The sequence below is a fragment of the Neolamprologus brichardi genome, chromosome 23 (assembly GCF_056152115.1).
Source record: "Neolamprologus brichardi isolate AB-2024 chromosome 23, ASM5615211v1, whole genome shotgun sequence".
In the NCBI taxonomy this organism is placed as follows: Eukaryota; Metazoa; Chordata; class Actinopteri; order Cichliformes; family Cichlidae; genus Neolamprologus; species Neolamprologus brichardi.
In genome coordinates, this window is record NC_142125.1 from 39,784,556 (window position 1) to 40,004,988 (window position 220,433).

Sequence of the window (220,433 nt, forward strand, 5' to 3'; positions counted from 1 at the left end):
CTAATCAACTGCACTTGATTCTTGGTTTACCAGCAAGTGTGAGCATTTCTATGAAAGCATAATTGGCAGTTAACACAGTGTCATAATTTTTCTAGAGATGGACGTCCTAGAAAATTCACCCCAGGGTCAAACTGTGCAATGTTCAGAAAAAGGTCAAAAATACAAGGTTACACCTCAGACTCTACAGGCCTGAGTTAGCATGTTAAGTCCATGACAGTACAATTTGAAAAAGTTTGAATAAGTGTGGCCCTTGAATAAGGGTTGCAAGGAGAAAGTCTCTTCTCTCTAAACAGAGCATGACGGCATGAATGCAAATTTGGTAGCAAAGTTGCAAAGCATACCAGCACGAACGCCTCATACAAGCTGTCAGCACAGTGGTGAAGGGGGGATGACTTGAGCTTGTTTTGCAGCTACAGAACCTGGGCCCCTTGCACCATCAAATTTTCACTGAACTCCCTTGTATACTAAGTACTCTAGAGTCAAAAGTGAGTTTGGGTCAAGCAGCAGGGCAAAGATCCCAAGCACATCAGCAAAGCTGCAACAAAATGGCTAAAAAAAAAAGACAAGAATCAAGGTTTTGCAATGGCCCGGTCACAGTCCAGACCTCAACCTAAAATTCAGTGCTGGGAACTTGAGAGAGCTGTACATAAACAAATACCACAAACCTCAATGATCTGACAAAGCCATGTAAAGAAGAGTGAGTCAAATATCCTGAGCAACCTTGTGACAGACTGATAGTCATACAGAAACAATTTGGTAACATTATTGCTGCTAAATGTAGCTCTATAAGTTACTAAATCAGTGTTCTTATTTTTTTACTAGTACTCTATAGATTCCTCAGAAAACACTCTTTTCCACATGACTGTATGTTTGTTTGTTTTCTTCTGACTGTGCTATTAGGATTAAGTTAAGATTTTCTTAACAGTGCAGCAGCAGCTGGAGAATGCTGCTTGGTTAACAGGAAGTTCTAAAAGACCTGATCAAATGTCTTACTGGAAATATTTGGTAAGTTAAACAGCAAACAATATAAATGAGAATATTGTTGAGACAGCAAAAGTTGAACTGAAAGGTGGTTTATTGTGTTTATTCTGGCGGTTTTACTGCTTTATTTTTATTTGACTCTCACAAAAAGCTCTGCTGTACATCTGTGAAGACAAATATTTACACAAGAGAATTTTATACCTTATAGCTCACAAGTAAAACAGACATGATGTGTGAATACAGAGCAGAGGAAAAATTGGGGGGACCTGTGCCAAACAGTTAATTCTGTTCACCTGGACGTAGCGTTTTCAGTGGGAGAAGCGCTCCGTCACTCATCCTGCACTGAGTCAAATTTTGCTACATGATTGCTAAATGATTCCTGCAAACGTTCTGTGATGATTCAGAAAATATTGGTAAATGGGGATGACAGGAAGAACAGATCTGGAGACAAACTAAAGTGATTCCATGTCTCTTTTGAGTAAGCTTTGATGTTTGAACATATCCAATTAGAAGTTTCAGGGCTCTAATTGTGCTATGTGCTAAATGCTCATGTTTATGCAGCATTAATCTCATTGTTTTAATAGTGCTACATTTGACCTTGTCTCTGATTGGAGCACTCACAGGGATCATGTTGTGTGGAAGAAGAGTTCAGCTGAACAACACATGACATATTACACCGAGTTAACAAAAACTAAGCCAAATGCAGTTTTAAACAAAAAAAAAAAAATCATTATTCTGGGTGTTTACCTAATTTTATTTTTAGACACATTTTATTTATTTATTTATTTAAAAGTAATATTTTACAGAAAAGTTTTACGGAAAAATGCCTCTTTATTCTCTTCTATTGTAAAACCAGGTATGCACGACAACCTGCAGCTGCATGCTGTTGTGGTCATTGGTGTCACATTAGGTTCTGAACCACAAACAGAGAAGTTTCTTAGAACTGCTGGGCTAGTGATGTAGGTATTGATGCAAATGGCTGCTTAAGGTGGTGCCACAACAGTGTATACAAACTGAAGCTCCCAGAGCCAAATGTTATTTGTTCTTCTGTGAGTGAGGTGAACTATAACCTGCTCAGGTAGAATTTAATAACAGCGAGTCTGAACTGCACTTGACTTGATCTCTGCTCATCTCCAGGTTTCACTTCTCATTCAGTAAGAACTTGGTTTTTATATATTACATTTTTAAAGACAACAGACTTTTGCATACTTCCAAGAAAGAGGGTGAACTCACTCTCCTGCCACACTTATACTCACATTCACATACTCATCTCCAGATATTGGCTTCAAAACATGCTGGCATCATCTGGGTTCTGTGAGGATGCATATCATACATAAGTAATGCAAGTACTGCATGTCAGGATGGAGGCCTGTCTTTACTGATTTATGTTCAAATAAAGTTTAACTTTAATTCCACCTTCAGGGCATTTCAGTCACTGAAGTCATCTTCACCACCTGCTCTTCCAGACGACGGACTCGTGCCTGAACACCTGCAGTTAACCAACCAACCACTGATCAGTAAAGCAAAAAATGGTATATGTTCTCATTTGGAAAAATTCAAATTACAAGTTTTATAAATTTCTAATATAATAATTACATTTAGCAAAAATGTTGTCTCTTTGTGATCACATCTATTATCAATATCAGTGCTTACACAGCTGTGACATGTATGAAGATAATATTTTTTGTGACAGCTGTTACCTAACTGCATTCAGCCACCTGTGTATGGTTCAACTCTTGAACTACCAAAAAACTCACCAAGGTTATTTAAAAGGCTTATTCTCAGGAGGATTAATTTCCACTTGTTTACATAAACTTGTTTTCTTTTTTGCAACCAATTAAATAACAAAATGCAAAAATCATAACAATAAAATAACTTCCAAACATCCTATATCAAAACAGACCAACTGAAGTAGATGCGCACATCGTTTTCAAGAGTAGGTAGCGGGATCAAAGTGCAGATGGCATAACGGTGTCAATATTAGACTGAAGGGGGGCTTCACATTTTCAGACACGCTCCAGTAACCTGCAGTCTTTACAGTGAGGACACACAAACATTAACCCGACTGGAACATCACTGTATGAAAATATATGATCTGTATTTGTCTTAGCTTCAAACACTGTTTAAAATCAAATATTAAACCGAACAGCGGTAATTACCTGTTCTGCAGAGCTGTGTGTAGCCATCAGTTAGAAAAATCAACAGGTCCTGTTCCCCTGTGAAAAGTCGCTCTGCTGACTCTTCAAGCTCAGGTTAACTCTGTCTGCTTCTGTTGTCTGTTAACATAATATCTTTGACAAATTTCAGTCTGGCTTTCGTAGAGCTCATTCTACTGAAACAGCCCTTCTTAGAGTTTCCAATGACATTCTGATGCAAAACGATGCAGGAAAGTGTTCTGTACTCCTAATGTTGGACCTCACGTCAGCCTTTGACACCGTTGACCATTACATTTTGCTTGAAAGGCTGAAATACTGGGTTGGTGTATCTGGGTCTGCCTTAGAGTGGTTCTCCTCGTATCTCTATGAACGATAGTTTTCTGTGGCGGTCTCTAAGTACAGGTCATCTTCCACGTCCCTGTCCTATGGTGTGCCACAAGGTTCTGTGCTGTTTTTAATATATCTACTTCCTCTCCAGCATATTTTGAGCCCCTTTGAGGACATTCGCTACCACTGCTACGCAGATGACATCCAGCTATATATATCTTTTAAACCTGAAGATGTTTCTAAGCTGCAGATTCTAAATGTGTGGACATGTCTGTGTGTGAGTTATTCAGGTTCAGTAAGAAGGTAATATGTCTGCAGAATTTGTAATTCTTATGAAGATATTGCTTGTACAATAAATAAAATCCCTTTAACTTCTTCTTCTGGAGAGTGTCTTTATATATTTAGTCATTTTGAGGCGATCCTTTATTTAGTAGTAACCCTAGTCGGGGATATATATCAGAGTTTACTTTCAGATATGAGCATTGTGTTTCCTGTGGATAAATGAATTATTTATTTATTTATTTATTTTTTGAAAGACTGGCTCATGTAAAATATCTGAAAGTACGACAAAGCTCTCCTGTTACTCTTTATGGACACCTGAGCTTCACCATGACGGCCTGTCTTTATTCAGTTTATTCACTGAAATCCAGTTTTATAATGAATTCACAGTAATCACTGACACCTTCAGAGCATTACATTAATTAAAGACATCTTCTACACCTACGCTTCCAGATGACCGACACATACTGCAACCACTGCAGGTTAACCAGCCACTTATCAGTAAAGCAAAAACTAAATGTAAATGTCCTCATGTGGAAAAGACTGAAACACAACTCCCATATATCACTAATGTAACAGATCCATTTAGGTAGAGTGAGAACACTAGGCTGGATGTGTTTTAATGCAGGAACATTCATCATGTCTTAAGTTCAACAAATCATTTACATTTACATTTAATATGTGAGCTGGATGGTTACACGATACAATATGATTGTCAACAATACCTGCAATGAACGCTGGTTTGAGGGCGGAGTCGAGGCCATTTACATGAAAAGGGAAAGACCATCTCTGAATCAAGGAGGGGGCCTAAGGGTACATCTTTCACCATCTTACAGTGCTGTGATTGCAGCCATTCTCCAATTCTCTGTGAATGGTACTCAAGACCATTGATCAGTGGTTGTTGATCAATGGTCATGAGAATTTGCATAATCATGATTAAGGAACTGACCTCCCAGCCCATTGTTCCTTCAGTCGGCTGGTTTCTCTGACTGAAAACGCTACGTCCAGAAGAACAGAATCAACTTTTGGAGATTTACTTCCCTGGATGATTGAGCACGCATCAAGACCTTTTAATCAGGCCAACAAATATCTTGTACTCAATTTTAGCAGCAGCCATTGTGACTGATGATGAAACTTGTGTAAAAGTGCGAAGCTGTAAAAAAGTAATTATAAAAAAAAACATTTTGTAGCTGAATGTTACTGGATAGCTGTTTCATCTGTAACACATCAAAATAACCTGCTAAGGTTTAATAGGCTATAAGGAACACACTCACTTCCTGAGCCCTGGGCAATAAGAGACGTTTTTTGTTTTATAATTTATTGATATGTTTGATTCTTTCTGACCTACGAAGCAGCCATTAGAGCACCATGTCCACTCTAATAGTTCTGTAGTTTGATGCTTGAGTCGTTGCAGACTTGTTGAAACTCCCTCACCTGTCAAAGCAGCGTCTTTGTTATTTGAGTCCAGCAGATGGCAGTGTTTCACTGTCATATGACAGCTGTCTGAAGCTTCAACTGGATTATTCGTTTAAATTAGATTGTTTTATAGAATAGTTTGTGTTTGCTAGGTTTGCTATGCAACAGTGGGGAGGAAAAACTCCTTTTTAACAGGACTATCTAGACATGAGTGATTATTGCAGTGGGGCACTATCTGTGCTATTTAAAAGAAATATTAGGAACAATAAAACTCTGAGGATCAGGGCTCCATTTAACTCCAGCGTCCAGTGGCATTTTAAGAGAGTGAATACCGAGGCTAAATGTGTTTGTAAAGCAAAAGCACTTTGTTAGCCTTTACAGAGCAAAGCTATGGATCAATGTGCAGTGAAGAAAAATCGAGGTGGCCAGTCTGTCCTTTCCTAACCAATCACAGAGCTCCTTACATTGTTGCGCTGGAGAATAACTAAATATAATATAAATATAATATAAAGATTATATTGAAAATAATCTTTTGTAGAGTCACTACTTAGTGGGCAGAGGACAGTTATCACTTTGCTGGATGCTTTAAAGTCACATGTTCTTTATTTGCTGTATGCAGATTAACAGGATATTAACAGATTAACAGCTTTCATTAGACTTCATATGATAATCAACAGTGAAGTGTTTCTCTTGTCAGTGTTTATTCTTGCTCATTGAATGATCTCTGTTCAGATAATATGCTGCACTCATCTCATGTTTCTTTAAATCACTTGTCCAGCTGTCAAACTCTGAAAGAGTTACAGTTTCACCACTGAGCACTTTAAATGGTTATTCTTTTATTTAAAAGCACTTATTCTAGCTGCATCATCAATACGACAAAAACAGTGACTTCAACATTAGTTTATCAAAATATATTTACACCCCTCATGTCAACATTACACCTCCAAAAGGGAGAAATAATCAGAATAAGGGGTAATCATTGTCTTGATAATAATGACCATGAAAATGAAACTAGGCCTACCTTTAGTTCAGCACACTCAGTGTTACATAAAGACATGCGAACATCCCATCATCCATTCTGGAGCCTACTTTTTAAAAGAGCGAGCTGTTTATTCTGGCTGAGTAGCAAACAGAACCAACCATGAAAACCTAAACTGGGAAAACACTCGGAAACCTTGAACACTGGGAACATGGAGACACAGGGGGTAGGTGAACAGACACTCTGACAAAGGACAGAGGAAAACAGAGACAATATATACACTGAGGGGTGATCAGGGAAGTGGACAAACATGGGAACACAGACTAGGATTATCAAAATAAGACAAGAAGTAACACAGACACCCTTTTCGGTGACAAAAAAGAGAAAATATCCAGTGAAAGGCAGTTCTCTCGGAAAAACTGCCTTATTGATGTCAACGGTCAGAGAAAAATGTCTGATAGGAAGGCAACCGTAGCTCATACAAGCATTTGTTGCAGCCAAAGAATGCAGAAGAGCATTTTGGTCAGCTAAGAACAGGAAATTGAAGCTACAGTTCTACACACTTGACGATTGGAAAAATGTTGCCTGGTCTGATGAGCCTTGATTTCTGCTCTGACATGCAAATGATCAAGTCAGAATTTGGCATAAATAGCATGAAAGGATGGATCCATGCTGCCTACAATGTAGCTGCCATCACCAGTGTGTGAATGTGTGTGTGAATGGGTGGATGACTGAATGTAGTGTAAAGCTCTTTGGGGTCCTTGGGGACTAAGTAAAGCGCTGTACAAATACAGGCCATTTACCGTGTGTGTGTTTATGCTCAAGTGTATGAATAAATTAGTCAGTTTTAAACAGTTGCAATTTAAACAGTAGAAGAGTGGCACTATATTTATATATTTATAAAGAATTTCAAACAACAATTAATTGATGCTCAAAGCAGGTTTATTTAATTAATATCCAGATTATTTCCAATTAGTTCCGAATTCATTCAGCAGCAAATCACATCACCAGTCACTTCAAGGCTGTATGTATTATTGTAAGGTAGACCCTACAATAATACATACAGAGAACCCAACAATCATATGACCCCCTATGAGCAAGCACTTTGGCGACAGTGGGAAGGAAAAACTCCCTTTTTACAGGAAGAAACCTCCAGCAGAACCAGGCTCAGGTGGGGGCGGCCATCTGCTGCGACCGGTTGGGGTGAGAGAAGGAAGACGTTTGTTGTAGGTCTGATTGAAGGACTGATGTGATGGTAAGTTGTCTGCTGCTCCGCTTTGAATATTGAGAGATTAGTTGATGGATTTCAAGCCAAATTGTGCCCAAGTTTAAGAACATATTCATTGGTTGTTTTTGTTGATGTTATTGTTTTGGGCTTTTTTTCCACAAGAATTTCTAGCTCCCCTAGAATTCTGGCCACCCAAACGATGATTGCTACTGAGAGAGCACAAGGTTTTGTCCCCCTGTGTTATTCATATCGGTGCAGGGGGCTCTCCCTGAGAGGCCAGGGTCGAAAAAGGGATGCTTCAGAACCTCCGAGGGTGTTATGCGCTGATTTGCATCCAAGGCCAACATTTGTTTGATTAGCCTTACAAATAATGGTTGGCCATTTTCAGGTCCTCGCCTAACCTTCAGTAGTCGTTCAAGGTCATCGAGACGCTTAAGTTTTATCAATCGAGTTTCCTTTGATTGATAATCTGTCTCGTATTGAAATTGTTCTTGGGTCTTAAATGTCCAGCGCTGTTCGTTGTAGTTATCCTCGATGAAATAGCAATCAGTGTACAAGCCAGACTTTAGAAGATGATCTGGTAGCTGACCCTGAGTTTCAATTATGAACTTCAAAACATCATAATCGTCTTCCCCAGGATAGAGAGGCACCCCTGTAGCAAGCTCCACGGCTACCAGCCCCAGAGACCACATGTCAATTGCTTCATCATATGGAGTGCCAAGCATAATCTCAGGTGCACAATAACCAACCGTCCCCACACGGTTACCAGGAATCAGTGCAGAAGCAGGAAATGCGAGTCCAAAGTCTATAAGTTTGACTTTGATGGGAGACTCATGGCACTTTACAACCATTATGTTTCCAGGTTTGAGGTCAGCATGCACTATTCCCACAGAACCCAGGTGGAACAGAGCATTTGCGAGCTGATGCAAAATTGGCCTGATTTCTCTCATTGGGAGACCCTGGTTATTCCGGTCCCCTATGTAATCTGACAGGCTTTGGTCGAGGAGTTCAAAATTTAAGCAAATGCGCTCTCTATCGAGGAAATAGCCGTTCCATTCGACAATGTTGCACCTGTCTGGATCCAAGCGTCGTAGCTGCTCCAGGATGAAAATTTCCAGTTTTGCCTGTAGCAGAATTTCAGGGTCACTTTTGTTGACTTTAATAGCCACAGTTTGGTTGTTTTTTGTATCACGACATCTGGTTACCAATCCAAAGCCTCCTTCTCCGAGGAAGGCCTCTACAACGTGGTGATCTCCCAAAATGGTCCCTTCCGTTATTTCAAGATCATCTTCAGAGGAAGATGGGTTGGCTGAGGTGTTGATGTGTCCTTTTTGAGGAAATTCAACTGAGTTTTGGAAACTGCAGTTGAATTTTTGCGATCCATGACTTTTCCAGCTTGAAGGCTGCTGAGAGAGCACAAGGTTTTCTCCCCATGTGCTATTCATGTCAGTGCAGGGGTCTCTCCCTGAGAGGCCAGGGTCAAAAAAGGGATGCTTCAGAACCTCCGAGGGTGTTATGCGCTGATTTGCATCCAAGGCCAACATTTGTTTGATTAGCCTGACAAATAATGGTTGGCCATTTTCAGGTCCTCGCCTAACCTTCAGTAGTTGTTCGAGGTCATCGAGACGCTTAAGTTTTATCAATCGAGTTTCCTTTGATTGATAATCTGTTTCGTATTGAAATTGTTCTTGGGTCTTAAATGTCCAGCGCTGTTCGTTGTAGTTATCCTCGATGAAATAGCAGTCAGTGTACAAGCCAGACTCTAGAAGATGATCTGGTAGCTGACCCTGAGTTTCAATTATGAACTTCAAAACATCATAATCGTCTTCCCCAGGATAGAGAGGCACCCCTGTAGCAAGCTCCACAGCTACCAGCCCCAGAGACCACATGTCAATTGCTTCATCATATGGAGTGCCAAGCATAATCTCAGGTGCACAATAACCAACCGTCCCCACACGGTTACCAGGAATCAGTGCAGAAGCAGGAAATGCGAGTCCAAAGTCTATAAGTTTGACTTTGACGGGAGACTCACTGCAGTTCACAACCATTATGTTTCCAGGTTTGAGGTCAGCATGCACTATTCCCACAGAACCCAGGTGGAACAGAGCATTTGCGAGCTGATGCAAAATTGGCCTGATTTCTCTCATTGGGAGACCCTGGTTATTCCGGTCCCCTATGTAGTCCCACAGGCTTTGGTCGAGGAGTTCAAAATTTAAGCAAATGCGCTCTCCATCGAGGAAATAGCCGTTCCATTCGACAATGTTGCACCTGTGTGGATCCAAGCGTCGTAGCTGCTCCAGGATGAAAATTTCCAGTTTTGCCTGTAGCAGAATTTCAGGGTCGCTCTTGTTGACTTTAATAGCCACAGTTTGGTTGTTTTTTGCATCACGACATCTGGTTACCAATCCAAAGCCTCCTTCTCCGAGGAAGGCCTCTACAACGTGGTGATCTCCCAAAATGGTCCCTTCCGTTATTTCAAGATCATCTTCAGAGGAAGATGGGGTGGCTGAGGTGTTGATGTGTCCTTTTTGAGGAAATTCAACTGAGTTTTGGAAACTGCAGTTGAATTTTTGCGATCCATGACTTTTCCAGCTTGAAGGCTGCTGAGAGAGCACAAGGTTTTGTCCCCGTGTGCTATTCATGTCAGTGCAGGGGTCTCTCCCTGAGAGGCCAGGGTCAAAAAAGGGATGCTTCAGAATCTCCGAGGGTGTTATGCGCTGATTTGCATCCAAGGCCAACATTTGTTTGATTAGCCTTACAAATAATGGTTGGCCATTTTCCGGTCCTCGCCTAACCTCCAGTAGTTGTTCGAGGTCATCGAGACGCTTAAGTTTTATCAATCGAGTTTCCTTTGATTGATAATCTGTCTCGTATTGAAATTGTTCTTGGGTCTTAAATGTCCAGCGCTGTTCGTTGTAGTTATCCTCGATGAAATAGCAATCAGTGTACAAGCCAGACTTTAGAAGATGATCTGGTAGCTGACCCTGAGTTTCAATTATGAACTTCAAAACATCATAATCGTCTTCCCCAGGATAGAGAGGCACCCCTGTAGCAAGCTCAACAGCTACCAGCCCCAGAGACCACATGTCAATTGCTTCATCATATGGAGTGCCAAGCATAATCTCAGGTGCACAATAACCAATTGTCCCCACAGCACCACCAGCAATCACTGCAGAAGCAGGACATGCGATGCCAAAGTCTATAAGTTTGACTTTGACGGGAGACTCACTGCGGTTCACAACCATGATATTGACAGGTTTGAGGTCAGCATGCACTATTCCCACAGAACCCAGGTGGAACAGAGCATTTGCGAGCTGATGCAAAATTGGCCTGATTTCTCTCATTGGGAGACCCTGGTTATTCCGGTCCCCTATGTAGTCTGACAGGCTTTGGTCGAGGAGTTCAAAATTCAAGCAAATGCGCTCTCCATCGAGGAAATAGCCGTTCCATTCGACAATGTTGCACCTGTCTGGATCCAAGCGTCTTAGCTGCTCCAGGATGAAAATTTCCAGTTTTGCCTGTAGCAGAATTTCAGGGTCGCTCTTGTTGACTTTAATAGCCACAGTTTGGTTGTTTTTTGTATCGCGACATTTGGTTACAACACCAAAGTTTCCTTCTCCAAGGAAAGCCTCCACCACGTGGTGATCTCCCAAAATGGTCCCTTTAGATATTTCAAGCTCATCTGAGCCGAAGGATGGGTTGGCTGACATGGTGTAATGTGTCTGTTTGTGCTGTGAATTGGTGAGAAACAAAACTGAACTTGTTTTGGTTTCTCCTGTAAATTGCTCTCAAAACTTCTCGAAAGGGTTTTAGTTGCTGCAGGTCAATGTCCGTTAAGCATAAAGTAACATAGGTGAGCGCTCCTATTTAAGGGGTTTGGGATCAAAGCAAAGTTACAACGTCAGAAAAGATCAAAGCAAAGTTATCACGTAACAAGGGATCGAAGCGTTCTAATATGTGCGCATGCGCACACACGTGTTTGTTTGTGTAATATTGTTCACTCTAAATTTGATCCTAATCAATTTAATATCACTCAATAAAAGAAAATGTTAGTTTTGGAAAATTTTAAAATGACAAAACTGACAGTTAAAACATTTTTTGTTCGTGTATTTGTATTTTTTTCGTTTTTTTTTTTTTTTTTTTTTTTGCATACCATGTCAAGCTTTTCTGTATATAGTCATGTCGTAGATTTCGGAGCAAACAAGAAATTCAATTGGATTTTAATATTGCAGTGCTTGGATTTCGGATTTGGTGCTTAAAACTTCTTGAAACTGTAACCGTATTTCATTCACCACAAATAACTATCTGATTGAATAGTTTTCTTATCAGATAGAGAAATAAAATGAGTCGAAAAGTCTAAAAGCAACATTTCTCTGCCTGTGCTGCCTTGTACCTCTGCACGTTAGTCTGTTTCAATGTGTGACCCCCCCACCCACTCCCTGATCAGTCGGGGGTGAGCGCACTAACGTGCCTGGAGGCCGTTTTAATGAGTGTTTGGTGGAAAACGAAAAATACAAGAAGGAGTCTGCAAGAAGGATTTGTACGTTTTCACAACAGGGGAGTTTGCGTAAGTCCTAGTAAATAATTTTCTCGAGTGTGTACGTTACACATGTTATTTTTTAAAATTGGTATTATTATTTTGCTAGCTAGCAAACTCGCGAGATAAAGGATTGAAGTGCACTCAGTGCGATACAATACGGTGCCGCTATTCTAACAGTTAGTTATTGCAGGGTAACTTCTAGAATATGCTGTGAATTTAACTAAGATTACACAGCAGTAGCAGTAATACGAGTTACTTCCCTCGAGTGAAAGCTTTAAACGTTAGCCCGGTGCTTAACTAGCCAACGTCAAGCTTTCTGATTGAAGGCTAAAAGCAGCGTTGTCACCAAGGAAACAGAATATTGATTCTATTTTTGTGTGTTGCTGCAGCTTTTTCAAGTATTAACCCGGTGTCTTTGGGAACACCTTAGGGGGAAATAACGGTAATATGACTGAACCATATGGGAACAAAGAATAGGCACTTTTTTGTGCTACCGAAGTTTCCTCGCTTTCATTCAAAATCTGTTTATCATTAAACAATTTAAACATAATGTCTTCAAGCTCACATTGAGGCCTGTGGGACACTATCAGCCACTGAGACAGTAGACAAGTGACTATTTCACACTTTAAGGCTGCCTGTTTATTTAAGTGAGATGAACAGTACATTATAACTGTACATAATAATATCAATGATGATAGATTAAATAAATAGGTTTTTGAAAGACGCTTGTGCATTTTTAAAGTGTTTAATTGATCTGAGTATTTCATCTGTTCAAAGCCTTTCCCAGTCAGTGCTGTTCTCTATGCCTGTCTTACTCTACATGATGTTATTAGCACAAACACTTTAAAGGTGATAATTAGGTCTACAACAATAACACAGACTGCAATGTAGTTAAGCGTCTTACAGTTAGTTTTGAATGAATAAACTTAAAAAAACAACACAAGCAAAGATCTGTCTCCTCCTATTTTTTGTGTCACATAAGAAAGAAGCATCAATATCTGATGAAAAACGTATTAATTTGGCCTTTCACATGGTCTTACTCAGGTGATGCGAAGTGAAATATGCATCCTTTTTATGGTAATGTGCTGGAAAAGTTTGAAAATGGACATTAAACGTGCTTACAAAGTGCTTGAATTTGACCCTGAAAGGTGTATGAACCCAGAAAAAGTCACACTTGGAGTAAAAACCTCTCATAGCAAGTTAATCATATTAAATTGATTTGATGCTTTCAGCACAAAATTTAGCCACACAGTCAGGACAGCGTCTGATTTACCTTCATCGGTAAACGTGTTTATGCAGTACATAGTAACAGTGTGGCTGAGTCCTCTGGTTCAAATCAGTTCCACTACATTTGGAGATGTAAGTCTTAACCTTTCACATGCATCGGGAAGGAAAATACAACCAACATTTAAATGTCTTTAATCCGATTTCTTTTAAGTGTCTTAATGAGCTGCTGCATGTGAAAGTTAGCAACTGTTGATTTTACTGGCAACAGTTACTCAGTGTTAGCTCATTACTCTTTACTTGTTGAAACAAATCTTGTCTGTTGTTGGTTAATCTGATTCCTGAGCGCTTGTGTTTGTGCCAAAGACGTTGTTTTTTTAAAATGATGAAGCAGCTCCGCTCTCTATAGTATTTATTTGTTGGAGGGAATGTGTTTTGATCATCCTCATGTTCGTTTCCAACATGATATTCTTATTCTTGGACTCTACTAGAGTAGCTTTGCATGCTTCTTCATCTTAAACAAAGCTCCTCTTTTTCTCCTCTGCCTGAAAAACAGGGGTTTTGGCTTTTTTGCCTTTAAGCTAACTTTACTCTTATTGGTTGATATTAAAAAGACTTGCTATTAATGATCAAGGCTTTTTTAATATCATGGATTGGGTGTTCTTTTTATTCACGCTTTTTTCTCGGGTCTATGATGGATATTTTTGCATAAATTAAGATCTGATTACAAATATTAGTCTCACATGTTGCATTAATTTAATTCAAAAGTGAGTCAGGTAGGTGTTAAGTAGAAATACAGCAGAATAGTGAAATTAATCTTGTATTTATCGATTTATCGTCTAATCTTGATCACATGTTCAGCGCTCATAAAAAATATATTTGGAAAACAAAAATATTTGTGCTTATTATTTAGTTTATTTATTACAGAGGAAAAAAACATGACACTCTTCCTCACCACTTCCATTCAACCTTTTTCCTCAGGACTCATTTTAAGCTGCGTACAGAAGGATTCAATCAGTCTGCAGAACACACACATGCATCTGCTTCAGTGGCAATGAATGAAAATATCTGGCTGTGTTATTATGCATACTGAAATAGGAAAATAAAGTAAGATGAATGAGTTGAGCGCTCTGAGCTGGATGTCTTTCTGAAGTACAACTCTCCTGCCTCTGAGCTGTGAAATGTCTTTACTTGCTCAAATTTAATCTCGTAAAAGTCGATCATAAAACTTATGAAAGCGTGTCTAACTTTCTGGGATCTAACTCATTTTAGATATTTGTTTCTATGTGCTGCGTGTGTTATTTGTTATTCAGATGTGAAGTTTAAAAAAGGTTTAACTGAGTCTTCATTTAATAAATGTTATTTCTGGGGTTTTGTTTTGCTTGCTAGTCGTCGATACTGTGACGGTGTGTCACTGCACAGATCCTCCAGGGAAAATGTTTTTGTTTTTTCACATTTTGACTGTTGTGATTCATTATTTCTACCTTTCAGTCTTTCCCATTTCATTATCCAACACACACATTATTCTCTCCCACTGCGCTCCGACTTTTTAATTCTTTGAAAAAAACATTTAATCTGCACAGTAATGCCAAAGTGCAGCGATACATTGTGAAGTGCACAGAAAGAGTCTGGATTTCCATTTCTCATGCAGTACCGAGCAAAAGTCTTATTTTTTTCATGTTTTGCCAGGTCAGTCTGTGTTAACGGTGTTATTAACTGCATTCTTTAACTAAAGAAGTCAGAACAAATGATGTGGGGTTTTGTTTTTTTGCAGTAGGCTGCAAGTAAATGTGTTACGATACAATTTAAAATTGGTTCTTTGTTAAGTTTTCTGGTCCTTTCTCTGACTTAGGTGTCTGTTTATGTTTGAATGTTTCAGAGATTAGTGTGAAAGGTCTTAACAGACAAAAACTGGTCAAATACAAGCCCTGGATTAAAAATCAGAAACCCTTTAAAAAGCCTGGAGAGCTATTCCTTAATACATACATGGAATTACAGGGAGGTCCGGATCCCTGGAAGCAAATGAGGGATGGCTCAAGACTTTTGCACAGTGCTGTACATGTCATGCTCCCTGTTTTATAGCTCAGCTCAAACTGACACGCACTCACTAACTGCTTCTCATTTTCTCCACAGTCAACTTTGACCACTTCCAGATACTGCGGGCCATCGGGAAAGGAAGCTTTGGAAAGGTAATGCGGCCTCCATTTTTCATGCGACTTGTTTATTGTTTGCCCTTAATTACCCACCACAGTCGTCATCTCTAAAGAATCAGTGCAAGCGAAGCGAAATGTGCTGGGATTACACTTTAGTTCTCGTGTGCTGCTGTTATTTAATAACAGTTATAAATGCAGCTTATGTAATTATTTCTATAAAGTCAGTTAGAGGAGAGCCGATTTATATTTCATCTCACTCAATCTAGGTGGGAATTTTGACTCCACGTCTCAATTTAATTACAGAGCAGCACAATTCTGCACTATTCTGCACTATTCACAATTCAATTAAATCAGGTTTGGTTATCCTAATTTATAGCTGTCTTTATATTAAGGATTAAAATAAAATTCACAAGAGAAAGGTGTTGCTGTGTGTGGTTGGGAAGAGAAGGGAGAAGCTAGAATGAAGCACAAACAGAGGGAGGTGTTTACCTCTTGCTGTAGCGCTGTGAAACATGATCTGTATATTGCAGCTTGTGTAGGTGCTCCAAGAAAATGCGTTAATCCGCATGCAGCACTGTAGATGTGCACGTATGCACTCGCGAAAGACAGAGGATGCTTGTGTTGCTGAGCTTGTTCTTGCACAGCGGGGAGATGTGAGGTAGGTTGGGGCTACCTCATAACTCCCCGCTGTGAGGCTGCCAGATGGGAAAAAGAGGAAACCGCCTCCTTCTCCTGAAACACTCATTTTCCTTTGCTCACTTTTCATCTTTACAATCTCAGCACTTGGATGTGTATCTTCTTGCAGTGGGCATCTCAGTTTCATTCTTATTTATAAGAGCTCCTCTTTGTGTTATCTAGTTTGTACCTGAAAAGTCTAATTTATGCCTGAGTACACGAGTACAAATAAAAGAAGTACCACGTACTTTAATGGGTCAGTTTGGATCCAGACCTGAATTAGAGATAATGTTGGGCTGTTTTAGGTCTGAGCCACTAACCTGACGAAAACGCAACACAACTGCTGCTAAGTGCGTGTTGTTTAAAACAGATAGTTGGAGAGATAGGTCAGTGCTTTTAAAGGTTTACCAGGTGCCAAATCAGATGTGAAATGTAGGACTGTGCAAAAGTTTGAGCCACACCTTAATTCTAACATATAACTTGCTGGGTAATGGGAAACGGGTGGAACAGTTTAAATTTGAAAAGTGTACATGAAAATACAGTATAAAAGGCAAAAACAGAGTTGATATAATGAGCTAATGAGCTTGAGCATCTTTATCTTCAGCACACCCTGAACTCTCTTAGGCACATTTCTTTGGAATTCCTTTAAGTAGTCTTCAGGAATACTTCTCCGGGCTTCTTTAAGGACATTCAGAGCTCTTCTTTCGATATTAGCTGCCTTTTTGTTCCATTCTCTGCCGAGATGATCCCACACGGCTCAGGTCAGTCCATGAATGATGGTGTTTCGATGTGTTTAGTAAGCTGCTGCCAATCAGACACTTTCCAGATGGTATTGCATGGTGCATCAAAGTCTGGTGGTACTTTTCATAATTCCATCAATTTTGATGAAATCCCCAACACCCTGGCTGAAATGCAGACCCAAACTATGACAGAGCTGTACAGTAGTGTATAGGTGGTTGTAGACATATTACCAGCAATTTGAACCAGAAATGTCAAATTTTGGTTCATCAATCCATAAGACCTGCTGCCACTGATTTTCAGTCCAGTTCTTGTGTAATTTGGCATCCCTCAGCCTTTTCTCCCTGTTCCCTTCCTTAATAATGGCTTCTTGACAGCCACCCTTCACTGACACCATGAGATGCAGTTTTGGTGAACACTAGATGGATCAACTGAAGGACCAAGTGCATCTTTCAGGTCCTGTGTCAGGTGTTTGCTGAATTTTTTTTTACATGACTTTCAGGTACTGTTCCTCCACTGTAGATAGATTTTTCAGCCTGTCCCCTTTTTTCTGTCTGTTACTTTTCCAATCCAAAGAAATCAGAGGAAATGGTGTGTTTCTGTGACAGGTTGCTAGTAACAAAGTACCTAAAGATAAAATTTAAAATTGGTTCTTTGCTAAGTTGTGTGTTTTGTATTGTATTTGAAAAAAAAAAAGTTCTCTCTTCCTCTTATGTTTAATATAACCACACTACAGACGGACAAGCGCTTGTTTTTATGCGTTGTCGTTAGCAACAACGACGGTAAAACCACCGGTGTCCGCTTGTTTATCTTCCACATAAACCTTTCATAATAAAGCTCAAGATCCTGTTGAGACTTTTCAAAATAAACGTAATCACGTAAAAGAGTATGCAGAGTGTTTACGGATGAAAAGCAAAAAAGAGCCGTCAGGTGCTAAAAAATAAAGCTTAGACTCAAACGTTAGAACAGGCTTTTCCCCGCAGCACGCCGTGTAATAAATACTCACAAAGAAAACGGCGGCCGTTACAACTTATGGCTAAAAATGTATCGTTTCATACACGCCCAGCTGGAAACACTTTACGCAAGTCGAGCTGCCCGAGATTCACAGAATTTACAGAAAATGTAAAATTTTTGTGATTTATATCGTTATCGGACGATAGATGTCTTATATCGGGATATGAGATTTTGGTCATATCGCACAGCCCTATGATCAGGTACAAGGACTGGACTGAAAATGGGTGAAAAAGCAGTCAATGCCCAAAGAAAAACTTTAAATGACCTTCAGAAAGTCTAAAGAAAGGAAGAAGAAGAACATCTGGCTCAGTACAGAACCGAGGAGAGGCTCAAGACTTATTCACAGATAATCAATCAAATTAATCAAGCTTCATCTCTAAGCAGCCTCCTGGCTGTAAGAGCGTCTCGTTTTTGTCTCATTAACTGTCTGGTGGCGCTCACAGTAGTTTGCTGTGACGGGGTCCTCGAGGACTAATGTTACAGGGAAATCATTAGGAAAGGGCTTTAGACTGAGCTTTACTGAAATCTCAGTTTTCCCCCTATCAGAGTGCCCGTTTTTATTATGTTATTACTGTGTTTTTCGGAAAATAAGGCACTCTAAAAATCAGTCCTTTGGTGTTTCTGGAAATCGACAGTACTCCTTATAATCCGGTTCACCTTATGTCTCTACCAGCTTTGCACATCTACAGACTGAAATCTTTGCCCATTCTTCTTTGCAAAACAGCTCCAGCTCAGTCAGATTAGATGGACAGCGTTTGTGAACAGCAGTTTTCAGATCTTGCCACAGATTCTCGATTGGATTTAGATCTGGACTTTGACTGGGCCATTCTAACACATGGATATGTTTTGTTTTAAACCATCCCATTGTTGCCCTGGCTTCATCTTTAGGGTCGTTGTCCTGCTGGAAGGTGAACCTCCGCCCCAGTCTCAAGTCTTTTGCAGACTCCAAGAGGTTTTCTTCCTGTATTTGGCTCCATCCATCTTCCCATCAACTCTGACCAGCTTCCCTGTCCCTGCTGAAGAGAAGCACCCCCAGAGCATGATGCTGCCACCACCATATTTGACAGTGGGGATGGTGTGTTCAGAGTGATGTGCAGTGTTAGTTTTCCGCCACACATAGCGTTTTGCATTTTGGCCAAAAAGTTCCATTTTGGTCTCATCTGACCAGAGCACCTTCTTCCACATGTTTGCTGTGTCCCCCACATGGCTACTATGAAGCAGAACGCTGTCTTATCCAGCTAACATCAAGGGTCAAGTTATCCTTTGAACCTAATCTGCTCCACAGCAAATCATGTTCCAAATGTGAGAAATGAGATCAACAGGTACAAAATCATCCAAATACAGATACCAAATACTTATTTTCCACCCTGATTTACGAATAAATTCTTTACAAATCCTACCATGTGAATTCATGGATTTTTTTTTTCACATTCTGTCTCTCACAGTTGAAGTGTACCTCTGGTGCAAATTACTGACCTCTGTCATCATTTTAAGTGGGGGAACTTGCACAATCGGTGGCTGACTAAATACTTTTTTGCCCCACTGTATATATATGTATTATATATATATATTTCCCACACCACCCTGAACACGCCCGATCTCGTCTGATCTCGGAAGCTAAGCAGGGTCGGGCCTGGTCAGTACTTGGATGGGAGACCGCCTGGGAATACCAGGTGCTGTAAGCTTTTGCACTTCCACACACAAACTGCAGAGGGCGCTGCTGCTCATGTTTATGCTCACAGGCATGAAAAGTTAGATAAAATCTTTTTTTTATCTTTTTAACATGAGAATATTATATTTCCATCTTGTCTTCCACAGTAATCAGATTAATGATGAGACAAAAGTAGAACAAGGAAAGAATAGGCCGTGTATCTCACGTTTAAACAAAATTGATGTTTTCTGAAAAATCTCACACAGATAAACATTTACAGGAAATTACTTTTCCTTCAAAACAAACATCAAAGAGTCTGTGGTTTTCTTTATTGATTGTACTTGAGTAGAAGCTGTAAAGGAAAATTTCTATTATTCTCATTTAAAGTGTTTAAGTTCTTAAGCACATGCTTAGTTCTGACACTATAATAGACTGTTCAGTGGAAGTTTCTAAACTAGATGAACTTATTTCAGCCCCAGTAGTTGGAGAAGACAACTCCCTATTGCATGAATAATATACCACTGAAATTTATAAAACAGCTTTCAAAAAGAAGTTTGAATTTATTTTGGATTTTCTCAAATGCACACAGTGCCAAAAGCATACACACAGTCAAATCTTTTCATATGAGGTGCTGAAGTTTCTGCACCTCATAACTCAACAAGCCCTATTAACTTCTCATTAGTGATCATGGCTGACTACAAGTGTTAGTTTCTCTTCGCAGCGTAAAAAGGATTAGCTTAAAAGCACTTGTTGGATTGACCAATATTTAGAACAGAAAGTCCAAGGAACTCACCGTAAACCATTTAAGCCATTTTTATTACAGATTCGTTTCAAACAATCGTTTGTAATTACAAGTTGTTTTAATATGTTACCACTTTGCCAAGGATTGGAAGAAGACCAAAGAGTCCCCCTTAGATCAGAGGGAATTTCTTATTACTGTGAACTGAGGATCCCAACCACTTCTGGAAAGACAGCTTTATGGGCAGACTTGACAATGACTGAGCTATATGGCCACAATGACAACAGTATGTTTGGTGTATCAAAGGTGATTCTTTGAAATCTGAGAACACTGTACCAGATGTTAAGCCTGGTGGTGGTAGGATCATGCTCCGGGGCTGATTTGCTGGATGGAATATTAAAGAAGGAGGACTAGTAAAGTGAGTTTACAATCAACCATTGAAACTGATCATCAGTGATAGAAAACTTCTATATTCAATGTTTCTCCAAATCCTCATCCTCGACTTATTAGTAAAAGAAAACAAATTTCATAATATAATATGTTCTGATGACATTCAGTTAGCTTGTGGGGATAGGTTAATTGGATAATCCAAATTGTCACTAGGTGTGAATGTGCGAATGAATGTGAGTGTGAATGGTTGTCTGTCCCTGTGTGTTAGCCCTGCGACAGACTGGCGACCTGTCAAGGGTGTACCCTGCCTCTCGCCCTATGACAGCTGGGATAGGCTCCAGCACCCCCCGCGACCCTGAAAAAGGATAAGCGGAAGCGAATGGATGGATGGACATTCAGTTGGATCTGATTTACACATCGGGTCGTGTTTTCGTAGCGTAAACGCTGGGCGTCCTCTCAGAGCCTACGCTCTATCTGCTATTCGCGAACAGAGATACGCAAGTTTCTCCGTGACTGCAGCTGTCAGTCAAAGCTGTTATGATGACGTTTCACCCCAATTTAACATCACCGCGGTAGGAATTAGAATCAAACTTATGGGAAAGGAGACCCCTTGGACATCAATCAGCGTGATGAGAACTATTGAAAACAAAAGAAAGAATCTTTGGAAAGAGAGAAGAGGCAGTCGTTCCATATATCGGTTGTTAAGCTTAACGTGGGAATGCTTTACAAATATTCAGAGATGAACTTACACACTTGCTTTACTTCTCTCTGGGATAACTTTCTCGGAGATGAAATGCCGGTTTGGTAGCGAGGCTCCAACTGCTCAACCAGACCGCCGACAGATCTCGCACGCCACAGCCACTCTATCACGTGACGCATACTGCTCCAACGTGCAAAGGTTATGAGCTGAGTTACGCCGTGTCGCAAGTTTTGAGAGATGCTTTCGTGATATTTAATGGATCGGATTACATTTTTTATTTCTCTCTGATATCTGATCCAGTAATTTACGTCAGTATCGGACCGATACGTAATATCAGATCGGTTCATCTCTAATTAATAAACTAATATAAGTAACCACTGGTTGCACTGATGTGATTAGACTCTTGTGAGTCATCAATCTCTCAAATGTCCTTCTCTCTCCTCCAGGGAAACATCTTACCGACCAGAGCTGCAAGCCACTTCCTCCAAATATGATGAAGATGTGAGATTTTCAGCAACAGGGACGCTTTCCTGAGTTTCAGGAAATGATTTGTGGTTAAAGTAGCAGGACTGTCGAGCACATTTTTATATTTCAAGGTGCTGTTTTTTTAAAAAGGAAAATATGACAGCCAAAAACAACAACAACCCCCCCAAAACTCCACAACATGCAAACTTCAGTATGAATACTAAGATGAGAGGACAGGGATGCGGTAAAGCTTGCTCATTGGTCCAGTATTGGCCGTATGCCACATACATGATCTGCTGAGACGGTCATTCAGGCTCCATGCAGATGAACTCAACACTTCCTTTGCTTTGTACCCTGTGCAAGTCTGTCAGATCGGTGCATTTATATGAATATGACGCAGTGTTTTATCTTTTTCTGTAAACTATAAACCAAAACTGTTTCTGTTTTTTATAATTATATTAAATTCTTGTTTTTATTTTTTTCTCTAACTTACTTCATGTCTCCATGTTATACTCTGCAATAGTAATGTGATTTGTTCATTTAATCTATTATTGACAGTGAGGTGCTGCTTTAGGTTTTATAGTAGTTACTGTCAAAAGGAAACATAACTTAAATATTCCTTGATTAGCATCTAGGAAATGATCAGCGAGGCGCTTTTGTGCTTCAAGGAAAGCAGGAGGAAACTAGAGACTACAGGAAGGAGTAGTGACAGTTTTAGCGCCGTCTGCAGTTTGTGTGTGGAAGTGCAAAAGCTTACAGCACCTGGTATTCCCAGGCGGTTTCCCATCGAAGTACTGACCAGGCCCGACCCTGCTTAGCTTCCGAGATCAGACGAGATCGGGCGTGTTCAGGGTGGTATGGCCGTAAGCGAAAGCAGAGCTCAGAAACAGCATTTTTATACATGCTGTAGCGACACACGCACACGTTTTCTCTTCTATATAGAAGTTAAAGTCTCCAAACGACAAAAACGTTTGAATTACAAAACACACGGTTCTATAATAATCTAACGTGTGTTATTATGGAGATGTTATTGTGGGAAAAGTATTTTTGCAGCTCAGTGTTGAAGCTACCGTTAACAACGAATAGCTGCATGCTTTCGCTGTAACATATGGAATTTAACACAATACTATATTTGAAACTGTGTGACATTTGCCAAGTATAAAAGGTGTTTTCTAGGGGGCTTCCCTCGCTTACGGCCATACCACCCTGAACACGCCCGATCTCGTCTGATCTCGGAAGCTAAGCAGGGTTGGGCCTGGTCAGTACTTGGATGGGAGACCGCCTGGGAATACCAGGTGCTGTAAGCTTTTGCACTTCCACACACAAACTGCAGAGGGCGCTGCTGCTCATGTTTATGCTCAAAGGCATGAAAAGTTAGATTTCTGGGTAATAAAATATTTTTTCTATCTTTTTAACATGAGAATATTATATTTCCATCTTGTCTTCCACAGTAATCAGATTAATAATGAGACAAAAGTAGAACAAGGAAAGAATAGGCCATGTATCTCACGTTTAAACAAAATTGATGTTTTCTGAAAAATCTCACACAGATAAACATTTACAGGAAATTACTTTTTCTTCAAAACAAACATCAAAGAGTCTGTGGTTTTCTTTATTGATTGTACTTGAGTAGAAGCTGTAAAGGAAAATTTCTATTATTCTCATTTAAGGTGTTTTTGTTCTTAAGCATATGCTTAGTTTCTCTTCGAAGCGTAAAAAGGATTAGCTTAAAAGCACTTGTTGGATTGACCAATATTTAGAACAACAGAAAGTCCAAGGAACTCACTGTAAACCATTTTAAGCCATTTTTATACACTTACAGATTCGGTTCAAACAATCGTTTGTAATTACAAGTTGTTTTAATGTGTTACCACTTGGCCAAGGACTGGAAGAAGACCAAAGAGTCCCCCTTAGATCAGAGGGCCAGAGGTTGCACATAACATTGACTTCTCCTCAGCAGCTGCCCCCAAAATTGCTCTAGATGAACGATTCACGATTGATGCCAGCTGTGCGTTGCCATGTAAATAGTTTGCATTTCATGTGTACTTGTACTTGCTCACTCACATGTACTTGCTAAGTACATGTGAACAGATCTTGAATAAAAAAACAAAACAAAACATACTTTTAATTTCTGTTTTATTGAAACCACTTTACAGAAAGTACAATTATTTACAATGAACTGTACATGCAACACAGCAGTTTTATGAATATTCAACAAGAGCAAGTTTCATTTGGCCCTGGTTTGACAACCACAGTGGGGCACATGTTCACCAAAACACAGCACACCTTAACATTCCTATCAAGCAGTGTTGTGTCTTCACCCTCACATGATATGAGTAACTCCTGTCCACAGCCTCCGTGACATGGTGATTTTGTTGTTGGTCTTCTGTCAGATCTTCATCTATCCGGTCGTTAAGTGATCACGTGACGAATCCTACTTCCGGGCCTAAAGTAGTCTGCGTTTAATATGGCTTTTGTGTTGTTAACATGTTTAATGTTTTGTATTTTCTTCTATTTAATCTCAAAAAGCTCCTAAAACAGTCAGTGATCACTGTTGACCTCCCTCAGCTTTTATTACCGCTAATTATTTATTTAAGCTCAGTTTTTAAAACCTTAGGATGTAACTACAGCCCAGCCCATGCAGCAGTATGTGAATAACTAACCTCGTATTGTGGATGGATTATCTCAGTTGTTCTCCTGGCTGAAGTTTGGTCCTTTTACAGTATCCTGCCATGCGATTACATTTGTTCCTGACCACCGAGAACACTCACATTAACTTTTATCGAGTGGGAAAAAAGTTAGCTTGTTTATATTATGCTAACATAGCTGTGTCGCTAGCGGTCACGTAGCACATCATATACCAGCTAGCCAAACTTCAGTAACCCTACAAACGTCACTGCTGTTTAGTTTTCTGTCTTCATTTATGTTGGAAGTGATAACAGAGCTGTACGTTTTAATTTGTTTCCAAAACCCCGCAGTCAGGACATGCTATATTGTATTTAGATAGAAGCTAGCGAGCTAACTTCCTGCTAACTTCTAACTCCGTTAAATAAATAAATTCCGTTTTCATGGATGCCTGGATGTTAAACTCAATTGTTACACCTGGTAGAGCAGAACGCTGATCATTTTATTAAAGATGAAAGAATTTAGACAGTTTTTCAACTCTCAGTAATGCCATAGTGATCGTTTGATATATGGACCTGCAGCGGAGTTTAGGCCCAGAACGGCTAGTGACGTCAGACTTAACGACGGGATTACTTCTGCACGGGGCACACCTTCAGACTCTGCAGCTGCATAACGAAAGCCTGTAAGATAAAATTAGTGTATACACATAAGGTAAATGTATACCAGTATTCCAGGTGCGTGATTCATCTGAAAGTTATGTGCAGATTAGCGTACAATGAGCGCAATTTTGTATGTTTTTGGGTGCTATTTTTCGCTTTCGTTGCACTCGCCTTGTCCGAGTCTCACCGTTGCAATCCAAGCCTGACGTCTTCGTTTAGTAATATCGGATACATGAGATCCCTCCCGTTGCCTCCAGGAGAGGAAACGATGAAATGAGAGCCCATTTTCCAGCTTCTTGCCTTCCCTATTGTGTGATCTAACGTTGCAACCGACAACACAGTACCTACAACCATAGCTGACGTTTCCGTGTGCTTTGTTTGGCCTACTGGCATGGTGGGAGGGGGCGTGGCTCCAAAGCCCTGATGTCTGGCTCCGCCTCTGCTCAGCTAGTGCCTGATAGTGATGTGTGATACCACTGATTTCCTTTACCAAGTAATACCAAGTAATATTCAGGGTGGTATCGACGATACTGATCCGATACCGATACTTTGTACAAAAACTTATTTTATTTATTGTATCTCAAATTATAGCATCATAATGATTACAGGACATCAGATTACTTGTTCTTATCACTTAATAATGCAGAGTTCATCTTATAGAAATAAAAAAACTGAAGTTGTGCGCTATTTGAACACCTTGCCTGCCTGCAGCACTAAAGGACTCCGTGAGAGAGTAAATTAAATTTAACTTTATTAATCCCTCGGGAGGGTTCCTCCGGGGTTTTCACACAGCTGAATAAACAGAAAATGATTAAACAAAGTGTGAGACGGTCGAGAGTTTACGTCAGCGCCCGGTTATATTTTAGATAGCAAGGAGCAGACGGCAGTTTCAATCCACCGAGGGAGCTCGTGACGTATACCCGGCTTTCTTTAGACCGCGAAGGCCGGGTCCTCAGGTGGAAGCAGCCTCTGAATTTGGACACTCCCGCTGTTTCCGGGCCGGCCAATAATAATGGTGACATTTAATGTATTTTATCCGATAAATAAACCCTGTAAAATGTATTTACCCCCCACAGCCCTTTTCAATGTGGCCACAACACCTCACTCTTGGAGCACTTTTTTGCCACATGTATCGCAAACCACATCTCAGCTGTTTGTGGAGGTAAAATACGTCCGCACATGACTCCAATTACGCTCAGCCATTGTTGTGAGTGCGCACGCCAGTGGCTGCGAGACATTTATACAGCCTTCCTTCCTTCCTAGTTCCTTTGAATGTAGACAATCCGAATGTTATAGTTTCTTTCCACTGCGTTCCTGTTAATGATAAACTACAAATTTACTCTAAATTACTAAAATATCGATATTTTAGTGTGAGAATCGATTCTAGAACATAAATGATTGGTATCAGAGGAATCGATATTTCAGGATCGATCCGCACATCACTAGTGCCTGAGCTCGGATCATAGCGAAATTAGGGGGAATTTAGGACTGTGCGCTATGTGCTTCGAATATTGTGTGTCGTTTTTGTTTTACACAGTTGTCAGTCAGGCATCTAACTATGAAACAAATTACACTCCAAAAGACCCCGGGCTTCTGAAACAACAACCCGGGCTTAAGCCCAGTAAGCCACCTCCCGCTCCGCTGATGTCGTGAACACAGCAGACCTGAGGCAAGTGAACTAAGAGGTTATTTATTATTAATGACTGAACAGGGACGGCCAGTTTTCTCCCTAATATTATAATGCTAATGTATATCAGAGAGCTGTTAATAGAATTTAAAGCACATTAAAAACAAAAATGTATCTTTGTGGGAGTCATTTCAAATTAAGAGACATGGCCATCATTAACATCACAGGGTGCTTGTGCATAGAAACACATCAACAATCAACAGAAAGGTAACCACGTCTTTGCGTGCTAGCTCCTTGGAGGGAGCCCAAGGGGGGTCTTCTTTAATAGTGGCTCAGATTTGGGATCTATTTGGCAAGGCGCAAATAGATCTTTTTGCTTCCAGGATAAATACTCACTGCCCCCTGTTCTTCTCCATAATCGACCACGATGCACCCTTGGGCTTGGACGCACTAGCGCACCAATGGCCAGACGTGCTCCTGTATGCATTTCCCCCAGTGGAAATGATATCTCCAGTTCTAGAGAGAGTGCGTTGGCAGTTCCTCTCTCTGATTCTAGTGGACCCTTGGTGGCCCACAAGGCCGTGGTATGCAGAGACAATCAGCCTGCTAGCAGCGGGTCCTTGGCAGCTTCCTCTCCGCAGGGACTTCCTCTCTCAGGCGGGAGGAGAAGTGGTTCACCTGGATCTGTGGCACCTTCATGATTACCTGCTGAGAGGTTAAACTTGATTGCTAAGGGTTTGCCACCTAGTGTGATAGCGACAATTCAGAGCGCTAGGGCCTCATCTACTAGAGGCTTGTACACTTACAAATGGCGAGCCTTCGAGCAATGGTGCCAGGACTGCCACACTCTCCCATTTCAGTGCTCTATTGTGGATATGTCTGTGAAGGTTCTCAGTCATCCAGGTCATCGTAGTCAAGAAGCTTCTTCAGTTCTGAAGAACCTCTCCGGATGAGAGGTGAAACATCTTCAAGCAATCTAAAGAAGTCCAGACGCTTTTCTTTCCAAGCTTCTTAGACCTCTATTGTGGATGTTTTGACAGGAGCTGTGGGAAAAGGGCCTTTCATCTACGACAATTAAGATTTATTTAGCAGCTATATCTGCTTGTCATATTAGCTTTGACGGGGTGACACCAGGTGCAAATTCCCTTGCCATACGTTTTCTGAAAGGGGTTCGCCGGCTGAGACCTGTGCTTAAGTCCAGTGTCCTTGCTTGGGACTTGTCTTTGGTGCTGGAGGCCCTTTGTAGCCCCCCGTTTGAACCCATTGAGTCTGTGGATATGAAATTTCTTTCATATAAGACTGCATTACTTCTCGCTTTGGCTTCGGTAAAGCGAGTGGGTGACCTTCATGCGCTGTCTGTGCATCCGTCCTGCACACAGTTCTCTCCTGATGGCCACAAGGTCGTATTACATCCAGATGCTGCCTATTTTCCCAAGATCATGCCGGTATCTTATAGCTCAATGGAGTTTGAGTTGCTGAGCTTTTTCTCCCCTCCTTTTGCATCTGAGGAGCAGAGAAGTGATGTGTTGGTCGCGAACAAAATGGCTCTTAGAGCCGGATCTTTGACGTGAACGACGCGAGCCGGCTCCTTATCGCAAGCTGTGTTTTTTTTTTTCTTTCTCTCACCCTCTCTCCCACTTTCTTCCCGCTTCACTCCGCACGCGAGCCTTGTGCTTTGCGCTGGGCAGAGGGGGGAGGGGCGGTAGTTACACTCTCAGTAGCACAGGAACAGAGCGGGAGGGAGAGAGAGAGAAAGAGAGCCAGAGACAACAACTTCACATTAGAAAGGTATAGTAATCATCCACAACTATTTTCAGTTGTGGATGATAAAGGATTCAGAAAGTTTATTCATGCAGGCCCATATGACAGAGAATATGCATGTTCTTTTTGTTTTCATATTTTAATTTATATTTAATTGTGTTGTGGTTTGCAGTGTTTTGTGTTGTTTCACTTTAAATTAGTTTAAAAGAAAAAAGCTGAAAATTTAAACAGTTAAAAATTGAAATGTGAATAGTTGATTTTTGTATAAATTATTTATTTATTATATTTTATGTGGAGTGAATAAATAAAAGTATATTTACGGTGACCCCTACAGACAAAGTACGTACAAAAGACAACAGAAGTGCTCCAGGATGCTAGGGGGCAGTGTTGAGCTTTTGTTACCTCGTGGCTACACAAGCCAGCAAGTACCAACGACCAGATTTGGTGTGTGGTAATAACAAGTAAATGAACTTTTTTTTTTAATTATTTGAATATATATGAGTGCTTGTGTATAAATACACAAACAATACACATATGCTTTCAATTGTGTAATTTAGGTGATTTAGGTAGCTCTGTTTTGGAAGTTCAGTTCATGCTAGCAATGTGTTTTGGAATTTGTAAGTAAAATAGTCGGTTTGTTTGTTTATTTCTGAAACGTTTTACCATTTGAACATGCTCACACATTAAAACACATTTAAAATACACATTTAATATGACAAACTGGATGATCCCAGTTGGATGAACCAAAACAACAACTGGTAAAGATGTATTACTTTTACCTCTTTCTTCAGTTAGCAGAGTGATTTGTTGTGCAGTGCAGTGTTTGGTGGGAGTCGGCTCTCTGACGCAGGGATCAATGAAGATCTTCAGGGAAGGAAATTCTCTGAAATGTCAGATTAATTGCTATAAGTTAATAAACTAAATGGGTGAATGAACAGCAGCTGCATGTAAGATCAGTTTGAATGAAGATGAATATTTGTTTAAACAGATATTATGTAAAGTTGACTGTATATGATACATGCAAGTAAAATATGAAAAATAGGCATGTTAGGAAAGTAAAAAGTCAACATGCATCTAAAAGCTGACATGTTTTTTTTTGGAACAAACGAAGTGAAGCAGCCAAATACTTGTGAGCAATTAGGAGGATCAGCCCACCTGCTGCACCTGAACCAGTTGACTAGCACTCTAATTTCTTAGCTCCAGGTTTTACTTCCACTGCATCATTCTATCTGATGTGTTTCTGCCATGTCTGCCACATCTATTGGAGCTCACAATAGAAACGTCAAACATTTAGGTGTTGAGGTCAGTTGGCCTGTTTACAATGTTGACAACAGCAAATAGAACTTTTTTAAAACTTTGTTTTTCTCTACTTGTGTTACAAAAGATAACATATTATATTCATTATAATTATAATTTAAGTTTAAATAAAGTTTTAATTTCTTTATATTTTTTATTATATTAGTAATGAGGTTTGTTTAGCTTTGCACCAAAATAGATTGTAGAAATAGGCTTTAAAATGCACTCAAGTACATTTTAGAGATTTTATTTTCCTCACTTTTGAGTAAAGAAGTTGAATCAGTTTAATCTCAAAGTTTACTACACTAATTTTAACCCAAGCACATGTACTTGTACTTAAATGATAAAAATATGGGTTTTTTTTTTTTTTTTTTACCATATCTGCACTCATGAGAAATTGGACAAACTAACATCTTTTTAAATATAAACATTGTTTTAAATACTCGGATGAAAAAGTTAATCGTGACCTGAAGTTTTATTACACTCAAGTAAAAGATTATGCAAAAGTAAAGAGACATAAAATCAAAGTTAAAATATAACAAGTCTAAAGACTGACCTGTGTCGAGCTGAGGATCACTCAAAAAGGACCATGAAAGAAAGCCAAGGGACAAGAGTAAAAAAGATCAGTGATTTCCATGTCAGCCCTTTTTATACTTCACAACTGCCTTAGCCATATATAGATTCAGCGCACATAGCAGCAGCTTAGCAACCACATTTCCTGTCAACTTCGTGTCTTTGAGCCCACATATGGCATATATACATCAACATGCAGCGCTACACAAACATGACTGCAAAACAACAATTTATAAGCAGTTTGTCTGCATGGCCAAATATGTAAAGATATGAGTCTCTGTCTGTGTACAGTTTTACACATGTTTGGTTTAATACTTAATAGCAAAAGCTCGTGAATTTTTAATTAATGCACGAAACATAATAAATATTACATAAAGTTGATTAATAAAAATGTTCCTTGTAATTATGTTACTTTAATTTTACAGGAAATGTGTATTACCCTTTTTTTGTGTGAATGTAGTGGCGTAAAGTTCACATCTGGTCAGCTGGTCAAAATAGAACATGTTTGCAAAAGTGCTCTGATGTTTTTGGAGATGTTGCAAGCTCAGCTAACAGTCAGCTGACAGAGTGTACCGAGCTCACAGCTCCAGTGTTCCAGCTAAAATGTTTTTTATGTTAACCAGTTAGATTTGTGTGTTCCACATGTTGCATTTAAGAGTTTTGTGACATTTAGCGTGTTTGGAGTCTATAGTTAGTGTGTAGTGTAGTTGTTGTTTTGTTTGTCAGTTATACTGATGAATGTCACAGTTGCTCAAAAAAGCCACCAAAGGCAGACTGCAGTGTAAATGTTAGGCGTGTGTTTGGCAATAATCTGGCGATACAATATGTATCACAATACAGGGGAGACGATACAATATATTGCGATACTAAAAGCCAGATGATATTTGTGTTTGTGTTAATTGTAGGAAAACTCGCAGTAAACAGTCTAAACTCTTAAATGTTTGACATGAGCTATCTCAACTAAAATAGAGGGATACAGTTGACTAGAGAAAAAAGTTATTTGGATGTGTTACCATTTGGCCACGGTCTGCAAGAAGACCCGAAGTGTCCCCCTTAAGCTGTGCATATACTGTGTGATTTTTTTTCAGTCGCGTTATTCAGCTCCTGCTCAACCCTGTATGATTGAATCGAAGGGGTTAGAACAGGGGTGGGCAACTCCAGGCCTCGAGGGCCGGTGTCCCTGCAGGTTTTAGATGTGTCCTTGAACCAACACAGCTGATTTAAATGGATAAATTAGCTCCTCAACATGTCCTGCAGTTCTCCAGAGGCCTGGTAACGAACTAATCATGTGATTCAGGTGTGTTGACCCAAGGTGAGATCTAAAACCTGCAGGACACCGGCCCTCGTGGACTGAGATTGCCCACCCCTGGGTTAGAAGGTCGTAGGTCACGATGCATGGTCTCACAATATGTGGCCCGATGCTCTGATGCGACCTGAGTGCTCACACTGTGCGTCCACAACGTGAAGCTTATAACACAAAATCTGTCTCTCCCTCTCTATCTTTAACACACACACACACACACACCACCATCAACTTTGCAAACTTGCTAATGAAAAACATTGACCAGACAGCTGCAATTGAGCAGCAGTGTCCATCCAACTCTTTTCACGATTGTTGCGGTCGTGATAATTTTGTGAGGCCACATTGAAAAGGCTCGGATGAGCTTCCCAACGTTCTACAAGTTGGGCTTCCATCGCTTGTGTCCAGATCACACACTGCACTGCCATGCTACTTCGTCTTTTTCATTTCCATTTCTGTGTTTGTGCGTGCAGTGTGACAGGTTGTGTTAAACCGGCTCGTGGCACCGCTTCAACGGTGCGATACCCTCACGAGGGGCGACCAGAATTTCTAACAGGTTTGAAGTTCTGGCTGCAACCATATGATTGCTGATCGGGAGCTGGTCATGAGGTGTTACTTGCATGTAATTTTGTTATTTGGTTCTTTTATCATCGATACTGATATATTAATAGCAATGACTGCAGAATACAGATGTACAGTTATGTATTAAAATAATGTGAAAGGTGATTTTGGTAACTCTGGGATCCAGCTTGCTTCTAATAAATGATTTCTTGTCTGATCACAGAGTAAATGTGTAAAAAAATGTTCTTTGAACACTTCAAACATCAAGACTCACAAGTTGACCTGTCTTTGCTCAGTGCCCTGTGTGTTTTTATATTTTATATGATTTTTTGTTGTATTGACAAATTGCAGTTTCAATGGTTCTTGTATAATTAGAATCCACTATGTACTTATTTTGTCCTCAATTACAATAAACAAACACAGCACAAAAAAAGCAAACACAATAAAAACTATTTGCTGCTTCTGAACCATTTGTTTTAGTATTTTGTTGCTGATGAATAAAACTCAGGCTCAGGAGGTAGAGCGGGTCGTTTACAAATCAGAAGGTTGCTGCTTCACTTCCTGGCTCCTCCACTCTGTATGTCAGAGTACTGTATGTTCTGCATTACACTCTAAAAATCCTTTAATTTTCTCAAAAATCAATAGTGCGCCTTATGTATGAATTCTGATTGTGGTTACTGACCTCAAACTGATTTTATGTGATACACAGTGCTCAAAAATCTGTCAAAAAATGTTGCACTACGACTTTGGTAAGCTACGACGTCTGGATTGGATGGATTGTCGGAGCATTAGGTTATCGTAGTCATGAGCCTCACAGAGTAATCTGGGTCCAAAACTCGGTCGCTGCAGGTCCCAAAGTCAAACAAACACTGCAGCATCACTGAGAGTTAAAAACTGTCTAAATTCTTTCATCTTTAATAAAATGATCAGCGTTGCTGCTCTACCAGGTGTTACAATTAAGTTTAACATCCAGACATCCATGAAAACGGAATTTATTAAATTTAATGGAGTTAGAAGTTAGCAGGAAGTTAGCTCGCTAGTTTCCACCTAAACATAAGCATTATGTGACTGAGAGATTTCTGAAAAAATTCAAACGTACAGCTCTGCTATCACTTCCAACATAAACGAAGACAGAAAACAAAACACCAGTGACTCTTGGTACTGAAGTTGGGCTAGCTAGTATCAGCACGTTCTCACTCCCAAAGCGTAACATTTTACGCTAGGTGACAAATCGTCAACATATTACGTTTTCGGCTACCCACCACGTTCCTATATGAGAACCGTATGGACTCTATCTACACATGTTCGCTCTTTTTCTTCAAATCGCTTAGAAACACGCTATTTAACGTCATTAAAGTCCTGGTTAAGCTCAGGAAAAAGGTTATGGTTAGGGCTAGGGATAAGGTTAGGTTTAGGGCTGGAATACAGGGCTGGAACGTCTATTACCGCGGGAGCGTCATTGCACTGGATTTCGGCCATAACCCGCCGCGTACCATAAGAACGCCGAAGGTCTCCTTTTGCGTTCCTCAGGAACGCCGCGGGACGTGACAAAACGTCGGCATGTTACGCCTCGGGAGTGAGAACGGGCTGCTGGTATATAATGATGTGCTACCTGATCGCTAGTGACACAACTATGTTAGCATAACATTAGCACAGTGAAGCTGGAGGCTAAATGCTAACTTTTTTCCACTTGATAAAAGTTAACGTGAGGGTTCCCGATGGTTAGGGACAAATGTAATCACATGGCCGGATGCTGTAAACAGACCAAACTTACAATACGAGGATAGTCATTAATATACTGCAACAACATGCGAATAGAGCAGCTGCGAGAGAATTAAACATTAATGAATCATTGGTACGGAAATGGAAGAAGCAAGAAGAATGAGTTAAGTAAAGTTTGACTTATCTGACTGTTTTGTTTCGCTTTATGCACCTTATGGTTCGAAAAATAGAGTATCCTTGAGCAAGAATCACAAATGAAGTGACACTAAATTATTATTTTTTGTTTAAAAACCAGGTGTGATGAATATGAGTACAAATCTGCAGCAAATCCTGTACATACAGCTCCTCATATTCTTAAGAACAGATGATCTGTTTAACTGAACCTTACTTTCAGTAAGTCACTCGGTGTTGCATGTAAATTAAATTCAGACTGCTGACTCATCATCCACGTGCCCTAATCAGGTAACAGTCCAAATGGCTGTTTTGTTGAGTCCCACATATTGGGCGTTTTTATATATGTGTCATATTCTTAATCTGTTGCAGCAGTCACGATGCTGCTTATAAGTTATATTCAGACTGATGAGTCTTCACTGATGTCCCCAAAAGAAGTAAAGCTCCAAATGTTTATGCTGTTGTTTCTTCAGTTATTACTTATAAATGTTTTGAAATGCAGGCATTTGATGTTCCAGTTATGTAGCCTAATGTAATGCAACCATTGCTCTCACTGCCACTGCTGCAGAGATCAGGTTCAAAAACAGTGTGGCCTCCACTCCTGAATGAATGAACCCTTCCTGTATAAACGCAGTCCCTCGAGACGTGACTGCCCCTCAGCGTCTGTTTATTGCACCAAAGCAAGTTTGAGAACAAAAAGTATAAATGGCTCTCTGTTGATTGTTGCTGTGTTTCTATGCACAAGCACCCTGTGACATTAATAATGACCATGCCTTTCAATTTGAAATGACTCCCACAAAGTTACATTTTTGTCCTTAATGTGCTTTTAATTCCATTAACAGACTGCTGTCTGTAGCTCTCTGATATACATTAGCGTTATAATATTAGTGAGAAAACTGGCCGTCTCTGTTCAGTCATTAATAATAAATAACCTCTTAGTTCACTTCCTTCAGTCCTGCTGTGTGAAAGTTGAAAAAATATGAGGTCTGAATTCAACAACAGGTCACGTGATATGTTTTCTGTTGATCACACCGAACACCGAGCTGCTACCCAATGATTTCTCTAATAGAGTAAAAAGATGTTTTAATGGATCAACACTGTGTTCACAATAATCACAACAGTAATGCAGACTTGGCTCTTAAAGAGCTCTGTTAGCTCTTTATACACAGGAAACATGTTTATGTGAGTACTAATGAGGCTGAGCTTCTATGAGCACTGCAGCATCACTATATGACTGAGTTCCTGGAGAACAGGGATGTCACTGACCACTTCTAGATCTCCCCTCTCTCACAATCAGCTGATGTCAGTTCATGTGGTGATAGCAGAGACTCTCTAATGCACAAATCTTTCTTTTTTTGATCTTTATTGGCACAAAGGACAGGAGTGAAATGGTAAAGTGCAAACTGCACCCAGGACAGAAAAATCTGCATTATCGAGCACAAAATGTAAATGCTGGTAATTGATATTTGATGATGATGATGATGAAGAAATCCACCATTCTGTCAAATATCCTTTATAACTGCTGACAGCTACTATTACATTTATACTCTTACATAACTCCAGTAGTTGGATGTTTATCATCATGTTTTCTAAATGTTGTTTTTGTTACACTCACTAATAAAGATGTCAGGCTTACATTTGCCTGCTGTCTTTGAGTAAATAGTAAATAGCCCTCTTCCTATTGAAAAAACAAAAGTTGTATCCAAGATGGCCGACTTCTAAATGGTCACCACCCATCTTGAGGAGTTTGCCCCCTCACATATACTAATGTGCCACAAACAGGACTTTAATATCACCAACCCTTCCCATGTTATTACGGTGTATCCATATAAATGGCCCACCCTGTATAATAGACCTCTCTGTATTGAGTCATAAGTGTTATTAATTTCTGGCTCTCTTCCAAAGCATGTCTTTTATCCCATCTTCCTCTTTTCACCCCACTGGTCAGCTAATAAAAGAAAACAGAGAAAACAACAAAAATCATATGACCCTGTGTGAGAAAGTGCTATGGCAACAGAAATCTTCTATTCACTTACCTTCTCACTGTGTAATCATTATTGCTGGGCAACCGCCCAGGTCGCCCATATCAAAAAGCGCTACTGACCGCAGGTTAACCAACCAACCACTCATCAGTAAGTTTCATAATTTGGAAATGTTTAAAATAGAAGTCACACTCATATAGATGATATTGTTACCAAGTGCAAGAGGGCTTTGCTGAAAGTTCACTGTGTCTGTGTAATAGTTTTGTGTTAGGACAAACCAAATCAAAGCAAACATCTTGTGCCCAGCATATCCACTATCCAAACCATCTCAGCCTTGTTTCTCCAACTCTGTTTTCAAAATGCTCTAAGGTGTCCCTCTGATGTATTCATTTCTAATCTTGTCCACTCACTCCTATGAAACTCTTAGTTGCTTCATCTCCAGCTCAGTTTCATGAACCTTGAATGCATACATATGTGGAATTTATACATATGTAGAAAATATGTAAATAAATGCAGAATTAACAGAAAACAAGACAGAAATTAATAATAAAAAGGTTAAATAAAGTTCAAATAAAATAATGAAACGATTTCTTAAGTTAGCTCAGAAAACAGCAACATTACAACGAAATATGGGAAAATTAAAGATGATAACACAATAATGCAGAAAAAAATGTTTATGGTCACAGATCAGTGATAATAGATCAGTCACTCCCTCAGACTCAAGATGTGATCGATCATACCTTTATCGTCTGAGAATGTGGTTTTCTTCACCACAGAAGCAAAAAGGTGAAGGAAAGAGATGGCAGCATCTGTACAAAACAAGTGAATATTAGCACAGTAGGCGCCTTCGAACGCTAATCTCCAAGGTCAGACGGCGGGTCTGGGCCCAGCGCTGGATGAATAGCTGCAGGACAGGATGGCTGATGGTGTGATGTGGAGATGTATGTGCTCTCTGTGTAGGGGAGTTGTTTTCGATTTCTGTTCTCATGCTGACCTCCCACAAGGAGCCCAGTATGAGTAGACGTTTGATGTTTGGTCGAGGGGAATCTGATTTCACTGCAGGTGTAAACTTTGCATGTGACAAATAAAGGCTTGATTGATTGATTGACTGATTGATCGAGAAGAATTTTAATAGTTGCCTGCATTCTACTCGACCTTAGCTAGGATTGTACTCCCTGATCTGGGAAGGGTAGGAAAAAAGAATTCAGTTAACAAGTGGAAGAGATTAATTAAACCTGCCTCCACTGAGTGAGCAGCGCCCTCTGCAGTTTGTGTGTTGAAGTGCAAAAGCTTACAGCACCTGGTATTCCCAGGCGGTCTCCCATCCAAGTACTGACCAGGCCCGACCCTGCTTAGCTTCCGAGATCAGACGAGATCGGGCGTGTTCAGGGTGGTATGGCCGTAAGCGAGGGACTGAGTGCATAAAAGGCCTGTTATAGATGATTACAGATTTAGATTTGCTGCATTACAGATAGATTACACCAGGGGTGTCGAACTCATTTTATATTGCGGACCATATACAGCCCACTTTGATCTTAAGCCGTCTGGACCAGTGAAAGTCTCCTTTCTGTCAGTGGCACTTATTTAACAGTTTTTCTACGTGTTAAAGAAAAGCTGTTCTGACAAAGAAAGAAATCTGTCAGTAAGATTTTTGGACTTAAATTGTAAGAAATAAATGTGTAAAATCCCAGACAACATTCTGGTAGCTTTTTGCCCAGATTGCCCATTTTCTGTTGTTGTGGTTCTTGTTGTTTTTTAATTGTAGTCATACAAAATGAGATTTCTGTGGTTGAAAGTAAAAAAAACAACAAACTTTTCTGTTTACACAAAGTTACAAAAGATTTACTGGAGACATAGCTAAGAATTTTCAGTGTGCAATAAATTGTGAAAGCCGAAGTTTCTTTGATACTGAAAAGCACAAATTAGGCTTTATTGTCAGATGTCATTTTTTGGGAAAAAAACAGTGTGGTATTACTTTGTAAAAAGTGTGTTGCTGCCTAATGTAGTTGTATAATCATAATGTTTTATCTATAACATATCAAATTAATGTTAAAAAGTGTAACTGATCATTTACTGCAGGGCAGTGTGACGGAGAACAGTCATCTAAGACCAATAGTTATAGATGATGAATGTTTCTACATGATCTATAAAAAGCCTTTTGAACATCTCCTCTCTCGCTTACGGCCATACCACCCTGAACACGCCCGATCTCGTCTGATCTCGGAAGCTAAGCAGGGTCGGGCCTGGTCAGTACTTGGATGGGAGACCGCCTGGGAATACCAGGTGCTGTAAGCTTTTGCACTTCCACACACAAACTGCAGAAGGCGCTGCTGCTCACTCACAGAAAACAGAATCAGAAAAAACAGTCATTAAAATGCTTATAAAAATAAGGCATTTCGCTTTTGTGCAAAACTTGATAATCATCTCACTGTATCTACTTTTCTGGTGTGTATTTTCCAGCAGAGGTTTGGCTCTGTGTCATGTGTCTGACATTTTGTGGATGTCAGAGAGCATCATTATTATTTACTAACTTTAGGTTTCAAAACAGGAGGAAGACTGATATTTACTCACAGTAAATATCAGTCTTCCTCCTGTTTTCTATTTTGCAGAGCCTTACTGATGAGCCACAGCTGTTATTTTATTTTCTCCCCCTGATATCTGTAACTTTATCATTTAAACTGTTGATATGGCTCCAAGCAGCCCCATTAACTTTATAATTGACTTTTGTTTCCTCCTTTCTCCTCTCTATTATTTACTGCCAATATATTGTGAGTTTATATCAGTAGCATTTGAGCAAAACCTGGTGAGGACTTAGAAGAGCCTCAACATCCCATTATAATGTTAGTATCGCACAGACAACATAAATTACAACCTAATCCAATCTGAAGACACAATTGAAGCTTCAGACATTCATCTATTGACAGTGAAACACTGCCCTCTGCTGGACTCCAATAAAACAGATCATACTTTAAAATGAGGCAGCATCAACAAGCTGTCTGCAAAAAAAGAAAAGAAAAAAAGAACAAATTTTGCATGAAATACAGAACTTATTGATTCTATGAATCAAAGAAAGCACTCTGTAGTATTCTACAGAAAGAGGAATTTCTCGGCACAGTACTGAGTAACTTGTCAACCATGGAGAAGGCACAGTGTCCACCTAAAGCCCATATTTACAAAAAACAGAGCAAACAATTTTCTCGCATTGCTCAAGGTGAAGGTAATGCTTCACCTTTTCATTTTCATATGACTTATTATGGGCTTCAATCTCATGGTGAAAAATTAAAAAGTATATACACACATTAAAATCTTTTAATATGAAGTTGTACAATGTCTTAAATTGATATGGCTAATGCCTGTTAACTTCTCATCAGTGATCATGGATGGAATAATGAAAGAGAACTACTAAAGTGAGTTTACAATCCAACATAGAAACTGACCCCCTGAGAGGGAAAACTTGTATATTCAATGATACTCCAAATCCTCATTCTCAACTTATTACCAAAAGAAAAAAAATGTTATTATATGTTCTGATAACATTCAGTTGGATCTGATTTACACATCAGAGGATTGTTCAAGTAAATGTATTCAAGTAGAGTGAAATAAAGAGCAGAAAACACTTCATGAGAAGCAATGCAAAACGTGACTTTCAGCAAAGCCGTGCTGTCACACTGTGGCTAGACTGAGGGTTTGTCAACAGTCTGATGACACTGCATCAGAGACTTGTCTTTAACCACTTTGTTCTTTTCATGACCACAACTCAACACCTTGTGAGTGTTTGCAGCTTGGTAATGCACCGTGTCCCGAAACTGTGAACAACTGAATCTGTTCTGAGAGCAGAAGAAACTTCTATAAATGCAATAACTCTAGATGTTAACACACTAACTACACATGTTATAATGTAACACTTTGTGTCATGTAAAACTCTGAAGTCAAGGTTATAAATGGTTATAAACTTTTAAGTTTACCTTCATATATTTCACTTTAAAAAAACTGCTCATCTTGCCCTGTTTGATGTCATTCTTTCCAGCACAACAGCACATATAAGAATTTACAGTTATTTCATTTTGACTGCATTAACACTTAAAATCTCACAAAACGAAAAAAAAAAAAAAAATCTAAGCAGGAGTGTTTTTTTATCTGTAAAAAAACAACTTTTAACCAATCAATTTTAATGTGAAACAAAAAATATAAATTGTATATTTCAAAACTATGTTTAAGTTGCTCCTGCTTTGTAACTGGACTTGGAGTATACACAGACAACAAACTAGACTGGGTTAAAAACACCACGGTCCTCTACAGGAAGGGCCAGAGTCGTCTCTATTTTCTGAGGCAGCCGAGTCTGTTGTGGCCAGTGCCATCCTCTATGCTGTTGCATGCTGGGGCAGCAGGTTGACGGTCAAAGGTGCCAACAGACTCAATAAACTGATCCGCAAGGCCAGTAATGAGTGGGGATGGACTCATTTAGGGTGTCTGAGAGGCAGATGTTGTCCAAAATAAGGAGCACATTCAGTGAGAGACTGAGATTACCAAAATGCACCACTGAACAACACAGGAAATCAATCCTGCCCTTGGCCATCTCCCTGTACAATCTAATACACAGTACACAGTGCAATAGTTATACCCTTTCAAGGTTATTGTTAAATGTCAATCATATATATTTCACCTCTGTAATATTCTTGATATTTATAATTGAGCAATTTATATTAGTGCTATGTCTTATATTTGTAAACACTGTAATATATTGTTTTATTTAATTAGTTTAATCTGTTACTGTTATTGTCTTGGAGAATCTGTAACCCACGTAATTTCCTTAGGGATGATTAAAGTAATCTGATCCTGATTATTCACTTTAAATATGAATATCACACCAGACAGCTCATATTATTCAGAAAGCACCTTTATTGCTTCAGTGCAAATTAGAAGGTAAGTAGCAGCCAGATGCTGCTAATCCACTGCATTTGAATAATTGCTCATCAGCATATGTGAGCAGCTCTATAAAAGCATGAGTTTTGTCAGTTTGCTGGTCTGGAGTATTTAGGTGTTTGTTAACACAATGTCATAATCTTCCCAGGAACGGATGTCCCAGAAAATTCACCCCAGGGTCAAACTGTGCAGTGGTCCAAGAGCTACATACCAGACTCTACAAACCTCTGTTAGCATGTTAAATGTTAAAGTACATGACAGTCAAGTTATAAAAGGGTTGAATAAGTGCGGCTTGTTTGGAAGGGTTGCAAGGAGAAAGTCTCTTCTCTCTAAAAACAGCATGACAGCATGGCTGCAAGTTTGGTAGCAAAGTTGCAAAGCATACCAGCACGAACGCCTCATACCATCTGTCAGCACAGTGGTTAAGGGGTGAAGACTTGAGCTTGTTTTGCAACTACAGAACCTGGGCCCCTTGCAGTCATTGAGTTTTCTATGAACTCCCCTGTATACCAAGTACTCTGGAGTCAAAAGTGAGTTTGGGTCATGATCCCAAGCACATCAGCAGAGCTACAACAGAATCAAGGTGTTGCAATGGCCCGGTCACAGTCCACACCTCAACCTGAAAAACAGTGCTGGGAACTTAAGAGAGCTGTACATAAACAAATACCACAAACCTCAATGAACTGATGAAACAATGTAAAGAAACGTCAGCCAAAAGTCCTGCACAACCGTGTGACAGACTAAGAGTCATACAGAAACAATTTGGTGACACTACTGCTGCTAAAAGGTGGCTCTACAAGCTACTCACTCATGGAGTGTGCCTAGTTTTTCAGAGTAGTCTATAGATTCCTATGAAAACACTCTTTTCCACATGACTGTATGTCAGATAAAACAGATCTGATCTGTGAAGAGGATTCTGAGAAGAGAAAACATCTGGAGACCTGTCCCAAGAAGTAATTCTGTTCATCAGGACGTAGCGTTTTCAGTGGGAGAAACACTTCATCACTCATCCGAGTGACTTCTTCAGTCTCAGCTCAGTGCAGGTTTCCCCAACCTGTGTTTGAATTCAGATTTTACATATTGTCCAGTTTCAGGCAAGGGAACTGAAAAATGTGCTGAGGATAAATGATCAATTAGGCAGATGTAAATGAACAACAGCTACAGGCTGGAGGCTCTGACATCACATCTGATGGAGACCCTGGACGGCTGCTCCTTGCTCATCTTCGGCCCCAGGTGAGCTCAGTCCAATTCACCTATCAGCCCAACATTGGGGGAGATGACACTGTCATCCAGCTCCTACATCAATCCCTTGCTCACCTGGAAAGTGTGTTGAGCACTGTGAGAATCACGTGCTTTGATTTCTCCAGTGCTTTCAACACGATTATACCCACAATCCTGAAGGACAGGCTGGATTACACAGGTGTGGACCATCACCACATGGATCCTGGTGAGTCTTACCAACCACCCTCATTACATAAGGAATTATGTGTCTGAATGGGTAGTCTGCAGTATAGGCACCCCACAGTCCTGACTCCATGTCTCTCTGTGTCACTAGTGGGTGGGTGAGAGTGAGTGAGCGAATAACTTGTGTTTGTGTATGCATGGCAGTCAGCATTCCTGGCTGGACGCTTCTCCCCATCTTCTGGATGCCGGGTGGTTCTTGGGCAGCTGGGACCCTGTTCTCGACTCGTACCAGGATTCCTGGCATCTAGTTAGGTCGACTGCCCGTTACCTCTGGTCCTCTGGGATTCTCACTCTTTAGCTGTAGGCACCTCATCTGGGGCCTCCCTCCTTCTCCTGCTGGGATGGGCATAGATCAGGCGTGTCGAACTCCAGGCCTCGAGGGCCGGTGTCCTGCAGGTTTTAGAACTCACCCTGTTTAAACTCACCTGAATCAAATGATTAGTTCATTACCAGGCTTCTGGAAAACTTCATGACATGTTGAGGAGGATATTTAGCCATTTATTCAGCTGTGTTGGAACAAGGACACATCTAAAATCGGCAGGACACCGGCCCTCGAGGCCTGGAGTTCGACACCTGTGCCTTAGATCTTTGATACTCCTGGATGCTGTGAATGGCGCTGTTGTCCTGTCTCTATCTCTGTCTCCAGGCTTCTGGGGGGCATTGCTGCAGCTTCCCATCCTCATCAATGCAGCAGCTGGTGATACATTGTGCATTTCTCTACCCCCCACCTCCACTTTATTCTTTTTTTTCTCTTGCCTGTCTTGCCTTAGATATCGTCATACAATGCCACATATAATGTAATAACTGAAATAACACAAATACAAATTAATAATAAATAGATAACACATTCACGTGATCAAGAGGAGCCTATAGAGATTCTATGTAACTGTTCCTGCAAAAGCAAAATGTGTCAGGCACCACAATGCATTCAGATCACAATTCTGAATTCAAAAGCTGTCAGACTAGACAGGATATCAAAAATAAAAACCTGCCACCACATGCAGGTCAACCTGAAGGCACAGAGCAGCTCTTACAATGACACACTGCTGCAACAACAGCATTCAGGGGACAAATTTCAGAGGTCTTATCTTCCAGCTGCTGTCAGACTCAACTAAGACAATAGAGTCTTAGTGCACACCTTAAAACTATGTATATACAACATCAGCTGAATAACAGCATATGACATATTACCTATAACACTGTGTCATTATTTCACAGTGTTATATGTAATTATCTCTGTAGTTTTTTGGGGTTTTTTTAGTTTTTTTTTTTTTTTTTTTTTACAAATGTCATTATTTTATTAATTTACTTATTTTTTGACACATTTGGTTTATTGAATTGAAAAAATAGCTGCAATTGTTGAAATGTGAGCTATGAAAGACGACCTCCTTCTGCATACTTTTGTGGTCACTGGTCCTCACATCATGTTTGCAGCATGTTCTGAACCACAAACAGAGCAGTGCTAAAGTTTCTCGGAACTGGTGAGCTAGTGGTGCAGATATTGATGCTAGTGATTATTAAAGGTGGTGCTACTGAAACGTTTAAGAACTGAAGCCTCCAGAACCAAGTGTTATTTGTCTGTGACACAAATGAGCTCCAACCAGCTCAGGTAGAATTTAATAACAGCTGAGCTGCACTAGACCTGGTCTCTGCTCTTCTTGACTCCTCGTTTGGTAGGATTGAACCTTTTATTTGTATATTTAAAATCTTTTATAGACAACAGGCTTATTTTGAATAACTCGATCTCCTGTTACTTACACTCACAATCCCTATCCAGATATGTGCTTCAAAACATGCAGACATCATCTGGGTTCTGTGACCATGCATATCTTGCATAGGAAATGTCCATACACAGGCACAGACCTATCTTTTTATTTATGTTCAAAGAAAGTTTATCTTAATTTCACCTTTAGAGCATTTCATTTACTGAGGACATCTTCACCACCTGCTGTTCCAGACGACTGACTCGTGCCTGAACTCGTGCAGATTAATCAACCAACCACTGATCAGTAAAGCAAAAAGTAAAAGTAAGTGTCCTCAGTTGAAAAGGTTTGCTTATAAGTTTCATAACTTTATAATATAACAATAACATTTAGCAAGAATGTTGTCATGACTGAGTGCAATGACCGTTTCCCTCTGTAAGGTTCAATGTGTGGATGCAAGTAGAGAAGTTGCTTTTAGATACACCTCATGAACTCTTCAACTGAGACTCAAAAATCAATGTCTTTTAATGTTAATGTTCAATCTTGTGAATGTAACTTTAAAAAAATATTTATTAGGTAAAGCAGCCCCTTCATAATATCTACATGCTACCAAATGTATGTAAATGATTACAATTTCCTGTTCTCAAAAAATACAGTAATACTTCAAATAAGTTGCATATATTATTGTTCAACATGTCCTCCAGTGCCTCTTTGATAACTTTCAAAATATTTACTGAAAAAAAATTAGACTGGTTCTGATATTGAATTTTTGGAAGCTGTTATATTGATATTGATTTATTTATTTTATCATTTAATGATTTAAAATTCTGCATTAAAGGAATAAGAAAGAAATGACAGATGTTTTTAGTTAAATGTAATTATTATTTTTAATGATGGTTGGCGTTTACTAGATGCACCTCAGAGCACCAGGAATTCCTTACTTTGAACAAACATTGCCAAACATTGAACCGTAAATGACGATGTAGATACGCAAATCATTTTCAAGAGCAGCGGGACCGGAATGCAGATGGTGGTTAATATTAGACTGAAGGGGTTCTTCACAGACATATTATCCTTTCAGGCACTCTCCAATAACCTGCTGTCTTTACAGTGAGGACACACAAACATCAACCTGGAACATAACTGTATGAAAATATATGATCCGTATTCGTCTTAGCTTCATAGTTACACTGTTTAAAATAGAATATTAAAGCATACAGGGGTAATTACCTGTCCAGCAGATATTCGCTAGTTCTTGTTTCATATCAAGTTCAGTTAAATTCTTTTTGTCTGCTTTTCCTCATCAGCGCTCTTCTGTCTTTTTCTTCTGTCTCTCCGCGCTTTCTGCTTAAGTCAGCCCCCTCCTCTGGTGCGCATGCTCTGCAGCGCATGCCCGACGCGGTCTCCGCAGCGCGTGCACTACAGGCGCTGAGAAGCATTAATTAGTGTTGCAATTTCAGAATAAAAGCTGCCAGAAAGCGAAACATGCTCCTTTTCATACTTTTTTCAGACTATTCCAGGGTTTTAAATTCACCATTTATGAGGTTTCAGCAAGAGTTAAAAGCTAGGGAATAAAAATAGGTTTTTAATCTGGACTTAAAAACTGGCACTGATGTAGCTTGTCTAATATGAGAGGAAGGTTATTCCAAAGCATCAGAGTGGCAACAAAGAACACTCTGTCTCCTCTAAGTTTCAGCTGTGACTTAGGGACTGGAAGCAACAGTTGCTCAGCTGACCGAAGCGAACGAATGGGGGCATGGGGCTTCAACAAATCATCAAATTTTCTAGAGTAGATAGCGGGCCAAAATTAATATTTGAACTGAGGGGGTGCTTCGCAGACATATTTTCAGGCACTCTCCAATAACCTGCAGTCTTTACGGTGAGGACACACAAACATTAACCCGACTGGAACATGAAAATATATGACCTGTATTTGTGTTCGCTTCGTAGTTACACTGTTTAAAACAAGATATTAAACCAAACTGCGGTAATTACCTGTCCAGCAGAGAGCTCAGGTAAATTCTTTCTGTCTGCTTTGCTTTACCAGAGATCGTCTGTCTTTTCCTTTCGACTTGTCTCTCCGCGCTTTCTGCTCAAGTCAGCCCCCTCCTCTGCCGCGCATGTCCGACAGGGTCTGCGCAGCGCGTGCACCACAGGTGTGGAGAAGTACTGATTAGTGTTGCAGTTTCAAAATAAAAGCTGCCAAAAAGCGAAACATGCTGCCTTCAATGTTTCAAACCATATTCCAGGGTTTTTAGTTCACCATGTATAATGTTAAAACAAGAAAATAAAAGATAGATCTGAACGTTTGAAAACGTTTTGGAAAAATTCCATAAAAAATAGATGAAAAACACTGAAATTATCCTTTTATTTATGTTGATCCATTAAGTTGGTTCATTTTTTGTTACATAAGTTGTTTTTAAAGTTAAACTTGTGTGGGTTTCTATATAAGTCAATAAAAAACAACAACAAGCCATTAAATGCCATTAATGAAAAGTAAACTCTGCCAAAGAAACTGAGAGATGGGACACGTGGAGTTCAGTTTGCAAATTTATCTGAAACAATAAACATCTATGAATAAAAGTTTTCTGGTCAGCAGCTTGTAAGAAAGACAAAAAAAGTAAAAAGATGGTCATGAAAAGAAGCTACCATCTGTCACATGGTTCTGTGTATTTACATTGCATACCATGGGGAAATAATCATTTGATCCCCTGTTGACAACACCTTTCTCACGATCATCATCACCCCATGAGGCAAGATCTTGCATGCAGCAAGATAAGAGGTCTTCGGTCTTGACTATGGTGGCACAAGACTGTAGATTTGTATTGTCCCTGTAGACCTCAGTAACAAATCCTTTGACACCTCTGCAGTCTTCCCCATGGTGGTGTAGAAGTTGGAATGGAAGAGACTGATACTGTAGAGGTGTGCTTTTTACACAGAATAAACTGAGATCAAGATTGTCTTTAAATGGCTAATTTATTAAGTGCAATCCAATCTGTGGGAGCCAGAATTCTGGCTTGGTCATAGGGGATCAAGTACTTAGTTCAATCAATGACATGCAAATCAGTTAGTATGTTTATGTGATGTGTTGTTTTCTGGATTTGGTTGATATTCTGTCTCTGCATTAAAATGAAACTACCATAAATATTAGAGACTGTTCATTCCTTTGTAATGGAGCAAAATTACAAATTCAGCAGAAGATTAAATAATTAATCCACTTCGACAATGACAAGATATTTTTTCTGCTCCAAATTCTTAATTTGGAAAATGTTCCTGTTTTTCTTTCTCCAGGAAACAATGAGGATCCTGTTTGCCTGTTTGCCGCTTATGGTGCTCTTTGCCACTGGACTCTCAAAACCAGCCAATCTTCAACCCAAACCAATTGAGAAGCGTCAGAATGAAACCCCTTATGAAAAGTTTAAACGACAGCATGTAGATGCCAAGATGACTGCGAAAAAATGTGATGCAGAAATAAAAAACAAGCAGATCTACAATGTTGACAACACTTGTAAGGACACAAACACGTTCATCCTTAGTGATTATGAAAAGGTCAAAGCCATTTGTAATGGTCATGGGTCACCTCATAAGAATACTTGCTTGACAGAGAGTAAAGCAAAGTTCAGTATTGTTAAATGTGAACTAAAGAATAATGGAGGCAGGAAACCCAACTGTCAGTATAAAGGCAAACTTCTCACTAACAGAATTGTTGTAGTGCAATGTGGAGGATTACCTGTGCACTATGAGAAGGACATAGTGACCTTTGAATCCAATAACGCAACTATAGGAAAAATCCCCATGGACTCTACCTCTGTACCCACAAATATACATGTCTGAGAAAACAAAAGAGCAACATTTATCATCAGCTCTAACCAAAAGTCGCTGGAAACATCTTGTTCGTTACAAGTTTTCACTCGAGCCTGTCTTATCAGTAACTGTTACATTTAACATGTGACCAGCTTCACACATTTCATTAAATAATATAAAACTGTTTTCAAACTATATTCAACCCACCAATACTGATATATTAACTGTACCGACTGTAGGATGCTGTGTAGAAATAATATCTTCAATCAAACTTGCTTCTAATAAAATATTTTTATTTGATTTGTTTATTGACATTTTTTTTTCTTCAATTTTTACCATCACCAGTCACAGGACTCCTAAGGTGAAATGTTCATATTCAGCACCCTGCCTCTCAGATGTTTTTTGTTTTTAATGTTATTACATTTTATTGCTTTTTTCTTTCATTTTATGCCAACATTTGATTTCTAAGATGAGCTTTAAAGCATCAGAATTATAGCAAAAGTCTAAATATCGTTGCTATCACTCCTGCTGCAAAGATCAGGGTCAAACATTGTTGGGCTTCCTTCTGTGTACACACCTGCATGAAGGAGTGTTAGGGCCACATTAAGAAAACCAATATTACTGATTACTTGGAGAATAAAGTCAAAATTATTATTATTATTCAAGAATAAAGTTGTAATTCAATTTAGAGAAACATGTTGAAATGTGGAGATTGCTATTGTTGTTTCAAGACAAACTACCACATTTGCTTTACTGCCTGCAAAATGCCTTGTTTACATGACTTAATGAAATAAACTGATCGCACGTCTTGTGATACACCAAAAATCCTGTGTGTTGAAATCGGATGTAACCATTGATAATCATGCAGCTGTTCATTTTCTGTCTCACCAGATGCAGTGAAGTATGATTTCACTAACTCAGAGGGTGTAGCAACTGTAGCAGTTTGTCTTGAAACAACAAATGTAATCTCAACATTTCATTTTTCCCCCAAAATAGATTTTCTACTTTAATGTTGAAATTTCTACTTTATTAAACACTGTCTCACAGACAGACTGTAGCTTGGAGACAAATGAGATGAGCGGAACATCTGCCGGAATATACAAAAGAAAAGTGAATTCACAAAGGGAACACACACACACACACACACACACACACACACACACACACACACATTGCAGAGAGAGCTGCAGTCTCCAACAAGATTTAAATTATGGCAACTTTTAGTGGAAATAGCTGACTGCAGCATCACGATGGCACTAATGTAAAGGGTTGATTGACATGGATTGACAGCAACATCTGCAATTAAAGTACTCAGTGCAGCACCAAAGTGCTGTACAGTAAATAAGTAAAAAAAAACAGTAGAATAAAACAAAACAGAATAAAATAAAACACATAGTAAAGATTAAAGCAGCCCTATATTTAAAAAAACAAGACAGAACAGCATATAATCAACTAAAACAACTAACATAAAAATAAACTAAAACTAACATCTTACAAGGTGTCAAAGGTCAGGGTGAAGAGATGGGTTTTCAGGAGTGATTTAAAAACAGGCTGAGAAGAGGCCTGTCTAATCTCTACAGGCAGATCGTTCCACAGTTTGGGAAATGCTGCAGCAAAAGCACGATGTCCTCTAAGTTTACGCTCAGTCCTGGGTACATTCAGGAACAGCTGACCAGCTGACCTGAGAGAGCGGCTGGACGTATAAGGCTGTAGCAGCTCAGAGAGATAAGATGGGGCTAGGCCATGGAGGGCTTTAAAAGCAAATAAAAGAATTTTAAAATGAATGTGATGTGGTTTTTTTCCTGTAATTCTCTGTTAACTATGAACCAAAACTGTTTGATTGTTTTTTATAATTAGATTAAATTCCACTTGGCACATGTTGTTTGTTTGTTTTTTCTCTAACTTACTATGTCTCCATCTTATTCTCTCCCTAGTAAATGTGTTTTGTCCGTTTAATCAGTTATTGACAGTAAGGTGCTGTTTTAGGTTTTATGGCTGTTACTGTCAAAAGGAAATATTCCCTATGAGAGGTCTGTAATTAGCGCCTGGGAAATGGTCAGCGAGGCGCTTTTGTGCTTAAAAGAAAGCAGGAAGAAACTAGAAAGAGCAGGAAGGAGTAGTGACAGTTTTAGCGCCCTCTGCAGTTTGTGTGTGGAAGTGCAAAAGCTTACAGCACCTGGTATTCCCAGGCGGTCTCCCATCCAAGTACTGACCAGGCCCGACCCTGCTTAGCTTCCAAGATCAGACGAGATCGGGCGTGTTCAGGGTGGTGTGGCCGTAAGCGAAAGATTACCTGTCAAAAAGACCTTTTATCGGTGGCAAATGTCACACAGTTTGATATATATTATTGTGCTAAACGTCATATGTTACAGCGACAACATGCAAACCTTGGTTATTAACTGCAGCTTCAACATTGAGCTGCAAAAATGATTTTCTCGCAGTAACATCTCCACAATAACACATGTTCGTTGATTACAGCACAGTGTAAAAGTGACAGAGAGCACACAGTGTGTTCGGACGATTTGGAAGTCCAACATTTTTGCGGTTTGGAGATTTTAACTTAAATATAGAAAACAAAAAACGTAAGCGTGTATGTGTCGTTACAGCATGTATAAAAAGGCTGTTTCTGAGGTGTCCTTTCGCTTAACAGCGAGTCTGAACTGCACTTGACTTGATCTCTGCTCATCTCCAGGCTTCTCATTCGGTAAGAACTCGTTGGCTTTTGCATACTTCCAAGAAAGAGGGCGAACTCACTCTCCTGCCACACTTATACTCACATGCACATATACTCATATCCAGACATTGGCTTAAAAAACATGCTGGCATCATCTGGGTTCTGTGAGAATGCATATCATACATAAGTAATGCAAGTACTGCATGTCAGGATGGAGGCCTGTCTTTACTGATTTATGTTCAAATAAAGTTTAACGTTAATTCCACCTTCAGGGCATTTCAGTCGCTGAAGTCATCTTCACCACCTGCTCTTCCAGACGACTGACTTGTGCCTGAACACCTGCAGTTAACCAACCAACCACTGATCAGTAAAGCAAAAATAGTATATGTTCTCATTTGGAAAAATTCGAATTAGAAGTTTTATAAATTTCTAATATAATAATTACATTTAGCAAAAATGTTTTCTCTTTGTGATCCCATCTATTATCAATATCAGTGCTTACACAGCTGTGACATGTATGAGATTACCTAACTGCATTCAGCCACCTATGATCCTGTGTATGGTTCAACTCTTGAACAACCAAAAAACCCACCAAGGTTATTTAAAAGGCTTATTCTCAGGAGGATTAATTTCCACTTGTTTACATAAACTTGTTTTCTTTTTTGCAACCAATTAAATAACAAAATGCAAAAATCATAACAATAAAATAACTTCCAAACATCCTATATCAAAAAAGACCAACTTTTATCCTGGGCTGCATAAATTTGAATAAAACCTTTGCTACATATATGTTTATATTAATAAATTAATAAAGTAAAATTGTTATTATTAGTGGTAAATGATTTGTGTGTTTGTTGGATGCACCTCAGAGCAACAGGAAACATGTTGAACCGTAAATAGTGAAGTAGATGCGCACATCGTTTTCAAGAGTAGGTAGCGGGATCAAAGTGCAGATGGCATAACGGTGTCAATATTAGACTGAAGGGTCACATTTTCAGACACGCTCCAGTAACCTGCAGTCTTTACAGTGAGGACACACAAACATTAACCCGACTGGAACATCACTGTATGAAAATATATGATCTGTATTTGTCTTAGCTTCAAACACTGTTTAAAATCAAATATTAAACCGAACAGCGGTAATTACCTGTTCTGCAGAGCTGTGTGTAGCCATCAGTTAGAAAAATCAACAGGTCCTGTTCCCCTGTGAAAAGTCGCTCTGCTGACTCTTCAAGCTCAGGTTAACTCTGTCTGCTTCTGTTGTCTGTTAACATAATATCTTTGACAAATTTCAGTCTGGCCTTCATAGAGCTCATTCTACTGAAACAGCCCTTCTTAGAGTTTCCAATGACATTCTGATGCAAAACGATGCAGGAAAGTGTTCTGTACTCCTAATGTTGGACCTCACGTCAGCCTTTGACACCGTTGACCATTACATTTTGCTTGAAAGGCTGAAATACTGGGTTGGTGTATCTGGGTCTGCCTTAGAGTGGTCCTCCTCGTATCTCTATGAACGATACTTTTCTGTGGCGGTCTCTAAGTACAGGTCATCTTCCACGTCCCTGTCCTATGGTGTGCCACAAGGTTCTGTGCTGTTTTTAATATATCTACTTCCTCTCCAGCATATTTTGAGCCCCTTTGAGGACATTCGCTACCACTGCTACGCAGACGACATCCAGCTATATATATCTTTTAAACCTGAAGATGTTTCTAAGCTGCAGATTCTAAATGTGTGGACACGTCTGTGTGTGAGTTATTCAGGTTCAGTAAGAAGGTAATATGTCTGCAGAATTTGTAATTCTTATGAAGATATTGCTTGTACAATAAATAAAATCCCTTTAACTTCTTCTTTTGGAGAGTGTCTTTATATATTTAGTCATCTTGGGGCAATCCTTTATTTAGTAGTAACCCTAGTCGGGGATATATATCAGAGTTTACTTTCAGATATGAGCATTGTGTTTCCTGTGGATAAATGAATTATTTATTTATTTATTTATTTTTTGAAAGACTGGCTCATGTAAAATATCTGAAAGTATGGCAAAGCTCTCCTGTTACACTTTATGGACACCTGAGCTTCACCATGAGGGCCTGTCTTTATTCACTTTATTCACTGAAATCCAGTTTTATAATGAATTCACAGTAATCACTGACACCTTCAGAGCATTACATTAAAGACATCTTCTACACCTACTCTTCCAGACGACCGACACATACTTCAACCACTGCAGGTTAACCAGCCACTCATCAGTAAAGCAAAAACTAAATGTAAATGTCCTCATGTGGAAAAGACTGAAACACAACTCCCATATGTCACTAATGTAACAGATCCATTTAGGTAGAGTGAGAACACTAGGCTGGATGTGTTTTAATGCAGGAACATTCATCATGTCTTAAGTTCAACAAATCATTTACATTTACATTTAATATGTGAGCTGGATGGTTACACGATACAATATGATTGTCAACAATACCTGCAATGAACGCTGGTTTGAGGGCGGAGTCAAGGAGGCCATTTACATGAAAAGGGAAAGACCATCTCTGAATCAAGGAGGGGGCCTAAGGGTACATCTTTCACCATCTTACAATGCTGTGATTGTAGCCATTCTCCAATTCTCTGTGAATGGTACTCAAGACCATTGATCAGTGGTTGTTGATTAGTGGTCATGAGAATTTGCATAATCATGATTAAGGAACTGACCTCCCAGCCCATTGTTCCTTCAGTCGGCTGGTTTCTCTGACTGAAAACGCTACGTCCAGAAGAACAGAATCAACTTTTGGAGATTTACTTCCCTGGATGATTGAGCACGCATCAAGACCTTTTAATCAGGCCAACAAATATCTTGTACTCAATTTTAGCAGCAGCCATTGTGACTGATGATGAAACTTGTGTAAAAGTGCGAAGCTGTAAAAAAGTAATTATAAAAAAACCATTTTGTAGCTGAATGTTACTGGATAGCTGTTTCATCTGTAACACATCAAAATAACCTGCTAAGGTTTAATAGGCTATAAGGAACACACTCACTTCCTGGGCCCTGGGCAATAAGAGACGTTTTGTGTTTTATAATTTATTGATATGTTTGATCCTTTCTGACCTACGAAGCAGCCATTAGAGCACCATGTCCACTCTAATAGTTCTGTAGTTTGATGCTTGAGTCGTTGCAGACTTGTTGAAACTCCCTCACCTGTCAAGGCAGCGTCTTTGTTATTTGAGTCCAGCAGATGGCAGTGTTTCACTGTCATATGACGGCTGTCTGAAGCTTCAACTGGATTATTCGTTTAAATTAGATCGTTTTATAGAATAGTTTGTGTTTGCTAGGTTTGCTATGCAACAGTGGGGAGGAAAAACTCCTTTTTAACAGGACTATCAAGACATGAGTGATTATTGCAGTGGGGCACTATCTGTGCTATTTAAAAGAAATATTAGGAACAATAAAACTCTGAGGATCAGGGCTCCATTTAACTCCAGTGTTCAGTGGCATTTTAAGAGAGTGAATACCGAGGCTAAATGTGTTTGTAAAGCAAAAGCACTTTGTTAGCCTTTACAGAGCAAAGCTATGGATCAATTTGCAGTGAAGAAAAATCGAGGTAGCCACTCTGTCCTTTCCTAACCAATCACAGAGCTCCTTACTGTGATTGGTTAACTAAATATAATATAAATATAATATAAAGATGATATTGAAAATAATCTTTTGTAGAGTCACTACTTAGTGGGCAGAGGACAGTTATCACTTTGCTGGATGCTTTAAAGTCACATGTTCTTTATTTGCTGTATGCAGATTAACAGGATATTAACAGATTAACAGCTTTCATTAGACTTCATATGATAATCAACAGTGAAGTGTTTCTCTTGTCAGTGTTTATTCTTGCTCATTGAATGATGTCTGTTCAGATAATATGCTGCACTCATCTCATGTTTCTTTAAATCACTTGTCCAGCTGTCAAACTCTGAAAGAGTTACAGTTTCACCACTGAGCACTTTGAATGGTTATTCTTTTATTTAAAAGCATTTATTTGAGCTGCATCATCAATACGACAAAAACAGTGACTTCAACATTAGTTTATCAAAATATATTTAGGGGGAAATGTTCCTACACCCCTCATGTAAACGTTACACCTCCAAAAGGGAGAAATAATCAGAATAAGGCGTAATCATTGTCTTGATAATAATGACCATGAAAATGAAACTAGGCCTACCTTTAGTTCAGCACACTCAGTGTTACATAAAGACATGCGAACATCCCATCATCCATTCTGGAGCCTACTTTTTAAAAGAGCGAGCTGTTTATTCTGGCTGAGTAGCAAACAGAACCAACCATGAAAACCTAAACTGGGAAAACACTCGGAAACCTTGAACACTGGGAACATGGAGACACAGGGGGTAGGTGAACAGACACTCTAACCCTAACCCAGAGACAATATATACACTGATCAGGGAAGTGGACAAACATGGGAACACAGACTAGGATTATCAAAATAAGACAAGAAGTAACACAGACACCCTTTTCGGTGACAAAAAAGAGAAAATATCCAGTGAAAGGCAGTTCTCTCGGAAAAACTGCCTTATTGATGTCAACGGTCAGAGAAAAATGTCTGATAGGAAGGCAACCGTAGCTCATACAACCATTTGTTGCAGCCAAAGAATGCAGAAGAGCATTTTGGTCAGCTAAGAACAGGAAATTGAAGCTACAGTTCTACACACTTGACGATTGGAAAAATGTTGCCTGGTCTGATGAGTCTTGATTTCTGCTCTGACATGCAAATGATCAAGTCAGAATTTGGCATAAATAGCATGAAAGGATGGATCCATGCTGCCTACACTGTAGCTGCCATCACCAGTGTGTGAATGTGTGTGTGAATGGGTGAATGACTGAATGTAGTGTACAGCTCTTTGGGGTCCTTGGGGACTAAGTAAAGCGCTGTACAAATACAGGCCATTTACCGTGTGTTTGTTTATGCTCAAGTGTATGAATAAATTAGTCAGTTTTAAACAGTTGCAATTTAAACAGTAGAAGAGTGGCACTATATTTATATATTTATAAAGAATTTCAAACAACAATTAATTGATGCTCAAAGCAGGTTTATTTAATTAATATCCATATTATTTCCAATTAGTTCCGAATTCATTCAGCAGCAAATCACATCACCAGTCACTTCAAGGCTGTATGTATTATTGTAAGGTAGACCCTACAATAATACATACAGAGAACCCAACAATCATATGACCCCCTATGAGCAAGCACTTTGGCGACAGTGGGAAGGAAAAACTCCCTTTTTACAGGAAGAAACCTCCAGCAGAACCAGGCTCAGGTGGGGGCGGGGCCATCTGCTGCGACCGGTTGGGGTGAGAGAAGGAAGACGTTTGTTGTAGGTCTGATTGAAGGACTGATGTGATGGTAAGTTGTCTGCTGCTCCGCTTTGAATATTGACAGATTAGTTGATGGATTTCAAGCCAAATTGTGCCCAAGTTTAAGAACATATTCATTGGTTGTTTTTGTTGATGTTATTGTTTTGGGCTTTTTTTCCACAAGAATTTCTAGCTTCCCTAGAATTCTGGCCACCCAAACGATGATTGCTGCTGAGAGAGCACAAGGTTTTGTCCCCCTGTGTTATTCATATCGGTGCAGGGGGTTCTCCTTGAGAGGCCAGGGTCGAAAAAGGGATGCTTCAGAACCTCCGAGGGTGTTATGCGCTGATTTGCATCCAAGGCCAACATTTGTTTGATTAGCCTGACAAATAATGGTTGGCCATTTTCAGGTCCTTGCATAACCTTCAGTAGTCGTTCAAGGTCATCGAGACGCTTAAGTTTTATCAATCGAGTTTCCTTGGATTGATAATCTGTCTCGTATTGAAATTGTTCTTGGGTCTTAAATGTCCAGCGCTGTTCGTTGTAGTTATCCTCGATGAAATAGCAGTCAGTGTACAAGCCAGACTTTAGAAGATGATCTGGTAGCTGACCCTGAGTTTCAATTATGAACTTCAAAACATCATAATCGTCTTCCCCAGGATAGAGAGGCACCCCTGTAGCAAGCTCCACAGCTACCAGCCCCAGAGACCACATGTCAATTGCTTCATCATATGGAATGCCAAGCATAACCTCAGGTGCACAATAACCAACCGTCCCCACACGGTTACCAGGAATCAGTGCAGAAGCAGGAAATGCGAGTCCAAAGTCTATAAGTTTGACTTTGATGGGAGACTCATGGCGCTTTACAACCATTATGTTTCCAGGTTTGAGGTCAGCATGCACTATTCCCACAGAACCCAGGTGGAACAGAGCATTTGCGAGCTGATGCAAAATTGGCCTGAGTTCTCTTATTGGGAGACCTTGGTTATTCTGGTCCCCTATGTAGTCCCACAGGCTTTGGTCGAGGAGTTCAAAATTTAAGCAAATACGCTCTCCATCGAGGAAATAGCCGTTCCATTTGACAATGTTGCACCTGTCTGGATCCAAGCGTCGTAGCTGCTCCAGGATGAAAATTTCCAGTTTTGCCTGTAGCAGAATTTCAGGGTCGCTTTTGTTGACTTTAATAGCCACAGTTTGGTTGTTTTTTGTATCGCGACATCTGGTTACCAAACCAAAACCTCCTTCTCCGAGGAAGGCCTCTACCACATGGTGATCTCCCAAAATGGTCCCTTCCGTTATTTCAAGATCATCTTCAGAGGAAGATGGGTTGGCTGAGGTGTTGATGTGTCCTTTTTGAGGAAATTCAACTGAGTTTTGGAAACTGCAGTTGAATTTTTGCGATCCATGACTTTTCCAGCTTGAAGGCTGCTGAGAGAGCACAAGGTTTTCTCCCCCTGTGTTATTCATATCGGTGCAGGGGGCTCTCCCTGAGAAGCCAGGGTTGAAAAAGGGATGCTTCAGAACCTCTGAGGGTGTTATGCGCTGATTTGCATCCAAGGCCAACATTTGTTTGATTAGCCTTACAAATAATGGTTGGCCATTTTCAGGTCCTCGCCTAACCTTCAGTAGTTGTTCGAGGTCATCGAGACGCTTAAGTTTTATCAATCGAGTTTCCTTGGATTGAAAATCTGTCTCGTATTGAAATTGTTCTTGGGTCTTAAATGTCCAGCGCTGTTCGTTGTAGTTATCCTCGATGAAATAGCAATCAGTGTACAAGCCAGACTCTAGAAGATGATCTGGTAGCTGACCCTGAGTTTCAATTATGAACTTCAAAACATCATAATCGTCTTCCCCAGGATAGAGAGGCACCCCTGTAGCAAGCTCCACGGCTACCAGCCCCAGAGACCACATGTCAATTGCTTCATCATATGGAATGCCAAGCATAACCTCAGGTGCAATATAACCAACCGTCCCCACACGGTTACCAGGAATCAGTGCAGAAGCAGGAAATGCGAGTCCAAAGTCTATAAGTTTGACTTTGATGGGAGACTCACTGCGGTTCACAACCATGATGTTTCCAGGTTTGAGGTCAGCATGCACTATTCCCACAGAACCCAGGTGGAACAGAGCATTTGCGAGCTGATGCAAAATTGGCCTGATTTCTCTCATTGGGAGACCTTGGTTATTCCGGTCCCCTATGTAATCTGACAGGCTTTGGTCGAGGAGTTCAAAATTTAAGCAAATGCGCTCTCCATCGAGAAAATAGCCGTTCCATTCGACAATGTTGCACCTGTCTGGATCCAAGCGTCTTAGCTGCTCCAGGATGAAAATTTCCAGTTTTGCCTGTAGCAGAATTTCAGGGTCGCTTTTGTTGACTTTAATAGCCACAGTTTGGTTGTTTTTTGTATCGCGACATCTGGTTACCAATCCAAAGCCTCCTTCTCCGAGGAAGGCCTCTACCACGTGGTGATCTCCCAAAATGGTCCCTTCCGTTATTTCAAGATCATCTTCAGAGGAAGATGGGTTGGCTGAGGTGTTGATGTGTCCTTTTTGAGGAAATTCAACTGAGTTTTGGAAACTGCAGTTGAATTTTTGCGATCCATGACTTTTCCAGCTTGAAGGCTGCTGAGAGAGCACAAGGTTTTCTCCCCCTGTGCTATTCATGTCAGTGCAGGGGGCTCTCCCTGAGAGGCCAGGGTCGAAAAAGGGATGCTTCAGAACCTCCGAGGGTGTTATGCGCTGATTTGCATCCAAGGCCAACATTTGTTTGATTAGCCTTACAAATAATGGTTGGCCATTTTCCGGTCCTCGCCTAACCTCCAGTAATTGTTCAAGGTCATCGAGACACTTAAGTTTTATCGATCGAGTTTCCTTTGATTGATAATCTGTCTCGTATTGAAATTGTTCTTTGGTCTTAAATGTCCAGCGCTGTTCGTTGTAGTTATCCTTGATGAAATAGCAATCAGTGTACAAGCCAGACTCTAGAAGATGATCTGGTAGCTGACCCTGAGTTTCAATTATGAACTTCAAAACATCATAATCGTCTTCCCCAGGATAGAGAGGCACCCCTGTAGCAAGCTCCACGGCTACCAGCCCCAGAGACCACATGTCAATTGCTTCATCATATGGAGTGCCAAGCATAATCTCAGGTGCACAATAACCAATTGTCCCCACAGCACCACCAGCAATCACCGCAGAAGTGTTACATGCGATGCCAAAGTCTATAAGTTTGACTTTGACGGGAGACTCACTGCGGTTCACAACCATGATGTTGACAGGTTTGAGGTCAGCATGCACTATTCCCACAGAACCCAGGTGGAACAGAGCATTTGCGAGCTGATGCAAAATTGGCCTGATTTCTCTCATTGGGAGACCCTGGTTATTCCGGTCCCCTATGTAGTCTGACAGGCTTTGGTCGAGGAGTTCAAAATTTAAGCAAATGCGCTCTCCATCGAGGAAATAGCTGTTCCATTTGACAATGTTGCACCTGTCTGGATCCAAGCGTCGTAGCTGCTCCAGGATGAAAATTTCCTGTTTTGCCTGTAGCAGAATTTCAGGGTCGCTCTTGTTGACTTTAATAGCCACAGTTTGGTTGTTTTTTGTATCGCGACATTTGGTTACAACACCAAAGTTTCCTTCTCCAAGGAAAGCCTCCACCACGTGGTGATCTCCCAAAATGGTCCCTTTAGATATTTCAAGCTCATCTGAGCCGAAGGATGGGTTGGCTGACATGGTGTAATGTGTCTTTTGTGCTGTGAATTGGTGAGAAACAAAACTGAACTTGTTTTGGTTTCTCCTGTAAATTGCTCTCAAAACTTCTCGAAAGGGTTTTAGTTGCTGCAGGTCAATGTCCGTTAAGCATAAAGTAACATAGGTGAGCGCTCCTATTTAAGGGGTTTGGGATCAAAGCAAAGTTACCACGTCAGAAAAGATCAAAGCAAAGTTATCACGTAACAAGGGATCGAAGCGTTCTAATATGTGCGCATGCGCACACACGTGTTTGTTTGTGTAATATTGTTCACTCTAAATTTGATCCTAATCAATTTAATATCAGTCAATCAAAGAAAATGTTAGTTTTGGAAAATTTTAAAATGACGAAACTGACAGTTAAAACATTTTTTGTTCGTGTATTTGTATTTTTTTCGTTTTTTTTTTTTTTTTTGCATACCATGTCAAGCTTTTCTGTATATAGTCATGTCGTAGAGCAAACAAGAAATTGAATTGGATTTTAATATTGCAGTGCTTGGATTTTGGATTTGGTGCTTAAAACTTCTTGAAACTGTAACCGTATTTCATTCACCACAAATAACTATCTGATTGAATAGTTTTCTTATCAGATAGAGAAATAAAATGAGTCGCAAAGTATAAAAGCTACATTTCTCTGCCTGGGCTGCCTTGTACCTCTGCACGTTAGTCTGTTTCAATGTGTGACCCCCCCCCACCCACTCCCTGATCAGTCGGGGGTGAGCGCACTAACGTGCCTGGAGGTTTCCGTTTTAATGAGTGTGTGGTGGAAAACGAAAAATACAAGAAGGAGTCTTCAAGAAGGATTTGTACGTTTTCACCACGGGGGAGTTTGCGTAAGTCCTAGTAAATAATTTTCTCGGGTGTGTACGTTACACATGTTATTTTTTAAAATTGGTATTATTATTTTGCTAGCTAGCAAACTCGCGAGATAAAGGATTGAAGTGCACTCAGTGCGATACAATACGGTGCCGCTATTCTAACAGTTAGTTATTGCAGGGTAACTTCTAGAATATGCTGTGAATTTAACTAAGATTACACAGCAGTAGCAGTAATGCGAGTTACTTCCCTCGAGTGAAAGCTTTAAACGTTAGCCCGGTGCTTAACTAGCCAACGTCAAGCTTTCTGATTGAAGGCTAAAAGCAGCGTTGTCACCAAGGAAACAGAATATTGATTCTATTTTTGTGTGTTGCTGCAGCTTTTTCAAGTATTAACCCGGTGTCTTTGGGAACACCTTAGGGGGAAATAACGGTAATATGACTGAACCATATGGGAACAAAGAATAGGCACTTTTTTGTGCTACCGAAGTTTCCTCGCTTTCATTCAAAATCTGTTTATCATTAAACAATTTAAACATAATGTCTTCAAGCTCACATTGAGGCCTGTGGGGCACTATCAGCCACTGAGACAGTAGACAAGTGACTATTTCACACTTTAAGGCTGCCTGTTTATTTAAGGGAGATGAACAGTACATTATAACTGTACATAATAATATCAATGATGATAGATTAAATCAATAGGTTTTTGAAAGACGCTTGTGCATTTTTAAAGTGTTGAATTGATCTGAGTATTTCATCTGTTCAAAGCCTCTCCCAGTCAGTGCTGTTCTCTATGCCTGTCTTACTCTACATGATGTTATTAGCACAAACACTTTAAAGGTGATAATTAGGTCTACAACAATAACGCAGACTGCAATGTAGTTAAGCGTCTTACAGTTAGTTTTGAATGAATAAACTTAAAAAAACAACACAAGCAAAGATCTGTCTCCTATTTTTTGTGTCACATAAGAAAGAAGCATCAATATCTGATGAAAAACGTATTAATTTGGCCTTTCACATGGTCTTACTCAGGTGATGCGAAGTGAAATATGCATCCTTTTTATGGTAATGTGCTGGAAAAGTTTGAAAATAGACATTAAACATGCTTACAAAGTGCTTGAATTTGACCCTGAAAGGTGTATGAACCCAGAAAAAGTCACACTTGGAGTAAAAACCTCTCATAGCAAGTTAATCATATTAAATTGATTTGATGCTTTCAGCACAAAATTTAGCCACACAGCCAGGACAGCGTCTGATTTACCTTAATCAGTAAACATGTGTATGCTGTACATAGTAACAGTGTGGCTGAGTCCTCTGGTTCAAATCAGTTCCACTACATTTGGAGATGTAAGTCTTAACCTTTCACATGCATCGGGATGGAAAATACAACCAACATTTAAATGTCTTTAATCCGATTTCTTTTAAGTGTCTTAATGAGCTGCTGCATGTGAAAGTTAGCAACTGTTGATTTTACTGGCAACAGTTACTCAGTGTTAGCTCATTACTCTTTACTTGTTGAAACAAATCTTGTCTGTTGTTGGTTAATCTGATTCCTGAGCGCTTGTGTTTGTGCCAAAGACGTTGTTTTTTAAAAATGATGAAGCAGCTCCGCTCTCTATAGTATTTATTTGTTGGATGGAATGTGTTTTGATCATGTTCGTTTCCAACATGATATTCTTATTCTTGGACTCTACTAGAGTAGCTTTGCATGCTTCTTTATCTTAAACAAAGCTCCTCTTTTTCTCCTCTGCCTGAAAAACAGGGGTTGTGCCTTTAAGCTAACTTTACTCTTATTGGTTGATATTAAAAAGACTTGCTATTAATGATCAAGGCTTTTTTAATATCATGGATTGGGTGTTCTTTTTATTCATGCTTTTTTCTGGGGTCTATGATGGATATTTTTGCATAAATTAAGATTGATTAAAAATATTAGTCTCACACGTTGAGTCAGGTAGGTGTTAAGTAGAAATACAGCAGAATAGTGAAATTAATTGTATTTATCGTCTAATCTTGATCACATGTTCAGTGCTCATAAAAAATATATTTGGAAAACAAAGATATTTGTGCTTATTATTTTTTTTATTTATTACAGAGGAAAAAAACATGACACTCTTCCTCACCACTTCCATTCAACCTTTTTCCTCAGGACTCATTTTAAGCTGCGTACAGAAGGATTCAGTCTGCAGAACACACACATGCATCTGCTGCAGTGGCAATGAATGAAAACATCTGGCTGTGTTATTATGCATACTGAAATAGGAAAATAAAGTAAGATGAATGAGTTCAGCGCTCTGAGCTGGATGTCTTTCTGAAGTACAACTCTCCTGCCTCTGAGCTTCAGGTGAAATGTCTTTACTTGCTCAAATTTAATCTCGTAAAAGTCGATCATAAAACTTATGAAAGCTTGTCTAACTTTCTGGGATCTAACTCATTTTAGATATTTGTTTCTATGTGCTGCGTGTGTTATTTGTTATTCAGATGTGAAGTTTAAAAAAGGTTTAGCTGAGTCTTCATTTAATAAATGTTATTTCTGGGGTTTTGTTTTGCTTGCTAATCGTCGATACTGTGACGGTGTGTCACTGCACAGATCCTCCAGGGAAAATGTTTTTGTTTTTTCACATTTTGACTGTTGTGATTCATTATTTCTACCTTTCAATCTTTCCCGTTTCATTATCTAACACACACATTATTCTCTCCCACTGCGCTCCGACTTTTTAATTCTTTGAAAAAAACATTTAATCTTCACAGTAATGCCAAAGTGCAGCGATACATTATGAAGTGCACAGAAAGAGTCTGGATTTCCATTTCTCATACAGTACCGAGCAAAAGTCTTATTTTTTTCATGTTTTGCCAGGTCAGTCTGTGTTAACGGTGTTATTAACTGCATTCTTTAACTAAAGAAGTGAGAACAAATGATGTGGGTTTGTTTTTTTGCAATAGGCTGCAAGTAAATGTGTAAAGATACAATTTAAAATTGGTTCTTTGTTAAGTTTTCTGGTCCTTTCCGTGACTTAGGTGTCCGTTTATGTTTGAATGTTTCAGATCAGAGATTAGTGTGAAGGGTCTTAACAGACAAAAACTGGTCAAATACAAGCCCTGGATTAAAAATCAGAAACACTTTAAAAAGCCTGGAGAGCTATTCCTTAGTACATACAGGGAATTACAGGGAAGTCCGGATCCCTGGAAGCAAATGAGGGATGGCTCAAGACTTTTGCACAGTGCTGTACATGTCATGCTCCCTGTTTTATAGCTCAGCTCAAACTGACACGTTCTCACTAACCACTTCTCATTTTCTCCACAGTCAACTTTGACCACTTCCAGATACTGCGGGCCATCGGGAAAGGAAGGAAGGAAAGGTAATGCGGCCTCCATTTTTCATGCGACTTGTATATTGTTTGCCCTTAATTACCCACCACAGTCGTCATCTCTAAAGAATCAGTGCAAGCGAAGCGAAATGTGCTGGGATTACACTTTAGTTCTCATGTGCTGCTGTTATTTAATAACAGTTATAAATGCAGCTTATGTAATTATTTCTATAAAGTCAGTTAGAGGAGAGCCGATTTATATTTCATCTCACTCAATCTAGGTGGGAATTTTGACTCCACGTCTCAATTTAATTACAGAGCAGCACAATTCTGCGGCTCTATTTGTCATCGCGCTCAACGGTTGGGCTGAAGGCAGGAGGAGAACTTAGCGTGTGTGTGTGTGTGTGTGTGTGTGTGTGTGTGTGTGTGTGTGTGTGTGTGCTGCATTTTGTGAAATCAAATTACCCACAGTTCTTTTCAACCTTGTCACAGGTGCCAATATCACCGCTGGTGGCCATTGTTGATAAAACCGTCCTTTTGGATTAACTTGTGGGCCATTTTCTTTCACCTCCTGCTGAAGAATTCCTTTGTGTACCCATTGAACGTCTGGATGAGACTTCAGTAATGAATTCAGGACTGTGTGCGTGTGTGTGTGTGTGTGTGTGTGTGTGTGAGAGATACACAATTGGGGCTCCAGAGATTGGAATAGTTTACCTTCATTTTAAATATCACTGCCCTGAGCACATTGTCAGCTTTAAAATTCAAACTTAAAGAGTTTGTAAGTAAACTGGCTGAGATGAGACACAGACGATGCACCGGGTCCTCGTCTGAGTGCTGGCTCTCAGCTGTGCTGTATCTCTTCCGCAGCCATGCACACACAGACACTGTGCTACACTTACACAGTGAGACAGATGCTCACAGAGACGTCCAGATACATTTTGTCCTTGCTGGAGGTCATCTTGTGTGTGTTTTTTGGCCCACTGTGGCCTCACACCGAGCTCCTGCTGTTTTTTGAACACTAGATGGACCAACTGAAGGACCAAGTGCATCTTTCAGGTCCTGTGTCAGGTGTTTGCTGATTTTTTTTTGACATGACTTTCAGGTATTGTTCCTCCATTGTAGATAGATTTTTCAGCCTGTCCCCTTTTTTCTGTCTCCTACTTTTGCAATCCAAAGAAATCAGAGGAAATGGTGTGTTTCTGTGACAGGTTGCTAATAACAAAGTACCTAAAGATAAAATTTCTTTGCTAAGTTGTGTGTTTTGTATTGTATTTGAAAAAAAACAAAACACAAAAATATCGCTCTGAAAGTGATCAGGTAGGGCTGTTCGATATAACGATATATATCGGATGACGATATAAAAACGTCTATCGTTTCATTTTACACTATCGTTTGTTTTGTGGTGTCGCAAAATAAACTGTTTACTGTTTTTTCATCGTTTTGATGGTCACTGTAGTGGCTATATTCATTTCTTAAAGTTCTCTCTTCCTCTTATATTTCATATAACCACACTACAGACAGACAAGCGCTTGTTTTTATGCGTTGTCGTTAGCAACAACGATGGTAAAACCACCGGTGTCCGCTTGTTTATCTTCCACATAAACCTTTCACAATAAAGCTCAAGATCCTGTTGAGACTTTTCAAAATAAACATAATCACGTAAAAGAGTATGCAGAGTGTTTACGGATGAAAAGCAAAAAAGAGCCGTCAGGTGCTAAAAAATAAAGCTTAGACTCAAACGTTAGAACAGGCTTTTCCCCGCAGCACGCCATGTAATAAATACTCACAAAGAAAACGGCGGCCGTTACAACTTATGTCTAAAAATGTATCGTTTCATGCTTTGGTTAAAACACTCGACTCCAGGTACACGACGCCCAGCTGGAAACACTTTACGCAAGTCGAGCTGCCCGAGATTCACAGAATTTACAGAAAATGTTAAATTTTTGTGATTTATATCGTTATCAGGACGATAGATGTCTTATATCGGGATATGAGAATTTGGTCATATCGCACAGCCCTATGATCAGGTACAAGGACTGGACTGAAAATGGGTGAAAAAGCAGTCAATGTCCAAAGAAAAACTTTAAATGACCTTCAGACAGTCTAAAGAAAGGAAGAAGAAGAACATCTGGCTCAGTACAGGCAAAATATAAAGAACCGAGGAGAGGCTCAAGACTTATTCACAGATAATCAATCAAATTAATCAAGCTTCATCTCTAAGCAGCCTCCTGGCTGTAAGAGCGTCTCGTTTTTGTCTCTAACTGTCTGGTGGCGCTCACAGTAGTCTGCTATGACGGGACCTCGAGGACTAATGTTACAGGGAAATCATTAGGAAAGGGCTTTAGACTGAGCTTTACTGAAATCTCAGTTTTCCCCCTATCAGAGTGCCCGTTTTTATTATGTTATTACTGTGTTTTTTGGAAAAATAAGGCACTCTAAAAATCAGTCCTTTGGTGTTTCTGGAAATCGACAGTGCTCCTTATAATCTGGTTCGCCTTATGTCTCTACCAGCTTTGCACATCTAGAGACTGAAATCTTTGCCCATTCTTCTTTGCAAAACAGCTCCAGCTCAGTCAGATTAGATGGACAGCGTTTGTGAACAGCAGTTTTCAGATCTTGCCACAGATTCTCGATTGGATTTAGATCTGGACTTTGACTGGGCCATTCTAACACATGGATATGTTTTGTTTTAAACCATCCCATTGTTGCCCTGGCTTTATGTTTAGGGTCGTTGTCCTGCTGGAAGGTGAACCTCTGCCCCAGTCTCAAGTCTTTTGCAGACTCCAAGAGGTTTTCTTCCAAGATTGCCCTGTATTTGGCTCCATCCATCTTCCCATCAACTCTGACCAGCTTCCCTGTCCCTGCTGAAGAGAAGCACCCCCAGAGCACGATGCTGCCACCACCATATCTGACAGTGGGGATGGTGTGTTCAGAGGGATGTGCAGTGTTAGTTTTCCGCCACACAGAGTAGACTGATATATGAAATATTCCTTTATTGGGTGAGAAAATCAGACCATGTCATAACTGCTTTAAGTCATACAGAATAGATATCAGAGCCTTAAACAGGCTGACTTCTGTTAAATGTGTCAAACTGGGCAGAAAGTAAACAAACACATAACATCCTTATAGAATATGATGTAACACTATAGATCAACTTAGCTCAGAATATATAAAGCATATAAACAATTACAGAAATATGATGCAACAAACACAGCAGTGCTACTGATCCAAAATACTCAAAGCTTCATAGAACTGAAACAAACATTTATTTTTAGCTCCATTCTGCTGCTGATACATACTTTAGGTTTCTGAATATTAAACTTGTTTCTTCCTTTCATAGTGTGTAACTTGAAGGCCCTGAGTACTTTCTCCCACACTGCAAACACTGGGATGATCAAATTATTTGAACATTACCTAATAAGACTGATTCAGGACAGACAGTTAGTGATGTTAAACTTTCCTAGCAGTCCTTCACAAACAGGGAACAGTCTGTCTATTCTCTCCATCTGTCAGCTGCTGCTGGCTCTTCCTCCTCCTCTTCCTCACACACTGCTGAGTTTGTCCTGGTGGATCATCAGGGGTGCAAAGCCTCACAGATGATGTGCAGCAGTGGGTCCCTCAGTCTGTCCTCACTCTGGACACTTGCAGTCGTCACACATGGAAATCAAATGTGTGATAAGCTGCAGGATTCAAACACAAGTGTAACTTATAAATGTTCATACTTTTATTCCACAATCAGAGAGAAAGAAACAGAGAGAGAGTGCAGGACAGACATACAGGTGACAGTCTCAGGTGTATACACTGCTACAAACAGGAGGATTTAGTGTTATTACGAGTGCTGAACAAGAAGAGTTCCCAGCTGGTACAGTGGACACATGTGTGACTGCTGTGATTAAAGCATCTTTCTTTCAGCTTAATGAGTGTAGGAACCATAATTAAATGTATTGAATTTTTTGATGATCACTGGGGTTTCATTTGTTTGGTTGCTATGGTGATGTGTAATGGGAGTCACGTGGGTGCTAGCGGTGACATTAAGAGGGCGTTGTCAGTCTGTCATTCACTGGTTTTGATTTTGACAGAGAGGAGGGCTGGGTAGCCTAGTTTTTGTTGACCGCTGCACAACATGTTTCGTCTTGTTACATTAGAGCCTGTGACGTTGTAAGAGTCCAAATCTCGAGATGACATTACTCTGTAAACACTTTAATAAACAAGCAAACAATTCCACCTCTCGCATTATTGCTAAAGTTGACAGCGCGTCAGGCAAATAGGCGGGCTCCATCCCCGGGCTCTAGCGACTGTGGAAGTCGCTACAATGAGTGAACCGTCAGCTCGTTCAAACACACGTTAAAGTCCGTTTGGCTCAACACCACCGAACAGAGGCAGCAATATAACATAGCTAACATTAACAGTGCAGTGAATCATGCTTGTGCCGTGATATTCAGGACTGCAAACCGAGCAGCATCACTGACTTTCAGCCTGTTGTGTTTGTGGATATATGACTGACTTTAATTATCCACAAAATCATCAGATTCTCTGTAAGATTAAGGTCGACTATCTAACGGCGTATAAAGTAAAGACTTTAAAACAAAGTAAACGCTGAAAGTACAAACATCGCTAATGTCACATAACTTTGCCGGCATGTGGCCAACAGTAATGTTTTAATGTTCCTCGTTATTAAACATTTGCACATAAATAAGTGACATAATATTCAGAACTTACTTTTGAAAGTTTACTCTTTGGCCGCTCTGCTTCCACTTCGTTGAAGTGTCTCCCAGTCCCAGTGCACTTGTTAGCATGTTTTGGTCAACTGGTCCGTCCGGTTATTGTCTCCCCAGAAACATTTCCGTTGTGTTGTGTGTGCTTTTGCAGCGCTTTTCTTTTTGCAGCGCTTTTCTTTTTGCAGCGCTTTTCTTTTTGCAGCGCTTTTCTTTTTGCAAGTGTTTTTCTTTTTGCAGCATTTTTCTTTTTGCAGCATTTTTCTTTTTGCAAGTGTTTTCTGAAGTTGCAGTCCGTTTGGCCTCTCAGGGCCACCGTAGGGTATGGCCGTAAGCGAAAGCAAAGCTCAGAAACAGCATTTTTATACATGCTGTAGCGACACACGCACACGTTTTCTCTTCTGTAGAGAAGTTAAAGTCTCCAAACGACAAAAATGTTTGAATTACAAAACACACGGTTCTATAATAATCTAACATATGTTATTATGGAGATGTTACTGTGGGAAAAGCATTTTTGCAGCTCAGTGTTGAAGCTGCAGTTAACAACGAATAGCTGCATGCTTTCGCTGTAACATATAAAGCTTGGCACAATAACATATATCAAACTGTGAGACATTAGCCACCTATAAAATGCCCTTTATATAGCAAAACTCTCGCTTACGGCCATACCACCCTGAACACGCCCGATCTCGTCTGATCTCGGAAGCTAAGCAGGGTCGGGCCTGGTCAGTACTTGGATGGGAGACCGCCTGGGAATACCAGGTGCTGTAAGCTTTTGCACTTCCACACACAAACCGCAGAGGGCGCCGCTGCTCATGTTTCTGCTCACAGGCATGAAAAGTTAGATTTCTGGGTAATAAAATCTTTTTTCTATCTTTTTAACATGAGAATATTATATTTCCATCTTGTCTTCCACAGTAATCAGATTAATGATGAGACAAAAGTAGAACAAGGAAAGAATAGGCCATGTATCTCACATTTAAACAAAATTGATGTTTTCTGAAAAATCTCACACAGATAAACATTTACAGGAAATTACTTTTCCTTCAACACAAACATCAGAGAGTCTGTGGTTTTCTTTATTGATTGTACTTGAGTAGAAGCTGTAAAGGAACATTTCTATTATTCTCATTTAAAGTGTTTAAGTTCTTAAGCACATGCTTAGTTCTGACACTATAATAGACTGTTCAGTGGAAGTTTCTAAACTAGATGAACTTATTTCAGCCCCAGTAGTTGGAGAAGACAACTCCCTATTGCATGAATAATATACCACTGAAATTTATAAAACAGCTTTCACAAACAAGTTTGAATTTATTTTGGATTTTCTCAAATGCACACAGTGCCAAAAGCATACACACAGTCAAATCTTTTCATATGAGGCGCTGAAGGTTCTGCACCTCATAACTCAACAAGCCCTATTAACTTCTCATTAGTGATCATGGCTGACTACAAGTGTTAGTTTCTCTTCGCAGCGTAAAAAGGATTCGCTTAAAAGCACTTGTTGGATTGACCAATATTTAGAACAACAGAAAGTCCAAGGAACTCACCGTAAACCATTTAAGCCATTTTTATGCACTTACAGATTCGGTTCAAACAATCGTTTGTAATTACAAGTTGTTTTAATATGTTACCACTTTGCCAAGGACTGGAAGAAGACCAAAGAGTCCCCCTTAGATCAGAGGGAATTTGTTATTACTGTGAACTGAGGATCCCAACCACTTCTGGAAAGACAGCTTTATGGGCAGACTTGACAATGACTGAGCTATATGGCCACAATGACAACAGTATGTTTGGTGTATCAAAGGTGATCCTTTGAAATCTGAGAACACTGTACCAGATGTTAAGCATGGTGGTGGTAGGATCATGCTCCGGGGCCGATTTGCTGGGTGGAATAATAAAGAAGGAGGACTAGTAAAGTGAGTTTACAATCAACCATTGAAACTGACCTTCAGAGATACAAAACTTCTATATTCAGTGTTTCTCCAAATCCTCATCCTCGACTTATTAGTAAAAGAAAACAAATTTCATAATATAATATGTTCTGATGACATTCAGTTGGATCTGATTTAGACATCAGGTCGTGTTTTCGTAGCGTAAACGCTGGGCGTCCTCTCAGAGCTGTATCTGCTATTCGTGAACAGAGATACGCAAGTTTCTCCGTGACTGCAGCTGTCAGTCAAAGCTGTTATGATGACGTTTCACCCCAATTTAACATCACCGCGGTAGGAATTAGAATCAAACTTATGGGAAAGGAGACCCCTTGGACATCAATCAGCGTGATGAGAACTATTGAAAACAAAAGAAAGAATCTTTGGAAAGAGAGAAGAGGCAGTCGTTCCATATATCGGTTGTTAAGCTTAACGTGGGAATGCTTTACAAATATTCAGAGATGAACTTACACACTTGCTTTACTTCTCTCTGGGATAACTTTCTCGAAGATGAAATGCCGGTTTGGTAGCGAGGCTCCAACTGCTCAACCAGACCGCCGACAGGTCTCGCACGCCACAGCCGCTCTATCACGTCACGCATACTGCTCCAACGTGCTACGGTTATGAGCTGAGTTACGCCGTGTCGCAAGTTTTGAGAGATGCTTTCGTGATATTTAATGGATCGGATTACATTTTTAAAATTTCTTTCTGATATCTGATCCAGTAATTTACGTCAGTATCGGACCGATACGATACGTAATATCAGATCGGTTCATCTCTAATTAATAAACTAATACAAGTAACCACTGGTTGCACTGATGTGGTTAGACTCTTGTGAGTCATCAATCTCTCAAATGTCCTTCTCTCTCCTCCAGGGAAACATCTTACCGACCAGAGCTGCAAGCCACTTCCTCCAAATATGATGAAGATGTGAGATTTTCAGCAACAGGGACGCTTTCCCGAGTTTCAGGAAATGATTTGTGGTTAAAGTGGCAGGACTGTCGAGCACATTTTTATATTTCAAGGTGCCGTTTTTTTAAAAAGGAAAATATGACAGCCAAAAACAACAACAACAAAAAAACTCCATAACATGCAAACTTCAGTATGAATACTAAGATGAGAGGACAGGGATGAGGTAAAGCTTGCTCATTGGTCCAGTGTTGGCCGTATGCCACATACATGATCTGCTGAGACGGTCATTCAGGCTCCATGCAGATGAACTCAACACTTCCTTTACTTTGTACCCTGTGCAAGTCTGTCAGATCGGTGCATTTATATGAATATGACGCAGTGCTTTTTTTTTCCTGTAAAATTCTCTGTAAACTATAAACCAAAACTGTTTCTGTTTTTTATAATTATATTAAATTCAACATGTCACATCTTGTTGTTGTTTTTTCTCTAACTTACTTCATGTCTCCATGTTATACTCTGCAATATTAATGTGATTTGTTCATTTAATCTGTTATTGACAGTGAGGTGCTGCTTTAGGTTTTATAGTAGTTACTGTCAAAAGGAAACATAACTTAAATATTCCTTGATTAGCATCTAGGAAATGATCAGCGAGGCGCTTTTGTGCTTCAAGGAAAGCAGGAGGAGACTAGAGAATACAGGAAGGAGTAGTGACAGTTTTAGCGCCCTCTGCAGTTTGTGTTTGGAAGTGCAAAAGCTTACAGCACCTGGTATTCCCAGGCGGTCTCCCATCCAAGTACTGACCAGGCCCGACCCTGCTTAGCTTCCGAGATCAGACGAGATCGGGCGTGTTCAGGGTGGTATGGCCGTAAGCGAAAGCAGAGCTCAGAAACAGCATTTTTAAACATGCTGTAGCGACACATGCACACGTTTTCTCTTCTATATAGAAGTTAAAGTCTCCAAACGACAAAAATGTTTGAATTACAAAACACACGGTTCTATAATAATCTAACATATGTTATTATGGAGATGTTACTGTAGGAAAAGCATTTTTGCAGCTCAGTGTTGAAGCTGCAGTTAACAACGAATAGCTGCATGCTTTCGCTGTAAGATATGGAATTTAACACAATAATATATATCAAACTGTGTGACATTTGCCAAGTATAAAAGGTGTTTTATAGCGGACTTCCCTCGCTTACGGCCACACCACCCTGAACACGCCCGATCTCGTCTGATCTCGGAAGCTAAGCAGGGTCGGGCCTGGTCAGTACTTGGATGGGAGACCGCCTGGGAATACCAGGTGCTGTAAGCTTTTGCACTTCCACCTAAAAACTGCAGAGGGCGCTGCTGCTCATATTTATGCTCACAGGCATGAAAAGTTAGATTTCTGGGTAATAAAATCTTTCTTCTATCTTTTTAACATGAGAACATTATATTTCCATCTTGTCTTCCACAGTAATCAGATTAATGATGAGACAAAAGTAGAACAAGGAAAGAATAGGCCATGTATCTCACATTTAAACAAAATTGATGTTTTCTGAAAAATCTCACACAGATAAACATTTACAGGAAATTACTTTTCCTTCAAAACAAACATCAAAGAGTCTGTGGTTTTCTTTATTGATTGTACTTGAGTAGAAGCTGTAAAGGAACATTTCTATTATTCTCATTTAAAGCGTTTAAGTTCTTAAGCATATGCTTAGTTCTGACACTATAATAGACTGTTCAGTGGAAGTTTCTAAACTAGATGAACTTATTTCAGCCCCAGTAGTTGGAGAAGACAACTCCCTATTGCATGAATAATATACCACTGAAATTTATAAAACAGCTTTCACAAACAAGTTTGAATTTATTTTGGATTTTCTCAAATGCTCACAGTGCCAAAAGCATACACACAGTCAAATCTTTTCATATGAGGCGCTGAAGGTTCTGCACCTCATAACTCAACGAGCCCTATTAACTTCTCATTAGTGATCATGGCTGACTACAAGTGTTAGTTTCTCTTCGCAGCGTAAAAAGGATTCGCTTAAAAGCACTTGTTGGATTGACCAATATTTAGAACAACAGAAAGTCCAAGGAACTCACCGTAAACCATTTTAAGCCATTTTTATATACTTACAGATTCGGTTCAAACAATCGTTTGTAATTACAAGTTGTTTTAATATGTTACTGTAACCCAGTGTTAATTGGGTTGTCTGATATTGTGTAATATTCAGTATATATATATGTATATCTATATTGGGTGTTCAGTTATAAAATGTTCTTCAATGATTTTGAGTTTTTTTTTATTGCTATTGGTTTGCGGCTGCTTTACGACAGTCGACTGTGGTAGTACATCCTAGCGGGAGGGGCTATGAGCTCACATGGCTTGTAGCTGTGCCAGAGAGCAAGCTTGGGTGAGCTAGCGGGGAATATCTTCTTCTGCAGTAGCCTTAAAAAAAAGACTATTGTTCGTTTTCCTGCCAGGTAAAAATCTGTTTTGTATGTATATTATATTATTCCATGTGTTATTATGTGTTTGCTATGATGTGCTGTGTAGTAATGGTTATTAAGGTGCTAATCGCTAATCGGGGATAAGCTAGCAAGCTCGACAATTAGCCGCCATGCTAAGCGGACGTTGGTAGCCAAGTTCGTATGTCACTGTGGGGCTATGAGCTCACATGGCTTGTAGCTGTGCCAGAGAGCAAGCTTGGGTGAGCTAGCGGGGAATATCTTCTTCTGCAGTAGCCTTAAAAAAAAGACTATTGTTCGTTTTCCTGCCAGACGCTTCGTTGCTGTGCTGCCTTACTGCTGTGCTGCTTTACTGCTGGGCTGCCTTACTACTGTGCTGTCTCGCTGGTGCCATTAAAGGACCGGCGGCTGCCCTCCATTCATCCATCCGGACCACGATTATTTGGACCGAAGTACTCACACACGCCCGCACTCAGTGCCATACACTCTCTTTATTTTGCTGGCCAGCTAACACCGTTGTTTTGTTTTGTTTTTGCATTCACAAAGACTATCCAAAGACATTTTGGTTATTGTCAAATAGACACTCTCTGATTACGGACTGAGGAGGTTGTGGTGTTACAACCCCAGGACTGAGAAAAAAGACTCTTTACATAATATATTCACTTGTCTCCTGGTTAGGAGAAGTGACTATTGATGGAACTATTTTTTTCTTCTTCTTGTCTTTGTTTGTATTGTATCCCAGAGAAGTTTTAAGTTGTTCAGGTTGAAACATTTGCACTTAAAGTCTGTTAAGTTTCCTTTGATGTATCAGTGTCAAGCTGATGTTCAAGAGGGTATGTTAAGGACAGATGTGCTCCAGTCCATCAATCCTTTAAAGTGCTGGACACCGATGGTAAATTGCCATCAGACCCTAAATAAATTGTCCTCTGCTGTTATCCATATTGCTTCACTCATTCTTTTGTGAGTAGACGTATTGGTTACAACTAAAAGTAGTAGGAAAAATTGGCGCCCGAACAGGGACTGGAGCGCATCACTAACTTTATCCTGAAGCACATGCACAGACATCTGTGAATTAATCTACTGCTTTGCAGAGAGAGACAATGGAGTTTTGTGACAGGTATGGTTTTGATCCAGAGTACACTGTTTTGTTAAAAGGGGCTAAAGCCAAGATTAAACTACAAGAGGTGCAAAGAGCATTTGCTTTGCTGGATCACGTTGTCAAAATCCAACAAATAGATAGTCTCCCTGACACTATTTTGTGTCAGTTCACTGAGTCCATTACGCCAATGCTCTTAGATGGAGAACATTCAGCAGATGGGGAGTGTTGGGAGGTTATTCAGATAGATGAGTACTGTCCTCAGGGACCTGACAGTTTTCACCTGGCGCATGATGTAGTCCCCCTTGCTCGAGCAATTGATGATGTGACTGCTAGTTTCAGAGAACAAGTAAACGAACTGGCATTAGCATATAATGTGAGCCCCATGACTTTAAATCAGGCTGCAGTGAGGCACATGTGTGGGAAAAATGATACATATAAGGGGTTAGCTACCTCAACTCCTGCCTTGGGAGTTAAAACTCAGTCCACACTCGGTCCCAGGTCAACTGCCGCCTGTGATGATAGCCATGCGTCCAAAGCTAAACAGGCACTTGATGCGGACTCCCTGCTTGTTGATCCTGTGCCAGCGGAGGTTCAGAGAGTCATTGTGGAGCACATTGTAAAACATGACTCGCCCATGCACACTCCCTCTGCTTTTGAGTTCCGCTCATTTTCTGGAAACTCTCCAAAACCCCCTAATGAGGTAGAGTACAGGGTATGGCGACTTAGAGCTAAACAGGTGCTAAATGACTCTACCCTTTCCGAAGGGCAGCAGCGCCGTGTTTTCCTTGATAGCTTGGCTAGCCCTGCTTTGAATGTGGCCCTTTCTATTGGGTCTCAAGCACCACCAAAAGACTACCTTGATGAGCTCGACAAGGCTTATGGCAATGTCACTGGAGGTGAAGAGCTGTATATCCAGTACCTAGAGACTCATCAGAATAGTGGAGAAAAGGCATCTGATTACTTGCGCCGACTCCAGACGTTGCTGCAGGAGGTAGTTGACGGTAACGGCATACCTAGAAGTGATTTCGATGTTCAGCTACTAAAGCAGTTCCTCAGAGGTTGCTGGGATGACTCTTTAATTGCCACTCTGCATCTAAAAGAAATAGTGGGATTGGCACATCATGTTATTCCCACTTTCTCAGAGCTGCTTTTTAAAATCAGAACTTATGAGAAAGAGAGTCAATTAAAAGAAATGCGCAGGAGACGTTACATGAGCGGCACCTCAACTAAAGTGCAGGCTCGAACCCTTGTAGCCACAGATGACTGCAGGCCTTCTGGCACACCTCCCACAGCTCTGGATGTTTGTACCAGAGAGCAACTGGAGGAGAGAATCAGGCAGCTAGAAGCAGAGCTAATGAACAGCTCATCTGCAGCAAATTCTCAATCTCCCAAAAGTGATAAAACTAGGCAGAAGCTATCGCACAAAACCAAAATCCACAATCCATCTCCACCAACTCCTGCTAGGCTACCTGGTGATCATAAAAGGGTTGGGAAATTTTGCTATAATTGTGGGGAGGATTCACATATGCTGCCACAATGTTCAAACCCAACCAATGCCATATTAGTGCAAAAGAAATTGTGTGAAAGGCACAGTGCTGGGCAAAGCCAGTGTTCAATGGCTCAACGACAGAATAGTCCACAGTCCAACTTGCCTTTAAACAAGTAGGAGCTCCTGCTGTGGAACGAGCAGGAGCTGATGGTCAGAGCAGTTCCAAGCCTTCAAGCCAGTGCATGTACGAAGCCCCAGCTCCAACGGTGCCTTCCCAGTTTCCCCAGGGTCTAATTGGGGAGCCTTGTGATGGTTTAGCATGGTTAGATCAAGTTCCGTGTCGGTGTTTAATTGACACCGGGTCCCAAGTGTCAATAATATCAGAGTCATTCTATTCTCGCTATCTTTCTCATAGAGAACTGTTCTCTATAAAAGAGGTACTAGACATCGAAGGTGCGGCTGGACAAAAGGTACCATATGTGGGGTACATTGAGGCTAAAGTTCAGTTCCCTGAAAGTGCTTGTGGCACAGACAAGTGTTTCAACATCTTAGCATTAGTTAGTCCAGATCAATCATACAATGATAAGTTTTCTCTTCTTGTGGGCACAAATGTGTTAGGTCCCATGATACAAGACTGTCAAAAAAAGGGTGGAGCAAAGTTCCTGCAGACTCTACCCATTGACACCAACTGGGTCATGGCATATACCGAATGTTTCAAACAGGCTGACCCCCAAGCAGACGAGGTCAAAGCCCTCCGTGTTGCACTCTCCAGCAAGGTACCGGTGCATTTGAAACCTGGTGAGGTGTATACTTTAAAAGCCATCTGCCACACTAAACCCGGGAGCGATAAATTTCAGGCTCTTGTGTGTAGCTCGGAGGACACACCCACACCAGGGGGGCTTATCATCTATGACCAGATAGTGGATGTAAAACCTATGTCCCACTGTAAGTTTAAAGTTGCGGTCAAAAATGCCTCTCGGCGGGGCATCACACTGTATCCTGGGACAGCTATTGCTGAGTGCTCCCCCATTGATTGGGCAGTTCCCGTTGCACTCTCTGATCTGAACCCCCAGCCCAAAGATGCTCCTCTGCAGGCACATTCCCTGCTAGCTTCTCACCGCGAAGACGGTAGCCAATCTGCGGTGCCTCTTGGCCTTGATTTTGGGGACAGCCCGATATCACCACAATTTAAAGAGCACATACAGGCTAGAATTGTCAAAGAAGCATCAGATGCTTTCTCGAAACATGATCTTGACGTTGGTAGTGTGACTGGGGTCAGTCATCGCATTGAGTTAGAACCTCATGTCCCATTCAAAGAGCGGACAAGACGTGTTTCGCCCGCTGATTTCAATGACTTGAAAAGACACCTCCAAGACCTTTTGGCAGCAGGCATTATAGAGGAGTCACATAGCCCCTATGCCTCTCCAGTAGTGCTTGTTAGGAAAAAGAATGGGGAACTGCGAATGGTTGTAGATTATCGGAGACTAAACAACTTCACCAAAAAGGACGCATACCCATTGCCTCGTATAGAGGAGACGTTCACTCTGCTCTCTGGTTCAAAATGGTTCACTGTTTTAGATCTCAAGAGCGGGTACTATCAACTTGAAGTTGAGCCATGTGATCGACCCAAGACAGCATTTACAACGCCGTTTGGAACATGGCAATTTCGGAGGATGCCTCAAGGCTTGACTAACTCCCCTGCCACGTTTCAACGGACCATGGAGAAAGTGATGGAGGGAATTAACCTCCAGGAGGTTGTTGCATTTCTAGATGACCTCATAATCTTCTCCAACTCACTGGAAGAGCATGAAGAGCGGGTGATGAAGGTCCTTAAGCGCATTGCTGAGTTTGGTCTGAAGTTATCCCCTTCTAAATGCAAGTTCTTCCAAACCTCCGTGAAATATCTGGGGCATGTAATATCTGCCCAGGGGATCCAGCCTGACCCAGACAAAATTACTGCTGTGAAAGACTGGCCATGCCCACAAAATGCCAAAGAGCTTCGGTCATTTCTAGGTTTCACGGGGTATTACAGGCGGTTTGTGAGGGATTATTCTTGCATTGTCAGGCCTCTCAATGACTTGTTGAAGGGAGAACTAGCCCCCAGGCATAAAGGCCAAAAACATTGGCCACGAACAAAGTCACCCTCACTTGGGGCAAAATGGACCCCTGCCTGCCAGGCTGCTTTTGGCCTTATTGTTGAAAAACTGATTTCAGCACCTGTTCTGGCTTTCGCCAACTGGCAGCTCCCGTACGTACTACACACAGATGCCAGTATGTCAGGCCTAGGGGCAGCGTTGTATCAGGTTCAAGACGGTCAGACTCGAGTAGTAGCTTATGCTAGTCGTGGCCTCTCCAAAAGCGAAAAGAATTACCCTGTACATAAATTAGAATTTCTCGCCCTCAAGTGGGCAGTAAGTGAGAAGTTCCATGATTATTTGTATGGGGCTAATTTCAAGGTGCTGACTGATAACAACCCTATGACATATGTGTTGACCAGTGCGAAGCTTGATGCTACAAGTCACAGATGGCTTGCTGCTCTGTCGCTTTACAACTTTGACATACACTACAAATCTGGCCAACATAACACTGACGCTGACGGGCTCTCTAGGAGGCCTCATGGACCCTCAGAGGAGGATGAGGAGTCCCTGGAGACAGACAGAAAAATCTCCAGCATGCTGGAATGTGCTAGCGTGTCCCCTGAGGAGTTTAAAGTTCTCGATGGGGAGGCAATGAGTACTTTGTGTAAGCGTCATAGTGTCAATGTCAACACAATCTTAGGTGAAGGCACACAGACAGTCGACACTGTAATCCCTGCCGTGGAAACACTCTTGTGCAATGACAGTGCGGTTCCTGATGACCTTGAGGATCCAGTCCCCATACCTGGCCAGTCAGCCCTACCAGGAATGTCTATGGTGGACTGGTATCAGTTACAGAGAAATGACAGCTCTTTAGTCCGCATCATAGGCATTTTAGAGACTGGGGATGAGACTTTTGACAGAAAGTCTGAGGAACCTGAGGTGGTTCTGTTTTTACGGGAGAAATCCAAGTTACTTCTAGTTGAGGGGGTGCTATACCGTAGAGTTTTTGATCAAAAGGGGGAGGCCTTCCATCAACTTGTCATCCCTAATAGCCATCGAGAGAGAGCCTTCCAAGGTGTTCATGAAGAGACAGGTCACATGGGTATTGAGAGAACCTTAGAACTGGCTAGAGCGAGGTTTTACTGGCCAAAAATGGCTAGCTACATTGAGAACAAATGTAAAACATGTGAGAGGTGTGTGAAACGAAAGGCACGAGTGCAGAAAGCCTCTAAACTTGTAAACATCAAAGTCAGTGGTCCCCTTGAGTTAGTGTGCATAGATTTTCTGACAATAGAACCCGATTCGAGAGACACCAGGAACATCCTAGTACTAACTGATCATTTTACAAAATATGCACAGGCATATCCCACGAGAGATCAGACAGCGAAAACGGTGTCCACGGTGTTATGGGAGAACTTCATCAGTCACTATGGGTTTCCTCGCAGAATCCATAGTGATCAAGGTGCTTGTTTTGAATCTGAAATAGTGGCAGAGCTTTGTAAACTAGCAGGGATTACAAAGTCCCGTACGACACCCTACCATCCACGTGGAAATCCAGTGGAAAGATTCAACAGGACTCTGTTGGACCTCCTCGGAACTCTGGAGGATAAGAAAAAAGAGGAGTGGAGGAAGTATGTTCGCCCCCTTGTACATGCTTATAACTGTACAAAACATGACGCAACTGGAGAAGCACCCTTCCTTCTGATGTTTGGTAGAGAGCCACGCCTTCCGATTGACCTCTGTTTTGGACTTAGTCCACGTGGCCACAGCACCAGAACACACATTCAGTATGTACGAGAACTAAAGAGTAGGCTGAAGTATGCATACGACCTAGCCTCAAGAAATGCTGAGAAGAGACAATTGTTGAACAAAAGACGCTGGGATGCTAAGGTTACTGCCCTTCCTTTGGAAGTGGGTGACAGAGTCCTGGTAAGGAATCTGAGCCTCAGAAAGAAACACAAAATCTCTGATAAGTGGGAACCTATTGTGCACATCGTTGTTAAGCAGCCGGATGAGTCTATCCCAGTTTATGTGATTAGGCCAGAGGATGCAGAGGGCAGAGAACGAGTTCTGCATCGTGACATGCTTCTTCCCTGTGGGTTCCTACCGGTTAACCTGCAATGTGACAGTCAGGATGTGCTAACCAGTTCGGTTCAACCTCTCATGAGAGCGGATGCAGGGAGCAACACAGAAGAAACTCAGCTGGAGGAGGAGTTTGGGCAAGACGAGGAAATAAACTTTACATCCAGCCAATTTCCTGACAATGACTTGTTGGCGGATCAAAGGGATGTTCTGGGAGAACAGGAGGCGTCCCAGCCACAGTATCCTCTGGACCCTGGGGCACCTGAATTCATTCTAGATCTGACGGGATCGGAGAAAGCAAACGCTGAGGAGGTGCTCAGCCCAGCCCCAACATGTGGTAGGCCACAAAGGAGGAGGGTGCCACCGGCTTACCTCAGTGACTATCAGGTCGGCTACAAAGTCGATTGTAAGCATCACAGTTTCAATGCGCCGATGACACTTGCATTGCTCAATAATTTTTTCCTGTCATTACAGCAACAGATTGCTGGGTTAGTGCAATCTCTGTCAGGTGATAGTGACGGGGACGTCACACTTTAAGCAGGGGTGGATGTAACCCAGTGTTAATTGGGTTGTCTGATATTGTGTAATATTCAGTATATATATATGTATATCTATATTGGGTGTTCAGTTATAAAATGTTCTTCAATGATTTTGAGTTTTTTTTTATTGCTATTGGTTTGCGGCTGCTTTACGACAGTCGACTGTGGTAGTACATCCTAGCGGGAGGGGCTATGAGCTCACATGGCTTGTAGCTGTGCCAGAGAGCAAGCTTGGGTGAGCTAGCGGGGAATATCTTCTTCTGCAGTAGCCTTAAAAAAAAGACTATTGTTCGTTTTCCTGCCAGGTAAAAATCTGTTTTGTATGTATATTATATTATTCCATGTGTTATTATGTGTTTGCTATGATGTGCTGTGTAGTAATGGTTATTAAGGTGCTAATCGCTAATCGGGGATAAGCTAGCAAGCTCGACAATTAGCCGCCATGCTAAGCGGACGTTGGTAGCCAAGTTCGTATGTCACTGTGGGGCTATGAGCTCACATGGCTTGTAGCTGTGCCAGAGAGCAAGCTTGGGTGAGCTAGCGGGGAATATCTTCTTCTGCAGTAGCCTTAAAAAAAAGACTATTGTTCGTTTTCCTGCCAGACGCTTCGTTGCTGTGCTGCCTTACTGCTGTGCTGCCTTACTGCTGTGCTGCCTTACTGCTGTGCTGCTTTACTGCTGGGCTGCCTTACTACTGTGCTGTCTCGCTGGTGCCATTAAAGGACCGGCGGCTGCCCTCCATTCATCCATCCGGACCACGATTATTTGGACCGAAGTACTCACACACGCCCGCACTCAGTGCCATACACTCTCTTTATTTTGCTGGCCAGCTAACACCGTTGTTTTGTTTTGTTTTTGCATTCACAAAGACTATCCAAAGACATTTTGGTTATTGTCAAATAGACACTCTCTGATTATGGACTGAGGAGGTTGTGGTGTTACAACCCCAGGACTGAGAAAAAAGACTCTTTACATAATATATTCACTTGTCTCCTGGTTAGGAGAAGTGACTATTGATGGAACTATTTTTTTCTTCTTCTTGTCTTTGTTTGTATTGTATCCCAGAGAAGTTTTAAGTTGTTCAGGTTGAAACATTTGCACTTAAAGTCTGTTAAGTTTCCTTTGATGTATCAGTGTCAAGCTGATGTTCAAGAGGGTATGTTAAGGACAGATGTGCTCCAGTCCATCAATCCTTTAAAGTGCTGGACACCGATGGTAAATTGCCATCAGACCCTAAATAAATTGTCCTCTCCTGTTATCCATATTGCTTCACTCATTCTTTTGTGAGTAGACGTATTGGTTACATTACCACTTTGCCAAGGACTGGAAGAAGACCAAAGAGTGGGATAACTGGGATAACTTTCTCGAAGATGAAATGCCGGTTTGTTGGCGAGGCTCCAACTGCTCAACCAGACCGTCAACAGGTCTCGCACGCCACAGCCGCTCTATCACGTGACACATACTGTTCCAACGTGCTAAGGTTATGAGCTGAGTTACGCCGTGTCGCAAGTTTTGTGAGATGCTTTCGTGATATTTAATGGATCGGATTACATTTTTAAAATTTCTTTCTGATATCCGATCCAGTAATTTACGTCAGTGTCGGACCGATACGATACGTAATATCAGATCGGTTCATCTCTAATTAATAAACTAATACAAGTAACCACTGGTTGCACTGATGTGATTAGACTCTTGTGAGTCATCAATCTCTCAAATGTCCTTCTCTCTTTTCCAGAGAAACATCTCAGAGCTGCAAGCCACTTCCTCCAAATATGATGAAGATGTGAGATTTTCAGCAACAGGGACACTTTCCCGATTTTCAGGAAATGATTTGTGGTTAAAGTAGCAGGACTGTCGAGCACATTTTTATATTTCAAGGTGCCGTTTTTTTAAAAAGGAAAATATGACAGCCAAAAACAACAACAACAAAAAAACTCCATAACATGCAAACTTCAGTATGAATACTAAGATGAGAGGACAGGGATGAGGTAAAGCTTGCTCACTGGTCCAGTGTTGGCCGTATGCCACATACATGATCTGCTGAGACGGTCATTCAGGCTCCATGCAGATGAACTCAACACTTCCTTTACTTTGTACCCTGTGCAAGTCTGTCAGATCGGTGCATTTATATGAATATGACGCAGTGTTTTTTTTTTCCTGTAAAATTCTCTGTAAACTATAAACCAAAACTGTTTCTGTTTTTTATAATTATATTAAATTCAACATGTCACATCTTGTTTTTATTTTTTTCTCTAACTTACTTCATGTCTCCATGTTATACTCTGCAATAGTAATGTGATTTGTTCATTTAATCTGTTATTGACAGTGAGGTGCTGCTTTAGGTTTTATAGTAGTTACTGTAAAAAGGGAACATAACTTAAATATTCCTTGATTAGCATCTAGGAAATGATCAGCGAGGCGCTTTTGTGCTTCAAGGAAAGCAGGAGGATACTAGAGACTACAGGAAGGAGTAGTGAAAGTTTAGCGCTCTCTGCAGTTTGTGTGGAAGTGCAAAAGCTTACAGCACCTGGTATTCCCAGGCGGTCTCCCATCCAAGTACTGACCAGGCCCGACCCTGCTTAGCTTCCGAGATCAGACGAGATCGGGCGTGTTCAGGGTGGTATGGCCGTAAGCGAAAGCAAAGCTCAGAAACAGCATTTTTATACATGCTGTAGCGACACATGCACACGTTTTCTCTTCTATATAGAAGTTAAAGTCTCCAAACGACAAAAATGTTTGAATTACAAAACACACGGTTCTATAATAATCTAACAAATGTTATTATGGAGATGTTACTGTAGGAAAAGCATTTTTGCAGCTCAGTGTTGAAGCTGCAGTTAACAACGAATAGCTGCATGCTTTCGCTGTAAGATATGGAATTTAACACAATAATATATATCAAACTGTGTGACATTTGCCAAGTATAAAAGGTGTTTTATAGCGGACTTCCCTCGCTTACGGCCATACCACCCTGAACACGCCCGATCTCGTCTGATCTCGGAAGCTAAGCAGGGTCGGGCCTGGTCAGTACTTGGATGGGAGACCGCCTGGGAATACCAGGTGCTGTAAGCTTTTGCACTTCCACCTAAAAACTGCAGAGGGCGCTGCTGCTCATGTTTATGCTCACAAGCATGAAAAGTTAGATTTCTGGGTAATAAAATCTTTCTTCTATCTTTTTAACATGAGAACATTATATTTCCATCTTGTCTTCCACAGTAATCAGATTAATGATGAGACAAAAGTAGAACAAGGAAAGAATAGGCCATGTATCTCACGTTTAAACAAAATTGATGTTTTCTGAAAAATCTCACACAGATAAACATTTACAGGAAATTACTTTTCCTTCAACACAAACATCAAAGAGTCTGTGGTTTTCTTTATTGATTGTACTTGAGTAGAAGCTGTAAAGGAACATTTCTATTATTCTCATTTAAAGTTTTTAAGTTCTTAAGCACATGCTTAGTTCTGACACTATAATAGACTGTTCAGTGGAAGTTTCTAAACTAGATGAACTTATTTCAGCCCCAGTAGTTGGAGAAGACAACTCCCTATTGCATGAATAATATACCACTGAAATTTATAAAACAGCTTTCACAAACAAGTTTGAATTTATTTTGGATTTTCTCAAATGCTCACAGTGCCAAAAGCATACACACAGTCAAATCTTTTCATATGAGGCGCTGAAGGTTCTGCACCTCATAACTCAACGAGCCCTATTAACTTCTCATTAGTGATCATGGCTGACTACAAGTGTTAGTTTCTCTTCGCAGCGTAAAAAGGATTCGCTTAAAAGCACTTGTTGGATTGACCAATATTTAGAACAACAGAAAGTCCAAGGAACTCACCGTAAACCATTTTAAGCCATTTTTATACACTTACAGATTCGGTTCAAACAATCGTTTGTAATTACAAGTTGTTTTAATATGTTACCACTTTGCCAAGGACTGGAAGAAGACCAAAGAGTGGGATAACTGGGATAACTTTCTCGAAGATGAAATGCCGGTTTGGTAGCGAGGCTCCAACTGCTCAACCAGACCGTCAACAGGTCTCGCACGCCACAGCCGCTCTATCACGTGACACATACTGTTCCAACGTGCTAAGGTTATGAGCTGAGTTACGCCGTGTCGCAAGTTTTGTGAGATGCTTTCGTGATATTTAATGGATCAGATTACATTTTTAAAATTTCTTTCTGATATCTGATCCAGTAATTTACGTCAGTATCGGACCGATACGATACGTAATATCAGATCGGTTCATCTCTAATTAATAAACTAATACAAGTAACCACTGGTTGCACTGATGTGATTAGACTCTTGTGAGTCATCAATCTCTCAAATGTCCTTCTCTCTTTTCCAGAGAAACATCTCAGAGCTGCAAGCCACTTCCTCCAAATATGATGAAGATGTGAGATTTTCAGCAACAGGGACACTTTCCCGATTTTCAGGAAATGATTTGTGGTTAAAGTAGCAGGACTGTCGAGCACATTTTTATATTTCAAGGTGCCGTTTTTTTAAAAAGGAAAATATGACAGCCAAAAACAACAACAACAAAAAAACTCCATAACATGCAAACTTCAGTATGAATACTAAGATGAGAGGACAGGGATGAGGTAAAGCTTGCTCATTGGTCCAGTGTTGGCCGTATGCCACATACATGATCTGCTGAGACGGTCATTCAGGCTCCATGCAGATGAACTCAACACTTCCTTTACTTTGTACCCTGTGCAAGTCTGTCAGATCTGTGCATTTATATGAATATGACGCAGTGTTTTTTTTTTCCTGTAAAATTCTCTGTAAACTATAAACCAAAACTGTTTCTGTTTTTTATAATTATATTAAATTCAACATGTCACATCTTGTTTTTATTTTTTTCTCTAACTTACTTCATGTCTCCATGTTATACTCTGCAATAGTAATGTGATTTGTTCATTTAATCTGTTATTGACAGTGAGGTGCTGCTTTAGGTTTTATAGTAGTTACTGTCAAAAGGGAACATAACTTAAATATTCCTTGATTAGCATCTAGGAAATGATCAGCGAGGCGCTTTTGTGCTTCAAGGAAAGCAGGAGGAGACTAGAGACTACAGGAAGGAGTAGTGACAGTTTTAGCGCCCTCTGCAGTTTGTGTGTGGAAGTGCAAAAGCTTACAGCACCTGGTATTCCCAGGCGGTCTCCCATCCAAGTACTGACCAGGCCCGACCCTGCTTAGCTTCCGAGATCAGACGAGATCGGGCGTGTTCAGGGTGGTATGGCCGTAAGCGAAAGCAAAGCTCAGAAATAGCATTTTTATACATGCTGTAGCGACACATGCACACGTTTTCTCTTCTATATAGAAGTTAAAGTCTCCAAACGACAAAAATGTTTGAATTACAAAACACACGGTTCTATAATAATCTAACAAATGTTATTATGGAGATGTTACTGTGGGAAAAGCATTTTTGCAGCTCAGTGTTGAACAGTGTTGGGTAAGTTACTTTAAAATAGTAACTTAGTTACATTACTAGTTACTTCTATCAAAAGTAACTCAGTTATTTCAAGTTACTTGTTACTTTCAAAGTAACTAGTTACTAGGGAAAGTAACTTTGATTTTACTCAGAATTCTCTTGTTAATGTGTTGTTTCCATAACTTTGCCAGTCTTCTAGCTTGCTTACTTGCCACAAGTGCACTGTGCCACCTACCAATAGAAAGGAAAAGATAATGTGCATATTTCCACGAGAGAAATCCCACGCCTGGACCATCAATGACTGCTGCCATGATTCTAGCCTACGTCACAGCGTCATGTGCGCCTTTTACATCCAACACAAAAACTGCAGTCGTGGTGCTTTGATTGTACTCAGAACTTGGAAATTCTGCCTTCTGAGTAGGAAGATGTAGGTAACACCAGACTGCAGATGAGCTGCATACAGGGCTGGACGGGGACAAAAAATCAGCCTGGGCATTTTGACTAGAGACCGGCCATTATAGGAAAAATCATAAAGCCTTTGAATGAAAACAAACGCTGTTGTGACAGTGATGTTCACTATTTTGATGGTATATATGTATCAATCTATCAATCGTTTGTTGTAAGATTCAGATAATTATTTTTTAAAAGCTAGACATTTTAAATGAGAATAAGAAAGAAAAGTATTTCTTTGTGCCCCCCTCTCCCTGTTAATGCCCTACCTGGCCCCCCTGGCAAAACTTTGCTAGATCCGCACCTGCACAGTTACCAGCTGTCAGCTACCTAAAAAAGGATCCTGTGGTTATCTGTGTCTCAGAAACAGTTGATAACTTCCCTTCAACTCATTCATGTCACCTAAAAGGTAAACCTGTTTCTCCATCACCTGCTCAGCTCTGATGATTCAGTAACGACATCTCCTGGTTTCATCTTCATGTTTCCCTCTCACCAGATAACCAAACCGACATCATGACCAGCAGCTTTTTTACAGCTGTGGCTCCAACAAACATCAGCTGATACTAGAAATTAATATTAAATAAATTCTAACAACAGCTGATCAAGCTTAAACGTGCTGCTGTTGTTTAACGCGACATCGGCTGGTTTCCTCTTTCTGGCGCAAAGTGGGCGATAAACAAACAAGAGAGACGATCAGCTGATCATTGATCAGTTTTCCTGATTGAAGTAGAAACGGGAGAGGGAGGGGGGAGAATGAAAGAAGAAGAGGCAGCTGTGCAGCAAAGACAGAATAACTCCAGCTTTGTGTCTTTTTCATTGTAGCTGAATTACGGGTGTAGAGGAATTTCTTTCACTAAGGTATTAATCACATTATTTCATTGTTTTAACATGTCTGACACTCGTACTTAAGACAAATGGTAGGGGGTGTAGCAAAGATGTTGGGGGGAAAACAGGAACTCCAGAGGACCAGTCTTTTGTCTCTTGAGGACTCTGGGAAGTAGCAAGGGAGTGTGAACCTTAAGGTGTGAAACAGCTGTGTACTGCCTTTTGTTCCTGGAGAAGGTATTTAACTGAGAGGTTGACTTTGGCTCAGTGAGACTCTGCTGACCGTCGGTCCCGCGGCCATGAGGCTCCACAAGCTTGTTTGTATGTTGTCTTTGTGTGCATGAATTAAAGAATGCTAGCTACCGCTCACCGCTCGTCTGCAGGCTTTATTTAAGTGGGAAAACTTCCACAACACGGGACAAAGTGTTCCTTTTCACCTCAATAAGAAACGCGTAATATTTTCTCTGAATACCAGACGGGACGGTTGGCAACTCTAATAACTTATGAACAAAATAAAGTTCAACATCCCTAACATCATAGCACACACCCAGCTGTATAGAAACTCCGTCATGCTAGCTAGTACGCAGTACGTAAAAAGTCAGAATAACGAAAATAAACTCCACCTAAACTTGGTTTATATCTGACCCAGATAGACTGCAGGTCATAACTTCTTACCTGAAGTTCAGTTCACACTTGGACCGGCGGCCGCCTCGGGTCTCTTTTCCTTCTGTGTCCCCTTTCCCTCATCCACCTGCTGCCTCCACCACTTGCTAATGTTATTGAATCTGTGGAAGCTCCGCGATAGCCACCACACGAAGTAACGAGTAACGACCGTATCTAAATCCCAGTAACGACTAACGCGTTCCTGATTTTGGCATAATAACTAGTTACCATGCTCGTTACCACAATAATAACGTAGTTACTGTAACGCGTTACTTAATAACGCGTTAGTCCCAACACTGTTGAAGCTGCAGTTCACAAGAAATTTTTGCATGTTTTGGCTGTAATACGTGAAGCTTAGCACAATCCTATATTTGAAAGTGTGTGACATTTGCCAAGTATAAAAGGTCTTTTATAGCGGACTTCCCTCGCTTACGGCCATACCACCCTGAACACGCCCGATCTCGTCTGATCTCGGAAGCTAAGCAGGGTCGGGCCTGGTCAGTACTTGGATGGGAGACCGCCTGGGAATACCAGGTGCTGTAAGCTTTTGCACTTCAACACACAAACTGCAGAGGGCGCTGCTGCCCATGTTTATGCTCAAAGGCATGAAAAGTTAGATTTCTGGGTAATAAAATCTTTTTTCTATCTTTTTAACATGAGAATATTATATTTCCATCTTGTCTTCCACAGTAATCAGATTAATGATGAGACAAAAGTAGAACAAGGAAAGAATAGGCCATGTATCTCACGTTTAAACAAAATTGATGTTTTCTGAAAAATCTCACACAGATAAACATTTACAGGAAATTACTTTTCCTTCAACACAAACATCAAAGAGTCTGTGGTTTTCTTTATTGATTGTACTTGAGTAGAAGCTGTAAAGGAAAATTTCTATTATTCTCATTTAAAGTGTTTAAGTTCTTAAGCACATGCTTAGTTCTGACACTATAATAGACTGTTCAGTGGAAGTTTCTAAACTAGATGAACTTATTTCAGCCCCAGTAGTTGGAGAAGACAACTCCCTATTGCATGAATAATATACCACTGAAATTTATAAAACAGCTTTCAAAAAGAAGTTTGAATTTATTTTGGATTTTCTCAAATGCACACAGTGCCAAAAGCATACACACAGTCAAATCTTTTCATATGAGGCACTGAAGGTTCTTCACCTCATAACTCAACAAGCCCTATTAACTTCTCATTACTGATCATGGCTGACTACAAGTGTTAGTTTCTCTTCGCAGCGTAAAAAGGATTTGCTTAAAAGCACTTGTTGGATTGACCAATATTTAGAACAACAGAAAGTCCAAGGAACTCACTGTAAACCATTTTAAGCTATTTTTATACACTTACAGATTCGGTTCAAACAATCGTTTGTAATTACAAGTTGTTTTAATGTGTTACCACTTTGCCAAGGACTGGAAGAAGACCAAAGAGTCCCCCTTAGATCAGAGCGAATTTGTTATTACTGTGAACTGAGGATCCCAACCACTTCTGGAAAGAAAGCTTTATGGGCAGACTTGACAATGACTGAGCTATATGGCCACAATGACAACAGTATGTTTGGTGTATCAAAGGTGATCCTTTGAAATCTGAGAACACTGTACCAGATGTTAAGCATGGTGGTGGTAGGATCATGCTCCGGGGCTGATTTGCTGGATGGAATAATAAAGAAGGAGGACTAGTAAAGTGAGTTTACAATCAACCATTGAAACTGACCTTCAGAGATAGAAAACTTCTATATTCAGTGTTACTCCAAATCCTCATCCTCGACTTATTAGTAAAAGAAAACAAATTTCATAATATAATATGTTCTGATGACATTCAGTTGGATCTGATTTACACATCGGGTCGTGTTTTCGTAGCGTAAACGCTGGGCGTCCTCTCAGAGCCTACGCTCTATCTGCTATTCGCGAACAGAGATACGCAAGTTTCTCCGTGACTGCAGCTGTCAGTCAAAGCTGTTATGATGACGTTTCACCCCAATTTAACATCACCGCGGTAGGAATTAGAATCAAACTTATGGGAAAGGAGACCCCTTGGACATCAATCAGCGTGATGAGAACATTTGAAAACAAAAGAAAGAATCTTTGGAAAGAGAGAAGAGGCAGTCGTTCCATATATCGGTTGTTAAGCTTAACGTGGGAATGCTTTACAAATATTCAGAGATGAACTTACACACTTGCTTTACTTCTCTCTGGGATAACTTCCTCGAAGATGAAATGCCGGTTTGGTAGCGAGGCTCCAACTGCTCAACCAGACCGCCGACAGATCTCGCACGCCACAGCCGCTCTATCACGTGACGCATACTGCTCCAACGTGCAAAGGTTATGAGTTGAGTTACGCCGTGTCGCAAGTTTTGAGAGATGCTTTCGTGATATTTAATGGATCGGATTACATTTTTTATTTCTCTCTGATATCTGATCCAGTGATTTACGTCAGTATCGGACCGATACGTAATATCAGATCGGTTCATCTCTAATTAATAAACTAATACAAGTAACCACTGGTTGCACTGATGTGATTAGACTCTTGTGAGTCATCAATCTCTCAAATGTCCTTCTCTCTCCTCCAGGGAAACATCTTACCGACCAGAGCTGCAAGCCACTTCCTCCAAATAGGATGAAGATGTGAGATTTTCAGCAACAGGGACGCTTTCCCGAGTTTCAGGAAATGATTTGTGGTTAAAGTAGCAGGACTGTCGAGCACATTTTTATATTTCAAGGTGCCGTTTTTAAAAAAAAAGGAAAATATGACAGCCAAAAACAACAACAAAAAACCCCCAAAAACTCCATAACATGCAAACTTCAGTATGAATACTAAGATGAGAGGACATGGATGAGGTAAAGCTTGCTCATTGGTCCAGTGTTGGCCGTATGCCACATACATGATCTGCTGAGGCGGTCATTCAGGCTCCATGCAGATGAACTCAACACTTCCTTTGCTTTGTACCCTGTGCAAGTCTGTCAGATCTGTGCATTTATATGAATATGATGCAGTGGGTTTTTTTTCATGTAAGATTCTCTGTAAACTATAAACCAAAACTGTTTCTGTTTTTTATAATTATATTAAATTCAACATGTCACATCTTGTTTTTTCTCTAACTTACTTCATGTCTCCATGTTATACTCTGCAATATTAATGTGATTTGTTCGTTTAATCTATTATTGACAGTGAGGTGCTGCTTTAGGTTTTATAGTAGTTACTGTCAAAAGGAAATATTCCTTAAATATTCCTTGATTAGCATCTAGGAAATGATCAGCGAGGCGCTTTTGTGCTTCAAGGAAAGCAGGAGGAGACTAGAGACTACAGGAAGGAGTAGTGACAGTTTTAGCGCCCTCTGCAGTTTGTGTGTGGAAGTGCAAAAGCTTACAGCACCTGGTATTCCCAGGCGGTCTCCCATCCAAGTACTGACCAGGCCCGACCCTGCTTAGCTTCCGAGATCAGACGAGATCGGGCGTGTTCAGGGTGGTATGGCCGTAAGCGAAAGCAGAGCTCAGAAACAGCATTTTTATACATGCTGTAGCGACACATGCACACGTTTTCTCTTCTATATAGAAGTTAAAGTCTCCAAACGACAAAAATGTTTGAATTACAAAACACACGGTTCTATAATAATCTAACGTGTGTTATTATGGAGATGTTACTGTGGGAAAAGTATTTGTGCAGCTCAGGGTTGAAGCTGCAGTTAACAACGAATAGCTGCATGCTTTCGCTGTAACATATGGAATTTAACACAATACTATATTTGAAAGTGTGTGTGACATTTGCCAAGTATAAAAGGTGTTTTCTAGCGGGCTTCCCTCGCTTACGGCCATACCACCCTGAACACGCCCGATCTCGTCTGATCTCGGAAGCTAAGCAGGGTCGGGCCTGGTCAGTACTTGGATGGGAGACCGCCTGGGAATACCAGGTGCTGTAAGCTTTTGCACTTCAACACACAAACTGCAGAGGGCGCTGCTGCTCATGTTTATACTCACAAGCATGAAAAGTTAGATTTCTGGGTAATAAAATCTTTTTTCTATCTTTTTAACATGAGAATATTATATTTCCATCTTGTCTTCCACAGTAATCAGATTAATGATGAGACAAAAGTAGAACAAGGAAAGAATAGGCCATGTATCTCACATTTAAATAAAATTGATGTTTTCTGAAAAATCTCACACAGATAAACATTTACAGGAAATTACTTTTCCTTCAAAACAAACATCAAAGAGTCTGTGGTTTTCTTTATTGATTGTACTTGAGTAGAAGCTGTAAAGGAACATTTCTATTATTCTCATTTAAAGTGTTTAAGTTCTTAAGCACATGCTTAGTTCTGACACTATAATAGACTGTTCAGTGGAAGTTTCTAAACTAGATGAACTTATTTCAGCCCCAGTAGTTGGAGAAGACAACTCCCTATTGCATGAATAATATACCACTGAAATTTATAAAACAGCTTTCAAAAAGAAGTTTGAATTTATTTTGGATTTTCTCAAATGCACACAGTGCCAAAAGCATACACACAGTCAAATCTTTTCATATGAGGCACTGAAGGTTCTTCACCTCATAACTCAACGAGCCCTATTAACTTCTCATTACTGATCATGGCTGACTACAAGTGTTAGTTTCTCTTCGCAGCGTAAAAAGGATTTGCTTAAAAGCACTTGTTGGATTGACCAATATTTAGAACAACAGAAAGTCCAAGGAACTCACTGTAAACCATTTTAAGCTATTTTTATACACTTACAGATTCGGTTCAAACAATCGTTTGTAATTACAAGTTGTTTTAATGTGTTACCACTTTGCCAAGGACTGGAAGAAGACCAAAGAGTCCCCCTTAGATCAGAGCGAATTTGTTATTACTGTGAACTGAGGATCCCAACCACTTCTGGAAAGAAAGCTTTATGGGCAGACTTGACAATGACTGAGCTATATGGCCACAATGACAACAGTATGTTTGGTGTATCAAAGGTGATCCTTTGAAATCTGAGAACACTGTACCAGATGTTAAGCATGGTGGTGGTAGGATCATGCTCCGGGGCTGATTTGCTGGATGGAATAATAAAGAAGGAGGACTAGTAAAGTGAGTTTACAATCAACCATTGAAACTGACCTTCAGAGATAGAAAACTTCTATATTCAGTGTTACTCCAAATCCTCATCCTCGACTTATTAGTAAAAGAAAACAAATTTCATAATATAATATGTTCTGATGACATTCAGTTGGATCTGATTTACACATCGGGTCGTGTTTTCGTAGCGTAAACGCTGGGCGTCCTCTCAGAGCCTACGCTCTATCTGCTATTCGCGAACAGAGATACGCAAGTTTCTCCGTGACTGCAGCTGTCAGTCAAAGCTGTTATGATGACGTTTCACCCCAATTTAACATCACCGCGGTAGGAATTAGAATCAAACTTATGGGAAAGGAGACCCCTTGGACATCAATCAGCGTGATGAGAACATTTGAAAACAAAAGAAAGAATCTTTGGAAAGAGAGAAGAGGCAGTCGTTCCATATATCGGTTGTTAAGCTTAACGTGGGAATGCTTTACAAATATTCAGAGATGAACTTACACACTTGCTTTACTTCTCTCTGGGATAACTTCCTCGAAGATGAAATGCCGGTTTGGTAGCGAGGCTCCAACTGCTCAACCAGACCGCCGACAGATCTCGCACGCCACAGCCGCTCTATCACGTGACGCATACTGCTCCAACGTGCAAAGGTTATGAGTTGAGTTACGCCGTGTCGCAAGTTTTGAGAGATGCTTTCGTGATATTTAATGGATCGGATTACATTTTTTATTTCTCTCTGATATCTGATCCAGTGATTTACGTCAGTATCGGACCGATACGTAATATCAGATCGGTTCATCTCTAATTAATAAACTAATACAAGTAACCACTGGTTGCACTGATGTGATTAGACTCTTGTGAGTCATCAATCTCTCAAATGTCCTTCTCTCTCCTCCAGGGAAACATCTTACCGACCAGAGCTGCAAGCCACTTCCTCCAAATAGGATGAAGATGTGAGATTTTCAGCAACAGGGACGCTTTCCCGAGTTTCAGGAAATGATTTGTGGTTAAAGTAGCAGGACTGTCGAGCACATTTTTATATTTCAAGGTGCCGTTTTTAAAAAAAAAGGAAAATATGACAGCCAAAAACAACAACAAAAAACCCCCAAAAACTCCATAACATGCAAACTTCAGTATGAATACTAAGATGAGAGGACATGGATGAGGTAAAGCTTGCTCATTGGTCCAGTGTTGGCCGTATGCCACATACATGATCTGCTGAGGCGGTCATTCAGGCTCCATGCAGATGAACTCAACACTTCCTTTGCTTTGTACCCTGTGCAAGTCTGTCAGATCTGTGCATTTATATGAATATGATGCAGTGGGTTTTTTTTCATGTAAGATTCTCTGTAAACTATAAACCAAAACTGTTTCTGTTTTTTATAATTATATTAAATTCAACATGTCACATCTTGTTTTTTCTCTAACTTACTTCATGTCTCCATGTTATACTCTGCAATATTAATGTGATTTGTTCGTTTAATCTATTATTGACAGTGAGGTGCTGCTTTAGGTTTTATAGTAGTTACTGTCAAAAGGAAATATTCCTTAAATATTCCTTGATTAGCATCTAGGAAATGATCAGCGAGGCGCTTTTGTGCTTCAAGGAAAGCAGGAGGAGACTAGAGACTACAGGAAGGAGTAGTGACAGTTTTAGCGCCCTCTGCAGTTTGTGTGTGGAAGTGCAAAAGCTTACAGCACCTGGTATTCCCAGGCGGTCTCCCATCCAAGTACTGACCAGGCCCGACCCTGCTTAGCTTCCGAGATCAGACGAGATCGGGCGTGTTCAGGGTGGTATGGCCGTAAGCGAAAGCAGAGCTCAGAAACAGCATTTTTATACATGCTGTAGCGACACATGCACACGTTTTCTCTTCTATATAGAAGTTAAAGTCTCCAAACGACAAAAATGTTTGAATTACAAAACACACGGTTCTATAATAATCTAACGTGTGTTATTATGGAGATGTTACTGTGGGAAAAGTATTTGTGCAGCTCAGGGTTGAAGCTGCAGTTAACAACGAATAGCTGCATGCTTTCGCTGTAACATATGGAATTTAACACAATACTATATTTGAAAGTGTGTGTGACATTTGCCAAGTATAAAAGGTGTTTTCTAGCGGGCTTCCCTCGCTTACGGCCATACCACCCTGAACACGCCCGATCTCGTCTGATCTCGGAAGCTAAGCAGGGTCGGGCCTGGTCAGTACTTGGATGGGAGACCGCCTGGGAATACCAGGTGCTGTAAGCTTTTGCACTTCCACACACAAACTGCAGAGAGCGCTGCTGCCCATGTTTATGCTCAAAGGCATGAAAAGTTAGATTTCTGGGTAATAAAATCTTTTTTCTATCTTTTTTTAACATGAGAATATTATATTTCCATCTTGTCTTCCACAGTAATCAGATTAATGATGAGACAAAAGTAGAACAAGGAAAGAATAGGCCATGTATCTCACGTTTAAAGAAAAATGATGTTTTCTGAAAAATCTCACACAGATAAACATTTACAGGAAATTACTTTTCCTTCAAAACAAACATCAAAGAGTCTGTGGTTTTCTTTATTGATTGTACTTGAGTAGAAGCTGTAAAGGAACATTTCTATTATTCTCATTTAAAGTGTTTAAGTTCTTAAGCACATGCTTAGTTCTGACACTATAATAGACTGTTCAGTGGAAGTTTCTAAACTAGATGAACTTATTTCAGCCCCAGTAGTTGGAGAAGACAACTCCCTATTGCATGCATAATATACCACTGAAATTTATAAAACAGCTTTCAAAAAGAAGTTTGAATTTATTTTGGATTTTCTCAAATGCACACAGTGCCAAAAGCATACACACAGTCAAATCTTTTCATATGAGGCACTGAAGGTTCTTCACCTCATAACTCAACAAGCCCTATTAACTTCTCATTAGTGATCATGGCTGACTACAAGTGTTAGTTTATCTTCGCAGCGTAAAAAGGATTATCTTAAAAGCACTTGTTGGATTGACCAATATTTAGAACAACAGAAAGTCCAAGGAACTCACCGTAAACCATTTTAAGCCATTTTTATACACTTACAGATTCGGTTCAAACAATCGTTTGTAATTACAAGTTGTTTTAATATGTTACCACTTTGCCAAGGACTGGAAGAAGACCAAAGAGTCCCCCTTAGATCAGAGGGAATTTCTTATTACTGTGAACTGAGGATCCCAACCACTTCTGGAAAGACAGCTTTATGGGCAGACTTGACAATGACTGAGCTATATGGCCACAATGACAACAGTATGTTTGGTGTATCAAAGGTGATCCTTTGAAATCTGAGAACACTGTACCAGATGTTAAGCCTGGTGGTGGTAGGATCATGCTCCGGGGCTGATTTGCTGGATGGAATAATAAAGAAGGAGGACTAGTAAAGTGAGTTTACAATCAACCATTGAAACTGACCTTCAGAGATAGAAAACTTCTATTCAGTGCTTCTCCAAATCCTCATCCTCGACTTATTAGTAAAAGAAAACAAATTTCATAATATAATATGTTCTGATGACATTCAGTTGGATCTGATTTACACATCGGGTCGTGTTTTCGTAGCGTAAACGCTGGGCGTCCTCTCAGAGCCTACGCTCTATCTGCTATTCGCGAACAGAGATACGCAAGTTTCTCCGTGACTGCAGCTGTCAGTCAAAGCTGTTATGATGACGTTTCACCCCAATTTAACATCACCGCGGTAGGAATTAGAATCAAACTTATGGGAAAGGAGACCCCTTGGACATCAATCAGCGTGATGAGAACTATTGAAAACAAAAGAAAGAATCTTTGGAAAGAGAGAAGAGGCAGTCGTTCCATATATCGGTTGTTAAGCTTAACGTGGGAATGCTTTACAAATATTCAGAGATGAACTTACACACTTGCTTTACTTCTCTCTGGGATAACTTTCTCGAAGATGAAATGCCGGTTTGGTAGCGAGGCTCCAACTGCTCAACCAGAACGCCGACAGGTCTCGCACGCCACAGCCGCTCTATCACGTGACACATACTGCTCCAACGTGCAAAGGTTATGAGCTGAGTTACGCCGTGTCGCAAGTTTTGAGAGATGCTTTCGTGATATTTAATGGATCGGATTACATTTTTTATTTCTCTCTGATATCTGATCCAGTGATTTACGTCAGTATCGGACCGATACGTAATATCAGATCGGTTCATCTCTAATTAATAAACTAATACAAGTAACCACTGGTTGCACTGATGTGATTAGACTCTTGTGAGTCATCAGTTTCTCAAATGTCCTTCTCTCTTTTCCAGAGAAACATCTCAGAGCTGAAAGCCACTTCCTCCAAATATGATGAAGATGTGTGATTTTCAGCAACAGGGACGCTTTCCCGAGTTTCAGGAAATGATTTGTGGTTAAAGTAGCAGGACTGTCGAGCACATTTTTATATTTCAAGGTGCCGTTTTTTTAAAAAGGAAAATATGACAGCCAAAAACAACAACAAAAAACCCCCAAAAACTCCATAACATGCAAACTTCAGTATGAATCAGGGGCGATTTTAGCCCATTTTTGGGGGTGCTTCAGCACCCCGAAAATGAATCAAAGCACCCCCAAAGATTTCTTACTTTTTTTTACAATATTTGCTGTTTGTGTGACACACTACTAAAAATATAAAAAGCATACAGTACTGTACTTGCTTGAGACGTAACATTTTAACAACAAAAGTATAGATAACCCCCCCTCCCAAAATGGTTTGTTCCAGCTCGCCTCTCCCCTACTCTGGCTCTAGCGCCGTCAGTGTTGCCAACTTAGCGACTTTGTCGCTATATTTAGCGAGTTTTCAGACCCCCTAGCGACTTTTTTTTCTAGAAAAAGTCGCTAAAAAAAGACGTGAAAGCGCATATCGCTTTTACTCTCAACAAGCAGCGGGTGCTGTAACGCAGTCAGTTCTTCTTTTACTCTTATGCTGTTTTGTGGATCAGGTTTAAAACTACTTATAAACACACACACACACACACACAAAGTAACTCCACCAGAGTGCCTATTTCGGGTCACTTTTGCCGGTCCAAGCCCGGGTAAAGGAGCAGGGTTGGAATTGTGACATTACAAAAACAATAATTGCTAAAAGAAATTTAATTTGTAGTTCTAAATAAATTCTAAATGCATTTAGGACGTTTTTTGCTCACTTTATGTCTCGTCCACGATGTTATTTCTCTCTCCAGCAGCGTAGGTTACAATTACATTAGCATGACCAATTGTGCAAATTAGGTGATGACGTCATTTAGCGACTTCTAGCGACTTTTAGGACAACCAATAGCGATTTTCCTTACTGAGGAGTTGGCAACACTGAGCGCCGTTGCTGCCAGAGATGGTGGCTGAGACGCAGCAGAGCGGAGGTGTGAGTTCCTGGCTTAAAACAGGACATGTTAGATGCATTTAACCTTCAGTTACTCTTAATATAGTTAGGTAGGAGTCAGACTATGTTTCTTTTTAGCTGAAAAACATTACACCAGGTAACCTGCAGTGTTGAAAGCTTGTTTTGCGACAATGTTTGCTACCCTACAATCCGTCCTGCTCTGTAGTAAATTCAGCGACATCTGACCGTCCTGTTGCTCCCATTGAAATGTATACAGCCTATTTAAAATCGAAAACTAAATTGTCGGCAGCCTACTGTTGTTACCACGTCCTGTTTGAAATGGATACTAACTAGCTAACTGACTGAATGCCCATTAACCTTATAACTCCTGTTGTGTGTGTGTGTGTGTGTGTGTGTGTGTGTGTGTGTGTGTGTGTGTGTGTGTGTGTGTGTGTGTGTGTGTGTGTGTGTGTGTGTGTGTGTGTGTATACAGAGAGACAGCCAGGTTCATAATGGATATAAGGAAGTTTTTTCAAAAAAAGGACCCACATTCAGGTAAAAGTGTAAAATCAAATGATCCATCAATCAAGAATAATGTTGGATCAGTGTTTCAATGTTTATATCTTTTATTAGATGTTCATGTGGTTTGGTTATTTGCCTTTTGGTTGAAAGTACACTGAGAGAGGACTTTTTGTTAGTGATCTTAATATTATTTTTTCATATTAATGTAATTTTTCATCTAATTGAATACAATCTATTTGTGTATGATTGTCAGTCCAAAGAGGGAGAGAGGAAAGAGGGGGACATGAGGTCAAGGTTAGGAAGAACCAGGTAAGAAAACAGACAGGGAACAGTGACAGGCACAACAGAAACTGTTAAACTGGCAAAGAAAAAAAAAAAACACAACTTATTTTACTCACACAATCTGGAAGTTGTGTCCTCCCTATATTAAAGCTGTTATACAGAATCTGCAAAACAAACTGGGTTGAAACATTTTGACCCTCTTTAACAACATTCCAACATAACATTATAATTGATTGGGGAGATTAAAAGTAATGATATATTTTTATGTGGTTCAGCCACAACTCTACTAAAACCTCAGCCAGTAATAGGTAGGCCAACTTTTGGACCGTCCAGTTGTCTGTATGACTGCCGCAGTACGTACATTACATTTGCACACTATCAGAAAGTGCCAAACAGCCCTGGTGGAGTGAGGAGCTGTAAAGAGAAGCAGATGCTCTGTTTATATTCTAAAAATGTTTTAAGCTTGTTTCAAAGATTCTGTACTGCAGCTTTAAATGTTTTCCAAAAGCACACAAACACTTATCAGTGTTTCTCAAACTTTTTACAGTGTGGACCACCTGATAAAAATGTAAAGCTCTCCTAAGTACCACTATGAAAGCATGAAACTCATAAATCTTACAACACAAAATTAGTATTATTAAATTAGTAAAATTAGTATCTGCAATAAAGATTTTTTCATACATTGTATACATTCTACCACAGGCAAAGTTGCCTCAATTTTTATAGTTTTTATTAATATTTTGTAATAATTTATTTTTAATAATTTATTCTGTTCTGGGAGTGTATTTTTATGTATCTGTATTATATTATACATACACATTAAAAGTGAATCTCTGTCCAAAAAATGCACTCAGTTTACTTTTTACTCACTATGAGTATCATTCATTATTCTCGCCCAGTAATTAAGGTTAGGATTTTTTCTATTCCAATCCATTCTTCTTTGGCAGCATTTAAATAACCTTGATCAGATTTGATGGTTTTGTTACAGACTTTTCAAAAAAGTGTTTTGCTTTACTTTCACAAATGTGGGATTAAATTGTGTTAAAATGTACAAAACAGTGATGTCATGTTTTGTGACGAGGACCCAGGCACAGGGAGACTTGATGAATTTAAGAATCTTATGATTTAATAAAGAAATTTGCAGACTTGCACAGAGATGGTAAAATTATGATGACTGATAACGGAGATGAAGACAACAGATGATGAGGACAGGGAGGAACAGGGGTTTAAATGCACCAAAATGACAGTCAGAGAGAACTCGGGACAACATTTAAGGATGCAGGGACTGACAGAGACAGGTTTATCTTGCTTGGCTGGGCAGCTTTCTGGGTGCTCAGCACCCCCAAAGCTCTGATCCTAGAATCGCCCCTGGTATGAATACTAAGATGAGAGGACAGGGATGAGGTAAAGCTTGCTCATTGGTCCAGTGTTGGCCGTATGCCACATACATGATCTGCTGAGACGGTCATTCAGGCTCCATGCAGATGAACTCAACACTTCCTTTACTTTGTACCCTGTGCAAGTCTGTCAGATCGGTGCATTTATATGAATATGACACAGTGTTTTATCTTTTCCTGTAAAATTCTCTGTAAACTATAAAGCAAAACTGTTTCTGTTTTTTATAATTATATTAAATTCAACATGTCACATCTTGTTGTTGTTTTTCTCTAACTTACTTCATGTCTCCATGTTATACTCTGCAATATTAATGTGATTTGTTCGTTTAATCTGTTATTGACAGTGAGGTGCTGCTTTAGGTTTTATAGTAGTTACTGTCAAAAGGAAACATAACTTAAATATTCCTTGATTAGCATCTAGGAAATGATCAGCGATGCGCTTTTGTGCTTCAAGGAAAGCAGGAGGAGACTAGAGAATACAGGAAGGAGTAGTGACAGTTTTAGCGCCCTCTGCAGTTTGTGTGTGGAAGTGCAAAAGCTTACAGCACCTGGTATTCCCAGGAGGTCTCCCATCCAAGTACTGACCAGGCCCGACCCTGCTTAGCTTCCGAGATCGGGCGTGTTCAGGGTGGTATGGCCGTAAGCGAAAGCAGAGCTCAGAAACAGCATTTTTATACATGCTGTAGCGACACACGCACACGTTTTCTCTTCTATATAGAAGTTAAAGTCTCCAAACGACAAAAATGTTTGAATTACAAAACACACGGTTCTATAATAATCTAACGTGTGTTATTATGGAGATGTTACTGTGGGAAAAGCATTTTTGCAGCTCAGTGTTGAAGCTGCAGTTAACAACGAATAGCTGCATGCTTTCGCTGTAACATATGGAATTTAGCACAATAATATATATCAAACTGTGAGACATTAGCCACCTATAAAATGCCCTTTATGTTGCTAAGCTCGGGCTTACGGCCATACCACCCTGAACACGCCCGATCTCGTCTGATCTCGGAAGCTAAGCAGGGTCGGGCCTGGTCAGTACTTGGATGGGAGACCGCCTGGGAATACCAGGTGCTGTAAGCTTTTGCACTTCCACACACAAACTGCAGAGGGCGCCGCTGCTCATGTTTCTGCTCACAGGCATGAAAAGTTAGATTTCTGGGTAATAAAATCTTTTTTCTATCTTTTTAACATGAGAATATTATATTTCCATCTTGTCTTAAACAGTAATCAGATTAATGATGAGACAAAAGTAGAACAAGGAAAGAATAGGCCATGTATCTCACGTTTAAACAAAATTGATGTTTTCTGAAAAATCTCACACAGATAAACATTTACAGGAAATTACTTTTCCTTCAAAACAAACATCAAAGAGTCTGTGGTTTTCTTTATTGATTGTACTTGAGTAGAAGCTGTAAAGGAACATTTCTATTATTCTCATTTAAAGTGTTTAAGTTCTTAAGCATATGCTTAGTTCTGACACTATAATAGACTGTTCAGTGGAAGTTTCTAAACTAGATGAACTTATTTCAGCCCCAGTAGTTGGAGAAGACAACTCCCTACTGCATGAATAATATACCACTGAAATTTATAAAACAGCTTTCAAAAAGAAGTTTGAATTTATTTTGGATTTTCTCAAATGCACACAGTGCCAAAAGCATACACACAGTCAAATCTTTTCATATGAGGCACTGAAGGTTCTTCACCTCATAACTCAACGAGCCCTATTAACTTCTCATTAGTGATCATGGCTGACTACAAGTGTTAGTTTCTCTTCACAGCGTAAAAAGGATTAGCTTAAAAGCACTTGTTGGATTGACCAATATTTAGAACAACAGAAAGTCCAAGGAACTCACTGTAAACCATTTAAGCCATTTTTATACACTTACAGATTCGGTTCAAACAATCGTTTGTAATTACAAGTTGTTTTAATATGTTACCACTTTGCCAAGGACTGGAAGAAGACCAAAGAGTCCCCCTTAGATCAGAGGGGATTTCTTATTACTGTGAACTGAGGATCCCAACCACTTCTGGAAAGACAGCTTTATGGGCAGACTTGACAATGACTGAGCTATATGGCCACAATGACAACAGTATGTTTGGTGTATCAAAGGTGATCCTTTGAAATCTAAGAACCGCGTACCAGATGTTAAGCATGGTGGTGGTAGGATCATGCTCCGGGGCTGATTCGCTGGATGGAATATTAAAGAAGGAGGACTAGTAAAGTGAGTTTACAATCAACCATTGAAACTGATCATCAGAGATAGAAAACTTCTATATTCAATGTTTCTCCAAATCCTCATCCTCGACTTATTAGTAAAAGAAAACAAATTTCATAATATAATATGTTCTGATGACATTCAGTTGGATCTGATTTACACATCGGGTCGTGTTTTCGTAGCGTAAACGCTGGGCGTCCTCTCAGAGCCTACGCTCTATCTGCTATTCGCGAACAGAGATACGCAAGTTTCTCCGTGACTGCAGCTGTCAGTCAAAGCTGTTATGATGACGTTTCACCCCAATTTAACATCACCGCGGTAGGAATTAGAATCAAACTTATGGGAAAGGAGACCCCTTGGACATCAATCAGCATGATGAGAACTATTGAAACCAAAAGAAAGAATCTTTGGAAAGAGAGAAGAGGCAGTCGTTCCATATATCGGTTGTTAAACTTAACATGGGAATGCTTTACAAATATTCAGTGATGAACTTACACACTTGCTTTACTTCTCTCTGGGATAACTTTCTCGAAGATGAAATGTCGGTTTGGTAGCGAGGCTCCAACTGCTCAACCAGACCGCCGACAGGTCTCGCACGCCACAGCCGCTCTATCACGTGACGCATACTGCTCCAACGTGCTAAGGTTATGAGCTGAGTTACGCCGTGTCGCAAGTTTTGAGAGATGCTTTCGTGATATTTAATGGATCGGATTACATTTTTTATTTCTCTCTGATATCTGATCCAGTGATTTACGTCAGTATCGGACCGATACGTAATATCAGATCGGTTCATCTCTAATTAATAAACTAATATAAGTAACCACTGGTTGCACTGATGTGATTAGACTCTTGTGAGTCATCAATCTCTCAAATGTCCTTCTCTCTCCTCCAGGGAAACATCTTACCGACCAGAGCTGCAAGCCACTTCCTCCAAATATGATGAAGATGTGAGATTTTCAGCAACAGGGACACTTTCCCGATTTTCAGGAAATGATTTGTGGTTAAAGTAGCAGGACTGTCGAGCACATTTTTATATTTCAAGGTGCCGTTTTTTTAAAAAGGAAAATATGACAGCCAAAAACAACAACAACAAAAAAACTCCATAACATGCAAACTTCAGTATGAATACTAAGATGAGAGGACAGGGATGAGGTAAAGCTTGCTCATTGGTCCAGTGTTGGCTGTATGCCACATACATGATCTGCTGAGACGGTCATTCAGGCTCCATGCAGATGAACTCAACACTTCCTTTGCTTTGTACCCTGTGCAAGTCTGTCAGATCGGTGCATTTATATGAATATGACACAGTGTTTTATCTTTTTCTGTAAAATTCTCTGTAAACTATAAACCAAAACTGTTTCTGTTTTTTATAATTATATCAAATTCAACATGTCACATCTTGTTTTTATTTTTTTCTCTAACTTACTTCATGTCTCCATGTTATACTCTGCAATAGTAATGTGATTTGTTCATTTAATCTATTATTGACAGTGAGGTGCTGCTTTAGGTTTTATAGTAGTTACTGTCAAAAGGAAACATAACTTAAATATTCCTTGATTAGCATCTAGGAAATGATCAGCGAGGCGCTTTTGTGCTTAAAGGAAAGCAGGAGGAAACTAGAGACTACAGGAAGGAGTAGTGACAGTTTTAGCGCCCTCTGCAGTTTGTGTGTGGAAGTGCAAAAGCTTACAGCACCTGGCATTCCCAGGCGGTCTCCCATCCAAGTACTGACCAGGCCCGACCCTGCTTAGCTTCCGAGATCAGACGAGATCGGGCGTGTTCAGGGTGGTATGGCCGTAAGCGAAAGCAAAGCTCAGAAACAGCATTTTTATACATGCTGTAGCGACAAATGCACACGTTTTCTCTTCTATATAGAAGTTAAAGTCTCCAAACGACAAAAACGTTTGAATTACAAAACACACGGTTCTATAATAATCTAACGTGTGTTATTATGGAGATGTTACTGTGGGAAAAGCATTTTTGCAGCTCAGTGTTGAAGCTGCAGTTAACAACGAATAGCTGCATGCTTTCGCTGTAACATATGGAATTTAACACAATCCTATATTTGAAAGTGTGTGACATTTGCCAAGTATAAAAGGTCTTTTATAGCGGGCTTCCTTCGCTTACGGCCATACCACCCTGAACACGCCCGATCTCGTCTGATCTCGGAAGCTAAGCAGGGTCGGGCCTGGTCAGTACTTGGATGGGAGACCGCCTGGGAATACCAGGTGCTGTAAGCTTTTGCACTTCCACACACAAATTGCAGAGGGCGCTGCTGCTCATGTTTATGCTCAAAGGCATGAAAAGTTAGATTTCTGGGTAATAAAATCTTTTTTCTATCTTTTTAACATGAGAATATTATATTTCCATCTTGTCTTCCACAGTAATCAGATTAATAATGAGACAAAAGTAGAACAAGGAAAGAATAGGCCATGTATCTCACGTTTAAACAAAATTGATGTTTTCTGAAAAATCTCACACAGATAAACATTTACAGGAAATTACTTTTCCTTCAAAACAAACATCAAAGAGTCTGTGGTTTTCTTTATTGATTGTACTTGAGTAGAAGTTGTAAAGGAAAATTTCTATTATTCTCATTTAAGGTGTTTTTATTCTTAAGCATATGCTTAGTTTCTCTTCGAAGCGTAAAAAGGATTAGCTTAAAAGCACTTGTTGGATTGACCAATATTTAGAACAACAGAAAGTCCAAGGAACTCACTGTAAACCATTTTAAGCCATTTTTATACACTTACAGATTCGGTTCAAACAATCGTTTGTAATTACAAGTTGTTTTAATGTGTTACCACTTTGCCAAGGACTGGAAGAAGACCAAAGAGTCCCCCTTAGATCAGAGGGCCAGAGGTTGCACATAACATTGACTTCTCCTCAGCAGCTGCCCCCAAAATTGCTCTAGATGAACGATTCACGATTGATGCCAGCTGTGCGTTGCCATGTAAATAGTTTGCATTTCATGTGTACCTGCACATGTACTTGCTAAGTACATGTGAACAGATCTTGAATAAAAAAAACAAAACAAAACATACTTTTAATTTCTGTTTTATTGAAACCACTTTACAGAAAGTACAATTATTTACAATGAACTGTGCATGCAACACAGCAGTTTTATGAATATTCAACAAGAGCAAGTTTCATTTGGCCCTGGTTTGACAACCACACTGGGGCACATGTTCACCAAAACACAGCACACCTTAACATTCCTATCAAGCAGTGTTGTGTCTTCACCCTCACATGATATGAGTAACTCCTGTCCACAGCCTCCGTGACATGGTGATTTTGTTGTTGGTCTTCTGTCAGATCTTCATCTATCCGGTCGTTAAGTGATGACGTGACGAATCCTACTTCCGGGCCTAAAGTAGTCTGTGTTTAATATGGCTTTTGTGTTGTTAACATGTTTAATGTTATGTATTTTCTTCTATTTAATCTCAAAAAGCTCCTAAAACAGTCAGTGATCACTGTTGATCTCCCTCGGCTTTTATTACCGCTAATTATTTATTTAAGCTCAGTTTTTAAAACCTTAGGATGTAACTACAGCCCATGCAGCAGTATGTGAATAACTAACCTCGTATTGTGGATGGATTATCTCAGTCGTTCTCCTGGCTGAAGTTTGGTCCTTTTACAGCATCCTGCCATGCGATTACATTTGTTCCTGACCACCGAGAACACTCACGTTAACTTTTATCGAGTGGGAAAAAAGTTAGCTTGTTTATATTATGCTCACATAGCTGTGTCGCTAGCGGTCACGTAGCACATCATATACCAGCTAGCCAAACTTCAGTAACCCTACAAACGTCACTGCTGTTTAGTTTTCTGTCTTCATTTATGTTGGAAGTGATAACAGAGCTGTACGTTTTAATTTGTTTCCAAAACCCCGCAGTCAGGACATGCTATATTGTATTTAGATAGAAGCTAGCGAGCTAACTTCCTGCTAACTTCTAACTCCGTTAAATGTCATAAATTCCGTTTTCATGGATGCCTGGATGTTAAACTCAATTGTTACACCTGGTAGAGCAGAACGCCGATCATTTTATTAAAGATGAAAGAATTTAGACAGTTTTTCAACTCTCAGTAATGCCATAGTGATCGTTATATATGGACCTGCAGCGGAGTTTAGGCCCAGAACGGCTAGTGACGTCAGACTTAACGACGGGATTACTTCTGCACGGGGCACACCTTCAGACTCTGCAGCTGCATAACGAAAGCCTGTAAGATAAAATTAGTGTATACACATAAGGTAAATGTATACCAGTATTCCAGGTGCGTGATTCATCTGAAAGTTATGTGCAGATTAGCGTACAATGAGCGCAATTTTGTATGTTTTTGGGTGCTATTTTTCGCTTTCGTTGCACTCGCCTTGTCCGAGTCTCACCGTTGCAATCCAAGCCTGACGTCTTCGTTTAGTAATATCGGATACATGAGATCCCTCCCGTTGCCTCCAGGAGAGGAAACGATGAAATGAGAGCCCATTTTCCAGCTTCTTGCATCCCCTATCGTGTGATCTAATGTTGCAACCGACAACACAGTACGTACGAACCATAGCTGACGTTTCCGTGTGCTTTGTTTGGCCTACTGGCATGGCGGGAGGGGGCGTGGCTCCAAAGCCCTGATGTCTGGCTCCGCCTCTGCTCAGTCGGCTAGTGCCTGATAGTGATGTGTGATACACTGATATACACTGATTTCCTTTACCAAGTAATACCAAGTAATATTCAGGGTGGTATCGACGATACTGATCCGATACCGATACTTTGTACAAAAACTTATTTTATTTATTTTATCTCAAATTATAGCATCATAATGATTACAGGACATCAGATTACTTGTTCTTATCACTTAATAATGCAGAGTTCATCATATAGAAATAAAAAAACTGAAGTTGTGCGCTATTTGAACTCCTTGCCTGCAGCACTAAAGGACTCCGTGAGAGACGTCTGTCTCGCCCTAGCAGCACCTGTCCCTCTCCTCCTTTCCACCCGGACAACAAAATTGAAAAACCATATTGCAGAATTCATAGCGCGGCCCAGCCAGTTCCAGTCTCCAACAATGGCGGCAGCAACTTCTGGTGTGTGCATGGGTGGGGGCCGACCAACACATCGTCTTCAAACCCCCGCGGTCTTTCACTACTCGGGTTAAACATGATATATAAGTCACTTAGATAACTTAAAAATGCTATTGTTTGGCTTTTTCAGTGTTTTATTTGTTCGTGAGTAAATCGGTTTGGCTGAGAATAAAGTTATTAGATTAGATTAGATTAAATTAAATTTAACTTTATTAATCCCTCGGGTTCCTCCGGGGTTTTCACACAGCTGAATAAACAGAAAATGATTAAACAAAGTGTGAGACGGTCGAGAGTTTACGTCAGCGCCCGGTTATATTTTAGATAGCAAGGAGCAGACGGCAGTTTCACTCCACCGAGGGAGCTCGTGACGTATACCCGGCTTTCTTTAGACCGCGAAGGCCGGGTCCTCAGGGTCCTGCTATGTGCTTCGAATATTGTGTGTCGTTTTTGTTTTACACAGTTGTCAGTCAGGCATCTAACTATGAAACAAATTACACTCCAAAAGACCCCGGGCTTCTGAAACAACAACCCGGGCTTAAGCCCAGTAAGCCACCTCCCGCTCCGCTGATGTCGTGAACACAGCAGAACTGAGGCAAGTGAACTAAGAGGTTATTTATTATTAATGACTGAACAGGGACGGCCAGTTTTCTCCCTAATATTATAATGCTAATGTATATCAGAGAGCTGTTAATAGAATTTAAAGCACATTAAAAACAAAAATGTATCTTTGTGGGAGTCATTTCAAATTAAGAGACATGGCCATCATTAACATCACAGGGTGCTTGTGCATAGAAACACATCAACAATCAACAGAAAAGTAACCACGTCTTTGCGTGCTAGCTCCTTGGAGGGAGCCCAAGGGGGGTCTTCTTTAATAGTGGCTCAGATTTGGGATCTATTTGGCAAGGCGCAAATAGATCTTTTTGCTTCCAGGATAAATACTCACTGCCCCCTGTTCTTCTCCATAATCGACCACGATGCACCCTTGGGCTTGGACGCACTAGCGCACCAATGGCCAGACGTGCTCCTGTATGCATTTCCGCCAGTGGAAATGATATCTCCAGTTCTAGAGAGAGTGCGTTGGTAGTTCCTCTCTCTGATTCTAGTGGACCCTTGGTGGCCCACAAGGCTGTGGTATGCAGAGATAATCAGCCTGCTAGCAGCGGGTCCTTGGCAGCTTCCTCTCCGCAGGGACTTCCTCTCTCAGGCGGGAGGAGAAGTGGTTCACCCGGATCTGTGGCACCTTCATGATTACCTGCTGAGAGGTTAAACTTGATTGCTAAGGGTTTGCCACCTAGTGTGATAGCGACAATTCAGAGCGCTAGGGCCTCATCTACTAGAGGCTTGTACGCTTACAAATGGCAAGCCTTCGAGCAATGGTGCCAGGACTGCCACACTCTCCCATTTCAGTGCTCTATTGTGGATATGTCTGTGAAGGTTCTCAGTCATCCAGGTCATCGTAGTCAAGAAGCTTCTTCAGTTCTGAAGAACCTCTCCGGATGAGAGGTGAAACATCTTCAAGCAATCTAAAGAAGTCCAGACGCTTTTCTTCCCAAGCTTCTTAGACCTCTATTGTGGATGTTTTGACAGGAGCTGTGGGAAAAGGGCCTTTCATCTACGACAATTAAGATTTATTTAGCAGCTATATCTGCTTGTCATATTAGCTTTGACGGGGTGACACCAGGTGCAAATTCCCTTGCCTTACGTTTTCTGAAAGGGGTTCGCCGGCTGAGACCTGTGCTTAAGTCCAGTGTCCTTGCTTGGGACTTGTCTTTGGTGCTGGAGGCCCTTTGTAGCCCCCCGTTTGAACCCAATGAGTCTGTGGATATGAAATTTCTTTCATATAAGACTGCATTACTTCTCGCTTTGGCTTCGGTAAAGCGAGTGGGTGACCTTCATGCGCTGTCTGTGCATCCGTCCTGCACACAGTTCTCTCCTGATGGCCACAAGGTCGTATTACATCCAGATGCTGCCTATTTTCCCAAGATCATGCCGGTATCTTATAGCTCAATGGAGTTTGAGTTGCTGAGCTTTTTCTCCCCTCCTTTTGCATCTGAGGAGCAGAGAAGTGATGTGTTGGTCGCGAACAAAATGGCTCTTAGAGCCGGATCTTTGACGTGAACGACGCGAGCCGGCTCCTTATCGCGAGCTGTGTTTTTTTTTTTCTTTCTCTCACCCTCTCTCCCACTTTTTTCCCGCTTCACTCCGCACGCGAGCCTTGTGCTTTGCGCTGGGCAGAGGGGGGAGGGGCGGTAGTTACACTCTCAGTAGCACAGGAACAGAGCGGGAGGGAGAGAGAGAGAAAGAGAGCCAGAGACAACAACTTCACATTAGAAAGGTATAGTAATCATCCACAACTATTTTCAGTTGTGGATGATAAAGGATTCAGAAAGTTTATTCATGCAGATCCATATGACAGAGAATGTACATCTTCTTTTTGTTTTCATATTTATAGTTAATTGTGTTGTGGTTTGCAGTGTTTTGTGTTGTTTCACTTTAAATTAGTTTAAAAGAAAAAAGCTGAAAATTTAAACAGTTAAAAATTGAAATGTGAATAGTTGATTTTTGTATAAATGATTTATTTATTATATTTTATGTGGAGTGAATAAATAAAAGTATATTTACGGTGACCCCTACAGACAAAGTACGTACAAAAGACAACAGAAGTGCTCCAGGATGCTAGGGGGCAGTGTTGAGCTTTTGTTACCTCGTGGCTACACAAGCCAGCAAGTACCAACGACCAGATTTGGTGTGTGGTAATAACAAGTAAATGAACTTTTTTTTTTAATTATTTGAATATATATGAGTGCTTGTGTATAAATACACAAACAATACACATATGCTTTCAATTGTGTAATTTAAGTGATTTAGGTAGCTCTGTTTTGGAAGTTCAGTTCATGCTAGCAATGTGTTTTGGAATTTGTAAGTAAAATAGTCGGTTTGTTTGTTTATTTCTGAAACGTTTTACCATTTGAACATGCTCACACATTAAAACACATTTAAAATACACATTTAATATGACAAACTGGATGATCCCAGTTGGATGAACCAAAACAACAACTGGTAAAGATGTATTAGTTTTACCTCTTTCTTCAGTTAGCAGAGTGATTTGTTGTGCAGTGCAGTGTTTGGTGGGAGTCGGCTCTCTGACGCAGGGATCAATGAAGATCTTCAGGGAAGGAAATTCTCTGAAATGTCAGATTAATTGCTATAAGTTAATAAACTAAATGGGTGAATGAACAGCAGCTGCATGTAAGATCAGTTTGAATGAAGATGAATATTTGTTTAAACAGATATTATGTAAAGTTGACTGTATATGATACATGCAAGTAAAATATGAAAAATAGGCATGTTAGGAAAGTAAAAAGTCAACATGCATCTAAAAGCTGACATGTTTTTTTTGGAACAAACGAAGTGAAGCAGCCAAATACTTGTGAGCAATTAGGAGGATCAGCCCACCTGCTGCACCTGAACCAGTTGACTAGCACTCTAATTTCCTAGCTCCAGGTTTTACTTCCACTGCATCATTCTATCTGATGTGTTTCTGCCATGTCTGCCACATCTATTGGAGCTCACAATAGAAACTTCAAATATTTAGGTGTTGAGGTCAGTTGGCCTGTTTACAATGTTGACAACAGCAAATAGAACTTTTTTAAAACTTTGTTTTTCTCTACTTGTGTTACAAAAGATAACATATTATATTCATTATAATTATAATTTAAGTTTAAATAAAGTTTTAATTTCTTTATATTTTTTATTATATTAGTAATGAGGTTTGTTTAGCTTTGCACCAAAATAGATTGTAGAAATAGGCTTTAAAATGCACTCAAGTACATTTTAGAGATTTTATTTTCCTCACTTTTGGGTAAAGAAGTTGAATCAGTTTAATCTCAAAGTTTACTACACTAATTTTAACCCAAGCACATGTACTTGTACTTAAATGATAAAAAATATGTTGTTTTTTTTTTTTTTTACCACATCTGCACTCATGAAATTGGACAAACTAACATCTTTTTAAATATAAACATTGTTTTAAATACTCGGATGAAAAAGTTAATCGTGACCTGAAGTTTTATTACACTCAAGTAAAAGATTATGCAAAAGTAAAGAGACATAAAATCAAAGTTAAAATATAACAAGTCTAAAGACTGACCTGTGTGGAGCTGAGGATCACTCAAAAAGGACCATTAAAGAAAGCCAAGGGACAAGAGTAAAAAAGATCAGTGATTTCCATGTCAGCCCTTTTTATACTTCACAACTGCCTTAGCCATAAATAGATTCAGCGCACATAGCAGCAGCTTAGCAACCACATTTCCTGTCAGCTTCGTGTCTTTGAGCCCATATATGGCATATATACATCAACATGCAGCGCTACACAAACATGACTGCAAAAAAAAAAACTTAAAGCAACTTAAACAATTTATAAGCAGTTTGTCTGCATGGCCAAATATGTAAAGATATGAGTCTCTGTCTGTGTACAGTTTTACACATGTTTGGTTTAATACTTAATAGCAAAAGCTCGTGAATGGTTAATTAATGCACCAAACATAATAAATATTACATGAAGTTGATTAATAAAAATGTTCCTTGTAATTATGTTAAAAAGTGCTCTGATGTTTTTGGAGATGTTGCAAGCTCAGCTAACAGTCAGCTGACAGAGTGTACCGAGCTCACAGCTCCAGTGTTCCAGCTAAAATGTTTTTTATGTTAACCAGTTAGATTTGTGTGTTCCACATGTTGCATTTAAGAGTTTTGTGACATTTAGTGTGTTTGGAGTCTATAGTTAGTGTGTAGTGTAGTTGTTGTTTTGTTTGTCAGTTATACTGATGAATGTCACAGTTGCACAGTTGGGGTGTGTTTGGCAATAATCTGGCGATACAATATGTATCACAATACAGGGGAGACGATACGATATACCGCGATACTAAAAGCCAGATGATATTTGTGTTTGTGTTAATTGTAGGAAAACTCGCAGTAAACAGTCTAAACTCTTAAATGTTTGACATGAGCTATCTCAACTAAAATAGAGGGATACAGTTGACTAGAGAAAAAAGTTATTTGGATGTGTTACCACTTTGCCAAGGTCTGCAAGAAGACCCGAAGTGTCCCCCTTAAGCTGTGCATATACTGTGTGATTTTTTTCAGTCGCGTTATTCAGCTCCTGCTCAACCCTGTATGATTGAATCGAAGGGGTTAGAACAGGGTTGGGCAACTCCAGGCCTCGAGGGCCGGTGTCCCTGCAGGTTTTAGATGTGTCCTTGAACCAGCACAGCTGATTTAAATGGCTAAATTAGCTCCTCAACATGTCCTGCAGTTCTCCAGAGGCCTGGTAACGAACTAATCATGTGATTCAGGTGTGTTGACCCAAGGTGAGATCTAAAACCTGCAGGACACCGGCCCTCGTGGACTGAGATTGCCCACCCCTGGGTTAGAAGGTCGTAGGTCACGATGCATTGTCTCACAATATGCGGCCCGATGCTCTGATGCGACCTGAGTGCTCACACTGTGCGTCCACAACGTGAACCTTATAACACTAAATCTGTCTCTCCCTCTCTATCTTTAACACACACACACACACCACCATCAACTTTGCAAACTTGCTAATGAAAAACATTGACCAGACAGCTGCAATTGAGCAGCAGTGTCCATCCAACTCTTTTCACGATTGTTGCGGTCGTGATAATTTTGTGAGGCCACATTGAAAAGGCTCGGATGAGCTTCCCAACGTTCTACAAGTTGGGCTTCCGTCGCTTGTGTCCAGATCACACACTGCACTGCCATGCTACTTTGTATTTTTCATTTCCATTTCTGTGTTTGTGCGTGCAGTGTGACAGGTTGTGTTAAACCGGCTCGTGGCACCGCTTCAACGGTGCGATACCCTCACGAGGGGCGACCAGAATTTCTAACAGGTTTGAAATTCTGGCCGCAATTATATGATTGCTGATCGGGAGCTGGTCATGAGGTGTTACTTGCTTCTCGTTACCCCAACCTACACGATGCATGACACACGACTAAGGTGAAACTTGGGCCGATTCCCAAAACGGTTGCACGACTGAAAATTCATCTTAAATTGGGCCAAAAAATTTGTTTTTACTGTGAACTGAGAGGATCCCAACCACAAAAAAACTATTTGCTTCTGGAAAGAAAACTTTCTGGGCAGACTAGACTATGAGCTATATGGCCACAATGACAACAGTATGTTTGATGTATTAAAGATGATCCTTTAAAATCTGAGAACACTGCACCAGATGTTAAGCATGGTGGTGGAAGGATCATGCTCCGGGGCCAATTTGCTACCAGTGGTACTGATCAATTGCACAAAATGGATGGAATAATGAAGGAGGAGGACTACTAAAGTGAGTTTACAATCCATAATTGAAACTGACCTTCCGAGATAGAAAACGTCTATATTCAATGTTACTCCAAATCCTCATCCTCGACTTATTAGTAAAAGAAAACAAATTTCATTATATAATATGTTCTGATGACATTCAGTTGGATCTGATTTACACATCAGAGGTTTGGTCAAGTAAATGAACATTAAAGAAAGAGCAGAAAACACTGCATGAGAAAATATTCAATACGTGACTTTCAGCAAAGCCGTGCTGTCACACTGTGGCTAGACTGAGGGTTTGTCAACCGTCAGATGACACTGCATCACAGAATTTTTGCTAACCACTTTGTTCTTTTCATGACCACAACTCAACACCTTGTGAGTGTTTGCAGCCTGGTAATGCACCGTGTGCCAAAACTGTGAACAACTGAATCTGTTCTGAGAGCAGAAGAAACTTCTATGAATGCAATAACTCTAGATGTTATCATGCTAACTAGATACGTGATAATGCAATCTTTGTGTACCAAATGCCACACGCTGATATATATTTTTTTCCCAATAGGAAAAGGGAGTCATGTTTTATTTTAAAGTTTTGTTGTTTTTTGTTTTTTTTTCTTGCATCCTTATTTCTTCCTGCACTCAAGGCCCGGTCACAGTCCACACCTTAACCTAAAATTCAGTGCAGGGAACTTGAGAGAGCTGTACTGAAATAAATACCACAAACCTCAATGATCTGAAGAAACAATGTAAAGGAGAGTGAGCCAAACGTCCTTGTGAAACACTGATAGTCATACAGAAACAATTTGGTGACGCTATTGCTGCTGAAAGGTGGCTCTATAAATGACTGAATCATGGAGTGTTCTTAGTTTTTCAGAGTATGCTATAGATTCCTATGAAAACACACTTTTCCACATGACTGTATGTTTGTTTGTTTTCTTGTGACTGTGCTATGAGGATTAAGCTATGATTTTCTTAACAGTGCAGTAGCAGCTTGAGAATGTTGCCTGATTAACAGGAAGTTTTAAAAGACCTGATCAAATGTCATACAGGAAATTGTTGTCAGGTTTCCCCAACCTGTGTTTGAATTCAGACTTTACATGTTGTCCGGTTTCAGCCAAGGGAACTGAAAAGTGTGCTGAGGATAAATGATCAATTAGGCAGATGTAAATGAGCAACAGCTACAGGCTGGAGGCTCTGACATCACATCTGATGGAGACCCTGGAGAGCTGGTCTTCGGCCCCAGGTGAGCTCACTGCTGAACCCCTTTCAGTTCACCTACTACACCAACATTAGGGTAGATGATGCTGTCATCCACCTCTGACATCAATCCCTCGCCTGGAAAGTGTTTGGGGCTCTATGACAATCATGTCCTTTGATCTATCCAGTGCTTTCAACACCATTATACCCACAATCCCGAAGGACCAGCTGGATTACACAGGTGTGGACCATCACCACATGGATCCTGGTGAGTCTTACCAACCACCCTCAGTACACAAGTGCCCATAATTATGTGTCTGAATGGGAATTCTGCAGTATAGGTACGTCACAGGGAACAGTTCTGACTCCATTTCTATTCACAATATAAACAATAGACTTCTCCTACACTTTTGATAAATGATTCCTGCAAAAGTTCTCTGATGATTCAGTAATTACTGGTAAATGGGGACGACGGGAAGTACAGAAGACTGACTGAGGACTTTGATGACTGGTGCCAGCAGCTCCGCCTCCAGATTAGCACTGGGAAAACCAAGAAGCTGGTAGGACAAACATTCTCCACCTAAGAAAAGTGAACAGGGAATAAACATTAAGATTGAGGACTCAGAAGCAGTGTGTTCATCTGACCAATAACCAATAGCAGACACATCTCTACATCAACTGTTCAGAGGAGACTGTGTGAATCAGGCCTTTAAGGCCAAATAGCTAAGAAGACACTACTATGGAAGATCAACAAGCAGAAGAGATTTGTTTGGACCAAGAAACACAAGGAATGGACATTAGACCGGTAGACATCCATGCTTTGGTCTGATGGGTCCAAATTTGAGATCTTTGATTCCACCTGCCATGTCTTTGACTGATACAGAGAAGGTGAACTGATGGTCTCTACATGCATGGTTCCCACCATGAAGCATGGAGGGGGAGGTGTGATGGTGTGGGGGTGCTTTGCTGGTGACACTGTTGTGGATTTATTCAAAACTGAAGGCACACTGAACCATGGCTACCACAGCATCCTGCAGCGACATGCCATCCCAACCAGTTTGCGTTTAGTTGGACCACCGTCTTTTTTTTTCAACAGGACAATGACCCCAAAGACAGCGCCAGGCTGTGTAGGAGCTATCTGACCAAGAAGGAGAGTGATGGAGTGCTGTGGCAGATGGCCCGGCCTCCACAGTCACCTGACCTAAACCATATCGAGATGGTTTGGGATGAGATGGACCACAGAGTGAAAGCAATAGAGTCAGCAAGTGCTCAGCACCTCTGGAAACTCCATCAAGACTCTTGGAAAACCATTTCAGGTGACGACCTCATGAAGATCAAGAGTGTGCAAAGCAATAATCACAACAAAGGGTGGCTGTTTTTAACATTTTGGTTTGCTACATCATTCCATATATGTGTCATTCATAGTTCTGATCCCTTCAGTGAGAGTCTACAATGTAAATAGTCACAAAAAATGAAGCACAGTTTTGTCTTAACCAGGTAACTTTAGGGTTAGCTCTGGGTTTTATGTCCTACAAAGATGATTTGCTTTTTACTGGGCTATATTGCCATGGTAACTTGTGCTTTAGACCCAATCTGTCCCAGACTGGAGCCATATCTGAATTCGCTTTTTATATTCTGTCTTTACTCTTAAACTTTGCACCATTCCACCGAATGAAGCACAGACTGCATCTGGAGACAAACCAAAGTGATTCCACGTCTCTTCTGTTAGTCTGTGAGAGAGAAAGCTTTAACATTTGAATGTGTCCAATCTGACGTTTCAGAGCTCTAATGTGTAGCAACTGCCTTATAAATAATGAACTCAATTTAAACTGTTTAATCATCTCTATCTGCTAAATGCTCATTTTAATGCAACGTTAATCTCATTGTTTTAACAGTGCTGCATTTTACCTCGTCTCTGATTGGAGCAGGCGGCACTCATCATGTTGTGTGGAAGAAGACTTCAGCTGAACAACAACAGTTCAGTTCAGTTCAGTTCATTTTTATTTCAAACATTTCAAACATGAGCCTTCACAATCATTACAATATATTATTCCATTATTTGTTTGAAAAGGAGTAGGTAGAAGTATTTACTTATTTGTCCCTCAAGTTTTACCTCTCATTCATTTAAATTTTTTTTTTTAGTCTTAAATTAAACAAACAACATATGAAACAAAAGTAAAGCAAAACAAAACAAAACATACATAAATCAAAAACAAGAAATTAGCAAGCCCCACCACAGTATAGTTTCTTTCATATGAAAAATACAGAAGGTGTATATTTGCAGATACACAAATTATGGAAAAACAAACAACCAAAACAAAACAAAACCCCCAAAAAAGAACCACAACACCATTACCAGCAACATTACCGTCCTGGGTTAACCCCGTTTTCTTCATTGTTATACTTATTTAAAATCAGGTTTTTATATTTTACTTTAAACTGTTTTATGTTTTTACTGTCTTTTATTTCTTCTGTTAGACTGTTCCATAATTTAACTCCTGCAATTGAGATAGACATCGTTCTTAAAGTTGTTCTAGCACTTTGTATTTTTAAATTCCATTTCCCTCTTAAGTTATACCCACCTTCTCTTTCTATGAACAATTTACAGATTTCTTTTGGAAGCAATTTATTTCTTACTTTATACATTATTTGCGCTGTTTTAAGCTTCACCAAGTCTTGGAATTTAATAGCTTTCATTTTGACAAAGAGTGCAAACACATGACATATTACACCCAAGTTAACAAAAACTAAGCCAAATGCATTTTCGGTATTTTAAAAAAAATATTCTGATTGTTTACCTATTTTTAGACACATTTGTTTTATTTACATAAAAATAATTTCAAGTAGCTGCCTGCAAATATGCCTCTTTACCATTAAGCCAGGTGTGAATGACAACCTGCAGCTGCATGCTGTTGTGGTCATTGGTGTCACATTAGGTTTTGAACCACAAACGGAGACGTTTCTTAGAACTGCTGGACTAGTGATGTAGGTATTGATGCAAATGGCTGCTTAAGGCGGCGCTACAGCAATGTATAAAAACTGAAGCTCCCAGAGCCAAATGTTATTTGTTCTTCTGTGACTGAGGTGAACTATAACCTGCTCAGGTAGAATTTAATAACAGCGAGTCTGAACTGCACTTGACTTGATCTCTGCTCATCTCCAGGCTTCACTTCTCATTCGGTAAGAACTCGTTGGCTTTTGCATACTTCCAAGAAAGAAACTCACTCTCCTGCCACACTTATACTCACATTCACTATCCAGACATGGGCTTCAAAACATGCTGGCATCATCTGGGTTCTGTGAGGATGCAAATAATGCATAAGTATTGCAATTACTGCATGTCGAGACAGAGGCCTGTCTTCATTGATTCATGTACATGTTAAATCAAGTTTAACTTTAATTCCACTTTCAGGGCATTTGATTCACTGAAGTCATCTTCACCACCTGCTCTTCCAGGCGACGGACTCGTGCCTGAACACCTGCAGTTAACCAACCAAACACTGATCAGTGAGGTAAAAAATAAAGTATATATCCTCATTTGAAAAAGTGTGAATTCAATCTTGATAAATTTCTAATATATAATTACATTTAGCAAAAGTGTTGTCTATTTATGATCACATCTATTATAAATATCAGTGCTAACACAGCTCTGACATGTATGAAGATAATATTTTGCTGTGACAGCTTAGACACAGGTACTATTATTAACTGCAGTCAGCCATTTACCTATGTACGGTTCAATGTGTGGATGTAAGTAGAGAACTCTTAATGCCTTTAGGTCCACATCATAAATTCATCTATTAAAAACAACAACAAAACAACATACACAAACAAACAAAACTACCAAGATTATTTAAAATTATTTAAAAACTCTACTCCAAACTTTTATCAAGTATCAAATTCCACAATATTATTTTTCCAAAAGTTATTTCCTGCAGCAAAACTTAGACTGGTTGTGATATTGAATTGTTGGAAGCTGTTATATTGATTTTGATTGATTTTATAATGTAATTATTTAAAAGGCTGAATTAAATTGAATACAAAATTCATGTGATATGTTTGTATTAATAAAGTAAAATGGTTGTTATTAGTGGTAAATGATTGGGGTTTGCTAGATGTACCACAGAGCAACAGGAATTCCTGACGTACACACACATATTGAACCGTAAATAGCAAAGTAGATGTGCACACCGTTTTCAAGAGTAGGTAGAGTACACATGGTAGTACACATGGCATAATGGTGACAATATTAGACTAAAGGTGTGTTTCACAGACACTAACCTGCAGTCTTTACAGTGAAGATGCACAAACATCAACCCGACTGGAACATCACAGTATGATCTGTAAATATATGATCTGTATTTGTCTTAGCTTCATAGTAACACTGTTTGAACTCAAATATTAAACCAAACAGGGGTAATTACCTGTCCAGCAGAGCTGTGTGTAGCCGTCAGTTAGAAAAATAATCAGGTCCTGATCTCCTCTCAAAAGTCGCTCTGCTGACTCTTGTTTTATTTCCAGCTCAGGTTAACTCTGCTTCTGTCGTTTCCTTTCTTGCATGTTCTGCGTCTTCTGCTCAAGTCAGCCACCTCCGGCGGACATGCAGAGGGGGGTCTGCGCTGCGCGTGCACCTCGGGTGTGCAGAAGCATGCTTTTGCTTTTCAGGGTGTTTCAGTTTCAAAATAGAAGTTTCGAGAGCTGCGAAAAATTACGTGATGGTCGTAAATCAGTGAAAAGTGGCTCTTAAAATGTAGGAAGCAAGAGAAGAGAAAAACGGAGTCGTGCTTTTGGTCTCAGTATGTGACTTTAAAGGGTCACCGAATATGTTTACATATTTTGTCTGGCCAAGAGATGGTCATTAAAAAAAAGTACTCACGTCTCTTGGTTTACAGATTTTAGGCCACTCCTCTTTACAGAAACTCTCTAAATCCTTTAAGTTTCTTGACTGTGTGACTGTGAGGTCTGGAGACTGACTAAACCACTCTGTGACCTTATAGTCCATTAGTACATACTCAGATCAGCTTGATGTGACTCAACTCATTTTCCATTGCAACCAAGTACCACCTAATGTGCGTGTGATCATTACAGCAAAGTGGCCAAATGTCTGTGATGTCATTCATATGCAACACAAACACCACAACAAAGGAAGATGTTGCAGGGGGACTGTAGACCTGAAGAAGGTCGATGATCTTGTATTGTCCCTGTAGACCTCAGTAAAAAGTCCTTTGAGTGCTCTTTGGTCTCGCCATGATGGTGTAGAAGTTGGAATGGAAGAAACTGATACTGTGGACAGGTGTGTTTTTTATACAAAATAAACTGAGATCAGGAGTATCTGTAACTGATTAATTGTAATCCAATCTGTGTGCAAGAATTCTGGTTTGGTTATAGGGGATCAAATACTTAGTTCAATCAATAACATGCAAATCAATTAAAAACCTTCATGTAATGTTTTTTTGTCCTGGATTTTGGTTGTTCTGTCTTTCTCCATTAAACTCAAACTACCATACATTTTAGAGACTGTTCACTTCTTTGTAAGGGAGCAAAATTACAAACTAAGCAGGAGATCAAATGATTATTTCGACCAGTGACAATATTTTTGCTGCTTTAAATTCTTAATCTGGAAAATGTTCCTGTATTTCTTTCTCCAGGAAACAATGAGGATCCTGTTTGCCTGTTTGCTGCTTGTGCTGCTCTTTGCCACTGGACGCTCAAAACTAGCTAATCGCCAACTCAAATGGCCGCAGCAAGAAACCCGTTATGAAGAGTTTATACGAAAACATGTAGATGCTAATATGAGTGTGGGAAAATGTGATACAGAAATGAAAAAAAAGGGGATCTACGATGTTAACCACGGTTGTAAGAACACAAACACGTTCATCATTAGTAATAACAAACAGGTCAAAGCCATTTGTAATGGTAAAGGATCACCTTATAATACTATCTTTACAAAGAGTAGAGCAAAGTTTAGTGTTGTTATATGTAAACGAAAGCATAGAGCCAGGGAACCAAACTGTCAGTATAATAATGGCACACTTCACAGTAACGTGAGTGTTGTAGTCCGATGTGAAGGAAGGTTACCTGTGCACTATGAAAGGCACATACAGACTTTTGAATCCAATAACGCAACTACAGGAAACATGGACTCTACTTCTGTACCCACAAATATAAATTTCTGAGATAACAAAAGAGCAACATTTAGCATCAGCTCTAACTAGAAGTGACTGGAAACATCTTCCATATCATAAGTTTTTATTCGAGCCTGTCTTTTAAGTGCATACATGTTTTGCAAGTGTTCAACTTGTATTTCCACTCATATTGTATGAAAAACAGTTAAACGATTTTTACTACAAATGCAGGTAGAAAAAAACTATTAAATGTTACTGATAAGAAAAAAAACAAAGTAAAAAAACATGGAATTTTGTTATTTGGTTCTTTTATCATCGATACTGATATATTAATAGCAATGACTGCAGAATACAGATGTACAGTTATGTATTAAAACAATGTGAAAGGTGATTTTGGTAACTCTGGGATCCAGCTTGTTTCTAATAAATGATTTATTGTCTGATCACAGAGTAAATGTGTAAAAAAAATGTTCTTTGAACACTTCAAACATCAAGACTCACACGTTGACCTGTCTTTGCTCTGTGTGTTTTTATATTTTATATGATTTTTTGTTGTATTGACAAATTGCAGTTTCAATGGTTCTTGTATAATTAGAATCCACTATGTACTTATTTTGTCCTCAATTACAAATAAACAAACACAGCACAAAAAAGCAAACACAATAAAAACTATTTGCTGCTTCTGAACCATTTGTTCTAGTATTTTGTTGCTGATGAATAAAACTCAGGCTCAGGAGGCAGAGCGGGTCGTTTACAAATCAGAAGGTTGCTGCTTCACTTCCTGGCTCCTCCACTCTGTATGTCAGAGTACTGTATGTTCTGCATTACACTCTAAAAAATTTTTAATTTTGAATTCTGATTGTGGTTACTGACCTCAAACTGATTTTATGTGGTACACAGCGCTCAAAAATCTGTCAAAAAATGTTGCACTACGACTTTGGTAAGCTACGACGTCGCACTGCTTGATGGATTGTCGGAGCATTAGGTTATCGTAGTCATGAGCCTCACAGAGTAGTCTGGGTCCAAAACTCGGTCGCTGCAGGTCCCAAAGTCAAATTAACACTGCAGCATCACTGAGAGTTAAAAACTGTCTAAATTCTTTCATCTTTAATAAAATCATCAGCGTTGCTGCTTTACCAGGTGTTACAATTAAGTTTAACATCCAGGCATCCATGGAAACAGAATTTATTAAATTTAATGGAGTTAGAAGTTAGCAGGAAGTTAGCTCACTGGTTTCCACCAAAACATAAGCATTATGTGACTGAGAGATTTCTGAAAACATTCAAACGTACAGCTCTGCTACCACTTCCAACATAAACGAAGACAGAAAACAAAACACCAGTGACACTTGGTACTGAAGTTGGGCTAGCTGGTATATAATGATGTGCTACCTGATCGCTAGTGACACAACTATTATAGCATAACATAAACACAGTGAAGCTGGAGGCTAAATGCTAACTTTTTTCCACTCGATAAAAGTTAACCTGAGGGTTCCCGATGGTTAGGGACAAATGTAATCACATGGCAGGATGCTGTAAACGGACCAAACTTACAATATGAGGTTAGTCATTAATATACTGCAACAACATGCGAATAGAGCAGCTGCGAGAGAATTAAACATTAATGAATCAATGGTACAGAAATGGAAGAAGCAAGAAGAATGAGTTAAGTAAAGTTTGACTTATCTGACTGTTTTGTTTCGCTTTATGCACCTTATGGTTCGAAAAATAGAGTATCCTTGAGCAAGAATCACAAACAAAGTGACACTAAATTATTATTTTTTGTTTAAAAACCAGGTGTGATGAATATGAGTACAAATCTGCAGCAAATCCTGTACATACAGCTCCTCATATTCTTAAGAACAGATGATCTGTTTAACTGAACCTTACTTTCAGTAAGTCACTCGGTGTTGCATGTAAATTAAATTCAGACTGCTGACTCATCATCCACGTGCCCTAATCAGGTAACAGTTCAAATGGCTGTTTTGTTGAGTCCCACACATTTGGCGTTTTTATATATGTGTCATATTCTTAATCTGTCGCAGCAGTCACGATGCTGCTTATAAGTTATATTCAGACTGATGAGTCTTCACTGATGTCCCCAAAAGAAGAAAAGCTCCAAATGTTTATGCTGTTGTTTCTTCAGTTATTACTTATAAATGTTTTGTTTTGTTTCTGATGTTCCGGTTATGTAGCCTAATGTAATGCAACCATTGCTCTCACTGCTACTGCTGCAGAGATCAGGGTCAAAAACTGTGTGGCCTCCACTCCTGAATGAATGAACCCTTCCTGTATAAACGCAGTCCCTCGAGACGTGACTGCCCCTCAGCGTCTGTTTATTACACCAAAGCAAGTTTGAGAACAAAAAGTATAAATGGCTCTCTGTTGATTGTTGATGTGTTTCTATGCACAAGCACCCTGTGACATTAATAATGACCATGCCTTTCAATTTGAAATGACTCCCACAAAGTTACATTTTTGTCCTTAATGTGCTTTTAATTCCATTAACAGACTGCTGACTGTAGCTCTCTGATATACATTAGCGTTATAATATTAGTGAGAAAACTGGCCGTCTCTGTTCAGTCATTAATAATAAATAACCTCTTAGTTCACTTCCTTCAGTCCTGCTGTGTGAAAGTTGAAAGAATATGAGGTCTGAATTCAACAACAGGTCACGTGATATGTTTTCTGTTGATCACACTGAACACCGAGCTGCTACCCAATGATTTCTCTAATAGAGTAAAAAGATGTTTTAATGGATCAACACTGTGTTCACAATAATCACAACAGTAATGCAGACTTGGCTCTTAAAGAGCTCTGTTAGCTCTTTATACACAGGAAACATGTTTATGTGAGTACTAATGAGGCTGAGCTTCTATGAGCACTGCAGCATCACTTTAAGACTGAGTTCCTGGAGTGGGATGTCACTGACCACTTCTAGATCTCCCCTCTCTCACAATCAGCTGATGTCAGTTCATGTGGTGATAGCAGAGACTCTCTAAAGCACAAATCTTTCTTTTTTTGATCTTTATTGGCACAAAGGACAGGAGTGAAATGGTAAAGTGCAAACTGCACCCAGGACAGAAAAATCTGCATTATCGAGCACAAAACGTAAATGCTGGTAATTGATATTTGACGACGATGATGATGAAGAAATCCACCATTCTGTCAAATATCCTTTATAACTGCTGGCAGCTACTATTGCATTTATACTCTTACATAACTCCAGTAGTTGGATGTTTATCATCATGTTTTCTAAATGTTGTTTTTGTTACACTCACTAATAAAGATGTCAGGCTTACATTTGCCTCATGTCTTTGAGTAAATAGTAAACAGCCCTCTTCCTATTGAAAAAACAAAAGTAGTATCCAAGATGGCCGACTTCTAAATGGCCACCATGGTCACCACCCATCTTGAGGAGTTTGCCCCCTCACATATACTAATGTGCCACAAACAGGACTTTAATATCACCAACCATTCCCATGTTATTACGGTGTATCCATATAAATGGCCCACCCTGTATAATACACCTCTCTGTATTGAGTCATAAGTGTTATTAATTTCTGGCTCTCTTCCAAAGCATGTCTTTTATCCCATCTTCCTCTTTTCACCCCACTGGTCAGCTAATAAAAGAAAACAGAGAAAACAACAAAAATCACATGACCCTGTGTGAGAAAGTGCTATGGCAACAGAAATCTTCTATTCACTTACCTTCTCACTGTGTAATCATTATTGCTGGGCAACCGCCCAGGTCGCCCATATCAAAAAGCGCTACTGACCGCAGGTTAACCAACCAACCACTTATCAGTAAGTTTCATAATTTGGAAATTTTTAAAATAGAAGTCACACTCATATAGCTGATATTGTTACCAAGTGCAAGAGGGCTTTGCTGAAAGTTCACTGTGTCTGTGTAATAGTTTTGTGTTAGGACAAATCTGATTTCACTGCAGGTGTAAACTTTGCATGTGACAAATAAAGGCTTTATTGATTGATTGACTGATTGATCGAGAAGAATTTTAATAGTTGCCTGCTTTCTACTCGACCTTAGCTAGGATTGTACTCCCTGATCTGGGAAGGGTAGGAAAAAAGAATTCAGTTAACAAGTGGAAGAGATTAATTTAACCTGCCTCCACTGAGTGAGCAGCGCCCTCTGCAGTTTGTGTGTGGAAGTGCAAAAGCTTACAGCACCTGGTATTCCCAGGCGGTCTCCCATCCAAGTACTGACCAGGCCCGACCCTGCTTAGCTTCCGAGATCAGACGAGATCGGGCGTGTTCAGGGTGGTATGGCCGTAAGCGACAGACGGAACGCATAAAAGGCCTGTTATAGATGATTACAGATTTAGATTTGATGCATTACAGATCGATTACACCAGGGGTGTCGAACTCATTTTATATTGCGGACCATATACAGCCCACTTTGATCTTAAGCCGTCTGGACCAGTGAAAGTCTCCTTTCTGTCAGTGTCACTTATTTAACAGTTTTTCTATGTGTTAAAGAAAAGCTGTTCTGACAAAGAAAGAAATCTGTCAGTAAGATTTTTGGACTTAAATTGTAAGAAATAAATGTGTAAAATCCCAGACAACATTCCGGTAGCTCTTTGCCCAGATTGCCCATTTTCTGTTGTTGTGGTTCTTGTTGTTTTTTAATTGTAGTCATACAAAATGAGATTTCTGTGGTTGAAAGTAAAAAAACCAAACTTTTCTGTTTACACAAAGTTACAAAAGATTTACTGGAGACATAGCTAAGAATTTTCAGTGTGCAATAAATTGTGAAAGCCGAAGTTTCTTTGATACTGAAAAGCACAAATTAGACTTTATTGTCAGATGTCATTTTTTGGGAAAAAAACAGTGTGGTCACATAAAATGACATGGCAGGTCACATTATGTTTTTATTGACATATTACTTTGTAAAAAGTGTGTTGCTGCCTAATGTAGTTGTATAATCATAATGTTTTATCTCTAACATATCAAATTAATGTTAAAAAGTGTAACTGATCATTTACTGCAGGGCAGTGTGACGGAGAACAGTCAACTAAGACCAATAGTTATAGATGATGAATGTTTCTACATCATCTATAAAAAGCCTTTTGAACGTCTCCTCTCTCGCTTACGGCCACACCACCCTGAACACGCCCGATCTCGTCTGATCTCGGAAGCTAAGCAGGGTTGGGCCTGGTCAGTACTTGGATGGGAGACCGCCTGGGAATACCAGGTGCTGTAAGCTTTTGCACTTCCACACACAAACTGCAGAGGGCGCTGCTCACTCACAGAAAACAGAATCAGAAAAAAAACTTCATTAAAATGCTTATAAAAATAAGGCATTTTGCTTTCGTGCAAAACCTGATAATCATCTCACTGTATCTACTTTTCTGGTGTGTATTTTCCAGCAGAGGTTTGGCTCTGTGTCATGTGTCTGACATTTTGTGGATGTCAGAGAGCATCATTATTATTTACTAACTTTAGGTTTCAAAACAGGAGGAAGACTGATATTTACTCACAGTAAATATCAGTCTTCCTCCTGTTTTCTATTTTGCAGAGCCTTACTGATGAGCCACAGATATTATTTTATTTTCTCCCCCTGATATCTGTAACTTTATCATTTAAACTGTTGATATGGCTCCAAGCAGCCCCATTAACTTTATAATTGACTTTTGTTTCCTCCTTTCTCCTCTCTATAATTTACTGCCAATATATTGTGAGTTTATATCAGTAGCATTTGAGCAAAACCTGGTGAGGACTTAGAAGAGCTTCAACATCCCATTATAATTTTAGTATCGCACAGACAACATAAATTACAACCTAATCCAATCTGAAGACACAATTGAAGCTTCAGACATTCATCTATTGACAGTGAAACACTGCCCTCTGCTGGACTCCAATAAAACAGATCATACTTTAAAATGAGGCAGCATCAACAAGCTGTCTGCAAAAAAAAAATAGAAGAAAAAAAGAACAAAATTTGCATGAAATACAGAACGTATTGATTCTATGAATCAAAGAAAGCACTCTGTAGTATTCTACAGAAAGAGGAATTTCTCGGCACAGTACTGAGTAACTTGTCAACCATGGAGAAGGCACAGTGTCCACCTAAAGCCCATATTTACAAAAAACAGAGCAAACAATTTTCTCGCATTGCTCAAGGTGAAGGTAATGCTGTCATTTTCATATGACTTATTATGGGCTTCAATCTCATGGTGAAAAATTAAAAAGTATACACACATTAAAATCTTTTAATATGGGGTTGTACAATGTCTTAAATTGATATGGCTAATGCCTGTTAACTTCTCATCAGTGATCATGGATGGAATAATGAAAGAGGAGAACTACTAAAGTGAGTTTACAATCCAACATAGAAACTGACCCCCTGAGAGGGAAAACTTTTATATTCAATGTTACTCCAAATCCTCATTCTCAACTTATTACCAAAAGAAAAAAAATGTTATTATATGTTCTGATAACATTCAGTTGGATCTGATTTACACATCAGAGGATTGTTCAAGTAAATGTATTCAAGTCAAGTGAAATAAAGAGCAGAAAACACTTCATGAGAAGTAATGCAAAACGTGACTTTCAGCAAAGCCGTGCTGTCACACTGTGGCTAGACTGAGGGTTTGTCAACAGTCTGATGAAACTGCATCAGAGACTTGTGTTTAAACACTTTGTTCTTTTCATGACCACAACTCAACACCTTGTGAGTGTTTGCAGCCTGGTAATGCACCGTGTCCCGAAACTGTGAACAACTGAATCTGTTCTGAGAGCAGAAGAAACTTCTACAATTGCAATAACTCTAGATGTTAACACACTAACTACACATGTTATAATGTAACACTTTGTGTCATGTAAAACTCTGAAGTCAAGGTTATAAATGGTTATAAACTTTTAAGTTTACCTTCATATATTTCACTTTAAAAAACTGCTCATCTTGCCCTGTTTGGTGTCATTCTTTCCAGCACAACAGCACATATAAGAATTTACAGTTATTTCATTTTGACTGCATTAACACTTAAAATCTCACAAAACGAAAAAAAAAAAAATCTAAGCAGGAATGTTTTTTTTATCTGTAAAAAAACAACTTTTAATCAATCAATTTTAATGTGAAACAAAAAATATAAATTGTATATTTCAAAACTATGTTTAAGTTGCTCCTGCTTTGTAACTGGACTTGGAGTATACACAGACAACAAACTAGACTGGGTTAAAAACACCACGGTCCTCTACAGGAAGGGCCAGAGTCGTCTCTATTTTCTGAGGCAGCTGAGTTCCTTCAACATCTGTCAGACAATGCTCAGGATTTTTTACGAGTCTGTTGTGGCCAGTGCCATCCTCTATGCTGTTGCATGCTGGGGCAACAGGTTGACAGTCACAGGTGCCAACGGACTCAATAAACTGATCCGCAAGGCCAGTAATGAGTGGGGATGGAGATGGACTCATTTAGGGTGTCTGAGAGGCAGATGTTGTCCAAAATAAGGAGCACATTCAGTGAGAGACTGAGATTAACAAAATGCACCACTGAACAACACAGGAAATCATTCCTGTCTGTGGCCATCTCCCTGTATAATCTAATACACAGTACACAGTGCAATAGTTATACCCTTTCAAGGTTATTGTTAAATGTCAATCATATATATTTCACCTCTGTAATATTCTTGATATTTATAATTGAGCAATTTATATTAGTGCTATGTCTTATATTTGTAAACACTGTAATATATTGTATTATTTAATTAGTTTAATCTGTTACTGTTATTGTCTTGGAGAATCTGTAACCCACGTAATTTCCTTAGGGATGATTAAAGTAATCTGATTCTGATTATTCACTTTAAATATGAATATCACACCAGACAGCTCCTATTATTCAGAAAGCACCTTTATTGCTTCAGTGCAAATTAGAAGGTAAGTAGCAGCCAGATGCTGCTAATCCACTGCATTTGAATAATTGGTCATCAGCATATGTGAGCAGCTCTATAAAAGCATGAGTTTTGTCAGTTTGCTGGTCTGGAGTATTCAGGTGTTTGTTAACACAATGTCATAATCTTCCCAGGAACGGATGTCCCAGAAAATTCACCCCAGGGTCAAACTGTGCAGTGGTCCAAGAGCCACATGTCAGACTCTACAAACCTCTGTTAGCATGTTAAATGTTAAAGTACATGACAGTCAAGTTATAAAAGAGTTGAATAAGTGTGGCTTGTTTGGAAGGGTTGCAAGGAGAAAGTCTCTTCTCTCTAAAAACAGCATGACGGCATGGCTGCAAGTTTGGTAGCAAAGTTGCAAAGCATAACTGCACAAACACCTCATACCATCTGTCAACACAGTGGTTAAGGGGTGAAGACTTGAGCTTGTTTTGCAACTACAGAACCTGGGCCCCTTGCAGTCATTGAGTTTTCTATGAACTCCCCTGTATACCAAGTACTCTGGAGTCAAAAGTGAGTTTGGGTCATGATCCCAAGCACATCAGCAGAGCTACAACAGAATCAAGTTGTTGTAATGGCCCGGTCACAGTCCACACCTCAACCTGAAAAACAGTGCTGGGAACTTAAGAGAGCTGTACATAAACAAATACCACAAACCTCAATGAACTGACGAAACAATGTAAAGAAACGTCAGCCAAAAGTCCTGCACAACCGTGTGACAGACTAAGAGTCATACAGAAACAATTTGGTGACACTGTTGCTGCTAAAAGGTGGCTCTACAAGCTACTCACTCATGGAGTGTGCCTAGTTTTTCAGAGTACTCTATAGATTCCTATGAAAACACTCTTCTCTACATGATTGTATGTAAGATAAAACAGATATGATCTGTGAATTCAGAGCAGAGGAGGATTCTGAGAAGAGAAAACATCTGGGGACCTGTACCGAAAAGTTAATTTTGTTCATCAGGACGTAGCATCTTCAGTAGGAGGAACGCTCTGTCACTCATCCAAGTGACTTCTTCAGTCTCAGCTCAGTGCAGGTTTCCCCAACCTGTGTTTGAATTCAGACTTTACATGTTGTCCAGTTTCAGGCAAGAGAACATAAACACACTTTTCAAAGTGTGCTGAGGATAAATGATCAATTAGGCAGATCTAAATGAACAACAGCTACAGGCCGATGGATCTGACATCACACCTGATGGAGACCCTGGACGGCTGGTCCTTGCTCATCTTCGGCCCCAGGTGAGCTCAGTTCAGTTCGCCTATCAGCCCAACATTGGGGGAGATGATGCTGTCATCCAGCTCCTACATCAATCCCTTGCTCACCCGGAAAGTATGTGGAGCACTGTGAGAATCATGTGCTTTGATTTCTCCAATGCTTTCAACACGATTATACCCACAATCCTGAAGGACAAGGTGGATTACACAGGTGTGGACCATCATCTCACCACACGGATCCTGGACTATCTATCTCTACAGTACATAAATACCCAAAATTATGCGTCTTAACCCTCTGGGTTTGTTCAAAATCACTACCCTTTCAGCTTGTTCGTGGCCTGTCATTTTTATTATTTTTTTGTCTTTTTGCCATTTTTTCTGCATTAAGCTTTTAATCAACTTCAGTTCTTTTCATAAATATAAAATAATTATTACTTTTTAAACTTTTAACCCTTTAAACACCAGTTGGTTTGTCCACTGCACTAGCTGGAAGACAACCTCAAATCTCGCAATTTTATATAATTGCATTGCTACTGAAATTTCTTGTATTATTAATAGTAGAGTCTGGGGCATGTAATTGATTCACATCAACATTGATTATATTGTTATTTTTGTGCAGGGAGAGCAAAAACATAAAAAACTCCCTCTCAGCTTGTTCGTGGCCAAAAATGGCCACCCCTTGTTTACGTTTAAAAAAATGCCATAAAATTCATATATATTAAGAATAATTTCTAAATAATACATGCAAATTTTAACCACGATGGAGGTTAGATGTATAGAAATAATTAAAAGTATCAATGAGTTTTATGCATCTTTGTTTTTTTGTGCAGTATTTGTTGTGCAGTGACAGAAAAACAAAAAAACTCCCTCTCAGCTTGTTCGTGGCCAAAAATGGCCACCCCCTGTTTACATTTACAAAATGCTATAAAATTAATATATATTAAAACATTTTTCTACTTTCATTGACTTCATTTTTGAAATTTGCACCGGTCCTAGTTATGAAAACCAAAATATAATTCAAATTCAGAAATTATACCCTTTGAATACCAGTCAGATCATGTATTATTACTACACTTTTGGGGGAAAATAGCAATAAAGTTGACATTTTTTAGCATATTAATGATGATTTTTTTAAATCATCATTGCAGGTCAGTACCAGTAACGGTAACAATGATTTATTTTTACTTTATTTTATTATTTTATTTGGGGGGGGAGAGTGAATGGCCAAAAAGAAAATCACACATGGTGTGTTAGTGACCAGAAAGGCAATTTAATGACCAAATAACCACTAAAATGATCAAAATTTATATTCCAGTCTGTGCTTCTGTGTGCATCCTCATTAGCAGCAAGATGTGCTAACCAGATTAGAGTGGTTTTTGTAGGCACACTTTCTACACCTGATGCAAGGGGCTGCTGTTCCAATCCTGGAGGTGCGCCTTTTGCACCTTCTTCTCATTTTGTTGGTGGGGTGTGGGTCACACTCTGGTTCAGACTACTGTATCTTGAGATCAATGGCAGAAGTGGCTTAGAATCAGGGACAAGGGTGTCTTGCAGTTGTTGAGGTCACCAGCATGTGCCCCAGCTCTTCATTTGTAGGTTGTAGAGGACTCCCCCACTTCAGTGAAGTTGTTTCTGGCAGGACAAAGACATCGTATCCCAAGACATCCAGGAGATTGGAGAAAAGAGCCACCAGTGATCCGTTAGTTTTCCTTCTACAACTCGAGGTGCCAACATCCTCTCTAAGTTATCCAAGCAATATTTGTGCCTATTGTAGTCCAGGATTGCTTCTTGCTTTCACGCATCCTTTATTCCCCATCATGACTGCTGGTTCCTTGTGTGTTGCTGTCAAAAGAAGCACATTCCTCTGTTGCTTTGGCATGTGGGATATCGCCGTGGTAGTTTTGGTGAAGCCAAACACAGACAACAAAATCTTCCTCTGTTGCAACTGGAGGAGCTGGGGAGGAAGCTCTGGGTTGTTTCCCCTGTGCCAGTTTTCATCTGAGGGGTTCCTCTGCCAAGGTGACCGAATGGAAAGTCGTTGTCCTCGGAGCTCCTCCGTCAGTTGGAGTCTGAACCCATGCCATTTTTTACATCCTGATACTTCCAGTGTTGTTATCCAACATGCTATGTATTGCTTTATCCTGGTGTAGGCTCACATCTCCACTTCATCTATAATCCTCCAATCCTCACACCTCAACATCAGTGGTGATGCAGTCAGCCTCTTTGGAGATTGTCCCCTCATTTTCTGGAGAGGAAGTTTCTTCATCTTGGGCAGATGTCTTTTCTTCAAGGGCAGAGGACTGCTGCTGTCCTTGCTCTCTGACCAGATCATATAGGCAGTGCTTGAAGCAGTGATGACTTTATTGCCATATTGCCTGAATAAATGATCTGGAGGCTCTTAGGCTTACTTACAGCAGTAGCACCGTCTGCACCTGCATAAACTCCAGGACACGTTTACAAACAGTGTTTGCTGTTGTTTGCGCTGCAACTGCAGGTTTGAACTCTGCAAAATGGCCTGTGATTGGGTTTCGGGTTTTTTTTAGAGTTAATATTTTGGGTGCGGTATCTCTTTATGAAAAATACAAAAGTAAAAGTGCTTTTAGCATGTGCTTAAAAGCTAAGTTTGACTGGGAACCTCAAAGCTCAATAGCCTGCATCCACAGAAATTCACTGCAGCCTATGTAATGTTTGATGCGTCATTATTTATTCCAGTCTATCTTGCAAATACATGTTTGTGCTGCAATGTCATGCACAAACACAAACTATTAGATCCTTAAGATCAAACCTATGTCAAAATTGTTTCATTATTTTGGTCCATTGGAGTGTGGTAAGCCATCAAAGGCCGCTACTAGAAACTCGGAATATTACATGAAATTGCTTGATTGGCCCAGAAATAACAGAGCAGCTGTATCTGCTACAGAGATTCAATTATTTTGGGGCAGCAAGATCTCCACTGAGGACAGAAAAAAAACTGAGCAGACTGATCTTGTAGACCTGTGTTATGGTTGAGGCAGCAGAAGTATAAAGTGACTGGAAAAATGGTGGCTAAGCTGTCATTGCTCTTGCATACCACCTCCCACTGTGTCTTTATGTTTTTCTGCGTGTCACAAATGGGTAGGTGAGAGTGAGTGAGCAAAGAATTTGTGTTTGTGGGCCTTGCTGTGGCTTGGCCCTGGACACACTCCAGCACTCCTGGCTGGACGCTTCTCCCCACCTTCTGGATGCCAGGTGGTTCTTGGGCACCGGGGACCATGTTCTCGACTTGTACCAGGATGGTTGGCCTCTATTGCATGTTTGTTTTTGTCTTACAGGTGCAGCAGTTGGCAATACATTGTGCATTTTTCAATCCTTTTATTCAACCCTCACCTCCACTTGTTTCTTTTTTTTCTCTTGCCTGAAATAACACAAATAGAAATGAATACATAAACAGATTACAGATTAACATGAACAAAAGGAGACTATAGACATTCTATGTCGCTGTTGTTATGGAAGTTTTAACAATAACTTACAACACACCCAGTGAGCTTGATTTGAAGTGTGTTTACTAAACACATTGCAATGTGGAGAGAAACATCCCAGCCAAAACTCTTACATGTTGGCCAAACTCATGGGGGGGGGGATGTGATTTTTTTTAAATCACATCTGATTTTAAAAAAAACAAAATCACATAAAATATCACATATGACTTAAATAATACATAAGAAAAGAAATCTGCCACCACAATGTTTCGCAAAAGCAAAATGTGTCGGGCGCCACAGTGCATTCAGATCACAATTCTGATTGCAAAGGCTGGCAGAAAGGTCAGGATATTAAAAATAAAACAAAAAACATATTACACAGTACCATTATTTACTTACAAAAACTAAGCCAAAATGCAGTTTCTGTACTTGTCTTTTCACAAATATCCATATTTTATTAATTTATTTTTGATACATTTGGTTTATTGAATTGAAAAAAATAGTTGCAAAATAGCTGCAATTGCAAATGCTGTTGTGGTCACTGGTCCTCACGTCATGTTTGCAGCATGTTTTCTGAACCACAAACAGAGCAGTGCTAAAGTTTCTTGGAACTGGTGGGCTAGTGATGTAGACACTGATGCTAGTGATGATTTAAGGTGGGGCTGCTGAAATGTTTAAAAGCTGAAGCCCCCAAAGTGTTATTTGTTGCTCTGTGACACAAATGAGCTCCAACCAGCTCAGGTAGAATTTAAAAACAGCTGAGCTGCACTAGATCTGGTCTCTGCTCTTCTTGACTCCTCGTTTGGTAAGAACTTTTTATTTGCATATTTAAAAAATTTTTTATAGACAACATGCTTATTTTGAATAACTCGATCTCCTGCCACACTTATACTCACATTCACTAACCAGATATGGGCTTCAAAACATGCATCATCTGGGTTTTCTGACCATAAATATTGTGCATAAGAAATGTGCATGCAGAGGCAGAGGACTATTTTTTTATTACAATTTATGCTCAAATAATGTTCAATTTTAATTCCCCTTTAGAGCATTTCATTTACTGAAGACATCTTCACCACCTGCTGTTCCAGACGACTGACTCGTGCCTGAACTCCTGCAGGTTAATCAACCAACCACTGATCAGTAAAGCAAAAAGTACGGTAAGTGTCCTCAGTTGGAAAAGTTTGCTTAAAAGTTTCATAACTTTCTAATATAAATAATTGTATTTAACAAGAATGTTGTCATGACTGAGTGCAATGACCGTTTCCCTCTGTAAGGTTCATTGTGTGGATGCAAGTAGAGAAGTTGCTTTTAGATACACCTCATGAACTCTTCAACTGAGAGTTAAAAAACCATCAAATTTATTTAAATGACTTTACATAAAAACTTCTGTCATATGGTAAATGGCCTGTATTTGTATAGCGCTTTTACTAGTCCCCCCTAGGGACCCCAAAGCACTTTACACACCCAGTCATTCACACACTGGTGGAGGCAGCTACAGTTGTAGCCACAGCTGCCCTGGGGCAGACTGACAGAAGCGAGGCTGCCATATCGCGCCATCGGCCCTTCTGGCCATCACCAGTAGGCGGTAGGTAAAGTGTCTTGCCCAAGGACACAACGACCGAGACTGTCCGAGCCGGAGCTCGAACCAGCAACCTTCCGATTACAAGGCGAACTCCCAACTCTTGAGAAACGATCGCCCCAAATGAACTGCTATGCAGGCATATTCAAATATTTCTACGATTATAAGGTCTTACCAGCAAACTCCACAATATTATTTGTGTCTTTGTGAAAAAAGTCAAGTTTAATCTTGTGAATGTAACTTTAAAAAAAAAAAAAAAAAAATTAGGTAACGCAGCCCCTTCATAATGTCTACATGCTATCAAATGTTTGTAAATGAAAAAAAAGTAATACTTTTAAAAATTACACAATATTATTGTTCTACATGTCCTCCGTGCCTCTCCTAAAAGTTTCAAAATATTTACTGAAGTAAAAATTAGACTGGTTTTGATATTGAATTTTTGGAAGCTGTTATATTGATATTGATTTTTTATTTTTATTTTATATTATTTTATTTTATCATTTAATGATTTTAAAAGTCATCATTAAAAGGAATAAGAAAGTAATGACATATGTTTTTAGTTAGTTTCATTTAAGTAAAGTGAAGTAAGTAAGTAAAACTTTATTTATGTAGCACCTTTCAAGATAAAAATCACAAAGTGCTCCACAGAAGCTAAAACCTAAAAATAAAAATCAACCAAAAGCAAGTTTAAAACTTTAATTATTATTTTTTAAATGATCCTTGGCGCATATTTTCCTTTCAGGCACTCTCCAATAACCTGAGGTCTTTACAGTGAGGACACACAAACATCAACCTGGAACATAACTGTATGAAAATATATGATCCGTATTCGTCTTAGCTTCATAGTTACACTGTTTAAAATAGAATATTAAACAAAACAGCGGTAATTACCTGTCCAGCAGAGATTCGCTAGCTCTTGTTTCATTTCAAGCTCAGTTAAATTCTTTCTTTCTGCTTTTCCTCATCAGCGATCTTCCGTCTTTCCTTTTCGACTTGCCTCTCAGTCCGCGCTTCCTGCTCAAGTAAGTCAGCCCCCTCCTCTGGCGCGCATGCTCTGCAGCGCATACCCGACAGGGTCTGCGCAGCACGTGCACCACAGGTGTGGAGAAGTACTGATTAGTGCTCCAGTTTCAAAATAATCGCTTCCAGAAAGCGAAACATGCTCCTTTTCAGACTAAAATATCAACGTTTCAAACCATATTCCAGGGTTTTTAGTTCGCCATTTATGAGGTTTAACAAGAAAATAAAAGACAAATCTGAATGTTTGAAAATGTTTTGGAAAAATTCTGTAAAGAATGGATCAGAAATACTAAAATTATCCTTTTACTTAAATTTAGTTGCTTTATTCATTTGTTACATAAGTTAAACAAACTTTTGTGGGTTTCTATATAAGTCAATAAAGAAACAACAAGTAATTAAAATGAAAAGTAAACAGACTGAGAGGTTCTGGGAGCGTGGAGTTCAGTTTGCAAATTTATCTAATGCAAAAAACATCTATGAATAAACTTTTGTTGGCCAGCAGCTTTTCAAAAGACAAAAAAGAAAAAACATGGTCATAAAAAGAAGCTATTATCTGGGGGGAAATAATCATTTGATCACTTGTTCACTTATATTAAATGATCAGTCTCTAATTTTTATTTTGATGTAATGAGACAGAATATCAACAAAAATTGAATAAAAAATGTATTTGCTAAAATAAATGAATTGATTTATATTTCACTGAGTGAAGTAAGTATTTGATCTCAAACACAACTTAGTACTTGGTGGAGAAACCCTTATTGCCTAGCCCTGTGGTAATATGTTTCTTGTAGTTGGTCACTGGGTTTGCTCACATCTCAGGAGGGATTTTTTTCCACTCCTCCTTCCACAAACTCTCTAAATTCTTTCGATTTCTTTGCTGCTGTTTGGTAACTTTAAGCTTCAGCTCCCTCCACAGATTTTCTTCAGGACTGAGGTTTGGAGACTGCCTTAGCCCCACTCCATGTCCTTGTGCTTCTTCTTTAGCAACACCTTTGTTGAATCAGTGGTATGTTTTAGGCCACTGTCATGCTGGAAGACCCATCGATGACACATCTTCAGTCTTCTGCCTGAGAGAAAGTGGTTCTTGTCCAAGATTTTGCAGTACATGGCTCCATCTACTGGCCGCCTCAATGTGGCGAAGTCGTCTTGTATCCTTGGCAGAAAAACAGCCCCACAGTATAATGTTTCTACTTCTGTGCTTGACAGTGGGGATGGTGTTCTGCGGGTTACACTCAGCATTTCTCTTCCTCCAAACACAGTGGGCTCAGTTCATGGCACAGAGTTTTTGATTTCAAATGACCACAGCATTTCCCCCCAAACCTTCTCTCAATCATTTAGATGTTTACTGGCAAACTTAAGACTGGCCTGTAGTTTTGGGCTGATCCAACACCTTTCTCATGGTTATCCTCACCCCATGAGCCGAGATATTACATGGAGCTAGATAAGAGGTCTTTGGTCTTGACCATGACTTTTCTTGTCCCCGAGGTCCCTTGCCCGAGTAGACCTCAGTAACTGATCCTTTTACACTTCTTCAATCTTGCCCATGGTGGTGGAGATGGAGTTGGAATGGAAGAATTTGGTACTGTGGACAGGTGTGCTTTATACACATAATAAACTGATATTGGGAGTATCTGTAATGGACTGATTGATTGACTGTAATCCAGTCTGTGGGAACCAGAACTCTTGTTGGGTTGTCGAGGATCAAAAACTTACTTCACTCAATTATATGCAAATCAGTGAAAAGAAATCATGTATTGTGTTTTTTTTTCTGTTGGTGTTCTTGTCTCTCTCCAGTAAAATAAAACATCCACAAAAATTAGAGACTGTTTATTTCTTTATAAGGGAACAAATTTACAAATTCAGCAGGGGATCAAATACTTACTTCTGCCACTACAGTGATGACGCTTTTGTTGCATTAATTTCTTGATCTGGAAAATGTTCCTGTTTTTCTCTCTCCAGGAAACAATGAGGATCATGTTTACCTGTTTGCTGCTTGTGCTGCCCTTTGTTACTGGACTCTCAAAACCAGCCAATCTTCAACCCAATCGAATTGAGAAGCGACTGAATGAAACAAATTATGAAAAGTTTAGACGACAGCATGTAGATGCCAAGATGAGCGTGAAAAAATGTGATACAGAAATGAAAAAAAAGAAAATATATGCTGATCGAAACAAATGTAAGGATGTTAACACATTCATCCTCAGTGATTACAAACAGGTCAAAGCCATTTGTAATGGTCAAGGAAGATATGATCAGAAGAATGGTACGACAAAGAGTGTAGCAAAGTTTCGCATTGTTAGATGTGACCTAAAGAACAATGGAGCCAGGAAACCCAAATGTCAGTATAAAGGCAAACTTCTCACTAACAGAATAGTTGTGGTCAAATGTGAAGGAAAGTTACCTGTGCACTATTATGGTGATGAAATGACCTTTGAATCCAATAATGCAACTATAGGAAAAATCCCCATGCGCTCCACTTCTGTACCCACAAATATACATTTCTGAGATAACAAAAGAGCAACATTTATCATCAGCTCTAACTAAACGTCGCTGGAAATGTCTTCTTCATTATAAGTTTTTATTTGAGTGTGTCTTAGCAATAAGTATATACATTTTTTAACATGTGATCAACCTCTATTTCTTCACACGTTACATGAAATAACATAAAACTATTATTTCCTTCTGATTAGGGAATTTTATATTCATCCCATCAATACCGACGTATTAATTGTACTGACTGTAGGATGCTGTGTAGAAATAATCTCTTAGATCCAGCTTGCTTCTAATAAAATATTTTTTATCTGATCACAGAATAAGCATATAATAAATGTCACTTTTTGGTGTTTGTTGGTTTTTATATATTTATTTTTTAACATTTGGAGCATCACCAGTTACAAGACTCACAAGCTGACAAGTTCTTATTCAGCGCCCTGTCTCTTGTTTCTTTTGTTTTTAATGTCATCCAATTTTTTTGTTTCATTTTGGCATGCGATTCATTTCTAAGACTTTTCTAAATGTCCAAAAGACAAAAGTCTAAACGTCGTTGCCATAACGGAGGGGGCTTGAGCATTTGCCCCTTTCCTCTTGGACGTCCCAAGAGCCCTGTTCTTGAGGCATGACTATTTTTTAATCTGTGTACATGTGCTGTCTGTGCCCCTCAACAATAACATTTAACTATTAATCCCAATTTTGCTAAATAAAAGGATCTGGCTTCCACTAGCAGTGTTGGGAAGGTTACTTTTAAAATGTATTCCATTACAGATTACAGAATACATGCCCCAAAATGTATTCTGTAACGTATTCCGTTACGTTACTCAATGAGAGTAACGTATTCTGAATACTTTGGATTACTTAATATATTATCATGCTGTTTACAACTACGTGAATGTACTATTGCTGTGATTTATTACTGTTACTGAAGGTCCGCGGCTCCGAACCGTAGTAAAGGGACCTCTGGCTAATACGGTGGGTTCTGTGTCGGCTCGTAGCCGAAAACTAGCTTTACTTTGTTGTCTGGGGCAACTTTGCTAGCGAGAGACAGAGAGAGGCGTTGAACGGCTGCTCCAAAGGAACTTATTGTTTTTGGAGGAAAACACGAACACGGTGTACAGTCGAGTCTTAATAGCTTACTTACAACTGGGCTCGTCAGGCTCTCTTCTTGGCTGCAGTGGTTATTATTATATTTACATGCTTCCAGCTCCCGTTTTTGCTCGATGACAGCTCGTACTTTTCCTTTTTCTCCCTCCCTCGCTCACAGACACATAACGGGTATGGCAGTCCATTCTCCCTGCAGCACGGACTACACTGCCTATGATGCTACATTCTTTAGAGCTATACCTGTAGCATTCTGCTTATTAGCTTAGCATAACAACAACAAAAAGGCCTCTCTCACCCAGGAAACACGCAGAGAGAGAGCGTCACCCTGTAACCATGGCAACATAATGCTGCCGCCTGGAACAACAGAACGTAGCTGTCAAACAAAACCCAAACAGTCCTGACCCGCGACAATATGAAACAGGAAAGTAACTCCGTGTATTCCATTTATTTCAACAAAGTAACTGTATTCTAAATACCACCTTTTTAAACGGTAACTGTAACGAAATACAGTTACTCATATTTTGTATTTTAAATACGTAACAGCGGTACATGTATTCCGTTACTCCCCAACACTGTCCACTAGTCACATGATGCCCATTAACTAATTCTCGACTTTGACAGCAGAGGGCATTGGTTACGAGATCACAAAGAACATGCACATTTTTTGCCGCCTGGGTGGTGCGGAGCTGTAAGCGAAACACACAAAGTAATTGGGAGATGCAGACTGGTGCAACAAAAATCAGTAAGTAGGTGTAGAGCGTACACTGTAGTCTATAGCAGCGGTCCCCAACCCCCGGGCCACGGACCGGTACCAGGCCTTGAGTCGTTTGGTACCGGGTCAAGAGAGTTGAGGCTCATACCGCACAGAAAAAATAAATAACTTACATTATTTCCGTTTTATTTATTATCCGACTCTGAACAGTGTTTTATTTTGAAAAAGACTGAATTCTCCCAGTCTTGGGGTCTTTTGGAGTGTAATTTTTTCATAGTTAGATGCCTGGCTGACAACTGTATAAAACAAAAACCACTCACAATATTCGAAGCACATAGTGCACACTGTGGGAATTTACGACTGTGAGTAAATCCCCCCTAATATTGGTATGATCCGAGCTCAGGCACTGAGCGAGGGGGCGGGGCAGCTGCTGCCTACGAGTGCGCTGTTGGAGAAGCGCAGCCAGGCAAACAGGAGAACTGAAGTTGACCAGGTACTAAAGCAAATCATTCGTACTGTACAAATAATGTAAATATGACGGTGAATCACGAAAGATTGATATCAAACTGATCACTTGACCTATATTACGTTACTTGCTCTTCAAGTGAATCAACAAAAGGTGAAATGAAAAGCCGAACAACAACTATGCTGTTTCTTTAGAGTCTTAGCTTACATGTTTATTTCATATTTTCAGTTGTTTCCCTCCGCGGCTAAATAAATCGGTTTCAGTAATGCACAAGAATGGACATACGGGGCTTCTTTCAAAGAAAAAACTCTGGTAGATGTTATTTTATATATTATGCTTTGTATGTTGTTCAGTATATTTCTGTGCAAAACAAGAGGAATTTCACACAGCAGTATATTCACAGTTGAAACCAGATATTTACATACACTTTATGGAAAACACAATAACGTTTTTTTACTGTACAACATCAATTTAGAGTAAACTTGTTTGGTTTTGCATAAATAAATATTGAAATATCTTTTGAATTAGTTAAATGTCAGAATAAAGAGAGAGAGAGCTGTCTATTTTTATCACTTTCATCAAATGTAGGAGTACATATACACTAAGTTTATTGTTAATTAATAAGAAAACTGCAGACGTTTCCATTCTGAGCTGAAGAAGCTTCTGATAGATTAGTAGAGTCCATGTGAGTAAATTGGTGGCACAGCTGTGGATGCATATAAGGCAAAACACAGAGCCTGTTTCTTTGAAATGGGAAAATCAAGAGATATCAACCAAAACACCAGAAAAAGAATTGTGGAGCTCCATAAGTGTGGCTCAATTTTGAATACAATTTGGTGCCATTTGCAATTAAGAAATACAGACAATTTCTCTCTTTACTCTTAAAGTTAACAAATATGTTTTTTATATTTATCAATCTAAAAAAAATAAACATTTAGTCTGATTTGATGTTACAATTAAAAAAGTGTTTGTGTTTTTAAAGAGTTTGTAAATATCTGGTTTCAACTGTATATTTGATGATGTTGGTGTTTGGCTTGATTGTCAGCACAAAGAGGGAGAGAGAGGCACAGAGAAGCACAAGCAGCAGCGCCCTCTGCAGTTTGTGTGTGGAAGTGCAAAAGCTTACAGCACCTGGTATTCCCAGGCGGTCTCCCATCCAAGTACTGACCAGGCCCGACCCTGCTTAGCTTCCGAGATCAGACGAGATCGGGCGTGTTCAGGGTCGTCTGATCTCGGAAGCTAAGCAGGGTCGGGCCTGGTCAGTACTTGGATGGGAGACCGCCTGGGAATACCAGGTGCTGTAAGCTTTTGCACTTCCACACACAAACTGCAGAGGGCGCTGCTGCTTGTGCTTAGAGGCAAGAGAAGTTAACATTTATGGGTGATAAAATCCTTTTTCTATCTTTTTAACATGAGAATATCAGTTTTCCATCTTGTGTTCCAGAGTAATCGGACAAAAGACAAACGTAGAACAAGGAAAAAAGAGGCCAAGTGTCTCGCCTATAAAACAAAATTACTGTTTTCTGAATAGTCTCGCACAGATAAACATTTGCAGGGAATACCTTTTCCTTCAAAACAAACGTCACAGACTGTGTTTTTCTTTACTGATTGTATTTGAGTAGAAACTCAGATTAAAATGGCATCAGTGCTCATAAAATGATTTAAATGTAAAAGTAGGTGTAGTGGATCACTTTGCGTAGATCTAGATAAAAGTGCAGTAAGCTAAGACTACAGTGGTCATTGAGCAGCTGTTCCTATAATGTGAATCTGGGATAAAGGCACAGATTATTTGTTTGCCTTTGTTTCTTGGTTATTTCTTTCTTATCCAAATGGAAAAAGAGAGCATAAAAGTACTGTTTACAAGAAGCTTATCTATCTCATTGTGCCCACTATCATAAAATCTTGGTTGACTGAGCACTGAGCCATCTACCACTCAAAATTGAACCTGTGTGGGACAACAACAAAGTCCAGTATACTAAGTTTCAGTAATGTGCAGTTTTTTCTGTGGAAGATGTAAATCACAGTCAAATATTTTTCATACAAGGTGAAGGTTCTGCAGTGTTCTGTCAGTGCGCCCCAGGGCAGCTGTGGCTACAATGTAGCTTGCCATTACCAGTGTGTGAATGGGTGGATGACTGAATGTAGTGTAAAGCGCTTTGGGGTCCTTAGGGACTGAGTAAAGTGCTGTACAAATACAGGCCATTTACCATTTAACTCAACAAGCCCTATTAACTTCTTATCAGTGATCATGACAAGTGTTAGTTTCTCTTTGCAGCATAAAAAGGATTATCTTAAAAGCACTTGTTGGATTGACCAATATTTAGAACAACGGAAAGTCCAAGGAACTCACTGTAAACCATTTTAAGCCATTTTTATACACTTACAGATTTGTTTCAAACAATCGTTTGTAATTACAAGTTGCTTTAATGTGTTACCACTTTGCCAAGGACTGGAAGAAGACCAAAGAGTCCCCCTTAGATCAGAGGGAATTTGTTATTACTGTGAACTGAGGATCCCAACCACAAAAAAACAATTTACTTCTGGAAAGACAGCTTTATGGGCAGACTAGACTATGACTGAGCTATATGGCCACAATGACAACAGTATGTTTGGTGTATCAAAGGTGATCCTTTGAAATCTGAGAACACGGTGCCAGATGTTAAGCCTGGTGGTGGTAGGATCATGCTCCGGTGCAATGGATCAGTGGCACTGATCCATTGCACAAATTGATGGAATAATGAAGGAGGAGTTTACAATTCATAATTGAAACTGACCTTCAGAGATAGAAAACCTCTATATTCAATGTTACTCCAAATGTTCATCCTCGACTTATTAGTAAAAAACAAAAACAAATTCATTATATAATATGTTCTGATGACATTCATCAGAGGGTTGGTCAAGTAAATGAACATGACATTAAGAGCAGAAAACACTGCAAGAGAAGTAATGCAAAACATGACTTTCCGTGAAGCCGTGCTGTCACACTGTGGCTAGACTGAGGGTTTGTCAAACATCTGATGACACTGCATCACAGAATTATCATTAACCACTTTTCTCTTTTTATGACCACAACTCAGCACCTTATGAGTGTTTGCAGCTTGCTAATGCACCGTGTGCCAAAACTGTGAACAACTGAATCTGTTCTGAGAGCAGAAGAAACTTCTACAATTGCAATAACTCTAGATGTTATCACACTAACTACACATGTTATAATATGGTGTTACAAAGTGTTACATTATATATAATGTAACACTTTGTGTCATGTAAAACTCTGAAATCAAGCCTATAAATGGCCGTTTTTGATTACTTTTGAGTTTAACTTTATATATTTCACTTTTAGAAACTGCTTATTTCGCCTTGTTTGGTGTCATTATTTTCAGCACACCAGCACATATAAGAATATACAGTTATTATTTCAATTTGGCTGCGTTTTTGACACTCAAAAAACACAAACAAAAAAACATAAAAGGCTAGACTACACACTCCAAAAATGCCACAAATCTCTCAAATCTCAAAACTCGCTGTTGATGTCGCTGTTTGGCCTTCACTTTAACAACTTCTCCTTTTCCTCAGCAGCCATATAGTTTTGTGATTGGCCGTCATGCTGCATTTTCCCCCAATACGAAATGGAAATCACGTTTTACTAGCATTTTTTTTTTTCGTTACATCCTTAGAAGATGCAGTTTTTACCGTTTCTTCCAGCACTAAAGGTGATTCTCAAAACTGGTATGTAGTTTGAAGTCTTTCTGACCCAAACTGAAACGAGACTCAGTGAGGGTTACTTCACACAGCTCATGTTGTTCAGAAAGCACTTTTAATGCTTCAATACAAATGAAGAAGATAAATAGCAGCCAGATGCTGCTAATCAACTGCACTTGATTCTTGGTTTACCAGCAAGTGTGAGCATTTCTATGAAAGCATAATTGGCAGTTAACACAGTGTCATAATTTTTCTAGAGATGGACGTCCTAGAAAATTCACCCCAGGGTCAAACTGTGCAATGTTCAGAAAAAGGTCAAAAATCCAAGGTTACACCTCAGACTCTACAGGCCTCAGTTAGCATGTTAAGTCCATGACAGTACAATTTGAAAAAGTTTGAATAAGTGTGGCCCTTGAATAAGGGTTGCAAGGAGAAAGTCTCTTCTCTCTAAAAAGAGCATGACGGCATGAATGCAAATTTGGTAGCAAAGTTGCAAAGCATACCAGCACGAACGCCTCATACAAGCTGTCAGCACAGTGGTGAAGGGGTGATGACTTGAGCTTGTTTTGCAGCTACAGAACCTGGGCCCCTTGCACCCTCGAATTTTCACTGAACTCCCTTGTATACTAAGTACTCTAGAGTCAAAAGTGAGTTTGGGTCAAGCAGCAGGGCAAAGATCCCAAGCACATCAGCAAAGCTGCAACAAAATGGCTAAAAAAAAAAGAGACAAGAATCAAGGTTTTGCAATGGCCCGGTCACAGTCCAGACCTCAACCTAAAATTCAGTGCTGGGAACTTGAGAGAGCTGTACATAAACAAATACCACAAACCTCAATGATCTGACAAAGCCATGTAAAGAAGAGTGAGTCAAATATCCTGAGCAACCTTGTGACAGACTAAGAGTCATACAGAAACAATTTGGTAACATTATTGCTGCTAAATGTAGCTCTATAAGTTACTAAATCAGTGTTCTTATTTTTTACTAGTACTCTATAGATTCCTCAGAAAACACTCTTTTCCACATGACTGTATGTTTGTTTGTTTTCTTCTGACTGTGCTATGAGGATTAAGTTAAGATTTTCTTAACAGTGCAGCAGCAGCTGGAGAATGCTGCTTGGCTAACAGGAAGTTCTAAAAGACCTGATCAAATGTCTTACTGGAAATATTTGGTAAGTTAAACAGCAAACAATATAAATGAGAATATTGTTGAGACAGCAAAAGTTGAACTGAAAGGTGGTTTATTGTGTTTATTCTGGCGGTTTTACTGCTTTATTTTTATTTGACTCTCACAAAAAGCTCTGCTGTACATCTGTGAAGACAAATATATACACAAGAGAATTTTATACCTTATAGCTCACAAGTAAAACAGACATGATGTGTGAATACAGAGCAGAGGAAAAATTGGGGGGACCTGTGCCAAACAGTTAATTCTGTTCACCTGGACGTAGCGTTTTCAGTGGGAGAAGTGCTCCGTCACTCATCCTGCACTGAGTCAGATTTTGCTACATGATTGCTAAATGATTCCTGCAAACGTTCTGTGATGATTCAGAAAATATTGGTAAATGGGGATGACAGGAAGAACAGATCTGGAGACAAACTAAAGTGATTCCATGTCTCTTTTGAGTAAGCTTTGATGTTTGAACATATCCAATTAGAAGTTTCAGGGCTCTAATTGTGCTATGTGCTAAATGCTCATTTTTATGCAGCATTAATCTCATTGTTTTAATAGTGCTACATTTGACCTTGTCTCTGATTGGAGCACTCACAGGGATCATGTTGTGTGGAAGAAGAGTTCAGCTGAACAACACATGACATATTACACCGAGTTAACAAAAACTAAGCCAAATGCAGTTTTAAACAAAAAAAAAAAATCATTATTCTGGGTGTTTACCTAATTTTATTTTTAGACACATTTTATTTATTTATTTATTTAAAAGTAATATTTTACAGAAAAGTTTTACGGAAAAATGCCTCTTTATTCTCTTCTATTGTAAAGCCAGGTATGCACGACAACCTGCAGCTGCATGCTGTTGTGGTCATTGGTGTCACATTAGGTTCTGAACCACAAACAGAGAAGTTTCTTAGAACTGCTGGGCTAGTGATGTAGGTATTGATGCAAATGGCTGCTTAAGGTGGTGCCACAACAGTGTATACAAACTGAAGCTCCCAGAGCCAAATGTTATTTGTTCTTCTGTGAGTGAGGTGAACTATAACCTGCTCAGGTAGAATTTAATAACAGCGAGTCTGAACTGCACTTGACTTGATCTCTGCTCATCTCCAGGTTTCACTTCTCATTCAGTAAGAACTTGGTTTTTATATATTACATTTTTAAAGACAACAGACTTTTGCATACTTCCAAGAAAGAGGGTGAACTCACTCTCCTGCCACACTTATACTCACATTCACATACTCATCTCCAGATATTGGCTTCAAAACATGCTGGCATCATCTGGGTTCTGTGAGGATGCATATCATACATAAGTAATGCAAGTACTGCATGTCAGGATGGAGGCCTGTCTTTACTGATTTATGTTCAAATAAAGTTTAACTTTAATTCCACCTTCAGGGCATTTCAGTCACTGAAGTCATCTTCACCACCTGCTCTTCCAGACGACGGACTCGTGCCTGAACACCTGCAGTTAACCAACCAACCACTGATCAGTAAAGCAAAAAATGGTATATGTTCTCATTTGGAAAAATTCAAATTACAAGTTTTATAAATTTCTAATATAATAATTACATTTAGCAAAAATGTTGTCTCTTTGTGATCACATCTATTATCAATATCAGTGCTTACACAGCTGTGACATGTATGAAGATAATATTTTTTGTGACAGCTGTTACCTAACTGCATTCAGCCACCTATAATCCTGTGTATGGTTCAACTCTTGAACTACCAAAAAACTCACCAAGGTTATTTAAAAGGCTTATTCTCAGGAGGATTAATTTCCACTTGTTTACATAAACTTGTTTTCTTTTTTGCAACCAATTAAATAACAAAATGCAAAAATCATAACAATAAAATAACTTCCAAACATCCTATATCAAAACAGACCAACTGAAGTAGATGCGCACATCGTTTTCAAGAGTAGGTAGCGGGATCAAAGTGCAGATGGCATAACGGTGTCAATATTAGACTGAAGGGGGGCTTCACATTTTCAGACACGCTCCAGTAACCTGCAGTCTTTACAGTGAGGACACACAAACATTAACCCGACTGGAACATCACTGTATGAAAATATATGATCTGTATTTGTCTTAGCTTCAAACACTGTTTAAAATCAAATATTAAACCGAACAGCGGTAATTACCTGTTCTGCAGAGCTGTGTGTAGCCATCAGTTAGAAAAATCAACAGGTCCTGTTCCCCTGTGAAAAGTCGCTCTGCTGACTCTTCAAGCTCAGGTTAACTCTGTCTGCTTCTGTTGTCTGTTAACATAATATCTTTGACAAATTTCAGTCTGGCCTTCATAGAGCTCATTCTACTGAAACAGCCCTTCTTAGAGTTTCCAATGACATTCTGATGCAAAACGATGCAGGAAAGTGTTCTGTACTCCTAATGTTGGACCTCACGTCAGCCTTTGACACCGTTGACCATTACATTTTGCTTGAAAGGCTGAAATACTGGGTTGGTGTATCTGGGTCTGCCTTAGAGTGGTCCTCCTCGTATCTCTATGAACGATACTTTTCTGTGGCGGTCTCTAAGTACAGGTCATCTTCCACGTCCCTGTCCTATGGTGTGCCACAAGGTTCTGTGCTGTTTTTAATATATCTACTTCCTCTCCAGCATATTTTGAGCCCCTTTGAGGACATTCGCTACCACTGCTACGCAGACGACATCCAGCTATATATATCTTTTAAACCTGAAGATGTTTCTAAGCTGCAGATTCTAAATGTGTGGACACGTCTGTGTGTGAGTTATTCAGGTTCAGTAAGAAGGTAATATGTCTGCAGAATTTGTAATTCTTATGAAGATATTGCTTGTACAATAAATAAAATCCCTTTAACTCCTTCTTTTGGAGAGTGTCTTTATATATTTAGTCATCTTGGGGCAATCCTTTATTTAGTAGTAACCCTAGTCGGGGATATATATCAGAGTTTACTTTCAGATATGAGCATTGTGTTTCCTGTGGATAAATGAATTATTTATTTATTTATTTATTTTTTGAAAGACTGGCTCATGTAAAATATCTGAAAGTATGGCAAAGCTCTCCTGTTACACTTTATGGACACCTGAGCTTCACCATGAGGGCCTGTCTTTATTCACTTTATTCACTGAAATCCAGTTTTATAATGAATTCACAGTAATCACTGACACCTTCAGAGCATTACATTAAAGACATCTTCTACACCTACTCTTCCAGACGACCGACACATACTTCAACCACTGCAGGTTAACCAGCCACTCATCAGTAAAGCAAAAACTAAATGTAAATGTCCTCATGTGGAAAAGACTGAAACACAACTCCCATATGTCACTAATGTAACAGATCCATTTAGGTAGAGTGAGAACACTAGGCTGGATGTGTTTTAATGCAGGAACATTCATCATGTCTTAAGTTCAACAAATCATTTACATTTACATTTAATATGTGAGCTGGATGGTTACACGATACAATATGATTGTCAACAATACCTGCAATGAACGCTGGTTTGAGGGCGGAGTCAAGGAGGCCATTTACATGAAAAGGGAAAGACCATCTCTGAATCAAGGAGGGGGCCTAAGGGTACATCTTTCACCATCTTACAATGCTGTGATTGTAGCCATTCTCCAATTCTCTGTGAATGGTACTCAAGACCATTGATCAGTGGTTGTTGATTAGTGGTCATGAGAATTTGCATAATCATGATTAAGGAACTGACCTCCCAGCCCACTGTTCCTTCAGTCGGCTGGTTTCTCTGACTGAAAACGCTACGTCCAGAAGAACAGAATCAACTTTTGGAGATTTACTTCCCTGGATGATTGAGCACGCATCAAGACCTTTTAATCAGGCCAACAAATATCTTGTACTCAATTTTAGCAGCAGCCATTGTGACTGATGATGAAACTTGTGTAAAAGTGCGAAGCTGTAAAAAAGTAATTATAAAAAAAACATTTTGTAGCTGAATGTTACTGGATAGCTGTTTCATCTGTAACACATCAAAATAACCTGCTAAGGTTTAATAGGCTATAAGGAACACACTCACTTCCTGAGCCCTGGGCAATAAGAGACGTTTTGTGTTTTATAATTTATTGATATGTTTGATCCTTTCTGACCTACGAAGCAGCCATTAGAGCACCATGTCCGCTCTAATAGTTCTGTAGTTTGATGCTTGAGTCGTTGCAGACTTGTTGAACTCCCTCACCTGTCAAAGCAGCGTCTTTGTTATTTGAGTCCAGCAGATGGCAGTGTTTCACTGTCATATGACAGCTGTCTGAAGCTTCAACTGGATTATTCGTTTAAATTAGATCGTTTTATAGAAATAGTTTGTGTTTGCTAGGTTTGCTATGCAACAGTGGGGAGGAAAAACTCCTTTTTAACAGGAATATCTAGACATGAGTGATTATTGCAGTGGGGCACTATCTGTGCTATCTATAAGAAATATTAGGAACAACAAAACTCTGAGGATCAGGGCTCCATTTAACTCCAGTGTTCAGTGGCATTTTAAGAGAGTGAATACCGAGGCTAAATGTGTTTGTAAAGCAAAAGCACTTTGTTAGCCTTTACAGAACAAAGCTATGGATCAATGTGCAGTGAAGAAAAATCGAGGTGGCCAGTCTGTCCTTTCCTAACCAATCACAGAGCTCCTTACATTGTTGCGCTGGAGAATAACTAAATATAATATAAATATAATATAAAGATTATATTGAAAATAATCTTTTGTAGAGTCACTACTTAGTGGGCAGAGGACAGTTATCACTTTGCTGGATGCTTTAAAGTCACATGTTCTTTATTTGCTGTATGCAGATTAACAGGATATTAACAGATTAACAGTTTTCATTAGACTTCATATGATAATCAACAGTGAAGTGTTTCTCTTGTCAGTGTTTATTCTTGCTCATTGAATGATCTCTGTTCAGATAATATGCTGCACTCATCTCATGTTTCTTTAAATCACTTGTCCAGCTGTCAAACTCTGAAAGAGTTACAGTTTCACCACTGAGCACTTTAAATGGTTATTCTTTTATTTAAAAGCACTTATTCTAGCTGCATCATCAATACGACAAAAACAGTGACTTCAACATTAGTTTATCAAAATATATTTACACCCCTCATGTCAACATTACACCTCCAAAAGGGAGAAATAATCAGAATAAGGGGTAATCATTGTCTTGATAATAATGACCATGAAAATGAAACTAGGCCTACCTTTAGTTCAGCACACTCAGTGTTACATAAAGACATGCGAACATCCCATCATCCATTCTGGAGCCTACTTTTTAAAAGAGCGAGCTGTTTATTCTGGCTGAGTAGCAAACAGAACCAACCATGAAAACCTAAACTGGGAAAACACTCGGAAACCTTGAACACTGGGAACATGGAGACACAGGGGGTAGGTGAACAGACACTCTGACAAAGGACAGAGGAAAACAGAGACAATATATACACTGAGGGGTGATCAGGGAAGTGGACAAACATGGGAACACAGACTAGGATTATCAAAATAAGACAAGAAGTAACACAGACACCCTTTTCGGTGACAAAAAAGAGAAAATATCCAGTGAAAGGCAGTTCTCTCGGAAAAACTGCCTTATTGATGTCAACGGTCAGAGAAGAATGTCTGATAGGAAGGCAACCGTAGCTCATACAAGCATTTGTTGCAGCCAAAGAATGCAGAAGAGCATTTTGGTCAGCTAAGAACAGGAAATTGAAGCTACAGTTCTACACACTTGACGATTGGAAAAATGTTGCCTGGTCTGATGAGCCTTGATTTCTGCTCTGACATGCAAATGATCAAGTCAGAATTTGGCATAAATAGCATGAAAGGATGGATCCATGCTGCCTACAATGTAGCTGCCATCACCAGTGTGTGAATGTGTGTGTGAATGGGTGAATGACTGAATGTAGTGTAAAGCTCTTTGGGGTCCTTGGGGACTAAGTAAAGCGCTGTACAAATACAGGCCATTTACCGTGTGTGTGTTTATGCTCAAGTGTATGAATAAATTAGTCAGTTTTAAACAGTTGCAATTTAAACAGTAGAAGAGTGGCACTATATTTATATATTTATAAAGAATTTCAAACAACAATTAATTGATGCTCAAAGCAGGTTTATTTAATTAATATCCAGATTATTTCCAATTAGTTCCGAATTCATTCAGCAGCAAATCACATCACCAGTCACTTCAAGGCTGTATGTATTATTGTAAGGTAGACCCTACAATAATACATACAGAGAACCCAACAATCATATGACCCCCTATGAGCAAGCACTTTGGCGACAGTGGGAAGGAAAAACTCCCTTTTTACAGGAAGAAACCTCCAGCAGAACCAGGCTCAGGTGGGGGCGGCCATCTGCTGCGACCGGTTGGGGTGAGAGAAGGAAGACGTTTGTTGTAGGTCTGATTGAAGGACTGATGTGATGGTAAGTTGTCTGCTGCTCCGCTTTGAATATTGAGAGATTAGTTGATGGATTTCAAGCCAAATTGTGCCCAAGTTTAAGAACATATTCATTGGTTGTTTTTGTTGATGTTATTGTTTTGGGCTTTTTTTCCACAAGAATTTCTAGCTCCCCTAGAATTCTGGCCACCCAAACGATGATTGCTACTGAGAGAGCACAAGGTTTTGTCCCCCTGTGTTATTCATATCGGTGCAGGGGGTTCTCCTTGAGAGGCCAGGGTCAAAAAAGGGATGCTTCAGAACCTCCGAGGGTGTTATGCGCTGATTTGTATCCAAGGCCAACATTTGTTTGATTAGCCTTACAAATAATGGTTGGCCATTTTCAGGTCCTCGCCTAACCTTCAGTAGTCGTTCAAGGTCATCGAGACGCTTAAGTTTTATCAATCGAGTTTCCTTTGATTGATAATCTGTCTCGTATTGAAATTGTTCTTGGGTCTTAAATGTCCAGCGCTGTTCGTTGTAGTTATCCTCGATGAAATAGCAATCAGTGTACAAGCCAGACTTTAGAAGATGATCTGGTAGCTGACCCTGAGTTTCAATTATGAACTTCAAAACATCATAATCGTCTTCCCCAGGATAGAGAGGCACCCCTGTAGCAAGCTCCACGGCTACCAGCCCCAGAGACCACATGTCAATTGCTTCATCATATGGAGTGCCAAGCATAATCTCAGGTGCACAATAACCAACCGTCCCCACACGGTTACCAGGAATCAGTGCAGAAGCAGGAAATGCGAGTCCAAAGTCTATAAGTTTGACTTTGATGGGAGACTCATGGCACTTTACAACCATTATGTTTCCAGGTTTGAGGTCAGCATGCACTATTCCCACAGAACCCAGGTGGAACAGAGCATTTGCGAGCTGATGCAAAATTGGCCTGATTTCTCTCATTGGGAGACCCTGGTTATTCCGGTCCCCTATGTAGTCCCACAGGCTTTGGTCGAGGAGTTCAAAATTTAAGCAAATGCGCTCTCTATCGAGGAAATAGCCGTTCCATTCGACAATGTTGCACCTGTCTGGATCCAAGCGTCGTAGCTGCTCCAGGATGAAAATTTCCAGTTTTGCCTGTAGCAGAATTTCAGGGTCACTTTTGTTGACTTTAATAGCCACAGTTTGGTTGTTTTTTGTATCACGACATCTGGTTACCAATCCAAAGCCTCCTTCTCCGAGGAAGGCCTCTACAACGTGGTGATCTCCCAAAATGGTCCCTTCCGTTATTTCAAGATCATCTTCAGAGGAAGATGGGTTGGCTGAGGTGTTGATGTGTCCTTTTTGAGGAAATTCAACTGAGTTTTGGAAACTGCAGTTGAATTTTTGCGATCCATGACTTTTCCAGCTTGAAGGCTGCTGAGAGAGCACAAGGTTTTGTCCCCATGTGCTATTCATGTCAGTGCAGGGGTCTCTCCCTGAGAGGCCAGGGTCAAAAAAGGGATGCTTCAGAACCTCCGAGGGTGTTATGCGCTGATTTGCATCCAAGGCCAACATTTGTTTGATTAGCCTTACAAATAATGGTTGGCCATTTTCAGGTCCTCGCCTAACCTTCAGTAGTTGTTCGAGGTCATCGAGACGCTTAAGTTTTATCAATCGAGTTTCCTTTGATTGATAATCTGTCTCGTATTGAAATTGTTCTTGGGTCTTAAATGTCCAGCGCTGTTCGTTGTAGTTATCCTCGATGAAATAGCAGTCAGTGTACAAGCCAGACTCTAGAAGATGATCTGGTAGCTGACCCTGAGTTTCAATTATGAACTTCAAAACATCATAATCGTCTTCCCCAGGATAGAGAGGCACCCCTGTAGCAAGCTCCACAGCTACCAGCCCCAGAGACCACATGTCAATTGCTTCATCATATGGAGTGCCAAGCATAATCTCAGGTGCACAATAACCAATTGTCCCCACACGGTTACCAGGAATCAGTGCAGAAGCAGGAAATGCGAGTCCAAAGTCTATAAGTTTGACTTTGACGGGAGACTCACTGCAGTTCACAACCATTATGTTTCCAGGTTTGAGGTCAGCATGCACTATTCCCACAGAACCCAGGTGGAACAGAGCATTTGCGAGCTGATGCAAAATTGGCCTGATTTCTCTCATTGGGAGACCTTGGTTATTCCGGTCCCCTATGTAGTCCCACAGGCTTTGGTCGAGGAGTTCAAAATTTAAGCAAATGCGCTCTCCATCGAGGAAATAGCCGTTCCATTCGACAATGTTGCACCTGTGTGGATCCAAGCGTCGTAGCTGCTCCAGGATGAAAATTTCCAGTTTTGCCTGTAGCAGAATTTCAGGGTCGCTCTTGTTGACTTTAATAGCCACAGTTTGGTTGTTTTTTGTATCACGACATCTGGTTACCAATCCAAAGCCTCCTTCTCCGAGGAAGGCCTCTACAACGTGGTGATCTCCCAAAATGGTCCCTTGCGTTATTTCAAGATCATCTTCAGAGGAAGATGGGGTGGCTGAGGTGTTGATGTGTCCTTTTTGAGGAAATTCAACTGAGTTTTGGAAACTGCAGTTGAATTTTTGCGATCCATGACTTTTCCAGCTTGAAGGCTGCTGAGAGAGCACAAGGTTTTGTCCCCGTGTGCTATTCATGTCAGTGCAGGGGTCTCTCCCTGAGAGGCCAGGGTCAAAAAAGGGATGCTTCAGAATCTCCGAGGGTGTTATGCGCTGATTTGCATCCAAGGCCAACATTTGTTTGATTAGCCTTACAAATAATGGTTGGCCATTTTCCGGTCCTCGCCTAACCTCCAGTAGTTGTTCGAGGTCATCGAGACGCTTAAGTTTTATCAATCGAGTTTCCTTTGACTGATAATCTGTCTCGTATTGAAATTGTTCTTGGGTCTTAAATGTCCAGCGCTGTTCGTTGTAGTTATCCTCGATGAAATAGCAATCAGTGTACAAGCCAGACTTTAGAAGATGATCTGGTAGCTGACCCTGAGTTTCAATTATGAACTTCAAAACATCATAATCGTCTTCCCCAGGATAGAGAGGCACCCCTGTAGCAAGCTCAACAGCTACCAGCCCCAGAGACCACATGTCAATTGCTTCATCATATGGAGTGCCAAGCATAATCTCAGGTGCACAATAACCAATTGTCCCCACAGCACCACCAGCAATCACTGCAGAAGCAGGACATGCGATGCCAAAGTCTATAAGTTTGACTTTGACGGGAGACTCACTGCGGTTCACAACCATGATATTGACAGGTTTGAGGTCAGCATGCACTATTCCCACAGAACCCAGGTGGAACAGAGCATTTGCGAGCTGATGCAAAATTGGCCTGATTTCTCTCATTGGGAGACCCTGGTTATTCCGGTCCCCTATGTAGTCTGACAGGCTTTGGTCGAGGAGTTCAAAATTCAAGCAAATGCGCTCTCCATCGAGGAAATAGCCGTTCCATTCGACAATGTTGCACCTGTCTGGATCCAAGCGTCTTAGCTGCTCCAGGATGAAAATTTCCAGTTTTGCCTGTAGCAGAATTTCAGGGTCGCTCTTGTTGACTTTAATAGCCACAGTTTGGTTGTTTTTTGTATCGCGACATTTGGTTACAACACCAAAGTTTCCTTCTCCAAGGAAAGCCTCCACCACGTGGTGATCTCCCAAAATGGTCCCTTTAGATATTTCAAGCTCATCTGAGCCGAAGGATGGGTTGGCTGACATGGTGTAATGTGTCTGTTTGTGCTGTGAATTGGTGAGAAACAAAACTGAACTTGTTTTGGTTTCTCCTGTAAATTGCTCTCAAAACTTCTCGAAAGGGTTTTAGTTGCTGCAGGTCAATGTCCGTTAAGCATAAAGTAACATAGGTGAGCGCTCCTATTTAAGGTGTTTGGGATCAAAGCAAAGTTACCACGTCAGAAAAGATCAAAGCAAAGTTATCACGTAACAAGGGATCGAAGCGTTCTAATATGTGCGCATGCGCACACACGTGTTTGTTTGTGTAATATTGTTCACTCTAAATTTGATCCTAATCAATTTAATATCACTCAATAAAAGAAAATGTTAGTTTTGGAAAATTTTAAAATGACAAAACTGACAGTTAAAACATTTTTTGTTCGTGTATTTGTATTTTTTTCGGTTTTTTTTTTTTTTTTTTTTTGCATACCATGTCAAGCTTTTCTGTATATAGTCATGTCGTAGATTTCGGAGCAAACAAGAAATTCAATTGGATTTTAATATTGCAGTGCTTGGATTTCGGATTTGGTGCTTAAAACTTCTTGAAACTGTAACCGTATTTCATTCACCACAAATAACTATCTGATTGAATAGTTTTCTTATCAGATAGAGAAATAAAATGAGTCGAAAAGTCTAAAAGCAACATTTCTCTGCCTGTGCTGCCTTGTACCTCTGCACGTTAGTCTGTTTCAATGTGTGACCCCCCCACCCACTCCCTGATCAGTCGGGGGTGAGCGCACTAACGTGCCTGGAGGCCGTTTTAATGAGTGTTTGGTGGAAAACGAAAAATACAAGAAGGAGTCTGCAAGAAGGATTTGTACGTTTTCACAACAGGGGAGTTTGCGTAAGTCCTAGTAAATAATTTTCTCGGGTGTGTACGTTACACATGTTATTTTTTAAAATTGGTATTATTATTTTGCTAGCTAGCAAACTCGCGAGATAAAGGATTGAAGTGCACTCAGTGCGATACAATACGGTGCCGCTATTCTAACAGTTAGTTATTGCAGGGTAACTTCTAGAATATGCTGTGAATTTAACTAAGATTACACAGCAGTAGCAGTAATACGAGTTACTTCCCTCGAGTGAAAGCTTTAAACGTTAGCCCGGTGCTTAACTAGCCAACGTCAAGCTTTCTGATTGAAGGCTAAAAGCAGCGTTGTCACCAAGGAAACAGAATATTGATTCTATTTTTGTGTGTTGCTGCAGCTTTTTCAAGTATTAACCCGGTGTCTTTGGGAACACCTTAGGGGGAAATAACGGTAATATGACTGAACCATATGGGAACAAAGAATAGGCACTTTTTTGTGCTACCGAAGTTTCCTCGCTTTCATTCAAAATCTGTTTATCATTAAACAATTTAAACATAATGTCTTCAAGCTCACATTGAGGCCTGTGGGACACTATCAGCCACTGAGACAGTAGACAAGTGACTATTTCACACTTTAAGGCTGCCTGTTTATTTAAGTGAGATGAACAGTACATTATAACTGTACATAATAATATCAATGATGATAGATTAAATAAATAGGTTTTTGAAAGACGCTTGTGCATTTTTAAAGTGTTTAATTGATCTGAGTATTTCATCTGTTCAAAGCCTTTCCCAGTCAGTGCTGTTCTCTATGCCTGTCTTACTCTACATGATGTTATTAGCACAAACACTTTAAAGGTGATAATTAGGTCTACAACAATAACACAGACTGCAATGTAGTTAAGCGTCTTACAGTTAGTTTTGAATGAATAAACTTAAAAAAACAACACAAGCAAAGATCTGTCTCCTCCTATTTTTTGTGTCACATAAGAAAGAAGCATCAATATCTGATGAAAAATGTATTAATTTGGCCTTTCACATGGTCTTACTCAGGTGATGCGAAGTGAAATATGCATCCTTTTTATGGTAATGTGCTGGAAAAGTTTGAAAATGGACATTAAACGTGCTTACAAAGTGCTTGAATTTGACCCTGAAAGGTGTATGAACCCAGAAAAAGTCACACTTGGAGTAAAAACCTCTCATAGCAAGTTAATCATATTAAATTGATTTGATGCTTTCAGCACAAAATTTAGCCACACAATCAGGACAGCGTCTGATTTACCTTCATCGGTAAACGTGTTTATGCAGTACATAGTAACAGTGTGGCTGAGTCCTCTGGTTCAAATCAGTTCCACTACATTTGGAGATGTAAGTCTTAACCTTTCACATGCATTGGGAAGGAAAATACAACCAACATTTAAATGTCTTAATTCGATTTCTTTTAAGTGTCTTAATGAGCTGCTGCATGTGAAAGTTAGCAACTGTTGATTTTACTGGCAACAGTTACTCAGTGTTAGCTCATTACTCTTTACTTGTTGAAACAAATCTTGTCTGTTGTTGGTTAATCTGATTCCTGAGCGCTTGTGTTTGTGCCAAAGACGTTGTTTTTTTTAAATGATGAAGCAGCTCCGCTCTCTATAGTATTTATTTGTTGGAGGGAATGTGTTTTGATCATCCTCATGTTCGTTTCCAACATGATATTCTTATTCTTGGACTCTACTAGAGTAGCTTTGCATGCTTCTTCATCTTAAACAAAGCTCCTCTTTTTCTCCTCTGCCTGAAAAACAGGGGTTGTGCCTTTAAGCTAACTTTACTCTTATTGGTTGATATTAAAAAGACTTGCTATTAATGATCAAGGCTTTTTTAATATCATGGATTGGGTGTTCTTTTTATTCACGCTTTTTTCTCGGGTCTATGATGGATATTTTTGCATAAATTAAGATCTGATTACAAATATTAGTCTCACATGTTGCATTAATTTAATTCAAAAGTGAGTCAGGTAGGTGTTAAGTAGAAATACAGCAGAATAGTGAAATTAATCTTGTATTTATCGATTTATCGTCTAATCTTGATCACATGTTCAGCGCTCATAAAAAATATATTTGGAAAACAAAAATATTTGTGCTTATTATTTAGTTTATTTATTACAGAGGAAAAAAACATGACACTCTTCCTCACCACTTCCATTCAACCTTTTTCCTCAGGACTCATTTTAAGCTGCGTACAGAAGGATTCAGTCTGCAGAACACACACATGCATCTGCTTCAGTGGCAATGAATGAAAACATCTGGCTTTGTTATTATGCATACTGAAATAGGAAAATAAAGTAAGATGAATGCGTTGAGCGCTCTGAGCTGGATGTCTTTCTGAAGTACAACTCTCCTGCCTCTGAGCTGTGAAATGTCTTTACTTGCTCAAATTCAATCTCGTAAAAGTCGATCATAAAACTTATGAAAGCGTGTCTAACTTTCTGGGATCTAACTCATTTTAGATATTTGTTTCTATGTGCTGCGTGTGTTATTTGTTATTCAGATGTGAAGTTTAAAAAAGGTTTAGCTGAGTCTTCATTTAATAAATGTTATTTCTGGGGTTTTGTTTTGCTTGCTAGTCGTCGATACTGTGACGGTGTGTCACTGCACAGATCCTCCAGGGAAAATGTTTTTGTTTTTTCACATTTTGACTGTTGTGATTCATTATTTCTACCTTTCAGTCTTTCCCATTTCATTATCCAACACACACATTATTCTCTCCCACTGCGCTCCGACTTTTTAATTCTTTGAAAAAAACATTTAATCTGCACAGTAATGCCAAAGTGCAGCGATACATTGTGAAGTGCACAGAAAGAGTCTGGATTTCCATTTCTCATGCAGTACCGAGCAAAAGTCTTATTTTTTTCATGTTTTGCCAGGTCAGTCTGTGTTAACGGTGTTATTAACTGCATTCTTTAACTAAAGAAGTCGGAACAAATGATGTGGGGTTTTGTTTTTTTGCAGTAGGCTGCAAGTAAATGTGTTACGATACAATTTAAAATTGGTTCTTTGTTAAGTTTTCTGGTCCTATCCGTGACTTAGGTGTCTGTTTATGTTTGAATGTTTCAGAGATTAGTGTGAAAGGTCTTAACAGACAAAAACTGGTCAAATACAAGCCCTGGATTAAAAATCAGAAACCCTTTAAAAAGCCTGGAGAGCTATTCCTTAATACATACAGGGAATTACAGGGAGGTCCGGATCCCTGGAAGCAAATGAGGGATGGCTCAAGACTTTTGCACAGTGCTGTACATGTCATGCTCCCTGTTTTATAGCTCAGCTCAAACTGACACGCACTCACTAACTGCTTCTCATTTTCTCCACAGTCAACTTTGACCACTTCCAGATACTGCGGGCCATCGGGAAAGGAAGCTTTGGAAAGGTAATGCGGCCTCCATTTTTCATGCGACTTGTTTATTGTTTGCCCTTAATTACCCACCACAGTCGTCATCTCTAAAGAATCAGTGCAAGCGAAGCGAAATGTGCTGGGATTACACTTTAGTTCTCATGTGCTGCTGTTATTTAATAACAGTTATAAATGCAGCTTATGTAATTATTTCTATAAAGTCAGTTAGAGGAGAGCCGATTTATATTTCATCTCACTCAATCTAGGTGGGAATTTTGACTCCACGTCTCAATTTAATTACAGAGCAGCACAATTCTGCACTATTCACAATTCAATTAAATCAGGTTTGGTTATCCTAATTTATAGCTGTCTTTATATTAAGGATTAAAATAAAATTCACAAGAGAAAGGTGTTGCTGTGTGTGGTTGGGAAGAGAAGGGAGAAGCTAGAATGAAGCACAAACAGAGGGAGGTGTTTACCTCTTGCTGTAGCGCTGTGAAACATGATCTGTATATTGCAGCTTGTGTAGGTGCTCCAAGAAAATGCGTTAATCCGCATGCAGCACTGTAGATGTGCACGTATGCACTCGCGAAAGACAGAGGATGCTTGTGTTGCTGAGCTTGTTCTTGCACAGCGGGGAGATGTGAGGTAGGTTGGGGCTACCTCATAACTCCCCGCTGTGAGGCTGCCAGATGGGAAAAAGAGGAAACCGCCTCCTTCTCCTGAAACACTCATTTTCCTTTGCTCACTTTTCATCTTTACAATCTCAGCACTTGGATGTGTATCTTCTTGCAGTGGGCATCTCAGTTTCATTCTTATTTATAAGAGCTCCTCTTTGTGTTATCTAGTTTGTACCTGAAAAGTCTAATTTATGCCTGAGTACACGAGTACAAATAAAAGAAGTACCACGTACTTTAATGGGTCAGTTTGGATCCAGACCTGAATTAGAGATAATGTTGGGCTGTTTTAGGTCTGAGCCACTAACCTGACGAAAACGCAACACAACTGCTGCTAAGTGCGTGTTGTTTAAAACAGATAGTTGGAGAGATAGGTCAGTGCTTTTAAAGGTTTACCAGGTGCCAAATCAGATGTGAAATGTAGGACTGTGCAAAAGTTTGAGCCACACCTTAATTCTAACATATAACTTGCTGGGTAATGGGAAACGGGTGGAACAGTTTAAATTTGAAAAGTGTACATGAAAATACAGTATAAAAGGCAAAAACAGAGTTGATATAATGAGCTAATGAGCTTGAGCATCTTTATCTTCAGCACACCCTGAACTCTCTTAGGCACATTTCTTTGGAATTCCTTTAAGTAGTCTTCAGGAATACTTCTCCGGGCTTCTTTAAGGACATTCAGAGCTCTTCTTTCGATATTAGCTGCCTTTTTGTTCCATTCTCTGCCGAGATGATCCCACACGGCTCAGGTCAGTCCATGAATGATGGTGTTTCGATGTGTTTAGTAAGCTGCTGCCAATCAGACACTTTCCAGATGGTATTGCATGGTGCATCAAAGTCTGGTGGTACTTTTCATAATTCCATCAATTTTGATGAAATCCCCAACACCCTGGCTGAAATGCAGACCCAAACTATGACAGAGCTGTACAGTAGTGTATAGGTGGTTGTAGACATATTACCAGCAATTTGAACCAGAAATGTCAAATTTTGGTTCATCAATCCATAAGACCTGCTGCCACTGATTTTCAGTCCAGTTCTTGTGTAATTTGGCATCCCTCAGCCTTTTCTCCCTGTTCCCTTCCTTAATAATGGCTTCTTGACAGCCACCCTTCACTGACACCATGAGATGCAGTTTTGGTGAACACTAGATGGATCAACTGAAGGACCAAGTGCATCTTTCAGGTCCTGTGTCAGGTGTTTGCTGAATTTTTTTTTACATGACTTTCAGGTACTGTTCCTCCACTGTAGATAGATTTTTCAGCCTGTCCCCTTTTTTCTGTCTGTTACTTTTCCAATCCAAAGAAATCAGAGGAAATGGTGTGTTTCTGTGACAGGTTGCTAGTAACAAAGTACCTAAAGATAAAATTTAAAATTGGTTCTTTGCTAAGTTGTGTGTTTTGTATTGTATTTGAAAAAAAAAAAGTTCTCTCTTCCTCTTATGTTTAATATAACCACACTACAGACGGACAAGCGCTTGTTTTTATGCGTTGTCGTTAGCAACAACGACGGTAAAACCACCGGTGTCCGCTTGTTTATCTTCCACATAAACCTTTCATAATAAAGCTCAAGATCCTGTTGAGACTTTTCAAAATAAACGTAATCACGTAAAAGAGTATGCAGAGTGTTTACGGATGAAAAGCAAAAAAGAGCCGTCAGGTGCTAAAAAATAAAGCTTAGACTCAAACGTTAGAACAGGCTTTTCCCCGCAGCACGCCGTGTAATAAATACTCACAAAGAAAACGGCGGCCGTTACAACTTATGGCTAAAAATGTATCGTTTCATACACGCCCAGCTGGAAACACTTTACGCAAGTCGAGCTGCCCGAGATTCACAGAATTTACAGAAAATGTAAAATTTTTGTGATTTATATCGTTATCGGACGATAGATGTCTTATATCGGGATATGAGATTTTGGTCATATCACACAGCCCTATGATCAGGTACAAGGACTGGACTGAAAATGGGTGAAAAAGCGGTCAATGTCCAAAGAAAAACTTTAAATGACCTTCAGAAAGTCTAAAGAAAGGAAGAAGAAGAACATCTGGCTCAGTACAGAACCGAGGAGAGGCTCAAGACTTATTCACAGATAATCAATCAAATTAATCAAGCTTCATCTCTAAGCAGCCTCCTGGCTGTAAGAGCGTCTCGTTTTTGTCTCTAACTGTCTGGTGGCGCTCACAGTAGTCTGCTATGACGGGACCTCGAGGACTAATGTTACAGGGAAATCATTAGGAAAGGGCTTTAGACTGAGCTTTACTGAAATCTCAGTTTTCCCCCTATCAGAGTGCCCGTTTTTATTATGTTATTACTGTGTTTTTCGGAAAATAAGGCACTCTAAAAATCAGTCCTTTGGTGTTTCTGGAAATCGACAGTACTCCTTATAATCCGGTTCACCTTATGTCTCTACCAGCTTTGCACATCTACAGACTGAAATTCTTGCCCATTCTTCTTTGCAAAACAGCTCCAGCTCAGTCAGATTAGATGGACAGCGTTTGTGAACAGCAGTTTTCAGATCTTGCCACAGATTCTCGATTGGATTTAGATCTGGACTTTGACTGGGCCATTCTAACACATGGATATGTTTTGTTTTAAACCATCCCATTGTTGCCCTGGCTTCATCTTTAGGGTCGTTGTCCTGCTGGAAGGTGAACCTCCGCCCCAGTCTCAAGTCTTTTGCAGACTCCAAGAGGTTTTCTTCCTGTATTTGGCTCCATCCATCTTCCCATCAACTCTGACCAGCTTCCCTGTCCCTGCTGAAGAGAAGCACCCCCAGAGCATGATGCTGCCACCACCATATTTGACAGTGGGGATGGTGTGTTCAGAGTGATGTGCAGTGTTAGTTTTCCGCCACACATAGCGTTTTGCATTTTGGCCAAAAAGTTCCATTTTGGTCTCATCTGACCAGAGCACCTTCTTCCACATGTTTGCTGTGTCCCCCACATGGCTACTATGAAGCAGAACGCTGTCTTATCCAGCTAACATCAAGGGTCAAGTTATCCTTTGAACCTAATCTGCTCCACAGCAAATCATGTTCCAAATGTGAGAAATGAGATCAACAGGTACAAAATCATCCAAATACAGATACCAAATACTTATTTTCCACCCTGATTTACGAATAAATTCTTTACAAATCCTACCATGTGAATTCATGGATTTTTTTTTTCACATTCTGTCTCTCACAGTTGAAGTGTACCTCTGGTGCAAATTACTGACCTCTGTCATCATTTTAAGTGGGGGAACTTGCACAATCGGTGGCTGACTAAATACTTTTTTGCCCCACTGTATATATATGTATTATATATATATATTTCCCACACCACCCTGAACACGCCCGATCTCGTCTGATCTCGGAAGCTAAGCAGGGTCGGGCCTGGTCAGTACTTGGATGGGAGACCGCCTGGGAATACCAGGTGCTGTAAGCTTTTGCACTTCCACACACAAACTGCAGAGGGCGCCGCTGCTCATGTTTATGCTCACAGGCATGAAAAGTTAGATAAAATCTTTTTTTTATCTTTTTAACATGAGAATATTATATTTCCATCTTGTCTTCCACAGTAATCAGATTAATGATGAGACAAAAGTAGAACAAGGAAAGAATAGGCCGTGTATCTCACGTTTAAACAAAATTGATGTTTTCTGAAAAATCTCACACAGATAAACATTTACAGGAAATTACTTTTCCTTCAAAACAAACATCAAAGAGTCTGTGGTTTTCTTTATTGATTGTACTTGAGTAGAAGCTGTAAAGGAACATTTCTATTATTCTCATTTAAAGTGTTTAAGTTCTTAAGCATATGCTTAGTTCTGACACTATAATAGACTGTTCAGTGGAAGTTTCTAAACTAGATGAACTTATTTCAGCCCCAGTAGTTGGAGAAGACAACTCCCTATTGCATGAATAATATACCACTGACATTTATAAAACAGCTTTCAAAAAGAAGTTTGAATTTATTTTGGATTTTCTCAAATGCACACAGTGCCAAGAGCATACACACAGTCAAATCTTTTCATATGAGGCACTGAAGGTTCTTCACCTCATAACTCAACAAGCCCTATTAACTTCTCATTAGTGATCATGGCTGACTACAAGTGTTAGTTTATCTTCGCAGCGTAAAAAGGATTCGCTTAAAAGCACTTGTTGGATTGACCAATATTTAGAACAACAGAAAGTCCAAGGAACTCACCGTAAACCATTTTAAACCATTTTTATACACTTACAGATTCGGTTCAAACAATCGTTTGTAATTACAAGTTGTTTTAATATGTTACCACTTTGCCAAGGACTGGAAGAAGACCAAAGAGTCCCCCTTAGATCAGAGGGAATTTCTTATTACTGTGAACTGAGGATCCCAACCACTTCTGGAAAGAAAGCTTTATGGGCAGACTTGACAATGACTGAGCTATATGGCCACAATGACAACAGTATGTTTGGTGTATCAAAGGTGATCCTTTGAAATCTGAGAACACTGTACCAGATGTTAAGCCTGGTGGTGGTAGGATCATGCTCCGGGGCTGATTTGCTGGATGGAATATTAAAGAAGGAGGACTAGTAAAGTGAGTTTACAATCAACCATTGAAACTGATCATCAGAGATAGAAAACTTCTATTCAGTGCTTCTCCAAATCCTCATCCTCGACTTATTAGTAAAAGAAAACAAATTTCATAATATAATATGTTCTGATGACATTCAGTTGGATCTGATTTACACATCAGGTAGTGTTTTCGTAGCGTAAATGCTGGGCGTCCTCTCAGAGCCTACGCTCTATCTGCTATTCGCGAACAGAGATACGCAAGTTTCTCCGTGACTGCAGCTGTCAGTCAAAGCTGTTATGATGACGTTTCACCCCAATTTAACATCACAGCGGTAGGAATTAGAATCAAACTTATGGGAAAGGAGACCCCTTGGACATCAATAAGCGTGATGAGAACTATTGAAAACAAAAGAAAGAATCTTTGGAAAGAGAGAAGAGGCAGTCGCTCCATATATCGGTTGTTAAGCTTAATGTGGGAATGCTTTACAAATATTCAGAGATGAACTTACACAATTGCTTTACTTCTCTCTGGGATAACTTTCTCGAAGATGAAATGCCGGTTTGGTAGCGAGGCTCCAACTGCTCAACCAGACCGCCGACAGGTCTCGCACGCCACAGCCGCTCTATCACGTGACGCATACTGCTCCAACGTGCTAAGGTTATGAGCTGAGTTACGCCGTGTCGCAAGTTTTGAGAGATGCTTTCGTGATATTTAATGGATCGGATTACATTTTTTATTTCTCTCTGATATCTGATCCAGTAATTTACGTCAGTATCGGACCGATACGTAATATCAGATCGGTTCATCTCTAATTAATAAACTAATATAAGTAACCACTGGTTGCACTGATGTGATTAGACTCTTGTGAGTCATCAATCTCTCAAATGTCCTTCTCTCTCCTCCAGGGAAACATCTTACCGACCAGAGCTGCAAGCCACTTCCTCCAAATAGGATGAAGATGTGAGATTTTCAGCAACAGGGACGCTTTCCCGAGTTTCAGGAAATGATTTGTGGTTAAAGTAGCAGGACTGTCGAGCACATTTTTATATTTCAAGGTGCTGTTTTTTTTAAAAAGGAAAATATGACAGCCAAAAACAGCAACAACCCCCCCAAAACACCATAACATGCAAACTTCAGTATGAATACTAAGATGAGAGGACAGGGATGAGGTAAAGCTTGCTCATTGGTCCAGTAGTGGCTGTATGCCACATACATGATCTACTGAGACGGTCATTCAGGCTCCATGCAGATGAACTCAACACTTCCTTTGCTTTGTACCCTGTGCAAGTCTGTCAGATCGGTGCATTTATATGAATATGACACAGTGTTTTATCTTTTTCTGTAAACTATAAACCAAAACTGTGTTTCTGTTTTTTATAATTATATTAAATTCAACATGTCACATCTTGTTGTTGTTTTTCTCTAACTTACTTCATGTCTCCATGTTATACTCTGCAATATTAATGTGATTTGTTCATTTAATCTATTATTGACAGTGAGGTGCTGCTTTAGGTTTTATAGTAGTTACTGTCAAAAGGAAATATTCCTTAAATATTCCTTGATTAGCATCTAGGAAATGATCAGCGAGGCGCTTTTGTGCTTCAGGGAAAGCAGGAGGAAACTAGAGACTACAGGAAGGAGTAGTGACAGTTTTAGCGCCCTCTGCAGTTTGTGTGTGGAAGTGCAAAAGCTTACAGCACCTGGTATTCCCAGGCGGTCTCCCATCCAAGTACTGACCAGGCCCGACCCTGCTTAGCTTCCGAGATCAGACGAGATCGGGCGTGTTCAGGGTGGTATGGCCGTAAGCGAAAGCAGAGCTCAGAAACAGCATTTTTATACATGCTGTAGCGACACACGCACACGTTTTCTCTTCTATATAGAAGTTAAAGTCTCCAAACGACAAAAATGTTTGAATTACAAAACACACGGTTCTATAATAATCTAACAAATGTTATTATGGAGATGTTACTGTGGGAAAAGTATTTGTGCAGCTCAGGGTTGAAGCTGCAGTTAACAACGAATAGCTGCATGCTTTCGCTGTAACATATAAAGCTTAGCAAAATCCTATATTTAAAAGTGTGTGACATTTGCCAAGTATAAAAGGTGTTTTATAGCGGGCTTCACTCGCTTACGGCCATACCACCCTGAACACGCCCGATCTCGTCTGATCTCGGAAGCTAAGCAGGGTCGGGCCTGGTCAGTACTTGGATGGGAGACCGCCTGGGAATACCAGGTGCTGTAAGCTTTTGCACTTCCACACACAAACTGCAGAGGGCGCTGCTGCTCATGTTTATGCTCAAAGGCATGAAAAGTTAGATTTCTGGGTAATAAAATATTTTTTCTATCTTTTTAACATGAGAATATTATATTTCCATCTTGTCTTCCACAGTAATCAGATTAATGATGAGACAAAAGTAGAACAAGGAAAGAATAGGCCATGTATCTCACGTTTAAACAAAATTGATGTTTTCTGAAAAATCTCACACAGATAAACATTTACAGGAAATTACTTTTCCTTCAAAACAAACATCAAAGAGTCTGTGGTTTTCTTTATTGATTGTACTTGAGTAGAAGCTGTAAAGGAACATTTCTATTATTCTCATTTAAAGTGTTTAAGTTCTTAAGCATATGCTTAGTTCTGACACTATAATAGACTGTTCAGTGGAAGTTTCTAAACTAGATGAACTTATTTCAGCCCCAGTAGTTGGAGAAGACAACTCCCTATTGCATGAATAATATACCACTGACATTTATAAAACAGCTTTCACAAACAAGTTTGAATTTATTTTGGATTTTCTCAAATGCACACAGTGCCAAAAGCATACACAGTCAAATCTTTTCATATGAGGTGCTGAAGTTTCTGCACCTCATAACTCAACAAGCCCTATTAACTTCTCATTAGTGATCATGGCTGACTACAAGTGTTAGTTTCTCTTCGCAGCGTAAAAAGGATTAGCTTAAAAGCACTTGTTGGATTGACCAATATTTAGAACAACAGAAAGTCCAAGGAACTCACCGTAAACCATTTTAAACCATTTTTATACACTTACAGATTCGGTTCAAACAATCGTTTGTAATTACAAGTTGTTTTAATATGTTACCACTTTGCCAAGGACTGGAAGAAGACCAAAGAGTCCCCCTTAGATCAGAGCGAATTTGTTATTACTGTGAACTGAGGATCCCAACCACTTCTGGAAAGAAAGCTTTATGGGCAGACTTGACAATGACTGAGCTATATGGCCACAATGACAACAGTATGTTTGGTGTATCAAAGGTGATCCTTTGAAATCTGAGAACACTGTACCAGATGTTAAGCATGGTGGTGGTAGGATCATGCTCCGGGGCTGATTTGCTGGATGGAATAATAAAGAAGGAGGACTAGTAAAGTGAGTTTACAATCAACCATTGAAACTGACCTTCAGAGATAGAAAACTTCTATATTCAGTGTTACTCCAAATCCTCATCCTCGACTTATTAGTAAAAGAAAACAAATTTCATAATATAATATGTTCTGATGACATTCAGTTAGCTTGTGGGGATAGGTTAATTGGATAATCCAAATTGTCACTAGGTGTGAATGTGCGAATGAATGTGAGTGTGAATGGTTGTCTGTCCCTGTGTGTTAGCCCTGCGACAGACTGACGACCTGTCAAGGGTGTACCCTGCCTCTCGCCCTATGACAGCTGGGATAGGCTCCAGCACCCCCCGCGACCCTGAAAAAGGATAAGCGGAAGCGAATGGATGGATGGATGGACATTCAGTTGGATCTGATTTACACATCGGGTAGTGTTTTCGTAGCGTAAACGCTGGGCGTCCTCTCAGAGCCTACGCTCTATCTGCTATTCGCGAACAGAGATACGCAAGTTTCTCCGTGACTGCAGCTGTCAGTCAAAGCTGTTATGATGACGTTTCACCCCAATTTAACATCACCGCGGTAGGAATTAGAATCAAACTTATGGGAAAGGAGACCCCTTGGACATCAATCAGCGTGATGAGAACTATTGAAAACAAAAGAAAGAATCTTTGGAAAGAGAGAAGAGGCAGTCGTTCCATATATCGGTTGTTAAGCTTAATGTGGGAATGCTTTACAAATATTCAGAGATGAACTTACACACTTGCTTTACTTCTCTCTGGGATAACTTTCTCGAAGATGAAATGCCGGTTTGGTAGCGAGGCTCCAACTGCTCAACCAGAACGCCGACAGGTCTCGCACGCCACAGCCGCTCTATCACGTGACACATACTGCTCCAACGTGCAAAGGTTATGAGCTGAGTTACGCCGTGTCGCAAGTTTTGAGAGATGCTTTCGTGATATTTAATGGATCGGATTACATTTTTTATTTCTCTCTGATATCTGATCCAGTGATTTACGTCAGTATCGGACCGATACGTAATATCAGATCGGTTCATCTCTAATTAATAAACTAATATAAGTAACCACTGGTTGCACTGATGTGATTAGACTCTTGTGAGTCATCAATCTCTCAAATGTCCTTCTCTCTCCTCCAGGGAAACATCTTACCGACCAGAGCTGCAAGCCACTTCCTCCAAATATGATGAAGATGTGAGATTTTCAGCAACAGGGACGCTTTCCCGAGTTTCAGGAAATGATTTGTGGTTAAAGTAGCAGGACTGTCGAGCACATTTTTATATTTCAAGGTGCCGTTTTTTTTAAAAAGGAAAATATGACAGCCAAAAACAACAACAAAAAACCCCCAAAAACTCCATAACATGCAAACTTCAGTATGAATACTAAGATGAGAGGACAGGGATGAGGTAAAGCTTGCTCATTGGTCCAGTGTTGGCTGTATGCCACATACATGATCTACTGAGACGGTCATTCAGGCTCCATGCAGATGAACTCAACACTTCCTTTACTTTGTACCCTGTGCAAGTCTGTCAGATCGGTGCATTTATATGAATATGACACAGTGTTTTATCTTTTCCTGTAAAATTCTCTGTAAACTATAAACCAAAAGTGTGTTTCTGTTTTTTATAATTATATCAAATTCAACATGTCAAATCTTGTTGTTGTTTTTTTCTCTAACTTACTTCATGTCTCCATGTTATACTCTGCAATATTAATGTGATTTGTTCATTTAATCTGTTATTGACAGTGAGGTGCTGCTTTAGGTTTTATAGTAGTTACTGTCAAAAGGAAACATAACTTAAATATTCCTTGATTAGCATCTAGGAAATGATCAGCGAGGCGCTTTTGTGCTTCAAGGAAAGCAGGAGGAAAATAGAGACTACAGGAAGGAGTAGTGACAGTTTTAGCGCCCTCTGCAGTTTGTGTGTGGAAGTGCAAAAGCTTACAGCACCTGGTATTCCCAGGCGGTCTCCCATCCAAGTACTGACCAGGCCCGACCCTGCTTAGCTTCCGAGATCAGACGAGATCGGGCGTGTTCAGGGTGGTATGGCCGTAAGCGAGGGAAGAGCTCAGAAACAGCCTTTTTATACATACTGTAGCGACACATGCACACGTTTTCTCTTCTGTGTAGAAGTTAAAGTCTCCAAACGACAAAAATGTTTGAATTACAAAACACACGGTTCTATAATAATCTAACAAATGTTATTATGGAGATGTTACTGTAGGAAAAGTATTTGTGCAGCTCAGTGTCGAAGCTGCAGTTCACAAGAAATTTTTGCATGTTTTGGCTGTAACACGTGAAGCTTAGCACAATACTATATTTGAAAGTGTGTGACATTTGCCAAGTATAAAAGGTGTTTTTTAGCGGGCTTCCCTCGCTTACGGCCATACCACCCTGAACACGCCCGATCTCGTCTGATCTCGGAAGCTAAGCAGAGTCGGGCCTGGTCAGTACTTGGATGGGAGACCGCCTGGGAATACCAGGTGCTGTAAGCTTTTGCACTTCCACACACAAACTGCAGAGAGCGCTGCTGCCCATGTTTATGCTCAAAGGCATGAAAAGTTAGATTTCTGGGTAATAAAATATTTTTTCTATCTTTTTAACATGAGAATATTATATTTCCATCTTGTCTTCCACAGTAATCAGATTAATAATGAGACAAAAGTAGAACAAGGAAAGAATAGGCCATGTATCTCACGTTTAAACAAAATTGATGTTTTCTGAAAAATCTCACACAGATAAACATTTACAGGAAAGTACTTTTTCTTCAAAACAAACATCAAAAAGTCTGTGGTTTTCTTTATTGATTGTACTTGAGTAGAAGCTGTAAAGGAAAATTTCTATTATTCTCATTTAAGGTGTTTTTGTTCTTAAGCATATGCTTAGTTTCTCTTCGAAGCGTAAAAAGGATTAGCTTAAAAGCACTTGTTGGATTGACCAATATTTAGAACAACAGAAAGTCCAAGGAACTCACTGTAAACCATTTTAAGCCATTTTTATACACTTACAGATTCGGTTCAAACAATCGTTTGTAATTACAAGTTGTTTTAATGTGTTACCACTTTGCCAAGGACTGGAAGAAGACCAAAGAGTCCCCCTTAGATCAAAGGGCCAGAGGTTGCACATAACATTGACTTCTCCTCAGCAGCTGCCCCCAAAATTGCTCTAGATGAACGATTCACGATTGATGCCAGCTGTGCGTTGCCATGTAAATAGTTTGCATTTCATGTGTACCTGCACATGTACTTGCTAAGTACATGTGAACAGATCTTGAATAAAAAAACAAAACAAAACATACTTTTAATTTGTTTTATTGAAACCACTTTACAGAAAGTACAATTATTTACAATGAACTGTACATGCAACACAGCAGTTTTATGAATATTCAACAAAAGCAAGTTTCATTTGGCCCTGGTTTGACAACCACAGTGGGGCACATGTTCACCAAAACACAGCACACCTTAACATTCCTATCAAGCAGTGTTGTGTCTTCACCCTCACATGATATGAGTAACTCCTGTCCACAGCCTCCGTGACATGGTGATTTTGTTGTTGGTCTTCTGTCAGATCTTCATCTATCCGGTCGTTAAGTGATGACGTGACGAATCCTACTTCCGGGCCTAAAGTAGTCTGCGTTTAATATGGCTTTTGTGTTGTTAACATGTTTAATGTTTTGTATTTTCTTCTATTTAATCTCAAAAAGCTCCTAAAACAGTCAGTGATCACTGTTGACCTCCCTCGGCTTTTATTACCGCTAATCATTTATTTAAGCTCAGTTTTTAAAACCTTAGGATGTAACTACAGCCCAGCCCATGCAGCAGTATGTGAATGACTAACCTTGTATTGTGGATGGATTATCTCAGTTGTTCTCCTGGCTGAAGTTTGGTCCTTTTACAGCATCCTGCCATGCAATTACATTTGTTCCTGACCACCGAGAACACTCACGTTAACTTTTATCGAGTGGGAAAAAAGTTAGCTTGTTTATATTATGCTAACATAGCTGTGTTGCTAGCGGTCACGTAGCACATCATTATATACCAGCTAGCCAAACTTCAGTAACCCTACATAAGTCACTGCTGTTTAGTTTTCTGTCTTCATTTATGTTGGAAGTGATAACAGAGCTGTACGTTTGAATTTGTTTCCAAAACCCCGCAGTCAGGACATGCTATATTGTATTTAGATAGAAGCTAGCGAGCTAACTTCCTGCTAACTTCTAACTCCGTTAAATAAATAAATTCCGTTTTCATGGATGCCTGGATGTTAAACTCAATTGTTACACCTGGTAGAGCAGAACGCTGATCATTTTATTAAAGACTTTAGACAGTTTTTCAACTCTCAGTAATGCCATAGTGATCGTTTGATATATGGACCTGAAGCAGAGTTTAGGCCCAGACACGGCTAGTGACGTCAGACTTAACGACGGGATTACTTCTGCACGGGGCACACCTTCAGACTCTGCAGCTGCATAACGAAAGCCTGTAAGATAAAATTAGTGTGTACACATAAGGTAAATGTATACCAGTATTCCAGGTGCGTGATTCATCTGAAAGTTATGTGCAGATTAGCGTACAATGAGCGCAATTTTGTATGTTTTTTCGTGCTCTTTTTCGCTTTCGTTGCACTCGCCTTGTCCGAGTCTGACCGTTGCAATCCAAGCCTGACGTCTTTGTTTAGTAATATCGGATACATGAGATCCCTCCCGTTGCCTCCAGGAGAGGAAACGATGAAATGAGAGCCCATTTTCCAGCTTCTTGCATTCCCTATCGTGTGATCTAACGTTGCAACCGATAACACAGTACGTACGAACCATAGCTGACGTTTCCGTGTGCTTTGTTTGGCCTACTGGCATGGCGGGAGGGGGCGTGGCTCCAAAGCCCTGATGTCTGGCTCCGCCTCTGCTCAGTCGGCTAGTGCCTGATAGTGATGTGTGATACACTGATATACACTGATTTCCTTTACCAAGTAATACCAAGTAATATTCAGGGTGGTATCGACGATACTGATCCGATACCGATACTTTGTACAAAAACTTATTTTATTTATTGTATCTCAAATTATAGCATCATAATGATTACAGGACATCAGATTACTTGTTCTTATCACTTAATAATGCAGAGTTCATCATACAGAAATAAAAAAACTGAAGTTGTGCGCTATTTGAAAGCCTTGCCTGCCTGCAGCACTAAAGGACTCCGTGAGAGACGTCTGTCTCGCCCTAGCAGCACCTGTCCCTCTCCTCCTTTCCACCCGGACAACAAAATTGAAAAACCATATCGCAGAATTCATAGCGCGGCCCAGCCAGTTCCAGTCTCCAACAATGGCGGCAGCAACTTCTGGTGTGTGCATGGGTGGGGGCCGACCAACACATCGTCTTCAAACCCCCGCGGTCTTTCACTACTCGGGTTAAACATGATATATAAGTCACTTAGATAACTTAAAAATGCTATTGTTTGGCTTTTTCAGTGTTTTATTTGTTCGTGAGTAAATCGGTTTGGCTGAGAATAAAGTTATTAGATTAGATTAGATTAAATTAAATTTAACTTTATTAATCCCTCGGGTTCCTCCGGGGTTTTCACACAGCTGAATAAACAGAAAATGATTAAACAAAGTGTGAGACGGTCGAGAGTTTACGTCAGTGCCTGTTATATTTTAGATAGCAAGGAGCAGACGGCAGTTTCACTCCACCGAGGGAGCTCGTGACGTACTACCCGGCTTTCTTTAGACCGCGAAGGCCGGGTCCTCAGGTGGAAGCAGCCTCTGAATTTGGACACTCCCGCTGTTTCCGGGCCGGCCAATAATAATGGTGACATTTAATGTATTTTATCCGATAAATAAACCCTGTAAAATGTATTTACCCCCCACAGCCCTTTTCAATGTGGCCACAACACCTCACTCTTGGAGCACTTTTTTGCCACATGTATCGCAAACCACGTCTCAGCTGTTTGTGGAGGTAAAATACGTCCGCACATGACTCCAATTACGCTCAGCCATTGTTGTGAGTGCGCACGCCAGTGGCTGCGAGACATTTATACAGCCTTCCTTCCTTCCTAGTTCCTTTGAATGTAGACAATCCGAATGTTATAGTTTCTTTCCACTGTGTTCCTGTTAATGATAAACTACAAATTTACTCTAAATTACTAAAATATCGATATTTTAATGTGAGAATCGATTCTAGAACATAAATGATTGGTATCAGAGGAATCGATATTTCAGGATCGATCCGCACATCACTAGTGCCTGAGCTCGGATCATAGCGAAATTAGGGGGAATTTAGGACTGTGCGCTATGTGCTTCGAATATTGTGTGTCGTTTTTGTTTTACACAGTTGTCAGTCAGGCATCTAACTATGAAACAAATTACACTCCAAAAGATCCCGGGCTTCTGAAACAACAACCCGGGCTTAAGCCCAGTAAGCCACCTCCCGCTCCGCTGATGTCGTGAACACAGCAGAACTGAGGCAAGTGAACTAAAAGGTTATTTATTATTAATGACTGAACAGGGACGGCCAGTTTTCTCCCTAATATTATAATGCTAATGTATATCAGAGAGCTGTTAATAGAATTTAAAGCACATTAAAAACAAAAATGTATCTTTGTGGGAGTCATTTCAAATTAAGAGGCATGGCCATCATTAACATCACAGGGTGCTTGTGCATAGAAACACATCAACAATCAACAGAAAGGTAACCACGTCTTTGCGTGCTAGCTCCTTGGAGGGAGCCCAAGGGGGGTCTTCTTTAATAGTGGCTCAGATTTGGGATCTATTTGGCAAGGCGCAAATAGATCTTTTTGCTTCCAGGATAAATACTCACTGCCCCCTGTTCTTCTCCATAATCGACCACGATGCACCCTTGGGCTTGGACGCACTAGCGCACCAATGGCCAGACGTGCTCCTGTATGCATTTCCCCCAGTGGAAATGATATCTCCAGTTCTAGAGAGAGTGCGTTGGCAGTTCCTCTCTCTGATTCTAGTGGACCCTTGGTGGCCCACAAGGCCGTGGTATGCAGAGATAATCAGCCTGCTAGCAGCGGGTCCTTGGCAGCTTCCTCTCCGCAGGGACTTCCTCTCTCAGGCGGGAGGAGAAGTGGTTCACCCGGATCTGTGGCACCTTCATGATTACCTGCTGAGAGGTTAAACTTGATTGCTAAGGGTTTGCCACCTAGTGTGATAGCGACAATTCAGAGCGCTAGGGCCTCATCTACTAGAGGCTTGTACGCTTACAAATGGCGAGCCTTCGAGCAATGGTGCCAGGACTGCCACACTCTCCCATTTCAGTGCTCTATTGTGGATATGTCTGTGAAGGTTCTCAGTCATCCAGGTCATCGTAGTCAAGAAGCTTCTTCAGTTCTGAAGAACCTCTCCGGATGAGAGGTGAAACATCTTCAAGCAATCTAAAGAAGTCCAGACGCTTTTCTTCCCAAGCTTCTTAGACCTCTATTGTGGATGTTTTGACAGGAGCTGTGGGAAAAGGGCCTTTCATCTACGACAATTAAGATTTATTTAGCAGCTATATCTGCTTGTCATATTAGCTTTGACGGGGTGACACCAGGTGCAAATTCCCTTGCCATACGTTTTCTGAAAGGGGTTCGCCGGCTGAGACCTGTGCTTAAGTCCAGTGTCCTTGCTTGGGACTTGTCTTTGGTGCTGGAGGCCCTTTGTAGCCCCCCGTTTGAACCCATTGAGTCTGTGGATATGAAATTTCTTTCATATAAGACTGCATTACTTCTCGCTTTGGCTTCGGTAAAGCGAGTGGGTGACCTTCATGCGCTGTCTGTGCATCCGTCCTGCACACAGTTCTCTCCTGATGGCCACAAGGTCGTATTACATCCAGATGCTGCCTATTTTCCCAAGATCATGCCGGTATCTTATAGCTCAATGGAGTTTGAGTTGCTGAGCTTTTTCTCCCCTCCTTTTGCATCTGAGGAGCAGAGAAGTGATGTGTTGGTCGCGAACAAAATGGCTCTTAGAGCCGGATCTTTGACGTGAACGACGCGAGCCGGCTCCTTATCGCGAGCTGTGTTTTTTTTTTCTTTCTCTCAGCCTCTCTCTCGCACTTTTTTCCCGCTTCACTCCGCACGCGAGCCTTGTGCTTTGCGCTGGGCAGAGGGGGGAGGGGCGGTAGTTACACTCTCAGTAGCACAGGAACAGAGCGGGAGGGAGAGAGAGAGAAAGAGAGCCAGAGACAACAACGTCACATTAGAAAGGTATAGTAATCATCCACAACTATATTCAGTTGTGGATGATAAAGGATTCAGAAAGTTTATTCATGCAGGTCCATATGACAGAGAATGTGCATGTTCTTTTTGTTTTCATATTTTAATTTATATTTAATTGTGTTGTGGTTTGCAGTGTTTTGTGTTGTTTCACTTTAAATTTGTTTAAAAGAAAAAAGCTGAAAATTTAAACAGTTAAAAATTGAAATGTTAATAGTATAAATGATTTATTTATTATATTTTATGTGGAGCAAATAAATAAAAGTATATTTATGGTGGCCCCTACAGACAAAGCACGTACAAAACACAACAGAAGTGCTCCAGGATGCTGGGCGCAGTGTTGAGCTTTTGTTACCTAGTGGCTACACAAGCCAGCAAGTACCAACGACCAGATTTGGTGTGTGGTAGTAACAGGTAAATGAACATTTTTTTTAAATTATTTGAATATATATGAGTGCTTGTGTATAAATACACAAACAATATACATATGCTTTCAATTGTGTAATTTAGGTGATCTAGGTAGCTCTGTTTGGAAGTTCAGTTAACGCTAGAAATGTGTTTTGGAATTTGTACATGTTTTGTCTCTAGGGGCCACCACATATATTTATATATAAATAAATATAAATAAAACGCTTTTTTTTACATTAGTAATTCCTTTTGTGTATAATTTTATATTGTTGTTAATAATAAATTAATTAAAGCAACAAAACAACCTGAAGAGCCGGTTGGGAGCCGAAAGAGCCGGCTCTTTTCAGTGAGCCGAACCGAAAAAGCCGGATCTCTAAAAAGAGACGGAAATCCCATCACTATAGCAGAGGAAATGTCTACCCATATCACTCATGGGAAGGGTTGCTGCTATAAAAATGATGGTATTACCAAAAATAAATTATTTATTCTCAATGATCCCAACTAAACCGCCGCAAGATTGGTTCAGATCTCTAGATTCATATATGTCCAAATTCCTTTGGAAAAATAAGCCCCCACGTATAAGCTTAAAAACACTACAAAAGACCAAGGATAAAGGAGGATTAGAACTACCTAACTTTCAGCACTACTTCTTAGCCAACAGGCTTCAGTTTATCTCAGGATGGCTAAAACATACCCTTTTAGATGAACCTTGGCTAGATGTAGAACAAGCACTTTGCAATAATCTAGAGATTTCAGATCTACCATTTATCAGCTCAAACATCCAACGACATGAATGCTTCAAAAGCATCAACATCAGCTCTTCTCTGACAGCATGGTGGGAGTTTCTGAAGTTGACAGAGTCTTCATTAATCCCATGCAAACGTACACCTATCTGGAACAACCCTGACATATTACAAAACAATAATATGATAAACTTTTCAGATTGGAATGGTAACAGAATTTATTTCATTTGACAGACTAGTTACACAATATGGGATCAACAAGAAAAGATTTTTAGAATATCAACAAATTAAATCCATAATAAAAAAGAAATTTAAACCGGGTCAAGTTGAACTACAAACACCACCAAGTGTGGTTCAATTTTTTACTCTTAAAACCCCCAAATTACTATCCAAAATATACAGAATGCTTTCTAAAATAGATGAATCAATATCACTTCCTATTGCAAAATGGGAAGCGGATTTATCAGTTAACTTAGACCAAAACTTCTGGTCTCAGATTTGCTTAAAAACCTTTCATCTAATCAAAAATCCCAGTCTTCAATTAATTCAATACAAAATACTACATAGAGTGCACTATACAGGTCATCGGATGTTCAAGATGGGCTTTGCATCTACCAACAACTGCTCACACTGCCAAACCAATTCACCGGACAATTATATCCATGCTCTTTGGTTCTGTCCACCAGTTCAGAAGTTTTGGCGCGAGATATGTGAAGACTTATCAAAGTGTCTGAAATGTAACATTCCAACTTCCCCCTTAGTGTGTTTGTTGGGCAGCTTAGATAATGTCACTTCAGAAAAGAATATAGCCCATATGGTTTTCACTGCCCTATGCATCGCCAAGAAAACAGTCCTCATGAACTGGAAAAATAAAAACAATCTTAATTCTAACCAATATAGAAATTATCTATTAGATTACATTAGTCTTGATACAGCCTCTGCCACCACATCAGATCAATCGCTCTGGGCTCCTCTGATCAGCTCCATCACCTAGTGGGGGTGGGGGGTCATATTTTGGTCTCGCCTTCACTGTTGTGATTGGTGTGGGGGTAGGGTCAGGCTTAGGGCGTCGGGGGGTTCCTCGGGAGCATCTTCCTTGGGGGGCTCAACCCGGGGTAGCGGTCATGGCCAATTAGGGGCTCTGTTGGCTCTTGGGTGACGGTTTCCTCGTAGCTACGTGCAGCGGGGCTAGGGGAGGGTCTGTGCTGACGGACGGGGGTTACTGACCTGGTAGCCTGGCTGCCCCTGGGTGGGTGAGGGCGTGAGGTTCTGGGGGCGCTCCGGCTCTGGCCTGGGGCCCTGGCCGGGCCTCGGGGGCCTGGGTCCTGGTTGGTGTGTTGCCGGGGTTGTGGGCCGGTGGGTATATGGGGGCCCGCCACTGGTGCGGGGTGCCGCCGGTGCGCCGAGCCACCTGGGGGGCTCTTCAACTGGTGGGGGGGGGGGGGGGGGGGGGGGGGGTTGTCACATCTTGCAGGAGCTTTCCTCTCTCAGGAACTCTCTCTGCAAGAGGGGGAGATACAGGAGAGGTGGAGGAAGATCTCAGCCTGGGCGTCTATTGTCTTATGTAGTCTGGAAGATGAGTGGATGATGGGGTGGGTGCAGTTTTCTCTGTGGTGGGGTTGGGTGGACTGCCCCGGGCTCTGTGGGGCCGGGCGGCGCCGCTGCGCTGGGCCCCGGTTCGGATGGGCCTGGGCCCCCCTTCCCTGGCGGGTCGCGGAGTATGGGGGTGCCTACTGGGGTCAGCGGGGGAGCTGGCCCCAGGGAGGGGTCAATTGCCCCTCCCTTCCTTCCCTCCCCATCTCCAGCTGCCTCCCTCTTCCCGCTCCACCACAACCACCCACACATGCAGGGCCTTGGAGTGGGGGTGTGTCACCAGGGTGCAGAGAGGGTAACCCCCCCCTCTGTCCCCTTCTGGCTGCCTCTGCCTCAATTTTATCCCGCAACTTAGACATTCACATTACTCACACTCTCATTACACATACATATAGGATCTTGGGGGTGGGCACGCTACACGGAATCTCAATTACCATCAGGGTGTACACCTCACCCCTGGCGTCGTTGCCCACCTCTCAATTTTAAATACACGTAGACATTGAGGGCTAGCAGGAGGGACTATGCGCTTACCTGCTGCTCTCTGGCAGGTAGCTCCATGCCCTCCTGGGTTTTAAATGCACCTTAGAACACACATACATCAACACTACAATGAGCGGGTGGAGGGAGGTTAGGAGTCTTCTCTCACCCTCGTTCTCTGCGGTCTGCTGGAGCAGGGGGGCTAGGAGGAGGAGTTGGCCGTCCGACTGGGGTCCGGAATGTGGGGCCTCCCTGCTGCTGCGGAGTCGGGGCGGTCTGCTTCTCCCCACCGCAGGGAAAAAGGGTAACACAACCTGGGTCTGGGTGCAGTTCCCCCCCCCCAGGGGCAAGGGTACCTAGACCCGGTTTGTAGAGTACGCTTGGGGAGTGTGATTGTGTGTACAGCGTCTCTTTATGTCTGTCTCCACGTTGGTTAAGTGTGGAGTAAGTGCATATGAGAGCATGAGGGTGGGAATGGATGTTTGTATCTGTGTGTGCCTGTATGTCTGTGTCCATATGTCAGGTTGGGTATCAGACGCCACCTCTCTGAGGACAGCTCAGGCCCTCCAAGGTTTGGAGGCCTATCTCCCCCCACCACTTCCCCTGCCGGGGGCGGACTCCCTCAGACATCGGTGCGTTGGTGGTTCTTTGTGTCCGGGGGTGGGCGTCCGGGTGCACACCGGCTCACTCCTTGGCGGCTGCTTATCGGGGCCTGGAGCCTGGGGCTCGCTTGGGCCACTTCGGAGGTGGGGTGCCCCCGGCCTCTCGGCCTGGGGCTCGGTCACTCAGGCACAGCTGGCTGCCGGCGGAGCTCACGGGCACGTCGCTGCAACCCCCCCTGGCTTCTGCTCCGTGGCTGCTGGGTGACCCCTCATCTGGGACTCTCCTCAGCTCTTTCTGGGACAGTGGCACGGCTGCCCCTCTGTTGGTCTTCCTTGGTCTCTTGTGTTCTGAGGGCCTCTGGATGTCTGGGGTTTTGATCTCCTCCATACCTGCTTCATGCCCTGGAGGACGGGGCAGTGGCCCCCCACACCCTCTAGCAGATCATTACATGAGGGAACCTTTTAAGAAAACAAGCGCGTCCATGCTCACAGGTGTACACACGGGTGATCACACACACAAACTACACCCTTTTTGGCTCCTACCTCAATGCACACTGTGCTGTCGATCTTACGTGCTGCACAATAATGTTTAATATTTAGTATTTACTGTCATATTCCCATATATCATTGTGATGTTGTTTATTGTATTACTCTCGTTTTCTTCTGCTTGTTTTCTTTTTTCTTTCTCAACAGGTGATCCAGGTGATCGATACATGTATTTTTTTTTCTTTTTTTTTTTTTTTTCTTTTTTTTTGCTTATTCTGTTTTTTGCCCTTCTCCCCCGTCCCTCTTCTCAACTGTTTTTCTTTCCCTCTTTCTTTCTCCCTTTTCTTTCCCCCAGTCAAGTCTGTCCCATATTCAGCAAGTGAAAATAAAATAAAGAATAAAAGGTGAATCAAATGGACCATTACGGCAAAGCTGGGATGGTCAATTTGGTAAAGAAAATCCGTTGGGCATCTTTCTTCGCCTTTAGACAATAATTCTGATGGCAAAAGAGCCAAACGGGACAGGCAAAAAAAAAAAAAAAAAAAAAAAAAAAAAAAAAAGCTGAAAATTTAAACAGTTAAAAATTGAAATGTTAATAGTATAAATGATTTATTTATTATATTTTATGTGGAGCAAATAAATAAAAGTATATTTATGGTGGCCCCTACAGACAAAGCACGTACAAAACACAACAGAAGTGCTCCAGGATGCTGGGCGCAGTGTTGAGCTTTTGTTACCTAGTGGCTACACAAGCCAGCAAGTACCAACGACCAGATTTGGTGTGTGGTAGTAACAGGTAAATGAACATTTTTTTTAAATTATTTGAATATATATGAGTGCTTGTGTATAAATACACAAACAATACACACATGCTTTCAATTGTGTAATTTAGGTGATCTAGGTAGCTCTGTTTGGAAGTTCAGTTAACGCTAGAAATGTGTTTTGGAATTTGTAGATGTTTTTTCTCTAGGGGCCACCACATATATTTATATATAAATAAATATAAATAAAACGCTTTTTTTTACATTAGTAATTCCTTTTGTGTATAATTTTATATTGTTGTTAATAATAAATTAATTAAAGCAACAAAACAACCTGAAGAGCCGGCTCTTTTCAGTGAGCCGAACCGAAAAAGCCGGATCTCTAAAAAGAGACGGAAATCCCATCACTATAGCAGAGGAGGATGCATTCTCTTTGTCCAGTGCGTGTGCTACGCACCTACATTGAGCGCACTCAGAATGTGCGTTTATATGACCAGCTGTTTGTCTGCTTCGCTAATCCAAACAGAGGCTGTCCCTCTGGATTATAGAAGCTATCTCACTGCATACGGCACCAAAGGTCTTGCTTTGCCCCACGGGGTGAGAACTCATTCAACCAGGGAGATTTTTAAATGTTTTCTTTTTACCAACCAGCTCCTCTTTGATAGCTGCCGCGTCCATCTTGTGCTGCCTGCAGGTGAAGTGATGGGGGAGGGGGAGTTGTGTTCAGTGAAGGAGAGAGGCGAGGCCAAGTAACGTTGCGTAGAGACAAAAGTGGATGAAAGAGAAGCAAAATTGGGGCTCCACAAGTATAATTATAATGTAACATAGACAATATTGATGTAAACGATATTGTCACATATATATCGATATATTTAAAAGCTCGATACATTGCCCAGCCCTACTGCTGAAAGTTCTTTGTTAGTTGTCTCTGCTTATTCCCACACATGGAGCAGATAGAAATCCAATGCAGTCCAGATGAACTCCAGCACTAACTCAGACCTCAGCACTAAGACAAAATCTGTAGCCCCTCTCTTCATCAATGATTTTAAAACCAGCGAGTGTTTGTGGTTTTACAAGAGCTTTGTTTTAAGTATAAAAAATTCTCTGGAGCAGCAACTTGTTTTTTTGTAGATTATTTATTGAATGCTGAAAGACAATCGATGTCTGTGATCCGAGAGAACAGGATGAACAGCCAGTTAGAAAAAATGTCAGAATGTAATGTTTACTTATGCAAGTGAGACAAGAAAGTCAAAAGTTGTTTCCATAACTCTTGTGATTGTGATATTTTTCCACATTCACTTACAAACAATTCTTCCATATTTCCTTAATAATAATATTCCCATTATTATTTATGCAAACTTTACAAAGTCTTAAGAATTCCAAATCTGAAGAAATCCAAAGCAACATCATGAAACAATGATAGAAAGATCACAGTGAGTACAGAGCAGCTCTCAAATCAACAGCAGCATTCGAAGTGTACAGGTTGAAGAACACCGTCGATTTTCACACATGCAATTTCAATGTGCTTCTTTATCATTTCACCTTTGTAGTTTTTTTTGTCATGTTGCAGTTTGCAGTACAAAAGCTCCATCTCTTCAGAGCTTCTATAAAGATTGTCATTTTTATAAACACGTTGTTTTCCTGTACAAATAGCTTTAACTTTGTCAAAAGTGCTAAAGATGAAGGTGTTTCTTTCTTTATCTTTACCATTAACATCTTTGATCTTCCTCTTGCGTATTAGTTTATCACATGACTCTTCTGTTTCGATGATATGCTGGTTTTTGAAGTTGTCAACACGTTCGTCATCACTTTCTTGTGCTGATCTGCTAGAAGAAACGGACGACATTTTTGTGTCTGGTTCGATGATACGCTGGTTGTTGACCTTCTTAACATGTTCGTAATCCACACAGAGCACAGTGACAGAGAGCACCACCAGCAAGAAAATGGAGAGCTTCATATTTCTATTTTGAAGACAAAAAAAGAACACTGACAAGAGTAAGTAAAGTAGTCGGTTTGTTTGTTTATTTCTGAAACGTTTTACCATTTGAACATGCTCAGACATTAAAACACATTTAAAATACACATTTAATACGACAAACTGGATGATCCCAGTTGGATGAACCAAAACAACAACTGGTAAAGATGTATTAGTTTTACCTCTTTCTTCAGTTAGCAGAGTGATTTGTTGTGCAGTGCAGTGTTTGGTGGGAGTCGGCTCTCTGACGCAGGGATCAATGAAGATCTTCAGGGAAGGAAATTCTCTGAAATGTCAGATTAATTGCTATAAGTTAATAAACTAAATGGGTGAATGAACAGCAGCTGCATGTAAGATCAGTTTGAATGAAGATGAATATTTGTTTAAACAGATATTATGTAAAGTTGACTGTATATGATACATGCAAGTAAAATATGAAAAATAGGCATGTTAGGAAAGTAAAAAGTCAACATGCATCTAAAAGCTGACATGTTTTTTTTGGAACAAACGAAGTGAAGCAGCCAAATACTTGTGAGCAATTAGGAGGATCAGCCCACCTGCTGCACCTGAACCAGTTGACTAGCACTCTAATTTCTTAGCTCCAGGTTTTACTTCCACTGCATCATTCTATCTGATGTGTTTCTGCCATGTCTGCCACATCTATTGGAGCTCACAATAGAAACGTCAAACATTTAGGTGTTGAGGTCAGTTGGCCTGTTTACAATGTTGACAACAGCAAATAGAACTTTTTTAAAACTTTGTTTTTCTCTACTTGTGTTACAAAATATTACAAGATAACATATTATATTCATTATAATTATAATTTAAGTTTAAATAAAGTTTTAATTTCTTTATATTTTTTATTATATTAGTAATGAGGTTTGTTTAGCTTTGCACCAAAATAGATTGTAGAAATAGGCTTTAAAATGCACTCAAGTACATTTTAGAGATTTTATTTTCCTCACTTTTGAGTAAAGAAGTTGAATCAGTTTAATCTCAAAGTTTACTACACTAATTTTAACCCAAGCACATGTACTTGTACTTAAATGATAAAAATATGGGTTTTTTTTTTTTTTTTTTTACCACATCTGCACTCATGAAATTGGACAAACTAACATCTTTTTAAATATAAACATTGTTTTAAATACTCGGATGAAAAAGTTAATCGTGACCTGAAGTTTTATTACACTCAAGTAAAAGATTATGCAAAAGTAAAGAGACATAAAATCAAAGTTAAAATATAACAAGTTTAAAGACTGACCTGTGTCGAGCTGAGGATCACTCAAAAAGGACCATGAAAGAAAGCCAAGGGACAAGAGTAAAAAAGATCAGTGATTTCCATGTCAGCCCTTTTTATACTTCACAACTGCCTTAGCCATAAATGGATTCAGCGCACATAGCAGCAGCTTAGCAACCACATTTCCTGTCAGCTTTGTGTCTTTGAGCCCATATATGGCATATATACATCAACATGCAGCGCTACACAAACATGACTGCAAAACAACAATTTATAAGCAGTTTGTCTGCATGGCCAAATATGTAAAGATATGAGTCTCTGTCTGTGTACAGTTTTACACATGTTTGGTTTAATACTTAATAGCAAAAGCTCGTGAATTTTTAATTAATGCACGAAACATAATAAATATTACATAAAGTTGATTAATAAAAATGTTCCTTGTAATTATGTTAAAAAGTGCTCTGATGTTTTTGGAGCTGACAGAGTGTCCCGAGCTCACAGCTCCAGTGTTCCAGCTAAAATGTTAACCAGTTAGATTTGTGTGTTCCACATGTTGCATTTAAGAGTTTTGTGACATTTAGCGTGTTTGGAGTCTATAGTTAGTGTGTAGTGTAGTTGTTGTTTTGTTTGTCAGTTATACTGATGAATGTCACAGTTGCACAGTTGGGGTGTGTTTGGCAAGAATCTGGCGATACAATATGTATCACAATACAGGGGAGACGATACGATATACCGCGATACTAAGAGCCAGATGATATTTGTGTTTGTGTTAATTGTAGGAAAACTCGCAGTAAACAGTCTAAACTCTTAAATGTTTGACATGAGCTATCTCAACTAAAATAGAGGGATACAGTTGACTAGAGAAAAAAGTTATTTGGATGTGTTACCATTTGGCCACGGTCTGCAAGAAGACCTGAAGTGTCCCCCTTAAGCTGTGCATATACTGTGTGATTTTTTTCAGTCGCGTTATTCAGCTCCTGCTCAACTCTGTATGATTGAATCGAAGGGGTTAGAGCAGGGGTGGGCAACTCCAGGCCTGGAGGGCCGGTGTCCCTGCAGGTTTTAGATGTGTCCTCGAACCAGCACAGCTGATTTAAATGGCTAAATTAGCTCCTCAACATGTCCTGAAGTTCTCCAGAGGCCTGGTAACGAACTAATCATGTGATTCAGGTGTGTTGACCCAAGGTGAGATCTAAAACCTGCAGGACACCGGCCCTCGTGGACTGAGATTGCCCACCCCTGGGTTAGAAGGTCGTAGGTCACGATGCATGGTCTCACAATATGCGGCCCGATGCTCTGATGCGACCTGAGTGCTCACACTGTGCGTCCACAACGTGAACCTTATAACACTAAATCTGTCTCTCCCTCTCTATCTTTAACACACACACACACCACCATCAACTTTGCAAACTTGCTAATGAAAAGCATTGACCAGACAGCTGCAATTGAGCAGCAGTGTCCATCCAAATATTTTCACGATTGTTGCGGTCGTGATAATTTTGTGAGGCCACATCGAAAAGGCTCGGATGAGCTTCCCAACGTTCTACAAGTTGGGCTTCCATCGCTTGTGTCCAGATCACACACTGCACTGCCATGCTACTTTGTCTTTTTCATTTCCATTTCTGTGTTTGTGCGTGTGCAGTGTGACAGGTTGTGTTAAACCGGCTCGTGGCACCGCTTCAACGGTGCGATACCCTCACGAGGGGCGACCAGAATTTCTAACAGGTTTGAAATTCTGGCTGCAACCATATGATTGCTGATCGGGAGCTGGTCGTGAGGTGTTAATTGCTTCTCGTTACCCCATGTGTACTACACAATGCACGACACACGACTAAGGTGAAACTTGGGCCGATTCCCAAAACGGTTGCACGACTGAAAATTCATCTTAAATTGGGCCAAAAATCCCACAATCTGGCCCAATTTTTGCTAACCACTTTGACCAGCTTTAGATCAAAGGGAATTTGTCATTACTGCGAACTGAGAGAATCCCAACCACAGAGAAACAATTTCCTTCTGGAAAGACAGCTTTCTGGGCAGACTAGACTATGACTGGTGGTGGAAGGATCATGCTCTGGGGCTGTTTTGCTACCAGTGGTACTGATCAATTGCACAAAATGGATGGAATAATGAAGGAGGAGGACTACTAAAGTGAGTTTACAATCCATAATTGAAACTGACCTTCCGAGATAGAAAACTTCTATATTCAAAGTTACTCCAAATCCTCATCCTCGACTTATTAGTAAAAGAAAACAAATTTCATTATATAATATGTTCTGATGACATTCAGTTGGATCTGATTTACACATCAGAGGTTTGGTCAAGTAAATGAACATTAAAGAAAGAGCAGAAAACACTGCATGAGAAAATATTCAATACGTGACTTTCAGCAAAGCCGTGCTGTCACACTGTGGCTAGACTGAGGGTTTGTCAACCGTCAGATGACACTGCATCACAGAATTTTTGCTAACCACTTTGTTCTTTTCATGACCACAACTCAACACCTTGTGAGTGTTTGCAGCCTGGTAATGCACCGTGTGCCAAAACTGTGAACAACTGAATCTGTTCTGAGAGCAGAAGAAACTTCTATGAATGCAATAACTCTAGATGTTATCATGCTAACTAGATACGTGATAATGCAATCTTTGTGTACCAAATGCCACACGCTGATATATATTTTTTTCCCAATAGGAAAAGGGAGTCATGTTTTATTTTAAAGTTTTGTTGTTTTTTTGTTTTTTTTTCTTGCATCCTTATTTCTTCCTGCACTCAAGGCCCGGTCATAGTCCACACCTTAACCTAAAATTCAGTGCAGGGAACTTGAGAGAGCTGTACTGAAATAAATACCACAAACCTCAATGATCTGAAGAAACAATGTAAAGAAGAGTGAGCCAAACGTCTTTGTGAAACACTGATAGTCATACAGAAACAATTTGGTGACGCTATTGCTGCTGAAAGGTGGCTCTATAAATGACTGAATCCTGGAGTGTTCTTAGTTTTTCAGAGTATGCTATAGATTCCTATGAAAACAATCTTTTTCACATGACTGTATGTTTGTTTGTTTTCTTGTGACTGTGCTATGAGGATTAAGCTATGATTTTCTTAACAGTGCAGCAGCAGCTTGAGAATGTTGCCTGATTAACAGGAAGTTTTAAAAGACCTGATCAAATGTCATACAGGAAATTGTTGTCAGTTAGCTCAGTGCAGGTTTCCCCAACCTGTGTTTGAATTCAGACTTTACATGTTGTCCGGTTTCAGCCAAGGGAACTGAAAAGTGTGCTGAGGATAAATGATCAATTAGGCAGATGTAAATGAGCAACAGCTACAGGCTGGAGGCTCTGACATCACATCTGATGGAGACCCTGGAGAGCTGGTCTTCGGCCCCAGGTGAGCTCACTGCTGAACCCCATTCAGTTCACCTACTACACCAACATTAGGGTAGATGATGCTGTCATCCACCTCTGACATCAATCCCTCGCCTGGAAGGTGTTTGGGGCTCTATGACAATCATGTCCTTTGATCTATCCAGTGCTTTCAACACCATTATACCCACAATCCCGAAGGACCAGCTGGATTACACAGGTGTGGACCATCACCACATGGATCCTGGTGAGTCTTACCAACCACCCTCAGTACACAAGTGCCCATAATTATGTGTCTGAATGGGAATTCTGCAGTATAGGTACGTCACAGGGAACAGTTCTGACTCCATTTCTATTCACAATATAAACAATAGACTTCTCCTACACTTTTGATAAATGATTCCTGCAAAAGTTCTCTGATGATTCAGTAATTACTGGTAAATGGGGACGACGGGAAGTACAGAAGACTGACTGAGGACTTTGATGACTGGTGCCAGCAGCTCCGCCTCCAGATTAGCACTGGGAAAACCAAGAAGCTGGTAGGACAAACATTCTCCACCTAAGAAAAGTGAACAGGGAATAAACATAAGATAGAGGACTCAGAAGCAGTGTGTTCATCTGACCAATAAACAGTAGCAGACACATCTCTACATCAACTGTTCAGAGAAGACTGTGTGAATCAGGCCTTTAAGGCCAAATAGCTAAGAAAACACTACTAAGGAAGATCAACAAGCAGAAGAGATTTGTTTGGGCCAAGAAACACAAGGAATGGACATTAGACTGGTAGACATCCATGCTTTGGTCTGATGTGTCCAAATTTGAGATCTTTGATTCCACCTGCCATGTCTTTGACTGATACAGAGAAGGTGAACTGATGGTCTCTACATGCATGGTTCCCACCATGAAGCATGGAGGGGGAGGTGTGGGGGTGCTTTGCTGGTGACACTGTTGTGGATTTATTCAAAACTGAAGGCACACCGAACCAGCATGGCTACCACATCATCCTGCAGCAACATGCCATCCCAACCAGTTTGCGTTTAGTTGGACCACCGTCTTTTTTTTTCAACAGGACAATGACCCCAAAGACAGCGTCAGGCTGTGTAGGAGCTATCTGACCAAGAAGGAGAGTGATGGAGTGCTGTGGCAGATGGCCCGGCCTCCACAGTCACCTGACCTAAACCATATTGAGATGGTTTGGGATGAGATGGACCACAGAGTGAAAGCAATAGAGTCAACAAGTGCTCAGCACCTTTGGGAACTCCATCAAGACTCTTGGAAAACCATTTCAGGTGACGACCTCATGAAGATCAAGAGTGTGCAAAGCAATAATCACAACAAAGGGTGGCTGTTTTTAACATTTTGGTTTGCTACATCATTCCATATATGTGTCATTCATAGTTCTCTCATAGTTCCTTCAGTGAGAGTCTACAATGTAAATAGTGTGTTTTGGCTTCCCTTCATTGGCTTCCTGTTAAATCCAGAATTGAATTCAAAATCCTGCTCCTCACATACAAGGTCTTAAATAATCAGGCCCCATCCTATCTTAATGACCTTGTAGTACCATATTACCCTATTAGAGCACTTCGCTCCCGCTCTGCAGGCCTACTTGTTGTTCCTAGAGTATTTAAAAGTAGAATGGGAGGGAGAGCCTTCAGTTTTCAGGTCCCTCTTCTGTGGAACCAGCTTCCAGTTTGGATTCGGGAGACAGACACTATCTCTACTTTTAAGATTAGGCTTAAAACTTTCCTTTTTGCTAAAGCATATAGTTAGGGCTGGACCAGGTGACCCTGAATCCTCCCTTAGTTATGCTGCAATAGATGTAGGCTGCCGGGGGATTCCCATGATGCATTGAGTTTTTCCTTTCCAGTCACCTTTCTCACTCACTATGTGTTAATAGACCTCTCTGTATTGAATCATATCTGTTATTAATCTCTGTCTCTCTTCCACAGCATGTCTTTTATTCTGTCTTCCTTCTCTCACCCCAACCGGTCGCAGCAGATGGCCGCCCCTCCCTGAGCCTGGTTCTGCCGGAGGTTTCTTCCTGTTAAAAGGGAGTTTTTCCTTCCCACTGTCGCCAAAGTGCTTGCTCATAGGGGGTCATATGATTGTTGGGTTTTTCTCTGTATCTATGAAGCGCCTTGAGGCGACATTTGTTGTGATTTGGCGCTATATAAATAAAATTGAATTGAATTGAATTGAAATAGTCACAAAAAATGAAGCACAATTTTGTCTTAACCAGGTAACTTTAGGGTTAGCTCTGGGTTTTATGTCCTACAAAGATGATTTGCTTTTTACTGGGGTATATTGCCATGGTAACTTGTGCTTTAGACCCAATCTGTCCCAGACTGGAGTCATATCTGAATTCTCTTTTTATTTTCTGTCTTTACTCTTAAACCTTGCAGCTGACAGAAAAAAAAACTAAATCATCAAGCCAGGTTAGAGTTCAAAGTTGTGGTTTAAAATCAACTAATTTTCACTGATTATTTTATTTACAGCTTGTTTTAAGTGTAAAGTAGAGTCTTGCTGGGAAAATAAATTTTTTCTTGCTATCGAATTAAAACTACTGAATGAAGCACAGACTGAATCTGGAGACAAACTAAAGTGATTCCACGTCTCTTCTGTTAGTCTGTGAGAGAGAAAGCTTTAACATTTGAATGTGTCCAATCTGACGTTTCAGAGCTCTAATGTGTAGCAACTGCCTTATAAATAATTAACTCAATTTAAACTGTTTAATCATCTCTATCTGCTAAATGCTCATTTTAATGCAGCGTTAATCTCATTGTTTTAACAGTGCTGCATTTTACCTCGTCTCTGATTGGAGCAGGCGGCACTCATCATGTTGTGTGGAAGAAGACTTCAGCTGAACAACAACAGTTCAGTTCAGTTCAGTTCATTTTTATTTCAAACATTTCAAACATGAGCCTTCACAATCATTACAATATATTATTCCATTATTTGTTTGAAAAGGAGTAGGTAGAAGTATTTACTTATTTGTCCCTACCCCCTCAAGTTTTACCTCTCATTCATTTAAATTTTCTTTTTTAGTCTTAAATTAAACAAACAACATATGAAACAAAAGTAAAGCAAAACAAAACAAAACATACATAAATCAAAAACAAGAAATTAGCAAGCCCCACCACAGTATAGTTTCTTTCATATGAAAAATACAGAAGGTGTATATTTGCAGATACACAAATTATGGAAAAACAAACAACCAAAACAAAACAAAACCCCCAAAAAAGAACCACAACACCATTACCAGCAACATTATCGTCCTGGGTTAACCCCGTTTTCTTCATTGTTATACTTATTTAAAATCAGGTTTTTATATTTTACTTTAAACTGTTTTATGTTTTTACTGTCTTTTATTTCTTCTGTTAGACTGTTCCATAATTTAACTCCTGCAATTGAGATAGACATCGTTCTTAAAGTTGTTCTAGCACTTTGTATTTTTAAATTCCATTTCCCTCTTAAGTTATACCCACCTTCTCTTTCTATGAACAATTTACAGATTTTTTTTGGAAGCAATTTATTTCTTACTTTATACATTATTTGCGCTGTTTTAAGCTTCACCAAGTCTTGGAATTTAATAGCTTGCATTTTGACAAAGAGTGCAAACACATGACATATTACACCCAAGTTAACAAAAACTAAGCCAAATGCATTTTCGGTATTTTAAAAAAAATATTCTGATTGTTTACCTATTTTTAGACACATTTGTTTTATTTACATAAAAATAATTTCAAGTAGCTGCCTGCAAATATGCCTCTTTACCATTAAGCCAGGTGTGAATGACAACCTGCAGCTGCATGCTGTTGTGGTCATTGGTGTCACATTAGGTTTTGAACCACAAACGGAGACGTTTCTTAGAACTGCTGGACTAGTGATGTAGGTATTGATGCAAATGGCTGCTTAAGGCGGCGCTACAGCAATGTATAAAAACTGAAGCTCCCAGAGCCAAATGTTATTTGTTCTTCTGTGAGTGAGGTGAACTATAACCTGCTCAGGTAGAATTTAATAACAGCGAGTCTGAACTGCACTTGACTTGATCTCTGCTCATCTCCAGGCTTCACTTCTCATTTGGTAAGAACTCGTTGGCTTTTGCATACTTCCAAGAAAGAAACTTACTCTCCTGCCACACTTATACTCACATTCACTATCCAGACATGGGCTTCAAAACATGCTGGCATCATCTGATCTGGGTTCTGTGAGGATGCAAATAATGCATAAGTATTGCAATTACTGCATGTCGAGACAGAGGCCTGTCTTCATTGATTCATTTTCAAATCAAGTTTAACTTTAATTCCACTTTCAGGGCATTTGATTCACTGAAGTCATCTTCACCACCTGCTCTTCCAGACGACGGACTCGTGCCTGAACACCTGCAGTTAACCAACCAAACACTGATCAGTAAGGTAAAAAATAAGGTATATATCCTCATTTGAAAAAGTGTGAATTCAATCTTGATAAATTTCTAATATATAATTACATTTAGCAAAAGTGTTGTCTATTTATGATCACATTGATTATAAATATCAGTGCTAACACAGCTCTGACATGTATGAAGATAATATTTTGCTGTGACAGCTTAGACACAGGTACTATTATTAACTGCAGTCAGCAATTTACCTATGTACAGTTCAATGTGTGGATGTAAGTAGAGAACTCTTAATGCCTTTAGGTCCACATCATAAATTCATCTATTAAAAACAACAACAAAAACAACATACACAAACAAACAAAACTACCAAGATTATTTAAAATTATTTAAAAACTCTACTCCAAACTTTTATCAAGTATCAAATTCCACAATATTATTTTTCCAAAAGTTATTTCCTGCAGCAAAACTTAGACTGGTTGTGATATTGAATTGTTGGAAGCTGTTATATTGATTTTGATTGATTTTATAATGTAATTATTTAAAAGGCTGAATTAAATTGAATACAAAATTCATGTGATATGTTTGTATTAATAAAGTAAAATGGTTGTTATTAGTGGTAAATGATTGGGGTTTGCTAGATGTACCACAGAGCAACAGGAATTCCTGACGTACACACACATATTGAACCGTAAATAGCAAAGTAGATGTGCACACCGTTTTCAAGAGTAGGTAGAGTACACATGGCATAATGGTGACAATATTAGACTAAAGGTGTGTTTCACAGACACATTTGGAGACACTAACTTGCAGTCTTTACAGTGAAGATGCACAAACATCAACCCGACTGGAACATCACAGTATGATCTGTAAATATATGATCTGTATTTGTCTTAGCTTCATAGTTACACTGTTTGAACTCAAATATTAAACCAAACAGGGGTAATTACCTGTCCAGCAGAGCTGTGTGTAGCCGTCAGTTAGAAAAATAATCAGGTCCTGATCTCCTCTCAAAAGTCGCTCTGCTGACTCTTGTTTTATTTCCAGCTCAGGTTAACTCTGCTTCTGTCGTTTCCTTTCTTGCATGTTCTGCGTCTTCTGCTCAAGTCAGCCACCTCCGGCGGACATGCAGAGGGGGGTCTGCGCTGCGTGTGCACCTCGGGTGTGCAGAAGCATGCTTTCGCTTTTCAGGGTGTTTCAGTTTCAAAATAGAAGTTTCGAGAGCTGCGAAAAATTACGTGATGGTCGTAAATCAGTGAAAAGTGGCTCTTAAAATGTAGGAAGCAAGAGAAGAGAAAAACGGAGTCGTGCTTTTGCTCTCAGTATGTGACTTTAAAGGGTCACCGAATATGTTTACATATTTTGTCTGGCCAAGAGATGGTCATTAAAAAAAAGTACTCACATCTCTTGGTTTACAGATTTTAGGCCACTCCTCTTTACAGAAACTCTCTAAATCCTTTAAGTTTCTTGACTGTGTGACTGTGAGGTCTGGAGACTGACTAAACCACTCTGTGACCTTATAGTCCTCCATTAGTACATACTCAGATCAGCTTGATGTGACTCAACTCATTTTCCATTGCAATCAAGTACCACCTAATGTGCGTGTGATCATTACAGCAAAGTGGCCAAATGTCTGTGATGTCGTTCATATGCAACACGAACACCACAACAAAGGAAGATGTTGCAGGGGGACTGTAGACCTGAAGAAGGTCGATGATCTTGTATTGTCCCTGTAGACCTCAGTAAAAAGTCCTTTGAGTGCTCTTTGGTCTCGCCATGATGGTGTAGAAGTTGGAATGGAAGAAACTGATACTGTAGACAGGTGTGTTTTTCACACAAAATAAACTGAGATCAGGAGTATCTGTAACTGATTAATTGTAATCCAATCTGTGTGCAAGAATTCTGGTTTGGTTATAGGGGATCAAATACTTAGTTCAATCAATAACATGCAAATCAATTAAAAACCTTCATGTAATGTTTTTTTGTCCTGGATTTTGGTTGTTCTGTCTTTCTCCATTAAACTCAAACTACGATTAAATTTTAGAGACTGTTTACTTCTTTGTAAGGGAGCAAAATTACAAACTAAGCAGGAGATCAAATGATTATTTCGACCAGTGTCAATATTTTTGCTGCTTTAAATTCTTAATCTGGAAAATGTTCCTGTATTTCTTTCTCCAGGAAACAATGAGGATCCTGTTTGCCTGTTTGCTGCTTGTGCTGCTCTTTGCCACTGGACGCTCAAAACTAGCTAATCGCCAACTCAAATGGCCGCAGCAAGAAACCCGTTATGAAGAGTTTATACGAAAACATGTAGATGCTAATATGAGTGTGGGAAAATGTGATACAGAAATGAAAAAAAAGGGGATCTACGATGTTAACCACGGTTGTAAGGGCACAAACACGTTCATCATTAGTAATAACAAACAGGTCAAAGCCATTTGTAATGGTCAAGGATCACCTTATAATACTATCTTTACAAAGAGTAGAGCAAAGTTTAGTATTGTTATATGTAAACGAAAGCATAGAGCCAGGGAACCAAACTGTCAGTATAATAATGGCACACTTCACAGTAACGTGAGTGTTGTAGTCCGATGTGAAGGAAGGTTACCTGTGCACTATAAAAGGCACATACAGACTTTTGAATCCAATAACGCAACTACAGGAAACATGGACTCTACTTCTGTACCCACAAATATAAATATCTGAGATAACAAAAGAGCAACATTTAGCATCAGCTCTAACTAGAAGTGACTGGAAACATCTTCCATATCATAAGTTTTTACTTGAGCCTGTCTTTTAAGTGCATACATGTTTTGCAAGTGTTCAACTTGTATTTCCACTCATATTGTATGAAAAACAGTTAAACGATTTTTACTACAAATGCAGGTAGAAAAAAACTGTATTAAATGTTACTGATAAGAAAAAAAACAAAGTGAAAAAACGTGTAATTTTGTTATTTGGTTCTTTTATCATCGATACTGATATATTAATAGCAATGACTGCAGAATACAGATGTACAGTTATGTATTAAAATAATGTGAAAGGTGATTTTGGTAACTCTGGGATCCAGCTTGCTTCTAATAAATGATTTATTGTCTGATCACAGAGTAAATGTGTAAAAAAATGTTCTTTGAACACTTCAAACATCAAGACTCACAAGTTGACATGTCTTTGCTCAGTGCCCTGTGTGTTTTTATATTTTATATGATTTTTTGTTGTATTGACAAATTGCAGTTTCAATGGTTCTTGTATAATTAGAATCCACTATGTACTTATTTTGTCCTCAATTACAATAAACAAACACAGCACAAAAAAGCAAACACAATAAAAACTATTTCCTGCTTCTGAACCATTTGTTTTAGCATTTTGTTGCTGATGAATAAAACTCAGGCTCAGGAGGTAGAGCGGGTCGTTTACAAATCAGAAGGTTGCTGCTTCACTTCCTGGCTCCTCCACTCTGTATGTCAGAGTACTGTATGTTCTGCATTACACTCTAAAAATCCTTTAATTTTCTCAAAAATCAATAGTTCGCCTTATGTATGAATTCTGATTGTGGTTACTGACCTCAAACTGATTTTATGTGGTACACAGCGCTCAAAAATCTGTCAAAAAATGTTGCACTACGACTTTGGTAAGCTACGACGTCGCACTGCTTGATGGATTGTCGGAGCATTAGGTTATCGTAGTCATGAGCCTCGCAGAGTAATCTGGGTCCAAAACTCGGTCGCTGCAGGTCCCAAAGTCAAACGAACACTGCAGCATCACTGAGAGTTAAAAACTGTCTAAATTCTTTCATCTTTAATAAAATGATCAGTGTTGCTGCTTTACCAAGTGTAACAATTAAGTTTAACATCCAGACATCCATGGAAACAGAATTTATTAAATTTAATGGAGTTAGAAGTTAGCAGGAAGTTAGCTCGCTAGTTTTCACCTAAACATAAGCATGTTGTGACTGAGAGATTTCTGAAAACATTCAAACGTACAGCTCTGCTATCACTTCCAACATAAACAAAGACAGAAAACAAAACACCAGTGACTCTTGGTACTAAAGTTGGGCTAGCTGGTATATAATGATGTGCTACCTGATCGCTAGTGACACTACTATTATAGCATAACATAAACACAGTGAAGCTGGAGGCTAAATGCTAACTTTTTTCCACTTGATAAAAGTTAACCTGAGGGTTCCCGATGGTTAGGGACACATGTAATGACATGGCAGGATGCTGTAAACGGACCAAACTTACAAAACAAGGTTAGTCATTAATATACTGCAACAACATGCGAATAGAGCAGCTGCGAGAGAATTAAACATTAATGAATCATTGGTACAGAAATGGAAGAAGCAAGAAGAATGAGTTAAGTAAAGTTTGACTTATCTGACTGTTTTGTTTCGCTTTATGCACCTTATGGTTCGAAAAATAGAGTATCCTTGAGCAAGAATCACAAACAAAGTGACACTAAATTATTATTTTTTGTTTAAAAACCAGGTGTGATGAATATGAGTACAAATCTGCAGCAAATCCTGTACATACAGCTCCTCACATTCTTAAGAACAGATGATCTGTTTAACTGAACCTTACTTTCAGTAAGTCACTCGGTGTTGCATGTAAATTAAATTCAGACTGCTGACTCATCATCCACGTGCCCTAATCAGGTAACAGTTCAAATGGCTGTTTTGTTGAGTCCCACACATTTGGCGTTTTTATATATGTGTCATATTCTTAATCTGTCGCAGCAGTCACGATGCTGCTTATAAGTTATATTCAGACTGATGAGTCTTCACTGATGTCCCCAAAAGAAGAAAAGCTCCAAATGTTTATGCTGTTGTTTCTTCAGTTATTACTTATAAATGTTTTGAAATGCAGGCATCTGATGTTACAGTTATGTAGCCTAATGTAACACAGTCAATGCTCTCACTGCCACTGCTGCAGAGATCAGGGTCAAAAACAGTGTGGCCTCCACTCCTGAATGAATGAACCCTTCCTGTATAAACGCAGTCCCTCGAGACGTGACTGCCCCTCAGCGTCTGTTTATTACACCAAAGCAAGTTTGAGAACAAAAAGTATAAATGGCTCTCTGTTGATTGTTGCTGTGTTTCTATGCACAAGCACCCTGTGACATTAATAATGACCATGCCTTTCAATTTGAAATGACTCCCACAAAGTTACATTTTTGTCCTTAATGTGCTTTTAATTCCATTAACAGACTGCTGACTGTAGCTCTCTGATATACATTAGCGTTATAATATTAGTGAGAAAACTGGCCGCCTGTGTTCAGTCATTAATAATAAATAACCTCTTAGTTCACTTCCTTCAGTCCTGCTGTGTGAAAGTTGAAAAAATATGAGGTCTGAATTCAACAACCGGTCACGTGATATGTTTTCTGTTGATCACACTGAACACCGAGCTGCTACCCAATGATTTCTCTAATAGAGTAAAAAGATGTTTTAATGGATCAACACTGTGTTCACAATAATCACAACAGTAATGCAGACTTGTCTGAAGAGCTCTGTTAGCTCTTTATACACAGGAAACATGTTTATGTGAGTACTAACGAGGCTGAGCTTCTATGAGCACTGCAGCATCACTATATGACTGAGTTCCTGGAGTGGGATGTCACTGACCACTTCTAGATCTCCCCTCTCTCACAATCAGCTGATGTCAGTTCATGTGGTGATAGCAGAGACTCTCTAAAGCACAAATCTTTCTTTTTTTGATCTTTATTGGCAGAAAGGACAGGAGTGAAATGGTAAAGTGCAAACTGCACCCAGGACAGAAAAATCTGCATTATCGAGCACAAAATGTAAATGCTGGTAATTGATATTTGACGACGATGATGATGAAGAAATCCACCATTCTGTCAAATATCCTTTATAACTGCTGGCAGCTACTATTGCATTTATACTCTTACATAACTCCAGTAGTTGGATGTTTATCATCATGTTTTCTAAATGTTGTTATTGTTACACTCACTAATAAAGATGTCAGGCTTACATTTGCCTCATGTCTGTGAGTAAATAGTAAACAGCCCTCTTCCTATTGAAAAAACAAAAGTTGTATCCAAGATGGCCGACTTCTAAATGGTCACCACCCATCTTGACGAGTTTGCCCCCTCACATATACTAATGTGCCACAAACAGGACTTTAATATCACCAACCATTCCCATGTTATTACGGTGTATCCATATAAATGGCCCACCCTGTATAATAGACTTATGTTATTGAGTCATAAGTGTTATTAATTTCTGGCTCTCTTCCAAAGCATGTCTTTTATCCCATCTTCCTCTTTTCACCCCACTGGTCAGCTAATAAAAGAAAACAGAGAAAACAACAAAAATCACATGACCCTGTGTGAGAAAGTGCTATGGCAACAGAAATCTTCTATTCACTTACCTTCTCACTGTGTAATCATTATTGCTGGGCAACCGCCCAGGTCGCCCATATCAAAAAGCGCTACTGACCGCAGGTTAACCAACCAACCACTTATCAGTAAGTTTCATAATTTGGAAATGTTTAAAATAGAAGTCACACTCATATAGCTGATATTGTTACCAAGTGCAAGAGGGCTTTGCTGAAAGTTCACTGTGTCTGAGTAATAGTTTTGTGTTAGGACAAATCTGATTTCACTGCAGGTGTAAACTTTGCATGTGACAAATAAAGGCTTGATTGATTGATTGACTGATTGATCGAGAAGAATTTTAATAGTTGCCTGCTTTCTACTCAATACAAGTTTAAACATTGAATATGAATTAATTTGCATATAGACAACTGTGGATCAGCGTGGGTCTGAAAAAAAGTTGAAAAAAAGAAAATATGGAGCAGGCCGTGTTTCCAGCTTCCTAACTATAAATTTAAAATATTGTTGTATGTAAACTTTTTCGGGTGGCTGTAGCTCAGGCGGTAGAGCAGGTCATCTACTGATCGGAAGGTTGGTAATTCGATTCCTGGCTTCCCCTAGTCTGCATGCCAAATATCCTTGGGCAAGATACTAACCCCAAATTGCTCTCCGATGCATCCATCGGAGTATGAATGTGTGTGAATGTTAGCTATAAAGCACTTAGAAAGATGTGCTTGTGCCAATGGGTCTGAATGGGTGAATGCACAAGTTGTGTAAAGTGCTTTGAGTGCTCAGATGAGTAGAAAAGCGCTGTATAAGAACCAGTCCATTTACTCGACCTTAGCTAGGATTGTACTCCCTGATCTGGGAAGGGTAGGAAAAAAGAATTCAGTTAACAAGTGGAAGAGATTAATTTAACCTGCCTCCACTGAGTGAGCAGCGCCCTCTGCAGTTTGTGTGTGGAAGTGCAAAAGCTTACAGCACCTGGTATTCCCAGGCGGTCTCCCATCCAAGTACTGACCAGGCCCGACCCTGCTTAGCTTCCGAGATCAGACGAGATCGGGCGTGTTCAGGGTGGTGTGGCCGTAAGCGAGGGACTGAGTGCATAAAAGGCCTGTTATAGATGATTACAGATTTAGATTTGATGCATTACAGATAGATTACACCAGGGGTGTCGAACTCATTTTATATTGCGGACCATATACAGCCCACTTTGATCTTAAGCCGTCTGGACCAGTGAAAGTCTCCTTTCTGTCAGTGTCACTTATTTAACAGTTTTTCTACGTGTTAAAGAAAAGCTGTTCTGACAAAGAAAGAAATCCGTCAGTAAGATTTTTGGACTTAAATTGTAAGAAATAAATGTATAAAATCCCAGACAACATTCCGGTAGCTCTTTGCCCAGATTGCCCATTTTCTGTTGTTGTGGTTCTTGTTGTTTTTTAATTGTAGTCATACAAAATGAGATTTCTGTGGTTGAAAGTAAAAAAACCAAACTTTTCTGTTTACACAAAGTTACAAAAGATTTACTGGAGACATAGCTAAGCATTTTCAGTGTGCAATAAATTGTGAAAGCCGAAGTTTCTTTGATACTGAAAAGCACAAATTAGGCTTTATTGTCAGATGTCATTTTTTGGGAAAAAACAGTGTGGTATTACTTTGTAAAAAGCGTGTTGCTGCCTAATGTAGTTGTATAATCATAATGTTTTATCTATGACATATCAAATGAATGTTAAAAAGTGTAACTGATCATTTACTGCAGGGCAGTGCGACGGAGTGTGACGGAGAACAGTCAACTAAGACCAATAGTTATAGATGATGAATGTTTCCACATCATCTATAAAAAGCCTTTTGAACGTCTCCTCTCTCGCTTACGGCCATACCACCCTGAACACGCCCGATCTCGTCTGATCTCGGAAGCTAAGCAGGGTCGGGCCTGGTCAGTACTTGGATGGGAGACCGCCTGGGAATACCAGGTGCTGTAAGCTTTTGCACTTCCACACACAAACTGCAGAGGGCGCTGCTCACTCACAGAAAACAGAATCAGAAAAAAAACTTCATTAAAATGCTTATAAAAATAAGGCATTTCGCTTTTGTGCAAAACTTGATAATCATCTCACTGTATCTACTTTTCTGGTGTGTATTTTCCAGCAGAGGTTTAGCTCTGTGTCATGTGTCTGACATTTTGTGGATGGAAGACTGATATTTACTCACAGTAAATCCTGTTTTCTATTTTGCAGAGCCTTACTGATGAGCCACAGATATTATTTTATTTTCTCCCCCTGATATCTGTAACTTTATCATTTAAACTGTTGATATGGCTCCAAGCAGCCCCATTAACTTTGTAATTGACTTTTGTTTCCTCCTTTCTCCTCTCTATTATTTACTGCCAATATATTGTGAGTTTATATCAGTAGCATTTGAGCAAAACCTGGTGAGGACTTAGAAGAGCTTCAACATCCCATTATAATGTTAGTATCGCACAGACAACATAAATTACAACCTAATCCAATCTGAAGACACAATTGAAGCTTCACACATTCATCTATTGACAGTGAAACACTGCCCTCTGCTGGACTCCAATAAAACAGATCATACTTTAAAATGAGGAAGCATCACCAAGCTGTCTGCAAAAAAAAAGAAAGAAAAAAAGAACAAAATTTGCATGAAATACAGAACGTATTGATTCTATGAATCAAAGAAAGCACTCTGTAGTATTCTACAGAAAGAGGAATTTCTCGGCACAGTACTGAGTAACTTGTCAACCATGGAGAAGGCACAGTGTCCACCTAAAGCCCATATTTACAAAAAACAGAGCAAACAGTTTTCTCGCATTGCTCAAGGTGAAGGTAATGCTTCACCTTTTCATTTTCATATGACTTATTATGGGCTTCAATCTCATGGTGAAAAATTAAAAAGTATACACACATTAAAATCTTTTAATATGAAGTTGTACAATGTCTTAAATTGATATGGCTAATGCCTGTTAACTTCTCATCAGTGATCATGGATGGAATAATGAAAGAGGAGAACTACTAAAGTGAGTTTACAATCCAACATAGAAACTGACCCCCTGAGAGGGAAAACTTGTATATTCAATGTTACTCCAAATCCTCATTCTCAACTTATTACCAAAAGAAAAAAAATGTTATTATATGTTCTGATAACATTCAGTTGGATCTGATTTACACATCAGAGGATTGTTCAAGTAAATGTATTCAAGTAGAGTGAAATAAAGAGCAGAAAACACTTCATGAGAAGTAATGCAAAAGGTGACTTTCAGCAAAGCCGTGCTGTCACACTGTGGCTAGACTGAGGGTTTGTCAACAGTCTGATGATACTGCATCAGAGACTTGTGTTTAAACACTTTGTTCTTTTCATGACCACAACTCAACACCTTGTGAGTGTTTGCAGCTTGGTAATGCACCGTGTCCCGAAACTGTGAACAACCGAATCTGTTCTGAGAGCAGAAGAAACTTCTACAATTGCAATAACTCTAGATGTTAACACACTAACTACACATGTTATAATGTAACACTTTGTGTCATGTAAAACTCTGAAGTCAAGGTTATAAATGGTTATAAACTTTTAAGTTTACCTTCATATATTTCACTTTAAAAAACTGCTCATCTTGCCCTGTTTGGTGTCATTCTTTCCAGCACAACAGCACATATAAGAATTTACAGTTATTTCATTTTGACTGCATTAACACTTAAAATCTCGCAAAACAAAAAAAAGACCTAAGCAGGAATGTTTTTTTATCTGTAAAAAAACAACTTTTAATCAATCAATTTTAATGTGAAACAAAAAATATAAATTGTATATTTCAAAACTATGTTTAAGTTGCTCCTGCTTTGTAACTGGACTTGGAGTATACACAGACAACAAACTAGACTGGGTTAAAAACACCACAGTCCTCTACAGGAAGGGCCAGAGTCGTCTCTATTTTCTGAGGCAGCTGAGGTCCTTCAACATCTGTCAGACAATGCTCAGGATTTTTTAAGAGTCTGTTGTGGCCAGTGCCATCCTCTATGCTGTTGCATGCTGGGGCAACAGGTTGACAGTCACAGGTGCCAACGGACTCAATAAACTGATCCGCAAGGCCAGTAATGAGTGGGGATGGAGATGGACTCATTTAGGGTGTCTGAGAGGCAGATGTTGTCCAAAATAAGGAGCACATTCAGTGAGAGACTGAGATTACCAAAATGCACCACTGAACAACACAGGAAATCATTCCTGTCTGTGGCCATCTCCCTGTACAATCTAATACACAGTACACAGTGCAATAGTTATACCCTTTCAAGGTTATTGTTAAATGTCAATCATATATATTTCACCTCTGTAATATTCTTGATATTTATAATTGAGCAATTTATATTAGTGCTATGTCTTATATTTGTAAACGCTGTAATATATTGTTTTATTTAATTAGTTTAATCTGTTACTGTTATTGTCTTGGAGAATCTGTAACCCACGTAATTTCCTTAGGGATGATTAAAGTAATCTGATTCTGATTATTCACTTTAAATATGAATATCACACCAGACAGCTCCTGTTATTCAGAAAGCACCTTTATTGCTTCAGTGCAAATTAGAAGGTTAGTAGCAGCCAGATGCTGCTAATCCACTGCATTTGAATAATTGCTCATCAGCATATGTGAGCAGCTCTATAAAAGCATGAGTTTTGTCAGTTTGCTGGTCTGGAGTATTCAGGTGTTTGTTAACACAATGTCATAATGTCCCCAGGAACGGATGTCCCAGAAAATTCACCCCAGGGTCAAACTGTGCAGTGGTCCAAGAGCTACATACCAGACTCTACAAACCTCTGTTAGCATGTTAAATGTTAAAGTACATGACAGTCAAGTTATAAAAGGGTTGAATAAGTGTGGCTTGTTTGGAAGGGTTGCAAGGAGAAAGTCTCTTCTCTCTAAAAAGAGCATGACAGCATGGCTGCAAGTTTGTTAGCAAAGTTGCAAAGCATACTGCACAAACACCTCATACCATCTGTCAACACAGTGGTTAAGGGGTGAAGACTTGAGCTTGTTTTGCAACTACAGAACCTGGGCCCCTTGCAGTCATTGAGTTTTCTATGAACTCCCCTGTATACCAAGTACTCTGGAGTCAAAAGTGAGTTTGGGTCATGATCCCAAGCACATCAGCAGAGCTACAACAGAATCAAGTTGTTGTAATGGCCCGGTCACAGTCCACACCTCAACCTGAAAAACAGTGCTGGGAACTTAAGAGAGCTGTACATAAACAAATACCACAAACCTCAATGAACTGACGAAACAATGTAAAGAAACGTCAGCCAAAAGTCCTGCACAACCGTGTGACAGACTAAGAGTCATACAGAAACAATTTGGTGACACTGTTGCTGCTAAAAGGTGGCTCTACAAGCTACTCACTCATGGAGTGTGCCTAGTTTTTCAGAGTACTCTATAGATTCCTATGAAAACACTCTTCTCTACATGATTGTATGTAAGATAAAACAGATATGATCTGTGAATTCAGAGCAGAGGAGGATTCTGAGAAGAGAAAACATCTGGGGACCTGTACCGAAAAGTTAATTTTGTTCATCAGGACGTAGCGTCTTCAGTAGGAGGAACGCTCTGTCACTCATCCAAGTGACTTCTTCAGTCTCAGCTCAGTGCAGGTTTCCCCAACCTGTGTTTGAATTCAGACTTTACATGTTGTCCAGTTTCAGGCAAGAGAACATAAACACACTTTTCAAAGTGTGCTGAGGATAAATGATCTGCTAGGCAGGTCTAAATGAACAACAGCTACAGGCCGATGGATCTGACATCACACCTGATGGAGACCCTGGACGGCTGGTCCTTGCTCATCTTCGGCCCCAGGTGAGCTCAGTTCAGTTCGCCTATCAGCCCAACATTGGGGGAGATGATGCTGTCATCCAGCTCCTACATCAATCCCTTGCTCACCCGGAAAGTATGTGGAGCACTGTGAGAATCATGTGCTTTGATTTCTCCAGTGCTTTCAACACGATTATACCCACAATCCTGAAGGACAAGGTGGATTACACAGGTGTGGACCATCACCTCACCACACGGATCCTGGACTATCTATCTCTACAGTACATAAATACCCAAAATTATGTGTCTTTACCCTCTGGGTTTGTTCAAAATCACTACCCTTTCAGCTTGTTCGTGGCCTAACGTGGCCACCAAAAGATTAGGTCTGTCATTTTTATTATTTTTTTTGTCTTTTTGCCATTTTTTCTGCATTAAGCTTTTAATCAACTTCAGTTCTTTTCATAAATATAAAATAATTATTACTTTTTAAACTTTTAACCCTTTAAACACCAGTTGGTTTGTCCACTGCACTAGCTGGAAGACAACCTCAAATCTCGCAATTTTCTATAATTGCATTGCTACTGAAATTTCTTGTATTATTAATAGTAGAGTCTGGGGCATGTAATTGATTCACATCAACATTGATTATATTGTTATTTTTGTGCAGGGAGAGCAAAAACATAAAAAACTCCCTCTCAGCTTGTTCGTGGCCAAAAATGGCCACCCCTTGTTTACGTTTAAAAAAATGCCATAAAATTCATATATATTAAGAATAATTTCTAAATAATACATGCAAATTTTAACCACGATGGAGGTTAGATGTATAGCAATAATTAAAAGTATCAATGAGTTTTATGCATCTTTGTTTTTTTGTGCAGTATTTGTTGTGCAGTGACAGAAAAACAAAAAAACTCCCTCTCAGCTTGTTCGTGGCCAAAAATGGCCACCCCCTGTTTACGTTTACAAAATGCTATAAAATTAATATATATTAAAACATTTTTCTACTTTCATTGACTTCATTTTTGAAATTAGCACCGGTCCTAGCACCAAAATATAATTCAAATTCAGAAATTATACCCTTTGAATACCAGTCAGATCATGTATTATTACTACACTTTTGGGGGAAAATAGCAATAAAGTTGACATTTTTTAGCATATTAATGATGATCTTTTTAAATCATCATTGCAGGTCAGTACCAGTAACGGTAACAATGATTTATTTTTACTTTATTTTATTATTTTATTTGGGGGGGGGAGTGAATGGCCAAAAAGAAAATCACACATGGTGTGTTAGTGACCAGAAAGGCAATTTAATGACCAAATAACCACTAAAATGATCAAAATTTATATTCCAGTCTGTGCTTCTGTGTGCATCCTCATTAGCAGCAAGATGTGCTAACCAGATTAGGCTGGTTTTTGTAGGCACACTTTCTACACCTGATGCAAGGGGCTGCTGTTCCAATCCTGGAGGTGCGCCTTTTGCACCTTCTTCTCATTTTGTTGGTGGGGTGTGGGTCACACTCTGGTTCAGACTACTGTATCTTGAGATCAATGGCAGAAGTGTCTTAGAATCAGGGACAAGGGTGTCTTGCAGTTGTTGAGGTCACCAGCATGTGCCCCAGCTCTTCATTTGTAGGTTGTAGAGGACTCCCCCACTTCAGTGAAGTTGTTTCTGGCAGGACAAAGACATCGTATCCCAAGACATCCAGGAGATTGGAGAAAAGAGCCATCAGCGATCCGTTAGTTTTCCTTCTACAACTCGAGGTGCCAACATCCTCTCTAAGTTATCCAAGCAATATTTGTGCCTATTGTAGTCCAGGATTGCTTCTTGCTTTCACGCATCCTTTATTCCCCATCATGACTGCTGGTTCCTTGTGTGTTGCTGTCAAAAGAAGCACATTCCTCTGTTGCTTTGGCATGTGGGATATCACCGTGGTAGTTTTGGTGAAGCCAAAGACAGACAACAAAATCTTCCTCTGTTGCAACTGGAGGAGCTGGGGAGGAAGCTCTGGGTTGTTTCCCCTGTGCCAGTTTTCATCTGAGGGGTTCCTCTGCCAAGGTGACCGAATGGAAAGTCGTTGTCCTCGGAGCTCCTCCGTCAGTTGGAGTCTGAACCCATGCCATTTTTTACTTCCTGATACTTCCAGTGTTGTTATCCAACATGCTATGTATTGCTTTATCCTGGTGTAGGCTCACACCTCCAATCCTCACACCTCAACATCAGTGGTGATGCAGTCAGCCTCTTTGGAGATTGTCCCCTCATTTTCTGGAGAGAAAGTTTCTTCATCTTGGGCAGATGTCTTTTCTTCAAGGGCAGAGGACTGCTGCTGTCCTTGCTCTCTGACCAGATCATATAGGCAGTGCTTGAAGCAGTGATGACTTTATTGCCATATTGCCTGAATAAATGATCTGGAGGCTGTTAGGCTTACTTACAGCAGTAGCACCGTCTGCACCTGCATAAACTCCAGGACACGTTTACAAACACTGTTAGTTGTTTTTTGAGCTGCAGCTGCAGGTTTGAACTCTGCAAAATGGCCTGTGATTGGGTTTCGGGTTTTTTTTAGAGTTAATATTTTGGGTGTGGTATCTCTTTATGAAAAATAGAAGAGTAAAAGTGCTTTTAGCATGTGCTTAAAAGCTAAGTTTGACTGGGAACCTCAAAGCTCAATAGCCTGCATCCACAGAAATTCACTGCAGCCTATGTAATGTTTGATGCGTCATTATTTATTCCAGTCTATCTTGCAAATACATGTTTGTGCTGCAATGTCATGCACAAACACAAACTATTAGATCCTTAAGATCAAACCTATGTCAAAATTGTTTCATTATTTTGGTCCATTGGAGTGTGGTAAGCCATCAAAGGCCGCTACTAGAAACTCGGAATATTACATGAAATTGCTTGATTGGCCCAGAAATAACAGAGCAGCTGTATCTGCTACAGAGATTCAATTATTTTGGGGCAGCAAGATCTCCACTGAGGACAGAAAAAAAACTGAGCAGACTGATCTTGTAGACCTGTGTTATGGTTGAGGCAGCAGAAGTATAAAGTGACTGGAAAAATGGTGGCTAAGCTGTCATTGCTCTTGCATACCACCTCCCACTGTGTCTTTATGTTTTTCTGCGTGTCACAAATGGGTAGGTGAGAGTGAGTGAGCAAAGAATTTGTGTTTGTGGGCCTTGCTGTGGCTTGGCCCTGGACACACTCCAGCACTCCTGGCTGGACGCTTCTCCCCACCTTCTGGATGCCAGGTGGTTCTTGGGCACCGGGGACCATGTTCTCGACTTGTACCAGGATGGTTGGCCTCTATTGCATGTTTGTTTTTGTCTTGCAGGTGCAGCAGTTGGCAATACATTGTGCATTTTTCAATCCTTTTATTCAACCCTCACCTCCACTTGTTTCTTTTTTTTCTCTTGCCTGAAATAACACAAATAGAAATGAATACATAAACAGATTACAGATTAACATGAACAAAAGGAGACTATAGACATTCTATGTCGCTGTTGTTATGGAAGTTTTAACAATAACTTACAACACACCCAGTGAGCTTGATTTGAAGTGTGTTTAATAAACACATTGCAATGTGGAGAGAAACATCCCAGCCAAAACTCTTACATGTTGGCCAAACTCATGGGGGGGGAGGGGGGGGGGCTATACCATGAGCCCCATCCTGAAACTCTTCTCCCTCACAGTTTGTTTTCTGCTTGGCCGTCACCTAAAGATTTAGATCCCTGATAAGCAGAAGGTGTCTCAGTATCTGTTTAACGTCTCCTATGAACTTACAATGGCCTCACATTGTGCGCATATATGTGTGATAGAGCATAAGGCCCGTTTGTAATGCACATGCATACAACTAAGTGAGAAAGTGATCTTACTTACTACCAATGTGATATGATTAAAATATCACATCTGATTTAAAAAAAAAAAAAAAATCACATAAAATATCACATATGACTTAAATAATACATAAGAAAAGAAATCTGCCACCACAATGTTTCGCAAAAGCAAAATGTGTCGGGCGCCACAGTGCATTCAGATCACAATTCTGATTGCAAAGGCTGGCAGAAAGGTCAGGATATTAAAAATAAAACAAAAAACATATTACACAGTACCATTATTTACTTACAAAAACTAAGCCAAAATGCAGTTTCTGTACTTGTCTTTTCACAAATATCCATATTTTATTAATTTATTTTTGATACATTTGGTTTATTGAATTGAAAAAAATAGTTGCAAAATAGCTGCAATTGCAAATGCTGTTGTGGTCACTGGTCCTCACATCATGTTTGCAGCATGTTTTCTGAACCACAAACAGAGCAGTGCTAAAGTTTCTTGGAACTGGTGGGCTAGTGATGTAGACACTGATGCTAGTGATGATTTAAGGTGGGGCTGCTGAAATGTTTAAAAGCTGAAGCCCCCAAAGTGTTATTTGTTGCTCTGTGACACAAATGAGCTCCAACCTGCTCAGGTAGAATTTAAAAACAGCTGAGCTGCACTAGATCTGGTCTCTGCTCATCTTGACTCCTCGTTTGGTAAGAACTTTTTATTTGCATATTTAAAAATTTTTTTATAGACAACATGCTTATTTTGAATAACTCAATCTCCTGCCACACTTATACTCACATTCACTAACCAGATATGGGCTTCAAAACATGCATCATCTGGGTTTTCTGACCATGAATATTGTGCATAAGAAATGTGCATGCACAGGCAGAGGACTATCTTTTTTTTAAATTTATGCTCAAATAATGTTCAATTTTAATTCCCCTTTAGAGCATTTCATTTACTGAAGACATCTTCACCACCTGCTGTTCCAGACGACTGACTCGTGCCTGAACTCCTGCAGGTTAATCAACCAACCACTGATCAGTAAAGCAAAAAGTACGGTAAGTGTCCTCAGTTGGAAAAGTTTGCTTAAAAGTTTCATAACTTTCTAATATAAATAATTATATTTAACAAGAATGTTGTCATGACTGAGTGCAATGACCGTTTCCCTCTGTAAGGTTCAATGTGTGGATGCAAGTAGAGAAGTTGCTTTTAGATACACCTCATGAACTCATCAACTGAGAGTTAAAAAAACATCAAATTTATTTAAATGACTTTACATAAAAACTTCTGTCATATGGTAAATGGCCTGTATTTGTATAGCGCTTTTACTAGTCCCCCCTAGGGACCCCAAAGCACTTTACACACCCAGTCATCCACACACTGGTGGAGGCAGCTACAGTTGTAGCCACAGCTGCCCTGGGGCAGACTGACAGAAGCGAGGCTGCCATATCGCACCATCGGCCCTTCTGGCCATCACCAGTAGGCGGTAGGTAAAGTGTCTTGCCCAAGGACACAACGACCGAGACTGTCCGAGCCGGGGCTCGAACCGGCAACCTTCCGATTACAAGGCGAACTCCCAACTCTTGAGAAACGATCGCCCCAAATGAACTGCTATGCAGGCATATTCAAATATTTCTACGATTATAAGGTCTTACCAGCAAACTCCACAATATTATTTGTGTCTTTGTGAAAAAAGTCAAGTTTAATCTTGTGAATGTAACTTTAAAAAAAATAAAATAAATTAGGTAACGCAGCCCCTTCATAATGTCTACATGCTACCAAATGTTTGTAAATGAAAAAAAAAGTAATACTTTTAAAAATTACACAATATTATTGTTCTACATGTCCTCCGTGCCTCTCCTAAAAGTTTCAAAATATTTACTGAAGTAAAAATTAGACTGGTTTTGATATTGAATTTTTGGAAGCTGTTATATTGATATTGATTTTTTTTTTTTTTTTATTTTATATTATTTTATTTTATCATTTAATGATTTTAAAAGTCATCATTAAAAGGAATAAGAAAGTAATGACATATGTTTTTAGTTAGTTTCATTTAAGTAAAGTGAAGTAAGTAAGTAAAACTTTATTTATGTAGCACCTTTCAAGATAAAAATCACAAAGTGCTTCACAGAAGCTAAAACCTAAAAATAAAAATCAACCAAAAGCAAGTTTAAAACTTTAATTATTATTTTTTAAATGATCCTTGGCGCATATTTTCCTTTCAGGCACTCTCCAATAACCTGCGGTCTTTACAGTGAGGACACACAAACATCAACCTGGAACATAACTGTATGAAAATATATGATCCGTATTCGTCTTAGCTTCATAGTTACACTGTTTAAAATAGAATATTAAACAAAACAGCGGTAATTACCTGTCCAGCAGAGATTCGCTAGCTCTTGTTTCATTTCAAGCTCAGTTAAATTCTTTCTTTCTGCTTTTCCTCATCAGCGATCTTCCGTCTTTCCTTTTCGACTTGCCTCTCAGTCCGCGCTTCCTGCTCAAGTAAGTCAGCCCCCTCCTCTGGCGCGCATGCTCTGCAGCGCATACCCGACAGGGTCTGCGCAGCACGTGCACCACAGATGTGGAGAAGTACTGATTAGTGCTCCAGTTTCAAAATAATCGCTTCCAGAAAGCGAAACATGCTCCTTTTCAGACTAAAATATCAACGTTTCAAACAATATTCCAGGGTTTTTAGTTCGCCATTTATGAGGTTTAACAAGAAAATAAAAGACAAATCTGAATGTTTGAAAATGTTTTGGAAAAATTCTGTAAAGAATGGATCAGAAATACTAAAATTATCCTTTTACTTAAATTTAGTTGCTTTATTCATTTGTTACATAAGTTAAACAAACTTTTGTGGGTTTCTATATAAGTCAATAAAGAAACAACAAGTAATTAAAATGAAAAGTAAACAGACTTAGAGGTTCTGGGAGCGTGGAGTTCAGTTTGCAAATTTATCTAATGCAAAAAACATCTATGAATAAAACTTTGTTGGCCAGCAGCTTTTCAAAAGACAAAAAAGAAAAAACATGGTCATAAAAAGAAGCTATTATCTGGGGGGAAATAATCATTTGATCACTTGTTCACTTATATTAAATGATCAGTCTCTAATTTTTATTTTGATGTAATGAGACAGAATATCAACCAAAATTGAATAAAAAATGTATTTGCTAAAATAAATGAATTGATTTATATTTCACTGAGTGAAGTAAGTATTTGATCTCAAACACAACTTAGTACTTGGTGGAGAAACCCTTATTGCCTAGCACTGCGGTAATATGTTTCTTGTTGGTCACTGGGTTTGCTCACATCTCAGGAGGGATTTTTTTCCACTCCTCCTTCCACAAACTCTCTAAATTCTTTTGATTTCTTTGCTGCTGTTTGGTAACTTTAAGCTTCAGCTCCCTCCACAGATTTTCTTCAGGACTGAGGTTTGGAGACTGCCTTAGCCCCACTCCATGTCCTTGTGCTTCTTCTTTAGCAACACCTTTGTTGCATCAGTGGTATGTTTTAGGCCACTGTCATGCTGGAAGACCCATCGATGACACATCTTCAGTCTTCTGCCTGAGAGAAAGTGGTTCTTGTCCAAGATTTTGCAGTACATGGCTCCATCTACTGGCCGCCTCAATGTGGCGAAGTCGTCTTGTATCCTTGGCAGAAAAACAGCCCCACAGTATAATGTTTCTACTTCTGTGCTTGACAGTGGGGATGGTGTTCTGTGGGTTACACTCAGCATTTCTCTTCCTCCAAACACAGTGGGCTCAGTTCATGGCACAGAGTTTTTGATTTCAAATGACCACAGCATTTCCCCCCAAACCTTCTCTCAATCATTTAGATGTTTACTGGCAAACTTAAGACTGGCCTGTAGTTTTGGGCTGATCCAACACCTTTCTCATGATTATCCTCACCCCATGAGCCGAGATATTACATGGAGCTAGATAAGAGGTCTTTGGTCTTGACCATGACTTTTCTTGTCCCCGAGGTCCCTTGCCCAAGTAGACCTCAGTAACTGATCCTTTTACACTTCTTCAATCTTGCCCATGGTGGTGGAGATGGAGTTGGAATGGAAGAATTTGGTACTGTGGACAGGTGTGCTTTATACACATAATAAACTGAGATTGGGAGTATCTGTAATGGACTGATTGATTGATTGTAATCCAGTCTGTGGGAACCAGAACTCTTGTTGGGTTGTCAAGGATCAAAAACTTACTTCACTCAATTATATGCAAATCAGTGAAAAGAAATCATGTATTGTGTTTTTTTTTCTGTTGGTGTTCTTGTCTCTCTCCAGTAAAATAAAACATCCACAAAAATTAGAGACTGTTTATTTCTTTATAAGGGAACAAATTTACAAATTCAGCAGGGGATCAAATACTTACTTCTGCCACTACAGTGATGACGCTTTTGTTGCATTAATTTCTTGATCTGGAAAATGTTCCTGTTTTTCTCTCTCCAGGAAACAATGAGGATCATGTTTACCTGTTTGCTGCTTGTGCTGCCCTTTGTTACTGGACTCTCAAAACCAGCCAATCTTCAACCCAACCGAATTGAGAAGCGACTGAATGAAACAAATTATGAAAAGTTTAGACGACAGCATGTAGATGCCAAGATGAGCGTGAAAAAATGTGATACAGAAATGAAAAAAAAGAAAATATATGCTGATCGAAACAAATGTAAGGATGTTAACACATTCATCCTCAGTGATTACAAACAGGTCAAAGCCATTTGTAATGGTCAAGGAAGATATGATCAGAAGAATGGTACGACAAAGAGTGTAGCAAAGTTTCGCATTGTTAGATGTGACCTACAGAACAATGGAGCCAGGAAACCCAAATGTCAGTATAAAGGCAAACTTCTCACTAACAGAATAGTTGTGGTCAAATGTGAAGGAAAGTTACCTGTGCACTATTATGGTGATGAAATGACCTTTGAATCCAATAATGCAACTATAGGAAAAATCCCCATGCGCTCTACTTCTGTACCCACAAATATACATTTCTGAGATAACAAAAGAGCAACATTTATCATCAGCTCTAACTAAACGTCGCTGGAAACGTCTTCTTCATTATAAGTTTTTATTTGAGTGTGTCTTAGCAATAAGTATATACATTTTTTAACATGTGATCAACCTCTATTTCTTCACACGTTACATGAAATAACATAAAACTATTATTTCCTTCTGATTAGGGAATTTTATATTCATCCCATCAATACTGACGTATTAATTGTACTGACTGTAGGATGCTGTGTAGAAATAATCTCTTAGATCCAGCTTGCTTCTAATAAAATATTTTTTATCTGATCACAGAGTAAGCATATAATAAATGTCACTTTTTGGTGTTTGTTGGTTTTTATATATTTATTTTTTAACATTTGGAGCATCACCAGTTACAAGACTCACAAGCTGACAAGTTCTTATTCAGCGCCCTGTCTCTTGTTTCTTTTGTTTTTAATGTCATCCAATTTTTTTCTTTTCATTTTGGCATGCGATTCATTTCTAAGACTTTTCTAAATGTCCAAAAGACAAAAGTCTAAACGTCGTTGCCATAACGGAGGGGGCTTGAGCATTTGCCCCTTTCCTCTTGGACGTCCCAAGAGCCCTGTTCTTGAGGCATGACTATTTTTTAATCTGTGTACATGTGCTGTCTGTGCCCCTCAACAATAACATTTAACTATTAATCCCAATTTTGCTAAATAAAAGGATCTGGCTTCCACTAGCAGTGTTGGGAAGGTTACTTTTAAAATGTATTCCATTACAGATTACAGAATACATGCCCCAAAATGTATTCTGTAACGTATTCCGTTACGTTACTCAATGAGAGTAACGTATTCTGAATACTTTGGATTACTTAATATATTATCATGCTGTTTACAACTACATGAATGTACTGTTGCTGTGATTTATTACTGTTACTGAAGGTCCGCGGCTCCGAACCGTAGTAAAGGGACCTCTGGCTAATACGGTGGGTTCTGTGTCGGGCTCGTAGCCGAAAACTAGCTTTACTTTGTTGTCTGGGTCAACTTTGCTTGCGAGAGACAGAGAGAGGCGTTGAAAGGCTGCTCCAACAGAACTTATTGTTTTTGGAGGAAAACACGAACACGGTGTACAGTCGAGTCTTAATAGCTTACTTACAACTGGGCTCGTCAGGCTCTCTTCTTGGCTGCAGTGGTTATTATTATATTTACATGCTTCCAGCTCCCGTTTTTGCTCGATGACAGCTCGTACTTTTCCTTTTTCTCCCTGCCTCGCTCACAGACACATAACGGGTATGGCAGTCCATTCTCCCTGCAGCACGGACTACACTGCCCATGATGCTACATTCTTTAGAGCTATGCCTGTAGCATTCTGCCTATTAGCTTAGCATAACAACAACAAAAAGGCCTCTCTCACCCAGGAAACACGCAGAGAGAGAGCGTCACCCTGTAACCATGGCAACATAACGCTGCCGCCTGGAACAACAGAACGTAGCTGTCAAACAGAACCCAAACAGTCCTGACCCGCCACAATATGAAACAGGGAAGTACCGCCGTGTAATCCATTTATTTCAACAAAGTAACTGTATTCTAAATACCACCTTTTTAAACGGTAACTGTAACGGAATACAGTTACTCATATTTTGTATTTTAAATACGTAACAGCGGTACATGTATTCCGTTACTCCCCAACACTGTCCACTAGTCACATGATGCCCATTAACTAATTCTCGACTTTGACAGCAGAGGGCATTGGTTACGAGATCACAAAGAACATGCACATTTTTTGCCACCTGGGTGGTGCGGAGCTGTAAGCGAAACACACAAAGTAATTGGGAGATGCAGACTGGTGCAACAAAAACCAGTAAGTAGGTGTAGAGCGTACACTGTAGTCTATAGCAGCGGTCCCCAACCCCCGGGCCACGGACCGGTACCAGGCCTTGAGTCGTTTGGTACTGGGTCAAGAGAGTTGAGGCTCATACCGCACAGAAAAAATAAATAACTTACATTATTTCCGTTTTATTTATTATCCGACTCTGAACAGTGTTTTATTTTGAAAAAGACTGAATTCTCTCAGTCTTGGGGTCTTTTGGAGTGTAATTTTTTCATAGTTAGATGTCTGGCTGACAACTGTATAAAACAAAAACCACTCACAATATTCGAAGCACATAGTGCACACTGTGGGAATTTACGACTGTGAGTAAATCCCCCCTAATATTGGTATGATCCGAGCTCAGACACTGAGCGAGGGGGCGGGGCAGCTGCTGCCTACGAGTGCGCTGTTGGAGAAGCGCAGCCAGGCAAACAGGAGAACTGAAGTTGACCAGGTACTAAAGCAAATCATTCGTACTGTACAAATAATGTAAATATGACGGTGTGTCACGAAAGATTGATATCAAACTGATCACTTGACCTATATTACGTTACTTGCTCTTCAAGTGAATCAACAAAAGGTGAAATGAAAAGCCGAACAACAACTATGCTGTTTCTTTAGAGAGTCTTAGCTTACATGTTTATTTCATATTTTCAGTTGTTTCCCTCCACGGCTAAATAAATCGGTTTCAGTAATGCACAAGAATGGACATAAGGGGCTTCTTTCAAAGAAAAAACTCTGGTAGATGTTATTTTATATATTATGCTTTGTATGTTGTTCAGTATATTTCTGTGCAAAACAAGAGGAATTTCACACAGCAGTATATTCACAGTTGAAACCAGATATTTACATACACTTTATGGAAAACACAATAACGTTTTTTTACTGTACAACATCAATTTAGAGTAAACTTGTTTGGTTTTGCATAAATAAATATTGAAATATCTTTTGAATTAGTTAAATGTCAGAATAAAGAGAGAGAGAGCTGTCTATTTTTATCACTTCCATCAAATGTAGGAGTACATATACACTAAGTTTATTGTTAATTAATAAGAAAACTGCAGACGATTCCATTCTGAGCTGAAGAAGCTTCTGATAGGTTAGTAGAGTCCATGTGAGTAAATTGGTGGCACAGCTGTGGATGCATATAAGGCAAAACACAGAGCCTGTTTCTTTGAAATGGGAAAATCAAGAGATATCAACCAAAACACCAGAAAAAGAATTGTGGAGCTCCATAAGTGTGGCTCAATTTTGAATACAATTTGGTGCCATTTGCAATTAAGAAATACAGACAATTTCTCTCTTTACTCTTAAAGTTAACAAATATGTTTTTTATATTTATCAATCTAAAAAAAATAAACATTTAGTCTGATTTGATGTTACAATTAAAAAAGTGTTTGTGTTTTTAAAGAGTTTGTAAACATCTGGTTTCAACTGTATATTTGATGATGTTGGTGTTTGGCTTGATTGTCAGCACAAAGAGGGAGAGAGAGGCACAGAGAAGCACAAGCGCCCTCTGCAGTTTGTGTGTGGAAGTGCAAAAGCTTACAGCACCTGGTATTCCCAGGCGGTCTCCCATCCAAGTACTGACCAGGCCCGACCCTGCTTAGCTTCCGAGATCAGACGTGTTCAGGGTGGTATGGCCGTAAGCGAAATGATTGTTCAGAAACGGCCTTTTTATACATGCTGTAGCGACACATACACGCTTACGTTTTTGTTTTCTATATTTAAGTTAAAATGTCCAAACGACAAAAATGTTTGACTTCCAAATCGACCTAACACACTGTGTGCTCTCTGTCACTTTAACACTGTGCTGTAATCAACGAACATGTCTTCTTATCGTGATGTTACCGCAGGAAAAGCATTTTTGCAGCTCAATGTTGAAGCTGCAGTTAATAACGAAGGTTTGCATGTTGTCGCTGTAACATATGAAGTTTAGCACAATAATAGATATCAAACTGTGTGACATTTGCCACCGATAAAAGGTATTTTTTACAGCTTTGCTTTCGCTTACGGCCATACCACCCTGAACACGCCCAATCTCGTCTGATCTCGGAAGCTAAGCAGGGTCGGGCCTGGTCAGTACTTGGATGGGAGACCGCCTGGGAATACCAGGTGCTGTAAGCTTTTGCACTTCAACAGACAAACTGCAGAGGGCGCTGCTGCTCCTGCTTGTGCTTAGAGGCAAGAGAAGTTAACATTTATGGGTGATAAAATCCTTTTTCTATCTTTTTAACATGAGAATATCAGTTTTCCATCTTGTGTTCCAGAGTAATCGGACAAAAGACAAACGTAGAACAAGGAAAAAGAGGCCAAGTGTCTCGCCTATAAAACAAAATTACTGTTTTCTGAATAGTCTCGCACAGATAAACATTTGCAGGGAATACCTTTTCCTTCAAAACAAACGTCACAGACTGTGTTTTTCTTTACTGATTGTATTTGAGTAGAAACTCAGATTAAAATGGCATCAGTGCTCATAAAATGATTTAAATGTAAAAGTAGGTGTAGTGGATCACTTTGCGTAGATCTAGATAAAAGTGCAGTAAGCAAAGACTACAGTGGTCATTGAGCAGCTGTTCCTATAATGTGAATCTGGGATAAAGGCACAGATTATTTGTTTGCCTTTGTTTCTTGGTTATTTCTTTCTTATCCAAATGGAAAAAGAGAGCATAAAAGTACTGTTTACAAGCAGCTTATCTATCTCATTGTGCCCACTATCATAAAATCTTGGTTGACTGAGCACTGAGCCATCTACCACTCAAAATTGAACCTGTGTGGGACAACAACAAAGTCCAGTATACTAAGTTTCAGTAATGTGCAGTTTTTTCTGTGGAAGATGTAAATCACAGTCAGATATTTTTCATACGAGGTGAAGGTTCTGCAATGTTCTGTCAGTGCGCCCCAGGGCAGCTGTGGCTACAATGTAGCTTGCCATTACCAGTGTGTGAATGTGTGGATGACTGAATGTAGTGTAAAGCGCTTTGGGGTCCTTAGGGACTAAGTAAAGTGCTGTACAAATACAGGCCATTTACCATTTAACTCAACAAGCCCTATCTTATCAGTGATCATGACAAGTGTTAGTTTCTCTTTGCAGCATAAAAAGGATTATCTTAAAAGCACTTGTTGGATTGACCAATATTTAGAACAACGGAAAGTCCAAGGAACTCACTGTAAACCATTTTAAGCCATTTTTATACACTTACAGATTTGTTTCAAACAATCGTTTGTAATTACAAGTTGCTTTAATATGTTACCACTTTGCCAAGGACTGGAAGAAGACCAAAGAGTCCCCCTTAGATCAGAGGGAATTTGTTATTACTGTGAACTGAGAGGATCCCAACCACAAAAAAACAATTTACTTCTGGAAAGAAAGCTTTATGGGCAGACTAGACTATGACTGAGCTATATGGCCACAATGACAACAGTATGTTTGGTGTATCAAAGGTGATCCTTTGAAATCTGAGAACACGGTGCCAGATGTTAAGCCTGGTGGTGGTAGGATCATGCTCCGGGGCTGATTTGCTGCCAGTGGCACTGATCCATTGCACAAATTGATGGAATAATGAAGGAGGAGTTTACAATTCATAATTGAAACTAACTTTCAGAGATAGAAAACCTCTATATTCAATGTTACTCCAAATGTTCATCCTCGACTTATTAGTAAAAAACAAAAACAAATTCATTATATAATATGTTCTGATGACATTCATCAGAGGCTTGGTCAAGTAAATGAACATGACATTAAGAGCAGAAAACACTGCAAGAGAAGTAATTCAAAACATGCTGGCATCATCTGGGTTC

The 220,433-nt window shown here is 39.9% G+C and overlaps 2 protein-coding genes, 28 non-coding genes and 5 pseudogenes across 30 annotated transcripts; 17 read left to right on the top strand and 18 right to left on the bottom strand.

Moving 5' to 3' along the window:
• Positions 1–7,062: 7,062 nt before the first annotated feature.
• Positions 7,063–11,235, bottom strand: LOC148096330 (uncharacterized). Its single transcript, XM_087836276.1, has one exon. It carries the CDS (start codon positions 11,074–11,076, stop codon positions 7,573–7,575), a length of 3,504 nt encoding a protein of 1,167 aa, XP_087692402.1. The 5' UTR covers positions 11,077–11,235; the 3' UTR covers positions 7,063–7,572.
• Positions 11,236–19,276: 8,041 nt separating this feature from the next.
• On the top strand, positions 19,277–19,395 carry LOC148096331 (5S ribosomal RNA; annotated as a pseudogene).
• Positions 19,396–22,405: 3,010 nt separating this feature from the next.
• On the bottom strand, positions 22,406–22,524 carry LOC148096332 (5S ribosomal RNA). The gene has a single exon (XR_015717286.1). It is a non-coding gene; the product is annotated as a 5S ribosomal RNA (ribosomal RNA).
• A 319-nt stretch (positions 22,525–22,843) lies between these two features.
• On the top strand, positions 22,844–22,962 carry LOC148096333 (5S ribosomal RNA). Its single transcript, XR_015717255.1, has one exon. It is a non-coding gene; the product is annotated as a 5S ribosomal RNA (ribosomal RNA).
• A 14,258-nt stretch (positions 22,963–37,220) lies between these two features.
• On the bottom strand, positions 37,221–37,339 carry LOC148096334 (5S ribosomal RNA). Its single transcript, XR_015717350.1, has one exon. It is a non-coding gene; the product is annotated as a 5S ribosomal RNA (ribosomal RNA).
• A 769-nt stretch (positions 37,340–38,108) lies between these two features.
• On the top strand, positions 38,109–38,227 carry LOC148096335 (5S ribosomal RNA). The gene has a single exon (XR_015717351.1). It is a non-coding gene; the product is annotated as a 5S ribosomal RNA (ribosomal RNA).
• An 11,763-nt stretch (positions 38,228–49,990) lies between these two features.
• LOC148096336 (5S ribosomal RNA) lies at positions 49,991–50,109 on the bottom strand. The gene has a single exon (XR_015717315.1). It is a non-coding gene; the product is annotated as a 5S ribosomal RNA (ribosomal RNA).
• A 5,497-nt stretch (positions 50,110–55,606) lies between these two features.
• On the bottom strand, positions 55,607–184,822 carry LOC148096337 (uncharacterized). The gene is made up of 6 exons (XM_087836394.1): positions 184,573–184,822; positions 156,763–156,887; positions 154,342–155,679; positions 117,717–117,739; positions 78,925–78,947; positions 55,607–59,548 (listed from the first exon to the last, which is right to left on the bottom strand). Exons 1-6 carry the CDS (start codon positions 184,820–184,822, stop codon positions 56,043–56,045), a joined length of 5,265 nt encoding a protein of 1,754 aa, XP_087692520.1. The 3' UTR covers positions 55,607–56,042.
• On the top strand, positions 69,082–69,200 carry LOC148096338 (5S ribosomal RNA). The gene has a single exon (XR_015717352.1). It is a non-coding gene; the product is annotated as a 5S ribosomal RNA (ribosomal RNA).
• On the bottom strand, positions 72,019–72,137 carry LOC148096339 (5S ribosomal RNA). The gene has a single exon (XR_015717353.1). It is a non-coding gene; the product is annotated as a 5S ribosomal RNA (ribosomal RNA).
• On the top strand, positions 72,457–72,575 carry LOC148096340 (5S ribosomal RNA). The gene has a single exon (XR_015717292.1). It is a non-coding gene; the product is annotated as a 5S ribosomal RNA (ribosomal RNA).
• LOC148096341 (5S ribosomal RNA) lies at positions 83,516–83,634 on the bottom strand. The gene has a single exon (XR_015717354.1). It is a non-coding gene; the product is annotated as a 5S ribosomal RNA (ribosomal RNA).
• LOC148096342 (5S ribosomal RNA) lies at positions 83,954–84,072 on the top strand. Its single transcript, XR_015717356.1, has one exon. It is a non-coding gene; the product is annotated as a 5S ribosomal RNA (ribosomal RNA).
• Positions 86,140–86,258, bottom strand: LOC148096343 (5S ribosomal RNA). The gene has a single exon (XR_015717357.1). It is a non-coding gene; the product is annotated as a 5S ribosomal RNA (ribosomal RNA).
• On the top strand, positions 88,808–88,926 carry LOC148096344 (5S ribosomal RNA). The gene has a single exon (XR_015717358.1). It is a non-coding gene; the product is annotated as a 5S ribosomal RNA (ribosomal RNA).
• Positions 91,747–91,865, bottom strand: LOC148096345 (5S ribosomal RNA). The gene has a single exon (XR_015717359.1). It is a non-coding gene; the product is annotated as a 5S ribosomal RNA (ribosomal RNA).
• On the top strand, positions 92,187–92,305 carry LOC148096346 (5S ribosomal RNA). The gene has a single exon (XR_015717360.1). It is a non-coding gene; the product is annotated as a 5S ribosomal RNA (ribosomal RNA).
• LOC148096347 (5S ribosomal RNA) lies at positions 95,126–95,244 on the bottom strand. The gene has a single exon (XR_015717361.1). It is a non-coding gene; the product is annotated as a 5S ribosomal RNA (ribosomal RNA).
• On the top strand, positions 95,566–95,684 carry LOC148096348 (5S ribosomal RNA). The gene has a single exon (XR_015717362.1). It is a non-coding gene; the product is annotated as a 5S ribosomal RNA (ribosomal RNA).
• LOC148096349 (5S ribosomal RNA) lies at positions 101,494–101,602 on the bottom strand (annotated as a pseudogene).
• Positions 101,922–102,040, top strand: LOC148096350 (5S ribosomal RNA). Its single transcript, XR_015717363.1, has one exon. It is a non-coding gene; the product is annotated as a 5S ribosomal RNA (ribosomal RNA).
• LOC148096351 (5S ribosomal RNA) lies at positions 104,860–104,978 on the bottom strand. The gene has a single exon (XR_015717287.1). It is a non-coding gene; the product is annotated as a 5S ribosomal RNA (ribosomal RNA).
• On the top strand, positions 105,298–105,416 carry LOC148096352 (5S ribosomal RNA). Its single transcript, XR_015717364.1, has one exon. It is a non-coding gene; the product is annotated as a 5S ribosomal RNA (ribosomal RNA).
• LOC148096353 (5S ribosomal RNA) lies at positions 126,082–126,200 on the bottom strand. The gene has a single exon (XR_015717365.1). It is a non-coding gene; the product is annotated as a 5S ribosomal RNA (ribosomal RNA).
• Positions 127,011–127,129, top strand: LOC148096354 (5S ribosomal RNA). The gene has a single exon (XR_015717288.1). It is a non-coding gene; the product is annotated as a 5S ribosomal RNA (ribosomal RNA).
• Positions 142,990–143,105, bottom strand: LOC148096355 (5S ribosomal RNA; annotated as a pseudogene).
• On the top strand, positions 164,983–165,101 carry LOC148096356 (5S ribosomal RNA; annotated as a pseudogene).
• LOC148096357 (5S ribosomal RNA) lies at positions 167,901–168,019 on the bottom strand. Its single transcript, XR_015717367.1, has one exon. It is a non-coding gene; the product is annotated as a 5S ribosomal RNA (ribosomal RNA).
• Positions 168,339–168,457, top strand: LOC148096358 (5S ribosomal RNA). Its single transcript, XR_015717368.1, has one exon. It is a non-coding gene; the product is annotated as a 5S ribosomal RNA (ribosomal RNA).
• Positions 171,521–171,639, bottom strand: LOC148096359 (5S ribosomal RNA). Its single transcript, XR_015717369.1, has one exon. It is a non-coding gene; the product is annotated as a 5S ribosomal RNA (ribosomal RNA).
• Positions 171,959–172,077, top strand: LOC148096360 (5S ribosomal RNA). Its single transcript, XR_015717303.1, has one exon. It is a non-coding gene; the product is annotated as a 5S ribosomal RNA (ribosomal RNA).
• A 16,300-nt stretch (positions 184,823–201,122) lies between the features above and the next one.
• Positions 201,123–201,241, bottom strand: LOC148096361 (5S ribosomal RNA). Its single transcript, XR_015717294.1, has one exon. It is a non-coding gene; the product is annotated as a 5S ribosomal RNA (ribosomal RNA).
• A 775-nt stretch (positions 201,242–202,016) lies between these two features.
• On the top strand, positions 202,017–202,135 carry LOC148096362 (5S ribosomal RNA). The gene has a single exon (XR_015717370.1). It is a non-coding gene; the product is annotated as a 5S ribosomal RNA (ribosomal RNA).
• Positions 202,136–218,174: 16,039 nt separating this feature from the next.
• Positions 218,175–218,283, bottom strand: LOC148096363 (5S ribosomal RNA; annotated as a pseudogene).
• Positions 218,284–218,640: 357 nt separating this feature from the next.
• Positions 218,641–218,759, top strand: LOC148096364 (5S ribosomal RNA). The gene has a single exon (XR_015717311.1). It is a non-coding gene; the product is annotated as a 5S ribosomal RNA (ribosomal RNA).
• The last annotated feature ends 1,674 nt before the right edge of the window (positions 218,760–220,433 follow it).

What these genes read in the sequence shown, in the direction of transcription:
- LOC148096330 (XM_087836276.1), bottom strand. Translation starts at nt 11,076, where the DNA reads ATGTCAGCCAACCCATCCTTCGGCTCAGATGAGCTTGAAATATCTAAA.
- LOC148096337 (XM_087836394.1), bottom strand. Translation starts at nt 184,822, where the DNA reads ATGAAGCTCTCCATTTTCTTGCTGGTGGTGCTCTCTGTCACTGTGCTC. An exon ending in TCTTCCACACAACATGATGA is followed by an intron (nt 78,948 to 117,716) that starts GTGCCGCCTGCT and finishes GTCTGTCTCCAG; the next exon opens with GGACTCCTCATCCTCCTCTG. An exon ending in CTCCTCATCCTCCTCTGAGG is followed by an intron (nt 59,549 to 78,924) that starts GTCCATGAGGCC and finishes CCTTCGGCTCAG; the next exon opens with ATGAGCTTGAAATATCTAAA.